This window comes from Chiloscyllium punctatum, chromosome 37 (genome assembly GCF_047496795.1).
Source record: "Chiloscyllium punctatum isolate Juve2018m chromosome 37, sChiPun1.3, whole genome shotgun sequence".
In the NCBI taxonomy this organism is placed as follows: Eukaryota; Metazoa; Chordata; class Chondrichthyes; order Orectolobiformes; family Hemiscylliidae; genus Chiloscyllium; species Chiloscyllium punctatum.
Genome location: NC_092775.1, coordinates 38,133,929 through 38,422,286, shown reverse-complemented (window position 1 = coordinate 38,422,286; position 288,358 = coordinate 38,133,929). Strand labels below are relative to the sequence as shown.

The window sequence follows — 288,358 nt, the reverse complement described above, 5'->3', positions numbered from 1 at the left end:
AGTGAAGGCAAATGAAATGTTGGCTTTTTATTTCAAAGGGGATTGTTTATGAAAGGGAATATCTTCCTAAAGCTATACAATGCACCACTTTGACCATACCTGGTTGATCCCTTTATCCAAGGAGAGATAGACTCTCATTGGAGACTGTCCAAAGAAGTTCATTAGTTGATCCTGGGTATTATAATGAAAGATTGAATGGGTTGCATCTGCATTTATAAGAGATTGGAAGAATAAAAGGCGACCTTGTTGAAATGTATAAGAACTGACAGGGTGTTTGCGTAGAGACTATCTTGGATCAGAAGGCATATTTTCACTGTAAGCAGTCACCCATTTAAGACAACGATGCGAAGGAATTTCTTATTTGCACGCACAGTGAATCTGTGTGATTCTTTGACCCAGAGAGCTGTAGTGCTTGAGTCAATAGGTATATTCAAAATTAAGTTGACAAATTTTTGATTAGCAAGAGAATCAAGGGTTATGGGGAAAAGGCAGGAAAGTGGAGTTGAAGATTATCAGATCAGCCACCATCTCATCGAATGATGGAGCAGACCCGATATGCTGCATGGCCTACTTGTGTTCCTGCATCTTAGTGTCTTATCTTATGGTCTTAGTACAAACAAAAACAGAATGTGGAACTGGACACATTGACATAACAAGAAAATGAGAAGGATAAGTTCATTTTCTCTTTGCTATTTGTCTTATTTAATATTCATAAAAACACTACTGTATGGAAGCAGGCCATTTGGCCCATCAAGTCCACACTGACCCTCCAAAGAGCATCCCACTGAGAACACCCCACCGTCTACCCAATCCCCATAACCCTGCATTTTTCATGGCTAATCCACTCATCCCTCGAGCAATTTAGCATGGCCGAGCCACTTAACCACTTTGGACTGTGAGCGGAAACCAGTGCACCAAGAGGAAACCCACACAGACACTGAAATAATGTGCAAACTCCACACAGACGGTCACCGAAGTGTGAAATCAAACCCAGGTCCCTGGCACTGTGAGATAGCAATGCTAACCACTCAGCCACCATGCCATTCTTCCATAAATTGTGTGCCAAAATATTTGAAAATAATTGTATGCAACTGTCATCTAAAGGTAAATTATTCAGAAGCTACAATTATAAATGCAAGAGAAAAATATGGAATGGCTCAGATAGATGGAATCAAAAATGTTTGAGTATCATTCATGAATGTCAATTTTGAGAGACAGCCTGAGTATCATTGTGATATGATTTGTAAACAGTCTAGGGATTCTACAATAGTAGAATGTGGCATTCTTAAAATATGAGCTATTACATATTTGTGTAGAAAAACTTTGATTTCGCAAATCAGTGAATATTTTAGCAAAATTGTACACTGAATAAGTTTTGCATTCTCCATAGAGTCTAAGGCCAGTACAATGAACAAAATAGAAACTAGTCACTCAGCCCAACTAGTCCTTGTCAATGTTTATGCTTCACTCAAGCTTTATCTAATCTTTTCTTACATAAAGCTACCATCATAATCCTTCTCTTCAAAGTTTTATCTAGCTTCCCCTTACATTTTTCAATATTATTCATTCCAATTACCAGCTATCAACTCATAACATGTTTTTTCATCATTTTAAAGAAATGTATTAGATCACCAATCAGCCTTTATATTATCAAGAGAAAATGTACCCAACCTGAAATCCTTTTCTCACGTTTACTTCGCATTTCTAGTTTCATTTGGTAGTACAGAACTAGCATTGCTGAGAAAATAACACATTTCATTGAAGTTTTGTTTTGGCTTGCACTCATCAGAACAATTTGCAAGAAATGCCAGTATAAATGGAAAACAACATTCATACTTTGCGAAGAGGGTGTTGAACGGTTAGCAAGTGAATTCTCATTGGGAGAGGCACTCCCACTGAGACAGCACCAAAGAATGATGATTAACAGTTAGCTACCAATCTATCCTTCAATTTTAACGCAGACACATTGACTCTGGTCAAGGCATGGAACTGTGAAATGTACTAGAAAATGCCAGTTACCTCTTTTGTGTGTACATGTTCTTTCTGTCTTCACAGAACAGGGTAGTATTTTGTATTAATATATGCATGTTCTATTGTGTTATACTGTGTAGCTAATAGACATCCTAAATTGGTTGTCAATGTAATACTTTGCATTATTTAGTAAATGTTGTCCAATCACTGAATTACATTGAATATTGGACAATACGTTATACATCTGTAAGTGTGAGCTGCATAGACACATTGTTCATGGCAACTCCTCTATGAATCATACTTACTTGCCAACCAATAACATTATCTCTCACACAGACTATGTTTTTTTTCTCTTTAGATCGGTATTTATTGCAGTTTGTTCTGATGTATACAAGATGAAAAGTTTTGACAAAGTATGTTATGACCCCAGCTAATTTGGAAATCTGGCTTGATTGATCATATTTTATTTGTTTTAATGAGATAGTCTTTCACTGAAATAGAAATGTGCAATGCTAATGTTTTGTTTTAGTTTTATCAAACAAGTTAATTACACAAAATGAATGAAACTAAAATGAACCAAATTATTGATGTACAATAGAAGTGTACAGATTTTTAAACACATAGCAAAATGCAATCCCATTAGTCATAACATTACTCCTTTTCATACTCACTCCTGAGAAATTTCCTTTCTTTTCACATCTATAGGGTTTAATTTAATGTGGCTTCAATTCCTTGTCTTGAGAATCTGATAGCTGTTTTCTTAAATTTTGAGACAACTAGCTTTAGATTTTCTCAGCTTCATATAGCTTCCATTCAATTTCAAAATAAAAGATCTTTTCAAGCTATGGGTATTTCCCCTTAGCTAACTAAAATTATCTTTAGAAGCTTCTAAGTGAAGTCCAATGTACTACACTGTTGTCGCTTTGCTCATTTTCATTAGCCTTCAAGAACTATCTCTTCCATTCTTGTTTTTTTTAAAAGCCACCAAAGCTACAGAAATGGGTGCAAGGTAATCATCAACCTCTTCAAACACATAGTAAGCCCTTATGCCAGTAGTTCAAAATCCAAAATAAATGACATGGAAAGATATGGAAATCACACGTTATATTACATGACCAATACTAAAATCCTTGTAAATATATTCTATATACTTCACATTATTTTATAACAATCAAAATTGCATGCAGTTCTCTGCATGCTCTAATCATAATTTGATTAGATAGAGCACAATCTTACTACTGGCCAATTCTATCCCTCAAGAAATAAAATCTTATGCTTGGTTTTCCTTTTGTTAGTTGCCTTGCTAACCTGTGCACAACTTTTAGTGATTGTTGTGTTTATACTTTGAAATTGCTTTGTTCCTCTATCCCACCATGACATTTACCTTCTAAGTAATAAATGGCCTCACTAATCTTGACAGCAAAAAGCTCTAACTCACATTTATCAGTGTTAAATTTCAATTGCCAATTATTTTTCTATTCTGCTTGTTTATTAAAGTCATCCTGTAATTTGTTGCAATTGTTGCAACTGGCTATCCACTGTAATTTGGTTAATTTGCAAATTTTGACATTGTGCATTTTGATTCTAAAATTATTAATACAAATTATGACCAACAATTGTCCCCAGTACCGATTCAGTGGAACAACATTTTGCCGTTTTGCCACTTTGAACAATAACCCTGTACTCCCACTCTACATTTTCTGTCCCAAGACTAGTTAGTAATCCATTCTGTCACTTGTCCCCTACCTTGACTGATTCATTAAATTACCATGTGGCATCTTATCAAATATTCAGTCGTACCTTTGAAATCTTAGTTAATTAATCCAGTTAATTAACTCCAAGTTACCTCCTTAATAAATTTATACAATGGTGAAGCTGGATTTTTCCTTTTGAAATCCATGCTTACTATCTTTGTGATGTTTTCCTTTTCTAGGTGTTTCTGTAATCCCATTGACTAAAAACAAAATTAATTATTTTTCTTGTTAATATTAAATCAATAATTTATGGACATGTTCTATGTCTTGTTAAACATTGGAATCTCATTAGTTATCCACTAGTCTTAACGTCAATACCTCTGCTAAAATACCTTCTTTGACAAAGCATGCTTCAATTTAGCCTGGCCTCAGTGCTTTATCCTCAAAGTAATTTCACCTATTGGACACATTTTTAAAAATTTAAATAGTTACCTCACCATTCATCTCAATGTCATGTTTATGTGATCTATCTCTGTTAACACCATAACGAAGGAATTATTCAATATTTTAGCAATTTCTCTAACTCTACCTGTAAAATCGTCCTGTCTATCCCTGAATGGTCCTGTTCCAATCACAGCCTTCTCTATTTGATTGATACACCGATAAAATGTTTTCATTTTTTGTTTTATGTTTCGTAACGATATAGTATTAGAGGGCTGAATCTAACTTTTTATGGACAAGTCTGAGTTGGATTGAATGTTTTGAAGGGTTACTTGCATGGAAGATGACATTGAGGGGTCCTCTTCCAAAGGCTTCCAGCTACAGCCTACTCATGTTGGTGAGCCCCCATGCATCTACATTCCCCCTATTAGTAACCCATCCCATAAACTTTACTAGCATTACACTTCCCCAAGGTTCCACTCAACTCATCTCCATGACCCTTCTAGCCTTTTGACATTTACTGCTTTGTTAACAAAGCAATTAATGTACGCTGCTTTCCTAACCCTCAAATGTTTCCTTATGTCTACTTTGATCCATATTTAGTCTGTCTTTCCTTTTAAGTAAAATATATTTTCTTACATTGTTCTAAACTTTATTTGAAATATTTCCTGTTTTTAATCTACATTAATTTTGCCAGTATTTCTTAGCTATCAGGATCAGTTTTCCTTGCATCCATTGACTTGATTTTCATCATATCTGTGTTCTCTTTTCGTCATTTTGAAACATATTATGATAATTATTGCCAAGATGTTCTGGTAGTTTTACTTCTTATGCCTACTCTGACTTTTTCCATATTGAGTTAGAAAAGAGTTGTATAGACATTGTCCTTTATATTTTCTTTCCAGTTCTATCAGGGAGATTGAAATCCTCCATGACGATTGTTCTTCTTTAACATTTGGCCATAGTTTTCTTCCTCTAACTGCCTTCCATTATTAGGTTATGACTTCAAGCAATTAAATGCCACACACTGTCTCCCAACTCATACCATCCTTCTACTTTCCTAAGAAATTGCATTCTGAGACTTAGGGCCAGATTTTCAGGCTGCCATACATGTTGTGGTGAAGCTGGAAGGGATTTAAAAATGGTGGATGACACCCATTTTGAAATTCCAACCAGCATTCCATGTGGAATTTTTGTGGCACTGTTATGGAAGTGTGTGCAGCAACAATCACATGTCGCAGTTGCTGGATTCCTTGGTGGAATTGCAGCTGTACACTGTTTCAAGCTTCCACTCATTTCATAAAGATGGGTTTGCCTCGTTAGGAGACATGGTTCATGGAATTTCAGTTATAAACTATGAGAGAATTAAGTTTGAAGTCAAGATACTCTTAACAGTTAGGTTCAAAAGGAATTGACAACTTGCCATGTCATAACGTAATGGTATATGGCAAGTTTAGTGATCAGTCTAGAGCAGCTCCAAGGTCAGAATTAATTGAAGAAAGAGTCAGAAAGAGACTGCATGTTGTACAGGGCTGCTGCTGTACTGCTAATGAACTACTTGAGTTCTGTGAGAGCTCAGGCAACTCTTAGTGCACTTGAATATTGCTTGGCCCTGTGATTTTTGGCCTAAAAAATTATTCATGTACCTCAAGTACTAAAAGTCAACCTTAGTTTTTAAGCATCAAAGCCCAAAAATTCTGCTGAACCTTTTAAAAAATATCAACAGATGACCTCTGCTCATGCAAATTCAAAGACACATATTTATTTCAGGAGAGTTTGAGCATTTTGTTGTGTAGTCAAATCTCATTATGAATACTTGGCTGAGCACCAACACTCACAAATGAATTGGGTTCATTTAGAGTTGTTTGCACAGCTGTGAGTGTGACTATATATTTTGTTTGATTGCCAGTACTTTGTGTATATAATAAAAATTAAGTATTTTTAAATTTTGGTTTTGAAGTCAGTTTATTTTATTGACTATTCAATGCACATTGGAAAGATTTTCTCAGTGTCATTTTAGAGTTTGCAACATCTTCCCATATAAGATATTAGGTAAGTGGATATGAACAACGCTTGAGATTTACAGAATCATTATAGAAAAAAGCATGAGAGATACGAGGTTATATGAAGAGGGTACTGAGGAATGGATGAGGCATGAGCGTATTGTGGGGGCATTCAGGGTATGGAGGGGATATAAGGGAGCGTGTGATATATAGAAAGGGCATCTGGCATATGAGAAGGTGAAAAGTGAAGGATAGAGTGCCTAACACTCATTCAGAACTTGGCTAGTGTCCCAGGAAAGGGAGCTAGATTTTTAAGCAGCCTTTCTTAACATCGTTAAAAATCACACAACACCAGGTTATAGTCCAACAGGTTTAATTGGAAGCACTTGCTTTTGGAGCGCTGCTCCTTCATCAGGTGGTTGTGGAGTACGCAATTGTAAGACACAGAATTTATAGCAAAAGTTTACAGTGTGATGTAACTGAAATTAGACATTGAAAAATACCTTAATTGTTTGTTTGTTAAGTCTCTCATCTGTTAGAATGATCACGTTAATTTCACTTCTTTCATATGTAAATCATAAATCATTTTTTAAAGGTTACATTCTCAGGTTAAATTTAACAATTGGTGTCAGTCTAGATAAAGTGTTGAAGATATTTGCTCCATGATACATTGGTGAAATCAAGTCGAGGCTACGGCAATGTGTGAATGGGCACAGCTCAACAATCAACAGACAGGAGTGTTCCTGCTCGGTTGGAGAACACTTCAGTGGTCCAGGACATTCAACCTCGGACCTTTGGGTGACCATCCTCCGAGGTGGACTTCGGGACAGGCAGCAGTGAAAAGTGACCGAGCAGAGGCTGATAGCTAAGTTTGGTACTCATAGGGAGGACCTTAACCTGGACCTTGGGCTCATGTCACGCTACAGGTGACCACCATTGCACTATACACACATGCGCGCACACACACACACTCATACACACTCACACATGCATCCTCTCACAGACATAGACCCCTTGACACTCATGCACACACATATACACTCTCTCTCACAGACACTCACAACCACCCACCCCAGATACACACACACACCTACAGACACATGCACTCCCACACTCACAAATGCATCCTCTCACAGACTTGGACCCCTTTACATTCTCACACACACAGATATACATTCTCTCTCACAAACACTCACAGCCCCCCACTCCAGACAGACAGACACACACAGAAACCCACATGCACACATACACATGTATATTTGTGGGGTGAATTTGTACTTGCAGAGTTACATTGTACTTTGCTCAAAAACTGCATGAATGCATGTAAGACTGTCAACTCATTTTTAAAATTAGAATCAGTCTAAACGTTATGGCACAGATAGGGAATACAGGGGGCTAACACCTTCAACACATTATCTGGGCTGACAACACCAATAGTTAAAGTTAACCTGAGAATGTAACTTTTAAAAGAAGTTTTATGATTTACATATGAAAGAAGTGAAACTAACACGATCATTCTAACAGATGAGAGACCTAACAAACAATCAAGGTATTTTTCAAAGTATAATTTCAGTTACATCATGCTGTAAACATTTGTTATAAATTCTGTGTCTTACAATTGCGTACTCCACAACCACCTGACAAAGGAGCAGCACTCCAAAAGCAAGTGCTTCCAATTAAACCTGTTGGACTATTACCTGGTGTTGTGTGATTTTTAACTTTGTACACCTCAGTCCAACAACAGCATCTCCAAATAATTTCTTAACATCCACCTGCTCACAGAGTTATCACCTCTTCCCTAGCAGCAGCCTTGCCCTATCTCCCCACCAGGAAAATAACATGGGTGGGAACGACCATACAGGAGGTCTTATTGTAACATTGGGAAATGGTACGACCCACATTTTCCATCTCGCGGATACAAGTTTGGTTTTTAAAGTATACATTATTGACAATGTCTTCAGTTTTTTTTCCATCCAATCAGTGAGTATAACTTTCCATTAGGCTCTTAAGGCCCTAAATTATACTTCAATGAGTAAACAGCCCTAGATGTGGCCGGATCTTCTGAATTGCTTTCTAACACAAACAACTTAATTCTATACAGTACCTTTACTATAGACAAAAAATGTTATCAAGAAAAATTACAAAAATAGATGTAAAGCCAAAGAGAACAATATTAGGTGATAAACTACAACTTAATAATTAAGGTGGGTTTTGAAGATGCTTTTAGAGCTGGAGAGGCAAGTTGAGATCCAGAGATTAAAGGAGGGAATTTCAGAAGGCAGAGTTGCAATCATTTAGCTAATTGATTTTTTTTTTAACTAAATGATTTTTAGCCAACAGAGAAAACTTTTCTTTTTCATTTGATTCTTGGATGTGTGCTTAGAGGCTTAGAATTCCGAGAAGGGTGACACGGTGGCACAGTGGATGGCACTGCTGCCTCACAGCACCAGAGACCCCAGTTCAATTCCTGCCTCAGGGAACAGTTTGTGTGGAGTTTGCACATTCTCCCCGTGTCTGTGTGGGTTTCCTCCGGGTGCTCCGGTTTCCTCCCACAGACCAAAAATGTGCATTCTAAAGTGGCGATGCTAAATTGCCCGTAGTGTTAGGTGAAGGGGTAAATGTAGCGGAATGGGTCTGGGTGGGTTGCTCTTCGGAGGGTCGGTGTGGACTTGTTGGGCCGAAGGGTCTGTTCCACACTGTAAGTAATCTAAGTATCTAAATCCAAGTTAGTGAAAGGTCGTGAGTGCAATGTTCTGTGCACACCTGGAGCTTTATAAAGAACAGGATGGGGAGCTTAATGAGACAAGAGGCAAAAATTCAATTTCCTGACAGCAGGTTAAAGACTTTTCTCTTACGGTCTCAAAACCCTTCATGAAAGGTGGTGGGTGTTGGGGGTTCCAGTTTCTCTGTTTATAGCATGTCACCAATGCTCATTAACATCCCAGTTCATTGGAATTATGTTAACAGGTGCAATTGTGTCAACCCGAAACCAGAAATTAAATAATTTATATGAAGCTAAGTTAGGGGGTAGACATCTTCCATCCTGCTCTGTTAAATACAACCTTGGTCAATTACTGCTGCCTACATAATAAAGACATTTCTTTACACAAATACTTGCAGTTCAGAGGTGAAGCCTTTCCACTTTGTTGGAGTTTATGTCAAATTTCAGTCATCTACAGTTCAGGTTGTTTTTGTTAATGGCTTACCATGTTAGGGGTGACATCTGACTGGGATAACACATCTGCCCAAGTGAGGCATCCACACTGGCTGACACAGTAAACCTGACCAGAGCAGGCAAACGGGACTGAACTCAAATTGGGGCTGGACATAAAAGACCACCTTTTGTCATTTTGTCCTTGATCCATGCAAGTTTCAGGTATAAAGCTAGCAGGTGTATGTTCTTTCTGTTGCGAGGAAATGTCTGTAATTTTCTGCACCATGTCAAGTAAACTGCCATTCCAATCTTATTAAAGCATTCAAGAAAATTTATTGATCTGTGTTGTCTTTTGTTTATATACTGTATTGTTTGTTCTATTAAAAGAGGAAAATATATTCGTTCATGCAAATCAGAAATATCATAGGCATTTTCATCCATAAATGAGATTTGTAGTGAACAATGTAAGTGCAATTTGGAAATTAGTTCTACATTCAAAAAAGTGTGGAACAGTAATTCATGGTTAACCGTGCAATATATAAAATATATACATGCTCATACTATGCCTATGTTGCTATTGAATTTATATTTACACATTAAGAAAATAGACTAAGGTTAACATTATTGTTCTGTGGATATTCTTATTCAGTAAACTAAGACTCCTTAGTTTTATCATCTAAAAAATAGTTTTCAATCATTTTAAATGCAAGATGGTTTGAGTTTCCATTTAAATTATCAATATGCAAAACTAAATTAGATGATTTTCTCATTTACTTTCAATATTTCTCTCTAATAGTCTACTCATAAAATCTCAAAGCAATTTCTTCAATGCAATGGAATAGATATTACATACAACGTGGTGTGCGAATTAACTTGGATGAGCAGAGTAATCCAAATTTTAATAATGTTAAAAAATTGCAAGTTCAAAAAGAAAGATTGACTTTTGGCAAAAAGCACTTCATGAGCAATGAATTAATGTAGATAATCATATTCTAATGAGGATATTCATATTAAGTGCATAAATGAAACAGCAAATGGCTGGGCCCTATAAATACATTGGATATTTAATCTGAATTGATGATTTTGGTGGCTTGCAGCAGTAAAACTCAGTGCTCTTCTTTGAACAATACTGTAGACCAATTATTTTTCTGAACTTAATAGAATGCAAATCAAACTGATTCTAAAATGCATGGGCAATTCATTTTACCAGATTTTATTGAAAATGGGAGTTAACTGTAAAGCTAGAATGCAATGGGCCCAATAGTCTATGATTTTCTGTCAATGGCGTGCTAAAGTGGCAAGAGGCACCAAACTTTGTTGTGCAGGTTAGATGTACCAATTGTGGGCTGTGTGGGCCAATACTTTTTTACCCATCCCTTAATGTCTCAGAAAAATGGGTAGTGTCCTGTCTTCCTGAACTACTGCAGTGTTTGTGGTGTGGAGATGGCCACTATGATGCTCAGAAGGGAGTTCCAGAATTTTGATTGTGGCATGGAGGAACAATCTTATAGCCCCACATTGTATGTGACTCAGAGGAGAACTTGCTCTTGTCCTTGCAGATGGTAGAGGTCACCAGTTTGTAAGGTGCTATCACAAGACCGTTGTTAAGCTATTGCCCTTCATCTTGCAGAGGGCATCTTACTGCCGCTGAGTTTTAGTGATGAAGATAGTGAATTTTGAAGGTGGTGGATGGGTTGTCAAGCAAATGTTCTGGTTTGCCCTGTCGAGTATTAGAACTGCAACCTCCAAACCAAGTGGAGAGTATCACATTCTGACTTGTGTCTCATAGATAGTAGACAGTCAGTTGCTCTCTGCAGAATTCCCAGCCTCCAACCTGCTATTGTAGTCACTGTAATAATATGACTGGTCCAGTTCAGTTTGTGCTAAATAGTTATCTCCAGGATGTTTAGGGTGGGGGATCCACAATAGTAATGCTATTGATCAATAAGCAGTGAAGGTTAAATGTCTCCATGATTTTTTTTGTGTGGAGTGAACCTTACCTGCCTGACAGTAAGTTATGTAGACTGTTGCAGTTCAAGTAGGTGGCTTAAGAAAACCTTCTCAAGTGTAATTAGGATGGGCAATAAAAGCTGGCTCAGCTGTAATGCTCAAGTTCCTTGAAAGAACAAAGTAAAATAAATCTAATATTTCCCCAACCCCTGATGCTGCCTCTTCTGAGCTGGGAAAATTCCATCAAGGCACAAGCTCATTACATGACTTATCAAACCAGGGAATCTTTGAGTTTGTAGACATTGAATGTTCAGAAACATTTCCTGAGACATCAACTTTGACTAATGTGATTCAAGTATTGTATATCTGCGGTGCGATTTTGAAGGGATTCTCTATTCTCCCTTTCTGAAGTTTGAAGCAGAGAAATCCTCTGTGTCCCATCTTTCTGTCATTGAATTCATAGCATCAGGATTACTATAAATTTTCCTTTTATGACTTTTGGGATTGTCAGGCAAGCAAATACATCAAGAGGTTGAATCTGCAGTTTCTTTTGTGCTGTGGAGTATTACTATTGTAATAACAAAACATCAGTAAGGCGGCCAGATGTGATACCTGATGATCTGGAGAAATAAACAGATAAGATGTTCCAATAATTAAGAATAAGTCTCCTATTATGACTTCAGGCATTGCAGTTGGTCATCTGTTTACCACCCCTCCTTCTAGTGCACTTGCTCCAATGTTAATTTACGACTCAAACACAAAAGATGGAATTTGACCAGGATTAGATGAATTGAATCACTTTCATTATGGATGTTTGATATGTTGAAATAATGTAATATCCATGTAAAGTTAGTTTAAAATAAATGTCCCAGAACAGCTCAGGGAAAATCCATTTTTACCACTGGAAGAGTGCATGTATAAATAAACACCAGTGAGTCTTCTAAATATCTCAGCCTGGTATATTTTTTCCACAGATCAAGGTGAATTATATACAAACCCTTAACAAGATTCAAATGAAACAGAAAAATCGTTCTTGCATTAAAGTCTAATACAGATTCAGTTTAAAAAAAGTAATCACAGGAATAATGAGGTCACGAGAATTTTTTTAAAAATCACCTTGGGGAGAGGAGAACTAAAGTATTAAAGGGAAAATGATTTTTTTTCTTCATAAAGGAAGAGAATGGAGTTAGGATCTATGCAGGATATAGGGGAGATGTAAAGATATTGGATGAGGTAAAACTGAAAAGAAGGGAGATAAATACATTGGCGAGACACCCAGACCTCATATGTTCTAGTTGGTCAGGTGTCATCTATAGAATGAGAAATTTAGTTATCATTGATATGAAACTTTATTAACTCTTTCAGTACAGATGTTACCTGATTTGCTGAGTATTTCCAGACTTTTCTGTTTTGATTTCAGATTTCAGGCACCTACACTATTTTGTTTTAGTATTGTTGCAATGCATTTCATGTTGCTGAAGGAAGCTGAGACTGAATTAAAAGAAACTCTGACTACAAACATTTTTGGGCTCGATGTAGTGCTGGGCAAATGTTACATCCTGTTCAAAAAGGGGACAGTAATAAACAGACAAAATTATTCTAACATCATTTGGAGGAAATCTGTAAGAAATCACTGTCAAAAAAACAAAATTAATTATTACATTAAAATAAGATTAAAAGGTGGCCCACACAGACATGTTAAAGCAAATCAAGTCTAATAAAACTAAGTGATTTATATGATAATGTAACAAGCAGGTTGATGGTGGTACAAATTGATAAAGCAGTTAAGAATGCATGAAGGATACTTAGCATTGTTAAGAGAGACATTGAATATGAAAACAAGAAACAAATAACTGATTTAGCCCCAGGTAGAGGATTATGTACAATTCTAGGCAGCACATTTAGGAATAATCCCAAGGTGCTGTAGAGAGTACAAAGAAGTTTTGCTGGCATGAGGGAATTCAGCCAGTTATACAGTGATCTGGCAAAAGCTGAGATTATTTTTCAAGAGCAACGAAGATTTAAGAATATTAAATAGCAGTATTTAAAACTATGGGTAGTTTGAAAGCACAAGTTGGAGAAACTATTTCTTTGAGCAAGTGGATCAGTGAAGAGAGATCATGGACTGAAACTAATTCTATTGACATAATAATAATTGAGCAAAGGACTTTAATTGCCATTCTGTGAATCTGAGTTTGCAGTAACCTTGTCTCAATTCAATCATGTTGCTATATGGAAGAAAGAGTGTCCAAAATGAAGTACAATGCCAACAGAATCAGCATTTGAGTTATTGTGGACAAACCTTTATTTCCATGCATTTGATTATTCCAATATGCTTCTGACTGTGCTCTAACATTATGCCATCAGTAAAACTGAGGTCATCCAAAACTATACTGCCATATTTTAACTCAGATCATGTCCTGTTCATCCATTCTCCTTGTGCAAGGAACCTACATTAGACCTCTTTTAACTAATGTTTTGATATTGGCCTCTTGAGCCACTCTGATTTTCGTAATTCCAACATTGATGTCCTACTGTCAGTGTCCTGTACCCTAAGCTCTGAATAGGCCTCTGTTAGCCTTTCTACTTCCCACCTCCTAAAAACTAACTATTGACCAAGTCTTTGGTCATCTAAAGTAACATCTCTTTTTGTGGCTTAGCTTTGAGATGTTTTTTTGCTAAAGGCACTATAGAAATATAAGTGGTTGTTGTATTAACTTCCACGTGAATGAAATTGAGAAAGGCCATACTTATATGAACAATGAGCTAATAGGAGTTGTTGTTCAAATGGACCCCTGTGCCTACTGTAGTGGGAAACACAAAGATACACCAGTTGTCAATTTTCATTCTGTTTTAATGGTCGGGCTTGATCTCATTGTAACAGATTTAAGGGACCAGGTGGCTTACTCCTGATGCCAGATTCCTAACCTGTATAAATTCTTATTTGTCCAGTCAAATTATTATGCTTTATTTTTGAACTGGCAAAGTTAATGGATTCTGATTTTGTCCCCTTTATATCACTTCTCTTGATTTTACACTGAATAAAAGAAGAATGTTAGGTTTAGATGATTTCAGATTTAATTAACATACCTCTCTTGATTGGCTGTAGATGTGGACATCAGCAGGCCTGCATCTCAGAAAAAGAATTAAACTTCTAATCTTATCCACTGGATTTCTTTGAGAAAACAGAGTTTGGAAATCAGTGAAGAGTCAAGTTCACTTATGATTCCATTCCACTTCCTGTAAAAGCTCTCCATTTAAAAAAAACCTAAAACAACACATATGAATCATATGTTATTTCTCATGATTTGGAGATGCCGATGTTGGACTGGGGTGTACGAAGTTAAAAATCACACAACACCAGGTTATAGTCCAACAGATTTAATTGAAAGCACTAGCTTTTGGAGTGCCGCTCCTTCATCAGGTGGTTGTGGAGGACACAATTGTAAAACACAGAATTTATAGCAAAAGTTTACAGTGCGATGTAACTGAAATTATACATTGACAAATACCTTGATTGTTTATTAAGTCTCTCATCTGTTAGAATGACCATGGTAGTTTCACTTCTTTCATATGTAAATCACAAAACTTTTTTAAAAAGGTACATTCTCAGGTTAACTGTAACAATTGGTGTCAGCCAGATAAGATGTTGAGGGTGTTAGCCCCCTGTGTTCTGTTGACTGTGCCATCAGGAAATATATAAATGTCAGGTTCATCGGCCATACCCACAAGGTAGAGCAAAACATCACCCATTCACAACGCAAAGCCATCCATGCTCTCAAAACTAATCACAACATTATCATCAAACCAGCAGATAAAGGAGGAGCCATGATCATTCAGAATGGAACAGATTACTGCAAGGAAATGTACTGACAACTGAACAACCATGAACACTACAGGCAATTACAGGCCGATCTGACCAAAGAGCACACCTGTGAACTCAACACATTGATCAGGACTTTAGATCCAGTCCTTCGGAGTTCCCTACGTGCCCTCATGCCACGTACTTCTCACGTAGGTGACTTCTACTGCCTTCCAAAGATACACAAAGCCAATACACCAGGATGTCCCATCATATCAGGCAATGGGACCCTGTGTAAGAATCTCTCTGGCTATGTTGAAGGCATCTTGAAACCCATTGTACAGGGGATCACCAGCTTCTGTCGTGACACTACAGATTTCTTACAGAAACCCAGCACCCAAAGACCAATCAAACCGGGAACATTCCTCATCACAATGGACGTTTCAGCACTCTATACCAGCATCCCCCACAATGATGGCATCGCGGCAACAGCCTCAGTACTCAACACCAACAACTGCCAATCTCCAAATGCCATCATACAACTCATCCACTTTATCTTTGATCACAACGTCTTCACCTTTGACAACCAGTTCTTCATCCAGACACATGGAACAGCCATGGGGACTAACTTTGCACCCCAATATTCCAACATCTTCATGCACAGGTTCAAACAAGACTTCTTCTCTACGCAGGATCTCTAACCAACATTATACACCAGGTACATTGACGACATTTTCATCCTCTGGACCTGTGGCGAGGAGTCACTGATAAAACTACACAGTGATATCAAGTTTCATCCCACCATCAAACTCACCATGGACTACTCTCTACTATCTGTCTCATTTTTGGACACATGCATCTCCACCAAGGATGGACACCTCAGCACCACACTCTACTCAAACCCACAGACAACCTCACAATGCTACACTTCTCCAGCTTCCACCCAAAATATATTAAAACAGCCATTCCCTATGGATAAGCCCTACGTATACACAGGATCTGTTCAGATGAGGAGGAACGTGACAGGCACCTGGAAGTACTCAGGGATGCCCTCGTAAGAACAGGGTACGATGCTCAACTCATCGACCTCCAATTCTGATGTTCCACAGCAAGGAACTGTAATGACCTCCTCAGGCGACAGACACGGGCTGCAACCGACAGGGTACCCTTCGTTGTTCAGTACTTCCCAGGAGCTGAAAAACTATGCCATGTTCTTCGTGACCTGCAACACATTATCAATGAGGATGAGCACCTCACCAAAACCTTCCCCACACCTCCATTGCTTGCCTTTAAACAACCGCCAAACCTCAAACAGATCATTGTTCGCAGCAAACTGCTCGGCTTTCAGAACAACTCCATACAACCCTGCCACGTTAGGTGCTGCAAGACGTGTCAGAGTGTAGACATGGATACCACCATTACGTGTGGGGACATCTCCCACCTTGTACGTGATAGGTACTCACGCGACTCAGCCAATGTTATCTATCTCATACGCTGTAGGCAAGGATGCTCTGAAGCATGGTATATTAGTGAAACTGAGTAGAGGCTACAGCTACAGATGAATGGGCACTGCTCAACAATCAATAGACAAGAGTGCTCCTCCCAGTTGGAGAACACTTCAGTGGTCCAGGACATTCGACCTTGGACCTTCGGGTGACCATCCTCCAAGGCTGACTTTGGGACAGGCAGCAGTGAAAAGTGGCCGAGCACAGGCTGATAGCTAAGTTCAGTACCCATAGGGAGGGCCTCAACAGAACCTTGGGTTCATGTCACACTACAAGTGACCACCATTGCACTATACACACGCATCGACACCCCTGCACACACACACACATATGTACACACGCACTCCTATGCACACACAGACACACCTATACACAGATACTCACACACTCCTACAGACACACGCACTCCTACAGACACACACACTCCTACATTCACACATTCACCCTCTCACAGACTTAGACCCCTTTACACTCACACACACATATACACACTCTCTCACAGACACTCACAATCCCCCCCCCCACACACACACTCACGCACACTCCTAACAGTTGCACATACTCCCACACTCACACATGCATCCTTTCACAGACTTAGACCCCCTTACACTCACTCACTCACACTCTCTCTCTCTCACACACACAGACATTCACAACCACTCACCCCAAACACACACGCACACTTGCAAACATAGACATATACGTTTGTGGGGTGAACTTGTACTTGCAGAGTTACATTGTACTTTGCTCAAAACCTGCATGAGTCCATGCAAGACTCTGTTAACTCATTTTTTTAGATTAGAATCAGTCTAAACATTATGGCACAGACAACAGTACACAGGGGGCTAACACCTTCAACATCTTTTCTGCCTGACACCAATTGTTACAGTTAACCTGAGAATGTACCTTTTTAAAAAGGTTTTGTGATTTACATATGAAAGAAGTGAAACTATCATGGTCATTCTAACAGATGAAAGACTCAACAAACAATCAAGATATTTTTCAATGTATAATTTCAGTTACATCACACTGTAAATTTTTGCTATAAATTCTGTGTTTTACAATTGTGTCCTCCACAACCACCTGATGAAGGAGAGGCACTCCGAAAGCTAGTGCTTTCAATTAAACTGTTGGACTATAACCTGGTGTTGTGTGATTTTTAACTGTTATTTTTCTGTTGCCTTACTAAAGTAATCACGGATCCAGATCTGTGTGTGAGTGAAATGAGGCATAGCACAAACAGATGCAGTTTGTAGGTATTTAATGACAGCTGAATCATTCCAAACAAACAGGCAAATTCAGCTCACAATATCTAATTTGAAAGATTGTAGATATATTGAATGTGATGAGAGTCAATTTGCCTTGATATCAAATAAATGTATAGTTGGCTTTATTGTGCTTTCCCTTATTCTTGTAACAGTCAAACTGAAACTGAAATCTATTTGCTCTAGAAGCTTTCAGCTTTCATTAAACAATTGCATCCTGCATCTGCCTCCATCACACATCATTTCACTCAAACACATACCTATATCAGTGATTACTCCTGTAAATCAGTACAGTATTAAACTAAAGAGTTCTTCATTGCAAAATGGACAAAAAAATCCTAATTTGTTTGAACAAATTGAAGAATGCACAAAACTGAAATGGTGGTAGGGAGTTAAAGTCTATGTAATCTATTAGGCCAATCTAAAGTGTTGAAAGTGTCCAACCTCAATCCATTCCTTTTAATAAATCTTCATTCTATTTCCTCTAGTATTAATCAATGCAAACCCATTTCAAACTTCCCCTGGGTAAGGCAGTTTGAAGCAGATAGAGAATAATGCAAAGGTGATTGATATAATAATAACTTGCATCTGTACCTAGCCTTTAATGTAGTAACACTTCCCATGGTGTCCCTGCCTAAGTTCAAATCCAATAGTGTTTCAGTCTATTAAACTGAGCTTCTGTAGTTTTTTGTGTGTAGCTCTAACACTCAGCAGTCAGGGTTGGCTAAACTCAGATTTTTACTGCCCATCACTAGTAGCTTGAGGATTTCTCTGAATTAGTTTATTCAGAAATACCGCCAGAAAAACAGAACTATAGAAATGTAGTAATATATGTTTATATCTCTTGGTTTAAAAGAATTGTCAATGTGAAATAGATAATATTGGCAAATCTTCATTCTTATTGCCTACCTCTCTGTATGCTGTAAAAATGTCTTCTTGACATTCAGTGGTCGTCTTTATGGAGGTGTTTTAATGATGATCGTGTTTGGTACAGAATTCTCATAAATTCATCTAAGAACAATAAAAGAGCAATTATGTCAATTATAAGAATTGACAGTGGTTATAAGGTCAACTTTAAGCTGGCTTTTTTTATTCTTGCTTTTGTAACATTCAAATTATCCATTTCTGCACACATCCCAGCTGTGACAAGTGCATTGGACAGACAGCACCTGATGTGCATGCTTGTGTAGGAAGTTCCAGCCCCTATTAGATACATACTTCACTTCACTGGCATAATAAAAGAGAATAGATTAAAAGGGTTGAACATTGAATAAGATTGTTTATTTTATTTCTCCCAATTACAAATATAATACGGACACAAATTTGAAATTGTTACAGGACAATTAAATAGTACAAAAAATAATAACAGATTTAAAAAGTTCAAAAAGGGAAAATAACTATCTTGCGATGCAGAACTTTAAACACAGTTTAAAGACATTACTCAAAAATATATATATGTGAAAACAAAAGCATTGATTTCATCAAAACTGAAAAGCAAGAAAACCAACTTTGAAATGAAACAATGTTCCAATGTGTTCAAATTTTTATACCTGTTTTCAGGAGATGGGATGAATTTACTATATTGACAAGCCAAACTATGCTGTGAACCTTATTTTAATACCTTGTATAAAAATATTGTGTCCTTTGTTTAAACCATTTACATTTACCCAGGAAGTTGTTCATCTTCCTTTAGCTTTCTCCAGTGATTTTCCATTAAGCTCCTTATAGGCAATTTTCCAGTAGAAGATGTTTATAGTTTATTAACTATCCCAACTAAAGGCCTAATTTTCATGACAAAAAATGTGAATGTCTGTAATGGGCTGTATTATCTTTGTTGCTTCCCACGGTAGCATTTGCATTCATCTCTTTGCTTTAGCAATTTAAATTTTAAAAACGGACAAAAAAGCATCTTTTCATCAGAAATCTTCTAGTTTACCAAGGAATGGTGATTAAATATGAAGCTTACTAAAATGTCAAAAAGATTGTTTTTTTATCTTGCACTTGTACCACCAATGCAACATACATCCATCTACAGATTTTAATCTATAAAACATACTGGGATTTTATTTTTGTTTACCTATGAAAGAACATTGGATATCAATTCTTACTGATTTATAATTCATCTTTTTAATTGTAATCGAAGGCTTAAATGTGTAAATTCTTAGTAATTCAATTCTTATATTTTATTTGCTTTGGACTGAAAACAGATGTTGTAATATTTCAAAATCAAAATCGAATTCAAGATCCTTGAGCAGCAGCAAAACCTCCTCCGATTAAGTTGAAGGGTAGAGAGGATTGATGCTGGATTCCTACCCATGGAAATAGGGTATCCATTAATGCTGAATTCACTAAAATTGAGTGATAGTACAAAGATAAAGTGGAAGCTGCATGGTTTGCCCCAACAGGTTGAAAGATTGTTAAGGAACTATTAGGTTTGCAATTGGTCTCCATGGTAGTAGGAAGGGAGTTTCTCTCATTATTAGGTACACTGTGCCAGATCAAGAGACTTAGTATCAGGAAAAAAGGAGGGAGTGTGCTGGAAGTCACACACCTACCTTTGCCTTTAAACACTTTCAACATATACTGATGAAAGGTCATGTCAGACTTGAAACATTAACTGTTTTTCTCCCTACAGTTCTCAAAGCCTATAATTTGACTAGCTAACAGAATTACTGGGACAGTTAGACTCTGTGTTCTCATTTTTAGTGAAAAGAGAATGGGAGTATCTTGTAAGACAGCTGAGAAAGTATGAAACAATTTGTCGAGATGCACCTGGTTATGCTTCATTAGCTAGACATGACATGGACTCAGGGCAGTCAGGACCAATAAAACAAAACCTTTACTAGTTGAGTCCAGGAAAACAAACTCAGGTGGAAACAGAGATTCAGTATATGGTAGAGGACCACTTGAATGAACATAGTTAAAGCTGCTGGAGCTCACCAAATGGCGTTGGTTCCTAAACTGTATCGACTAGACCTTGTACAGATTATATAAAAATGAATGTGGCCTCACAAACAGATTTGTATCCTGTTCCACGGTTGGAAGACTGCACTGATAAGGTTGGCAGTGTTTAATTCCTTCCCACGATTGAACAAGTAACGGAAACTGCCATAAGCATCAAAGGGTAAAAATAAATCAGCTTGTGATGCCATTTCGATTAAGGTGCACCTTGTCTACATGTGAAAGATTTATGAATCATAGCTGGAGTTCACAATTGCTTGGTGTATTTAGATTATATTTTAACCTATTGGAGCACTTGAGAAGAGCATGTTGACATGTCAAAAGCCTGTTTAAGCAATTAGAGTTGACTGTTTTAATGATAAATTTAGCCAAAAATGAATTTGGAAAAGCAAGAGTGATTTACTTGGAACAAATTATTATGGCTACAGTGGTTCACATAAATTGCTTCATGATCCCATAAAATGAACAAAAATTGAATTACAATAGTTCTACTGCAATCTTTAATACAATCTAACTAGTATTTGAAATGAAGTTTTGCTGCTGAAATTGATTGCATGTTTGCACAACTAAATGTTCTTTGTTATCATTAGGTTTCATTTATTATTGTTTATAGTATCCAGGAATGTGCAGGCAGATTGCAGGCCAAGTGGAGTAGCCATGTCAAATGCAGGGTCACAGGCACAGGGCTTGGGGCATGGTGGGATGCTCTTCAGAGGGTCAGTGTGGACTCGATGCACTGTAGGGATTCCATGATTCTATTGAGCCTGCTGTTTGCTGACTGTTTTTAATGTAACAAGGGAAGGGACATTGTAAGAGATTTTTAAACCTAGAATTGCCGTATCTTTAGTGTTGGAAGTAGTATATCTTGCAGATGAAACAATTCACTCTGTTTTACTGATTTTCCATGTTTTTCTTTTGCCTCCTTTTTTTCTACTGCAGATTTTCTCCATTCTTAGGATCATAGAATCCCTACAGTGCAGAAAGAGACATTTCAGTCCATCGAGTCTGCATTGACCATCTGAAATGAATCTTGCCCAGACTCACCCCGCCACCACCCTATACCCATAAACCTACATTGACCCTGGCTAATACGCATAGCCTGCACTATGGGTCAACTTAGCATGGCCGATTAACTTAACCTGCAAAAACACAAAATAGATAACACAAAATAGAAAATGTAGTTAAAATGTGTTGTATTATGAAGAGACTTCCAGAAAATAGAAAGATTAATAGATTGAACAGATACAGTATAAATTTTTAATGGGGAGTAATCTGCCCTATTCCCATGTCAGGAGGGGGCACCTTGACTGCAAGACTTCCTGTCCTCCTGTCACCATGCATTCTGTCCTGGGAACCAGTGGGTGAGGGATGGAGTGTGGGTATGTGCACATCTCCAGCACACCCTGAGGACACTGTATCAGAATTTTCATGGCAGCTACCAACCTGTCCAAGGAGGCAGGCAGAGTGACTCATGAATGGTTGCACTGTTGCTGTTTCTGAGTAATGAGGGCCAATTGTGTCCCAGTCTGCTGCTACTACTGCTGCTCCTTCCTGTACACTTGGAGGAAGTCTCTGATTGCCTACACCAGAGGGTCCAGTCCTGCCTGCGCATCTCTTTGACATTATATCAAGTGCCTAGGCAATTTATTCCTTGGGCAGCTGTGAAACTATCCCCATGAAGGGCTCACCAGGTTGTACACCCTCCATTTCTATGGTTCCCCTGAAGTGTCAGTACATCAGATGTTGGGAGGTGCCAGAGATTAGCCTTATTAACCCCAACTCTTCCTCTGAGGCTCTGGTAGTCTTTCTTCAGACATGCAGGAGAGTGATTCTGGGGGGAGCATTTCTCTGCAGAGGTTGTGGGGCAGATAGTGGAACCTGCAAGTTCAATAGAGAGACGTTGCTGCCAGTGGTTAAATGTGCAATGATTGAGATTGACAGCAGGGTAAACATGAGAGTTACTAGGGAATGAAAAATGGTACTTACTTGTCTGATGAGACGTGGATGTTTCATCAATTCTGCAGGAGCAGTCCAGGTCTTCTGCTGCAAGGGTCAGGATTCCTTCCTTGTAAAGAGTGGGGATATGGACATTGTACACTCCTCTATCCATACAGGCTCTCTCTGCCCTGTTATGGGCTGTCTTATCAGTAATAAACAAAAGAGAGACAATGAATTAGATTACAATGGACAGCACAAGGTTAGTGCTGAGTTAATGGCATTGGAGTTTGGTGAGAGATGACATGTGGGCATGGTATGTAATCAATAAGGTGAATTTTATATGTTAATGTGAGAATTCTCACTAGACCTTGCAGTACAAAACCCTCCAAATAACTCAACAGAACTTGGACTAAGCCAAGAAAACAGATGCCCTTTGTCATCTTTTCAAGTTCCCTTCCAAGTCACACATCATCCAGCTTGGATGTACATCATTGTTCCTTTACCCTCACTGTGTCAGAATCCTAGGATTCTGTGCTAACAGAACTGTAGGAAAACTTTTACTGACTAAACATAACAGAAGAACTCAAAGCAGGAGTACGTATTTCAGCCCCATAATCCTGTTTTGCTGTTCAATATGACTGCTCACCTACCCAATTTCTCAAAATTAACTCATGATTGAATTACCCAAGGCAAGTCTTTTTTAAAGATCCATTGTTTGGATTCTGCATGGAACCAGATTTAAACTGATCCTTTTTATCTTCTGAACGACACAGTGTTCCAGTACGTGTCATCCAATTGAATTTAAATGCTTTAGCAAATTCATAAATAAATAAACGTTGTACTGGTATGTGACAGATAGAACCTTTAAATTGTAATAGTAAGCCATATAGCATTGTAACATTTGATATGATCTCTTATCAATTCACTTTTAAATTTAAATCTAGTTAAGTTTGTTAATTATGGTTTTTAAAATTCAGCTTAGATAAATTATGTATCACTGTCATCATATCTCATTAGATTTTATGCTGATAATATGGAATGATTTTCAAGATTTTGTAGTACTAAATGAAATCTAGGCAGAGATTTAATTTATGTTGTGGCTAGCTTGAAGCAAAATGTAACAAGCAATCACACAGTCTGGTCACTTATTGTCTAACAATATAAATACAATCCACTACAAAGAGAAGCTCATCAAATAGTTTGATTTTCTGTGATGTTTAGAATAATTTTGATTATTTTTAAACAGTCATTAATGTTAACTTGACAAGCTGAAGGAGAGCCTATTCCTTAAACAGATTGAAATACCTTGTACAATAAAAATGTCTGTGGAATGCTGGGGAACGTTCATAGTACAGATAGCTACCAAAGTAATACAGTGCAATGTTCTGTGATTTTAAAAATATTATCATAATTAAAATGTAACTAATCAGTCAGACTGTAATCTCTCATTGTTTCACTATATCTGTGGTGCCCTTGTTTTGTTGCCTTAATAAAGGGGGCAAGTCTTGGACACTGCTATTTGTGTTCCCTTCCCAGGGGGTATATCTCTTGGCATATATAGTAAGGACTGAAAGTGGCTGGGGAATATTGAAAGAACAAGTAATTGACATAATGTGATTGGCAAGCAAGCTCGGGACCTGGGTTTTTCAATATTGCATGGGAGACCTTAACATAGGGGGCGAACCTGAGGGAGAAAGTTTCTTTCCTGTCAGGGGGACAGAGGACTATACAGACAGCAGCTCAGAAGATAGTTTGAGTAGCTATCCATGGGGGTCAGTGCCCAAAGTCTGAGAATAATGACACATGACACAGAAATACAAATTTAATGGCTGCACATGAGTGGTCAAGGTCGGAGACTATCATTACATACTTTACTAGTTGCACTATTATTGTGAAGCACTGTTCTTATTACTGCGCCCATTGGAACTGGAGTTGGATATGAACATAAGTTATGGTCTTCCATCTGTCCAGTTAGGAACATGCCAGTGACAAGAGTAGAGGACAGGGTTTGGGAGGGCAATTGTGTGAATATATGGGGTGGGGAGTAGAACCATATTGGGGAGCTGGGCAAGAGGGAATGAAAGATGGGCACTCCCTCCAATTCAGTCTGAAAAACAGAAACTTGAAGGTCTCATTGTGGTTTGATTAAGATAGCAGGAGAAATAAAAGGAAGCTCCTCTGTCCAACAATAATGAAAAGGCCCAATTGCCGCAAGAGCAAAGGCTCCCAATATCTCCTCTACTGCTGGGAAAATACCAGTGGAAGCAGGTGTCCAACTGATATGACAAGCTGCTAGAGCACCTCACCACCGAACCTGCCAGCCCCTTTCCTAGAGTGAGGGAGGGGACTTAACTGATTGCAAAACACTCAGTGGCACAATTTTATTCCTTTCACAAGAAGAGGTAATTCATATCAAGAAGCAGCAGCAGCAAACCTCATGTTTGTTGAAGTCACAAACTATGTACTGATGTCCATGAAGGTGCTGAAGGTAACTAGAGTCATAACCAATGAAGCAAAAGAACAAGTTACCTACCAGAGCATAGAGCTTCTCTCTTGTTAAAGGGAGGGGGACTGGTGGTGGATTAACGCAAAGGTCGCTACACCTCAGGCAAGGGGAGAGTTTGAGAAAGAGAATCCTCATGGTAATCTTGACTGGTGTGAGAATTGAAGCCACGCTATTGGTGTGCACTTTATAATGCAAACTAGTCATCCAGCCAATTCCCCAAGCAATAGCAACAAGAATTGCTGATGTCTTCCAGAATTGTGGATTTCACTTCTTTATCCATTTTCTCAAATCCAGCTTGCCCACACTCTGTTATCTGGTATAGCATAAGCTGTAGATGGTATAAGCATGCACCTCTCATTATCCCCCATGCTTGCACTCATTCGTCTTTCTCTCAATCCAGCCATTTCCTGTGTATTTATGCATTCAGATGCCCAGGTACCACAGGTTAGTCAGTCACTGCTATGGCTGGTCCCAAAGGGAGAGCAGGCCTGTGAGAAAGGAATGCAGGCACTCAATCAGATGCCTGTAGCCACTGATCTAGGTACTGGTACTGCTCATACCTTAAAGGATAATACAGAAATGTTGTTTTGTGTTCAAAGTGATCACAAGCAGGCTGTTTTTAAGGCATGGGAAAGGATAACAAGTGCAGGATGAAGTCACAGTAAATCCCATTGCAAAACATTCAGATGATGACTTTAATACTTGACATCGAGGAAATAATTGTTGGAAACACGCATAGTAACATTTGTTGTATTGGCAAATCTGCCAAACAGGTTTTTGTCAATGTCAATGAGCGTGGAAACATCTGGCTCTAATTTGGCACAGAGATTTGTGCAGAGCATGGGGCCCTTCTTTTCCAGTGTGGAAGAAGTGCTACAGGATGAACTCAGCCAAAAATACAATTTGAATATATGCAAATTCCTTTCAATCTATAAGGCTTTGGATTTCATATTATTCAGCCTGCTGCCTGAAGTGATTACTCATGGGGATTAGTGATATAGGGATTGTCTTCTCCCACACATCCCACCTTTGCCTGTCATTAGGCTTAGATGGGTTCAACAGAGTGAATGTCATAGAGTCATAGAATCATAGAGATGTACAGCATGGAAACAGACCCTTCGGTCCAACCCATCCATGCCGACCAGATATCCCAACCCAATCTAGTCCCACCTGCCAGAGCCCGGCTCATATCCTTCCAAACCCTTCCTATTCATATACCCATCCAAATGCCTCTTAAATGTTACAATTGTACCAGCCTCCACCACTTCCTCTGGCAGCTCATTCCATATTCGTACCAATCTCTGTGTGAAAAAGTTGCCCCTTAGATCTCTTTTATATCTTTCCCCTCTCACCTGAAACCTGTGCCATCTAGTTCTGGACTCCCCGACTCCAGGGAAAAGACTTTGTCTATTTAATCTCTCTATGCCCCTCATAATTTTGTCAACCTCTATAAGGTCACTCCCTCAGCCTCCGATGCTCCAGGCAAAACAGCCCCAGCCTGTTCAGCCTCTCCCTATAGCTCAAATCCTCCAACCCTGGCAACATCCTTGTAAATCTGTTCTGAACCCTTTCAAGTTTCACAACATCTTTGTCATAGGCAGGAGACCAGAATTGCACGCAATATTTCAACAGTGGCCTAACTAATGTCCTGTACAGCTGCAACATGACCTCCCAACTCCTGTACTCAATACTCTGACCAATAAAAGAAAGCATACCAAATGCCTTCTTCACTATCCTATCTACCTGCGACTCCACTTTCAAGGAGCTATGAACCTGCACTCCAAGGTCTCTTTGTTCAGCAACACTCCCTGGGACCTTACCATTAAGTGTATAAGTCCTGCTAAGATTTGCTTTCCCAAAATGAAGCACCTCACATTTATCTGAATTATCTCCAACAGAAGAACATGACCAAGTGTACCCAGATTTCAGTCCACCCACTGCAATCCCATTGTGGTCACAATGTGCCAGAGGAGCTGAAAAATTTTGGCTCAATAAGTCTCACAGTCCTATACAAGTAAGAAGTTGAGAATGACAAAAGATATTATTATGATACTGCTCCTTTAACAAAATAATGTTGTATTTCACATTTGTTTTCAGAGAGGTCATAAAAGACACAGACTCTGAAAAGTCTAAGTTGAAGGGTTTTAGAGCCAATTTGATTATAGGTAACAGGTACTGCCTCAGGAAAAAGGCTTTCAAATTTTAAAAAAATGTACAATGAAAGGGGAGTGGCCAATCCTCTCAACTCAGCTTTTCTCTGGTTTGATTTGGTTTATAACAGTCTGGCTATTCACTGAAAGCAGTCAGGCTTTTGTGAAGCTGCTGAACCCAAGAGAAATAGGTCTATGCTGGTCATCTTACTTTGACATCTCTCTCCTATAAGACCCTGTATTTGATTTTTCCTTTTGTGCCAAGGGGTGTTTATGGGGCCTGCTGCAAGTTTTGGGAATAGCATCATTAAGTTGGTATCATTTGTTGGGTTTTCAGATAGGTTAAGTTATTCTGTTCTCTTTCTTTTGTGTTTCATTCAGTAATCTTGTAAATAAATTCTGTTTTGTTTAAAACTAAGTGATTTGGCCAACTGCATCCTTCATTGAATATCTGTGTTACACCTGCTTAAAACAATTAGCAAAGTTAGGGCCTGGGTTACTTTCTTGTAAAGTTTTGAGGGGGTCTGGTCTGGTCCATAACAATATGCAGCATCAGAGTTAAAAATCACACACCAGATTGTTGGACAACCACTCGATTAAGGATCAGTGTTCCGAAAGCTAGTGCTTCCAATTAAACCTGTTGGACTATAACCTGGTGTTGTGTAATTTTTAGTTTTGTACACCCCAGTCTAACACCGGCATCTCCACATCATGCAGCATCAGCGTAATCAAAGATAGAGTTGAACAGTTAAATTCTGAGAAACACATTGATTCTGCCAAAAAGTTGATATATTTGAAATTGTGGGAAGAGCAGTAGCAGAATGAAAGGGTTTCTGCAAAGAACTCTGGCATATACATTGTAATATGAACATTGAGTGATAGGGCAGGCAGAGTAAGGAAATAAATACTAATCTATAAGACTATAAGACATAGGAGTGGAAGTAAGGCCATTCTGCCCATCGAGTCCACTCTGCCATTTAATCATGGCTGATGGGCATTTCAACTTCACTTACCCGCATTCTCCCCGTAGCCCTTAATTCCTTGTGACATCAAGAACTTATCAATCTCTGCCTTGAAGACATTTAGTGTCCCGGCCTCCACTGCACTCCGCGGCAATGAATTCCACAGGCCCACCACTCTCTGGCTGAAGAAATGTCTCCGCATTTCTGTTCTGAATTGACCCCCTCTAATTTTAAGGCTGTGCCCACGGGTCCTAGTCTCCCACCTAACGGAAACAATTTCTTAGCATCCAACCTTTCCAAGCCATGTATTATCTTGTAAGTTTCTATTAGATCTCCCCTTAACCTTCTAAACTCCAATGAGTACAATCCCAGGATCCTCAGCCGTTCCTCGTATGTTAGACCTACCATTCCGGGGATCATCCGTGTAAATCTCCGCTGGATACGCTCCAGTGCCGGTATGTCCTTCCTGAGGTGTGGGGCCTAAATCTGGACACAGTACTCCAAACGGGGCCTAACCAGAGCTTTATAAAGTCTCAGTAGCACAGTGCTGCTTTTATATTCCAACCCTCTTGAGATAAATGACCACATTGCATTCACTTTCTTAATCACGGATTCAACCTGCATGTTTAACTTTAGAGAATCCTCGACTTGCACTCCCAGATCCCTTTGTACTTTGGCTTTATGAATTTTCTCACCATTTAGAAAGTAGTCCATGCTTGTATTCTTTTTTCCTAAGTGCAAGACCTCGCATTTGCTCACATTGAACTTCATCAGCCATTTCCTGGACCACTCTCCCAAACTGTCTAGATCCTTCTGCAGCCTCCCCACTTCCTCAGTACTACCTGCCTGTCCACCTATCTTCGTATCATTGGCAAACTTCGCTAGAATGCCCCCAGTCCCTTCATCCAGATCATTAATATATAACATGAACAGCTGCGGCCCCAACACTGAACCCTGTGGGACACCGCTTGTCACCGGCTGCCATTCTGAAAAAGAACTCTTATCCCAACTCTCTGCCTTCTGTCAGACAGCCAATCCTCAATCCATTCCAGTAGCTCACCTCGAACACCATGGGCCCTCACCTTACTCAGCAGTTTCCCTTGTGGCACCTTATCAAAGGCCTTTTAGAAGTCTAGATAGACCACATCCACTGGGTTTCCCTGGTCTAACCTACTTGTCACCTCTTCAAAGAATTCTAACAGGTTTGTCAGGCACGACCTCCCCTTACTAAGTCCATGTTGACTTGTTCTAATCTGACCCTGCTCTTCCAAGAATTTAGAAACCTCATCCTCAATGATGGATTCTAGAATTTTACCAACAACCGAGGTTAGGCTAATTGGCCTATAATTTTCCATCTTTTGTCTTGATCCTTTCTTGAACAATGGGGTTACAACAGCAGTTTTCCAATCATCCGGGACTTTCCCTGACTCCAGTGACTTTTGAAAGATCTCAAACAATGCCTCCGCTATTTAGAGTTAGTTTTCTGAGGATGTGAACAAGGCTAGAGAAATTGAATTCAACTCATGGAGTAAGGCCATTAAAAATGAAAATGAATTTCTTGAAATTGAATCTAAAAGCACTGTTGAGCTTGCTACAAATAATCATGATAATAGGGCTTTGTACCGTAGAGATTTCAAAAAAATTAAGTTTGTGAGAATTAAAGTTTTTTTTCACTTGTTGGATTTAGGAATAATAAAGTTTTGGAAGAGAACAAGTGTTCAAGAAACAGAAAAGGACAAATTAAGCACTGAAGATTATTATGGTCAATGTCCTTTGGTAAGGAAATTGCTAAAATCCATCAAAACTGACACAGTGAGTGAGCATTTCGGAGTATATCAGCTTATTAGGCAAAGTCAGCTTGCTCATATTGAAAGGTTAATCATGAGTAGGTGACACCAAAGAGGACTTGAAAGAACATTCTTTCAAGTGACCTGCAGAGTGGGATGTTAAAGGCAGTGGATTTTTCAGCAACTCACTGGAAAAAAATGCTGGAAGAAATTACTAGCTGAAATTCAATCAAATGGAATTGGATTAAAAATTATGTTGGGAGATTGGATGTAGGAAGTTGAGAACAAAAGGACAATTTTAGGTTGTAAGCCATTTTAGTATTAAATGCTTGTTCCATTGTCTTTAAGTTGTTCCAACATTTGTGAGACTTGTACCAAAAATGTCAGACCTTGGGAAATCACCAATTGAAATGAGGTGAGAATGGCTAAATCCATGTGGTAAGTACATTGTCAGCACTACTAGGAGAAGATGGAGCTTTCCCTCAAGGGTCATCAATCCACCGCGTTAAATACCTTGCTCATCTATCCTTGCGGTTTCATATTCCAATCTCTTTCCCCCCACCCAAAAACACAATTAAATCTGACTCTTCGGCATTTTACCCAGAAGACCAAACAATAGTACTGGCCTGGTAGAAACAATAAGTCAGCCAGTATTTAGCCACAAAGGCATTGATAAACCCAGTTGGCCAGTTGATAAAGCAGGTAAAAACAAGAACTGCAGATGCTGGAAACCAGAGTTGAGATTAGAGTGGTGCTGGGTGATGAAGGGCTTTTGCCTGAAACGTCAATTTTCCTGCTCCTCGGATGCTGCCTGACCTGCTGTGCTTTTCCAGCACCACTCTAACCCAGTTGATAAAGCAGCTGTGTAAAAGATGCTTACTTTGAGGGTCAGGTTACTTGCTTTTAAAACATGCAGCAATTCTTGTAGTCTTTAATTTTAAAATGGTTTGCTTCTCATTTTAGTCTACCCTGAAAAAAACATTTTAGAGGGCACGGCCTTTACAAAGTAAATATTGAGAACACAAATGAGCAGTACAATCCAACGGAGTTCGCTATGCAAAATTTAAATGAAATAGGTCAGACAGTCATCAGAAAAAATCAACAAAGCACATTTGAATTTGATACTCTATAATGCACCACCACAAAGTTCCATGTAGCATTTCAATTTTTTTATCTTTCAAAAAAGAATTATTAGTCCCAATGACAAAGTTGACCAGGAAAATATATGTTGGGGGTGGGGGTGACTGAGGATGTCAAATCTACTCAACAGAGTGAAATAAAGAGTTTGCATATGTGAACACAGATATATCTGTGGATTGTGAGTAAAACTTTGTTTGAACAAAACAAAAAAGGCCCGGTTTATGATTCTATGGAAACCAAGTCAATATCCATAGATTTGGGTCAAAACAATAAAATAAAACTCTGAAAATTCAGGATACTGCAACGAAGAAAGTAAACATTTCATCCAAGTAGCTGTCTTCCATGATGAACATTCATGAGATTAAAGATCCTCTGGGTGATACTATGGGATAACCATCAGAACTAACAAGGTAGAGAATCTCTAAAAAGGGAATTCAGAGAATAAAGGTCCTATAGGTAAGATAATGAGCAGGAATGGCATCCACCATGAAGGAGATCTGAGAGCTAAAAGATCCTCCAATGAAGAAATGATTGCAGATGATCAGATTCAAACTCAACAGACCACAAGCCAGAGGCCTACCAATATTTCAAGTCTAAATGGAATAGATTCTGATAGAATTGTGGGACTCTCAGACCATCTAAATTTGTGACTTCAGAGATTTGTGTAGAGGTGGAGTAGTGATGAATCTAGTAGTAGTTGTGTGTCTGCTGGTATAACTATTAACTATGTGGATAAAGGTTTTACATAGAGATTCTGTAAGGTAAAGACTTTGAAAGAGATAATGTTGGGAATTGTATGAGATTCAACCCAACCTGATACTGTCACAGTCTTGAGTGGAGATCTGAGGAGTCCAACAGGGTTATCCCTGGTTGTTGGTCATCTTAGATGTTATGACAATTTAGCCAAAGTAATAAGAAGCAATTGCTATCACGTAATAAACTATATCTTTGTTGATAAAACATGTACCTCTTCTTGTTAAGCCTCACTCATGATTCGTCCTCTATTTGCTAATCAAACAGACTCTAGATAGAGTAAAGAGGATTGGCAGCAGCATTTTACCACAAAGGTTACCTGAGAATGGTTAATTACACAAATATATAAAAATAACAAATAAGATTATAACATTTAGCGTCTTTACTGCAAAAAAGACACTGGGACATTCCAACCTTTTATTTGAGAGAGGTTTCAACTGCATTTTGAGATAAAGATGTTCCCTGGAACAATTTTATTACCTGACTTCATCAGACCATTCTTTTCAATTGACTTGTAGAGCGCTTTAGAAGTAACATAAGACAGTAAGTTGGAACAGTGATGAGCTTCAGGTAATTGGAAATATTGCATTGAAGTTCTCAAATATAGGATTAGAGTCTGTACACAACTGTGCTTTGTGTTGTAGACATCTAAGAGCTGATTTTGTGTGGGCACAGTGCCCAGTTATATTCTGTAAATGAGAACTGTTTACAGTTTGTTAAATGCACATGACGAGTTGCCCTGTAACTAGGGGGAGAGTCTGCACATCTGTGTTGCATTAGTAAACGCCCACTGGATAATGTGAAGGCTGACAACACAAGGCAAATGACTTGCATTTGTAAAATGTTTTTACAATTCCCCAAAATCTCAAAGCACTTTACAGTCAGTGAAGTGCAACAATCAAATAATCAATAATAAAAAAAGTTGAAATCACTGAAGCTTATCTGAAGCATAATGTTTCGGTGACTTTGTCTACTTCATGCAATCTGCTTTGAGTATTTGTTGTTAGTTATGTCATACTAACAAAAAACTTATTTGGTAAACAGCCTCACCTATACTTATTAATGGTACATCTGTGCAATGTCATTTTTTTCTATTATGATAAATTCCGTGCACTTTTAAAAAATTGTTTGTAATTTTTAAGATTCTAAGTTCCACCTGCATTGAAGAAACTGCAAATAAGATTCACAAGAATGATACCAGAAATGCAGGATATACCATGGATTACCATGACCAGGACCATAAGACAATCTTAACTTTTCAGCTCCAAAAGTCATGTTATTCCAGACATTCAGTGTTCATGTTACTATGCTTTTTCAGCCATGACATGCTATATTTTTATTAGATTTGGATGGATTTTCAATACTTCAAAGGTTTACAGTTTAGATGTCCACCTTTGGAAATCTGACCATTTCTAAAATCATGAGGTGACTGCAGTGAGATAAGGAGATACTGATCTCATCTGTGAAAAAAAATCAAAAATGAGAGGACACAGATTTAAAGTGATTTGCAAAGGAAGCAAATGGGTTGTGAGAAAACATTTTGATACAATGAGCTGCTCGCATCTGGGATTCATTGCCTAGAAGTGCAGTGAAGGCGGGTTCAATTGAGCCAGGTTCAAAATAGCATTAGATGATTACTTAAACAAAAATGAACAATGTGCAAGCATAGGGAAAAGGGAGGAGAATAGCAATAAGTCATGTTGCTCATTTGGAGAGTTGATGCAGACTTGATGGGCTGAATGGTAACCTTCTGGGTCATAACACTTCTGGGATTCTGGGATTTGCAAATTTGTTTGATCATGCAATATTACTGTGTTTCTTTTCTAATGTCAAGTTTAATGTTAGCTTATCTACGGTCTTACAGAAGATAACATAAGTAACATCTTACTTCCTGGAGTTAAAGTACACATTGTGCAAGCATTGTGAGTCCACCATGCTCAGCATCTGTGAAAATCATGAACTTTGATGTTTTCCAGGACTGCAATCCTGTGAATGGCAGAACTTAATCAGGAAAGGATTGATAGGCTGGATATCTTTTCTCATGAGAAAATGGCTAAGGTGTGACCTGATATGAAGTATGGTTAGTTTTAATAGGATGCATGCAGAGAGAATATTTTCTCTTTATAACAACAAACATAACACCAGGCTATCTAAATCATACAGTCACTGAGAAATCCAAGAGGGAATTAAAAAGAAATATCTTTACCCAAAGGATGGTAAGAACATGAAAATTTCCACCACTGGCAGTGGCTTATGTAAATACTATAGATGCAGTTAAAGGGAAGCTTGGCAAATATTTGAAGGAGAAGGGAGTAGATGGTTATAAACATAAAATGTAGATTCAGATGAGGAATTTGGAGCTTTAACACTGGCATGCACTGATTAAGTCAAATGATTTTTTTTGTGCTAGGTATTTATGTAATCTTGATCAGCAATTATAAATAATTATCTCTGTATCTGAGCAGTTATAGAAAACTGAATGTTGTTACTCTTACTTTATATGAGAATACTTTCATCTGGTTGCCTGCTGATATCTCTACTGCATCTATGTCAAGAATCCCTTCATTTAGAGGCAGCATTTAAGATGCCACCAGGAAAGGGAAGTTCAAGACGCAGAAATCATTGGGTCTTTGTGAACAACTTTCTCTGAGGTCAGAAGTGAGCACTGTTGTTTTACTGCTAACCATAAAATCTATTCTTTTATTTGCAATTGTTTACAAAATGGTTTGAAGTTTTGTTTTGCTCACGTGGAAGTACTAATGATCAGAACTTCTGTGTTTAAATATTTTAATAAACCTACCCTCAATAGATGAACTTGCCCATCTGTTTCTAAGGCTCCATGGCATCCAATATAAGGACATACAATAGAAATAAGTGAGTTTTATCTCATGAATATGTCATGAAACTGTCAGTAGAATCATTGTAGAATTTTATTGCAAAGCCTACTCAATTTACAAATTAATTCAAGGAACAGAATTTTCCAGAAGACATTGTCATGGACATGCCACGTAGAACCTTAAATGCAACAGGTACTTCATTGAAAAATGCTAACCTTCTATATGCATTAGATGGTTATAATGCTAGTGATGTTCATAAAGTATGTTTATGGAAAGTATTCTGCCTGGAGAACAGTGTTGAGAAGGGTCCTGCAGGGCTCTGTTCTTGGGCCTCTGCTCTTTATAGTTTTTATAAATGACTTGGATGAGGAGGATGAGGGGTGGGTTAGTAAATTCGCAGATGACACAAATGTTGGAGTTGTCGTCAATCATATAGAGGGCTACTGCAGGCTGAAGTGTGACACAGACAAGATGCAGAGCTGGACTGAGAAATGGCAGATGGAGCTCAACCTGGATAAATGCGAAGTGGTGCATTTTGGAAGGTCAAACTCAAATATAGGATTCTTGGCAGTGTGGAGGAACAGAGGGATCTGTGGGTGCAAGTACATAGATCCCTCAAAGTTGCCATCCAAGTGGATAGGGTTGTTGAGAAAGCAAATGGTGTTTTGGCTTTCATTAACAGGGGTATCAAGTTTAAGAGCCGCGAGGTTTTGTTGCAGCTCTACAAGACCCCGGTGAGACCACACTTGAAATATTGTGTCCAGTTCTGGTCGCCCTACTATAGGAAAGATACAGAGGCTTTGGAGAGGGTGCAAAGAAGGTTTACCAGGATGCTGCCTGGACTAGAGGGCTAGACTTATGAAGAAAGATTGAATAAGCTCAGACTTTTCTCTCTGGAGAGAAGGTGGAAGAGAGGAGACCTGATCGAAGTGTACAAAATAGAGTCAATAGCCAGAGACTTTTCCCCAGGGCAGGATTGACTGGTATGAGAAGTCATAGTTTGAAGATATTAGAAGGAAGGTATAAAGGAGACATCAGAAGTAGGTTCTTTATGCAGAGAGTTGTGAATGCATGGAATGCATTGCCAGTTGAGGTGGTGGAAGTGAAGTCATTGGGGACATTTAAGCGACTGCTGGACATGCACATGGATAGCAGTGAGTTGAGAGGTGCGTAGGTTAAGTTACTATATTTTATATTAGAATTAAATTTCGGCACAACATCTTGGGCCAAAGGGCCTGTTCTGTGCTGTACTTTTCTATGTTCTATGTTCTATGTTCTATAAATATTCCCCACTTTTGATGCCTTTTCTTCACCACAAGCTACATTCCAAGATTTCGTTTCTTCATTATGCACTATTCTATTAAGAATGATGTATTACTGCATGCTATGCTAAATACAATTCAGCTTTGTCCAGAAATGTATCTGAAAAGCTGGCGACCTGAAGATATATGGCATTGTTGCATGTATCGAGCTACTTGTGCAGCTACTTCTAACAACGAGGTAGAAAAGGCTGTTAATACATCAATGTAGAGGCTTGAGGGTTGTATGGGGATGTGGCATGTAGATCTAACTTTGGGTTTTACCCTGACATTTGCCCTTTATGTATATTAGAGTTATCTTCACCTTCCTGATGCTGTCCTTTTAGCAACATACATATCAGTTTACAGAGGAACCTTGACTATCCAGCATTCGATTATCCAAGAGTCGGATTATCCGGCAAGATCGCAATGTCCTGATGCTTGGCCATTTTATATTATCTGGCATTTGATTATCCGGAATTCGATTAACTGAACGAAATACTGCCCGCCTGTCCTTCGGATAATCGAGGTTCCACTGTTTGTGCAAATGGACATATTTCAAGTATCAGTTAATGGCCCAGCATCAAGACGAGGAGGATCTCTGACTCATAGTATGCTCCTTAAATCAACATTATGTAAGACAGGAGTTTTAAGTGGGGGGAGAAAAAACTGGATTTGTACATCATATGCATTTAAGGTAGCAATCATTGCAAACTATAATTAGCATATATTGTCAAAATCTTTAACTTGCATTCCTAACAAAGATATGAACATTACTGAAATGGAAACTCCCACATAATCATAAGTTTTCTAAGTTAAACATGTCATGTCATCAGCCATTTGCTTGACAGAAGACAATAGTTTTCAATGAATTCTAAATACAAAAACATTGTGCCAACTTTACAACTCCCATCAGATCATATAATTAGAAACAACCATTGTCTTTCCTGAATCCCAGCTAGCTGAATAACCATCCCTTAAATGCTTACACCCACAACAATACTCCAACAGTAAATTAAGATCCAGTTATTTATTGTAAGTTAAACAGCCTACGCTATTGCCAAGAAAAAGCAAGTGTCATATTTTAAATGTTTGGTGTAGAAATTAACTATCCTGTTCAAATTAGCTATCTTAACTTCTTAAAGCTTTAAATTAAAATTAAAGATTTTTTTTAATAATTCAGTCTTAGAATGGGCATTTTTAGCAAATCAAGTATTTCTTATGTGTGCATATCTACCACTGAGCTACCTTTGACGAACTGCATTTTGTGTGCAGGTGTTCCAACACTGCTGTTAGGTGGGGATCCAACCATGGCAAGTTGCCAGTGATACATGTCCAGGCCAGGATAGTGTAAGATTTGTATGGGATCAGTTCTCCGCTGCTGTACATCTTGTAAGAGAATGGAATGCATGTGAGTGAATATATTGTAATGGGTTTGAGTGATGTACGCTGCCATAGCTGAATAGCTAGAGGTGTGTGGAAACTGTAACAGGTGGATATGAAATTGATGGCACTGTTAAGTGTGCTACAGTGAGGTAGAACATCTGCCTGTTAGGTGTATGTCTTTCTTACTATTGGGTCTTTCTTACTGATTGCAGGAGCTCACTTCCCCTTTAAGAGAGATATCTGCTTTAAGAAGTGCAGGCTAGCTGGTCATCATGCTAACTGCTCATACATTAATGTTTCTAATTACCTAACCTCTGCACTAGTATGAAATGCAGCTAATAACAACACTCTTATTTGATCTTGAGATATAGGTATCACAGGCTATGCCAACATTTATATCCTGTCCCGAATTATCCTTGAGAAAGTGGTGAGGAGATATTATTTTATCCATCGCTGTTCGTATTGGGATTGGGCAGGGGTGTGAAGGTGTAGATGAAGGTAAACGAAGAATATTGTTAAGAAGGGAGTTCCAGGAATGTGACCTGGCGAAGAAATAACAATATTACTCCAAGTCAGGTTATATGTCATTTGGAAGGGAACTTTCGGTGGTGGTGCTCCAATGCATCTGTTGTCCTTGTCCTTCCAGATGGTGGAGATCATGGTTTAGAACGTACTTTCGAAGGAGGCTTGGTGAGTTGCTGCAGTGCATTTTGTAGCTGGGATACACTGTTACTGCTGTACATCAATGTTGGAGGGCATGAATGTTGAAGGTGTTAGATGAGTACTGATGAAGCAGGCTCTTATATCCTGGTGATGTCAACCATCATGCATTTGATGGAGCCAAAATTATCCATGCGAGCAAATTCTGGGACTTCACTTCTTTTGCAATCTCCTCCTATTCCCTTCTCATTCTTTGGATCTTCTTACCACCAAGCTCATGTATTCCATTTTCTTGTAGGAGCAAGCTTTGAGTGATCTAGACTGGCCTCTTCACTCCCAGCCCCCTTGCTGCCCATTGTTGCTCCATCAGGAAAGCTGATCCTAGCACCCAGACCCAAGTGAAAAAGCCATGAAGATGCAAAGGGAAGTTATTGACCAGAAAAATTGTAGGCAGCCAAATCGACGCACAGTTACTGCCTTTACTGTTTGAATTCATGTATCGCTGGACACTGGAGTGCGTCTGGGAAAATTAACAAACAGTGAAATTCACAACTGATCTTGGAGGAACTGTTTGGGTGAAGTTCACAGCACAGAATTGGATAAGTTAATTGTTTTAATGGCCTACAGAAAGTCTGTAGTTGTGAGTAGAGTGGTTTCTTTCTTGATTATATGTTTTTGAGATATGTCTCTTGATTAAACGTAAAATATAAGCCATAACTATTAATCTAACCTGGGGCAGTGTTTTGTAGAGGAACAAGACGGTGTTATTTTCTGGGTCTGTCGATTGTGAAGGAGCAAAAATTGCCTTTAGTAGAGTGATATGTGCTTCTTGTCAAATGTGGGAGTTTAAAGACAGTTTAAGGGTTACTGCAGATTATATCTGCAATAAGTGCTTTTGGTTGCGAATCTTATAAGATCGACTGGATCGGTTGGAGAGACAGAAGCGATGAGGAATTTTTAACAGCAACACTATGTGATGTTATAGGAAAGGGGGGCAAGTCTCAGATACAGTCACATAGATGGGTTAACTCCAGGAAAGCTAAGAGGGTAGGCAGCTAGTGCAGGAACCTCCTGTGGCTATACCCATTTCAAACAAGTATGCTGTTTTGGAAAATGTAGAGGGTGATGTGTTCTCAGGGGAACGTAGCACGAACAGCCAGGTTTGTGGTATTGAGACTGGCTCTAATGCAATGATGGGTACGTCGGGTTCCAAGAGGTTAATTGTGTTAGGGGATTCTCTAGCCTGGAGTACAGACAGATGTTTCTGTGGCCAGCAGTGAAAAATCAGAATGGTGTGTTGTTTCCCTGCTGACAGGATCAAGGATGTTTCAGAGAGTGTGCAGAATGTTCTCACTGGGGAGAGGGGCCAGCAAGAGGGCATTGTCCACATTGGAACCAGTGACATAGGAAAGGAAAAGGTTGAGATTCTGAAGGGTGATTACAGAGAGTTAGGCAGGAATTTAAAAAGGAGATCCTCGAGAGGTAGTAATATCTGGAATACTCCCGGTTCTACGAGCAAGTAAGGGCAGGAATAGGAGGATAGAGCAGATGAATGCATGGCTGAGGAACTGGTGTATGGGAGAAGGATTCACATTTTTGGATCATTGGAATCTCTTTTGGGGTAGAAGTGACCTGTACAAGAAGGACGGATTGCACCTAAATTGGAAGGGGACTAATATACTGGCAGGGAGATTTGCTAGAACTGCTCGGGAGGATTTAAACTAGTAAGATGGGGGGTGGGACCCAGGGAGATAGTGAGGAAAGAGATCAATCTGAGAATGGTACAGCTGAGAACAAAAGAGAGTCAAACAGTCAGGGCAAGCAGAGACAAGGTAGGACTAATCAATTAAACTGCATTTATTTCAATACAAAGGGCCTAACGGGGAAGGCAGATGAACTCAGGGTATTGTTAGGAACATGGGACTGGGATATCATAGCAATTACAGAAATATGGCTCAGGGATGGGCAGGACTGGCAGCTTAATGTTCCAGGATACAAATGCTACAGGAAGGACTGAAAGGGAGGCAAGAGAGGAGGGGGAGTGGCATTTTTGATAAGGGATAGCATTACAGCTGTGCTGAGGGAGGATATTCCTGGAAATACATCCAGGGAAGTTATTTGGGTGGAACTGAGAAATAAGAAAGGGATGATCACCTTATTGGGATTGTATTATAGACCCCATAAGCATCAGAGGGAAATTGAGAAACAAATTGTAAGGAGATCTCAGCTATTTGTAAGAATAATAGGGTGGTTATGGTAGTGGATTTTAACTTTCCAAACATAGACTAGGACTGCCATAGTGTTAAGGGTTTAAATGGAGAGGAATTTGTTAAGTGTATACAAGAAAATTTTCTAATTCATTACATGGATGTACCTACTAGAGAAGGTGCAAAACGTGAGCCACTCTTGGAAAATAAGGCAGGGCAGGTGACTGAGGTGTCAGTGGGGAAGCACTTTGGGGCCAGCGATCATAATTCGATTAGATTTAAAATAGTGATAGAAAAAGATAGACCAGATCTAAAAGTTGAAGTTCTAAATTGCAGAAAAGCTAATTTTGATGGTATTAGGCAAGAACTTTCAAAAGCTGATTGGGGCAGATGTTCACAGGTAAAGGGACGGTTGGGGAATGGGAAGCCTTCAGGAATGAGATAATGAGAATCCAGAGAAAGTATATTCCTGTTCGTGTGAAAAGAAAGGCTGGTAGGTATAGAGAATGCTGGATAACTAAAGAAATTGAGGGTTTGGTTAAGAAAAAGAAGGAAGCATATATAAGGTATAGATACAGGATAGATCGAGTGAATCCTTAGAAGAGTATAAAGGCAGTCAGGGTATACTTAAGGGGGAAATCAGGAGGGCAAAAAAGGGACATGAGGTAGCTTTGGCAAATAGAATTAAGTAGAATCCAAAGGGTTTTTACAAATATATTAAGGACAAAAGGGTAACTAGGGAGAGAATAGGGCCCCTCAAAGATCAGCAAGGCGGCCTTCATGTGGAGCCGCAGAAAATGGGGGAGATACTAAACGAGTTTTTTGCATCAGTATTTACTGTGGAAATGGATATGGAAGATATAGAATGTAGGGAAATAGATGGTGACACCTTGCAAAACGTCCATATTATAGAGGAGGAAGCGCTGGATGTTTTGGAATGTATAAAGGTGGATAAATCCCGGATCTGATCAGGTGTACCCTAGGACTCTGTGGGAAACTAGAGAAGTGATTGCTGGGCCTCTTGCTGAGATATTTGTATCATTGATAGGCACAGGTGAGATGCAGAAAGACTGGATGTTGGCTAACGTGGTGCCACTGTTTAAGAAGGGTGGGAAGGACAAGTCAGGGAACTATAGACCAGTAAGCCTGATGTTGGTGGTGTGCAAGTTGTTGGAGGGAATCCTGAAGGACAGGATGTACATTTATTTGGAAAGGCAAGGACTAATTAGGGATAATCAACATGGCTGTGCTTGGGAAATCGTGTCTCACAAACTTGATTGAGTTTTTTGAGGAAGTAACAAAGAGAATTGATGTGGGCAGAGCAGTAGATGTGACATATATGGACTTCAGTAAGGCGTTCAACAAGGTTCCCCATGGGAGACTGATTAGCAAAGTTAGATCTCACGGGATACAGGGAGAACTAGCCATTTGGATACAGAACTGGCTCAAAGGTAGAAGACAGAGGGTGATGGTGGAGAGTTGTTTTTCAGACTGGAGGCCTGTGACTAGTGGAGTGCCACAAGGATCGTGCTGTGTCCACTACTTTTTGTCATTTACATAAATGATTTGGATGTGAACATAAGATGTACAGTTAATAAGTTTGCAGATGACACCAAAATTTGAGGTATGGTGGACAGCGAAGAAGGTTACCTCAGATTACAACAGGATCTTGACAGATGGGCCAATGGGCTTAGAAGTGGCAGATGGAGTTTAATTCAGATAAATGTAAGGTGCTGCATTTTGGGAAAGCAAATCTTAGCAGGACTTCTACACTTAATGGTAAGGTCTGAGGGAGTATTGCTGACCAAAGAGACCTTGGAGTGCAGGTTCATAGCTCCTCGGAAGTGGAGTCACAGGTAGATAGGATAGTGAAGAAGGTGTTTGGTAAGATTTCTTTTAATGGTCAGGGTATTGAATACAGGAGTTGGGAGGTCATGCTGTGGCTGTACAGGTCATTGGTTAGGCCACTGTTGAAATATTGCGTGCAATTCTGATCTCCTTCCTATTGGAAAGATGTTGTGAAACTTGAAAGGGTTCAGAAAAGATTTACAAGGATGTTGCCAGGGTTGGAAGATTTGAGCTACGGGTAGAGGCTGAACAGGCTGGGGCTGTTTTCCCTGGAGCGTCGGAGGTGAGGGGTGACCTTATAGGGATTTACTAAAATCATGAGTGGCATGGATAGGATAAATAGGCAAAATATTTTCCCTGGGGTCGTGGAGTCCAGAACTAGAGGGTATAGGTTTAGGGTGAGAGGGGAAAGATATAAAAGAGACCTAAGGGGCAAGTTTTTCACACAGAGGGTGGTACGTGTATGGAATGAGCTGCCAGAGGAAGTGGTTGAGGCTGGTATAATTGCAACATTTAAAAGGCTTTTGGATGGGTATATGAATATGAAGGGTTTGGAGGGATATGGGCCAGGTACTGGCAGGGTGGACTAGATTGGGTTGGGATATCTGGTCATCATGGACGGGTTGGACCAAAGTGTCTGTTTCCATGCTACACATCTCTATGACTCTATGAATCTATTAGGAGATGGTCTTGTGAGAAGACAAAAAAAGAGGGACCTGTTTATGAAGAGTAAAAGAATGATGAAAGCATTTCATGCATGTAGATGCCATAGTGAGAAATACATAGAGAGAGAAAAAGAATGAATTACAAAAGTAGTATATCGGCAGAGTTGGAAAGTGGGAAAGGAAGATGCAAAAAATACACAAAAATAACATTTTAAAATGTGCAATGCCAATAGAGATCCAATAGAACTTTCCTTTAAAAAGCTTGTTTGTCAAAGTAACACTGCAGTGAGCGTGAAACATCACTAGTGTGAATTTACTTGCTCGAACCTTATTCACACCATTGCTTAAATCTGAGTTTATTGACTACACAGCCAAGGACTGTGCACAGATCATGTCAGAGTGAAACTGAAATCTCCCGCCTTTGTGAATTAAAAAAAAACTCCCAAATTCAAATGAAGGAATAATTAAAGGAAACAAAACATTGTAGATGCAAAGAACAAAATAAAGTGCATTTATTCGTATTGGCTTCCAGCCTTGACAATGCAAGAGACCACAAACATGGTGAGAAATTAATCAAGGGAAACTAGGGGCAGGCAATAAATGCTCACAGCCAGCAACATCCATGCCCCACATGTGAATAGAAAACAAAACATTTAAAAAGTACTGATTGCATTCTGAAGGAAATTTACTGCACTGAAGAATAATAAATGCAAATAAAGGTATTGAGTGTCTCCTTTCATGAGGCAGTCTGTTGATGGTGAAAATTACTTTCTTCCACTCTGGAGTTCTTGGTCCTAAGGTCATGAAACATTCCAATGCAAGGTCCACGCACTCTGCCCAACATTGACAGGTGATGTTTCAGAAGACCGTTCAAGTGGGATGCTTTGGTTTTGACACAATATTTCCACAATTAATGCTTAGCCTCCACTTGGACTTTTTGGAGATGCATGAGATGGTTGGAACCATTGCAGATACCTCTCCAGTTTAGTCGATCATGGACAAGAGATTCCCTTGAGTCAGTGAGGATATTGCATTTCTTTCAAGGAGACTTTGAGGATGTTTTTTGAAGTGTTTATTTTTCCCTATTGGTAACTACCTGCTGTGACCGAGTTCGGCATTGAGTTTGGTTTTGAAATATTATGGATAATGTGGGCCAACACAGCAGTTTGACAGTAGTCAATGAATTAGAATGGTGCTGGAAAAGCACAGCAGGTCTGGCAGCATCCGAGGAGCAGGAAAATTGATGTTTCGGGCAAAAACCTTTCATCAGGAATGAAAGGTTTTTGCCCGAAATGTCAATTTTCTTGCTCCTCGGATGCTGCCTGCCCTGCTGTGCTTTTCCAGCACCACTCTAATCTTGACTCTGATCTCCAGCATCTGCAGTCCTCACTTTCGCCTAGTAGTCAATGGATGTTGGGGATGCTGGCCATAGAGATGACACTGATATTGGAAGGCATATCCTGCAATTTGAATTATAGGATTTTGTGGAGGCATTACTTGTGGTATGTCTGCAGCATTTGAGGTCTGTTGTATTTGTCTTATCTCCGATACATACATACTCTTTTGTAAACCTTAGGCTTAGTGTTGGATTTTAGATCTTTGTCATCAAAACAGTAACTAAAAGTTGTGCTCACAAACTGGAAGAGATATTGAATTTCATTATGGATGCCTGCCCCTACTGAGAGCTGATACATATTATTCAATGACTCACTGTCAACCTTGATAGTCAGGGCACAAATTTCCATGGTGGTAAAAGGCTGGTAGGGGATTGTTGGCCTCTGGATATTTAGCCTAAAGACATTTCTCTCATACACCTCTGTGAATGTGTCAATGATGATTTGGAACTCAGTTTCTGAGTGTGTATTCATGCAAGGATCACTTGTCTCCTGTAGTTCATTGCAAAAATCGGTCTGGTCTTGCTTCTGTACTGGAGATGATGAAGATTGAACAGTTTCACACTCATCCTGTAGAGAACCTTCACTTCAGTGGGAAGCTTCATGGAAAGCAGGTGGAATTGTGGCAAAGAAGATGGAGAAGAACATTGGTTCGATAACACAGTCTTGCTTGACTTTTTTTTGCCCACATACTGGGTCAATGGTGAATCCATTGTCAAGGTCATGGCTAACTAACTGTTGCTTTGCTGCAGGTGGAGAACAGTGGTGAGTTTCAGCAAGGAGAAATTAATGCTCCATAATCCTTCCTAATTTATATAGTTGAAGAAGTATGTGAGGTCAGAGAATGCCGTAAATAAAGGTTGGCACATCTCTCTGTACTTTTCTTGGATTTGTCTTGCTGAGAAGATCATGTTCACCGCTCCTCCTGATGACATAAGTTCTCAATGTGACTCCAGGCTTCGGTCACTGGGAAAACGTAATCAAGGATGCTTGCAATCACTTTTTTCCATATGGTGGACAGCAGGCAGGCACCTCTGTACTTATCGCGTTCAGCTGTGTCTTTTTTCTTAAGGATGGTCACAATAATAGCATCTCAGAGACCCACTGGCTGCTTTCCTCCCTTCAGAGGAGTGAGCTGATGTATTTTTGCCAGGAATGCTTCGTCACCAAGTTTAGCATTTTGGCAGGAATTCTGGGAGGATTCCATCAGGACCTCATCAAATTCAAAAGTGCAGCTGAGTAAAAAGCAGGAAGAGTCTGAAAGCAGAGCAAGACTTCAAAATACTTGAAGATAAACAAAACCTAGAAAAGGAGAAGACTCCAAAGGTATGGAAGAAACTCCTGGAAGATTTCAATCACAGGGCTACAGGACACTCAAAAAGACAGGACAAACAACCTTAGAAAACTTTGAAGGTGTGCCATGAATTGTCAATATTCCAGAGAGGAAATACCTAGGATCACAGCACAAATCCAACAGTAAGAAGGATAAACCTAAGTATGCACCCAGGTATGTTAGATGCAATACTCTGAAAAAATGACAGCTCCTGAAGAGACCTTACCATTATCTCAAATATTTGATTGCACAGAGGCTCATTATTAGGCTTGAAGTGGGAAAACTGGATGTGGTAGCTTCCATGCTATAGAACAGAGTCAGACATCTACACAACGAAGCAGTTACATCAAATCAACATACTTTTATAAACATGAGGTTTGGTAAGACAAAGCATGAACGAAAGACAACTGAGCATTCAAAGCATACTCCAAAAGAAATTTTGAGATGGAGCAAGATTTAATAAAGTGATCTCAGAGTTTGGGAGAATGAAAAGAACCATATTTAATGGATTTATGTCATCTAGCAGAATATTGTGGATGCAGAGTTTGAAGGGTGAATTAATTTAAAACTGTATGGTGGTTTATACTGGTGTGAAGGACTAGAAGGTTTTATATTTTCTTCAATGCAAGATGAATATAACATTGGAACAAGCCATTTAGTTTACTCTATTGAGAGAAATTAGGGCCCAAAGACAGTTTATACTACAAAGAAACACTGGGTATTCACCTCACATGGTCAAATGAGAAGACCCCAAGATTGCGTTGTCACCCTCCCAAAATCAAACACCAAAAGTACAGGTTCCAATGTCATTGATCATATTAGTTTGTACAAGATGTGGCTCCATCCAGAGTGACAAGAGCAATCAGTGTCCAGGAAGGGATGCTATTTGAAAATTTTAAAACTAAACAGTATCTTCAGCACCTTTAAAAACAAAGAACAGGTCTAGCAAAGGAAAATTTCCAGAAAAATTGTGTGTGCAACAAGAAAAACTTTAAGAAATAAATGAAACAGAACAAGAAGTGGAGCTAACCTTCCTAGGGGAATTCAAAGAGGTTCAAAACTGATTCTGGACCACCTACTTAAAAATTCAAGCTTTAAATCAGAATTTAAATACTACTTAGAAGTAACTATTTTACAACTGACAGACATGATTGACATCTGTGGGAGTCAGACCATCAAACATAAAGCTACATGGTCAGGTGGCACAGATCTTTAGGTCTGTGGGCAAATCACTGCAAAGCTTAGTTGCAGAGGATGAAATGTCAGAGAAACATTAAATGTACTGAGGATCAGAATACATCATTGCTGAGCAGAAATGAATGCATTCATCTGGGTCTCTTAGAGAATATGGATACAGTGCTTCAGAACAAAGGTTATAAGAGAATTTCAGCAAGAATTTTCAAACTTTTGGGTAAATTAAAGAGCAAGCATCACACTATTCTGCAAAACGATCCTAAACCCATCTGCTTCTCTATCCTCTTTTGGGGTAAGCTAAATCTCAGTCAGGCAGCATGATTCAAATCAGTCATATCAGTGACAGAAGCATAATGGTGCATAGGCAGTGTAGTTAGATTAGATTACTTACAGTGTGGAAACAGGCCCTTCGGCCCAACAAGTCCACACCGCACCCGCCGAAGCGCAACCCACCCATACCCCTACATCTACCCCTTACCTAACACTACGGGCAATTTAGCATGGCCAATTCACCTGACCTGCACATCTTTGGAGTGTGAGAGGAAACCGGAGCACCCGGAGGAAACCCACGCAGACACAAGGAGAATGTGCAAACTCCACACAGAGAGTGGCCTGAGGCAGGAATTGAACCCGGATCTCTGGCGCTGTGAGGCAGCAGTGCTAACCACTGTGCCACCATGCCGCCCACAAATGTTCCCAAGACAAATGCAGAACTAAGATTGTGTGTGGATCCCACTCAATATAACAAAGTAATAAGAGAAAAACCTATCCCATTCTGTCTGCCAATGACAGTTTGGCAAAATTGGCAACAAAACTGGTCAAAACAATGTCTTCTAGCAGATACCCTTAGACTAAATGTAGGGGTTGCTGACTACATCTATTACATCATTGGAGCAGCATGACCTCAACTGTTTACCATTTGGGATCTCTTCTGCACTTGACAGTTTCTGAAGGGCAACATCTAGAATACTTGAAGGAAAAAGAGAACTATTTGCCTGTGAGCTTTATGTTGGATGGTCTGAATCCCACAGATGTCAATCATGGCAAGCTGTCTGTCAGTACTAAAACAGTTACTTCTATGTAGTATTTTAATTTTGATTTAAACCTTAATCTTTTAAGTAGGTGGTCCAGAATTGGTTTTGAATCTCTTTGAATTTCCCCAGGAATGTTAGCTTCACTTCTTGTTCTGTTTCATTTAATTTCTTACACATTGTCCATGGCAAAATGAAGAAAGAAAACATCTAGTGAGTCAGGGACATGATAAGGACACCATAAAATTCAGGACAAACACTAAAAGGGAAATATCAATTCTATGGAATGACAATTACATTTTTGGGATTTATTATCCAAGAACAAGGCATTACGTTGATCCAAGTAGGACAAGATTCATCAGTGAATTTCCAGTACCAAAGTGCATAAATGACGTGCAGTACTTTTTAGGCATAGTGAAACATTTATCCCCAACTTAGCCTGTGCTCCTCAACCTATAGGAAAACCTCAAAAAAAGGTCATCAATGCTATTGAAAGTTTTTGAAAGGATTAAAAAGAAGTTCACTGCTACTGCTATTTTAGTACAGTACAATCCAGGTTTTTTTTTCGTCATAGTTGCCACCAATGTATCATCCACAGGATTAAGCGTTGTCCCGGTTCAAATGCAAACTGATGGACAGGAAAACCAGTCTATTTCACATAAAGAGTTTTAATGGAGACTGAAGAAGTATTCACCCATAGAAAGGGAAGTACTGGAGGTTAAATAAAGATACCAGAATATTGCAGACTCTCTCATAGGACTGGAACTCTAAGTCAAGATGAATCACAAGCCTTTGGAAACATTACTGTGACTGAAAGAAATGTCCAAGTGCCTCTACATATACAAAGTTTCAGACTTAAGCTAATGAAATATTATGAAGTCAATGCTCCAGGCAAGACAGATTTAATACATGCTTGTGTGTGTTCGGTCAAGGTCAAGCTTAAGAAGTTCATCTTATACTTATACAAAAAGTAGAATCTAATACAGTGGAAATAACAAACACTTTACTAGTAACTAAAAGAAAACTCAGACAAACTGGTGAAACTTGCAATTTACAAACTGCAGAGTTGGAACAGACTGTATTCGCGCAGCTAGGCCTTGGACAATCAACTTCCGTTGAAACCAGACCAGCCCATAACTGCCTAGTTGGATGTTAATGTCCACTTTGTTTCAGAATGAACTGTTGTTCACTCCTACAATGAAACTGCTTTGTTAGAAGAATGCTACACAGACTTGATGGCACCCAGTGCAGTAGGATGCCAGAAACATAGCAAGACAGTTGAACGTTCAAAAGCATGATTTGTGACCTCTAAATATGAAAAGTAGTCACCTCATTGGATCTTCCCACTAGACCACCAAATCTTCAAGCAGGACATGAAGAGGGTGTTAAAAGAAACAACCTGGAACACCAGCTCAATCTGCTTTTGCGCCATTTCCTATGGTAGCTCCAGTGACTTGTAGCTGATCTGCACTGCATTTCCAAATCCTTGTACCTCAGGGTGAGCATCATCAACCAGACCCAGAGATACCACCTCAGTGAGGTGACCTGAAAATCAGAACCAATCCTAGATGAGGGGAAACCCAAATCAACATCTGCAGATTCTGAAACTTCTGCCAACCCTTAAGAAACAGCCAATCCTTCTTTATTGAATGGGTATTACCAGTCCTTTTAAACAAACAGTTCAAATGCAGCAGTAGCGATCTGTGGATAGCATGTAGTAAATCCTTGGAAGTGCATGACAGAAGTAGATAGCTAGTATAGATTTAAGACTGTTTAATGAAGAGTCCTATGAAGAGATTTTAGAGTTTGACAGAGTTTAAATAAAGTACAATAGTAGACTCTGACAAATATTGTTTCTCCTTGATAAAATTGTGATGGACCTTCCTTTTACTTTTGTTCCCTTTGTCTATCCCAACACATAAAATGCCTGAGTTAAAAAGGGCTCCTGCAAACTAGTCAAGGTTACTTGGACTGCATTGACCAATCTTTCACTTTACAATCACATGTTCTTGTACACATATGTCAGAAAGAAGACTACACCAATTTAAGGGAAGAAGAGGAATCTGGTATTATGGCATTGATTCTAGACTATTCAGATAGTCCTGCCTTTAATCTAGTTATATGGGATTATAGCTGTATAAAAGCTCCCTCCAAGCCAAACACCATCTTGATGTGCAACTTTATCACCATACCTTCACTGTCGCTGGGTCAAAATCTGGAACTCCCTCCTTAAAACATTGTGGGTGTATTTATATCAGATGGACTAAAGTGGATCAAAAGAACAGTTCACTATCATCTTTACAAGGGCAATTAGGCATAAGCAATAAATGCTGAACTAGCCAATAATTTCCACTTTGCATGGTTAAAAGAAAAACAGGAACATATAGAAACTAGGTCAGGTGTGGTATAATTAGATTCATGTAAATCATAATGATGTAGCTGATCCCATGACTCTGATATCAGTGAGAGAGAAGACACAAATCTAAAATGAAACACACTACAGTAGAGAGCTATATTGGAGAACCTACACTGTATAGTTGTAACAAAAAAAGGAGTGTTACAGTAACAAGCTGCATCAGGGAAATGCATGTGCAGCCACCTGTATCCACAGATATTCTAGACCAATATCTCAATGTGCAAATAATAGTATTGGCATAAAGCACAAGATAAAGCAATGCATCCATTCTTTTTTCAGACAATGGTTCATTAAGAAACAAATCAAAGGCCATTCTTCAACTCAGATTCTTGCATAATGTTAATACATAAATATTTATATATTGGTCAAAACAACACGATTAGCAATTGAACAGAAGTTTATTAACAAAAAACATTAAGATAAAATATTATAAACCAAACAATCTGCTCAGAATACAAATGCAAAGATGTTTAAACACACAGTAAAATTATTACTCGATTAATCCCAAAACATCCCTCTATAAATAGAAAAGATGCCAAACAACATTTTTTTTAATAGTGTCTAAAACACACTCCTTGTACAGTAACAAAAACACCACTCATACAACATTTACACCAGCATCCCTGCATTTCATACCTCCATAGGATTAAGTGACTTGTGATTTCAACTTTTAGACTGAACTACAGACAGCATCTTCTTATGTGTATGTACTTTACATTACACCTTCGGAGTTTTATCCCAGCACTTCTAGTCTGGGGCTGACACTAGCTCACCACTCTAAGATAATGAACTTTAATTCACTATATATCTTTCCCTTTTCTGGAGGGCTGGTTTGTAATATCATCCTATTTGAAGGCCTTCACACTGCTCCAAAAAAACCCTCCCTCTAAACTATGGGTGATTCTCTTCACTTTTTAGAAACATGTCTCCTGAGTTTTTATCTAATTAAGTAATAACACTATATTAATGCATAAAACAAAACTCTAAAGCAAAGCCATTAAAAGGTTGTTTGAAAAGAAATCACTATGGCTACAGAAATATTTACAAGTTAAATATTGACCAAACACACAGAAAAGCAATGAGTTACTAACTCAGAAACCCAAATTCACAATAAATATCACACTTGTATGAAGAACAAAATACTGAAAGTAGTGAAGTCACTGACTAAGTAACATTTGGTTCCTAACAGCTGTTTCTTTTTAATAGTTTGCATTATTTGTACAATAACAGTACGGTGTGGCTGTACTTCCATATTTAATTATCTTCTAGTTTGTTATTTACCAGCACAAAATCCTCTCAAGCTGAGAGTACTGAGTTGTCCAAGTTTCACTGCAAACACCAGTGCCTTTGGAAGCCGTTGGGCATTCTGTGCTTATCTCCATAAGCGTGAGTAGACTTTTGCTGTGTGAAGCTCCATCTGTGTGTTTGGCTAAGAACAGATAAATCTAATCCAGTTCTGGTGAACAAATCTTAAAAACCATAGTTAAAAGCACTTAAAGTTACTGCTGCTGTTAAGTGTTCAGACATCTGAATTGGATGAAAGTAGAACCTATTTATAATTTTAATATAAGTAATAAACAGAGCTAATTTTCATAAATACAATAGTAAAGTGATTACACACTATAACCAGCACAATTTTTCTGTCTATGTACTGCTTAAATTTATATTTAGTGAGCAAGCATAGCTAAATGTCATTAGACTGAACTCTTGTTAAAATAAGTTGTCATTATGAAATATGCCATAATGTAATTTGAGATACTGTATTTATGATAAGATTATGATCAACATTAGAGAGAGAATCTCAATTTTTTTCTGTATGGAAGGAGAAATATTCCTATTTTATCAGTGTCATACTTGGAACATTTGTACATTTCAACACAATGTAATTTCATTTAGATTCATACTTTTAATTGTATTCTGGGGAACAGCTAATAAAAATTCACTGAAATAGAATTTCCCATTTATTTTCACCAAATATGTGTCTAAAATTTTAGAGATATATTCTGAAATGTATCTTTAATAACAAGAATCAGCTCTATTTTTGCTTTACATTAGTAAAATAAACTTAATTTATGTTATTATTTAATTCAAATACCTCTTCATTTGGAAGTGATGTCAAATCTTTAATTAATATGAACATTTTCTCTCATCAAATCAATACTGTTGTTGTATAGTAATGGTAGAATGTTGTATTATGATTTACCATGTCTGGTATATCTTACTATTCAAATTAAGCAAGTTATAATTATCATATAGGGATGGTATGCATGTAATGTTCATGGGTTGCATAATTCAAATAAAGCGGAAACCTCATCCAAAGGTTCCCAGCATTACAAATGTCAGTCTTCAGCCAATTCAATTCACCCTACATGATATCTAGAAATGGATGAAGGCACTGGTTACTGCAAAAGCTCTGGATCCAGACAACAGCTTAGGAATAGTACTGAAGATCTGTGCTCCAGAACTTTCCATACCAGTTTGCTCCAGTACAGCTACAACATAGGCATCTACCCAAAACTGTGGAAAATTGTCCAAGTATGTTCTGTACAAAAAGGACAAAGCCAACCAGGCAATTACTGTCCCATCAGCCAACATTCGAACATCAGTAAAGTGTTGGAAGGTGTCATCAACAGTGCTTTCAAGCTGCATTTGCTTAGCAATATCCTGCTCACTGCTGATCAGTTTGAGTTCATAGAACATTACAGCCCTTTGGCCCTAAATGTTGCGCCGACCTGTGAAACCAATCTAAAGCCCATCTAACATAAACTATTCTATTATCATCCATGTTTATCCAATGATCATTTAAATACCCTTAAAATTGGCGAGTCTACTACTGTTGCAGGCAGGGCATTCCACACCCTTACTACTCACTGAGTAAAGAACCTGCTTCTGACATCAGTCCTATATCTATCACTCCTCAGTTTAAAGCTATGTCCCCTCATGTGAACCATTACCATCTGAGGAAAAAGGCTCTCATTGTCCACCTTATCTGATCATCAGGGCCTCTAAATTCCTGACCTCATTACAGCCTTGGTACAAACTTAAACCTTAATTCCAGAAATGAAATGTGAGTGACTGCCCTTGATATCAAGGCTACATTAAACCAAATGTGGTATCAAGGAGGCTAAACAAAACTGGAGTCAATGGGAATCAGGGGAATAGACTTTGTGGGTTGGAGTTATACCTGACATGTAGGAATATGGTTTTATTTGTTGGAGGTCAGTCATGTCAGCTTCAGGATATCTCTGCAGAAACTCCTCAGAGTAGTAACTAAGCCCAACCACTTTCAGCTATTTCATCAATGACCTTACCACAAACATACAGTCACAAGTGGGGATATTTGATGATGTTTGCTCAGTGTTCAGCACCATTACAACTCCACAGATGCTGAAATAAAGTGAGGACTGCAGATGCTGGAGAGTCAGAGTCAAAAAATGTGGCACTGGAAAAACACAGCAAGTCAGGCAGCATCTGAGGAGGAGGACAGTTGATGTTTCGGGCATATTTCCTTGGATGCAGCCTGACCTGCCGTGCTTTTCCAGCACCACACTTTTTGACTCCTCAAATGCTGAAGCAGTCAATATTCAAATGCAGAAAGATCTGGACAATAATTGGTTTGGGCTGACAAGTGTAAAGTAACATTCACACCACACAAGTGCCAGGCAATGACCACCTTAAATAAGAGAAGATCTTACCATCACTCCTTCAAATTCACTGGCATTACAATCACTGAATCTCCCGCTATCAACATTCTGGGGCTTGCAATTGTCCAAAACCTAAACTGTATTAGTCATATTAGTAAAGTGCCTTCAAGCACAGATCAGTGACTAGGAATCATTGCGGTGACTAACTAACCTTTTGACTCACTAAATTGTGTCCATCATCTACAAGGCACAAGTCATGAGTGTTCCCCATTATGCAGTTCCAAAAACACTCTAGAAGCTTGATACCATTTAGGACAAAACAGAAGACCTGATTAGCACTGAATTCACAAATATCCACTCCATCCACCACGGATGCATGGTAGTAACACTGTGTACTGTCTACAAGATGTGCTGCAATAATGTACCAAAGATCCTTCCAAACTTGCAACCACTTCTATCTAATAGGACAAGAGCGTACATATATGAGAGCACCACCAACTGCAAGTTTCGTCCAACCCACTCACCAACTGACTTGGAAATACATCATTGTTCTTTCACTATCGCATGGCAATGTCCTGGAACCCCTTCCCTTAGAGCTCTGCGTGCTTACGTCGACTAAATGGACTTTAATAGCTCAAGAACGCTGCTCCCCACCATATTCTCGAGGACAACTAGGGTTGGGCAATAAATGCTGCTCCTGTCAATTATGGCAGTATGCCACAAGATGATAGTAAAATTGATATTATTTTAATCCTCTATATAGACTGGGCATGCATCAAAAGGTCAGAAGTTAAAGGTCTTGCAATGAGTAACTAATTTATGATTCCCCATAGCCTGTCCACCATCTGCAAAGTACAAGTCAGGACTGGAATGGAATACTCCCAATTAGCCTGAATGAGTGAAGATCCATCAACACTCAAAGAGCTTGACAATTGTATGATTAGTACCATATCCACAAACATCTACTTCATCTACCTCCAATACTAAGTTCAGCAATGTGTATTATCTGCAAGATGCATTGTGGGAATTTAACAAGACTGTTTAGACAGTGCCTTCTCAACCAAAGATCACTTCCATTAAGAAAGACAAGAAACAGAAACAATAGAGCATCACCTTTTCCAAGTTCTCTTCCAAGCCACTCATCGTCATGATTTGGAAATATGCCACCATTCCTTCACCGTCATTGAGCCAAAATCCTGGAACACACTCCCTAAGGTCAATGTTACAGTAACTTACCTAGCTATCAATTTTGTACTGCAGCAGCTCAAGAAAACATCTCATCACCATCTTCTTAAGGGAAAATCAAAATGAACAATAAATATTGGCCCAGCCAGCGATTCCCACGTTCCATGAATAAATTTTTAAAAGTACAATTCAGGAAGAGGATGAGAAGAATTGCGCTTGTTAGAGATAGATTTGTGCACTGTATTGTACCGATATTGATACATGGAACATGACCAATCCAAAGTTATCGTGCTTCCACTAAATTGAGATAATTCAAACGCCTGCAATTTTGTACTATGTAAAATGAGCATTTAAATGATACATAGTTTAGAACATAAAAACATAAGAAATGGAGCAGGAGTAGGCCATCTGGCCATCGAGCCTTCTCTGCCTTTAATAAGATCGAGGATGATCTTTTCGTGGACTCAGTTCCAGTTACCCCCCCCATTCTTCGATAATCCTTAATTCCTTTACTGATCAAAAATCTATTTATCTTTGCCTTAAAAATACTCAACAAGGTAGCCTCAACTGCTTCATTGGGCAGGAAAGTCCACTGATTCACAACTGTTCGAGTGAAGAACTTCCTCCTTAACTCATTTCTAAATCTGCTCCTCCTTATTTTGAGACTATGACACCCCTAGTTCTAGTTTTACCTACCGGTGGAAACAACCTCCCTGTTTCCATCTTATGTATTCCCTTCATAATTTTATATGTTTTACACAAACAAGCACCATTCCACAGATATAGATGCTTTGGCCATCATCCTTGTCCAGTAGATAACTTCAGACACAGGTCAAATGCAAATTATGAACAAGAAGGTAACACAGTTTGCAAACCATCCCCTTGTTAGTTTCAGGTTAATATCTTTCAAGTTTATAAAAAATGAGGCACTTGGATTTTGACATCTCAGTATCAATCATCACTTTCTTGGTGTCATGATTGTGTTACAATATGATGTTCTAGCAAACCATCTGCTTTCTTGTCATAAGTGCCAAGAATTTGAACATATGATACACTCCCACTCTAAAACTGAAAGTATATTCAAGGTTTTTCTAAGAGTTTTTTGTGACATACTTCAATTTTAATAGCTATTTACATGGTTTGCAAGGTCATCAATCCATATGCCCCATTTGCAATTTTATTAGAAACTCAAAAACAACTGCAATAATTAATGTTCTCATTATGAAGTTGCATAAAAATAACTACACAGGATTGTTGATATAAAACAAACAAATGGGTTACAAATTTCCCCTCCATAGAGGGAGTGGGAGGAGTAAAAGAAGGGAAAATAATGGAGGAGTTCACTCTGAAGAGAAACTCACCACCATCTTGCCATTGGCAGCACGGTGGCTCTGTGGTTAGCACTGCTGCCTCACAGGGACCCAGGTTCAACTCCCACCTCGGGCAACTGTCTGTGTGGAGTTTGCACATTCTCCCTGTGTCTGTGTGGGTTTCCTCGGGTGCTCTGGTTTCCTCCCACAGTCCAAAGATGTGCAGGTTAGGTGAATTGGCCATGCTAAATTGCCCATAGTGTTAGGTGTATTAGTCAGGGATAAATATAGGGGGGTGAGTTTCTCTTCAGAGGGTTGGTGTGGGCTTGTTGGGCTGAAGGGCCTGTTTCCACACTGTAGAAAATCTAATCTATTCATTCATTCTTAGATGAGAAAGCCTGTTGGAAACTTGTCAGCAACTAAGATACTTAAATGGTCAATTAATGGCCAGTTAAAGGCCTTAAGTAACAATCTTCCTAATCATCTGCCTCCTCAGTAGGCAAGAAAGCTGGCTGGTTTCCCAAGGTGACTTGCATGTTGAGTTTGGGACAGAGCCTCCAACTGCCTCAATGTACTAGCCTCTGAAAGTTACCACTCAACCCTTGACTCAGAATTTTCCCAAATTTCCTTGCTCTGAACAATACTTGACAATTAGTGAATTAGACCAGAGGTTCAATGGGCCAAAAGAGTTGCCTTTGCAGCCAGCTTTAGCCTTCTCATTTTGTTGTTCGATATGGAATGAGAATGGTCGTATTTTACAACAAGGTAATTAACTAAACCAGAGCAGCAATTAGATCATGTGAGAGGCCTGTAATTGGTACCTGTCTTTAAGTTGCACGAAATGTTTATTGTCTCTGTTCAATTATCTTGCAAAGGCAGAGGCAACTCTGGAAAAAGAGAGAGCTGGTGCAGACTAGTAAGGTAGTAGGAATGGATGACTCAATCGTTCAAAGTCTAGTTTGCAGCCAAGATCATGAGTGTTATATTGTTTGTCACCTCCTAAGTTCAGGACATAAGGAAGTGGCTGGATAAACTTCTAGAGAAAAAGGGTGAACAGTCAGTGTTTGGGAATCATGTGGGAACCAACAACAAGGGAGGGAGAGCTTGCAGGATCAGTTTCAGAAGTGAGGGAATAGGTTGAAACAATGGTCTCCAGGGCAGTTATCACAGAAGTACAACTGTGTCACAAGCTTCATATAGATTTACGTAAATCCATATGTTGTTGGTGAGAAACAGGAAGGGAGCAGCGACCTTGTTGAGTATTTATTGTAGACCTCATAATAGTGAGGGGGAAAAAGAAGGGTTATGATAGCTGGTGATTGCCCTAGAATAGAGAAGGAAAAACGTAGAGTGTGGTGCATGAAAGGGGAGATATTCCTGCAATATGAGCAAGAGAGCTTTCTAAATATGTACATACCAGTCCTACCAGGAAGAGCTGTGCCGGATCTGACCTTAGGAAATGAGGCAGGCCAAGTGGAGAATATCAGAGTGAAGGAGCATTTGGGGAAAAAAAATTATAATATAATAGTGTCAATGTTAAGTTAGAATAAGATAAAAATCAGTAAAGACTAAGATCCCAGACTGCAAAAGACCAGATTTTAAGTGTCAAAAGTTGAACTGGAGAAAAGCTGATTAGAAATGTAATTTGGTGGATAAACATCATATGAAAATTGGGAGAATTTCAAAAGAGAAATTAATCGAGTACAAGGTGGATATATACCCATGAGAAAAAAATACAGTGTATCTAAAGCCAGACTACCCGAGAAGACTAAGACTGGAAGGATATTGATGAGAAATTATGGAAGAAATGGAGGCATATGATGCACACCAGAATAATAATAGCAATAGAAATCAGAAAGATTATCTCGAGTACAAGAGGGAGGCTAAGGCTGGAATAAGGAAGGCTAAGAGGAAGCATAAGGAAAGGATGGCAGGCTGCACTAAATCAAATAGTAAAGTGTTCTTTAAACATATGATTCATAAAAAATTAGTGAAGGATAGAGTAGGGCCCATAAAGAACAAGCAGGGTAAGCTGCTCACTGAAGCAAAGGTACTAAATGAAGATTTTGCTTCTGTCTCCACCAAATTAGAAAATGGTGACAATGGTCTAGTTGAAAATGTGGGTGTTGAGTAACTGAGCAGTGCAGTGATAGATAAACAAGAGGTACTATGTAGACTGACAGCACTCCAGGTGGGGTAATTGCCAAGGTTGCTGAGAGAGGTAGGGGAGCAAATCATGGCACCATTGACAGAAATTTTTCAGGCTTCTCTGAACACAGGATTAGTCCTCGGAGACTGGAGGGTTGCAAATATGATTCCATTGTTTAAGAAAGGGTCAACAAAATCTCAGAAAATTGCAGAGCTGTGGGAAACTGATGGAGGCCATAATAAGAGGATAAGGTAAATGTGCACATAGAGAAATATAAGTTAATACAAGATAGTCAATGTGTCTTTGTTGAGTGCAGGTCATGTCTGGCAAGTTTAGTTGAGTTCTTTGACAATGGAACACAGGCGGAGGATGAGGATAGTGCTGTGGATATTGTATATGTAGAACTTCAGAAAGTATTTGATATGGTCACACATGGCAGGTCTGTTAGAAAATTAGAAGTGATTGGGATTGATGTGCCCTTGGCAGCGTGATTGAGAAATTGGCTAAAAGATAGGAAATAGGGGATAGATATAAATGGACATTTCTCAGATTTCCCAAAATTTCCCATTTCTTAGAAACCGGTATCCCCCAAGGATTGATGTTGGGAGCCTTGCTTTTTCACTCTTGCATTGCTTTTGCATACCATATCAGGAATGCTGCCCACATGAAATCTTCAGCAGAAGGTAGGCAAAATCTTGCTGAACATCAATCAGATGTATTATATATTACTCAATGATTTGGAGATGGGTGTTGTGGGAAAAATCTCTAAAGTTGCAGATGATACTAAAATAGGGAGAATATGAATTGTGAGGATGATGCTGAGCACCTTCAGAAGGACATTGGCAAGTGAGCCAAATGGACAAATACCTGGCAAATTAATTTCAATGCAGAAAAATGGGAGGCATTGTGTTCTGGGAGAAGAAACGCAAAGAGACAATACAGACTCAATGGTATGTTGAGTAATATATAAGTCTGATTGGCATTCATCAAGATTTTGCTACCTCTGCTGAAGATTTCATGTGGGCAGCATTCCTGATATGGTATGCAAGAGTCAAAAGTGATAATAGAACCACAGAACTAGTAATAGTCACATGTACAAAGTGCTTAAAACTCTACATCAAGCATCTTTGGAAAAAGACTCGGAATCCAAAGGAATATTTCAATTAGAAAACGTGTCAGTATATAATAGCATACCACTATTGGAAGATAAGAATCAATTATTTAGTGCTTCATCTGAATCAGATATGACACAACATACAGGTTAACAGTGATACTTTATTCAGAGAGTAATAGGAGCGTGGAACGGCCTGTCTGCAACAGTAGTAGACTCGTCAACTTTAAGTACATTTAAATGGTCATTGGATAGACATATGGATAGAAATAGAATGGTGTAGGTTAGGTGGGCTTCAGATTGGTTTCACAGGTTAGCGTGACATTGAGGGCTGAAGGACCTGTACTGCACTGTTATGATCTATGTTCTATGATCCAACAAATTTCAAACTTGACGGTGAGGTTAAGTGTTATCACATTCATTGAGTAGATCCCTACATTAAAGGGAATGAAATGTCTATATCATAAAATTGCTACAGTGTGGAAACAGGCCACTCAGCCCATTGAGTCCACACTGATCCTCCAACCCAGATCTTCCCCATTCCTGTAATGCTGCATTTCCTTGGCTAATCCACCTAACATGCATATCTTTGGACTGTGGGAGGAGGCTGGAACCCCTGGCCGAAAGCTACGCAAAGACAGGGAGAATGTGCAAACTCCACAGACAGTTGCCTGAGGATGGAATCGAACCTGGCTTTCCCTAGTGCTGTGAGGGAGCAGTGCTAGCCATGGTACAGACAGACAACTGAAATTCAAAGGAATGCTGAAATTAGATTTAAATGTGATATAGCAGATATCATTTCAGCAGATGCGTATTGAGATAAGTAGATTTTAGATCAGTTGGAGAAACAAGAATTATGGAGAAAATACAGGAAAGTGGATGGGACAAATGTCAGATGATGCATGATTCAGTTGAATAGTGGAGCAGACTTGAGGAGCTGAACAGCCTACTCATGTTCCTATTTCTTATGGTCTTATAGCAGAAACACATACCTCAATCTTAAAATTTAACAGAATGGTAAAGAATCTCATCCAGTTCAGAAGTCAGTGATCAATGTAACTCTATTCGACAAGAAGGAAGACTTCATTGATCTCAAAGTAATATTCACTAAACCGAAAAAAAAACATGCTTGATATTAATTGCATTGTTGGCCAAAATCACTTTATGACTGAGAGATCAGAAGATACCACTGGTTTGGTGGAATTATTCATTGCTTTCTAACCACAAGAATAATCTTCAAAATTGTATCATCAGATATCCTTGACACTACAATCATTAGGAGTTAGTAGTAGTCTTACGATGCAGTTCATATAATTTATCAGTTTACAAGAAACGGTGGTGAAATGGCACAGTGAGCCAATTTGTCTATGATTCAACTGATAAAATGATTATGTTATCAAATATACACAAGCAAGAATGGAACGATCATATGCAAGTCCACTTCATTACAATGTCAAAAGGAGAAGATTACTTCTTTCAGAAACAGTTATCTTCTCTGACGTGATTGGAGGAAACTAATGACTCCAAGGGAAACACACGTTTTTAGATTACTTACAGTATGGAAACAGGCCCTTCGGCCCAACAAGTCCACACCAGCCCTCTGAAGAGCAACCCACCCAGACCCATTCCTCTACATTTACGCCTTCACCTAACACTATGGGCAATTTAGCATAGCCACTTCACCTGACCTGCACATTTTTGGACTGTGGGAGGAAACCCGCGTGACACGGGGAGGATGTGCAAACTCCACACAGACAGTTGCCTGAGGCAGGAATTGAACGCGGGTCTCTGGTGCTGTGAAGCAGCAGTGCTAACCACTGTACCACATTCTACAACAGCATTCGTACCAGAGAATATTCTCCGCAATGGGCATTCAGGAAATCAAAGATCCAGCAAAGCTACAGTACAGCAATGAACTGAACCTGAATGTTTTGGCCACAAGCAGCAGATATTCACCCAATGAAGTTGTCAGCTACTCATAAAGCCAGAGAAGTGGGGGAAGAATAGCTCGTAAGCAACCTACTTTGCATGTTTGAAACAATTGTATAAATAATGTAATAATCAAAGGAAAGCTTGGAGATATTGCATAAGGCAGTTAGTACATAGGGGTGAGTAAGTTCCTTCACACCTAAATGGTCTAACATCGATGAGGGATGTCGGCTGTTTGGCCTACCTAGAAGAGTCCTGATGAGTAAACAATAGGAAGTTTATTTCATTTACTGCCATTATTTGCAGATTGCATGATTATGATTTAGATTAGTAGAGTGTCTATAAAGTATCACACTAGCCCCATTTTGTTTTTACAAATTTCTTCTTTGCTCTGATTAAGCCCTTATGATATTATCACAGTGGCTGGTACTGACTGCACTCAATCAAGTATTTATATTTACAGAGCTTTTCGGACACATCGTAAAGTCCTCATCCCCAAAAAAAGGACATTAAGATAATTGGAATCTTTAAAACGAGGATGGATTAGATTTTTATTGTGTAACTATTGGGGAATATAAAACAAAGACTAGCAATTGAGGTTGAGATACTGACCAGCTATGATCATGTTTCAATCTTTCAGATAAATAGAATAGGATCCCATTCAGCTTTAACTTCGACCTTATCATATTCCATAAGCAAAAGTTTGTTTTTCCTTTGTCCAATGATGCTGCCACCAAACACAGCTTCCTTTTCCCCTTCAAAGATATTGTACTCTTCACAAGACTGGAGTCCATTCTTTCATCGCCTAACCTTTGAGTGGACCAAAGATGCTACTGTTTGCTGGTTTCTCTTTCTGGCTGCAGACTGGGTAATCCTTTTAAACTGCTCCATTTCCTATGATATCTTTGCATGCAGCACCTGTCCTTTCACCCCGTTCTCCCCACACACTTGCGAGATGAAATATAGATTTATTAGTGCTTTGTTCAATTTAGAATAATTATTTGCTAATTATGATGTAGTCTTCTTATTAACGGCAAGAATAAATACAGATTAAATGATCATTGAACACATTCTTTCAGTCCATGAGTACATTCCTTGATGATTTGGATGCTTACATTTTATTGCCCTATGCCACTCTGTCCTGACATTGATAGTAGGAAAAATGCTAGAGTCCAAAAAAAGATTTAATAGCAGAACACTTGGAAAACAGAGACAGGATTAGACAGAGTCGGCATGGATTTACAAATGGGAAATCATGCCTGACAATCTTCTGGAATGTTTTGAGGATGTAACTTATTGAGTTGATAAGGGGGATCTAGTAGATGTGGTTTATTTGGACTTTCAGAAGGCTTTCAATAAGGGCCAACATAAGAGATTATCATGTAAACTTGAAACATATGGCATTGGGGATACTGTACTGACATGAATAGAAATTTGGTTGGCAGACAGGAAACAAAGTGTAGAAGTAAATGGGTGTTTTTTTCTAAATGGTAGATGGTGACTAACAGGGCTCAGTGCTAGGGCTCCAGCAATTCACAATAAATATTCATGATTTTGATGGGACAACTAAATGTAATATTTTCAGGCTTGCTGATGATGTAAAACTGGGTGGGTGTTGGGGGGTGTGGTAAACTGTGGGGACAATGCAGAGATGCTTCAGTCTGATTTGGTCAAGTCGAGGGAGTGAACAGAGGCATGTCAGATGAAGCATATTGTGGATAAATGTGAGATTATCCACGGGAAACAAGATTGTTATCTCAATGGTGATAGATTAGGAAAGAAGATGCAATGAGACCTAGATGAATTTGTCACTAAAACGAAGTATGCAGGTGAAATAGCTGGTGAAGAAGGCAAATGGTATGTTGCCCTTCATAATGAGGGAATTTAAGTACAGGAGCAGGGACAACTTGTTACAATTGTACAGGGCCTTGGTGAGACCACACCTGGGTTATTTTGTGCAGTTTTGGTCTCCTTACCTGTGAGAGGATGTTCAGGCTATAGAAGGAATGCAAAAATGTTTACCAGAGTGATGCTTGGAATGACAGGACTGGCGTATGAAGACAGATTGGATAAGACTATATTCACTAGCATTTAGAAGAATGAGGGAGGAGTTCATGAAAACATATAAAACTCTAACAGGACCAGACCAAATGTAGATAAGATGCTCCTGATGCTGGGGAGTCCAAAACTAGGGGTCACAATTTAAGAATATGGGGTATGTCATTTAGGGCACGATAAGGAAAAATTTCTTCATATATGAAAATCTCTGCAACAAAAAGTGGTTGAAGCAAAAACATTGAATGTTTTCAAAGAGTTAGAAAGAGTTCTTAGGACCAAAGGTATCAAAGGATATGGGGATAAAGTGGCAACAGGGTACTGAGTTGGATAATCAATCATTACCATATTAATTGATGGAGCAGGCTTGATAGGCCAAATGACCTACACCTGCTTCTATTTTATATGTTTCTATGTTCTCTCATTCTACAGTCTCCCCCGTTCTTCCAATGTCGCTCAATGGAGCTTTGGGGAATGCCACTTCATCATTTGATTAGCTGCTTTGTAGCTTTACAGTCTAAACATGGAGTACAATACTTTCAATTTTAACCTCTGCGCTCACTTTTGTGCTCAGCAGGTGCAGGTAATAGTTCTTTGGTTGCCATTTATATTTCTTTTGGACCTATCTTTTGATTATTTTATTGTTCCATTGGCAATTCCACATGCTTTGTTCCTCATCTCTTTTGTCATTTCATGCTTCCTCCCTTCCACATTTCAAACCTAACACGTCATTTCCCTTTTCTCTTTCCTCCCTCCTCACATTCCTTGCTTTTGTAATTGCTGAAGAAAAGTTCCATGCCAACTTCCAGTTCTGACAAGAACTTAGCAATTTGAAATCTTAACCCATTAGTAATTTCTGTTAGAGAAGAATATCTCCATCCTCGCTACAACTGATTCCAGGTACACAGTAATGTGGTTGACTTTTACTTGGCAATAAATGCTGGCCTAGTCAGCAACACATGTTTGAAAAATATTTCACAGTTCCCTTAAAAGGATGAACAATGTCATTGTTTAACATTGCATCTTAAAGGTGGCAACTCCAGCATTCCCTCAGTAATGTATTGAATGCCAGCCTTGAATTTTATGCTTAAGTCTTGAAATGGCATTTGAACATAAAAGCTTCTATCTCATAGATAGGGGTGCTACAAATTGAGCTATAGTCAACAGCTAAATGCTCTGTTTTCAAAGAACTGTGAAAACCATAAATTATCCAATTTCCACTATCGGTTGGGTTCTCTTCTGGGGAAGGTATGGCCTGTACAAAAAGGATGGGCCACACCTGAACTTGAGAGGGACCAATATCCTTGCCAACAGGTTTTTTAGCACTGTTGGAGAAGCTTTAAACTAGGTTGGCAGGTGCGTGGGAACCAGAGCATCAGTTGGGGTAAAGGTAAATGAAATGAGCAGAGAGATGGTGAGGAAGGGTAGACGGTGGCACAATGGGCGGCACGGTGGCACAGTGGTTAGCACTGTTGCCTCACAGCGCCAGAGACCCGGGTTCAATTCCTGCCTCAGGCAACTGTCTGTGTGGAGTTTGCACGTTCTCCCCGTGTCTGCGTGGGTTTCCTCCGGGTGCTCCGGTTTCCTCCCACACTCCAAAGATGTGCAGGTCAGGTGAATTGGCCATGTTAAATTGCCCGTAGTGTTAGGTAAGGGGTAGATATAGATGTAGGGGTATGGGTGGGTTACGCTTCGGCGGGGCGGTGTGGACTTGTTGGGCCGAAGGGCCTGTTTCCACACTGTAAGTAATCTAATCTAATCTAATCTAAAATGGCAAGAGGATGGGAGTCCAGACAGAAAGGTAGAAGGAAGCAATGTAGACACCAGAGCAAAAATTAGAAAAGAGTCATTTGGGCAACAGAATCATATGCAAACGACAGGGAGATTGTTAGATTCTAAAGGGGCAATGAATATAAGGGTCATTTATCTGAATGCCCATAGTAATCAAAACAAAGTTGATGAACTTGTTGTGCAAATCAGAAAAAATGGGTATGATATAGTTGCCATTACAGAAACATGGTTGCAGGGTGGTGATGACTGGGAATTAAATATCCAAGGGTATCAGGTGATTAGAAAAGATAGGCAGGAAGGTAAGGGAGGTGGGAGTCACACACTTAATTAAAGATGAGATTAGGTAATAGGGAGAGGCAATTTAGGATTTAAGGAGCAAAATGTTGAATCCATTTAGGTGGAGATCAGGAATAGTAAGGGGAAGAAGTCACTGATGAGAGTAGTCTATACACCACCCAATAATAATGCTACAGTGGCACAGACGATTAATCAAGAAATATCTGACGCATGTAAGAATGGAACAGCAGTAATCATGGGGTTTTATAATATGCATATTGATTGGCCAAATCAAGTTGGTAGAAGCAGTCTTGAAGAGGAGTTCATAGAACTCATCCATGATAACCTTTTTGAACAGTATGTTACCTAACCAACAGCGAAGCGTGCAATCTTAGATCTGGTCCTGTGTAATGAGACAGGCAAAATGAATGATCTCATAGCTAATGATCCTCTCGGAAAGAGTGAGCACAGTATGATTGAATTTTTGACACAAATGAAGGGTGAAATAGTATCATCTAAAACCAGGGTGTTATGCTTAAATAAGGGAGACTATAATGGGATGAGGAAGGAGTTGGGACACAAATTACATGGTGGAACAGTTGAGGAACAGTGGATGACTTTCAAAGAGATCTTTCACACAGCTCAAGGAAAGTATATCCTGGTCAAGAACAAGGATAGCAAAGGTAGGAAGAGCCAGCCTTGGATGACCAAGGAAATAAAGGAAGGCATCCAATGAAAAGCTCAGGCTTACAAAGTAGCCAAGAGTAGTGGGAAACAGGAAGACTGGGAAAACTTTAAAAAGCAATAAAGAACCACAAAGCAAGAAATAAAGAAAGGAAAGATAGATTATGCATGCAAACTAGCACAGAATATAAAAACAGGTAGGAAAAGTTTTTATAAATATATAAAACGGAAGAGGGTGGCTAAAGTGGATGTAAGTCCCTTGCAGGATGAGAAAGGGGAATTAATATTGGGTAATGCTGAAACTGCCAAGGCCTTGAAAAACTATTTTGTAGAAGATGTGTCTAACATGCCAACGAATGATGTTAAGGATATGATGGGAGGTGAGGACCCCAATTCAATTGTTATCACTAAAAGAGTAGCGCTGAGCAAACTTGAGGGTCTAAAGATAAATAAGTCCCCTGGTCCTGATGGAATGCATCCCAGAGTGCTGAAAGAAATGGTACAAGTTATAATAGACATGTTATTGGTAATTTACTAAAATTCCCTGAACTCCAGGAAGGCTCCGGCATACTGGAAGACAGCGAATATCACGTCAATGTTTAAAAAAGGGTGTAGGCAAAAGCTAACTATAGGCCAGTTAGCTTAACATCTGTAATCAGGAAAATGCTGGAGGTTATCATTAAAGAAGAAATAGTGAGACATCTGGATGGAAAGGTTTCCATCAGCAGACTTAGCATGGCTTCAGATAAGGAAGCTCATGTTTGACAAACTTATTGGAGTTCTTTGAGTTTGTAATAAGCATGGTGGATAGTGGGGATGTTGTATTTTTGGATTTCCAGAAGGCATTCGATTAAGTGCTGCATGAATGATTCATCCATAATGTAAGAAAGCATGGAGTTGCAGGGAATGTACTAGCATAGTTAGAGGACTGGTTAAGCAATAGAAAGCAGAGAGTTGGGATAAATGGGTGTTTCTCTGTTTGGAGATCAGTCATGAATGGGGTGCCACAGGGGTCAATATGGGCCTATAACTGTTCATGATATATATAAATGATTTGGAAGAGGAGACCAAGAGTAACATATCAAAGTTTGCTGATGACACTAAATTGAGTGGAAAGGCAAACTGTGCAGGGGATATGGAGGGTCTGCAGAGAGAGTTAAGTGAGTGGTCAAGGGTCTGGTAGATGGAGGACAATGTTGGTAGATGTGAGGTTATCCACTTTGGAAATAAAAATAGTAGGTCAGAGTATTATTTAAATGGTTAATAATTGCAGCATGCTGTTGTGCAGAGGGACTAAGAAATGCTCAGACGTGAATTGCTGAAAGTTGATTTGCAGGCGCAACAGGTAATCAGGAAGTCAAAACGGAATATTGGCTTTCAATGCTAGAGGGATTGAATTTAAGAGCAGAGAAGTTCTGCTGCAATTGTACAAAGTGTTAGTGAGGCCACCCTTGGAGTATTGTGCACAGTCATGGTCTCCTTACTTAAGGAAGGATACACTGGCTTTGGAGGCGATGCTGAGGAGGTTCACCAGGTTGATTCCAGAGATGAGGGTCATTACCCTTTGGGGAAAGCCACCTGTGACTAGAATTCAGAAGATTGAGAGGGGATTTTATAGAAACTTGTAAAATTATGAAAAGGTTAGATAAGATAGAAGCAGGCAAATTGTTTCCACTGGTGGGTGAAATTAGGACTAGGGGACATGGCCTCAAGATTAAGGGGAGTAGATGAAGGACAGAGGTGAGGAGGAACTGCTTTTCCCAAAGAGTAATATATCTATGGAATTCTCTGCCCAAGGAGGCAATAGAGGCAGATTCATTAAATATATTCAAGACACAATTGGATGGGTTTTTGCATGGTAGGGGAATTAAGGGTTATGGGGATAACGTTGGTAGGAGGAGCTGAGACAATTGGTAGATCAGCCATGATCTTAATGAATGGTGGAGCAGGCTCAATGGGCCAAATGACCTACTCCTGCTTCTAATACTGAAACCATGAATTGTTTGTGCTCAGTGGCCCCAGGCAATAGCTTAGTTGGCAGGTTTGTGATACCAACAGTGTGGGTTCAATTCCTGTACTGGTTGAGGTTACCATGAAGGGCACTCCTTCTCTTCTTGTCTGAGGTGTGGTTAGTCTTAGGTTAAACCACCACCAATCACCTCTCTTTAATGATAGAGCAGTCTGGATGAACTTCCATTTTATTTTTCACCTGATAAACCTTCAGTGGCTTTATTTCTTTTTTGTTCAGTGAGATCAATTCAATTTAAAGTTGGTGATATAATTAGGTAGGGCCACAAAGTACTAAATGTTCAGAGCAGAGCATGGTTTATCGACTTACATATTAATGTCAGCAAGATAATTGGTGGGTTTTTCACATGATGGCAAGTAATCTTTGGCACTTCACTTTAGAAAAACATTCCAGGAAACCGTTTTAAATCAAATGTACTAAACTGATGTAAAAGGTCAAATGTGATTTTAAAAGTTAGTTTCTCACCTCACTTCTGTTAAATTTGACAGTGAAATAACTTACTTTTGCATCATTTCAATTTACATTGACTTTGGTTCAATGTACCTCAGCATTTTGATTTGGGTTAATGTGTTATGGTCTGATACCAATTTAGATTGAATTATTTTGAGTACTTAACTTGTGCAATAGCGTAAAATGGGTGATTGCAAATTGGTAGATGCTTTTACATCTCTCCCAATTTTTCTTTCTATTGCTGTCACTTAAGGCCCATGCTTTCCATAAACTACATACTGGGAAAAAAAAACAATTGTTATTTAAAGGGTTTGATCCCACTTATTAAACAGCTTTGCTCAGGAAAGAGAAACTCCTCCATTAACCTTCACCCAAAAAAGTGAAAAATGTTTCAACATTTAACTATTTAAAACAGTTATAGACTTCTCAAATGTGAATCCAGAGCTATATAATACACACATTCTACTTGTACAACCTATTTCCAGGATCACATTAACAAAGATAATGTTATCATAGTATAGACTAGAAGCCTCATAAAGAAATTTGACAAATCTTTGTTATATTTCAGAAACAACCAGGTATCTGAACTATTGTGGCATATCAATGGCTGTTTCACAGTCCCAGTCACAATAACCACCCCATCTCACATGGCACCTTCCCATGTAACTGTAAAATGTGTAATACTGTCCCTTCCCCTCTTCCCTGCTCACCATCCAAGGACCTGTACCTCCTCCAATGCTGTAAATTGTATTCACTGTACCCAATGCATCCTACTCTACATTGAAGAAACTGAACACAGACTGAGTGACTGCTTTGCAGTATATCTCCTGTTCATGCACAAGCATGAACCCGACCTTCCTGTAGCTGATCATTTTAATACTGTGTCCTGCTCGCATGTCCACTTGTCTGCTCCAACGAATCACAGTGCAAACTGGAGAGACAACATCTCAGCTTCAACCTAGGCACTTTACAGCCTTCTGGATTTAATTTGGAAGTGTTGACAACTCAATATTGTGAACCAATTGCCATTCCTTTCCATTCTTTTAGCTTTACTTGTTAGATTCTCTGATACCATGTCCTCTCTCCTCTTCTCCCACCTCAGTGGGACTGTCTGTTCTTTCAAATCTGGCAGGTAGACACACCATCGTTCTGCCATTCTCAAATTCCAATCACTTAATCTGAACTACCAACATCTTTTCTCCCACAACACTCTATACCCCAAATCAATCCCCCTAACTATTACATAAATGCTGCCCCCTCTACACTTCACTTCAGCTCTGAAGTGTCACCTAGACTCTAAATGTTAGTTTGCTCTCTGTCTGCAAAGGCTGCCTAACCTACTGTGATCCCTAGCATTTATTGTTTTCAGTACAGGTTCCAGCATCTGCAGTAATTTACTCCTACATCCTAGGAATTTCTGAAGAGGCTGTTCATTTCTCACATTGGTGAGACTTCATCAGATCCAGCAGTAACAAAGACACTAGCACAAACATTTTAAATGAGCAATCTCTTTGGAAAAGTACAAACTTATTTACAATGATGCATCACCCACCTGTGTGCTGTGAATATTTTATTTTCTGTCTTAAGTTTAAGTGCACTACCATCCTCTCAAGGCTAACTAGGGATGGTCAATAAAGTTGGCCCAGCCAGCATAGACCACAGTCTCTGAGTGAATAAAACATCCTCTCTTCCGCAATTGGGGGTGGAAGGAACTTGCTCTGGAGTTGGCCCAATTGACCTGAAAGACTTAACTGGTTATTCCTGTGCACATTTATGCCAAGAGGGCCCAGACTGACTGAGAATGTCCTGCCTAGATGCAGGCTCACTCCCTTTGGCTTGGATTTCTGTAGGATTTGGTATCTCAATTAGGGGGTTAAGCTGGGTACCTCTGGATTATCCTAAAAGGATGCTTCTTGAGGCCCTATGCATACTTCCTCCTGATTGAAGGTGCTCACTGACAATACCCTGTCCTCACGAGAGAAAGGAGTAACTGGAGTAAGGTCAAGGTCATCTTACTATTGATGCAGCTCTGAACCATTCAGGTCAGTGTGGATATCCAATAGACACTGAGTGTGCGGCACTTGGGTCTCTATGGCAGTTCGCAGCCTTTTAATGAAGACAACCAGACGTGCACACATGCCAGAGCCAGCACAGTATTCATTCTGTTAATGGACAGCTCTATCATTTGATCCAGTTTACCAACTGCCTCTGCAAATCTGCTATCTGTCCTTGTGCCGGTCTGAGCATTCTGAAAAAGTAATCAAGGGCTGAGACCATGAGATAATCTTATACCTGGCAGATGTCTGGCCTCTGGCAGACCTCTGAGTGCCAGGTCTGAAGGTATTTCACCCTTACCCAGCTGGATAAACATGACAGTGATGCACTTATTAGGTTGTGCTCCCAAGTCTGATATAAGATCGAGAACTCTTCGAGGTGACAGTCTCTAAGCTGATGGAGAGTGTAAGTAACAGCCTTTCTCGTGCATCACCTCAGGGTTGATTGCTTACCTCCTCAGAGATGGAGGTGGAGCTAAGGATCTCTGGTGCTGGCTTCTTCATGGAGGAGGCTCACCAGGGGCCACAAATATCTGCATAAGAGAAGTGAGGCATTAGTTCTGTAAAAGGGGTAAACACTTGAGCAGATTAAGACTGTGTTAAAGTTTTGAGTCTCATTTGACTTTTCTTCGGACAGTTCTGAAAATAGTTCTATTGGACTCGATGCATTAACTCTGTTTCTCTCCTTCTCTCTACAGATGCTGCCCGAGCTGCTGAGTTTCTCCAGCACTTTCTGTTTTCTCAAACTGAAACTGATTTTTCTCAACTGCACTCAAACTAAACTACCAGTGTCTCCAGTTCATTTGTTTTTCTATTGGTCATAAGCTCAGCAGCATAAACATTACATTAGTTAATACCACAGCTATTCAGCTAGGCATTTACTAAGTCAAATATTTTATTGGAAATTATAAAGTTAGGTCACTTTTCCAAATGACCGTCCAATCCCTTAAAGACCACTATTGGCATACTGTGTTCAAATCTGGTCCCCCTACTAAAGGAAGGATTTTGTTAAACTTGAAAAGGTTCAGAAAAGGTTTACAAGAATGTTATCAGGGTTGAAGGGTTTGAGCTATAAGGAGAGGCTGAATAGGCTGGGGCTATTTTCCCTGGAGCATCAAAGGCTGAGGGGTGATCTAATAGAGGTTTATAAAATCATGAGGGATATGGATAGGGTCTTTTTCCCAGGATAGCGGAGTCCAAACCTAGAGGCCATTGTTTTAAGGTGAGAGGGGAAACAGGCCTAAGGGGCAACTTTTTCATGCAGACATTATTGCGTGTATGGAATGAGCTGCCAGCAGAAGTGGTGGACGCTGCTACAATTATAACGTTTAAAAGGAATCTGGATAGGTACATAACGAGGAAGGGTTTAGAGCAATATGGACCAAATGCTGGAAAATGGCACTAGATTAATTTAGGATATCTGGTTGGTATGGGCGAGTTGAACCGAAAGGTCTATTTCCATGTTGTACAGCTCTATAATTCTACAATACAACTGAAACCTAAACCCATCTGCCTCTATTTTAAAAGTCCATATTTCCAAATGATAATATTTAGTATAGGCTTTTATCACAGTAACTTAAATCCTTTAATACTAAACTTAGGCAATTAATAGTGAATTTAACCAAGGATTTTGGTGTAAACAACCATTCCACCATGTTTTCCTAGCTGTGTGAAACTCAACCTGAGTAAAGAAACAAGAGCTAGCAGATGTCATTATTCTCTGAATCTAAAAGACTACTCAGTGAAGCTATGTAGCCAGTGAAAACCTTATATTCACTGTACCTGTTCTGAAAATCAGAATTCATTGCTTAGAACAAAGAACAAAGAAAATTTACAGCCCAGGAACAGGCCCTTTGGCCCTCCAAGCTTGAGCCGATCCAAATGTACTGTCTAACCTGTCGGTCAATTCCTAAGCATCTGTATCCCTCTGCTCCCCACCTACTCATGCATCTGTCCAGATGCATCTTAAATGAATCTACCATGCCTGCCTCTACCACCTCTGCTGGCAATGCATTCCAGACGTCCACCACACTCAGTGTGAAGTACTTGCCACGTGTATCCCCCTTAAACTTTCCACCTTGAAAGCATGACCTCCCGTTATGGAATCCATCACCCTGGGAAAAAGCTTGTCTCTATCCACCCTGTCTATACCCTTCACGATTTTATAAACCTCAATCAAGTCCCCCCTCAATCTCCTTTTTTCTAATGAAAATAAACCTAACCTACTCAACCTCTCTTCATAGCTAGCACCTTCCATACCAGGTAACATCCGCGTAAACCTTCTCTGCATCCTCTCCAAAGTGTCCACATCCTTTTGGTAATGTGGCGACCAGAACTGTACACAGTATTTCAAATGTGGCCGAACCAATTTCCTGTACAATTTTAGCATGACTTGCCAGGTCTTATACTCAATACCCCGTCCAGTGAAGGCAAGCATACTTTATGCCTTCTTGACCACTCTATCCACCTGTGCAGCAACCTTCAGGGTACAATGGACCTGCACTCCCAGATCTCTCTGCCCATCAACTTTTCCCAAGGCTCTTCTGTTCATTGTATAATTCGCTCTAGAATTAGTCTTGCCTAAATGCATCATCTCACATTTGTCTGGATTGAAATCCATTTGCCACTTTTCCGCCCAAGTCTCCAGTCTATCTATATTCTCCTGTATTCTTTGACAGGCCCTTATGTTTTCTGCTACTCTACCAATCTTCATGTCATCTGGAAACTTGCTGATCATATCAACAGTGCCCTTTTCTAGATCATTTATGTATATCACAAACAACAGTGGCCCCAACACTGACCCCTGTGGAACACCACTGGTCACCTTTCTCCATTTCGAGAAACTCCCTTCAACTCCTACTCTCTGTCTCCTGTTGCTCAACCAGTTCTTTATCCAGCTAGCTAGAACACCCTGCACACCATATGACTTCACTTTCTCCATTAGTCTACCATGGGGAACCTTATCAAATGCCTTACTAAAGTCCATGTCTATGACATCAACAGCCCTTCCTTCATCTATCAACTTGGTCACTTCCTCGAAGGACTCTAGTAAGTTAGTAAGGCACAATCTCCCCCGTACAAAACATGTTGCATCTCACTGATGAGCCCATTCTTTTCTAAATATAAATAGATCCTATCTCTCAGTACCCTCTCCAGCAACTTTTCCACCACCGACATCAGACTCATTGGTCTGTAGTTATCTGGAATATCCCTACTACCCTTCTTGTACAGCGGAACAACATGAGCAACTTTCCAGTCCTCTGGCGCCTCACCTGTATTTAAGGATGTCACAAAGATATCTGTCAGGGCCCCAACTATTTCCTCTCTCGCCTCCCTCAGCAACTTGGGATAGATCCCATCCGGTCCTGGAGATTTGTCCACCTTAATATCCTCTAGCATACCCAACACATCTTCCCTACATATGCCAACGTAATCCAGACTAATCAAACTTCCATCTCTAATCTCAAGATTCATCATGTTCCTCTCCTCAGTGAACACTGATGCAAAGTAATCATTCAGAATCTCACCCATTCTCTCAGGTTTGACACACAGCCTTCCTTCATTATCCTTTAGTGGACAAATCCTTTCTCTAGTTATCCGCTTGCTTCTTATGTAAGAATAAAATGCTTTGGGATTCTCCTTAATTCTGCTTGCTAAAGTTATTTCATGATCCCTTTTAGCCCGCTTGATTCCTTGTTTAAGACTTGTCCTACTCTTCCAATATTCCTCCAGGGCCCGTTCTGTTCTTAGCTGCCTTATGTACGCTTCCTTATGTACGCCGCCTTATGTATCTGTACCTTATGTACGCTTCCCTTTTCCTCTTGGCTAGTTGTACAATTTCTCCTGTCATCCAAGGTTCACGAATCTTACCCTTCCTATCCTTTGCCTTCAACGGGACATGCCTATCCTGCACTACCTTTAACCTATCTTTGAAAGCCTCACACATCTCAAATATGGACTTCCCTTCAAATAGCTGTGTCCAATCCACATTCCCGAGCTCCTGCCTAATTTTGATATAATTGGCCTTGGCCCAATATAGTACTCTTCCCTTATGACCACTCTCATCTTTATCTACAAGTATTCTAAAACTTACAGAATTGTGGTCACTGTTCTCAAAGAAATACCCCACCGCAATTTCTACCACCTGTCTTGGCTCGTTCCCCAGTACCAGGTCCAAGATGACTCCTTCCCTCGTCGGACTATTGACATACTGCTCTAGAAAATTCTGCTGGACACTTCTTACAAATTCCACCCCATCCAGACCTCTGACGTTAAGTGTATCACAATCAAATGTTGGGAAGATTAAAGTCTCCCATCACCACTACCCTATTGCCTCTATATCTTTCCATAATCTGTTTACCTATTTGTTCTTCTAGCTCACGCTCACTGTTGGGAGGCCTGTAATACAGCCCCAACAATGTAACTGCACCCTTCTTATTTCTCAGCTCCACCCATAATGCCTCACTACCCACAACCTCCATAGTGTCCTCCTTCAGCACAGCCATGATATCATCCCTGATCAGCAATGCAACTCCCCCGTCCCACCTTAACTTCCCTCCCTGTCTTGTCTGAAGCATCTATATCCTGGAACATTTAGTTGCCAATCATCATGCCCTGCCTTCAACCAAGTCTCTGTGACTGCAATAATGTCATACTCCCAGATACCAATCCAAGCCCTAGGTTCATCTGCCTTACACACTATACTCCTTGCATTAAAGTAGATGCATTTCAGTCCACCAGTTCTTTTGCACTTATCTGCTCTCTGCCTACTCTTCCCTTTATTAATGTTATCTTCATAATTCTTACAGTCTCCAGTCTCCACCTCGCTGCCTACTTGTTTTCTCTTCTTGTTCCCAGTCCCCTGCCACATTAGTTTAAAACCTCACCAACAGCAGTAGCAAAAATTCCCCTGAGGACATTGGTTCAGGTCTGGTTCAGATGTAGACTGTCCATTTTGTAATAGTCCCACCTTCCCCAGAACCGGTCCCAATGTCCAACAAATCTGAACCTCTCCCTCCTACACCATCTCTCAAGCCATGTGTTCATCCTGCCCATTTTTTTCATTTCTACTCTGGCTAGCACATGGCACTGGTAGTAATCCTGAGATTACTACCTTTGAGGTCCTCCTCTTTAACTTCTCTCTTAGCTCCCTGAATTCTTCTTTCAAGACCTCATCTCGTTTTCTACTTATATCGTTGGTGCCTTATGCACCAAGATAACTGGCTATTCACCCTTCCCTTCTAGAATGCTCTGCAGCCGATCGGTGACATCCCTGACCTGAACACCTGGGAGGCAACATACCATCTGGGAGTCCCGTTTTCGGCCACAGAACCACCTATCTACTCTCCTCACAATAGAAGCCCCTATGACTATTACCCTACGAGTCTTTTTCCCACGCTTCTGAACAGCAGTGCCCACCACGGTGCCATGATCTTGACAACTGCTGCCCTCCCTGGTGAGCCATCTCCCCCAACAATATCAAAAACGGTATACCTGTTTTGGAGGGAGATGACCGCAGAGGTCACCCTCACTTCCTTTCTACTCTTTTTCTGCCTTTTGGTCACCCATTCACTGTTTCCCTCAGCAATCCTAACCTGTGGTGTGACCAGTTCACTAAACATGCTATCCACGACCTCCTCAGCATTGCAGATGCTCCACAGTGAGTCCATCTGTGGACAAACAACAGCTGCAGCTGGACACATTTCTTGCAAGTGTAGGAGTCAGGAATATCAGACACATTCCTAAGCTCCCATATCAAGAAAGAGGCACATGCCATGGGCCTGAGGTCCCCTGCCATTGTAAGCTTGGCTTTATATGAACTAACTAAAATCAAACAATGCACTTAAATATATGAAAAAGAAAGATAAGAAATAAAAGCCTTACCTTATAGGGTCTTTTTCTTCTGGTTACAGGCGGGGGGCGGGGGACAGGGGAACAGGGGGAGCGGGAGGGAGATACTACACGTGTAGTATCTCAGGTCTAGCCACTGCCCAAATATAAATTAAGCCCTTACCCTTCCCAGGAGCCCTCACTTCACTCACCTTCTCTCCTCGCTGCTCTGTCAAAATGGAGGCCTGACTCCTGAGGTAAGTCCCTTTTTAAGTGGGAAAGCTTATCCTTCCCAGTAGACCTCATTTCACCTCACCTTCTCTCATCACCGCTCTGACAAGATGCTTCACAGTTAATTTTCAACTTTTTCAAAATAATTTCATTCATCTTATTTTCTCTGCTGTCAGCCCTTGCTGCATTATGGGAATAACTTAAGCAACTAGACTTTGGACCTTAGCAGCAACAGCATCTGACTTCTTCTTGGGTACATGCTACTCTACAGGGATAGAAGGGATGAACACATAGATATACAACTGAAGTGACTTGGTATCCCCAACGCAGTGTCTGTAGTCAGTACAATAACTGAGCATCAATGCCTCTTGAGACCCAGCTTCTGAAGCTAGGTAATAGCTGGCATTTCTAGTTTCCTAGAACATGACGTGTTTCACTGTGAATATGGTGAATGTGCATCTTCAGTGACTGTCAAGGTGGCCACCACTAGGTCTTTGCCTTTCCCTGGCATTGTATGTTCTGTCCTGTGAGGGGAGAAAGCAGAGTCATAAGTGTTAGAATGAAATGACAACATTTATAGAGGATGGCTATGAAGGATGAGCATGCAATTGGAAGTAGATGATTTGGAGTTGCTGATGTTGGTCTAGGGTGGACAAAGTTAAAAATCACACAACACCAGGTTATAGTCCAATAGGTTTGTTTGGAAGCACTAGCTTTTGGAGCACTGTTCCTTCATCTGGTGGTTAGAAGATGAGGCAGAGTGTGAGTGATGGCTGTTCAGATGGGGTGTGAGGAGATGCTTGGAAAGAGACACAAATAAATTATTGTTTTGAGGAGTCCTGTGCAGAAAAATGGCTGGAACGTCAGTGTGCATGTTGGAACAGGGATGGGGGAGCTGTTTAGGTGCTGTTGGAGGGGGTGTTCAGATGTTGGTGAAGAGAGTCAGGAGGAAAGTTTGAGCTGAAATTGCCATGTCAGTCACCTTTCTAGGCCTTGTGAGGTCACTTAACCTTTTGGACCATTCTCATGTGTTGAGGAACCACACTCCAGATGCATTCTTCTTCAGGCACTTCAATCCATTCCTGCTTGGCTTAAGAGGCTATCCGCCTCTTCTTGCCTTCAGGAAAATGCATCCCTCCTCAGATTGCAGCAGGACCTCCAGCTCAGATACAGAGACCCAGAGGGATGGAACTAATCAGTAGGCAAGCGCAAGCCTGGAAATCCCTTTCCATTCGTATTATTACTTAAACCTCAGAAAACAATGTAGAATTCAATCACTTTCAAATCTTTCAGGGACTTATTAACTAGAGACCTTTACTTTAACAAAGTGCTTGTTGTAATCATTGCCTGCAGTCTGTGATTGTTTAGGAAACCTGGAAACACGATACTAATGCCTGCAGATAACATCAAAAATGGTAGAGTTCAATTTCCATTAAAGTTTGACTGTGGAGTCTGCAACTAAGAAGGGAGCTTTACATCTTAATAGATATGTTAGTCCTTTTTCTCTAATTTTGCCAGGATTATTTTACAAGTTGTTTATGTTTTTCTAAGTACTTATCTCTGCAACCACTAGTTATTATATGTTTGCAATAGTAGTCATTCCGGTTTGAACTGCAGCCCAATCTACTAAAAAGAAAATTCTTTCTGACCGGTGAAAATTATATTGCAATGGATTGTAGCACAATTTCACAGGAAAGACTTATTGAAGTCTATCATAAGATCAGGCAGGGGCTGCACTGTCATCAGAGAGCGACTGATTGTGGTTTAACCTGCAGGTCACCACACCTCAGGCAAGGAGAGAGGTTAACCTGTCATGGTAACCTTGGCTGGAGTGGCAATTGAACCCATGCTGTTGGCATTATGTTGCATTACAAATCAGCCATCCAGTGTTCTGACCTCCCTATACTGATACCAGTGTGGGAAAAAAAACATTTTATGTACTTTGCAGCATGGTAACTTTATTTCCAACTCAATAGGAATTTTCTCCACATAAACATTCATCAAAATTCCTGTTAAGTTCGTATAGGCTAATACATTTACTGTCGGTTCCATCCTAATTTTTCAGGCCCAAGTTTAATAATTTGATTGATTTCTACATATTTTTAGTAAATAAATAAAATTACTTCTGCCAATATAAAGGCAGCCCCTGACATTAAGAATGATTCTAAATGTCCAGATTGGTTTGTGCTTTTGAATATGATTTTGTGAATAAATGAGCGTGCTGAAAAAATTTAATGCTGTCTGGCATCCTGTCCATCCAGGGCAATGTATTTCAATCAATGAATTCACATTGGGTACTAATATTTCATCAACGCTGTCACCAGAGAGGCACTGTTCAGCATTATTTATTGCTCCTTTTATGCATTAACATTTATTTATTCCAAGTGTTTCTTTGCCCATCACCATTTTTTTCAGATTGATTGCGTTCATTATCATTTGGCATTTAGTCCTTTGTCATAATCCATTCCCATTTTGAGTTGAGTCTCTTATACAGAAAGTATTAAACCCATTTGCTATGCTAGATGATATCTGGCTTTCTTGTGCAAAATGACATTTGTAACTTGAGGCACCATCATTTTCTAATCAGTTAACAGTGACACAATGCTACTGTAAAGAGTTATTAAAGATTTGACGATGTTGAATATCTACCTAATAACTTTAAGTATTGCTCTCCTCAAGTAGCTCTAACAGCTGCTTTCTGAAGACAATGATCTTCCAACGCAACTTTGGCAGTCCTTTCTTCATCTCTTTGAGCATAACCATGGGTACTGCCTGTAAACTGAAGAATTCTTGCTCCCCGGGGCCTTGAAAACCATCAACCATCCTTGCAATGCAGGAACTGTCTGGATGACAAAAATAAATTTAATGCCGTTTTAAAGGGACACCAGGACTTTTTGTGCTCTCAAAGTGAGCTGCAATTTCATGTTCCTGCACAGCTATTGACTTCTTCTGTTGGTGTCAGATGCTTGCAACATTCATCTTATGTTTACCTAGTGTTTGAGATAAATTTATAATCCATCATTACGATACAGCATACCTTTGTACCTTATGGAGGTGATAGTTGGCTGAACGGTTGGTTTGCAAAGCAGTGTGATGTCAATAGGTTCAATCCCTGTACTGGCTAAGGTTCCTATAAAGGACTCACCTTCTCAACCTCTCCCCTTTTCTGAAGTATGGTGGCCCTCAGGTTAAATCACCACCAGTCATATCTCTCTAATGAGAGAGCAATACTAAAGTATGGTAAGACTATGACAACACAAAAAAATGCCTAAAGTCCAGAAATTCCTTTGATATTGTCTATGTCTATTTGTCTGGCTTCTTTTCTCATAGTTCTATGTGTTCCACAGCAACAGGAAGAAGAAGACAAGGAAGCGTTTGGAGTAAAGCAAAAAAGACAACATTGCTGTGAATCAAGAGATGGTTATCTCAAGTAAGGATCCTCAACAGCCAGATTTCATCTCCCAGTTATTTAAAAGAAGTATGCTTCAGACACAAAGACAGACAGTGAAGATTCACTCCCAAATTGTGCTGCAGAAATAATTAGATATTTGTTCCTACATCATACGAAGGTTTTTTGACATAACTTGCATCCAAGGCAATTGTTATGACTGAAACCAAGAAATATTTCTTAATGGACAGAGATTATTAACTGCTCAGTATTACACACTATTCCACACTCAGTCTGTTTTTCATTTATTTCTGACCAGCCAATTAGTTCATCAATTAACCCCAATCACCCACTCAACTAAATGCTATATTAACCTTTAATATTTACAGCGCCCATGCAGTAAATTGGTAGGCTAGAATAGGAATGAATGGATTAGGAGCACCGCATCAATCATCATCAAAACTGCATGAGGGTCCTACCTGTTTGACCCATTATTTAAACATATTAAGAAGTTTTTAGACTGGTTTTAGCTCGAGTACTAGCAGTCTAAATTGAGGCTTGCCCAAATAAATGGAACAAACAGTCATTTGGCAAGTTGTACATGTACCGCTTTAAAAATTGTGTGCTGCAGTAGTCCTACATTTGTTTAAAGGCAGGATGGCAATGAGGCAATATACTAGTCTAAATTATTTATAAAATAACCACACTTTTTAAAATAATATTGAGCCTGAACATTCATGCAAGATCTGTTCATGGATCACTCATCTTTATTTGTGATTTATTCCAGTGCGTAGGCACTTAAAGTTTGACAGGATCATTCAGCACGATTCCCAATAAATCAAGGTAACACAAATTAACTTTAATGAATTTTGACCTTTCAGTTCACCCAGAATGAAACACTAATTGTCTGTGAAAACAGTGTCTTTTAGTAGCATTATGTATGATAGTCTTAAAGTTGATGGATTGATGATTAAGTATTTCTAATGCTTTGTCATATTAGGTACAAATATTTCAATCAAAATATTTATGACAGAATATAAGCCAAATATTCTTTAGATAAATCAAATATATCTTTCCTGGTAGTACTTTTATGGATAACATTGATGCACTTCTCCAAGAGAATTCACATAAAAACGTGAGACAAGGAAACAACCTGCTCCAACAAATTCTGTAGTTTCTTTCATGCTGTTTCTCATGGGGTTTAAGCATTGTTGTTAAGCCCAACATTTTTGCACATGCCTAACTGTCCTTGACAATGGGGTGAATTAGCTATCTTTTTGGTACTCTACAGATCATGGGGTGTATGTACTCCCTGCTATGCTCTTCAGGACAGCATTCCAGGATTCTAATACATTAAAAGTGAAGGAACAACGTTTTAGTGATATGCTAATTATATCATAAAGGTATACAACTGAAGAGCATAAAAAATCAATTATTTAGAGCGCGTATAAGGAAGACTGCTTCTATATCATTGGGCACTGAGGGGCTGGCTCACAAAATCCATTTTAATTTAATTTCATAAGTTTCCTCTGAAATTCTGATTTCCCTATTAGAATGCCCCTTTAAGGTGCTATCACTTTTTAATTTGGTTTGATAAGGTTTAAATTGATATTTTTAATGGTATATATTGAGACTGGGAATGTCAACTGGTAGAAGTCCTATCTCTGAACCAGAATGCCCAGTTTAAATCCCATTCCTGGAGTTGGCTCAATGCAGATTACTAAGGAGCCTACAAATCTTTGATAGGCAGTCATCACCTATTCATTTAGTTATTTTTTGCTTGATTAGATTTCATTTGCATAAATAAAAATCTATGTACAAACGTACATGTTAGGAGGAAACGTAGGTCTTTCAGGTGGTTTAATACAATCATAACTGATCTGATAACTCCACATCCCGACCTATCCTTGAAACTTTTTACTCCCCTTGATTATCAACCATTCATCAACCACTGCCTTGAAGATATTCAAAGAGTTTGCTTTCACCACTATTTGAGTGAGAGGATTCCAAAGACACTCAATCCTCTGTGAGAAAATAATTCTTATTCTCTTTGTCCCAGGTGAGAGTCGCCTAAATTTGAAAGACTGTCCTCAGTTCTCCATGTTTCCATAAATAGAAACATCCTTTTCATATCCATCCTGTCATGACACCTCAGAATATTAACATTTGAATCGAGTCACCTCTTAAATCTTCTAAATTCCAGCAAATATGCTCAAATTTCATGAACAAATAATGTAAAAGAAACCACAGAAATTTGTTGGAGCAGGTTGTGTCCTTGGCTTATGTTTTGTAGTGAATTCCTTTAGAGTAGTGTGTTGATGTTACCCATAAAACTACTAGGGGAAAGTGAGAACTGCAGATGCTGGAGATCAGAGTCAAAAAGTGTGGCACTGGAAAAGCACAGCAGGTCTGGCAGCATCTGAGGAGCAGGAGAATTGATGTTTCAGGCAGGAATAATGAAGCAGTTATGCCCAAAATGTCGATTCTCCTGCTCCTCAGATGCTGCCTGACTTGCTGTGTTTTTCCAGCGCCACAATTTCTGACATAAAACTACTAGCCTGTCCAACCTTTCCTCATAAGGCAACCCATCCATTCCAGTGAGTAGTCTAGTTAAACTACACTGAACCGCTTCCAACGTAGTTAAACCCTTTCTTTAATAAAGTAACCAGTATAGTACACAGTATTCCAAATATGGCCTCCCAATGTCCTGTAAGACTGAAGCATAAGTCCCCACTTATGTGTTCAATTCTCCTCACAAGCACTGTTGCATTTTATTAGCACTGTTGCCTCACAGTGCCAGGGACCCGGATTCGATTCAACATTCGAGTAACTGTCTGTGTGGAGCTTGCACATTCGTTCTGCATCTGCATGGGCTTCCTCCAGGTGCTCCTGTTCCCTCCCACAGCCCAAAGATGTTCAGGTTAGGTTGATTGGTTAGGCCAAATTGCAAATTGTGTGTCCAGAGGTGTGCAGACTAGGTAGATTAGCCTTGGGAAAGGCAGGCTTATGGGAATTGGGTAGAAGGGTGGGTTTTGGTGGAATGCTCCTCAGAGGGTCAGTGTGGACTTGATGGGCTGAATGGCCTGCTTCCATACTGGAGATTCTTTGATTCCAAGATTGGCTTTCCTTATTACTCACAGTATCTGCATATTAAGCTCTTGTGGTGTAAGCACCAGATCTCTTTGCATTTCAGAGTTCTGTAAGTGGAAAGTACTCTATCACATTCCTTAGTTATATTTTGTAGTTCATTGACAGCACCAAGTTACCCACCTATGTCCTGTTCTTGTCGTTTCAGTATTTATATTGATGATTCATTAATTTTCTGATCAAGGTGACCTCCTGGGTTTTGATCATGGAGGATTCAATGATAGCAATGGGGAAAGGGTTATATTCTCTCTTGTTGGGGATGGTCATTTCAAGGCATATGTGCAGCGTAAGTGTTGCTTGCAACTTCTAAGCTGAGCACAAGCCTGAATGTGCATGGACATGGACTGTTTTATTTTTTGAAGAGATACACACCTAACATTGTGACATCTCCATTCTGATTGTGTGCTAGATGGCAGGTCAACACTGAAGCAGCAGATGATTCAGCCTTGGACACTGCCCTGAGGAACTCTCACAGCAACGTCCTAGGAATGAGATGATTGCCCTCTAACACCATAGCTATCTTCCTTTATTCCAGTCAGTGGAAAGAATCCCCTCTGCTTCCCATCCCCTCAATTTTAATAGGATTCCTCAATCCCACAATTGGTTGCATCTGGCTTGAGTTAAAGTATATTACTGTCAACTCACCTCTGGTTTTCAAGTCCTATGTTTATGTTTGAATCAACGCTGTAACGGGGTCTAAAATTGCATAGTTATCACAGAATATCTCTGTGTCATAACTGGAAGCTTGTTAGAGAAGTACCTTTAAATTAGTTGTTAATTTTGTAATCATAATTTTTAATTTTCTTTCAGGCAACATTAATCCATAAATTGGCAATCTTTTATCAACTCTGTGGAATCTGTTTATGATTTAATTGTGGTTAACTTTCTGAATTTTGATCCAATTTTTGTTTCAACGTTGTTATTGAATTTTCTTTCTGTTTTACTTTTCTTTTCTAAACCACAATTCTCACATTGACTATCCCTGTGAATGAGATGTCCACAGTGTTTGGTCTATTGCTGAACAGCAGAAGGCAGCAGATCCTCTCTTTGTTTCATCAAGTTGATCACCTAGTGATTCAATATGTTCGACATTCAACAAATACATTGCAGTCTTGGGAACGACATTTGATCCCAAATTATATGTTATAGATTTAAAATTGTTAATCAAGGCTTTTTTTCAAAAAAATGGAATTACTGTATTCATTGTATAGAAAATTCAAATGAGGATCTTCAGCTGTTAACACCAAAGAATTTACTATAAATGCAATGCTTCAAATTCAACAAGTTCGAGTCCAGAAGTCAGGCTGTGATCTGTTCAGGTCATATTGGCTGGTTATGAACAAGGGTTGTTTAGCCTACAGGACGGAGTGGAGTGAGAAACCAGTAATTATTCTGGACACACATGCACTGACCTGACACTAGTTGAATTGTCAGGGTAGTCTTGTTTAAAAAAAAATCTTACTCAATTAAAATCAATGAATAAGTGTTTGGTGTATGGACGATTCCTGTTTTAGGACAGTCGGGTCTGAGATTCTATATCTGTATTTATAAAAGAGATTTAAGCTTATGATAAAGGGTTTTGTGAAGATTTTCTGCTTTGGACATTGGATATTCTTGATGTAAAAATAAATCAAAACTTGTGGCGTTAGTTCTGTTACAAACTTGCCTAATTTAGTTTCTTTGAAGCTAAAAGCACTGAATAGAGGTAGAAAACACAATTTGCTACATGATGGATAGTGTCATTATTCTTGTTGACTGCTTTGCCAGTCCTAAGCGGTTACCATGACCACAATCATGAAGGATGTTGCCAGAATATTAGCACAATTAGATTCTTTCCTCGGGTTGTTAATGTGAGTGAAAGAAAGCAGTTTAAGCATAACTAAGAAATCATTTTATACATGTAGAAGCGACATTCCCTACTTTTAATGTGGGTAATTAAAAAAAAGATGCATTATAGTGGGTTGCCATTTTTGACCCTGTTCCAGAATTTTGGGGACTAAGCAGGGTCTTTGCCTGCAGTGAATAAAGGTCCTGTGTAGTAATATTAATGAGATGAAAAGGAGTTCTCCTAGCCTCCCACTTCTGCTTCATGTCATTCCAGTCCTCAATACCTCAGTCAGCTGACAGTTGACTCTATATTACTACCTTACTCAGTCTATTACAGCAGTTGAAAGGGCCAGAGGTATGACCGTGTGTTTTCTACTGGCCCTATTTTAACATAAAACTGGATGGCAACTTAGCGCACAGAGACAAAATGTAATTTGAGTGTGCTATACCTCTGTATCACTGGATGGGGAAAGGGCACAGCATAAAAGGTTACATCAATTTTCTCACTCAGTTATGACAAGAGAATAGCAAGCACAAAATGGGAATGGCTGGTAGTACTGGGAACACTGAGCCTTAAATTCCTCGAGCATTCTTCCAGATCCATGCCCAACACCAACAGGACCAAATACTCAGAAGCAGGAATGGAGGGTTCCCTTATTGTAGGAACTGCTGTTATTCAATTCAGAAAAAACCTTATGTAACATGGAAGGCTAGGATGCTGAGCAAACCAAAGTTCATTTGCCTTAAGAAGGATATAAGTGGGAAGACTGGGAATGTTGAGGAAGTGAAAACAGTATAGACTCCAAAAGTACAATTTATATTTATTGAAACAAAATTTGGATCAATCCTCCTCATGCCTCAGGTAATCTGGAGGGTAAGGTGTGGGGGAAGTGATTGTGGCTAAGTGCTGGACCTTGCACTTGTATAGAGTTATTGATTCTCGATGTGCTCAGTGAGTGGTATAGGCCCCATCAACCTCATGAAGTCAAAGAACTGAGTGATGTTACAACAATAATGCTGAAGGCAACAATCTGGTAACTGCCAGGATGACACTGAATAGATTTTCCAAGTTATTATATCTATCGTTGAAATAAAATGATGCTGTACAATTTTATTGACAGTAGAACTAATATGTTTGTATGAAGTATCATTGCCAGCTGTTTTACTTGCGGCATCCACTCTTTGACTTTATGTTAAATGGTTCAGCGCATTTGCGACTACTCAGATACTGAAACATTCCTTGTTCAAATGCAATAAGACTTGGACAATATCCAGGTTTGGACTGAAAAGTAGCAACTAACATCCATCTCACACTATCTGCCAGATAATGACCATCGCCAACAAAACAGAATCTAAACAATATATGATATTTTCTGGTGTTACCATCACTGAATCCCCCACTTTCAACATTCAGAGGTTATCATTGACCAGAAATTGAACTACACTTGCCATATAAATGTTGAAGTTACAAAAGTAATTCACCTCCTAACACATCAAACTCTGTCCACCATCGTCAAAACATAAATCAGGAATGTGATGGAATACTCCCCACTTGCCTGGGTAAATGCAGCACCATCAACACACAAGAAGCCCCATACCATCCAGTACAAAGCAGTTAGCTTGATTAGCACCATATACCTTCAAATGTAATCTTGCAACCACTGATGCACAGTGGCAGCAGTATGTACCATCAACAAGATGCACTGCAAGAACTCATCAAGGCTCCTTAAACTCCACCTTCCAAAAACACAACCTCTACAAGGACAAGGACAGGAGATACATGAGAACATCCTTACCTGCAAGAACACCTCAAGCCTTACACTATCCAGACTTGGAAATATTTGGTCATTGCTTCATTGTCATTGCGTCAAAATCCTGGAAATCTCTCCCTAACAGCGGATTTCAATAGTTCAAAGAGGCAGCTCACAACCACATTCTCAAGGGTAATGAGAGATATGCAATAAATACTGACCTAACCAGCGACTCGCATCCTGTGGTCAAATAAAAAGAAGTGGATTATTGTCTCAATTAAAAAGTGGATCAAAAAGTTTCAGTAAAAGTGTGTTAGTCAATAGCAAAGTAATATTGGGGTAAATATTAGAACCTTTCAATACAAGATATCGCAGAATCATCTTTGAGCAAAGACACCTACTGATGAAAATAAGACCTTCATAATTATGTCTACTTGTCACATATTACAGTCCCAGTATCTAAACATTTTTCTAATTTTGAGCTTTGTCAGATTGCAAGTATACTTGTTAGTAAAATCCTTACCATGCTGAGTGCTGCATCTACTAGAAAAACATCATCTTAAAAAAACAGGTCACATCAGTATAGTTAATATTCACCCTAAAGTATGCAGATATTTAATCAAAGAATTGGTCAATAACTTATTGCATTTCCAAAGTACATTTTTCTGACTTTTTACTGTGTTAGTTCACTTCGCCTTATAATACATTTAATGATGTATTAGTCAAACCAAAATCTTCAGGACTTAGCTTCTTGTTCCCTTGAACTGTCAGATTTTTATTTCACCAGCTATCATCTTGACACTTTTCCTGACTTCCGTTTTATATTGTCATATCGAAAATGCTCATTGCAGACAAACAACTGTAATGATGCATGGATGTGGTGCTCTGTATTTATTGTGGGTGCGTCTTTGAACATCATGGTCACATGAGCTTAGACACAGGGCACAAATAACGAACACATAATCTGGCCACACTTTGACTCATTGAATATGCCATGTTCTTTTTCAAAATGCCCTGAAAGTGAAATTGAGATGATCTTATAATGCTTACGTCATAGACATTTTCAGTCTCCGTGGTCTCCTGTGACTAAGACCATCAAAACAAAATAAGAGACATTTCACTCCAACACAGCATTATTGCTCATTGCAGATTTGTACAAAAGCTATTTTAGGCTAAATTATATCAAACAAGAAGAACAAATGTGAATTTTTAACTCGTTAAATTTTAATTTAAAAATAAGATTTGTAATGAGAAAATCTGGTGTAATCTTGTAATTGAGTCCCCCTGATAACTCCAACGTAAATGTGAGTGTAAGAATTTATAATGGAAAAGCACAATCAGAAGTGCATACAGACATAATGGATCAAACTGCTATAAAAGGAAGTAAGGATCTGAAAGGGTTAACAATGAAGACTGCCTTAAGTGCCAACATTGCATGGACTTGGTGAGAGAAGGCCTTAGGATTTTGAAGGATCAAGACCCACATCCAAATCATCATAATATCTGAAACAAAGGCCACTATCCTATGGGGGTGGGGGGGAGGGGGGGGGTGGGGAGGGGAGCGGGTGTCTAAGCAGCATGGAATATGGCAAGATTTGGGGCAGATAATCAGGAGTCTGATGAGGCACATCTTGAATCTGGAGAATCTCACTCCATCTTTTGATATGTGATGTGGCAACTTTCTTGTTAGGCAGTAGTGAGTTGCTACATAAGGGGAATTATCGCTTGAGAGATGCTTTGTTAAATGTCCAACTTACCTCATTAACATTCAGCTTTCTATCTTACCAAATTCACCAAGACATCAACATGGAAACCAGAACAGGTACTAGTGAATTCAGCTCACCACTTGGTCCAAAGTACCTCAATATTGTTTACAGCCAAACTGCAGTTCTGGACATGATCTACAGACGTGAGTGGTGTATAACCCTTCATCCAAAGACATTAGCATCCATTAACTCTTCACAACCATCATAGCAGCTCTCCGATACACTGTCCTAGAAGAATGGGATTGCACTGAAGGTTACACCAGCAACTAAGATTGAAAACCTGCTGCAGGGATAATTTTTGCACTTGGACTCAGTTCAAGACTGGACTAAATTGCACTCAAGGGTTACCTGCTTGCTCTCTTAGTCCTTGCTCACTTAGTGTTTATCTGCATGCTCACAGATTCAAGCCTTGCCGTACCATGCCCTGACGATTAGTCGGAATCGATACTTTCTCTGTGGTCAGAGAACTCTTGTCCTCAATCGATGAGGAAGTGGCTTGGAGAACCAGCCACATGCTGGTGGTACCTGGAAGACAAGAGACAGAAGACATCACGACCATGATTAGAAGTAGTGTGAAAGAATGTGACTGACAACGTGGTTAATGTGAGAGTTGAAGTGGAATGAAGACTAGTATTTACTCAGTTCACAGGACATACATACTTTGGTACTCCCACCACAGCAGTCTCAGCCTTCTCATGCAAACACGATAACCCTCTCATGATATGGAGTGAGAAGCCTAATATCTGGCACCTATTCACCCATACTGGATCACCTGCCCTCTAATGTGTTGTCTTCTTCTGTAACAAAAGGGAGGGATTGAGTGAGATGAAGATGAGTAGCACAAATATTAGTGCTGGTGCAGTTGGGCGAAAGGTGATGCAGTGTCCCGAGGGAGTATGTTGCTGATAGAGTCAGTGGTGTGGTTTGTTTGGGGGAGTGGGTGGTGAGAGCAAATGAGGGAAGAGGTTGCAGCCAATAGTGAAAGTGATAGGCCGTGAGCCTTGGTGGGAGATGGTTACAGTAGCAAAGAAAGAGTGAATGCGAGGGAGTAGGGAGAAGACTGTTGCACTTACCATGCTGGAGTAAGAAAAGTGATTGACCTTCTGGTAGCACTTCTGGCTAATTCTCCAGTCAATGGAGATAGCACTGACCCAGGTGGTGACCTCAGACATGTTGCCAGGGTCTGGTGTCATTATTTTTACTGTCAATCCTCTGGGAAGAGGACTCCTCTCCTTTGCACTATCCCTTTGACCAGGGCCACCAGATCCCTGTCAGAGAATCATGATGCCATCTTCCCCTTCTGCGACATGTTCAGATTTTTCCTTTCATCAAACCAGGCAGCTTTGGAATGACAATGCTTGCCTGGGAGCATGGCCTTTGAAGATGGAGCTGGCACCAGAGATGCCAGTCTTTCAGTGGATATCCCTGGGTGGCACCTCATTCCGGAAATGGTAGGAGTAAGTTGGGACTGAAATCAAAATGTTAGATGCCATAGGGGCAGAGTACATCATTGATGAGGCTGGTTTGGTCATTCTTGGTGTGAGATCTTTCAAGAAAACTGTAAGGATTATGATCCATATAACCAACAATCTTTGCAGAGTTTTTAATTATGTAGACTTGAAAATCCCAAACTGTTTTCCTACTTTTGAATATTTCTGTTGAGATAAATTTAGATTGTATGAACGTTTATCAACTGGCCATTCAATCCCTCACCTCATCCTTCTGTAAAATGCTACACCAACACTGATATCACTGGCTTGACAGTATTAATAGCTTGATATAATTTGGTGCTGTAAAACCTAGTGCAGCAGTCAATATAGCTCTCAAGCAGTACACCTGTAATTCTTTTGCTTGTTCTGCTATTCTTTAACAAACTGTGATGCGACAGTGGCGGCATTGGACTGGGGTGCACAAATTCAGAAGTCACATAACACCAGCTTATAGTACAACAGGTTTATGTGAAATCACAAGCTTTTGGAGTGCTTCTCCTTTGTCAAGTGAAGTGGTCAGCTGGTCAAAGGAGCCACTATAGTGCTGAATTTCAGAACACACTCCAGTAAAATTCACTTTGTCTATATCAAAAACACTTTTTATTTTGTCTTTTACACAGGAAAATCCAAGATCAAACTTATTTTTATTTTTCTGTTCATGGTCAAACTCATTAACAATGAGACTTGCTTTTTTAACAGCTTCATAGCTTGCAGATTGTTCTTCTGACAAACTGGTGTACAATTTATAGCTTTATTTATTAGGACCTTTTATAACAATAAGTTTCCAACAGCTTTTGTCCATTTCATTGTTGCATTCTTTAAAAATAAGGTAAAATGCCTTTCAACCCTATTCTCTATCAACTGAGGTACTAAATGTAGATTTTCAGTGAAATAAAATCCCTTACTACAATCCGAATCAATCCCTTAGCTACTACCTCATATACCTTCCTTTATTCTGTTACCTTCTCTAACTAAGAAATATTGACTCATTTTCTTTTCTCTTTGGAGTTCACGCTTTTTAAAATGAATGTCCCTTTCTTTTCCTTCTTTAGCAATTCAAGCTTTCTTATTTTCATCTCTCTTTCCATTTTTCTTTTCATTCATTTTTCTTTTCATTTTCTACACCATTAATTTTGCTTTTCTTTGTTTTTCTTCATGTCTATCTGAATCTTAACTTATTTTTGCACTGACACATCAATTTCAGGTTTCCTACCTTTCAATTCTAAATACTGTGTAATCACTTTAAGCATCTCATCTTGATTGGGTTAGATTAGATTACGGGGAGAATGTGCATCCTTATGAGATCCTGAATATATTCCTATACATTTCTACCTTCAATTTATCTGTTAACTCTCTCAGCTAAGGCTAAGTCAAAGGTTTTAAATAATTCACTGTTAAGAAAAACCTTAGCAACAATCAAAGCCACATTTAAATTCCAATCTGTAGAGAATACTTCACACAGTTCTCCCATTTTTACACTCAGTACCTCCACATACTTGTTTTGAAAGATCCACAGATCCTTTTTAAATTCACTGGAATTCTATCCAATCAGAGTCTCTACTCTATTATCACCCCAACTCATGGCATTATGACACATGTCAGACCCCAGAGTGAAGGTTGGCTTGATAGCTTTTATTTTTCCATGAAGGTTACTGAAAAAATTTCCAAGATGTATATATATATTTTTTAAATTAGTGTTTATTACATACAAAAAAGAAAAGATAGAAATTATGTACACTACACAAGAACTAGTTGAAACAATCCTATTACAAATACCAGAACTAAAGATTCAACCTTTTTAACCTCAATAATAACCATGCAGATTTTCAAACCTCGGTCAAGGATCACCCTGTTTCCACTTTAAAGCTTCTTATTCCATGGGCGGAGTTGCACTTGATTTCTTTCTAGTAAACTTCTACATTCACTTAATGCCATATTCTTTAATTAAATTCTCTTCATGAGCTCCTTAAACAAATTGCTAATGCAGCTTACTTATTTCTTAAGATGGGTTCCCTAGGTCCTGTTCCACAGTATTCCATTCCTGGAGCTTTCTCTTACTAGCTATTAAACCACTGTGGCCCAACATTTCAACTCCCCCTCCCACTCTGCCGAGGACATGGAGGTCCTGGGCCTCCTTCACCACCACTCCCTCACCACCAGACGCCTGGAGGAAGAACGCCTCATCTTCCGCCTCGGAACACTTCAACCCCTGGGCATCAATGTAGACTTCAACAGTTTCCTCATTTCCCCTTCCCCCACCTCACCCTAGTTCTAAACTTCCAGCTCAGTAACTGTCCCCTTGACTTGCCCGGACTTGTCCTACCTGCCTATCTTCTTTTCCACCTATCCACTCCACCCTCTCCTCCTTGACCTATCACCTTCATCCCCTCCCCCACTCACCCATTGTACTCTATGCTGCTTTCTCCCCACCCCCACCCTCCTCTAGCTTATCTCTCCATGCTTCAGGCTCACTGCCTTTATTCCTGATGAAGGGCTTTTGCCCGAAACGTCGATTTCGAAGCTATTTGGATGCTGCCTGAACTACTGTGCTCTTCCAGCACCACTAATCCTTAAACCACTCAAGACAACCTTTCAGCCGAAACTGCTTTGGAGACAACTGACCCAACAAATATTTTGCTACTGTGGACCTATTCCCTCTCACAGAAAGCTGCATTCTGCCTAAACTTCTGGTTTGTACTTTCTTTCTAAAAGGGAATCTGTTTCCATCTTTGTTTCTTCATGTCATAGTCAGAAGTCACACAACACCAGGTTATAGTCCAATGGGCTATCACAAGCTTTTGGAGTGCCACCCTTCATCAGGTGAAGAAAAGCAGGCAGCGAATTATAGACAGAGAGATCAATGAGCAGAGAGATCAAAAGATCATACAAATGGTATCCATCCCAGTCCAGCACTGACACCACCACATCATCCTTATGCCAGAGAGCATCTTGTTGCTCAGCAATAGCCCAATTTTTTTCTCTCTTCTACTCTTTGTTTTCTAAACCACTGAACTATTCACTCGTGTTTTTTAAGTGTCTAATTTAAATGCATATTAACAAATTCTGAGACTTCCTGGCATCACTTGCAGAACCCAAAAACTTAAAGCTATACATGATACTATCCACTTTAGAATATAGCTTTTCAAAAAATAAAGTATCATGAACCTTCATCGTAATACATCTTGGCTAAGGCAAGAACCTTTCCTGTTTAGACTAACAAGTGTTTTTTCTTGACCACACTAGACCAAGTTATGAACCAAATAGGATGATGGCAGCAAACAGACCCAATGATCAGCAAGTGTACAGGCAGTTTCTTATAACATGTCAGTTCAGCATGAAGATTGCGCATACAGCATAGACTATAAGGAAATTTTACCTTTGCAATTCAGCTGGATTTATTTGTTATTCCAGGAAATTAAATAAAATTATGCAAAATTCCTACTTTAGTTTACTGAAATCAATAACTCATCATACTCAGTCCAGGGCGAAGCAGATTGTAAATATTCATCAAGCAGTTTGTTACACTGTGATATTTTTAGTTCCTGCAACAAAATATCAGCAGTTCCTGCTTTCTTACAAAACGTGAACTAAGGTAATTGAAAAAGTGACGGATGTTTCTTACATCAGAATACAGATGGTCCAAAGCACATCCTGATGAGCTGAAAATAACAGTTCAGTTTGAAGGAAGCCTGCAATTGCCTGCAAATGAAGACCAAGAGTATAACTAGGCACACCAAGGAAGCAAACTATGAAGACTTTATTTTGGCACTATGGGGAAAGAACAATATTTATTGACTCCACAGATGCTGGTAAGTTAACTTTCTATTTTGTCTTAAGATATGTGGTATTGTATAAAATTGTTAGAACCTATAAGGGATAACTGACATCTCAAGATAAGGTTCATCTATCAGGATATAAAGTATTCTTTCTGGATGGAACTAACCACTGTCCTAACTAGTTCTGCTGCTGGTTTTGCAGTTTATCAATGAGTCAGAGAACGTTTAAGTGTTAAGAACGTAAACTTCAGCCTGATGTCACGTAAGAGATCACCAAGTATCTCAGATGGAATGTACCTAGCTGTTAAAGTAATATGTAATAAACCAGTTAATAAAACAAAGAACTGCAGATGTTGGAGATCTGAAACAAACAAAAACAGAAATTTCTGGAGAAATACAGCAGATTTGGCACCAGGGAAAACAGAGAAAGCAGAGTTAATGTTTCAAGTCCTGTGAATCACACTTGGTTTATGGTCTGGGATAACTAAACCTGCAGTACACAGAAGATCAAATCTCAGTGAGTCAAGGAACTGGGGGGAAATGGCATCAGTAGACTGATGGGATGTTTCTCTTTTATTTCTTAACAAGACGCAGGATCATTTCTGGATCCCAACTACAATTCTGTCCACTTGTGTGATATTACAAACATAGCCATTTAACAGTACTTGTCCAATGAAACTGTCAGGCTGAGACTGGGGAGAGGGAAGGCCAGTGAGAAGGCAGTTGCTGGCAGATCGTCCCACTCAGTGAGGTATAAGAGCTGCAGATGCTGGAATCCAAAGTAGACAAACAGGAGGCTGGAAGAACACATCAGTGGTTTACCCAAAACGTTGACTTCTCCACCTCCTAATGCTGCCCGATTTGCTGTGCACTTCCAGCCCCCTGTTTGTCCAGTCAGTGAGATGGCTTCTGCCACTGTAAGTGGGTGGACACAAATGCATCTCAACACTCTGAAGATTTCATCACAGTGGGTCAGTGCAGCCTCCTTGATGTCTCCCCTGGAGTCAATCATGAGCCACACAATAACCAACCTGTGGAGGTGATTTCCCCCAGCCGCCCCCATAACAATAAAGAACTGGCAACTGCAGCTTTTCCTACTTCAACATGTGAAAAAAAGGACTAGATCATTCCTAATCCTGATGGGGTTTATGAAATTTGCCCACCTGTATGATTTTACTGAAAACATTCAACAACTTCAAGTGACACACCTCTTCTGTTTGTTTTAAGGCAAATATGACAGATCATCATCACTCTGCTCCAAATGCACCTCGAATCCCGGGTGGGTACAATGTATTCAACTGCCTGTGTTCACAGGTTGTGCATTTAAGTCGTGAATCAAGTGGTCAGTAGACAGCCCCATCACTTTGAAGCCACCCTCTGTTATGGTATATGCTTCAAACATTTATTATACATCAGACTTTTATTTTAGAATGAAGGGTAGATGTGAATGAACGAGTGGAATCCTTTTATTTTGTCTAAATGTATTTGCTATGCCCCATGTAAAATGTAGTCAGTCTGCTATCCTGGTAAAAGGGTTTCAGCTATTTCTTGGATGAAAAATGGGTTAAATTAGATTAGATTACTTACAGTGTGGAAACAGGCCCTCCGGCCCAACAAGTCCACACCGCCCCGCCGAAGCGTAACCCACCCATACCCCTACATCTACATCTACCCCTTACCTAACACTACGGGCAATTTAGCCAATTCACCTGACCTGCACATCTTAGGACTGTGGGAGGAAACCGGAGCACCCGGAGGAAACCCACGCAGACACAGGGAGAACATGCAAACTCCACACAGTCAGTCGCCTGAGGCGGGAATTGAACCCGGGTCTCTGGCGCTGTGAGGCAGCAGTGCTAACCACTGTGCCACCGTGCCGCCCACTAATGTTGTTGAGTTTAAGCCAATTCCACAATTCAGCAACTTTGAAAATGCAGCTGGTGGCTCATGAGTTCAGATGTGGTAGAAAACAGGTGTTATGTCTCTTATTAGCCAATCAAGGAATTCAAACCCCATTTTAGAACCCAAATTAGAATTTTTTTTTCCCTCGGCTGCATGCGGCTGACAAAAAAAAGAGCTGCTAGAGGTCTTCACCGAAGAAAGCTAAGTTATTTTAATAAAAGAATGCATGCAAGTAGAGCTGGGGGAAGGATCAGTTTTATTTCCAGCTCCAGGTTAAAACTTTAAGCCATTGTCAGTCACCATTCATCCTAGACTCATGTTGTCCACCATTCAAACTCGATGATTCTGTAGTTCCATCAATGTTTGGTGGGATGCCTCTGAGGCTGAGACTGATGACTGCAGCTCACCAGCATTACATTAACGAGGCTGGTGGAACAATTTGACATGCTCCTGCTGCCAGCCTCATTAACATTACTAAACATGTGCAGCACTATGTATAATTTCACAACGTAACCTTTTGCTACATTAATGATTCAAACATCCAATTTTAATTGGTGAGTGTGATAATGGAATAGTTAGCAAATATATCTTGTAAAAACCTAATTGAGAATGAAATGAAATGTATTTTGATATATAATAGCATTTAAAATAATTGGATTGTACCTATCAATTTCAAGGCATTTTATTAAATGGTCTTAGCTTCCCAGTGATTTCTTTGAGCCTGCAGTGAATTAGAAGTGAAAATATATTCATAATACAATTAAGATTGTAAAGCTTTTTAAATTAATTCATCTTGGAGTTTTCATCTGTCTTGTAAATTATTTCAAAACATGAGAGGTCACATTTCTTGCCCAAGGGAAATTATTGTTCAATTCTGTCAGTGTTATTCTTGAGATGGACATTTCTAGTTTTGCTGGAACACAACAGGTAGACCTCCCACTTGTGTCTACTTTCTCATTGTTTCTGGCTTCCTGGTATGTCTGAGCTAAAATAGGTGTCTCACCACTCCAGGCATGACAATGAATTTACATTCTACTGGAATAAGGAAATTAGAACCCAAATTTGTGTTAATTGATTGCGTACAAATTCTAAATTTATATTCTATGTGGATGTTGCCAGGTGCTATTGTCATCATGCACAAGTCAGTAGGGAATATTTATCTAAAATCTGCAACCTACTACAATTCATCAACTTTTGACAAGCTTAATGAGTGTAGTAAGATTAATTGTCATTTTATTTGTTACTTCTAATGTGTGATTAAAAAGTATAATAACAGGGCAGAAAATGTAATTTCAAAATTGAAATCTAACCCTCCTGTTATAGTTTTTTTTTCAAACAAGAGCTGACAGAGAAACATTAGCTCTTCACTTATTCAAAAGCCCACCCCATCATTGGTGCCTTTCCTTGGTTGCTTTTCAGTGTTATTTTCTTATGTTTTGATGACAAGAGTTGAAATCAACTGTCATGATCATTACAACAGCAATTACACTGCAAAGTTCTTCAGTACCTTGGAAAATCTGAGGTTGTAAGAGGCATTATATAAATGCAAGCTCTTTCTCATTAATATTTCAAATTTCAACTAGCTCTCACAACTGACTGAATGAACAAGTCAGAAAGTCAGGTGATGATGGAAACAACTCCACAGAGGCCGGTATCCCATCACCAAGTCATCCTTTAATTTCACGTGGAAAGTCCTTGACAGTGATTCAGATCTGGCTCTCAGAGTGAGCAAGATGACACTCCTGTTTATTTCTGTCAGCCAGGGCTCCCTGATCGAATCAGATTGACAGCTCCAATCAGTGAGCTCATATTCTTTTAGGTCCACCTGGCTGACCCTGTTACAATGAGTACAATGATTTTTTAAGTATTAAAATTAAAGGACAAATACATTGCAGTATGTTCACTCATGATTTTGATCTGTGCAGCTGAAACTCAAGGGGGACCCACTGATAACAGAAACATGGAAATTAAATCTGTCTTCCTAAATATTACTCACAAATGCTAATCTTGATGATTGCTGTTATACAATATGCAACGTGATTTGCAAAATGCACTTTTTAAATTTCGTAATTTAGCATACATACCATTTTTCTTGCTGTGATTTATTTAATAATTTATCCCTTTACTGTGCAAATATAATTGTTTTTAACATTGAGGCATTACTTTACATTTCTCAACATTAAGTGCAATTTGCTTTTCATCAGCTCAGTTGCTTGGTGACAGTTGTGACTGTAATGAGCAGTCTTCTTGCTGTAAAGGGTTGCAGCCTAAATACAGAATTTTATTGGATGTTCTAATTCGTCCCATTTTGAAGACAGCTGACTGGCAGCATCTGCTGCAAGTCATCAGATAGAAAATGTTACAGTGCGCTGAATAAGTTTTCATGAAGAATAGTTAAAGGTGATCCATGAAAACCTGAAGAAAGTATATATTACAATAAATTGTTTGGCATCAGATTTTTGATTTCACATTTCCAGCTTATTATTTTTACTTGAATTTGCAATTGTATTTCATACTAAATTTCAAAGTCACTAAGCATGAACAGAAGGCATTTTTCTCCTGAAATCTCGATGTTTGTTAGAATTACAATTTCTAATCATCATATAAGCACCTCCCTGCAATGTTGGAACTTCATTTGAATTCTTCGCAAAGCCTTTGTAACCATGGTAATCAAAGCTCATTTGCAATGTGAATGAACTGTGAACCATTTTGGGCTGTGTACAATGCTGAACTTTTGGAATGTGAATCAAATGCTAAGATCTGAACGTGAATCCAAAGTGAAACAGAATGGCATTGCCTCCTCAATGGAGTAACAATATTGTTCACTCCTGTCTGGTCCTAATCCTGCAGTTAGGCTGCAACAGAAGACAGTATATACAAACCACTTCCTTGTAGAAGGTCACTCCAGATAGAGTTATATTCAAGAGTATGAAAGGATTGACTAAACATGAAGATGCAGGCCTTGAAATTTTTATCTCCTTTTTTGTACATGCTATGCATAAACACAAATTTATATTTGGTATTTTTTTCTTGACAACCAATGTCCTGTTTAGTTTCCGTCATTGTACCCTAAAAGAAGCCTGTCTGCATTGACTTCAGCCCAAAACATGACAGCAACCAACATTATTCCAATCAACATTTGCATCAGACCATCTTTACACAGCTGGATGTAGCTAGTGAGCTTAAGGATTTAATCTGAGGTTAGAGGTTGAGGAAGTGGCGACGGAACAAGCAGGCATCTATTGATAGAGTGGTGATGTAGCTGTTGTTGTTGACTTGATAAACTGCCTCAGATGAGAAAATATAGGAAGGTTATGCAGCCTAGTCGTATTCCTGTTGCTCTTCAGTGGGAATGAAAATGGTGATTTGTATAACCATTTAGAATGGGTGATCAGTTGATTGTGAGCCTTCAATAATAAATCCAGCCCTGACAGTCAGTACCACTGAGGTAATGCTGTTGGTTGGCTTCAAATACTTTTGCAGAAACATTTTTTTATATTGACATCAAGTTTAGAAAAAGAAGTGATTAAATTAATTCAGATAAATGGTTTGACCTGATGAAGCATTAAACTGTATATAAACTATGTTTGGAATCAGGAAAAGCAAATCTATGCCACAAAAAGAAATAAACTGCTGAAGGCCGGTGAATCTAATAGAAGATTCAATAGATAATGAAGTAGATTAACAGAGAAAAAAAACCAAGAGATTTGATGTCAAAAACAATCAATGATAAATAATAGGTCTCTGGAACAAGCTTTCCTTCATTATCATTTCTTTAAAAAAACTTGTTATAATACTCATTCATTTTAAGAATATGTATTTTGTTCTTAGATTTCTGAAATTTGTATCAACAAAATGTTTTTTTCTTGTTCTGCATATTTAAAAGTTATTCTATAATATTATTTCACCTGGGAATTGGAACCAGGCTTCCTGATCATTCCCATAACTTTGGCAGAAACACTGACTAAATAAAGACGAAAGTAACACAGGAGTTCTAGACACAGCTACCCCAACAATCACTTCCAAACACTGGGAATTAATCAAATTTCTTCAAATTCTGAAGGATATATGCTGAATATTCTCTTTACTCCCACTTTCAAGAAATATCTGTATCACAACAATTATAAAGTTAATAAATTTGTTCTCCTGTTATTATGTGCTCTGCCTTGCACAATTGTGATTTCAATCTAAATGGTAACTTTAAGATGAAGTGCTAGACATATGAATTAAAGTATTTATCTGAAGTGGCAAGAAGGTCACTTAATATTCTTTTTATACTTCATTTTCAAATTTGTCAAGAGCATAATTATTGAGCTAAAAATTAAATTAGTTTTGAAATAAATATATCAAATTATTATTCAAATTATCACTCATCATTTTTGCAATTATATAGTATTAATAATTTTGTTTCCTATTTCCTGTTAGTCAAAATTCTTATGTTTAAAATCTTTATTTTCTGGCAAACCAGTGTTGACTATTTTGCACAACATGGAACAATCAAAAGCAAAACTTAAGAAAATCTTATTTTTATGAGCAGTCATCCATGCAGATTCCAATTGATGAGCAGGTTAAAGTTACCACCTTTGCAAAATCAGTATAAACCTCCAAATAATGAAGTCAAAAATTATTTTTAAAATCAAAGATAGCTCAGGGCTGGGGACTTTGGAAAGCTTTAAAAAGATTATCATGAATTATCAACAATTACCTGTGTTTCTGATTCATACTGAAATCTGAGCTTTGGATCATGTGAACCAAAATTTCCATTCGACTGAAGTGTTATTATTAGAAATATGGGACAAATGACCAAAACGTGTTTGATTATGAAATGATAGAGCTGTTCAGATGGACAGAAATTGTCTTTTCTGATTCTGTGTTCTTCCATTTTCTCTTATTTGTACATGGGACTTGGGCATCACTGGTTTAGCTATCAGTTATTGTGTTTCCTAATTGTTCTGAAGTATGTGGTGCTGACCTGCTTTCCTGATTCACAGCGGTCCTGGTATTTAGGGAAACCCACAGCACAGCTAGGAATGGAGGTAGTTACAGGGGAGGTTGAAGAAGGGCAGAGGACAAAAGAGGACGGGAAAAGGGTGATGGGGTACATAATGAGGGTCAATGGTATCGAATTGGAGAGTAAAAGGTGAATGGTGATGGTTTCAATTTGCGGATACATATCAAAAGTATAAAAGCATGCAAATAATTGGACATCAAATTATTATTCTAACTTAGGGACCTAACAAGGATGGCCATTGTGGAAAATAGGATGGTTACAGTATTGTTGGTTGTTGGTTTTAAATGAGGGGCTTAATGAACTTTGGGCACTGGAAAAAGTACTCTATTTTAACATTATAAATATCATACCTGGATTCACTTTAGATCAAAAAGTATAAAATGATTCAATTTTCCAAAATTATTATTCAACTAAACGAATAAAGAATTTTCAATTAAATGATAAGCTGAGTTCAATCGTTAGACTGAAACTGCTGCTTTCACCATTATATTTAGTTATTATCATGCATTGGATGATACTCATTTAGTGATCTTCTTGCTTGGATGCTTTCCCTAGTTCACTTACATCTGCAGCTTTCCTACTTTAGCATATCACTAACTATCTGAAACATATCACTTTATGAGTGGGCTTTCACTAAAATTAAATATCTATCCCAGAGCAAAACAAAGTTAAAAACCAGTAATACTTGGAAATGAGTGATTGAGAAATACTGGAGCTCCATTTTTAAGTAAATAAGATGAATCAGACTAGCATATAGCGAACCAATTTTGTTGTTTTTTCCTTCTTCAAAGGGTGCCACAATCTAACATTTCAGAATGAGTGATCTGGACGATGGATAAATATTCAGAGTTTAGCAATTACTTGAAGAATATCCTGTCCATGGATTAACACAAAACCAAGTTACAGCAGATGCTAGAAATCTGGAAATGCTCAGCAGGTCAGGCAGCATCTGTGGAAAAAGGAATGTCCCAGATCAATGACCTTTCATTAACACTGTTTTGCAATCTGGTTGTTTTTCTTGGTGATTTTATTTGTAGGGTATTGATGTTTTTGCAATATGTGTGCATTAAATATTTTAATAATATTATTATATAAGAGTTGATGTTTATTCCAATGTAATGCTTAACCAATAGTTTAGATGTACCTGGCTCAAAGAGACCAAAACCTTTTGGTATTGCCAACAAGAGCTGATGATATATATTGAACAAGTTCTGTTAAAAGGCACACGTTTTTGAATTGTGCTTACATTATTATCTCATAATCTAGAGCAGAAATTAAAGTTGCAGGTTAGTTTGAGACTTTGTTTTAAAGATGCAGTTTTAATATTGCAATATCAATTTCTCTAAAATTGCACCCTTAAGTTTGCATGTTGTATTGCGCAGAATGACTCTTAACTACACCTATAATACGCTGTGTAAATATTCTGACTCAAATAGCAAACACAAGCAGAGAAGCAATCACACTTTATAATTTCAGATGCATTGAAAGTATTAAAATGAACCCCAAATTCCCCAAATAATATGTCAGAAAATTACAAATCCAAAACAGACCATTCACACCATCTTCAACCCTACAAAAGTTTGGAATTAAATTTACCCACCGCATTCCCACAATGCATCGACCCCTTTTCTTCATTCACCCACCCAACCTTGACTGTTGATATAAACACTGCCTCAGCAATTTAACCCTAGAAATGAATTATACAACCTCATGACCGTTTGTGTAAAGCTGTCTCTGTCCTTTGTTCTAAATATCTTCCTTTTAATATTTTCTCATTCTGAATCCTGCTCAAGTACTCAAACAGTTACTTCTCTACACCATCCAAGCTTTTCATAGTTTTAAATGCATCTATTGTGGTGCCTGAAATTGTAATTAACAAGACTAACAAAAGAGACAGTTTTCAAATTTCCCTTTAATTCAACATTACAGCAAGTCTGCTTTGCACCCTCTCTAAAATTTCAGTAAGCTTTGTATAGTGTGAAGCCTAAAATTTCACATCTAGATGCTTTCAACACTGTTATATACAGTGAACACAGTGTGAAATTAGGCTCAATGTGTTGCCTTAAGGTTCAAAAGTGGTATGCATTGGGCACCCTCATCCCATGAATGAAAAAAAACTGAAATGAGGATGAAGCTGCTGCTATCTGACCAATCCCCCCTGAATGAATCTGGAGGCAAGCAGATACGTGGCTTTCTAGAGGCAAACTGAGGCATGATTCTTGCCTCTTTTAATTCCTCTTTCCCTGCCACACTTTGCCCCTCTTTGAACGTTTGTCTAAGGGTGTCTCTATCTCACTGTCTCCTGTCTGCCTCAGCCATGTGAACCATTCCTGGAGAGCTTGACAGCAAGACATTATTAAAGTTTGGCTTGTTGGACCTGTTTGTTGTCACTATTGTGAAGGCAGTTTTTTTTAATCAGCAGGCTCTGGGATTTCAAGACCATTCAGGCAATTAATACCATTGGAATGGGATGTACATTTACTGCTGATGGGAGAAACATTTTAAAAGGTGGTAATTTACTGTCCTATGTGTCAACACAATAGGCCACAAAGAAGTTGTCTGTCTGCTCACAGTGAAAAGCCATTACATAATGTACTTACATTATTCTAAAAATGTGAAACATAGGTCTCATTCTGTTTTGTAAGAGATGGAGAAAGAAAATCAATAGAAAGTGGATACTCAGGTGTTGTAATGAAAAGTCTCATTTTAATTGGGCTCTTTTTGTAATGTTTCACATATAGTGTTTTGTAAGAGCAGACATTTGGACGATTATGAAATCCTCAAAATGTACAATACATTTTTTTTTAACCCCTCAAAGAATAATGGTATAAAGTTGGCTAAAAAGACAATTATGGTATCTGGATTTAATAAAAGCATTTTTAATACTTTCCTTTATCTAATCAGCACAAGATGTTTGCATCCATTAAACAACGCAATTTTAATGCTATAATTTTATGTTAGGCTTCTTTTGAGAAAATAAATAATATTCTAATAAATCTAAAAGTAAATTAGTATTAATATTTTATCTATAGCCAGAAGACAATTTGAGCAGGTAATTAAAAATATTAATAATAAACAATGTAGAATGTGAACATGTGAAATTTTAGTTCCAGCTCATTGATAAGATTGTCCAACTGGCTAAAAAGCAATAACAAAATGAATTACACACAGCTCTGTAACCTCAATAAGAAGCTATTTTACTCACAGACACTGAGGATTTTAATCACCAAAATTGGTGTTTTAAAGTTTAAAAAAACAATCATCTTGCAAGTTAATTCTTGCAAGCAGAAATAAATGAGAACATGACAGAACCATTATGATACAATAACAGGAGAAATATAAAAAACTTTTCAATTCAGACACCAAGTCATATAACTGTGAAAAAAATGTTGGATAAGAATTAGCATACATAGGGTTTAACAATTAGATAATTAGTGTCTTGATTACTGAGCTATGGGGAAATTGTTTGGAGAATAATGATAAATAAATATTGTGCATCATTTTACAGTGTCCACAATATCAAATTAGCAGATGGATAACTTTAAGAAATTAGTTTAACCTCATATCATTGGCTACTCATCCCACTGAGAAATTTTGTAACAGCTGAAGAGGACTTCACCCTGTACACTGCTGTTTGCTGATACTTGATTATCATCTCTCTCCTCAGTTATGAACTTTACTGTAAAGATAGATTACATTCACTGCTTGAAGTGGCATTTTATAAAAGGAATGGAAGTTTCTTTTTTCCATTTATTTTTATCTTTGGTTGATGGATTCCACAAATTGGTCAGTATTTAGTGTAGTATTATCTGACTGTGGAGGAAGGCATCTTTAATCATGGGTATCCCGACGGATGCACCCACTCAGAACACCTACCAAAGCGAAAGTGCTAACCTGGCACAAGGGCTGGCCGAAGAGTTTCTCGGCCTATCAGGTGTCTTGGCATTGAAGAAACCCACCTGTAGTATCAGACAAATCAGAGGTTGTCAGCTGTATCAGTGGAGACTCATGATGTGTTGGTATGAAAGCCTGCACCATCAAGAAGATAAATCTTTTTGGGGAGGTGTCATGAGGCAGGGCCATCGGGTGAGGGGATTCAGGACAGCCAGAGGTAAGTACACGGGGAAGGTTTGCAGTATCCACTACCTGTTCACCAGTCATGCTGTCACCAGCTCCTAGACTGGAGCAAATGGAGGCCCATCTCCACCAAGCCAGCATATAAGATGCCCTGGTTTCCCTTTTGTCTGTCAGGAAAGCCACCTCTTTTCTTGCCTGCTGGGAAGGCAGATAATCAGTCTGCTCGTGGATTGAATAGATGGTGGTCGCCCTGTGTTCCTTTTCTGTAGGAGGCCTGACACTGTTTAATTCGAATCAGGCATTTGCCTAGGCAGAGACAAGCATGCCATCCTGAGAACTGTCAGCCAATCTGAGGTTGATAGCTCTTCAGTGCTGTCATCACCATGTGGTGTCCATGTTGGTTCCACAGTGCAGGATGGCTCAGTGATTTATCATCAAAATATTGAAGATGACCATTCAACGTATCAAATCTGTGCTAGCTTTTTGGGAAAATTCTATCCTCATAGCCTGCTTTAAAAAAAGCCCCTTCATGTATTTATCCAATTTTTCATGAAAATTACTTTTAAATCTGCTTCCAGATTCCTTTCAGGCATCGTATTTCCAGATCACAAAAACTCACTGATAAAATGATTTTCATGTTTCCCTCCATTCTTTTCCAAATGCCTTAAAATCTTTAGCCACTGGAAATAGTTTTGTCTTGTTTGCACCAGCAACAACTTTCTTGATTTTGAATATTTCCACCCAAGTCTCTGAACTTTTTGTGTTTTAAGGAACACAACCCCATCTTCTCCAACCTCTCTACGTACATTAAGCTCCTCACCCCTTGCGCATTCTAATATATCTTTTTCATCTTTGTCCCATCATGAAGGCTTTAGCTTCCTATATGAAGTACGTGCTCAGAATTGGAAGCAATACTGCAGCTGGGCCAAACTAGTTTGTTCTATATATGAAAGTTGGTACAGCTTTTGCATGCCTGTGTTGCTAAAGCCAAGAATTCCATTGATTTTTAATGACTTTTTTCAATTTGTCTTGCCTACTTCAAAGAATTATATACATATACCTCCAGGTCTCTGTTTCTGTTTTCATAAATTGAAGTCATGATTGGTTAGTTTCATTTATGAAGTCAAATAAATGATGATGTGGTAATATTAAAAATCAATGGAACATAGCTAGAAGGGGCAAATGAAATATGTAGCCTGAATCTAGAAAATTGTGAACTTAATCTTCAAAATCAGGCAGCATTCATCCAACATATTCCATTAGGGAACCTTTCCATCCAAGGAATAGAACATTCTATTTCTTATATTGAGAGGTATAGTGAAAATTGTGCTGTTTTTATGGAGGCCCCTAATGTGAAATAATGGCAGCCAGAATGCTAGCAGCCCATATAGCACATTATATGTGAGTGTCCTGACTAACAGCAAGCACAGGTGTGCCTAGTGTGCAGCAGAAACAAGCAAAGTACGGCGGCACGGTGGCACAGTGGTTAGCACTGCTGCCTCACAGCGCCAGAGATCCGGGTTCAATTCCCGCCTCAGGCGACTCTCTGTGTGGAGTTTGCACATTCTCCCTGTGTCTGCGTGGGTTTCCTCCAGGTGCTCCGGTTTCCTCCCACACTCCAAAGATGTGCAGGTCAGGTGAATTGGCCATGCTAAATTGCCCGTAGTGTGAGGTAAGGTGTAGATGTAGGGGTATGGGTGGGTTGCGCTTCGGCGGGTGCGGTGTGGACTTGTTGGGCCGAAGGGCCTGTTTCCACACTGTAAGTAATCTAATCATTACAACAAACATTCTTGAGCATTGGTTTGATCTAAGATCTGATATTTTGGCCTGTTCAGCACCCTTTCTTAATCACTCCTAGTTGATGAGTTTAACTAAGGAGGGATATCTCCGTTGCAATATTGAAATAATCAATTATTTACATTTCAGATTAAATGTTCTTGATTTACTTTTGCTCATGGAGAGTTTGTGGAATTTGAGTGTTGACCAATCTTCAGCAAGTTTTGGAAGCATATTGGTTATTTGAGTAAATGCAGCCAGATCTTGACATGCAGGCAAGAGCAGTTGAAAGGCCTATCAGAAGAAAATTTGATCCAATGCAGATTTTATGTGCAATTCATCTTGGTTGCAACCCACTTGGAAATTGGAAATTGGAAATGGGACAAAGAGACAGCACCAGCAGTGTACAGAAGAAGGAGAATGAAGGAAGCATTCAGCATCTATTTTCCAAACAACCTCTCTGTGGATACATAGTGAGACCTTTGTTCCCCGAAGGTGTCAGCCCAACATCACTATAGCTCCACATTCCTCCACCTTTCAATCCATCTGCTACATATCACCACAGCATTCTCTTAGCTGCAAACATAAAATAAAAGTCAATAAAATATGAAATCCATAACACGATTATTCAGGAAGCTGTTGACAAAACTATCCACCTTTATACTTTCCTTTTGGTGTTTGTCTTTTAGGTGCATTTGCCTTGCAAAATATTCCCATATCATCCCAGCCCAGTGGCTTCATCATTAAAGCTGGTTTTCAATCCTGAGTTTGTGCACCACAAAATCACTGCCATTCATCCAGAGAGACACCTCAGGAATTCTGATTGCCAAATTCCTATGGCAGTCCTGCAAGTGGGAGAGTCTACTGGTCAACCACACTTTTGAAAGGTGGTGCCCCTTGAACTTTACTCTCTGGTGATATGCCACTGTCTTCAGTGTCACATGAGAAAAACATGGAGTTCTCTCTCTTCCTATTAATCCACTTTCTTGCTTCTGCTTTACTTCAAGTCTTCAATTGCTTGCAGTGACCTCTGTACAATGGTAGCCTTCCCACCCCATTGCCAATTGAAGTTGTTAAGTGGGCAATTAATAAGATCTTCAGCTCATTGTTGCAGGTATTGACCATGCTGGAGTTCATCTTTGCTGGGATATTCATAGGAAACATCCTTCACTCAAAGGCACAAAACTCTTACCAATGAACCCAGCATTAAGAAATTGGGAATCCCATTGAGAATTAATGCCTGCTCCTGTTGCTGACCATCCACAACCCCTTCCCTGTCAAACCTCACCCAGGATCCTGGGCCTAGCAATTACCATCTCCCTGGTGGCACTGTCTTTGATTGGTTGCCTTTGATTGACTGGCAGCTTCCGCTCAATGTTTGCAGTTGCCCTTTAAGAAATGCAGGCTATGTTCAAGCTGTGCAACTACAATGCATGTTCACTACTTTCTGAGAGTGTTGACAGTTTGTAATGTATTATGTATGAGAATGCTACACACCAAAGTCATTTTGGTGAAGAGGCAGTACGTTATGTGTACTTGCCTTCCCCAACCAGACTCATCACACATTGTGATTCCCACTTCGTAAAATGTGCCTAAATAGTTTCTTTCAGTTTGTGAGGTATTTTCAAAAATGCAGTATGCCCCCATCAGTAAGTTAATAGGGTCTGTAAACTTATTGAGCGCCACAAATTAATGTTAACATAATTTGCTGCATGGCCCGATTGACCCCACTCCCACTCCAACTTAGATGTCTTTCCTCCTCCTTACCAACCTCTCAGCTATGGGCCAAATTGCAACCTTTGATTGCTGCCTGTTTCCCTTCTCTGACACACCCACCTGCTATTAACCAAGACTTGTGTTCTCATTCAAAATGCAGGTTCAGTCTAAAGCCACAACTTTGATGTCATGGACCTGCAAGTCTCATTGGTTCAGAATTGCTGTGCCTTTTCCAATCCATGTTGTTTTAAAATGACGTTAAAAACTGCATCAACCTCACTGTTCTTCCTGCCAGCCCTCACTCATGGCAAGAAGAGGAAGTGGTGAGCAACAGCATTTAGAAAAAACACAGGGATTGTAAAAGACTCAGCACTTCTCAAAGCATCAGAAGTCACACATCTATCACAGAGGGACTCCACCTTCCAATTGAATCCAGATATTGAATGGGAATGCAATTCCAGGAGAAGGAAGTGACAGTGGTAGGAGGCACTAATGAGAGGAGGAGGTGGCCGCACTCAAATGGTGAAGTGTGGAGAGGGAGCACATCTCCAGAGGCAAAGACCAGAAGGGTCAGGGAGCAACTGATTTGGGAAGTAGCACCATGGCAAGAAACTTATTTTGTTTAAAGCTAATTCATGTATCAATGTAGGAAGTTAACAATGTAAGATATTTCAACTTAGAGGGTATCATAGAATCCCAACATTTCCCCTAACTACTACACCTAACCTACACATCCTGAACACAATGGGCAATTTAGCTTGGCTAATTCACTTAACCTGCACATCTTTAGACTGTGGGAGGAAACCCACACAGACACCAGGAGGATGTACAAACTCCACACAGACAGTTGCCTGAGGCAGGAATTGAACCTGAATTCCTGGCACAGTGAGGCAGCAGTGCTAACCACTGAGCCACCGTACTGTCGATCTAATGCTTTGATATTTTTTGTTCTGACACAGATATTTGTGCAGAACTAATTTGTGTAAAGTTTAGGTAATTACAACAGTAACTCTAAGTTAGGACTTAGTGTAACTGATAAAAAATGATTCAAATAATCCTTTGTACAGATACATTATATTCTGGCACTGGAAGAGGCTGTTGCTTCATTAATCAGTGAAACTCCATAGTTAGGGAAAGCGCTGGTCTAGTGATATTATCGCTGGAACTGTTAATCCAGAGACCCAGGTAATGTTCTGGCGGCCTGGGTTTGAATCTATGTTTGATGGTGGAATTTGAATTCAGTGTTATTGCAGAATGAAGAGTCTATTGATAACCATGAATCCATTGCTGATTGTCAGAAAAACTCATCTGGTTCCCTTTAGTGAGGGAAACTGTCATTCTTGTCTGGTTTGGTCTACATATGACTCCAGGCCTGTAGCAATGTGGTTGACTCTTAACTGCCCTTTGGGCAATTAGGGATGGGCAATAAATGGTGGTCTGGCCAGGAATACCCTTATCCTATAAGTGCTGAACACACTTGCAACGTTTTGGCTTAGTAAATTTGGTTGAGGAAAATCACCTGAAACTATCTAATTCACGCAGTGTAGGCAAACAACATTATTGCAATATTCTTGCCACCTTAAAATGATTTCAGGTTCTCGTTTCTATCCAGAAATACGTTCTATTTATTGATGATTGTATAAATAACTTGTTGACTTGAATTCTAAATTTGCCTACTAGTTGGAATCTGTGACCCATGAAAATTTAGTTTCAAAAGGTACTCTGGTATAGGAGCGAAACCCCCAACCAAGGACAAAGACTCAAGAGGCAGGCAGAATTCAGGCATGTGGCAGTTTTTATTACACCCATCACCAGATCATGGAGGGAGATGGCCAAAGACTCCCCCTCCCAAATGTGGCCTCGATGTGAGGACTCAGTCAATCCCTTAATCTTCAACTCAGAATAGAAGAAAGATTGATGAAATTCTGATTTTTACAGTGAGCTGCAATATTTTATACAGTTTGTGTTACAATAATCGCATACAATGGTCACTGTGTCCTTCCCCTTGTTCTATACATCCAATCCTGTGAATCACCTAATCAGTGATGGACAATCCTATGAACAGCACTAGGTTCCCATGATCTCATGTTGTTTAACAGACATTGTAGTCACCAGGCCCTGGGATCTTTCTATTAATGTGTTACTACTATACTCTTTTGGGCATGTCCCAGACTTGCTTACATCTAAGGACTACTTGAATTCTGTTGTTCATTGTATTGATTTGCTATCTCCATCAAATTCCACTACTCCTCATATCTTCCCATTGTCTTAATTATATATTAAAAAAATGCAAAAGACAGTTGGTTCTAACTAACTGCTGTAAGAGTCATATTTATATTATGAAGTTAGTTATATGTAAAGTTTTATAGTTACCTCTACTGTTAGTACTCTTCAGCTAATGAGCAATTTGTTTCTTACAGGATACACCAGGCATTCCTTTAGTGATAAAGAAGAGTGTCCAGGGACTAATTAACTTTTGCATCCATATTTGAATCTTTTCCCCAATCCTTTTTAGTGGTCATTGTATTTTGTTATGGACGTGTATTTATAACTATGTTGAAATCTATCTCTGTGATTATCTGAAGCAATTTTTTTACAGAAATCTATTTCTTATTATTGTGAACAACTTCAAAGAAATAATTAACTACTGCAAAATATTTTTATCTGCTGTTTTCATAGCTGCATGATGAGCTAGTCTGACTATCTTTTGAGGTGAGTTATACCCTTTGTTCTAACTAATTCTGTCCTGTCCTTAGATGTTTTCTTATCAAGCTATCTCTAACAAATCTGCTTGCAGGTGTTGTCTGTGCAAGGCTCCCTTTTGCTTCAGAATAACTCCTTTTCTCAATGGCATAAATGTGTCTCACTTAAATGCTGGAGCAAGCTTTTAATTCTGTTTAATGACTTGTCAGCCATTTTGTACAGGTGCAGGGGGCAGCTTAGCTGCCAGCCACCTTGTGTCTCTCAAGTATGGCATCCCTTACATCTGGAATGATTTTTAAATATGCCATTTAATAACTCTATCAAAACATTCCTCAATTTGCTCCTTTTGGTGCTGGAAAGTTTACGAGCTTGGTTTTCAGCCTGTCAGAGCAGACACTGAGGACAGCACTATAGGCCCAAGGTGTCAGTTCCTTGGGTCCATCCCACCTTTGGGGCATGTGGCAGTTCATTGATGTAGCTCATTAAGAAGCATTTAAGGCTAATTAGTGGACGCTGAGTGGGTTCTCCCCTAGCCTTCATCCTTCCACAGGTAGTAGGGATCAGTTTAGCTGGCCAAAGGCAGTCTCATGAGGGCAATTAGACTTGTGAGCTAAAGGTAGAGGTCTAGCTTAGGCTAGAAATCCATCCTATCTGGCAGGTACAGAGCAGCAAAGGAGTTGCAAAAGCATTTTTTTAAGTTAACATTAAAATAGATGTTAAGAGTATAGCTTCAGCTTGAAGAGCCTGCATCCTTTTATTTTCCTTCCATCACAGTTGGAATTAGTCCATCACCTCACTGGCTTCTCAGTTTTAAGGATCTACCTGCTATCCTTACTTGAACAGCAGTCCCGTCCTCAGGCCAATTAAGTGAAAATCACAATGGTTGATTGCTCATCCTGGGATAGGGTTAAGGAAGCAGAAAAATGCCTCGTCTCTGTTTTCTGGCCTGAGAGCAGAAATGCAGCCCTAAATTTGTTCAAATCTTTCTTCATAAATGCTCTAAAGAATGATAGTCAAAAGTTCTACAATGAAAACCTGGAGGCAAGTTATTATTTCTTCCTTAATAACACATCAATGTTTACTTTGGAACTTTTAAGGTAACATTAATGTAGGTAATGTGCTTGCATTTAGATTATGTGTTGATCACTTAGAAGTTTCTCTTTCAATTACAACTTAATTTTTGTTGCACTTGTTCATTTTCAGCTTTGGACATGTGTAACATATCCAGTCACCCTGCCAGTTTTGGATGAATGATTCTCATGAGTGTGAAAGGCATCAGAAGAAGGCTGAGGAGTAAATAAATCCAGTTACGTTATCTCACTTCCTGATTGGCAGAAGGCTTATGCGAGGTTAGAGGCCTAAGAGGTTTTGGTTTAGCCATGTTAAGAGGATTAAATACTAGATCTCTTCATAGAAAAAAATGATACATACTACAACCAAGGAAGCAAAGGGAAAAGGCAAGCCAGTCAAAATTACACAAAGATTTGCTAATCAGAGCGGCTTTATTAATATCTTGCAATTAACTGAATGCTGCATAAGTTTCAATTCTGACATCAGTTCCTTCAAGCCCATAGCTAGCTATTTGCATGATAACTGCTGAATGAATAATTAATTGAAAATTCTAGAAACAAGAGTCTATCCACAGGCGAAAAAAAACAACAAACAAAAACAATACCACTTGGAAATGAACACATTGGATATACTGGAGCTCCATTTTGAAGTATACTAGAGTCAGAACAGTATGTCATTCGCCACGTTACTGCTTTTTCCCTTCTGGGTAATGATCTCCATTTGCAATATCATAATTCCCATTAGCCATCAGTTTCATTTATACTCTTATTTAAAAAAGACCACATGCCAGCAGTCATAGTAGCAGTAGATACATTAGGGACATTTAAGCAACTCTTTGATAGGCACGTGGAAGATAGCACAATGAAGGTATGTAAGGCTGGCACAACATCAAGGGCCAAAGGGCCTGTACTGTGCTGTACTGTTCTATGTTCTATGCACAGGTATTACTGGTGTTTGTGGAAGCAATAGGAAATTTGGACAGTGATGTCAGTCCAACAGATTCTGTTATAGGCAGAATCTTTCTGTCCTTGGTGTGGCATGAGCAATGGTGAGAATGGTGGGCAAACATGGTGACAGTGGGAAAATTCTTACTGATTTTTTTTCAATGTTCAGCTTGTCTTACATGGCAACTTCAGAATCTCACAATGAGTGGGATTTGCTGCTTAATAAAGCCCCAGTTCTCCTTAGTTACATGCCACTTACAATTCCCTTCTTCATCACCAACAGACTATACAGCAGAAATTCCTCTTCAGCCTCTAACCTCATATAAGCCTTCTGACAAATAAATCAGGTCAGGTACCTGGTGGCTGTGGCTTTCTGAATGCTGATGTCAGCCATCCTGTGGTGACTTCTTCACAATAATACCCCTGCATGCTCCATAGCCACCACCTTCTTCAACAATTTGTCCATGCAAGTCGGCATTGGCAAACAACCAGCCTCAGCACAGCATCATGCCTGTTCTTGGCCCAACTCAAACACCACTTCAGCACTTCAACATTTTACTTCAGAGATCAATGACAACTATTTACTTACATGCTTTTGCCAGGTAGCTTTGCACACAGAGATGCAGTGCATCTTATATATCAGTATCTTATGTGCATTTTATGGCTTGCAGCTCATCTTAGAGTCATAGAGATGTACATCATGAAAACAGATCCTTCAGTCCAACCCATCCATGCCGACCAAATATCCCAACCCAATCTAGTCCCACCTGCCAGCACCCGGCCCATATCCGTCTAAACCCTTCCTAGTCATATACCCATCCAAATGCCTCTGAAATGTTGCAATTGTACCAGCCTCCTCCACTTCCTCTGGCAGCTCATTCCATGCACGTACCACCCTCTGTGTGAAAACATTGCCCCTTAGGTCTCTTTTATATCTTTCTCCTCTCACACTAAACCTACACCTTCTAGTTCTGGACTCCCCAATCCCAGGGAAAAGACTTTGCCTATTTACCTATTCATGCCCCTCATAATTACCAATGTCCTGTACAGCCGCAAAATGACCTCCCAACTCCTGTACTCAATACTCTGACCAATAAAGGAAAGCATACCAAACACCTTTTTCACTACCCGATCTACCTGCAATGCCACTTTCAAGGAGCTATAAACCTGCACTCCAAGGTCTCTTCGTTCAGCAACACTCCCTAGGACCTTACCGTTAAGTGTATAAGTCCTACTAAGAAATGCAGCACCTCGCATTTATCTGAATTAAACTCCATCTGCCACTTCTCAGCCATTGGCACATCAAGATCCTGTTGTAATCTGAGGTAACCATTTTTGCTGTCCACTATACCTCCAATTTTGGTGTCATCTGCAAACTTCTTGGCACTCACCTACTTTGTGTTTACAGGCATATACCAGCCTTTTTTTTGATGAAAGGTTTTGACCTGAAACATTGACTCCCCTGCTCCTCAGATGCTGCTTGACCTGCTGTGCCTTACCCAGCTCCACACATTATCAATTCTGACTTTCCAGCATCTGCAGTCCTCACTAGCTCCCTGCCAGCCTTTGTATACTCGTGTTGCTTTCTTTGCACATGAGCAATGACTTTGACACTTATACACTGCCAGACTCCTTGTGGCTTGCATTGCTTTTTAATGTAGAGGGTGATGCAGGCAAATTGTCACAGTGTGGAACAGGAAACATTCAAGGGGATAGATATGTTACTGTGTGGCCCTATACAATGTCGATAGCACACCAGCATGTGGCAGCTGTTTTTACAGCAACCACATTGTACATGATTCAAGCTGCATGTGAAAGTCAAAGAGGAGCATTCCTTAATATGGTAAAGTGTAACTATCATTGGTTTCGGGGGTATCACCCCAGTCAGTTGGGTGCTTGGTCTTAGCTGACTTCAGGTGTCTTTGTCCTTGTAGGCCTAGGACTGGGCCCATGCTCAGTCTCTGAGCTGGGGGAGAATGCAGATGAAACCTTTACCAGTACATCTTTTGAGGGTTCACATGTGTCTATCTCAGAGATAAAGGTGGAGCTGAGGATTTTTCATTAGCCTCTTTGTGGAGGTTGTCTCAGAGCCACTAACACCAAGAGAGGAAGTTAGTTGTTGAAGAAATTTGAAAGCTTGCACAGATTAAGAAGGAGTTAGCACAGATGGTAATTGGAGAGCAGAGCAGCACAATAGAATTAAACTTACTGGGTTAGTTGGCTGTCCATCTCCGCACAAATGGTCTTGCTCTTCTCCAGCCAAATCCAGAATTTTTTTCTTGTTTGGAATGAGGTGCCTCATATCTGCTAATCCCCTGCTAGCCGAGGCTCCCTCAGCCAGGCGTGGGGCAGTGCACCCCCACTACACTCCCCCAGTGAGTCATTGGCAGGTATTGAGTGGGATGAAAGTAGGTAAAAAGGAATTATTGGTAATAAAGGAGCTGGAGAGGTGGAGAGGGTCTCCAGTGAGCGCAAGGGAAAAGCAGAGGACAGGACAAGTCTGCAGTTTTGAGGTGAGCTGTGAGTAGACAAAATGCATGTAATATAGTTTGTAGTCCATGAGCCTTGATTGAAAGCATGTGCTGTGGCAGAGGTACTGTGAGTGCATGATCTGTGAGTGTGAGGTAATGGGTAGAAGGTGGTGTCCTCTTCCTGCACTACTGGCTGTCCACCTTCACCTCGGACACAGCACCAATCTGGGCTGCAGTTTGAATTCACATTGGCTTGGAATGGTTGAGTGGCCTTCTGTGACAATCAGCCTGAGAAAAGACTGTCCTCCTCTCCAGCCCATCCACCAAGACCTTCATGCCCTGGTCATGTCCTGAATGCACCACAGTATGGGGAGTCATTCCTGGCTTGCAGAATGTGAAGTGAGCTTTAAATAAGGTGCCAGAGATCTATACAGAATCACAGAATTGTTTATAGTGCATAAGAAGGCCATTTGGCCCATCATGTCTGCACTGATTATATTATCTAGTGCCAATCTCCTGCCTTATCCTTATATCCCTGCACATAATTTCTCACCAAATAGTCACCAGTTCCCTGTTGTATGACTCAATTGAACCTGCCTTCAGCACATTTCCAGGCAGTGCATTCCATATCCTAACTACTCGCTGTATGAAAAAATTATTCTCACATCATCCTTCATTTACACATCACTTTAAATCTATGACTTCTTGTTCTATTTTTTCATTTATGTTGGGGAACAGCTGGAAGCTCGTGGCAAATGGTGAACACATTACCCCCTTGCCCCTAGCCCCACCCCCATTTATTTCACAGACCCCTTCCCCTCCCCCAGTCCTGGTGAAAAGTTCTGGCCCAAAGCGTCGACTCCCCATCTCTTCTGATGCTGTTTGGCCTGCTGTGCTTTTTCCAGCTCTGCTCTTTATCCACTCTAACTCTTCAGCATCTGCAATCCTCACCATCTCCAACACATCTGTCTCTATAGGCAAATGGTGCCTTGAGGAAGGGTGCCCAAGAGATCAGTTGCATAATTATTGTGGGGAAGAGCAGAAGGTTGCATGAGGAAAGTTGCTCTGAGCCCGAGCAGTCTTGCTGCCCTGAATCTGATTCAATAAAACACCTTAACAGAAAATGGGAAAATTCTGTCCTAAGTAAATGACAGATCTGCTCCTAACTGTCTCTGTCTTAAATATACTTCATGTTTGGCCTCCACAGCTTTCTGTGGCAATGAGTTCCATAGATTCACCACCTTCTGAACTAAAGGGTCATCCCTTCACTCTGAGATTATGCCCTCAGGTCTTCGTATCTCCTACTAGCAGAAACATTCTTTCCACCTCTACTCTAACCAGGCCACTCAGTATTCTGTAGGTTTCAATTGTATCTCCTCTCATCCTTCTAAACTTCATTTGGGGACGGCACGGTGGCACAGTGGTTAGCACTGCTGCCTCATAGCACCAGAGACCCGGGTTCAATTCCCACCTCGGGCGACTGTCTGTGTGGAGTTTGCACGCTCTCCCCGTGTCTGTGTGGGTTTCCTCCGGGTGCTCCGGTTTCCTCCCACAGTCCAAAGATGTGCAGGCCAGGTGAATTGGCCACGCTAAATTGCCCGTAGTGTTAGGTAAGGGGTAAATGTATGGGTATGGGTGGGTTGCGCTTCGGCGGGGCGGAGTGGACTTGTTGGGCTGAAGGGCCTGTTTCCACACTGTAAGTAATCTAATCTAATCCAATTAAGTATAGACCCTGAGTCCTCAATTGCTTCTCATATGACAAGGTCTTCAACACTGGGATCATTCTCATAAACCTCTTTTGGATCCCCCCAAGGCCAACACATCCTTCCTTAGATATGGGGCCCAAAACTGCTCACATTATTCGAAATGCAGTCTGACTACAGTCTTGTACAGCCTCAGCAGTATATCCTTACTTTTGTATTCCAGCCCTATCAATGAATGTGAACACTGCATTTGTGATCTTTCCTGCCAACTGAACCCATATTAAGTCTTAAGACAATCCTGAACAAGGATCCCAAGTCCCTTTGTGCTTCAGATTTCTGAAGTTTTCTATCCCATTCAGAAAGTGGTCTATGTGTCTATTCTTCCCACCAAAGAACATAACCTCACACTTTCCCAAACTGTATTTCACCTGTCACATCTTTGCCCACTTTCCTAGCCAGTCCAAGTCCTTCCCCAGCCTCCCAATTTCTTCAACCTGCCATCCCCTTTTCTTTGAATTATTTGCAAAGCTAGCAACAATGTCCTGAGTTCCTTTGTTCAGATTGTGAATGTATATACACGGTGGCTCAGTGGTTAGCACTACTGCTTCACAGTGCCAGGGACCTGGGTTCGACTCTGTCTGTGTGGTGTTTGCACATTCTCCCCATGTCTGTGTGGGTTTCTTCCGGGTGCTCCGATTTCCTCCCACAATCCAATGTATAGGTCAAGTGAATTGGCCATGATAAATTGCCCATAGTGTTAGGTGCATTAGTCAGAAAGAAATGGGTCTGGGTGGGTTACTCTTCAGAAGGTCGGTGTGGACTTGTTGGGCCAAAGGGCCTGTTTCCATACTGTAGGGAACCTAGTCTAATGTGAATAGTGTGGTCCCTTGACTGACTCCTGCAGAACTCCACTAGTCACTGGCTACCATCCTGAAAAATATCCCTTCGTCCCCACTCTCCACCTTATCCAGTTAGCCAATCCTCTATACATGCCAATACCTTGCTCTAATACCATGGACTGTTATCTTATTTAGAATCTCCGAAGCGGCATTTTGTCACAGACCTTCTGGAAATCCAAATATATCATATCCATTGGCCCTCCCTTATCTAACTTGCTCATTACCTCTCAAATAATTCTAATGAATTTGTCAGGCATGATATCCCCATGGCCAAGCTGATTTGACTAAACTCTGTTTTTCCATTGACTCCCAAGAGCTCTGCAATTTCATCCGTAATAATGGACTTTAAAATCTTACCAATGCGTGAGGTCAGGCTAACTGATATATAGTTTCCTGTCTTCTGCCTCCCTTCCTTCTTACACTAGAAACCTGTTACGTTCTGTAGCTGCTTGAAGTACTACTTCCAGAGCATCCACTTCTGGCCTTGTTGTGAACCCTCCATGTTTTCATATTCCTATGGAAATGACAATGTCTGTAAAGTTAAAAGTCACACACAACACCAGGTTATTGTCCAACAGGCTTATTTAAAACTACTAGCTTTCGGAGTGCTGCTCCTTCATTAGGTAATTAGTGGGGCAGGATCATAAGACACAGAAGTTATAGCAAAAGATCATAGTATCATGCCACTGTACGATATATTGTCTGTACTGGAACTGTAATTGTGAATTAATATTGTACCTCACTGACCTGAGTAAATACTTAGATTTTCTCTTCTTTTAGTCAAAGTGTTGTGTTTGCGTTTTTACTTCCCATAGTCTTCCTGGTTTCAAAGTTTTCTAAGGTATTTCCTTCTTTTCAGAAACCTCCCACTCTGCTAATTTATGTTGGAAGTGTCTTGAGGTTCTGTCTTGGCCTTTGGAATCTTCCCACTTTATTGCTGCTGTTGAGGACTGTGATCTGGTTTAAGACTTAATTTCTGGGCTATTTGTGTCTTCATGTACACTATTAGAGCCTGCTGGCTCCTTATTCAAATCTGATGTCTGTTTTCAAACTGTCCTGTTGATGTTTAGCTTCAGTTACATGGTCATTATTTGCAATGTTCTAATATACAGTACTACAGCAGGTTAGTCCTATCAAGTTTCGTGTCAGCTGTGAATCTTTCCAACATTTCACTGTCTATTGAGACACTTTTTCTGGACTATTGGTGAATCTTAAAGTGCAACTTTGGATAGCATAATGTGCAATTTACTGCTAGTATGAAGCAGAAATAATGTGAATGTATAATTGTTTCACCTTTTATTGAAGTTGGTATTATAACAGCTATATGAACATCATTATTCTACATTAACATTAGTGTTTTGCATGTAATGTGGGGTTATGGTTATCTCAGCTGGATGGTGGGTTTATGATGTAATGATGGCAACAGCGTGGATTCAATTCCTGTACTGCCTGAGGTCACCATAAAGGTCCCAACTTCTCAACCTGATCCTTCATCAGAAGTGTGCTGACCCTCGGGTTAATCCACCATTAGTTCTTTCTTTCTCTCTCTCTCTCTCTCTCTCTCTTTGTTAAGTGTATGACATAAATAGTGCTCTAAAATGCTCAATGAGATTCTTAGAAGTCCCACAATCTATTCTATATTTCCTCAGGGTGTTGAAACTATTTTGAAGGTGGAAAGAAAGGAGCAGTACAAATTCTAGCTCCATGAACTATTTTGTAACCATACATCAGCTTATTAAATACTAAAATCTCATTGATCTCAAAATGCCACCCATTAATTCATTATTGTTCATTTATCTTTGTTGTTTTAGTGGTGTGTGTTAAACTAACCTTTTCTTGTAATTGAGCTCAGTAGCATATCAACACCAGCTATGCTAATATTGATAACAGCAGCCACTTTAAAATAAGTCATGAACAAGCCTGAATAATAAATACATTTTAATGCTAATTTTTATCAGGTCTTTTGATGATGTGACATTCTTTTCAAACAAAACTGTTAGCTTATTGACTGTATCCAAAAGCTAATAGTTTGTGATATCTGGTCATACCAGACATGCTGCTGTTCATTTGATCTAGCTATTAATGATACATTCTTTAGTACTTGTTTGCTGGCATATATTGCAAAGATTACTATAAGTAATAGCAAGTTGTTACTACCCAAGCAGTATGGGGAACTTGCAAATTATTTACCAACAGCTTGTTCCACATTGTGCTGTCATAACAGCAAGACTCTGTGGTAACAACAATTATAATTCACCTTGGCCTCTTCCTGTATCTTCACAATTCAGTTTTAACAAATTGTGATTGAATACCAAATTATTGAGAACTACCAACAAGTTAAGAAAAATAGCACCCTATAATTATTTGTAAATGATATGCTTAGCTGTGTTGCTAGGAAGGAAATACTTTCCTTGCACCTAAGAATGAGAAATTAGATGAAGCATGAAAGAAAAGCAACAGGCCAGCTCGAACATGTGGGGAAAAACAAACACCTATCTGGAGGAAATAATTTTCTGCTGGAAATAGCTAAATGAAACAGTGACTGGATTTCAGGCGGCCCTAAAGCAGAAAGAAAATGGATAGCACTAAACAGTTTGTAAAATTTAAATGTTATTCTGCGGTAAACAACCCTGACTTTGTTTAATAAAGCTAAAGTTCAATTTCTGCAGCAATAGTTTAATTAAAGATTAAATATGTAATGTAGAAATGATGTTTTTGGAACTTCAGGAAGGCAATCAAATAAAATCATAATTCTGCAGGTGCTGGAGATCTGAAATAAAAACAGAAATTGTTGAATAAACCACAGCAGGTCTGTGTGGGGAGAATCAGTTAGTGTTCTGAAGAAATCATACTGGACTTAACTCTATTTCTCTCTCCACACAGGCTGTCGGACCTGCTGAGTTACTCCAGCATTTTATGTTTTTATTAAGAAGTGCAAATTTGATTTGGAGTTTATTCATAGGCAAAACTTTGCCATATTCTTTGAATAAAGCCAATATTTGTCAAAAAGATTCCTGAAATTTTTAAAAAAAGGAAAGAAAGACTTTTGAAACATTTTGGAATGTCCTATCAATGAAGTTCCACTGAAGTGTAGTCATTTTTGTAGTTTAGGAAATTCTGCCAGCCAATTAGCCCCTGTATTTTCAATGGGCCTATTAAAGAGAATTAAATACATATGGAATGGCAAGAATCATCTAGATTTTGGTGCAGCAGGTCATGTAGCTACATTTTACAATGAGTTAGTTTTATCCTTACTTTGAAGTTTATCAATTTTTGGCTGGCCAGCTACCGAAAATGTGAGCTGATAATGTTACTGCAAAGCTACTGGGCAGCTAGATCCTAACTAAACAAGAAAATAATTATCGGCCAATCAAATTGAAGAGTTTTGAAAGAACCAAAGGACAGAAAATGAGATGTAAATTAGAGTGAATTAATTCATTATCAAGTCTAGATTCCATTTGATTCGAGTAACAGAGTAAAATAATTAAAGAAGGAAAACAGATTAGACTAAGAGACAGAAACTTAACTGAAATGAAAAAAAGTCATTTAAAAAAAATTTCTCAAGATATTTATTGCCTGAAGATTTTGTACCAATGACTTACAATAATAAGTCTCATAGCAGAAAGAGTGATAGGCAGTAATTAACACACAACGCATTCATAAAAGTGTACTTACCTTTTGTAATGAAAACCTGCAGCGAGGTTAATTTAGGTCAATGGTGTAAATACAGCAATATCACACCATCCAACGCTTTTCATTGATTGGAAGACATCTTTTGAATACTTGGGTTTAATCATAGATTTGCTCTCCACCTGAAGTTGGTGCACCATATATCCAGAAATACTGGTGACCTCCCTTGACCACCGAAAACCAAATCAAACAGATCAAGATGATGTGGAACTCTAAGTGGCTATCTCAATTTGGTTCTTTTGATTTTGAGCCCTGAAAGTATTCTAGCATTAGTACTGAGGATTTGTTTTTTCTGAACTACTGCACACCTAGCCAAGCAGTTCCAGTACAGATATAACCCTGGCATTGACTTGGCTATGTAGAAGATTGTCCAAATATGCCCTGTCCACAAAAAGCAGTACAGATCCCTTGGGTTAATTATGCCCTTTCAGTCTACTCTCAATTATTAGCAATTATTAGTCTTGAAGAATGCTATCAAAGAGCGCTTCCTCAAAAATAGCCTGATGCTTGTTTTGTATTCTGCCATTCCCACTCAGTTCCAGAATTAATTATAGCTTTGGGTCATAGATGGACAAAAGAGCTGAACTTCAAAAGGCAAGAAAGGAGTTTGGTCTGAGTGTGGCATCATGAGTCCATGGAAATCAAAGAGAAGGCTCTCTGCTGAATGGAGTTAGATCTTGGACAAAGGAAGAGGGTTGTGGCTGTTGGAGGACAATCATTTTAGCAACCAGATATCACTGCAAGAGCTCTTAAGGGTAGTATACTAGACCCAAGCACCATCAATCAAAGATTGTACTTCATCATAAGGTCAGAGATTGAGATGTTCATTGATTATTGTGTGATGTTCATCACCATTCACAACTTATGACATACTGACTTAGTGTTTGCCTAAATACAGCAATACCTGGACAATATCCAGGCTTGGGCTCATAAGTAGCAAATAACATTCATGGCACACAAGTGACAGGCAATGATCATCTCCAACAAGAGTGAATCCAACCATCAAACATGACATTCAATGGCATTACAATTGTTGAATCCCACACTATCAACATGCTGTGGCATGCCATTGACCATAACCTGACCTGGACAGGTTCATTTAAATGCATTGGCTACTAGGACAGGTCAGAAGGTTGGAATTCTGCAGCAAGAACCTAACTTCCTGACTTCTGAAAGCCTGTGCAACAAGTTCTAAAGACTCATGGCCTTCTGAGAAAAAAAGACATTTCCTTACCTCTGTCTTAAATGGGTGACTTGTTATTTTAAGATCCTGTGTAATGGTTTATGGACCATCCTGGCCTGGAATCTCTATTCTATGGGAGAATCTGAAAATTTCATACATCCCCATGTAACTATTGTTGTGTGGATGTGTTCAGTTTCCAGTAAAGCTGTTGACATGAAATATGCAGGTTTTCTTACTTTATCACTATATTGTTGGACAAGAACTGCTCCTAATCCTGAGATCACTCATCTACAACAACTATAGTACATAAACCCTAGATTATGGTAAGCTAGAACGTAAGTGCGAATAGCTTTGCCTTAGTTTTTTAAAAATCTGCTCTCTGTTTCTGACTCCAGCACAATTGCTGGGCTTTATCCAAAAACTCTCTTTTAGGATGAGTGAGATTAGCTAATCTGAGGATTGACTTTGTCACTTGCTCCATCATAATTTAAGAAGTGCAATCTGTTATTTGCACAATTCAGTACTGAAAATTCATGTATGGCCCTTGCATTCCTTGAATCCATAATAATTCCATATTCTTGGATTAAATGTTCCAGGTGATTGCCATTTACAAGAATTGGCATTTCTTGTTTTCATGTAAGGCTTCTTTTGTTTGACCATGTCATGAGACATAGTCCATGTGATGAATGGTTCCTTGTTTTTCTTCCAGAATTCTTAACATTACTGTCTGAAACGTTTCTAGTGTATAGGCAATTTTGAGCAATAAATTGATAAAATAATACCACATAAATTGTGTAATGAATGTAGTCAACAATTTTATCTTGTAGTCAAAGGTAGTTGTCACAACTCGCTTTTTGTGTCTAATTTATTAGCAAACCTGCTTCTTGTTATTTTGTAAATTTGTAAGAAATATGACAGATTTTATTTCTAAATTATTTGTTTAATTAAGACTGGCATACAATCTTGGTTCTCTATTTGGTTTGGGAATTGTTACTTGCACCAATATGTAGATTCTGTCAATGGTAATCTTGCTTACTATCAAGCTGTCCAACTGATATTGCACCTTTTTCAAAGAGGAGAAAGAATTTTCCTTCAAATATACATGTAGACAGGTTTACTTTCTTTTGTAGAGTACTGTATATACAGAGTAATGTGCTTTGCTTTGCCTAAGCCTTTAACAATGTTTGGAGTTCTTGTTGAAATCCTCTCCCATCCTTGTTCTGGTGAATTCTCAAAGAGACCTAACTAAATACACACATTTCTACTTAAGAGTGGACTATTCTGATTCCTCAATATGTTGAATGTTCATTGACTTCTTGTCCTTTGTAACTGATTATTGTGGTATTTGATCATAAATCTGAAAACCTGTACCCCCAGAACCTCAGTTTATGCTCAGGTCGAACTTTCAATGATCCAACCATGGCAGGTTGTCAGTCAATAATGAAATAACTGACCCAGTATCAAGTTTAAATTCTATTTCAAAACCTTGTAGTTTCTAGGACATATTCTTTACCAGATAGCCATAGAATCATATAGCATGGAAATAGATCTTGCAGTCCAACCAGTCCACACAGACCAAACTAAACTAGTCTCACCTGCTTGCACTTGGCCCATATCCCTTTAAACTTTTCCAATGTATATACTTATCCAAATGTCTTTTAAATGTTGTAACGGTACATGCATCAACCACTTCCTCTGCATTCCATTCCACACTCAAACCACTCTCTGTTTAAAAAAACATTGCCTCTCCTGTCCTTTTTAAAATCTTTCTCCTCTCACCCTAACTGAATGCCTCCGAGTTTTGAACTTCCCACCCGAGGGAAAAGACCCTTGTCAGTCACCTTGTCTGTGCCCCTCATGATTGTATAAACCTCAATAAGGTCACCAGTGAAAGAAGTCCCAGCCTTTCCAGTCTATTTTTATGTCTCATACCTTCCATTCCTGGCATCATCCTGGTAAATTTCTCTGAACCTTCTCCGATTTAATAATATCCTTCCTATAACAAAGTGACCAGAACTGCACACAGTACTCTGAAAGTGGCCTCACAAACATGTTGTACAGCTCACCATGGAATCCCAACTCCTAAGCTTAAAGCTCTGAGCAATGCAGGCATGGTTGCTAACTGCCTTCTTAACCACCCTGTCTATCTGTGATGCAAATTTCAAAGCATTATATGCCTGAATCCCAATTACCATTAATTGTATAAATCCTGACCTTGTTTGTCATTTTTCTGGAAAACTGCCTTTCATACACTTTTCCTATGTTTTGCAGTGATGAAACTGTAATATGGATTAGTGTCCCAATTAGCTATATTGATAGCATTCAACTCTGCTGGGCATTCAGTACACTTATGGCACTGCTTTGACCAAAATCTAGAACAACATAATATGGTCAAAGATGCTGATTCCCATTCTATTGGCAGTGTGGCAGTCTTCCAGAAAGGTGACCTTACCATCTTGGGACTGACACATTTGACCAATATCAGAAGGATCCTTGTTATGTTTTTGAAGAGCAGACTGAATATGGAGCCTGATCTAAACCTGGGTAACATATTGGTAGCATCACGTCTTCCAGTGTTAGATCTTGCTATTCTGGCTATTTTTAATCCTTTTACAACTACAATGCAATATGCAATCTATTTGTCTTTTAAAAGGTTCATGTTCATAACTGCCAACCTGCCAATCAGTTCAAACCCATTAAAAAGGTGATAAATAATTATTCCCGTTGCTTAGATTGTTGATTGAATCTCGCCCTATGATTAGATATCTTTTGGGACTAAAATACATATTAAACTCACTAATTAACATTTCATATTCTATAGTACTTTCTTCCTTACTTTGTCTTACCAGTACATTGTCTGCTACCTAAAGTGTATAAAATTGTGCTGACAGAGAGTGGTTTGAGTGTGGAATGGAATAACCATAAAATATAGGAGTAAAATTAGGCCATTCAGCCCATCGAGTCTGCTCAGCTATTCGATTGTGGCTGATATGTTTCTCAACCCACTTCTTAATGTACCCTGTATTGTAAGAGTGGAAGAGTACCAGTGAAGGAATGAAGAGCCTCACCTTTGGATAAGGATCCAGCAGTCTCGAACAGTATACGTGTAAGTACTCACAGTCCAGAGATACTAAGGAGAGATATTTAACTACATTAATAGCAATACCAGTCTAAAGTACTGAATAAAACACATCCAATCCTCTCTCAAAGCTTTATGTCAGTGAAAACTGATTGCAATTTTTCAAAGGTGGGGGCTGTTTCATCGAATTAAGGCAACTTTCAGCATGCAGTAGTGTGTTTCTCCACATGAGCCACTTATATTAATTCTGTTCACCTACTTCAAACCCTTAGTGATGGAATTCAACTTTGATGAGGCTACAAAATAAGCAGTAGATCAGTTATTGCCTGACCAATTTACCCTTCCATTAACTTCCCTGGAAAATACAAACTGGAAAACACAGCAGCTGAGTGATGAAAAATGTTATTCCCTCCCTTTTTTAGCTGCTATCCAGTTGCTTTACAAATACCATATTTTTGTGGATGTAGGTGTACTCACTGAGATGGAAGGTTCATTTGAAGACGTTTTGTGACCATACTAGGTAACATCTTCAATGAGCCTCTGGACGAATGTGTTACCTAGTATGGTGACGAAATGTCTGAAAATGAACCGTCCAGCTCAGTGAGCAAACCTACATCCAGAACCTTAACCTGAGCTACAAATCTTCTCAAAACTCGCTACCATATTTTTGTATTCGCTTAATAATTGCTTGCAAATGCATTATATTGGCAACCTTAATACCTCTTATGAAATATTGCTGAAAAAAGACAATTTAACTCTTTGCTCACTCAATTGTCAACATATTTAGGATTGCCAGTTCAGTTTGCAGTGTGGTGCATTTGCATGTACTGGAAACTAAATACACAGGGCGCTGTTCTTTGCAGACAGTACGAGTGCATGTATCACATCTATTTCAACTCAAAATAGGTGGCATTTGCTGGTGAGTTTTCATAGCAAAGCTCTGCTGAATCAGAGCAGACTTGCCAATGCATCAGTAAACTGTCCTCCTATACAAAATAAATATTCCTTTCCCCCTCTATTTGTATTATTATAAGTTGTCCTGATGGTGAAGATGAAAAGCTTTATAGAAATTGATCTTTTGTCAGCAATACAAGTTCTATATTACCAAACAATTACTACTTCTGGATATACGTTGTGTGACAACACCAAAAAGGTCACAAAAAAGAATGAAGCATACATGAAGGGAGGCATGTAGGCCTTAAGATTTGTAGATCTTTCCTCAGCAAGGCATATAATTACCCCAGCTAGGGAACTATATGCAAAAAACTGTAATTGACGAGGACTACAATTCCAATGTAACATCAAAGTAAATGAAGAAGGTTCTTGATGGTGCAAATGAAACCTTTTATTGCAGGTGTTAGATTTAATAGTAAAGTGACAGAAAGCTCTTGGAGGTAAAACATGTGAAGTATATTGTGGTTTTGACTATCTTCTCCAGCCTCTGTAGAGTGTCAATTACAGAGATTTTCATGTTAAGAATTCTTTGTGTTTTCTCTGGATCTTACCGCGGTTTCTATTTTGTATTTAGGTTAATCACAAGGAAAACGTCAGGCAAGTAGCTACAGAAGGAATTTGTTCCAGGATATTACCAATGCTAATCTCTCTGTCTTTTTTGCTTAGAAAAAGGAAGTTCTACTTACAGGTCTGGGAGCCACCCAAACTATATTATCCCCAAGGCATCAGACCAATGCTAAAAAAAAGCTTAATGGCCTGACCAAAACAAGAAAAGGAAGAAAATTAGGATTTTGGCTTTTCATATGGAATGACTTTATTGATCACACTCACTAAACAGAATGGCAAGACTTAATTCACATTGCACACTGGTCCAACAGACTTATAACTCTTTGATCTGGAAGCATTAATTAGAATTTCCCCGACAAACCATTTTTGCATAATACTCCAATTAAAACTTCAAACCTCTGATGTTATAGAGTGTAGATATTAATACTGCCACAAGAGAAAAAAACACACCAGGAAAGACATTATAACCAAATGGACTTCTGTGAGTGAACTGAGAACATCAAGGACCAAGCTTGAGATTAAGGGAAGCCAAGGAGTTCTGAAATTAACAATGACTAGAGCAGTGGCCTCCAGGACAGTGGATTGCAGCTAAGTTAGGGCATCTGCAATATTCATATGGAGGAGTTTGGGATGGAATCCATCTGGTGCTGGAAATTTGTCACTCTTTCATTTCTCCACGACTTTTAGCATGGGTGCAATAATTTGGTTGGATCTTTTGCCCCCAAGTTCAATATTGTATTCATTGGGATGTCATCATGTTGTGTAAATGCTGTCACAAATTGATTACTCAGCAAGTTCACCCTTTCCTGGTGTCACTGAGAGCATCATGGTGATGATATGGTCCTGCCTTGTGCACAAATCACAGTTCACCACCCCCTCTTTATGTGGCATAATGTACACGCTGCAGAAGTTTGCCTCATACTGAACCCCGCTTTGCTCCTCCCTTGTACCTACACCACCATACCCCTCAATTTATTTATGCTTTTGGATACACTTGTCAACTGTTCACTTGTCAGTGTAGTCCCACAATGAACAAAATGTGGAAGAGCGCATGCTTTAATGAATGAGGAAGGAATTCTCCCTTCCTCTCAACTGCAGTCACAAGCTCATATAGAGAGTAGAATGCAAGCAGGATAAATGCACTGAGAGTCGCTGTGCAAGAGTGAGTTACATCCCAACCAAGCTAAATCTCATTGGTAGGGAAAGACACAGGTGTGTTCAGTTGCAGGGCACCTAAGACGAGGAAGTTGGGGTGGCGTACACAGCAAGGTTCAGGGGAAAGCACATGAGAAATGCTTGGTGCATTAGGCCCACCAAAGGAGCCCATTGTCATTGGTAAGGAAAATGAAGGAATCTGGCAATGACTAAAACAATGTATGGAGCTTGAAGTCTTTTTTTCTCTGGAATGGAGGTGGTGATAAATTCCATAAGAGCATTGGTATGTGCAGATGTGATGTAGAAAATGTTGGCCAATGTCTCAGCTTCCATTACAGCCGTGACAAAAGCCACTCAACCTCTGAGTGCTGTAGAAATTCCAATTTAAGGTGAAGAGATCCATGCTTGTTGCCACTCAAATTCAGCATGCTGCCATCGTGATTGAAGATCACTGGTGTTTAAATAAGTAAATAAACGTAAAGTTGACATACTCCCAGAGGACTATTCTCCCCATTAGAGAGGGGTGACTGGTAGTGGTTTCACTTGAGGGTCACTATGCCTATGGCGAGAGGCAAGAAAATAGGTTCTTCAGTGTGATCTCAGCCAGTAAGGTACAGCCACTGAACTGTAAGTTAGCTGACCAGCCAACTGAGCTGAACAACCTCCAACTTAAATGAATGTGGAGACTCTCAACGGTGGTCCAGCAATCTAGTCTCTTGCAGATTCTTAGGATCACTGAGCTGCCCCCTCATGGAAATGACAGTCTGTGGAGCATTTGCTTATTGACTTTGACAGTAGTTATACTCCTACCACTGCTGTTTACTGCACTAATCAGTGTCCCTGCTGCCAACCAACATAGATTACTGCCTCCAGTGAGCTGTTGTCAAAAGGATCATCCTAAAAAGATGCAGTGCTATGAATTAAACCTGCACGGTCATTTTCAGCTTTCCACATGGAAAATCAGCAGTCTTCCACTAGCCACACTGTAGCCATGTGGGAGTAGTAGGATGAGGCAACAGCAACAAGGATTGCAGAAGGACGAATATTATTGGGATAAACTTGTTTTTTATTTCAAATATACATGGGATTTTCTTTGGGCCAATAGAAAGCTATGATGGCAGAGATTTGGGAAGGTCGGACATAATGGAACAATGTTGAAGTGGGATGATACCAGTGAAACCAGAATATGATTAACAACTCACGAGCAGCCAATCTCAAGCTTTCAGGTTACAGATGGTGCCTCTCCTTCCCTCACCAAATTCAGCTAAATGTGAGGTGCTGCATTTTGGGAAAGCAAATCTTAGCAGGACTTATACACTTAATGGTAAGGTCCTGGGGAGTGTTGCTGAACAAAGAGACCTTGGAGTACAGGTTCATAGCTCCTTGAAAGTGGAGTTACAGGTAGATAGGATAGTGAAGAAGGTGTTTGATACGTTTTCCTTTATTGGTCAGAGTATTGAGTACAGGAGTTGGGAGGTCATGTTGCTGCTGTATAGGACATTGGTTAGGCCACTGTTGGAATATTGCGTGCAATTCTGGTTTCCTTCCTATTGGAAAGGTGTTATGAAACCTGAATAGGTTCAAAAAAGATTTATAAGGATGGTGCCAGGGTTGGAGGATTTGAGCTATAGGGAGAGGCTGAACAGGCTGGGACTGTTTTCCCTGAAGTGTCGGAGACTGAGGGATGACCTTATAGAGGTTCATAAAATCCTGAGGGGCATGGATAGGATAAATTGACAAAGTCTTTTCCCTGGGATGGAGGAGTCCAGAACTAGCAGGCATAGGTTTAGGGTGAGAGGGGAAAGATATAAAAGAGTCCTAAAGGGCAACATTTTCATGCAGACTGTCGTACATGTATGGAATGTGCTGCCAGAGGAAGTGGTGGAGTTTGGTACAATTGCAACATTTAAAAAGCATCTGGATGGGTATATAAATAGGAAGGGTTTGGAGAGATATAGGCTGGGTGCTGACAGATGGGACTAGATTGGATTGGGATATCTGGTCAGCATGGACGGTTTGGACCGAAGGGTCTGTTTCCATGCTGTACATCTCTATGACTCTATGACCTGGTGAGAAGGGGTGATGCTTCAAAAAGCAGGGTTATACATGTATCATGCAATACAGACCAGCACATTGTTGGGGAGGCACTCTGGTCATTATCGTAGAGCTCTCACAAGATAACTGCGCATTGGAACCATTGCTTTGCAGCACTGATTTGCTCCATGATGATTCTGTTAGCAGCATTGCCTTCGTTGTGTGCAGATGTTGTGTATGTGCTTGAATATTAGAGGGTGAGTCATGAGCTGCATGCAGAATGCATAATCCTCATCACCAAGCAATCACCCTCTGGCTGGTTGGTGATGGCTGAAGTATGGGGGGAATGACTGACAGATGTATGATAATGGCTTCATTGCTGCTACCAGACTTTTGAGCCGACCTGTGATTCTAGAACGTAGCAGTGTGGTAAACTCTTAACTCACATCTGAAATAGCCCAGAAAGCCTTTCATTTCAAGAGTTATTAAAGATGGGCAATTAATGCTGTCGGTTTTTTTTCTCTCTTCTCTGGTTGTTCATGAGATGTGGATGCCACTGGCTGGGCCATTTCTAATTGCCCTGGAGAAGGTGATGATGAGCTAACTTCCTGAACTGCTGAAGTCCTTCTATTAACTAAACCATCTTGAACCACAGATATATGTAAGAACAAGAGTAGCTGAGATTTATTCCATAATGTAAGAATTTTCAAACAAATCTCAGCATGCAGAGATGACTTCATATGTATCATATACCATTTTCTGTGTCTGAAAACACTTGCATTTCACATATATATATATAAAATATATATATGGTCAGGCATGTGTAGGTAAACAGTAACAGCACAGATATTACAACAACATAAAGTGAATAAAAGCCAGGTTTACCTGATCCTGAAGAGGGACTTGAAAACTAATGTCACTTATGGCTGTATCATGATGTTCAGGAAAGCACTGCCTTGAGAAACGCATTTTCAATTAGCTCCTTGATTGATTTTCACTGCAATCTTGATCTAATAGAAATCTTGTGTGTAATATATGACTGGGATTGTCACCTTCACTAGCACTAGCACACAGCAATTTGCAGAAACTTGATTCTTCATTTCCTTCTGTCAGCCTTCCAAGATCTGCTTGTTTGCTTCAAATGTCTGGCTTGTACTCAAATGAAATTATTGAACATTTAGTCAGTCCTTCTGTAATGTGATGGCTGCATTTTAGTGCAATCCCATGTTAAGGAAAAAGCGCACTTTAGAAATAGCACTTAAAGTGTTGGCACTACAATTACATTACAGCCAACAAACATATTAAAAGTTTGCATTTTACAAATACCGTCCCCAATTTGTGAATCACCTTACAGTGAATTTTTGTTGGGGAAATACGCAGTATAGTAGAACGACCTGTATTATTGCCCATTTCATCTGATCATTTAACCACATTCTTTCTTACCTGTCTGATGACTAACTAACAACTTCTCCCTATACTGACCATGCCCTACATTTTATCATTGTTCATCTCATATTCAGACTAATCATTTTTTTCTTATACTAATTCAAAAACTTTTAATTAGTTATTTTTCTCTTCCAATTAACTGTCAATTACCATAAATCAAGTGCTTTTCTTCTTCCACTTTATTCAATATTTGATTTGGGCATTGATGTAGCATAGCACTTTGTAGTTCATGTCACAAACTAACATGTTCCACAGAAATCTCCATGTAGGTGTGATTCATATATTTTAATATCATTATTTTTGGATTTATAAGTTTGAACAAGGACCATGTTGGTTTTCTGTGTGTGTAACAAAGATTAATGATTAACTTGTAAGTATTTCTGTAGCCATGCTGATTTATTTTAAAACACAGGAAAGACATTTCCTGGAGAGTAGTGGAGTTTTGTTTTAACTGGGTGAGTTTTAAGCAAACACAGTGAACAGTGTAATGTATTCAGCCTCAGTTAAAAGATTCTGGAATTGTTCTTCAGCTTAGCGGAAACAGCCATAGCTTCTACAAACACTCTGTGTTTGGTGTTTTGTAGAAGTCTCAGTTGAAGCTAGATGTGGAAAACAGTTGCTCCTGAAGGGAGATAGTTTCAAACACAAAGTAGATCCTTCAGTGTACAGAGTTTAATTTTAAAGTTCTAGAGCAGAAATCGGTTAAAACCCTGATGGGATAATTGAAGCTAAGAAAATCTATGTTCAGTTGCATAAAGAGTCAAGGAAGAGGATATCAAGTTCTCAGGATGAGGACTTCTAGCCCTAGCTAAGTTAAGCCATATAGAAATGACATATGGAAATTCTCTCTCGTGAGAGTACTGTAAAGGAGTGCTGTTGAGATGAACGGGAATGTCTTTAACTCTATGTGACAAAATATTTAAACTTGTTTTTTCGGTGAATAGTTAGATTTATTCTATATATTTCTTCAATTTGTGTGTAATAAGCTTGTGTTTTATAGTTAAAACCAAATCTACAGCATTATATACCTGTGTTTAGTGAAAGATCACCTCATTAAAACCAAAAGAAATCTATCAAGCCAGATATCAGATTGTGATCTGACTTGTTCCATAATAACATCAGCTAGGATAAGAAAACATTAAATATCTCTTTTTTTACCAACAAATATCTTCAGCTATCGAGGGCCCCCAGTAGTCAGTGGGAAATTGAGGAAGAAATATGTAGAGAGATCTCATGGATATGTAAGAATAATAGGGTTTATATAGTCGAGGATTCTAGCTTTCCAAGCATAGACTGGGACTGCCATAGTGTTAAGGGCTTGGATGGTGAGGAATTTGTTAACTGCATTCAAGAAAATGTATCTAATAAAGAGGGAGAAAAACTTGACCTTCTCTTGGGAAATAAGGTAGGGCAAGTGACAGAACTGTTAATGGGGAAGCACTTTGGGACCAGTGATCATAATTCTATAGGGTTTTAAATAGTTATGGTAGAGATATGCCTTGTATAAAAGTTAAAGTTCTTAATTGGAGTAAGGCAAATTTTAATGATATGGGAGAGGAACTTTCAAACGTTGATTGGAGTAGACTGTTTGCAGGTAAAGGGACAAATGGCAAGTGGGAAGCTTTCAAAAGTGAAATTTTGAGAGTTCAGAGGCATTTATGTTCCTATTAGAGTAAAGAGTAAGGCTGATAACAGTAGGGAACAATGAATGAATATAGATAAAGGCTCTGGTCAAGATTACGAAGGAGGCATATATTAGGTCTCAAGGAATCAAGGAATCTCTTGAAGAGTATATGTTATGTAGGGACATTCTTAAGAGGGAAATCAGGAGGTCAAAAAAGGGATATGAGACAGCCATGGACATAAGGTTAAAGATAACACAAAAAATTGTGCAGGTACGTTAAGAACAAAAGTGCAACTAGGAGAAAAATGGGACCCCTTAAAGATCAATTAGGTTGTCTATGTCTGGAACCACAGGAGATGGGACAGATACTAAACAAATATTTTGTATCAGTTTTACTTGGAGAAAACAAAAATGGTGGCTAGGGAGCTCTGGGAAATAAATTTTGATGCCCTGAAAGCAGTCCACATTACAGAAGAGGAAGTGTTGGAGGTCTTAACAAACATAAAGCTAGATAAATCTCTGGGACCTGATCAGCTCTGGAAAGTTCAGAAAGAAATTGTAGGGCCCCTAGCAAAGATATTTGTATCATCTATAGCCAGAGGTGAGGTGCTGGAGGACGAGAGGATGGCTAATATTCTGCCCTTATTTAAGAAAGGCTGTAAGGAGAAGCCTGGGAGGTAGGGACCTGTGGGTTTGATATTAGTGATGGGTAACTTGTTGGAGGAGATTTTGACAGATAGGATTTATATGCATTTAGAGAGGTAAGGACTGCTTAGGGCTTTATGTGTGGAAAATTGTGTCTCACAAACCTGATTGAGATTTTTGAGGACATAACCAAAAGGATAGCGGACAGAGTGGTATATGTTATCTGCATGGACTTAGTAAAATTTTTGACAAGGTTCTATATGATCAACTAATTAGTAAAGTTAGATCACATGTGATTCAGGGACAGTTTGCCAGTTGGATACAAAATTGGCTTGATGGGCTGGCGGTGGAAAGTTTTTTTTTCTGACTGGAGGCCTGTAACCTGTGATGTTCTGCAGGGACTGTTGTGGGCCTACATTTGTTTGTCCTTTATATAAACAATTTGGATGAAAATTTAGGAAGCATGGTTAGTAAATTTGCAGATGACACCAAAATTGGTGGTATAGTCAACAGTGAGGAAGGTTTTCTAAGATTACAAAGGGTTCCTGGCCCAAAGGGCTGAGGAATGGCAGATCAAGTTTAATTTGGATAAAGGTGAGACAGGATAGTTAAGAAAATATTTAGCTTGTTTACCTTGATTGCTCAGTATATGAGCTCGACTTTTATGTTGGGATTGCACAGGATGTTGGTGAAGCCTCTTCAGGAGTACTGCCTACAGTTCTGATCACCCTTCTCTAGGAAGGATATTATTAAATTGGAGAGGGTTCAAAAAAGATTTACCAGGATGTTGCTGACACTGGAGAGTTTGAGTTATAAGAATAGGCTAGATAGGTGGGGACCTTTTTTCACTGGAGCATAGGAGGTTGAGAGGTGAGCTTATGAAGGTTCATAAAATCGTGAGAGGCATTGATAAGGTGAATAGCAAAGTTCTTTTTCCTAGGGTGGATAAGTTCAAAACTGGGGTCATTTTTTAAGGTGAGAGGAGAAAAGTTTAAAAAGAACATGAGGGGTAATGTGTTCATGCAAAGGGTGGTTTATATATGGAATGAACAGCCAGAAGAAGTGGCAGATGCAAAAACAGTTCCAACATTTAAAAGACATTTGGATAGGGACATGAATAGGAACAATTTAGAGGGATATGGGCCAAATGCAGGCAAATGGGACTAATTTAGTTTGAGAAACTTGGTTGGTATGGATAATTTGGACCAAATAATCTGTTTCTATGTGGTATGACTCTATGATGTATCTGAGAGCATGAAGGTAGGGAATTGGGAGCATAAAAGAAGAAGATGCAAGAACATATGTCTTCAAGATAAAAATATGAACCTTGAATAAATTTGTGAACATTTGCATTAAATATTAGAGCAAGAGAGTAATACAGATATTGTTGTCAAGATATGGTGATGATGGTAGAAGTGGTTTCTTAAATATAGCAAAGGCTAAAGCTATCCAAACCTCCCTTTTTCTGCAACTTCTTCTTCCCTTGGCCTTTGCCTTATAAAAATATTGTGCCCTTTAGGAGTCTCAAGGTTAATTCTTCTTATATTTTGGGATACTCTTCTTTCTATCAAATGAATTGTTCAAAAACAAAAAAGGCTGCAACATGGAAAAGCCCATAAGAATTCCCTTGTAAATGCTTTATAGGTTAGAGGAAGATGGTAGACTAGAGCAATCCAGTGCACTGGGCAATACTGGAGTGGAGCCAGACCCTCCAAGATACCTGGCAATGAGATCTCCAAACTTTGGTGCTCTTTTTCCAACATATATCATCAGTTTGAAGCTGGAGTCTTCATTTTACCCCAAAGCCGTCAAGGAAAATTGTTCCTTTTTTACCAGATGAGCTATAAGCTAAATCAAAAGTGCTTATGACCCTTAGTATAGAAGAGGATAATAATTGCACTCTTACTTTTGATAAAATACTCAAGGGACTTTGTGGCGACTTCTGCCAAATGAGTCAATTTGTGGTACATTACTGCATATGGAAGGTTACAAATAGCTTTTGTTCCAAAGTAGGCTCAATTCATCTCTTTAGACAAGTGACACAGGCAGACAGGAGATTGAGCAATCAATTTTGCTCTTTGAAGCAGAAAGGATTTAGAAAAATAGAAATTGAAGAATAAGGATGTGAGGAAGATGTCCCAGCCATCATAGTCAGCTGTAGGTCAATATTTGAAAATCCATTTGCTGAAACCTTTGTGTATTTCCTACCATTTCACATCCACATCTATCAGGCACCCATCCAAGCTCAGGTTCCCTTTTAACTCTCTCCACTTATATTGCTGCACATGGATCACTGAAAAAGTCAAGTCTGCAATAACAATTGCAATTGTTATTCACAACAAAATGAAAAAAATGATTATAAATTAAATGCATCCAACATTTCAATTTGCAGCATTAAATAACATGGCATACTGTCGATGCTGGAGATCTGAAATAAAAACAGAAAATGTTGGAGAAACTCAGCAGGTCTGGCAGCATCTGTGGAGCAGACAAGAGAATGTTTTGAGTTTGGTATAACTCTTCTTTGCAACACTCTATTTCTGGGTAAAAGACATGTCTGTGTTTTACCCTTACAAGAAATTCAGTATTGTAGTGTGCTAGAGAACCGTTGTTCAAAGTGTTGGTTCTAGTTCTACTGGCTAACATAAGTTGTAAAGGGCTAAGAACTTCCACTGGATGCCCTGTGTGTGCAGGTAAAGAAAAATAAAGCCCCTGTTTGGTTGTTGAAAAGCAATTGTCAGAAAGTCACTGTTAAAGGAAACTGGACAAATTCCCTTCAGCTAACTACAGAACCAACAATCTCCAAACAGCTACACAACTGCCAGAGTTAACTACCAAAATTGCCTACTTAATGCTTCGTGATCTATTTGTCACAGACTTACAAAAGACTAGTTTGTTGTTTTTGTTCTTCTGTACTTTAGATTTATTTCTCATTTCTGATTTGTGTGCATGTGTGTCTCATTGTATTATTCTTAAGAGTTAGTCACTAATAAACAGAATCTTTCATTAACTCACGAAAGTTTGTTTCAATTGGGCTCATGCTAAAATGTAAATTTAATTGGGCCACTGTAAAAGTATCTACGAGGGAAGGGATCCTTTGTAAATTAACCTTGTTGCAATCAACTGAGGAAGGTATTGAGCAAAGAAAGGAGCCACTTCATCCTTCATCCATGAGCATAACCATTTGGAGCTGGAAGGAATTGGGGAGCATTGACAGAGGACTGGTCTTACCATCATTGCTATATTGTCAAACATTCCTGGCTGTAGTTTGTAGAAAACTAATCTGCTGCAGTTTAAGCTCTAATCAATGATAGCCTTTTGAGAGGTGTGGCTGCCAAGTTATGGGAAGTATACAATTCACACCCCATAAATACTAGTGGGAAATAATCAGATATTACATAAAGTTGGATGAGTTATAAATGTGTTCAGTGCTAATTCATCGGTTTGTCTATAAATTAATGCTGTGGGATCTTTCACAAACACAAGGCAGGAAAGGCTTCAGTTTAATGTCTCACCTGAAAGCATGCACCTCTGTATTCCCTCAAACCTGCACTGAATTGTCAGCCTAGATTATGAGCTCAAGTCTTTGGACTATGACTTCTCAATTCAGGTGGAAATGTGTCTACTGAACTCGAGCTGACACTTTTTCTAAAAGAAATCCCGGTACTATTTGATCAAGTATAGTGTGAATAACATTCATTTCTCAACCAACATTGCCAAATCAAAATAACTTTATTAAGGCAGCAGAGATGGAATGTTTGAAAAAGAAACTGACATCTGTAATATACTGCAAATAGGATACAAATTAAGCTCCTAAGTGACTTAAACTGGAGAGTTCAATGTTTTCCAGTCTCGCTATTGTGCCATCTATTGACAGGGACATTACACAGCAGTTGTTTCTGCAGGAGGACAATAGAATTTAAATCAGAATGTGCCACCAATCCAGGTGTTTGAAACAGTCCAACATGGACACATGGATCAAAGCAGGTGCTCGTAAATTCATGTGATGCTTTCCCATAGATCAAGTCAATATACTCTTTGAATCCATGGTTGCTTTGAGTGATCTAAATGTTTCTGATGAAGCAATATCAGAAAGAAGCAAGATAAACACTGGACCACTGAGCAAAACTGATGAGGCAAACTGCAGAAAAGGCCAGCAAACAATTAACTTTGCCAACAGAGATATTGAAAACAGAAGTCGCTGGAAAAGCTCAGCAGGTCTGGCAGCATCTGTGGAGAGAAATTAGAGTTAACATTCTGAGTCAAGTGACCTTTCCTTAGAATCCAATTAACTTTACTTTCTCTCCATAGATGCTGCCAGACCTACCGAGCTTTTCCAGCAATTTGGTTTTGTTTCTGATTTACAGCATCCACCGTTCTTTTGGTTTTTACTTAGAGAGGTTGTCAATTTGCATGAAACATCCACTTTGCAGGCTCGCATGTATCTATTTAGTGAAGAGAGCACAAATCTCCAATAAGCACAAATTTCTGAGGCAAAAACTGAAACTTCTGGAGAACCTCAGCAGGTCTGGCAGCATTTGTGGAACGAAAGCAGAGTTCGATTCCAGTCACCCATCTTCAGAACTGATGGTTGCTAGGAAAAGGTTGGTAAATATACTGAAAAGGGGGAGGAGTAAACAATAGATGAGAATGAACCCAGAGAAAGAGGAAAAATGATTGGACAGACAAAGGAATAGGTAAAGGTCAGCCTAGAACAATCAATAACTGTCAATGGGGACCATTAGTGGCTGATAATGGGATGGTTGTGATGACAAGATCTGGTGTGTGGAAGAAGGTGCTCAGACGCAAAAATTGTTCAACTCTGTATTGAGTCCTGAAGGCTGTGGGCTCCCCAAGCAGAAATTAAGATGTTGCTCTTTGTTGAAACACTGAAAGCCTGAGACAGAGATGTTGGCCATGGAACAACATTCAAGTGGTAAGCAACTGGAAGCTCAGGTTCATTTTTGGACAAAAGAGTCACCCAGTCTACACATCATTTTCCACGATGTAAAGGAGTCCACATTGTGAGCCTGAATACAATAGGTTAAACTGAGTGAAGTGCTGGTAAATTGCTGCTTCATCTGGAAGTTGTGTCTGGTGAGGAGGGAGGAGGTAAACACTCTGGTGTTACACCTTCTGCGATAGCAGGGAAAGATGCTGTTGGGAGGCACTGGAATTGGAGGAGGAGTCAACCAGGGTGTCTCAGAGAGAACAGAGACCGCAGAGGATTGTGTGTCTGGTGGTGGCATCCCATTGGAAATGACATAAATGGATGCTAATAACTCTTTGGATATAGATGCTGGTGGGATGGCAAGTGAGGACTGGGGGCTCTGCTGTGGACAGAAGAGGAGTGAGGGCCAAAGTATGAGTGATGGGTCTGATATAGCTAAGGGGAGCAGTAGGGAATCCTCAGTTCAGGAAGAAGATGGACATTTTAGAGGCCACCGTATAGACATTGGCAGCATTGGGACCGATGCAATGGAATCAGAGAAACTGGAAGAATGGAAGTCAGTCTTTACAGGAAGCAGGGTGTTAGGGTGTATAACTGTGGAGTTGGTTGGTTTGTGTGGATATTGATGGCTAGCCTATCCCCAGGAAAGGATCAGATGTCAAGGAAGGTAAGGGTGGAATCAGAGATGAACTAGGTGAAGGTGAGAGCAGATTGGAAATTACAAGTGAAATTGATAAAGCTTTCCATTTCCAGCTGACAGGAAAGCAGCATCAATGATGTCATTGATGTACCACAGAAAAGGTTGTGGGTGGAGGCCCAAATAAGAATGGAACTCACATCATGCCAGCAGTCTGGAACAGAATTCACAGAAGATCAAAATTCTGTTGTTTATTTTAAGTATCATCCCTCTCTTTGAAGTGTTGCTGTCTGAAGTTCCCTTGATGCTCTTCATGTGCAACATTCTAAGTTTCCTCTCAGGACTCAGCATAATCCATACAGGGAATTTAGCCAGTCGCTGAATTTACATCATCAACCATCGTATGTCCTTATTTTGACGAACATGTGTTATTCTTAAAATTCAATATCCAAAAGTAAATTAGGGTTAGGATCTGCTTTCATGACAAATGCAACAAATGTTCTAGTATAGAGCAGTTGTTCCCACCATACTCCAATACTGTTATGAGATGTGGACTATGTAACAGCAATACTTTGCAGCATTAGAGATATTCATATAAAATGCCTCTGATGCATGATTTGGATTCAATAGGAGGACTTGGACAAAGCATTAGTGTCCTTCTTAAAGATAGCTTCAAAATCATTCAGCAAAATTTCTGCACAATCAACTTTAGTGAACTGGACAATACATTGAGGTGGCTGGAAAGAATCTTACCTAGCAGATCCTGTTTCTCAATTCCCAAATAGTCAATATGCCAGAGGAGGACTGAGAAAATGCTAGAGATATGGTGAAGCTCTCCCCACTGCACAATATTGACATTAATGAGTGGGAGAAGCTTGCTACTAATCATTTAGAGTTGTGGCAACTTGTCCATCAAACTGCATGGCACTTTGAGATGCAACATCTTAATGGCATGTAACAGAGCAGTGGCAGAGAAGGAAAGAAAAGGAAGCAAATCCTGTTAGGTGGTGGGATGTCCAGCCCCAAACATACACAGGTCAAGAATTAGCCTGTTCATTCACATGAAGATCCATGACAGAAACTGATGACCTGAATAGACACCATTCTCAAAATTGAGAGACAGCTAATGACGATGATTTATAGGATCATTTTGTGCAATCATTGATTGTTACATTTCCTTACATTACAACATTGATTATACTTTAACGTTAAATTGATGGTTGTAGATCATTCAATGCCCTGTGTTTTTTTTATATTCCCTACAGTGTGGAAACAGGCCCTTTGGCTCAACTAGTCCACACCAACCCTCCGAAGACTAACCCACCTAGACCCATTTCCCTCTGACTAATGCACCTAACATTATGGGAAATTTAGAATGGCCAATTCACCTAACCTCCACATCTTTGGACTGTGGGAGGAAACCAGAGCACCTAGAAAAAACCCACGCAGTCACAGGGAGAATGTGCAAACTCCAGACAGACAGTCACCCAAGGCTGAAATTGAACCTGAGTCCCTGGTGCCATGAAAGATTCTATAAATGTGACTTTTTCTTTCTACAATGTAGAAATCATAATGCAGCAATCGCTCAGTAATATACCTAAGCCACAATCTTCAAACTAATGGAAGGAGGACTTGGACAAAGCATTAGTGTCCTTCTTAAAGATAGCTTCAAAATCATTCAGTGTTATCCACTGAATCAGGCCAACACAATAGACAGGTAAAGGGGTTGTAGTGCTAATGTCACTCAAATATCACCTCTGCAGATGATGAAATTTAAGGTCACCAAAAATCTGGAATTATGAGCTAACCTAATGGTGACTACGTAACCTTCCCTCTGTTAATTGGTGGAGAAATGCATCCAGTTCTTTAATGTCAGGGAAGGAAATCTGCTTTCTTTATCTGGTCTGGTCTACATATGACTCCAGATCCATAACATTCCTCTGAAATGGCCCTAGCAAGCCATTCAATTCTGAAGCAATTAAGGGGAGGCAATAAGTGCTTAACCAACCAGCAACACCTAGATTTCATTTCCATTTTGAAATGTAACAACAGGGTTGAATAAGGAAGAAAATAATACAGAAAATGTAAAATTGGAAGACTACTTAAAATGGGTCACTGCAATATGGTCATAGTCTTTTAAGAAAAATGGGAAATTAGGATGATAACATAAAATTCTTCACACTGAGGAGAATTAACACATGGCATGACTTCTTGATGAATGAATAGGGAAAGAAACTGTGGAATTAATGAACTAACATCTGGATGCTGTGATTGGGATCTGCAGAGTCCTTCTGTACGAAGCAACTGAGATGGGTTAATGACTTTCTGCATCAGACCTGTTTGCAATTCTAAGCAATCCTCTATTTGCCCTCTCTAAGTAGAATTTTAGGCCTTTGCTTAATCTCTTTGTGAGGTTTTACAATTTTTAATTTTTAATAACATTTTCAGTTAACACAAAAAGTCTGTCTTTCCTTTTCTTTCCTCCCCCTTTTCCTGGTAATTCTGCTCTCTTCCTCTCCTGGAGTGCTATGGTCTCCAAGAGTGTGTTAGCCTGTGACAACTTATCATTAAGTCATCAGTCTTCCTGTGTGAGCCTAGACAATAAATGACGGCAAGTCGCTCAAAAGGAGGAAGGGTAACAATCAGCCTCAGCTTGTCTTCAATCAAATAACCATAAACATGCTTTTTGCAGGAGGCACTGAAGAAAGATTAAGAGATAGAGACAATGGCTGATTTCCTCTCATTTCAATCTAGGGCACTGAAGCTAATTTGTACCCCTTGTGTATATGCCCCTGCCATTATTCATCAACAAACTTGGTATATTCTGGATATTGAGCCAACCCACTAGTTCTTTGTAGGGAAGGTACTTCATGCTTTTCAATCTGCTTCTTAAGGAGTCTTACAACCACTGTCATCCATTTAAAGACTGTAAGGAATTTTGGATTGAAGTTAAAAGTGCGACTTTAGCTGTCTTCTAATCTATGCAACTGTTTCACTACTCAGTAAGTCTGCAGAAATTTATGTTACAGTGCCACCATCAGACACTATTAGGCATAGCAGAATGCAAATTAGCTGCAAACCAGTCACTATGTAATTGAGCAAACAGGTGCTGGCTCTCAAGTTTCATGAACAATATCTGCCACTTGGGAACTCATTGGAATCTTGAGCCAATGGATATCTGCAAACCACTAACCGTGAGAAGCCATCAGAGCCAAGCCTAATTCCAACTTCCTTCAAGTATCTGCATATATTCAGCTTTCAACATCTCTGATGCCTCTCTTTCTTTCCTCAACATCTGTTTCATTTTCCCTGGGGATAGGCTGGCCATCAATACTCACTACAAAACCCACCGACTCCCACAGGTTCCTTTGATCATACCTCCTCACACACTGCTTATTGTAAATATTCCATTCCATTCTCCCAGTGTCTCCATCTCTGTCACATCTGTTCTGATGTTACCTTTCGCAGGCGAACCTCAGATGCCCAGCTTTTCCTCAACCGAGGAATTCTTGTCATCTTTGTTGACACGGTCTTTAGCTGTATCTGACCCATGACCCGCACTTCTGCCCTCATCCCTTCTCTCCCATCCGTCAACTGTGATAGGAATCCCCTGTCCTCATCTTCCACCTGATCAGTCTCTACTTCTGAGTATCATAAATCGTCATTTCTGCCATCTCCTGCAGAATGCCATGACCACAGACACGTTCCCTCCACTCCCTTGTCAGCATATCACAGGGACCGTTCCCTCTGGGACACTTTGATGCACTCCTCCTTCACTCCTAACATCTCCCCACAACCCCTCAGCACCTTCCCATGCAATCATAACATCTGCCCATTTTCTTCCTCCCTCTTCACTATCCAAGGTTTCTTATACACTTTTCCAGGTCAAACAGCAATTTACTAGCATTTCATTCAATCTAGTCTACTGTATTTACTACTCACAATGTGGTTTTCTCTATAGTGGGGAGACGAAATGCAGCCTGGGAGTTCGCTCTGCGGAATACCTACATTCCGTCTGCAAAAGTAACCATGACCTTCCGGATGCCTGCCCCCTCAACACACTATCCCGTTCCCTGGCCAACATTTTTGTCTCAGGATTGCTGCAGTGCTCCAGCACATGCTGGAAGAACAACCCTCATTCTCTATTTGGGGACCCTACAGCCTTCCAGATTCAATATTGAGTTAATTAATTTTAAGGTCTGAACATCTCTTTCCATGTCTTTTATCCAATCCCACACTCCCGGCCCTGTCATGACATGAGCTGGTTTTCAGCACAACCAACCCATTTTTCCCTACTTAACAGTCTCCATTATCAGCTTTTCTCCTTCCCTGGCATTGATTATCCATCCCTTTGTTTGCCTAACTGTGTCTCTGTCTCTCTTTGTCATTCCTTTAATATCTTCATTGCTCACTACCAACGACCCATCTTCAGCATATATGCACCACCTTTTCCTAGCTACTACTGGTTCTGGCGAAAGGTCACTGGATCTGACATGTTGACTCTGTTTTCTTCTATAGATGCTGACAAACCTACTTTGTTTCTCCAAATTTTTGTTTTTGTTTTTGTTTCCTCTCTCAGCAGGGTCAGGATACCTCCTGTAACTGAAGAAGTTGTAAAATCCATCTTGGTCATGACATACTTACAATATTTTCCATTAGATAAAGGATGCAAATAATGAACAGAACTCTATCTGTTTCAAAATTGCCCTCTGCCCAGTTTTGCTTCTGATGATGAGGTTTAATAGGTGAAACATGCTTAAAATGTGCACAAATTATTGTCAATTATTTCATGCGGATTGAAAGAATAAACTCACATTTATCAAGGACCTTTGAAATCCATGAGCAGTCCACCTGCATGTTAGAAAATTTAAAGTGTAATCAGAGTTTAGATTAGAATATTTACTGTGTGGAAACAGGCCCTTCGGCCCAAGGAATCCACACCGACCCGCAACCCACCCAGACCCATTCCCCAACATTTACCCCTGCCCCTAACACGACAGGCAATTTATCATAGCCAATTCATCTAACCTGCACATTTTTGGACTGTGGGAGGAAACCCACACAGACACGGGGAGAATGTGCAAACTCCACACAGTCAGTCACCTGAGGCGGGAATTGAACCCAGGTCTCTGGTGCTGTGAGGTGGCAGTGCTGATCACTGTGCCACCATGCTGCCCACTTGACAAGTGACATAATATAACAGCCAATTTGTACAGAGCCAGATCACATCAGCAACAGATGACACAAACAGCTAATTATTTTTTTAATGGGTGAGACTTAGGAGCGGGGAGGAGGTCATTCAGCCCTTCAAGCCTGCTTCACCATTTATCATGGGTGATCTGGTTGTTATTTCAACCCCAGTTTCCTGTGTGCCCTTCATAACCTTTGATCCCCTTATCTATCAAAACTCCACAGAGTAAAGTTTTGAAATAAATTGAAGAGTGCAGTCACCACTGTTTCCTGGCAAAGAATGTTTCACATCTCCTCATCTCTACCTGAAAAGCAAGAACTATCCTTACTAAACAGTGTCCCCTTGTTCTGGCTACTCCTACGTCCTTGCAGAATTCACTCTGTTAAGTCTCTTCAGGTTCCTTAAATGTTGTGATAGGATTGTTGCTCATTTTTCTCAATTCCAATGGGTAAAACCTGTACAAACTTTCTTTCCTTCATCAAGGAGTGTATAGAGTAAGCTTTCTCCTAACTGCTTCTATTGCTGTTAAATCCTTAAAATTTGAGCAAAACTATTGTGTTATGTGTCACCATAATAAATGTGTGACATGCCTTTTAAGGGACATGCTTATGATGTCTTCACCATATTGTGGCATCTGTCCTAATGATGTGGAGTAATGGTAATATTATTGGGCAAATTATCCAGAACCCCAAACTAAAGTAAAAGAAAGGAGAGTCCGTGTGGCATAACAGTAACGTCCCCTCCCTCTGGGCCAGAAAGTATGGATTCAAGTCCGATCTGCTCCAGAAATATGTCATAGCATGTCAGAACAGGTTGTTTAAAAATTTCTATAAAACTCACTGTTTCATTCTTGCTGGGCTCTGTTCTCTTGCAGCATGACACATCGAGGAAAGCATGCTACCGTACACTCAGATTGCTTAGCTTGAGCCCAGGTTTCCAGATGAAGGGCTTATGCTGGAAATGTTAACTCTCCTTCTCCTTGGATGCTCCCAAACCTGCTGAGCTTTTCCAGCACCACACTTTTAGACTCTGTCTCTCCAGCATCTGCAGTCCTCATTTTCTTGCAGATTTGCAAGTGCCTATTATTGTAGTGTACATATGCAAATACTAGATGGGGTATTAAAAATTAATTGCACTCTACAATGCTACATGATCTACATCTTGCTCTTGTGTTATGGGAGCTAACTAAAGTATCAAAGTGTGTCAGTTTCACATAATCAGCATATCAAACCACATTAGGGCATGATGGTTTATCATGTTAAAAACTGTGCACTGTGTTCCACTTGAGATCTCAACAGGGTCCTGTACAGCTGCTTAAAATTCCTCTACTACTCCATTTACTTTCCTAATCACTTCCTGTACTGTACCTGTAAAATTGCATTTTGTGACTCATGTGAGTCTGATGTTGCTAATCTTTGCAGTATAGTGTTCACAGAGTACACACTGTATAATAGGACTTACTTAAAGACATTAATTAGCATTGAAGTGGTAAGGTTATATACAAGCCTTAATTGGAGAAGAGGCAGGAAAGAAGCAGGGTCCAAGCACTGTACACTTTAGTCAGATTAAATTACATTTGGCCTGTTCTGTCTATGCTGGCTCTTTGCAGGAGCAACTCAGCTAGTCCTACTTTCCTGTCCTTTCCCTGACACCCTACAATATTTTTCTTTTCTGTTCTGCAATTCCGTTTAGAAAGTCACAGTTGAATTTGTCTTCATCTCACATGTTGTATGTGCATTCTAGATCCAAACCACCTGCTACAAGGGAAAAAAGACATTTCCTCATTTCAGCATTGTTCTTTATCAAATTGCCTTAAGTAGGTTTCCTTGGGTTCTTGGCTTTCCTGTCAATAGGAACACAAGTTCTGACTACAGACAAAGAGAGAGAACTGTGGATGGAATCTTCTCAGTCGATGAATGATGTGAACTATGGTGAGAAATTTGAGAAATTCCGATGAAATGTTAAACAATACTTTCTCAACATCAAGACCGAAAAGTCAGATTTTCCAACCAAGTCCCAGGCGTTGAAATGGACTCTTCCTAGTGAGCAGTGAGAGGCCAAATAATGGAGACTATTACACATTATTACCCACATTATTACTAAATCTTGCCTCATTAATGTGTACACTTCCATTCCACCACCTACCAGAGAAAGAGACAGCAAGAAGTTCTCACCATGAAAGTCAGATTGGGTACCCAGCTGGTGACTCCAGCTTACCAGTTGCTCCTCCAGACTGCCATCTAGAACACCTGACACAGGGCATCTGGAATGCCATCTCTCAGGGCACTCTTCATGGTGGGGGGTCATATGCACCCCGCATCCATGACCTTTGACATCTGACTCATGTCAGACACACTGCATAATCAGACACAACTCCAATCCACTTACAATACAGCTCTGCACTTTCATACTGCATTTTGGAGGACACCATCTCCTTTCACTGGAATGCTCTGGACACTCTGTGCACAGGGACAGGTAACCAGCTCATGGACTGGATTGCATCTCAGGGATGCTCACTTGCCTCTTACTTGCAGGCTTGGTTGGCAACCCCTGGGGGTTGTTTATGTCTGGAGGATCCAGATGTGCTGAGTGTGTCCCGCCCAGAGGCAAATGCATTCTCCTGGGCTTAACAAGGTAGGGTAGAGGTGGAGGGCCCAACCTCTTCTGAATGTCCTGAGAGGAGACTTCTGGGAGGCATGTGAGTGGTTCCTTCTCAGGTTGTGTGTCCACTGGCATTTCTCTGTTGTGAGGATGGAGCACCTGGAGTGAGCTGAAGAATGAGAAAAGCACATGAAATAATAATGCTTCTTATTCAGTTGTCAGGTCATGGAGGTTTTGACATTTCCATTGGAGTGGTCCAGTCTTTGCCTACTAAGGCTAAGGTATAATACTCATAAAGGGTAAGGAAATGAATATCTGGCACTCTACCTCTCATCCTGGCTGCTTCAAACTTATTTTGAGCCACTTTCTCCTGTCATAAGAGAAAGATTGAGGTGAATATGGATAGTATAGCTGTTAGTTTCTGTGTAAGTGGGGGAAAGGTAGTCAGTCGGTAGTGCAGAGGGAATGCAGAGTTAGTTATTTGTGTGTGTGTATGCCTGTGTCTGTGTGTCTGTGTGTGTATGTGTTTGTGTGGCCATTTGTGGATCATGGACATTGCTGCCTAGTCAGCATTTAATGCCTGCCCCTGGTTGCCCTTTAGCAGGTGGTGGTGAGCTGTCCTCTTGAAAGACTACAGTCCACATGCTGTGGGTTGATCCACAATGCCCATATGGAGGTAACTCTGAGACTTCAACTCAACAACAGTGAAACAACAGTCATGTGTTTTCTAGTCAGAATGGTGAGTGCTTGGAGAGGAATTTGCAGGTGGTGTTCCCATATATCCACTTCTCTTGGCGGCAGGGTGGCTCAGTGTTTAGCACTGCTGCCTCACAGTACCAGGGTCCCAGGTTTGATTCTCGCCTCGGACGACTGTCTGTGTGGAGTTTGCACATCCTCCCCGTGTCTGCACGGGTTTCCTCCAGGTGCTCCGGTTTCCCCCTACAGTCCAAAGATGTGCAGGTTAGGTGGATTAGCCATACTAAATCGCCCATAGTGTTAGGTACATTAGTCAGAGGGAAATGGGTCTGGGTGGGTTACTCTTCGGAGTGTCAGTGTGGACTGGTTGGGCCGAAGGGCCTGTTTCCACACTGTAGGGAATCTAATCTAATCTTGTCCTTCTACATGGAAGTGGTCATGAGTTTGGAAGGTGCTATCTAAGGAATTTCTGCAGTGCATCTTATAGCTAGTACACACTGCTGCTACTCAGTGTCGGTGGTGGAAGGAGTGGATGTGGTGCTAATCAAGTGGGCTGCTTTGTTCTTGATGGTGTCAAGATTGTGGTAGAGCTGCACCCATCCAGGCAAATGGGAAGTATTTCGTCACACTCCTGACTTGTGCCTTGTAGATGTGGACAGGCTTTGGAGTCGGGAGGTGAGTTAATCACCACAGTATTTCTAATTCCTGCTCGTGCAGCCATTGTCTTCATATGGGGAGTCCAGATGAATTTCTGGTGAATAGTAAATCTCTGCCCTCCCCCCACCCCTGCAGATTTTGACAAAGGTAGAGACAGTGATGATGACAACATTGAATGTCAAGAGACAGTGGTTAGATTGTGTTTCTTATTGGAGATGGTTATTGTTTGGCATTTTGTAGTGCAAATATTACTTGACACTTGTCAGCCCAAGCCTGGATATTGTCCAGATCTTGTTGCATTTGAACATGACTGCTTCAGTATCTGAGGAATTGGAAATGGTGCTGAGCATTATACGATAATTGGCAAACATCCCCACTTCCGACCTTACAATGGAGGGAAGGTCATTGATGAAGCCGCTGAAGATGGTTAGGCCCAGAACACTACCCCAAGGAACTCCTGCAGAGATGTCCAGGAGCTGAGGTAACTGACTTCCAAAAACCACAGCCATTTTCCTATGTACTTGGTATGACTGCAACTAATGAAGACTTTGCCCACTGAGATCCATTGATTCAGTTTTACTAGGGGTCCTGATGCCATACTCGGCCAAATGCAACCTTTATGTCAAAGATTGTCCCTCTCAGCTCACCTCTGGAATTCAGCTCTTTTGTCCATGCTTGAACAAAGGCTATAATGATGCCAGGAGCTGTGTGGCCCTGGCAGAACCCAAATTGGGCATCACTGTGCAGATTATTGCTGAGCAGGTGCTGTTTTTGGCACTGTTGATGACACCTTCCATCACTTTACTGATGATTGAAACTAGACTGAAGGAGCCGTAATTAGCTGGGTTGTATTTGTCCTATCTTTTATATACAGGACAATCCTGAGCGAATAGTTTCCACATTGTGGTGTAAATGCCAGTGTTGTAACTGTACTGGAAGAGCTTGGCTAGGGCATGTTCTGAAGCATCACTCTTCGGTACTATTGCCGAAATATTGTTGGGGCCCATAGTCTTTGCAGTGTCCAGTGCATCCAACTATTTCTTGATAACATGTGGAGTGAATTGAATTAGCTGAAAACTGGGAACCACTGGAGGAAGCTGAAATGGATCATCCAATTGGCACTTCAGCTTTATCATTTGCACTGATGTTTTGGGCTCTTCGATCATTGAGGATGGGGCTACTTGTGGAGCCTTCACCTCAAGTGAGTTATTTAATTTTCCACCATTATTCACAACTTGATATGGCAGGACTGCACAGCTTACATCTGATCCATTTGTTATGGGATTACTTAGTTCTGTCTATCACCACTTACACTGATGGAGAGGAGTATCATCATTGATTTACTTATGGCACAGCATCGAGACTGTAGTTACGACATTGGCCCCGGAAGCAACCACACACCAGGCTGAGAGGGTCTGGTGTCTCAGCATCCTTTACCAATTCAGAGGGAAGGGGACAGTCTGCACCACTCTATGTACCAGATCTCTAGGCATCTATCTACATTCTCCCCTTGTCTGCTACATATATGACAAATGACTCAAATTGTGCAGAGCTATTCTCCACTGTCATTGCTTGACAGGCTGTTTAAATATGGCCCCAGTGCTGAAGATCCTGGGATCATTATTGCAGGCAATGGCAAGTCTGTCCTGAATCAGAGAATAAGGCTATCATTGGATGAGAGTGGCACCATGGGAATGAGATAATCAAAAACTCACCAGGTATCATGAAGAGAAATCCACTATGAAAATGAACTGAAATATCACTTAGCCTTTTTCTGGTAGGATTAGGAAACATAGTTTCTAACTAGGTCAGTTGTGTATATCTCTGCCTCATTGGTGGTAAATTTAGACTGTTCCCCAACATGATTTTTAGTGAAGCCTTGCAGTCAAAATCAGCAAGATCTTAATATTTCTAGCCTTGTTAGGATTTATTCCTGTGCTAACACGTACTCCATATTGTTTATGTATGTGGATGCAATTGGTTATTAGACCATAAGATGTAGGACCTGAAATAGGCTATTTGGCCTGTCGCATTTGATCAAGGCTGATATGTTTCTCAAACCCATTCTCTTGCCGACTCCTCATAACCCTTGGTCCCTTTACTCATCAAGAACCTATCTATCTCTGTCTACACTCAATGACCTGGCCTCTCCAGCCTTCTGCAGAAATGAGTTCCACAGATTCACCATCCTCTGGCTGAAGAAATTCCTCTATCTGTCACTTTTAAAGGGTCACTCTTAGACTGTGCCTTCAGTCTCAGTCTGTTCTACTAATGGAAACATCTTCTTCAAGTCCATTGCATCCAGGCCCCTCAGTATTCTGAAAGCTTCAATATGATACCCCTCATCTTTCTAAACTCCATCGAGTACAGACCTAGAATTCTCAACCACTACTCATTTGACGTGATCTTCATTCTCAGGATCATTCCTGGAAATTTCCTCTGGGCCCCCTCAAAGGCCAGCACATCCCTCCTTCGAAATAAGATCCGAAACTGCTCACAATATTCCCAAGTGTGGTCTGACTGGCCGTGTACGGTCTCAGCAGTACATCTCGGTTCTTGTAGCGTAGACCTCTTGAAATGAATGCCAACATTGCATTCACCTTCCGAACTGTCAACCAAACCTCATGTTAACCTTAAGAGAATCCTGAACTTGGACTCCCAAGTTCCTTTGTACTCCAGTTTTCTGAAGCCTTTCCCTGTTTAGAAAGCAGTCTACACCCCTATTCTTCCTACCAAAGTGCAGAATCGCGCACATTCTAACATTGTATTCCAACTGTCACTTCTTTACACACTATCCTCACCTGTCCAAGTCATTCTGCAACCTCCCTGCCTCCTCAACACTATTTATCCCTCCATCTACCTTTGAGTCATCTGAAAACTTAGCAATAATACCCAGAGTTCATTCATGAACATCATTATAACATGATTAGCTGTGGTCCCAACACTGACCCCTATGGAACTCCACTAGTCACCAGCTGCCATCCTGTAAAAGACCCCTTTAACCCCACTCTCTGCCAGACAGCAATCCTCTCTCCATGCCGGTTCCTTGCCCCTAACATTATGGACTCAACTTATTTAGCAGGCTACTGTACAGCACCTTGTCAAAGGCCTTCTGGAAATCCAAATCGATCATGCCTGCTGGTTTTGCTTTGCCTAACTTGCTCATTACCTCCTCAAAGAATTGGAACAGATTCATCAGGCATGACCTCCCCTTGCTGAATTCATGCTAACTCAGCCTTTTTTAACCACCCATTTCCAAGTACTCCACAATCACATTCTTAACAATGGATTCTAAAATTTTACTGTTGTGGGTAAATCACAACTTACCTTTAATTCAGCTACTTATTAACAAATGTCACAAGACAACTAAGTACTGAAACAATGATTTAAATGTAGTAATATTACATGTAGCAACCAAATTAAGACCCTTCAAGTAAGTAAGTTAAACCTCACAACCCAACTTGGTTATTAGCTGATTAATTTTGACGTATTTTAGGTGATGGAGGTGATTTCCTTGAATTCCAGGAGCAGCAACTACTGTTTCATATGCTGTTGCATTGTTTTGGAACTTTGCAAAAAAAAAGTCAAAGCTTTTTTAAAAGGGAGTAAAACAGACAAAGGAAGCACATGGTGAGGTCATTGCAGGAGAATGAAAGTGAGAACCTGCACAGTTACTGCCTTTGAAGTTTGAATTCATGTATCGTTGAACAAAGCAGTGCATCTGGGAAAATTAACAAACAGTAAAATTCACAACTGATCTTGGAGGAACTGTTGGGCAAAGTTCACAGCACAGAATCAGATAAGTTAATCGTTGTTTTAAATGTGGCCTACAGAGAATCTGCAGTAGTGAGTAGAGTGGGTTCATTCTTGATTATATGTTTTTGGAGATATGTCTCTTGATTAAACTTAAAATATAAGCCATAACTATTAATTTAACCTGGGGCAGTGTTTATAGAGGAATAAGATGGAGTTATTTTCTGGGTTTGTAGATTGTGAAGGAGCAAAAATTGCCTTTAATAGAGTGATATGTACTTCTTGTCAGGTGTGGGTGTTTAAAGAGAGTTTAAAGAGAGTTTAACAGTTACTGCAGATTATATCTGCCATAAATGCTGTTGGCTGCGAATCTTATCAGATCGAATGGATCGGTTAGAGAGACAGTTAGAAGCAATGAGGAATTTGAAACAGCAACAGTATGTGATGGATGGCAGTTATAGGAAGGGGGGGGGGAAGTCTCAGATACAGTCACATAGATGGGTTAACTCCAGGAAAGCTAAGAGAGATAGGCAGCTAGTGCAGGAGTCTTTTGTGGATATACCCATTTCAAACAGGTATGCTGTTTTGGAAAAAGTAGGGGGTTTCTCAGGGGAATGTAGCATGAACAGCCAAGTTTCTGGTATTGAGACTGGCTCTAATGCAACGAGGAGTACATTGGGTTCCAAGAGATCAATTGTGTTAGGGGATTCTCGAGTCGGAGGTACAGATAGATGTTTCTGTGGCCAGCAGCGAAAAAGCAGAATGGTGTGTCGCTTCCCTGGTGCCAGGATCAAGGGAGTCTCAGAGAGGGTGCAGAATGTTCTCACGGGGGAGAGGGGCCAGCAAGAGGTCATTGTCCACATTGGAATTAATGCCATAGGAAGGGAAAAGGTTGAAATTCTGAAGGGAGATTACAGAGAGTTAGGCAGGAATTTAAAAAGGAGGTCCTCGAGAGTAGTAATATCTGGAATACTCCCAGTGCTATGAGCTAGTGAGGGCATGAATAGGGCGATAAAGCAGATGAATGCTTGGCTGAGGAGCTGGTGTATGGGAGAAGGATTCACATTTTTGGATTATTGGAATCTCTTTTGGGGTAGAAGTGACCTGTACAAGAAGGACGGATTGCACCTAAATTGGAAGGGGACTAATATACTAGCAGGGAAATTTAATTGGGAGGATTTAAAGTAGTAAGGTCGGGTGGGGGGGGGAGGTGCTGATAGTGGGACCCAGGGAGAGAGTGAGGAAAGAGATCAGCCTGAGACTGGTACACTTGAGAACAGAAGCGAGTCAAACAGTAAGGGCAGGCAGGGACAAGGTAGGACTAATAAATTAAACTGCATTTATTTCAATACAAGGGGCCTAACAGGGAAGGCAGATGAACTCAGGGCATGGTTAGGGACATGGGACTGGGAAACATGGCTCAGGAATGGGCAGGACTGGGAGCTTAATGTTCCAGGATACAAATGCTACAGGAAGGATGGAAAGGGAGGCAAGAGAGGAGGGGGAGCGGCATTTTTGATAAGGGATAGCATTACAGCTGTACTTAGGGAAGATATTCCTGGGAATACATCCAGGGAGGATATTTGGGTGGAACTGAGAAATAAGAAAGGGATGATCACCCTTACTGGGATTAAATTATAGACCCCCTAATAGTCAGAGGAAATTGAGAAACAAACTTGTAAGGAGATCTCAGCTATCTGTAAGAATAATAGGATGGGTATGGTAGAGGATTTTAACTTTCCAAACATAGACTGGGACTGCCATAGTGTTAAGGGTTTAGATGGAGAGGAATTTGTTAAGCGTCTACAAGACAATTTTCTGATTCAGTATGTGGATGTACCTACTAGAGAAGGTGAAAAACTTGACCTACTCTTGGGAAATAAGGCAGGGCAGGTGACTGAGGTGTCAGTGGGAGAGCACTTTGGGGCCAGCGATCATAATTCTATTAGATTTAAAATAATGATGGAAAAGGATAGACCAGATCTAAAAGTTGAAGTTCTAGATTGGAGAAAGACCAATTTTGACAGTATTAGGCAAGAATTTTCGAAAGCTGATTGGGGGCAGATGTTCGCAGGTAAAGGGATGGCTGGAAAATGGGAAGCCTTCAGAAATGAGATAACGAGAAACCAGAGAAAGTATATTCCGGTTGGGGTGAAAGGAAAGGCTGGTAGGTATAGGGAATGCTGGATAACTAAAGAAATTGAGGGTTTGTTTAAGAAAAGAAGGAAGCATATGTCAGGTATAGACAGGATAGATTGAGTGGAACCTTAGAAAGGTATAAAGGAAGTAGGAGTATACTTAAGAGGGAAATCAGGAGGGCAAAAAGGGGACAGGGACATGAGATAACTTTGTCAAATAGAATTAAGGAGAATCCAAAGAGTTTTTACAAGTACATTAAGGACAAAAGGATAACTAGGGAGAGAATAGGGCCCCTCAAAGATCAGGAAGAAGCCACAGAAAATGGGGCAGATACTAAATGAGTATTTTGCTTGAGTATTTACTGTGGAAAAGGATATGGAAGATATAGACAGTAGGGAAATAGATGGTGACATCTTGCAAAATGTCCCTATTACAGAGGAGGAAGTGATGGATGTCTTGAAACATATAAAGATGGATAAATCCCCAGGACCTGATCAGGACCTGATCTAAAACTCTGTGGGAAGCTAGAGAAGTGATTGCTGGACCTCTTGCTGAGATATTTGTATCATCGATAGTCACAGGTGAGGTGCCGGAAGACTGGAGGTTGGCAAACGTGGTGCCACTGTTTAAGAAGGGTGGTAAGGACAAGCCAGGGAACTATAGACCAGTGAGCCTGACGTGGGCAAGTTGTTGGAGGGAATCCTGAGGGACAGGATGTACATGTATTTGGAAAGGCAAGAACTGATTAGGGATAGTCAACATGGCTTTGTGCGTGGGAAATCATGTCTCACAAACTTGATTAAGTTTTTTGAGAAAGTAACAAAGAGGATTGATGAGGGTAGAGTAGTAGATGTGATCTATATGGACTTTATTAAGGCATTCAACAAGGTTCCCCATGGGAGACTGATTAGCAAAGTTAGATCTCATGGAATACAGGGAGAACTAGCCATTTGGATACAGAACTGGCTCAAAGGTAGAAGACAGAGAGTGGTGGTGGAGGGTTGTTTTTCAGACTGGAGGCCTGTGATCAGTGGAGTGCCACAAGGATTGGTACAGGGTCCTCTACTTTTTGTCATTTACATAAATGATTTGGATGCGAGCATAAGAGGTATAGTTAGTAACTTTGCAGATGACCCCAAAATTGGAGGTGTAGTGGACAGCAAAGAGGGTTACCACAGATTACAACAGGATTTTGACCAGATGGGTCAATGGGCTGAGAAGTGGCAGATGGAGTTTAATTCAGATAAATGGGTGAGGTGCTGCATTTTGGGACTTATACACTTAATGGTAAGGTCCTGGGGAGTGTTGCTGAACAAAGAGACCTTGGAGTGCAGGTTCATAGCTCCTATTGAAAATGGAGTTGCAGGTAGATAGGGTAGTGAAGAAGGCGTTTGGTATGCTTTCCTTTATTGGTCAGAGTATTGAGTACAGGAGTTGGGAGGTCATGTTGCGGTTGTACAGGACATTGGTTAGGCCAGTGTTGGAATATTGCGTGCAATTCTGGTCTCTTTCCTATCGGAAAGATGTTGTGAAACTTGAAAGGGTTCAGAAAAGATTTACAAGGATGTTGCCAGGGTTGGAGGATTTGAGCTATAGGGCGAGGCTGAACAGGCTGGGGCTGTTTTCCCTGGAGTGTCGGAGGCTGAGGGGTGACCTAACAGAGGTTTACAAAATTATGAGGGGCATGGATAGGATAAATAGGCAAAGTCTTTTCCCTGGGGTTGGGGAGTCCAGAACTTGAGGGCATAGGTTTAGGGTGAGAGGGGAAAGATATAAAAGAGACATACGGGCAACATTTTCACACAGAGGGTGGTACGTGTATGGAATGAGCTGCCAGAGGAAGTGGTGGAGGCTGGTACAACTGCAACATTTAAGAGGCATTTGGTTGGGTATATGAATAGGAAGGATTTGGAGGGACATGGGCCGGGTGCTGGCAGGTGGGAATAGATTGGGTTGGGATATCTAGTCGGCATGGATGGGTTGGACTGAAGGATCTGTTTCCATGCTATACATCTCTATGACTCTATGACTCTATAACACTGGAATCCAGCAAGAATTTCAACCAATAGTGGCCTATCTCTGGAACTGTCTTTATTTTAATCCTTGTACAGTGTTGTTCTTCAAAGTTCTGCTGAGGGTGAGGGCCTGGTGTTTGATTCTTATACAGACTTTTGTTCTTCAGGTCATTGTTAATACTTCTTAAAAAATAATCTTTTCATCCAAATTACTGTAGGTCTGTAGCTTGCCTTCTTAAACATGCATAGAACATTACAGCGCAGTACAGGCCCTTTGGCCCTCGATGTTGTGCCAACCTGTCATATCAATCTGAAGCCCATCCCACCTACACTATTCCATGTACGTCCATATGCTTGTCCAATGACGACATAAATGTACTTAAAGTTGGCGAATCTACTACCATTGCAGGCAAAACATTCCATACCCTTACTACTCTCTGAGTAAAGAAACTACCACTGACATCTGTCTTATACCCATCTCCCCTCACTTTAAAGTTGTGTCCCCTCGTGTTTGCTGTCCCCATACTTGGAAAAAGGCTCTCCCTGTTCACCCTATCTAACCCTCTGATTATCTTGTATGTCTCTATTAAGTTACCTCTCAACCTTCTTCTCTCTAACGAGAACAGCCTCAAGGCCCTCAGCCTTTCCTTGTAAGACATTCCCTCCATACCAGGCAACATCCTAGTAAATCTCCTCTGCACCCTTTCCAAAGCTTCCACATCCTCCTGTTCATGCGGTGACCAGAACTGTACACAATACTCCAAGTACGGCCGCACCAGAGTTTTGTACAGCTGCAGCATAACCCTATGATTCCAGAACTCGATCCCTCTATTAATAAAAGCTAAAACACTGTATGCCTTCTTAACAACCCTGTCAACCTGGGTGGCAACTTTCAAGGATCTGTCTACAAGGACACCGAGATCTCTCTGCTCATCTACACTACCAAGAATCTTACCATTAGCCCAGTATTTTGCATTCCGGTTACTCCGGCCAAAGTGAATCACCTGACACGTGTCAGCATTAAACTCCATTTGCCACCTCTTGGCCCAGCTCTGCAGCTTATCTATGTTTCACTGTAACCTACAACATCCTTCATCACTATCCACAACTCCACCAACCTTAGTGTCGTCTGCAAATTTACTAACCCACCCTTCTCCGCCCTCATCCAGGTCGTTTATAAAAATGACGAACAGCAGTGGACACAACACTGACCCTTGCGGTACGCCACTTCAGGATGAACATTTCCCATCAACCACCACCCTCTGTCTTCTTTCAGCAAGCCAATTACTGATCCAAACTGCTATATCTCCTACAATCCCATTCCTCCGCATTTTGTACAATAGCCTACTGTGGGGAACCTTATCGAACACCTTGCTGAAATCCATATACACCACATCAACCGGTTTACTCTCATCTTCCTGTTTGGTCACCTTCTCAAAGAACTCAATAAGGTTTGTGAGGCACGACCTACCCTTCACAAAACCGTGCTGACTATTCCTAATCAAATTATTCTTTTTTAGATGATTATAAATCCTATCTCTTATAACCTTTTCCAACACTTTACCAACAACTGAAGCAAGGCTCACTGGTCTATAATTACCAGGGTTGTCTTCACTCCCCTTCTTGAACAGGGAACTACATTTGCTATCCTCTTCTTATCAGAATTAGTTTCTTTGTTCCTTGTTACATTTGGTTTTAATTGTCTGCAGATTTCCTGTAGTTAACTCCTTAAATTCTTTTGGAGGACAATTAGTTGTCCTTTGTGGCAATAAAACATCCAGTTTATCAAACAGAGAGCAAAGCAGTTTAGTCTATGTAGTCTTGACTCCCTCCTTTCCAAGACATGGCTAATAGTTTACATACAAAATTATTACTGATTCTTTCCATGTGTAACAGTTTATCTTTGTTGTTTCATTCAATCCATAAACAGTTATTAAAGCTCTGACTTCCATAACATCACATGACCAATCACTGTGAAGACTGATACAAAGTACCTGTTTAGTTCATTTACCATTTCTTTGTTCCCCATTTACTACCTCTCCAGCCTTACTTACCAGCAGTTCAAAGTCCTCTCTTGCCTGTCTCTTACCTCTTATATATCTAAGAAAAAACATCCTTTAAATTACATTTACAATGCTTTTACATTACAGCAAATGTTTTTATTAACTGGTACCTATGGGACCAGTAGTATACTGGTTGATCAAATATCTGGTTGATCAGCAGGTCCACATGATCAGTCTAAAATGCATGTTAGGTAATAGAAGTGTAATGTAGGGGGTATACACATCATTGTTACACTTTATTTATGGCATAAATTACTTAAATAGTGCATCTTTGCCTTAAATAAAACTTCTCACTCGTGTTCTCAAACTGACTACTCGGACTTTGCAGAGATGATGATAATACAGTAAACTTTATGGTATTTGATATATAATATTTTTGCCGGTTTATCAAGAGTGTAGGTTCATAAAGTTTACTGTACTAGCTAGTTTACACTCATGTTTCATCTTCTGCCCCATTGGTGCTTTTTTTTTGTTCTCCTCTGCTGGTTTTTAAAGGCTTCCCAATCCTTTGGCTTCCCACTAATCTCTGCTACATATGTTTTTGTTTTACTTTTGTGCCGTCTCTGACTTCCCTTTTCAGCCTCGTTGCATTGTCCTCTCCTTATTATGTTTCTTCTTCCTTGGAATGAGTTTTTACTGTGCATCCCGAATTACTCCAAGAAATTACTGCCATTGTTGATCTTCCCTGCTTGGCTCCCCTTCCAATCAACTCTGGCCAAAGCTTCCCCCTCATGTCTTTGTAGTTACCTCTATTCGTTGTAATATCATTACATCTGATTCAAGCTTCTCCATCTCAAACTGCAGAGTGAATTCTATCGTTCAGAGTGGAGGCCTGTGACCAGTGGTATGCTGCAAGAATCTGTGCTGGGTCCATTGTTATTCATCATTTATATAAACAACTTGGAGGAGAATTTAGGAGGCATGGTTAGTAAGTTTGCCGATGTGGCATAGTGGACAATGAAGAAGGTTACCTAAGAGTAACAAATTCTTGATCAACTGGGCCAGTAGACTGAGGAATGGTAGATGGAGTTCAAAACAAATAAAAGCGAGGTGTTGCATTTTGGTAAGACAAACCAGGGTAGGACTTACACAATTAATGGTAGGGCCCCGGGGCATGCTGTTGAACAGAAAGACCTAAGGGTGGAGGTACATAGTTCCTTGGAAGTGGCATCACATATTGACAGGGTGGTGGAAAGGTGCTTGGCATGCTTATCTTCATCGGTCAGAGCATTGAGTACAGGAGTACAAGACATTAGTGAGGCCACATTTGGAATACAGCATACAATTCTGGTTGTCCTGCTATAGAAAGAATGTTATTAAACTAAAAAGGGTGCAAAAAAAATTTACAAGGATGTCACTGAGGCTGGAATGTTTGTGTTATAATGAAGGGCTGGATAGGCTGGGCCTTTTTTTTCCCTGGAGCGTTAAAGGTTAGGGGATGACCTTATAGAAGTTTATAAATCAGGAGGGGCATGGATAGAGTGAAAAGCCAAGGTCTTTTTCCAAGGATAGGGGAGTCCAAGACTAGAGAGTATATGTTTAAGGTGAGAGGGGAAAGATTTAAAAGGGACCTGAAGAGCAACATTTACAAAGGGTAGTGTGTATATGAAACAAGCTGCTAGAGGAAGTGGTAGGGATACGTACAACTACAGCTTTTAAAAGACATTTGGGCAGGTACATAGATAGTAAAGGTTGCGAGGGATATGGGCCAAATGGAAGCAAATAGCAGTATTCACGAAGCACCTAGATGAATACATGAATAGGAACGGAATAGAGAGATGCCGATCCTGTCACTGAAGACAGTTTTAGTATGAAAGGGTTGGAGGGCTGAACAGTCTATTCTTTTGCTGAATTAGTTCTTTGTTCTTTGTTCAAATGAGACTAGTTCATTTTAGAAAACCTAGTGAGCATGGATGGGTTGGCCCAAAGGGTGTATTTATGTGCTGTATGACTCTATATTATGGTCATTGCCCCCTAGGAGTTTCATCACCTTAAGCTCCTAATAATAAAGTCTGCCCCAGTACATATAATCAATTCTAAAATTGCCTGTTCCCTAGTGGGCTGTACCACAATCTGCTCTAAGAAACTATCTAATAGGCATTCCATGAATTCTTTTGCTTAGGATCCGCTATCAACCTGGCTTTCGTAGTCCTCCTGCATCTTGAAGTCCCACAGTACTATTGTAATAGCGTCTTTCTTATGTGCCTTTTCTATCTCCTCATTTATTTTCTGCCCCACATCCTAACTATTGCTAGGAGGCCTGTACATAACTCCAATTAGGGTCATTTTTCATTTGAAGTTCCTCAATGGGGTGGCACGGTGGCTCAGTGGTTAGCACTGCTGCCTCACATCACCAGGGTCCCAGGTTTGATTCCAGCCTTGGGTTACTGTGTGAAGTTTGGACATTCCCCCCGTGTCTGCGTGGGTTTGCTCTGGTTTCCTCCCATGGTCCAAAGATGGGCAGGTTAGGTGAATTGGCCATTCTAAATTGCCCATAGTGTTAGACACATTCGTCAGAGGGAAATGGGTTTGGGTCGGTTACTCTTCGGAGGGTTGGGTTGGGCTGAGGGGCCTGTTTCCACACTGTAGGAAATCTAATCTAAACTCTATCCACACAGATTATACACCTTCTGATTCTACATCACTTTTTGAGTTCATTTCATAGTAACAAGGCAACCCCACCCTCCCTGCCCATCTGGGTATCCTTTCAATAGGACATGTATTCTTGGATATTTAGCACCCAGCCCTGATCCCCTTGTCACTACATTTTTCCAATACTCGCTGTATCATACTCATCAATTTCAATTTGCACACCCAGCTCATTTACCTTGTGCATTTCAGTACCCTCTGTCCTGCATTGACTGCTCCCCTTTTCATAGTTGCCCCCTTATCTGCTATGCCTGATTCCCGAGCTAATAGGCCTGTCCTAATACAAGTTCTGGAAACTTTAACTTCTGCTGAGCCCTCCCCCACACCATTAACTTTACCATAATTTTCCATGCAACTGACCCATTCCCTCAGTATTTAGCTTAAAGCTCTACCCATAGTTCTAGTTATGCGATTCACTAGGATTCTAATCCCAGAATGATTCAGATAGAATCCAACACGTAAGAACACCTCCCTCCTTCCTCAGTACTAGTGCAAATGTCTCATGAATTCAAACCCATTTCTCCACACCAATCGTTGAGCTATCCATTACCTCTTGGATCTTGATGACCTTGTGTCAATTATCTTGTGGCTGAGGTAGTAACCCTGAGATTATGACCTTTTTGGTTCTGCTTTTTACTTTAGCCCTTAGTTGCTCAAATCCCCTCAGTAGAACCTCTTTCCTTTTTCTACTTATATTGTTGGCACCTATGTGGACCTTAACTGGATCTTTCCCCTCCCACTCCAAGTTCCTATATAGCCCTGATGAGATATCCTGAACAAGGTAACCAGGTAGAAAAAAACAAGCTTTAGGACTGTCCATTCTGAACACAGAGAACGGTATTCTCCTGACGATACTTTCCCTGATTACAACTACATTTCTCTTTCTCCCCTGTCTTGAATGCTTCCCTGTGTCATGGTGCGATATAGGTCAATTTGCTCATCCTCCCTGCAGTACAGCTTTGTGACCAGATGGTGGAGAAAGTGACTAAACTTTACACATTATCTCCAACTAAAAACCGAGAAAACTGCGACACTGTAAATCAGAAACAAAAACAGAAATTGCTGGAAAAGTTCAGCAGATCTGGCAGCATCTATGTTCCTCAGTGCTGAGAAAGGGTCACTTGAACCAAAATGTTAACTCTGATTTCTCTCCACCGATGCTGCCAGACTTGTTGAGCTTTTCCAGCAATTTCTGTTTTTCTACAGTTGTTCAAGTTCAGTAACTACAGCCACATTTTACCTATATATGCACAGCTGTTGTCAAAATAATATCCAGATAATTTTAATATTGGGAAACCTTATCTTTTAACAGTTACTTTGATCTCTTCCCCAAATAAATTAATACATAGTTGAGTAAATCTATGATACATATCTACTTGTCCCTGCAGTACAAAACTGTCTCAGCTTACAAGTAGAAAGAATTGCTAAATTTCAGAAAAGTAGATCTGAAGGCTCTGGTTTCTGTGAGCCATTCCAACAGAGTAACAGGAACATTCTACTACATTTATTCATAGAAGTTCTACCTTTTTCTGCTATTTAATTGAGTCTAACAGTAGGATGTATGTTTAAGCAGGATAAGGCTGCTTGTCAATTTGCCCTACTTGACAATGAAGCACTTAAGGCCATACTGTCAAGTATCAACCCCACCTGTAAAAGGCAGCTGAGTTTAAAAAATCCAAGCCATGAGTGATATTTCGTCTGATTAGGAATCCAGAGACGTAGCTTCATGGAGACCAGGCCTGAGCAATGCAAGTTTCAAACTGCCTGAAAATGTAGCATTATCTAAATGCAAGACAGACATTTTTGTTCGACATCACATATTGAAGACGTGATTTGAGTACTTGAGAATCTAATTCACATGAAATATAAATTAGTTTGAAAGGAAGGAGATGGGGGGGGTGCTTAATCTCATATTTTAAAAAATTGAGTAGACTTGTTTGAGAAAAACAATTCATCTCGCAGAAAAACCCTTAAGTTTTAATATGGTAAATTGTAATTGTTGGAAACATTGGTATGGAATATTTTATAATGTGATCTTAACTACGTTAATCTGAAAGCATTTATCTTACCACCAGCAACGAGACACAGGAGTTACAGAATTACACCACAGTGTAAAGGAGATGACTTCATGTGAAGAACAACACAATAAATAAACCAAATACATTTTAACATCACTCTGCTTTGTAATTCACATACTCTGTGAAGTCAGTACACTTTCCAAATCTCTACCTCAAGACCCAATATTTAAATCAGAGCGTTAACTAAACTGTTAAAAACTCAGATGATATCAATAATCAGAGGTGGTAACGGTTTGATCTGTAATAGAGCCCTGATGGTAGGATTCAGTCTTTAGACACTATTACAGAGTTTGTTAAAGTGAAAAGATTAGTGTACTTATTTTTTGTAAACAGTCATTTAGATTTTTTCACAATGAACAAGGAATTACATCTTTGAAAGGTAATTCTCATAAGTTATCAAGACTGTTGGGCTTTTCATACAGCTATTATCTTTGGAAAAATAATGGGTTTTTTTGTTTTGTCTAGACATCTGATAGTGCATTCAATCAGTTGTGTCAGATTCCACACAAACTCATCTGGTAAATTGTGAACTAATTAAGAGTAGTGTATGGAAGTTCCTAAATCTTTCTTCTGTGCTAAAGTATGTGGCTGTGGAAATGAAAACAGGTGTGTCTGTGTATGTTAAAAATAAATCCCTTGCTGGTTAGCCTTCTAAATATTTGCTATTTTTAAAATTAAATATCCATGTGGAAAGTTTAAAAAAAAGCAACAAGTCACACAATCTGATTTCAGTGCGAGCCCTTGGTGAGGTTTGTTTTCTATGTAATTAGATAAGCTGCTGGCTTTCAAGTTGCCATGGTCTGCTATTTAATTCCAACATTTACTAATGTTACTGGCTATTTCAGAACTGTCTCCTTTACACTTGCCAAGTAGTAGCTTTGAATAATTCTCTGGATAGATAGTAGCAGGTGGGACTCTGACCTCTTGTGGTTTGTTCTGTAAGAGCAGCTGCACGGGCTGATTCTCCATGGCTCTAGCAAGTCACTGGCTCCAATTTTTCTTTGGGACAAGCAAGTGTGGAAGTACAAATACAAAACCTATCATAATTGATGAATTGGCTGAGATCTGTTCCACTGAATCAAGCTGTACGTCAATTTAAAACTCACATCAGGTTCCCATGCAGTGTAGCTTAGAACCAGTTGCTCTGTCCTTCACTGTTTCAAATATATCAATCATACAGAAGGATTGGTGTGACGGCAATGGGGTTAATTACAATAGTCTTATTTGCAAATGAATGTCAAGAGGATAGGAAGACAGACATTGTAAATTCTGTTTATTTTAGATGGACTCTTGCTAGATTTTAAAATAGCTGTTATTGAACACAAAATAGGCAAGTTGACTGCTTCCTGAAATATCCTGGAATTATTCAGGTAAAAGCAAATTCATCACCTCCAATTTTATGAACATTCCAGGCAAGTCAACACGAAGGAATAGTAGATGAGATATCTACCTCAGCCAGTTCTCAACAAAGAGTGAAATTCACAAGTGCTTGAATCACAGCAATTGAATCCTTGTTTATCTGCCACAAAAGAAATGAAAGAACATCAAATCCACTTCGTTAGCTGACTGTCTCCATCCAAAACCCTAGCTACATGAATAAATTGCTGGTTCATTTAAAAACCTTCACCTGTACAAGTCTATCTACTGTTTGTAGTCTGCGACACCCAAACAGTAAGCAGCTCCTGCTCTGATCTCAGTATCTCTCAAAAATCTGATTCCTGAAAAGGAAACCTTGTCTTTCATTTGTGAAGTGAACCAATTCTCACCTCCTAATTAGGACACATGCAATTAGACTCTATGTGAGCTACAACAGTCACTTCTGTGCTCAGCCAACTGAAAGAGTCTCAATTGGATGTTGACTTACAAGACTCTCTCTCTAATTTATATGATCTAATTCTGATATCTTTGATTTAAAGTAATTTTTAATTGGTAATTTTGTAGTATAGAACTTGAATCTTGCTGAAAAAAATCATTGTGGAAGCTTTTAGTCTTCCTCTCTCAGGACAATCTGTGAGAAGTATCAATGCAAAGGAAAAATAATATTTATACTGTACAAGATGAGAATAGAGAGGGTTTGTTGGTTAGCAAATGGAGTCTGATTGGTAGGCATGTTGCAAAGGAGAATACACAGGTAAGCAATGATTGACAGTTAACAGTTTAGCTTTTATTACATCTGAAACGAAGAGGATTAATTTTAATTGTTCAAATCAATGCTCTGTGAAATTAACCAGGGAATGTTTCTTATATACTTTGAGTTGAAATAGATGCAGTGTATGTATATATTACGAACAGGACTCTGTGTTTTAATACACATATCTTCTAGTACACAATCCTCATAAACAGTACCTACTGCAGCATCTGAAATAGGTACAATTATTCAGGTTTTCATTTATAGCTAAGCTTAATTTTGTTCTTCAATATGCCTTCAATGGCCACCACCTTAATCATAGGCTGCTGCTTGACTTCAATGGTGATGCTCTTGAGCTCTGACTGATTTTCCTGGGTTGACTGAAGTTCTACTCTGAACTATGATTCATGCACAATTAGGAATTCTGGACTTCATTAATGAAACTAAATTTAAAAAAATATTCTCACCTGCTTCTTTTTGCTTTAAGGAGCTGGTTATGGATGGATTAATTTTTCCAGCCCCAGACTGTAACATTCAGCTTCCTCAGAGATGGTGGTTGGAGAGTAAACAACAGTAAGGGAGATTCTCCTGGCTCTGATTGTTGCATAAAGTTAAAGTTTCTGGCATTCATTATTTAATTTCTATTCCTGCAAAAGACTTACATCATACATTTCTATAGATGAATTAACCATCCTTTTAATCTGCTGCATCTAAAAGGGTTGAGGCTTGAACACTTCAAACAAGGGTGGCATGATGGCTCAGTGGTTAGCACTGCTGCCTCACAGTGCCAGAGACCTGGGTTCAATTCCCACCTCAGACAACTGTCTGTGTTGAGTTTGCACATTCTCCCTGTATCTGCTTGGGTTTCCTCCCACAGTCCAAACAAAAAATGTGCAAGTTAGGTGAATTGGCCATGCTAAATTACCCATAGTGTTAGGGGAATAGGTCTGGGTGGGTTGCTCTTCAGAGGGTCGGGTTGGACTGAAGGGCCTGTTTCCACACCGTAAGTGATCTAATAAAAATCTTCAGAACATGGTAACAGCATGGATTACATTTTTGTCTTCAATTTTAATCTACCAATTGTATAGAAAGATTGGTGAAAATATAATGTAGGTTCTTTATTTGAAGATAAGGGGGAAGCTTGGAACAGGTACATCTTATCTTGAATGGTGTTCACTGCAGCGTGCTGTCATGTGAGTGAGCTCCTCCTCAGGCAGACCTCTTTCTTGTCCATCTTATTTCTCTGGACTTGGTGCATTTCACAGTGCAAAAGCCTCTTTCCTTACCCATTGAAGTATGCTGTTATCAGTCTTTGAGCTAATGCTCACCTTTGATGCGCAATTTTTCATATTTGTTATGTTCTTCTACAGTTCACTCTGAGACCTGTTCTTGTTAACTGGAAAGGGAGAGGGACTCTTGGTGGCAAGGTCAGGGAAGGAAACATGGATGGCTGCTCAAAGCAGCTGCATTTTGTCAAGCAGAGTGTGTGGGGAGGAGAGTGAATTGTACAGAAAGTCCTGCAGGATTTGTCCTTCAGCCCCACCAGTAACAACAGTCCTGGCATGACTTCTGCCCAGGATCTCTGGCATCTCTCAAAGGGAGAACAGAACGTGCAAGTCTGACCTCCCTTATGTCTTCCAGTACATATTATGTAAGCAAGGAAAGAAAATAATGTGTTAGTTGGAGTTGTCTTGAGGATGTATGTTGTGGATGCATAATGAAAAGTAGCAGAGTTGTGGGAAAATGAGAGAAGCATTAATGGGGGTAAGATTATTACTGTTACAGTGCAAGGAGATTTCAGTAAACTGCAGTGATTGGAGGACAGTGATGGGAGAATGGAGTAAGGCACGTGAGTGGTGAGGCTGTAGGTGGTGCACAACTCAGCAACATGCATGAGATGAAGGACTTTTGTACTGACAACCTGCAAAATATTTATACCTTGCTACCTGGCTGCAGAACTCCTGGCATTTCCTTCTCTATAAATGTTTACCCTTGCAGCCAGGACATTTTGTTGAAAGGGTCCCAATGGGAAAAGCTTCTCTCTTGTCCAGTTATCCTTTCCACCAGAGCCTCCAATGTGGCAGAGTGTCAAATGGCCTGGCAGTAGCACTTATTTCTCCACTTCATTGTTAAAGTGAACTTCAGCTGCCTAAAGAGGGTGTTGAGATTAGAGTGGTGCTGGAAAAGCACAGCAGGTGAAGCAGCATCTGAGGAGCAGGAAAATCGCTGTTTCAGGCAAAAGCCCTTCAGTTGGAATGAGGTTGCCTGTGGGAGATGCAAGTTGCCTTTAAGTCATGCCAGGTGACCTGATTTTCTCACTTCCCATGAAGCCAGCAATCTATGATCAGCATGAGTATAGTTGGCAACTCACCTGCTGTAACCCAATCAGGGACAAAATTGAAAAGTCACATTCCCCAGTCAAACCCCCCCAATTCAAAACTCCTTCCTAACAGCACTGTGGGTTTACCTAGGCCTCAAGGACTGCAGTGGTCTCTAATCGTGTTTTTGGGATCCTTCGGGGGGAAAGAGAGCAGCCCCAAGTCGTGGTCCACATTGGCACCAACGACATAGGTCAGAAGAGAGATGGGGACTTGGGGCAGAAATTCAGGGAGCTAGGATGGAAGCTTAGAGCTAGGACAAACAGAGTTGTTTTCTCTGGTTTGCTGCCCGTGCCATGTGCTAGTGAGGTGAGGAATAGGGAGAGAAAGGAGTTGAACACGTGGCTACAGGGATGGTGCAGGAGGGAGGTTTTTGGATAATTGGGGCTCTTTCTGGGGTAGGTGGGACCTCTACAAGCAGGATAGTCTTCATCTAAACCAGAGGGGTACCAATATCCTGGGTGGGAAATTCGCTGAAGCTATTAAGGTGGATTTAAACTAATACAGCAGGGGGATTGGAACCAAAATTGTAGGACAGGTACAGAAGAGGATGAGAGTAGGGAGTTCCAAAATCAAGTGTCTGACACTGGCAAGCAAGAACTTGGTTTGAAGTGTGTGTACTTCAATGCAAGGAGCATCTGAAATAAAGTGGGTGAACTGGCAGCGTGGGTTGGTACCTGGGACTTCAATGTTGTGGCCATTATGGAGACATGGATAGAGCAGGGACAGGAACGGCTGTTGCAGGTTCCGGGATTCAGATGTTTCAGTAAGAACAGAGAAGATGGTTAAAGAGGGGGAGGTATGGCATTGTTGATCAGGAACAATATTACAGTTGTAGAAAGGATGCTTGGGGACTCATTCACTGAGGTAGTATGGGCTGAGGATAGAAACAGGAAAGGAGAAGTCACCATGCTGGGAGTTTTCTATAAGCCTCCGAATAGTCCCAGAGATGTAGAGGAAAGGATAGCAAAGATGATTCTCAATAGGAGTGAGAGAGGCAGGGTAGTTGTCATGGGGGACTTCAACTATCCAAATATTGACTGGGATCACTACAGTAATAGTACTATAGATGGATCAGTTTTTGTCCAGTGTGTGCAGGAGGGCTTCCTGACACAGTATGTAGACAGGCCAACAAGGGGCGAAGCCACTTTAGATTTAGTACTGGGTAACGAGCCTGGCCAGGTGTTAGATTTGGAAGTAGGTGAGCACTTTGGAGACAGCGATCACAATTCTGTCAGGTTTACTTTAGTGATGGAAAGGGATAGGTGTATTCCATCGAATAAGAGTTACAGCTGGGGGAAGGGAAATTACGATGCAATTAGGAAAGATTTAGGAAGCGTAGAATGGGGAAGAAAACTGCAGGGGATGAGCACATTAAAAATGTGGAGCTTATTCAAGGAAAAGCTCCTGTGTGTCCTAGATAAGTATGTACTTGTCAGGCAGGGAGGAAGATATAGAACGCGTAAGCCATGGTTTACTAAGGAAGTGGAATCCCTGGTCAAGAAGAAGAAGAAGGCTTATGTTAGGACAAAATGTGAAAACTCAGTTAGAGCGCTTGAAGGTTACAAGGAAGTCAGGAAAGACTTAAAAAGAGAGCTCAGAAGAGCCAGGAGGGGACATGAGAAGTTGTTGGCAGATAGGATCAGGGTTAACCCTAAGGCTTTCCATAGGTATGTCAGGAATAAAAGAATGACGAGAGTTAAATTAGGGCCAATCAAGGATAATAGTGGGAAGTTGTGTGTGGAGTCAGAGGAGATGGGGAAGCACTAAATAAATATTTTTTGACAGTGTTCACTATAGAAAATGAAAATGTTGGTGAGGAAGATACAGAGATACTTGCATCTAGACTAGAAGAGATTGAGGTTCACAAGGAAGAGGTATTAGAAATACTGCAGAGTGTGAAAATAGACAAGTCCCCTGGGTTGGATGGGATCTATCCTAGGATCCTCTGGGAAGCAAGGGAAGAGATTGCCGAGCCTTTGGCATTGATCTTCAAATCATCATTGTCTACAGGAATAGTGCCTGAGGACTAGAGGATAGCAAATGTGGTTCCCTTGTTCAAAAAGGGTAGTAGAGACAACCCAGGTAATTACAAACCAGTGAGTCTCACTTCAGTTGTTAGTAAAGTGTTGGAAAAGGTTATAAGAGATAGAATTTATAAGCATCTAGAAAAGAATAATCTGATCAGGGACAGTCAGCACGGTTTTGTGAAGCGTAGAGACCAAACAGGTAGATGAGAGTAAACCGGTTGATGTGGTGTATATGGATTTCAGCAAGGCATTCGATAAGGTTCCCCACAGTAGGCTATTATACAAAATGTGGAGGAATGGGATTGTGGGAGACATAGCAGTTTGGATCAGTAATTGGCTTGCTGAAAGAAAACAGAGGGTTCTGGTTGATGGAACATGTTCATCTTGGTGTCCAGTTACTAGCAGTGTACCGCAAGGTCGGTGTCGGGTCCACAGCTGTTCGTCATTTTTATAAATGACCTGGATGAGGGCTTAGAAGGGTGAGTTAGTAAATTTGCGGACGACACTAAGGTCAGTGGAATTGTGGATAGTGACGAAGGATGTAGTAAGTTGCAGAGAGACATAGATAGGATGCTGAGCTGGGCTGAGAGGTGGCAAATGGAGTTTAATGTGGACAAGTGTGAGGTGATACACTTTGGACGGAGTAATCAGAATGCAAAGTATTGGGCTAATGGTAAGATTCTTGGGAGTGCAGATGAGCAGAGAGATCTCGGTGTCCATGTACATAGATCCCTGAAAGTTGCCACCCCGATTGACAGGGTTGTTAAGAAGACATACAGTGTTTTGGCTTTTATTAATAGAGGAATTGAGTTCCGGAACCAGGAGGTTATGCTGCAGCTGTACAAAGCTCTGGTATGGCCACACTTGGAGTATTGTGTACAGTTCTGGTCACCGCATTATAAGAAGGATGTGGAAGCTTTGGAAAGGGTACAGAGGAGATTTACTAGGATGTTGCCTGGTATGGAGGGAATGTCTTACAAGGAAAGGCTGAGGGCCTTGAGGCTGTTCTCATTAGAGAGAAGAAGGTTGAGAGGTGACTTAATAGAGACATACAAGATAATCAGAGGGTTAGATAGGGTGAACAGGGAGAGCCTTTTTTCAAGTATGGGGACAGCAAACATGAGGGGACACAACTTTAAAATGAGGGGAGATGGGTATAAGACAGATGACAAAGGTAGTTTCTTTACTCAGAGAGTATTAAGGGTATGGAATGCTTTGCCTGCAACGGTAGTAGATTCGCCAAGTTTAAGTGCATTTAAGTCATCATTGGACAGGCATATGGATGTACATGGAATAGTGTAGGTGGGATGGGCTTCAGATTAGTATGACAGGGCGGCGCAACATCGAGGGCCGAAGGGCCTGTACTGCGCTGTAATGTTCTATGTTCTATGGTTCAAGATGGTAGCTCACCATTATCTTCTCAAGGGAAACTTTAGACAGGCAATAAATGATAGACTATCCAACAATGCCCACATCATATGAATGCATTAAAAAAAAGTTACTCCAGATCCACTGCAAAGTATTAACTCCATTCTGTAATGACAATAACGCCACAAGACATAGGAGCAGAAATTAGGCTATTCAGCCCCTCGAGTTTGCTCTGCCATTCAATCATGGCTGATAAGTGTGTCAACCCCATTCTTCTGCTTTCTCCCCGTAACCCATGATCCCCTTGATAGTCAAGAATCATATGCATAGTTGATGTCATATGCATAGAATGTGGAACATTACAGCACAGTACAGACCCTTTGGCACTCGATGCTGCACCGACCTGTGGGACCAATCTGAAGCCCATCTAACCTACACTATTCTACTCTAGTCCATATGTTTATCCAATGACCATTTAAATACACTTAAAATTGGTGAGACTACTACTGTTGCAGGTAGGGTGCTCCACACCCCTACTACTCTGAGTAAAGGAACTCCCTCTGACATATATGTCACCCATCAATTTGAACCTAGGCCCCCTTGTGCCAGCCATCACCATCTAAGGAAAAAGGTTCTCACTATCCACCGTATCTAACCCTCTGATTATCTTATATGTCTCAATTAAGTCACCTTTCAACCTTCTTCGCTCTAACAAAAACAGCCTTTACTCATAACACCTTCCAGGCAACATCCTAGTAAATCTCCTCTGAACTCTTTCCAAAGCGTCTACATCCTTCCTATCGTGCAGCAACCAGAATTGTATGCAATACTCCAAGTGTGGCTGCAACATGAACATCGTGTTCAACTTTATTGACCCTGATGGTCAACTTTCTGTTCAGCATCACCTGGTTTTACTCTGGAGTCCCATTCTGCTGTGACAGTCTCTCCTGCATTTGCTGCAGAGAAAAATAATTTGCTGACATAGTGCATGATTTACTATCCCATTTTCTCTAAGCCCTCTTCCCATCCAGCTGAGATTTTTGTTTCTGCTTCCTCTTCCAATGCTCTTCGGTCAATCTTTGGTGATCATGATAAGTGACTGTGTCCCAGTTATCAGTGTTAATATTTGCCATATTCATTTCTCACTTGCAGATATTCTCATAAGAAGGTAAGGATGCCCATCTGATCATGACCATGTGATCTGCTCACCATACAGAAAGTTTGAGTATATGGCTGTCATTCATTGAAAGAATGTAGTTAAGCCAATACAGATGTTCTTGGCTTAGTACTCAGTGTATGCTGATGGAGTTAGCACACTCTGATATTTGTGACCTTGCTGAGGGATGCTGAACTAGTCTGAGATAGTAAAGGTGGAAACTATTCAACCTCACTTCTGCCTAGAATATGTTGCCCAGCTTTCAGGACAATACCAGAGGGTGCTGAGAATGCACGCTTGGTAGACATGCAGTGTGGTACCCTCCGGATGCTGTTGTTCAACTATCTGTTACTCACCGTGGACATCAGTTGAAGCAAAATCGAGGTGTTAAAAATATTTAGTCTTTATTTCTTGAGAGTAAAAATGTAAGAGTGCATGTGATACTTTAATTGTTAAGATGTCCATATGGAGTACTGCATTCTGTTTTTTTCATCACTTCACCATTGTTAGTTGTGCTTTTATCAGCCTGGGCCCTAACTTCCGCAATCCTTCAGGTTGCTCTTTAGAAACTATCTTTTTAACCAAGTTTCTGACCACATAACAAATATGATTTTGTGATAAATTTCCCTAATTGTGCTACTGTGAAGCACTTTTACCATGTTGCAATTGTTTTATAAATTTAAGCTTTTGAGTTTTTGGGGAATGCAGTCAGAAAGTAAATATTTTTAGGGAGGAGAGTGCAGATTCAGAAAGGTATTAACTTTGCTTTTGGCTACATTAATGCTGATCGCCCAATGACCTGCTCTTGTATCTTGTGAACGTTGTTATTGAATGATGACAATTTGACAATGGAAGAGGATACCAAGGATAAAATACTCCATACTTACCACTTAATGCACTTCTAATAGTGAATCACTGGATGGTTAATGGCAGTGAGAATCCAGACTAGATTTTTATTTCACCTTGTTTCAAGTATGTTAATGCTATTTATGGTTACTGCTATTCTTTCTGAGCTCAGTTAACTCTGCAGATTGCTAAACAAATCTATTTGGCAATTTTAGACAAATGTTCAATACAAAAACAAGGAATGAAAAGTATGTTTATTTAAAAGCAACAGTGAAGGGAAAATGTTCGTTTGAACAAGAAAACACATTAATATCATCATAAAGTAAACCAGCAGGATTAATTTTGTACAGTGTTTATAGTGCTCATGCCATCTTGTTAGTCTGTGGAGCCTCAATCAGACGTTTTTTTTTTCATTTGAAAGGCATACTGATGCAACATAATTGAACTGAGGCTCATTCAACACTCAGACTTCAATTTGTGTTCAACGCACACATATATACACACTATAAGCAAAATTAATAACAATATTTGGGTGTGAAGTTACCATGAATATAAATGCTATTCAGCAACCTTACTATTTGTAGGGGAAAGTTTGAGACAAAGTTTCAGTTTTGGCATAATTTATCCTTTTTCTATCTGTGCAACATTCTCAGTGATTAGTCTCAGACCTTTCATTATGCATGTGTCAATACCAACATCCTGCCATATCACAGGCAAGGCTAACTGTATCTAACCCTGAAATGTACAGTGCACTAAAATTCAATAAAGGAATTTGAAATTGTTCTGTCACATCAAAAGTTCGAAAGGATTCAATGTGGACCATCTAAAATTTACATATGTTGCTTTATTGACTTTCTTTCAAAAAATCTATTGCCCCCAGTGTAGTAATGATGAACAAATAACATCCAATTAAATCTGACCTAAGTCTGAACTAATAACAGGCTGCCTCTACCTCAATGACATCGTGTAAACTTAATGCAGCTTCAAGTTTCCATTAAGCCAACAGAAAACTAAACTCCGGTTTTCCAGGCCTAATGCCAATAAGGCTTAATTTATAGAATTCAACCTATTAACTGATAAGGTCACTTCTCAGGTTTAGATATCAAATCATTTCTACCTTGTTGGTTATTTTGTTAAAGACTTTATTGTTGCTCTAATCAGAAGAATATTTCATACCAATAAAATTATTTACAAGAAATTAACACTTATTTAAGTAACCACAGAAATTACAGTAGCTTACTTATAATAATTGATTATTTTAGTCTTTTGCAGAAATAATGAAACTTAAAATCCTGGCAGCCTGAGCTAGACATGCAATATAATAAATAAACATAGATTAAACATTGTTTATATTAAGTTTAAATCCATGTCAATATCCAAAAATGGCCACAGGCTGTACTTCAGAGTGTTTTATGTCACTGCTGTTTTCAGCCAGTTAAAAATACAAAACATATATTGCTGTTTTCTGTAGCAAAGTACAAACTGGTTTTTGGCTCCTCAGACTTTTATATATCAAGAAAAATAAACACATATAACACTGTTACATCCTATTTAACTGCAATATCTCCTTGTTTCTATACTTCAAGGTTTCTGTATAGGTGATTAAATTCTGTCCAAAGGCAGAAGAAGATTTAAAACATGAATAACATTCATGTAAAGGTCGTGCATAAGTGGAACATAGACCTAAAATATTTTTGTTTCATATCTTGCAACAGTAACAGAAAAAAGAGAACAAAGTTTAATTGTCTACAGTCATATGAAAGTATTAAAACTTCTACATGGTGAATGTATTCTAACATAAATAAATAAGGTAACATTTAATACAGCATATTCTGCTGAGAAGACTACTACACAGTAAGTTAATGGATGTTTGAGTTTGAAAACTGCATAAAATATGCATGGATATTGTCAGTATCACTAATTTATTTGTCTATTGATAATCAATAAGCAGTAAGAAATTACATGGAACCATTTAGTTAATTGAATTAATTAGCTAATTTACACCTAAAATTCTCATTTTACACTCAGTACTTCGCATTTTTAAGTGACAAAAATCATTGGAGCAGATCTACTACAGCAGGATCAAATATTATCTTATATATTATATTCAGAGTCCAAAGTATCTTATTACACCAAAATACTCTTTAGTTTCATGCTTTGTATCATAATCCAATAGGTTTGACAGAAGTCAGATTTTCTTGCAAAGGTCTGATCAGTTGTATAAACATAATTGGAACAAATTTATCTTGAATGTATGTCTTTATTGTTTTATAAGCAAAACTAACTGAAATCTCATCTTAAAGAAAGATTTTGGCCTAGATTTTCGAATCAGTTAATGTGAGTCTGATTACCACTGGTCCTAAAATAATGCCAAATAAAAAGCATGGGCTTGTGTGTTTTGATGGAATCTCAATTTCAAACTATCATTTTTTTAAAGATAGATCTCATTTGGGGAACAAGGCAAGAAAATTCACAGTTCTTAAGGAAACAAAAACTGAAACCAAAACTGAACTGACTGAAACTGATTCACATAATGCAAAGTTATCAAGTTCAGTAGTTGCATTGGTGAGTTCAGGGTTCAGTAAAAGCAACATGAATAAAACAGAGGTTAGGCTGAGGAGCTGAGTATAAGCAAAGAGGTTATTTATTTCTGTTGTTTCTTTTAGTTGGAGATCTGCTACCTTTGGCTGGGGTGAGGAGAAGTCCGAGAAGGAGATAAAATTCGTTGTAAGGAAGAAAGAGTTTTCAATTTTTTTCATCTGTTTGGTCTGATCTGTGTGCAAGACTGCTAAACCAATTTGTTAGATGTACCTTAATTATAATTAGTCGGAGGTGGGTACTGCAGATGCTGGAGATTAGAGTCCAGATTAGAGTGGTGCTGGAAAAGCACGGCAGGTCAGGCAGCATCCTGACCTGCTGTGCTTTTCCAGCACCACTCTAATCTTGGCCTTAATTATAATTACCACTTAATGTATAATTTACAGATTATAATCTAACAGCAATTTGCCTGTTAATTCATGTTTAATGCATGTTGATTATGTGTTTTTTTTAGTTCATAGGATTTGGGCATTGCTGGATATGCCATCATTTATTACCTATCCCTTATTCCCTCTGAAAGACAGGGGTGAGATGCTTTCTTGCAGACGCTGTAATCCTTGTGATGTTTATACTCACAGTGCTGATAAGAAGTTCTAGTATTTTGACCTAATGAGAGTGAAAAACAAAACAATGTAATAACATTCGGGATGGTGTATGATTTGGAGGGGAACATTCCCTGGGTGTTAGTATTGCCATGCTTCTGCAACCCTTGCCCTTCTAGAGGTCACAGTTTTGGAAGATGTTGTCAAAGGAAGCTTACTAAGTTGGTACAGTGTATCTTGTGTAGATGGCACAAACTGCTGTCACTGAGCATCAGTGACAGAGAGTATGAATGTTGAAGGTTATGAATCAATTGTCAATCAAGGCTGCTGCTTTGTCCTGTATGGTATCAAGCTTTTTTAGTTTTTTGGGATCTACTCTTCTAAGGAAATGCAGAGTGTTCAATCCTGATCTGTGCCTTGCAGAAAATTGGAGAGGTTTTGGGAAAATCAGGAGAGGAGTTATTTGCTTCAGAACTTTCAGCCTTTAACCTGCTTTTATAACCATGAATTTATATGGCATGTGCAGTTTGTATTCTGACCAACGGTAACCCTCAGGTGTCGATAGTCTTGGATTGAGTTGAATGAAAAGTGTAAATGACAAGATTCTCACTGGTTGAAGATGGTCATTGTCTGGTATTTGTGTGATCAGAAAGTTACTTGCTACCTATCAGCTCATGTCTGACAGTTGCTCCAGTCTTGCTATAATTGCACACAGATGCATTAGTACCAGGGAGTTGTGAATGGTGGTTAATGTTGTGCAATCAGTGAACTACTCCATTTCTGACGAAATGATGAAGGGAAGGTCATGGATGACGTAGCTGAAGGTGGTTGGGATTAAGTCACTACACAGGAGGAACTCCTACAGCAATGGAGATAACCAAAGCAGTTAGTCAAAACAGTATTTATTATTTGCTTTGTTTCACTCCTCTTTGATTTTTAAAAAAAGTTTAAAATTGTGCAATTTAATACCTTTCTTCTTTGGGTATATTAATGGGATTTTGAATTTCATTTTTTTGTAAATAAGTTACTGGTCTCTACCTAGATTATAACAAAATGTTCAACAGGCCATAACTTATGGGCAAATTAAAAGGGATAACCTACAGCAATGTCAGATGAAAATACTCTGGCTATTTAATGCAGTGATCCAATAATTGATATCCAAGATATTCAGCTCTGTCACTAATTCACAAAATGGCATGTCACTGTCAATCTCCATACTGACAATATATTGACCAATGTGAAGTTCAGGTGTTTGCACAGTTGTTAGGAATTGAACTTGCCACCAGAAGTTGTCTTGTCATTTGCAATTTAAGTATCCCTTTAACAAATTGCAAGTATTAATGCTAATTACCCTCTCTGAAAATGACACTCACCACTTCAGGCTTTAATAGTTTTTAGTAATTGTAATAAGTAAAATTCTTTTCTTCCTCACTTTTTATCCAACCCTTCTTTCCCACTCTGATTATTTCTCTTCCCGGAAATTATTTGGCATTGATTTCAACATACGCTCACTTCTCCGTTCTTGTAATGTTTAGATCACAATCCTTCAATCTAATCTGATAAAGCCAGTATGCAGTTTCTTGCCCTGTTCACTCATGCCCCAGTTTCTTTGTTTCTCTCCCTGCACCATTATCAGCTCACACATTTAGCACTTGATGCACAAGTATTTTGGAAACGTTTCATGCAAGGGCAGGCCTAGTTAATGGCAGTATCTGTTAGATACCCGCACAGCAAAAACGTTTCATTATTGTTATTTCCTTTACCAGGTCAAACTGAAATAATGATTTGCAGCTTGTTAAAATATTTTGTGTGTTCAATCACAATTGCATTATTGTAATTCATTGTAGATCCCACAAAATAAAAAATATATCTTCATTGAAATATTCAGCAAAGCTGTTTTAGAATCAGTTTAATTCTTAACCTGTTTTATTTGCTTTTTATTAGCCAATCTATTCTTGATTTCTGCATAATGCTTAGATTAAAGAGGAATATTTACTTATCAGAAGTTCCTGTTCCAATCACCTCGACCGAAAAAGTGGCATGAAAAGAAAAACATGCTCCATATTCTGAAACTTCAATGTTCAATTGCAAAACTGCTGTGTGCAGTACTTATACTGATCATAGCAATTGACAGGATGTCTAGGCCCTTGACATTAAGTGACGATTATCAGGGTAACTTTTAATGAGAATGCAGAAATCAAGGCCAGTAGATTGTTTGCTTTTATAAAAAAAAACTGATGGCATTCAAAATTGAAGTACATCATGCACGATTCCAAAAATGCTTCCTTACAAGGAAATAAAGGAGTAATTTTTAAACACACCAGCCAGTTGCATCGTGGAGAACAGTGACTGAACAGTGGCCTCTCCTCACCTGCCTGTGGGAAACCCGAGATGCATTTTGCCTGATATCAATAATTCGATTTGGGAAATTTCCCAGCTCAACTCACTATATCCTGAAAGCATATGCCTCATCAGGATGTGTGTGTGTGTGTGTGTGTGTGTGTGGGGGGGGGGAGATCCTGGAGTGGAATTGGGCAGATTGGAAGTGAGCACAAGGGCTATAGGAGTGTCACTATACAGACTCTTTGAAAGGCTTGTTTCTATTCACTGGAATTTTGTCCCAGTTTATTTTAATCCATTAGGCCCTCTAACCTTAACAGTTCTGACCCAATTCCCATCGCCATGCATAGCATCTTCCTCCCACTCATAATACTCCCTCAGTCTCTACTCACCGACTTTCAAGAGCTCTTATGGCACAATGCCACCTCATGAACCACCCATGGTCTCTAAAAGCACCAATGCCAACCCATGCCCCTGATCTGCTGGCCTTTGCCTTTACATCCTCCACGCCAGCTCATCGAGCATCCAACACTGGCAGAGTACAGAAGTTCATGTTCAAATTAAACAAGTTCTAGAAACTTTATTGCAGATTTCAGTGTATAAAAAGTCCATTCAAATCCCATCAATACATTTGAAATGCCTCAAGTACTTAATCCTCTCTACAAAAGAATTAAGTACTTGTATTCATAATTGCACAAAGACAGAATTTTAAATAACCTATTTGAATTGAGCTGTCAATTAAATTATAAACTTAAACCCCGTCCCAAATTATGATAATGGTTGGCTGCTTTTTACCACCTATCATTAATAATACTCTAAAAACAACAATTCACATTGCTCGAGCAGATTTTCTTTAACTCCCAAACACTGGCAGACATATTTTTTGCCTCAACAAAATAGGAAGTGCTAGAGAAACCCCTCAGGTCTGGCAACATCTGGGGAGAGAGAAATAGAGTTAATGTTTCAAGTTCAGTGACTCTTCAGGACCATTCAGATTGTTTGAAAGGCTTGCTCCTGTTCTCTGATTTTAAACCAGTTTTTTTCTTAACCATTAGGCCCTTCATCAGAACTGGTTCAGAGTAGAAACATCACTGGACTTGAAACATTAACTCTGTTCTCTCCCCACAGATGCAGCCAGATTTGCTAAATTTCCAGCAATTTCTGTATTTGCTTCATATTTCATGAGTCTGCAGTTTCAATTTGTAAAAAGTCAGCCATTTAACTTGACAATGCTACATACTTTATAAGGATTGTAAGTCTCACACAGTGGGATAGTGTCTTTGCGGCCATGAAAATGGGATCAGTTTGAACATAGCACTGTTGCTCATGCTTGAGTCAAATCCTGACTCCTATATCACACTGCCGTAATGGCATCAGTTGGAAATGGGGAGGCATGGCAGGACTATCATATAGAGCCCACTGGTAGTTTTAAGTCCCTGGAGTCCCCACAGCTGCAAAAATCTGGCTCTAGATGTATAACAAAGGGAAGCTGAAGACTCAATGTACATTTTGCCGCAACTTACAGGGGAGATGTAGATAAAGTGAGGGAGGTAAATTCACACCATTGCTGATTTGTAATTTCTTTCTGGACCTATGGGCAGAACCACAGTTCTTCTTGGCTTTGCACAAATTTAACTTGGAAAAAGTTTCTTTGCAGCTTCTGGAATTAATCCATTTACAGATCACTGTTTAAACTGCTGAAAGGCAAAAAACATGATTGAACTGCAATGAATTCTCCCACCATGTCACCCTTGAAATTGAAATCAAAGTCCTAACTTGGTCATAGTACCCTAATTTGCATAATAAAGAGGTCTATCATTTGAAATTGGCAGGTTCTTGGGTGTTGGGTGAAAAGACCCTTTTAAAACTGCAATGTAATACTGCCAGAAAACAAGAAAATTTTCCAAATCCATCTAAAGGTATTACCTTGTCATAAATGCCAATCTCAGCTAGTTATAATCAGTCCCAGCATGATTAAAATCATCAAATTAAACAAACAGCCAAGTGATCTCACCTTTCAGTGATAGTAGAAAATAGGTGGTCACAGGCTTGTAGCCAGTTGTGCTCTTTAACCGGAGTCAAAAGCAACGATAATTGGGAAGATTTCATAGTGGGGTGACTAATTTGCAACTACACAGTTTTAATAATATTGTCAAAATTTAAATCAGTTCTACTATTTCAAATCGAGAAATTAAATATTATAGAAAGTACTATTATTTTGGAGCTTTGGAATATGCTAAGTTCACTCTGGTTTATAACCTTTAAAAGTTAGTGCATTTTCCAGGAAGTTCTTAAGGTTTAATCATGTGACTTCATGTATCTATGGATCCTAAGTCAGACAATGGTGATTCCCATCATCTAATATAGAGTTTTGAAACTCAGAACATCAATGAGATTTTTTAAAAATTACAATTTGAAGTATTTTATGCGTATTAAGAAATATCTGTAATTTAAGGCACTAATCCTCATGCTTCTGATAATATGTGACTGAACTAAACTTCCCTCAGTTAACAATGTCAAAACTGTTTAATGTAATAACTGTCTAGTTACATTAATTTCGATTCATTTCACTTTCATTGTCTCATCACAAGGCAGTGTAAAAAAGACACTCAGAATACGATATGATGTTTTGGATATTCAAATTATGGAGGATTTTTAAAAATATCGTGTGTTTCAGGTGATAAATACACATTTCTTTACTGGACCATTTCCCACAAAATCCTTCTGGTGGTAACACCCAACAAGGTAATATTTACCAAAACATATTTATAGAAATTGATTAAATATCTGGAAGTGTTCAGTGTGGCTGGTGTAATTATTCACATTGTAACTAGACCTGAAAATACTAAATAAGCATTTCAATCAAAATTTTGGAGAAGCATGCATCTCTGAGGTACTTTTATCTTTTTTCATATAAATCTTACAAGGTAAAACAGTCCTGAATGTATATCCACACAAAAGCATAAATACTTTGTCATATGTAAAACAAAATTTAAAATCACCTATGCGATCATTCTACAAAGTGCACACATGCAGAGAAAAGCAAGAAAAAACAGCTCAAAAGATTTTGTACTTCAGCACAAAAATGGAAAGGGTAATACCCTGAAAGCAATCAAGTAGCAAGTACTTTGTGACATGGCTGGTCTAGGCTCAAGAATGTACTTTGAATGCATTGACAGAAATACTGTTAGGCATTTTAAAAAAAAATCTGAAAGAGAAACAAGGTCTGTGATTTGTATCTTATAGTTGTACAGCTTCAATGTGCCAAAAAATTTCATCAAAAATATATGGTTACTAACTGCAATTAAGTGTTTTTTAAAATGTAATATGGCATTCAAAATGTAAAGCAGTATTAAATTTGTTGCAAAGTAGTGTTGGTCTTCCTTGTATTTTTAATAAATGTAATTCTGAAAGCTTCACGATGTTAAAAGCAGATTTGTGCATTCCCTTTTCGTTTAGCTTATGACAGCATTGCTCAAAAATAAATACTGACTTAAGTATGGTAGTTGGCATAATTAATTTTAAAATATTATGAAAAATAGCTCATTGACAAACATGCAACAATCATGAATCATAATTCTCTTACTCATCTGATTAGGATTGTAATGCAGAGAGAAAGAGAACAATGCGTTAAAAATTCACGATAGACCAATATTTCCCTTCATGACATATAAAAAGCCCTATGAATGCAGTGCAAAGCATCCACAATCTCTTCTTCCAAAAGGCAATCTCTAAGGAAGTAATGTTCTCTGTTATTTTCAGTGGGGAAAGAGTGCACATAAAATGGGGAACACCACTTTACATTTTTCACGGAGAATAATGAACAGAGGAAAATATAGCCCTAAATCTTTTAGACTTAAGAGTTAAGTACATACAGTCATGTTCATATTAATTTTTTTTCATTGTACCTAGATTAACCAAAAATGTCATCAAACCTACAAAAATATGTGAGTAAGATCTCCCTTAACTAAGTCAACCTCTTCTTTTTGAGAATCTTTTCCTCTCCTCCCCTCCCTTTATACAATAGAATAATCCAAACTTTCAAGCACAATCCTTGGCAGCTAGTACTGTATTATATAAACACAGGCATAAGGTAAGGCAGTTGTTAGTCTCTACAAATAAATTCAGGTCAGTTGTAGATCTTCCAATGTATCTCATTTCCAAAATTGTAGGGCACAAACTGGTGACAGAAAACAGATCAGGGAATTCTTCAAAAGGGGGAAGTAAAATCAGACTCTGCAGTGTCTTTCTGTGTCAGGTCTTGCAGGATGTTTAACTTTCCAAAAGTCGTCTTCCTTATTCTCATCAGAAAAAGTACCACAAGAGCTTCTGCAACGATCACAAAGAATTTGAGTGACATCATTCTTGGTTTAAGAGAAAATTAAGAGGAAATTTCTAAAACTATTATAAGAAAACCTTAGGCTTTTCCATTTTACAACTGAATCAAATAAAGATTGTTAAAGGACCAAACATATTGTGAAGCAATTGTAAGTGCAAGGAGTTTGTCACGGAGATCTAGACCATTTGATCTACTCGTTCTGCTGCTTTCCTCCCACTTGCGCACTTCCTCTAATACTCATCCTACCAAACCCTGAGCTCTCAATTTTTCTCATAGTTTCTTTATTTCCCTCATATTCCCTCTGAGCTTATCTTGTCTTTATAACCCACCTCTTGTTCCATTGATCTTATTCCCAATAAACCAATCATCATTGAATATCTCTCTAACATCCTTTTGGCCAGTATCATTGCAAGTTTGTTCTCCTTTTTCCCCTCATTCAAATTTGGCATTGTCACCCCTCTCTATGTTTATACAAGGACTGTGAGGTCAAGAGTATTATTTTGAGGAGAGGGATGATAATGGCAGATTTGAATGAGAGGGAAACAACACCTGTGGAGAGGGAAAACCAAAATTGAGCAATTACATTGCTGGACGTGTACTGCAAGCCCTCTAACAGTCAGAGAGAAATAGAAAAGCAGATATGTAGGCAAATTGCAGGGACGGGTAATAGGGGAGCGTTAATGGGGAACTTTAATTTCCTCAACATTAACTGTGAAAGGTTTAAACAGACTGGAATTCTTATAATGCATCCAGGAAAACCTTTAAAGTCAGTACATTGGAGGTCCTACAAAAGATGTCCTGGACTCAAGTTTAGGTAATGAAATTGGGTACGTGGTTGAAGTTTTATTGGAGATGCATTTTGCAGACAATGATCAATGATCAATCCGTTAGATTCAAGATTATCATGGAACTGGACACAGATGGGCCTGGAGTCAAAGTTCTAAATTGTGGGAACTTTAACAAGATCACAAGTAATTTAGCTAGAATGGACTGGGAACAGATACTTTTAGGTAAATCTGGGTCAGAGCAATGGGATGCATTCAAGAAAGAAATATGGAGAGTACAGGACAACCTGTTCCAATAAATCTAAAGGGTAGGGCCAACAAATCCAGCAAACATTAGATAACAAGAGATATAAAGAATTGGATAAAGAGAAAAAGGGATGCTTACGGCAGATACTAAGGACTTAAACAGAAGATGTGATGGAGTATAGAATATGCAGGGGGGAACTTAAAAAGAAAATTAGAACAGAAAAAAGGGAGCATTAAAGTGTGATGGAATATAAAATAAAGGAAAATCTTAGTTTATTTTACAAGTGCATTAAAGATAAAAGGAAAACAAAGGAAAGAATTGGGGCCATTAAGAATCACAGTGGTAACTTACATGTGGAGCTAGATGATGTAGACAGGGTTCTGAATGTATACTTTGTGTTGGTGCTCATTAGTGAGATGCAGAATAACTATGATAGAATTAAATAAGGTAGTGTAGACAGAGAGGAAGTTCTGAGTAATCTTGTTGGCTGAAAAGTAGATAAGTGCCCTGGGCCAGATGAATTGTATCCCAGGCTGTTGAATGAGGCAAGCGGGGACATCGCAGGGATGCTGGCAATAACTTAAATTCCTCTCTGGTCACAGGAGAGATGCCAGAGGACTGGAGGACAGCCTATGTGGTACTGTTATTCAAAAAGCAATCAAGGCATAAACCTGGAAACTACAGGCCAGTCAGTCTAATCTCAGTAATGGGGAAACTATTGGAAGCAATTCTGAAGGACAGACAAATAAGGTGTTAATGAAAGAAAATATTTTGTAACAGACTCTGTTACAAGAGAAGAAACATTTGACAACCTAATGGGATTAAAGACAGACAAGTCATCAGGACCTGACTGCTTGCATCCAAAGGTTGTAAAGGAAATGCCTGCAAAGCATTGGTCAAAATAATGGAAATATTGGATAAAATAGTCCAGAAGTTATTGGATTCTAGGAAGGTGAAATAACCTTGTTCAAGAAGGTAAGGAGACAGAAAGCGGGAAACTATGGACCAGTTAGCCTAAAGTCTATTGCTGAGAAAATGATAGAATCTATTTTTAAGAAATAGCAAAGCACTTAGAAAAGATTAACATAATGAAAGTCAACATGGTTAAGAGAAATCATTTTAATAAATTTTCTGGGCTTCTTTGAGAATATATAACAAGCAGAGTTATAAAGGAGAACTGGTAGACGTAGTGTATTTGGATTTTTAGAAGATGTTCTATAAGGTATCACACATATAAGGTTCCTGCCTCAGGCGACTAACTGTGTGGAGTTTGCACGTTCTCCCCGTGTCTGCGTGGGTTTCCTCCGGGTGCTCCGGTTTCCTCCCACAGTCCAAAGATGTGCAGGTCAGGTGAATTGGCCATGCTAAATTGCCCATAGTGTTAGGTTAGGGGTAAATGTAGGGGTATGGGTGGGTTGCGCTTCGGCGGGACGGTGTGGACTTGTTGGGCCGAAGGGCCTGTTCCACACTGTAAGTAATCTAATCTAGTCTAAAAAAAAAATGTTATTGTAAAAGAAAAGAGCTTATGGTATTAAGGGTAATATGTTAGTGTGGATTGAGGATTGGTTAACACACAAAGCTGAGAATCAGGATTAATGGGACATCTTCAGGCTTGACAGATGTAAATAGTGGAGTACCACAAGGATCAGTCCTAATTATTTACTGTTCATATTAATGGCTTTGAGCAGGGGACAAAGTGTAACGTATCCAAATTTGCTGATGATACAAAAATAGATAGGAGGACGTTATTTTGAGGACATCGGATAGGCTGAGTGACTGGACAAAATTTTGGCTGATGGAGTTAAATGTCGTGGTGAGGTAGGAAGGATCAAAAAGCAAATTATTATTTAAATGGAGAGAGATTCCAAAAAACGTACAATGCAAAGGGTTCTGAGTGCTCTTCCGCATGAAACACAAAAAGTTAGATTTTGGCCCTTCTTGCTCGTGGTTTGGAGTTTCAAAACAAAAAAGTCTTGTTAAAACTGCACAGGGTGTTGATGAGGCTGTATCTGCAGCTCCTGTATTTACAAAAAGGACGTAGTAGCTTTGGAGACTGTTTAAAAGAGATTCACAGGGCTGATTCCTGGGATGAAGGGGTTATCAAAAATGGCTAAATAGCCATTTGTTAATTAGAGTTTAGAAGAATGAAGATACACGATTCTAACAGGTAAATGCACAGTGGGAGCATCTCAAACTAGGTGACATAGCTACAAAATAAGCCGACATGCAGATAAAACTCAGATACAAAGGAGTTTCTTCTCCCAGAGGGTACCGAGTTTCTGGAATTCTGTACCCCAAAGAGTTGTGGCAGATGAGTCACTGAAAGCATTTAAAGAGGAGGTAGATAGATTTTTGAAATATCGTGCAATTGGCAGCTCTGCTAAGTTAGCATGAAAGAGCAGTTGAGGCCTTGGGTGGATCAGATATGATCTTGCCGAATAGTAGGATGGACTTGAGGGCATTTCTGATGTTGTTATCTTCATATGTTCTCATTGACATCATCTAAAAGCACAATGTTAGTTTTCAGATGTACATTGACAGGATCGAGGTTTACCTTTCTCATCTCTACTTGGTTAAATTTTCAGACAGCTTCTCTGACAACCAGTATGAGCCCAAAATATCCACCAATTGAATACTGGGTCCCTATTCCAAACTCTGATCCTGAGCTAGTGACTCCTTCTCTCATCCTAGCAACAATCTGAGATTAGCCAGTCTGTTCGCAACCTTGATGTCATGTACCCTGAAACAATTTGCTGACCTCAGTCATGCCATCACCAAGACTGCCTTTCTCCCCCTCCATAACATTACTCAAAAATCCAGTCTCAGCTTGTCTACTGCTGAAATCTTCCTCTATGCTGTTACTTCCAGGCTTGATTATTCCAATATATATTCCTGCCTGGTCTCCCACATTTTTTCATTCTCTAAGCCTGAAGTTAGCAAACTTCTGCTGCACGACTGAGCATCTTAAATCTCGTTCACCAGTGCTCACAACTTACATGACTCCTGCTCAAGAAATATTTTAATTTTAAAATTCTCATCCTTATTTTGAAATCCCCCAAGTGTCACCGCTCCCTATGTCTGCAATCTTGTCAAGTCTCAACCTTTCAAGATACAGAGGAACCTTGATTATCTGAAGGACATGGGTGGGCAGTTAATCAAATTCTAGATAATTAAATGTAGGATAACACAGTTTAGCCAAGCAATGGGACTTTGCAAACTTGCCGGATAATCCGATATTCGGATAACTGAATGCCGAATAATTGAGGTTCTTCTGTATTTATATTCCTCTAATTCCAGACTGTTATGGTCCCTGATCTTAACTGCTTCAATACTGATGACTGTGTGTTCAGCTATCTGTGTCCTAAGATCTTGAATCTTGCCCTACCTCCTCCCCACCTCTTTGCCTTGCTTTCCTTTTTTTATGAAACTCCATAAAACCACATGTTTGACCTAACGTTTTTATCACCTGACATAATATTTCCATAAGTGGCTTGCTGCCATATTTTGTTTTCTAACACTGAGGTGAGGCTCCTCAGAATGTTTATTACGTTAAAGGTGCTACATAAACATAAGTTGTTTCTGTTACTGCTTTGTTATCTGAATGAAAATCTGGTTCTTACCTTACAAACAAGTTATGTTAGGAAATGAACAAACAAGACAGCTAGGCCAATGTTCAACAGAATGACCATGGCAATCATAATGGTATTAGGTCCCTGAAATAAATATAAATAATTCGTCAACATTCTGGGTGTATTGTACAACAAAATGTACAGTTTGTTGATTGTAACATGCTGTCACTAATTATTTCAAATAGGTGCAAATAATGGTTTTAAGATGTTTATATTCTATAAGTATTTAATTTTCCCAATTATTTATATGCAATTCCAAAACTAAACTGTTTATTTTCTGTGAGGATCCTGTAATAAGAAAAGTAATTCAAAATTCTGGAGTTTTAGCCATCCAACCTCCCACAGTCTGACATGCTTGCAAAGAGATTATCTAAAGCAGTAGATAGATCATGACACAGGTTCAGTTCATATAAAGGCTTTAAAAATATTTTTGAAAAGACCAAGTACACTTTGTCTATTTCCTTTCAATATATTCATTGCAATGCCAATCTGGATATTTTAAACAACATATGGTATTAGTTAAAGCAGTGCTGCAGTTCAAACATCTTTCAACACTACAAGTTTAACTTACTATCACACACTAAAAGTACTTACTGTAAACATTACATGTGAAAATAATTCTATTGTTAACTTTGGCATGATGCTATTAAATATAACACTTTAATACTCTAATACTTCCCATACAGAATAAGATTTACATAAATTGAGATGAAGCATAATTGAACAGAACATAGGATGCATCCAGCCTATGATCAGAAGGATAATGGCAATACAATGATATTTGTATTTCTTGTGCCACAAATCATGGACTTCTAGCAAATTGGTTCATCCAAAAAGGGCTCAAACTCATGTTTATCTAATATCTATTTTCTATTAAGGTCTAAATTTCTATTCTTCCTGAGGAAAAGATAGGTTATGTGTTTTTGAACATGAAATAACTCCGGAAACAATCTGCCTGGTGATCATATTTTAGAAGCAAGTCAAACCTCCGTATAGACTTGGTAACCTGACTTGGGCACACAATACGAAGGTTCTGTTAGTACAGTCATGCTTATTACAGGATAGGTCTGTCATTGGGCACCGAGGTATTTCATAGTAAGCCCCAGATAAATTGATAATCAAAACATAAATGGGTATTCTGACCAGAGCTTGAAATAATGTGAGAAAATTAATAAAGCCAAAGCACAAAGGGATCTGGGAGTGCTAGTCGAGGATTCTCTAAAGGTAAACATGCAGGTTGAGTCTGTGATTAAGAAAGCAAATGCAATGTTGTCTCTTATCTCAAGAGGGTTGGAATATAAAAGCAGAGATGTACTACTAAGTTTTATAAAGCTCTGGTTAGGCCCCATTTGGAGTACTGTGTCCAGTTTTGGTCCCCACGCCTCAGGAAGGACATACTGGCACTGGAACGTGTCCAGCGGAGATTCACACGGATGATCCCTGGAATGACAGGTCTAGCATATGAGGAACGGCTGAGGATACTGGGATTGTATTCGTTGGAGTTTAGAAGATTAAGGGGAGATCTAATAGAGACGTACAAAATAATACATGGCTTGGAAAAGGTGGATGCTAGGAAATTGTTTCTGTTAGGCGAGGAGACTAGGACCCGTGGACACAGCCTTAGAATTAGAGGGGGTCATTTCAGAACAGAAATGCGGAGACATTTCTTCAGCCAGAGAGTGGTGGGTCTGTGGAATTCATTGCCACGGAGTGCAGTGGAAGCCGGGACGCTAAATGTCTTCAAGGCCGAGATTGATAGGTTCTTGTTGTCTAGAGGAATTAAGGGCTACGGGGAGAATGCTGGTAAGTGGAGCTGAAATGCGCATCAGCCATGATTGAATGGCGGAGTGGACTCGATGGGCCGAATGGCCTTACTTCCACTCCTATGTCTTATGGTCTTATGGTCTAATGCCAGCAAGCTGACCAGTACTTTGAGCTGATTCAACACCAGCAGTATTTTGTTCTGACAACTGATGTCAACAAGTAAGGGCTTAGCTAAATTATATCTCTATCTTTTTACAAGGAGCATCTATACTACGTATTGAGGAAGCAGAACTCCTACAGTTCTGTATGAAATTGGAAGGTTATACCCCAAACTCTTGTGAGCAAGATTTATTATTGTTACAACCAACATGTTACAGAGTTGAAAATATTAATCAAATTTCTTCTGATTTTATACAAGTTTGCGATGGTAAATGACAGCAAAGTTGTCAGCATTAGCTGTTATTATGTCTCTAAAATTGACAGAGTTTGCTTAGAATAATGTGGACTGTGCTCCTCCATAGTGTGCTGTTAAGGCATCCCCAGACTGTAATCTGAATAATCAAGGAACTGCTGAGAACTTCCCCTCTGTTTTTCTCACTGCAAAAACCACTGATAAACTTAATCATGTAAATGAGGCATAACTGGATTTTTAAACAGCATACTAACTTCATAATTAATGCTGAGTCACATTAACTCAGAGTTATACAGCACGGAAACAGACCCTTTGGTCCAACTCATCCACGCTGACCCAATATCCTGAACCCTTCCTATTCAGATACCCATCCAGATGCCTTTTAAATGTTGTGATTGACCCACCTCTATCACTTCTCCTGCCAGCTTGCTCCATATATACACAACTCTGTGTGAAAAACGGACGCTTTAAGTCCCTTTTAAATCTTTCCCCTCTCATCTCAAACCTATGCATTCTAGTTTTGGATTCCTCTACCCTGGGGTAAAGACCTTAGCTATTCATCATATCCATGCCCCTTATGATTTTATAAAGCTCTCTAAAATCACCCCTCAGCTCCAGGGAAAATAGCCCCAGCTTATTCAGCCTCTTCCTAAAGCTCAAAACCCACCAATCACAGCATCATCCTTGTAAATCGTTTCTGAACCCTTTCAAGATTAACAATATCTTTCCTATAGCAGCAAGACTAGAATTGAATGCAGTATTCCAAAAGTGGCCCAACCAATTTGCTGGAGATCTGCAACATAATGGGCTCCAATTTATAATTTTTAAGAATAAATATTTCATATATATAGCTTTATAATTTTACAAGAAGCTCAGATTTCTCCAATATGATAAAATTAACATTTTTAAGTAGTTAAAATTTATACTTAACCATTTTGTATTTCTTTTTGGGCATTCCAAAAATAAGTCATAAATTCTAAATTTAATCAAATATGACCAGAGAAGAATAAACATCTAAAATTATCTTTCTGTTACTAAATAGAAAATAATGTTTAGATGTGCCCCTGTAATGCCAAGCATGCTAATGCTGGAAAATGGGAGATAGAATTGGTAGGTGCTTGTTTTTGACCAGTACTGACTCTGTGCTGTAGACCTCAAGTAAAGGGAAAGTCCCATGATCCTATTTTGAACCATAGGGCTGCTCTCTTAGACAGAGATGACTGGAGGTGGTTTCATTGCAGAAAAGGGGAGATTGAGAAAGACAGTCTTACACGGCAACATCATTGATCCCAACTGTTGGCATCACTCTGCATCACAAACCAGCCATCCAGCCAGTTGAGCTAATCAACCCTTTGTAAACCCTCTATGACTCGAACGAAAGGCATACTTATAGATACTTTCTTATCAACCTACTCAGAGATGTTACTGCATAGGTGAACTTGAACCCAGAGTCTCCTAGTCCAGAGATAGGAACATACATTCACTGCACCACAAAAGTCCTGGCTGTACTTAAGTTAGTACATTTAAGAAGAGAAGTTCAGCAATACTGACTGCTATTCTGATCAACTGGAGCAAGATTCCATTATGTTAAATGTCCCCCCAATGCCCTGCCACCACCAAATGAAACCAAGCGTGGATGCAATGGAGCCCATTCATCGACCAAAGTCATGATGAAGCAGACAATAGGCTGGTGGGGACCTTGAGAATATTCAGGGCAGTGTGTGCCACATAATCTTACATGTCACACTACGTATAACTGAAGCAGGCAACAATGGAATCTGATAAAAACTAAGAGGGTGAGAAAGCTGGAGCAGTCTTCCAAGGAGAAGGAAGAGGATATCAAACAGGAGGAAGATCACTTGTACATGATAGAGTCAAACTGAGTCAGGTGCTACAAACTAAGCTGGATTTAATTGTTACCCGTTTCCAGTAATGAGAGCTGGGTGCAATGACCAGACATTGCTCAGCATGCCAGCACAGTGTGTTTGTACCTGCAGGAAATGCAGTCTCTGCTTGCTCAATTTCGATTGATTTTTGCAAATAAAAGTTTATGCCATGTACTTTTTGAATATATTTCTGTCCATGATTGTCCCCAGTGTGAATAATGATAAGATTACAATGGGCACTGAGGACGGAGTATCTGTCACTTAGTTAGGATTCTGAGAAAGGATACAGCTACAGAATGATGAGTGTGTGGTTAGATGTTTAAGCAGTGATGAGGATAGGAATGTACGGTTGTAAGTGCATGGAAGTGTCAACCGTGCCACTTCTGTGTTGTGAGAGTACTGGATTTGGGGCAGTGTTAAACCACTGACAGTGAAAGGAAACTCCAGAGTGCCAATGACCAGGTGTACAGTCAGGGTTCCAAGATGGTGTCTTTGTCAGGAATGCTGGTCTATTCCAGGTTATCCCGGCAATGGCAAGTTCCTCCAGTTCCTGGTAGAATTTGGTTAGTATCTGACAAGGGATGCCATAGGCAGGTGGTGCATAGTTAATTAGTCGGGCTTGGGATAATTAATGCAAGAAAACTCACTTTGCCTCATTGAGAGAAACTTTCCATGAAGCTTGACAAAATGTCAACAGTTGCAGCCTAATGTTTACTTTTTTACTTTATTCTGATCAATCAGTATTGGTGCTAGGCTCTTCAATAGAGCTGGAAGTAACAGATTATAAATTTGAGCTTATTCACAATATCTTTAAGTCACTTGGAGCATTTTTAATTTACTACTCTGAATTTTAAGGAAACTGGATCTTTAGTATATCAACAAATAGAAAGACCATTCTGATCAGTGATCAGTATCCAGTGATTTCAAATGATTAATGGAGTTAGGTTTACGAACATGAAGATTATTATTCATGCTGAAATTTATTCTTGTTCTGTGATAGTTTGTACAATAGTATGCCTCCACTGCACTAAAATTTTCACTAAATTGAGTATAGGGAACTTCTCCACACTTACATGCATGTTGGAAAACATAAAGATACAAGCTTAACATAGTAAAAGATCTGATCCATCATTTAACTCAGTACTTAAATACATCAAACTACTATTGGCATGATAAATATGTTCTATTCCATGGAACCAGGTGGTGAAGGATAGAACTGAAGCCAATATTTAAACACTTACATATTTATTTACAGTTACACATTACTGTGTATGCCTCCTAACCCAACAACTACATTTTCTGTGTTTATTTATAGGAGCTCAAGTGAATCCCCTGTTAACGCCTGCCACCTGTATGCAATTAATATCCAGTCAACAATGTTGCTTTGCCTTGTCCCCTTAACATGCTTGGATTTTAATGTCAATGTAACAATATACTAGGAGGACATTTATAATGTGGAGTATTTATCCAGCTGTTCTAAAAGCCAAATTGTGTCACAGGAGACAGTTGCAAATCAGATTGTAAATCTATGTTTTATGCCCATGGCTCTAATGATAAACTCACCTGATCAAATGGTGCCACGTCTGCTACCTCTTTCCCTGCTGTGTCAGGTTGTGTTATGAGTTTAGGTACTGGTTTTGACACTGATTTAAGCCCAGGCTTGGGTTCAGGCTTGGACTGAGGTCTGGATTCTGGTCGGGGCTGTGAGTGTTTTTCCTGTTTAGGAAGTGGTACAACGGTTTCTTGCACTTGAGGCACTGGCTTTGGTTCTGGTTCTGGCTTTTTTGCTTTGATCTCTGCTTTTGGCTCTGGTGTTAAAGGTTTTGCTGGGTGTGCTTCTTGCTTGACTGGCAATAATTTTACAGGAGTTTCATCATCCACTAAATCTAAAGGTGGAGGTCCCACTTGTGTCCGCACAGCGTAACTGTGGTAGCTGTCATGGAATTTAGCATCTTGCAGCTGATGTGGTGGGATGGGTTCTCTTGCTTTGATCTTTTGATTTGTACTAGGCTTGCTTTCAATTCTTTCCAGGGGCTTTATGTCCAAATCATAGTTGTTTTGTAGTTGCTCCTCCAGTTTAGTTGGGGTTCTTCTGTTGTTCTGGAGACTGGAGGTCCTGAGAGGATTTCGGTCATTGGCAGATGACCTGTTCTCAGCATGCAAGGTCAGTGAACCAGAAGGTGTTGCAGGATGACTAGTTGACCGGTTACTTTTATTTTGCTCACCATTCCAGTAGCCGGGACTCAAGTGGCTAGAGTCTTCCATCTTGGGATTTGATCCTCTAATTTTTCTAACCTCTGGTGGTGTCTCCAAAGGACTTGGAGAAGGAGTGCCAGCAGGGGATGATTCAAGTGGAGTTGCAGTTTTTTCATGGAGTCCAGGACTCTCTGGAGGGGTAGGTGGAGGCTCTTCTATTGATGGAGGCTCCTGGTCTGTATTTTCTATGTTACCTCCATTTTCTATTAGTTCCTGAAGCAATCTTCTTTTCTGATATTCAGGACCTGATTAAGAAGATTTAGCTGTTTAGTACAGTTTCATGACTTGCTCAACATTATTTCAGTATAGTAACAATGCATAGTCCAAAAATAATAAGATTTATTACAGTTAATTTTACAACCTCTGAGTGTAGGATACCACATCTAATTAGCAAATTTCTGTCCTCAATACCACATATACTCAGTTTTTCAGTTCCTTGTCATGATACTTTAATATTTTTTGTACATATTTTTATTGAGAAAAGATTTAAAATTTTTTACAAAATTACAAATTCACTACAAAACAGTATAACAAGCTTATAAATTTTACTATCTTTAATTTTGAAGATTAGATACAGCTTGAAACTATATCCTACTAGTAATACACGTAGAATGAAGTATGCTCCAATTACGAGTATTCTGTTGCAAAAATATAAATCCAGATCTACAGAACAAAAAGCAAGCAAGTTATACCAGATTCTTTGTAAGTAACTGCTAATACCTCAGCCTAAGTAATGTATTCAATTCTAGCAACCTCACTTTAAGAAGGATGTTACAGTTTTAAAGGGGGCTGGGGGAGACGGGGAAAGTTACTAATAGGGCTGTAAGACATCACTTACATGGGAAGACTGAAGCACTAGACTATTTGTCTTCAACACCTGTCCCCAAAATCCCACTGCCTTTTCAGAATTCGTTAGCAACATATTTATTAACTTTCATCTTAATTATTCTAATAATCTCCCAGCTAGTATCCCACATTGCTCTCTGCATCATTGAGTCCTCTCACACCAAGTTTTGTTCATCCATTATCCTACTGCTCAATTGTGTTCAACCTTAGCTCTGTCAGGCAATGCTACAAGTTTAAAATTTATATTCTTATATTCAAATTTATTCATGACTTCATCCGCACCGCCTCTCCAAAATCACTTCCAGTGCTATAACAGATTTAAGATAACCTAAGATTTCTGTGCCCCTTCAATTCTGGTCTCTTACACATCCCTGATTTTCTTCATTTTAGCACTGATGACCAATACCTCAATTCCAATTTCCTCCATAAATCACTCTGTCATTTAGCTTTATCTTTCTTCATTAAAAGCAACACCTTTGACGAAGTCCCTAATCATCTTTCTTAATTTTTATTTAAGTTTCTCAATGTTAAAATTTGTTTGGTAATCACTCATTAAAGCATATTGGGACATATTAATGATTATTAAAGATGCTTGATGTAAAATTATTGTTATTGACGGCAGACTTAATAAGAGTTGAACATTATGAAGTGCTTTGTTAGGTATGTGGAGCGGGAAGCTGGCAGTGTCAGTAGATGTGTGTGAGGTAAAATAGTTTACTCATAGGTATGAGTCCCAAATGCTGCTGGTGAGTGATGGAGGTGTGATGGATGCACTGAGCAGCATGAGTGGCTGGTACTGTGATGTGCAAGAAATGTCTCATGAAAATACATTTATTGTTGTTGACTACTGTGTGAAGTGTATCTGCCAAGCCCTAGAGTTATGACTCTGGAAACCGATCTGGCTGGGTGCCTGTTAAGAATAAATAGAGATTGTTTCCAGTGGTAGAAAGGTCACCAGAGAACATGGACTTAAGGGAATTATGGCATGCTCATGACGTGAATGTTGTCTCTTAAGAGGTTTCTTTGACAATCAGAAGGAGATAGTCCTGAAGAAGGGTCAGTTGACTTGAAACATTAACTCTGATTTATTTCCACGGATGCTGATAGACCTGCTGAGCTTTTCCAGTAATTTCTATAATAGTTTTCAATCTTCTGAGGGTCACTCCATTTTGAGTCATCCTGGTGCTCCCCTGTCAGCAAATTCCACCTTCACTTGAGATTAAACCAGCAGCAGGAACTCACCCACTTTCCTTAATTAGATGATAAACTCAGAAGTAGCCTAAAGGAAGAGAAATCTCCCAACTCCAGCCTCACTCAAGAGCCAAGAATAGGAGAAAGTGGGGGAACTGTACTGAATGCAACCTATATAATGAGATAATGAGTTTAGGAGTACATGAAAAGGGTGACTGTGCAAAACATAATCCATGTCATAATGGAAATGGATGTGGGGTGGCTAAAAAATGGATGGAATCAGGTTCTGAAGTTATTGAGCATGATGTTGAGTCCTCGAGGCTGCAAGGTCCTCAAGTGGAAAATTAGGTTATTGTTCTTCGAGCGTGCCTGAGGCTCACTGGAACACTGCAACAGGGCTGTGACAGAAATGTTGGCCAGAGAACATGGTGGTATGTTGAAATGGCAGGCAACTGGAAGCTCAGGGTTACTTTTATACACATAACATAGTTGTTCTGCAAAACAATCATCCAGTCTGTAGGAATGGTCCCTATGGAATGCTGAGAAGGGAGGGGAGGGGAGGGAAATGTGTGTCTGTTCGTGACACCTCGTGAAAGTACCAGAAATTGCAGATTACGGATGTGAAGGCTGGTGAAGTCATAAGTGAGAACTGGGGGACCCTGTTACTATTGTGAGAAGTTAGGGAAGGGGTGGGGACAAAGTGTGGGAGATGGGTTGAGTACAGGTAAGGGTCTCTGAGATGGCAATATAGACCATATTTTCTTTCCTTTTGTTTTAATAATGTGGTCCTGATTTGGTTATAATAATAAAACAGATCATTATGCAAAATAAATGAAAATGAAATTGAATAAATCAAAGTATTTACATATGATACAAATTTAAAGATTTCAAAACACATGATAAATTCAATCTCATTAATCCTATCAGAATGCCATTGAAAAACTTGCTTCTCTAACACAGAAAGGGTTTGATTTAGCTGTGTCTTCAATTCTAGGTTGGAAAAACTTGATCTCCTTTTCCTTGACCCTTCATACAATAGAGTGTAGATTTTCTCAGCTTTGAATAACCTCTTCAAAGTTTTACCTAAATACCTCCAGTTTGGAAGTTTAAAATTAAACTCCTTATACTGAAGTAACCCTGTTGTGTAACAGTTCTAAACTATTTCCCTTCTTTAGGTACAACTATCTTACACATCCAGCTTCAGCCAAGACTTAAAGAAATGCTCAAATTGAAAACCAAAAAGCTTTTCCAAACTATGGGCATCTCTCCTGATCAAAAAATAACTATCGTTGACCTTCTAAACTGAAAGCCTAGTGTAGAACTATATATTTTCTTTGTTTGTATAAACGTTCTCAAGTGAAAATTCCCATTAGCTTCTAAGAACTATCCACCTCAAACTATTTTTAAAGATATTTTTGAAAATGTCTACAGAAATGCTTACAAATTAATCATTAAATGCCTTCATAGATACAAACAAAACTGACATGCTACTAGTTGAAAATCCAAAATAAATGACACATCACATCTCTTATAAGACTGGCTAAATAAATACTGTGATTACAAGAACAGGTCAGAGGCTAGGAATCCTAGGATAAGTAACTCAATGTCTGACTTTCCAAAGTCTTTGCAGCATTTACATGACACAAGTCAGGAGTGTGAAGGAATACTCACTTGCCTTCATGAGTACTGCTCCAACATTAGAGGAGCATGTTAATGTTCAATGTGAGACCACCACCCACTGGAAAGCTTTCAAATATCTGAAAACCTTAATTTTCGTTGAGCAACAGACAAAGCAAAGAATAAACAAGCAACAAGAAGGGACTGTTTGCCTCAAATTTACAATGAATGAGTGATCATTGCACCTTGTTGGAACTAGGTATTTAAGTTCTGTCTGGCTTGTCTTGCCTGACATTGAAATACTCTATCCTGCAGAAGATGATGTTACTTCCTCCTCAGAAGACTGCTGCTGCTCACCTAGCTCTTCAGAGCCCATACATACTTTCCTTGCCTGGTCCAATTGAACAAAGCCCATAATGTTAGGATTATGTGGCATCTTGTCTTAAGTATTCTGCAAAGCTCCCCTAAACTGATGGAAGCATTGGAGCAGCTCCTTCACCACACAGCTTGGAGAATAGGAATTTTTTTGTTTTTGACATTGAGAATCACATACATCACTGTCGTTCTCATCTGATTTTCCCAACTTTCTGATCCATGTCTTTTGTCATTTCAAGTGCTCGAAAATTCTGGCTAAAGTCTTACACTGTTTGGTCACATTGTTATGGAGGTAGGAATAAGTGGCCTCAGTGATGAGACAAAGATGTGTTGGAAAGCTCAGAGTGTCAAATATATCATAAAGGTTATGAAAAGTCTGGTTCAGCCCCAGACAACTGCCAGAAGAGGGATGGAATTATTAGCTAGAAAAGAAAAGTCACGTGGGGACAGAGGAAAACAGCTTCAGTTTTATGAAAATTAAACTGGAAGAATATTCTGGTCTGGCAAGCAATTGAAGATGTTGGTGATAAGCTAGAACTAGATGTCATCAGCATCAATGTGGAAAATGATGATGAATAGTTCATCTAAAATATTTTTATCGGCCTTTAACAAGGTACCCCCAGAACTATATAGTACATAAAAGCAAGACTTCCAAAGAGAAAACAAAAAGATGAACTACACACTGTATATTGGTCACATTCAAAGTGCCACTTCCATATATGTTCAACTGTGCAACTGAAGAATAACAACATTCCCTCATCAAATTCAAGTGGATTTTTCATTTTCATAACTTGATCCCAACCCATGCTTGAAAAGCTTCATAGAGTACTTATTTAATCCATCTCTGTGAAGGGAGATGTATTTATGTTTTGCACGATAACCAAGAAATTCCTGCTGTCACAGTTGTCACCTTCTCCAAGAAAGCCATTCTTCTCTGTTATCTTTGACTATAGCAGGCAGAGCTACATCTCAAAGTAATTTACCATCCTGTTCTTGAAGCAGCTATTTTTATCTCTCAGTAGCAGTCGGGCTTTAAATGACTAACAGTTAAAGTAACAAATCTGATAGTTAGAATTTAATACCTCCCTAAGTGGCTGAAAAAGGACTTGAATAGTCAGGGAAGAACATGCGTGAAAGGGACCCCGTCACCTTCATGACTTTCCCTCTCCCACCCACTGAATTAAATCAGCAAGGGTACTTGAGGGCTCAACCTGCCATTGCCAATACACAACCAGCAGTAGGTGGGGACAAACAATATGGGCTGCCAGCCAGATGGGGTGTGAGCTCTTCCTACTTGAGCAGCATCTACCCAACAGAGTGGCTTTCTGACAACAAGGGCTACCCATCTGGAAAGATGCTGTCCTTCTCTTTAAACTGGCAAGCTCCCTTACACCACATACTCCTCATCCTACTCTGGTGAATCACAACTTTAAGCACAGCCAGTCTATTCAATATCTCCTGTTTGTTAAATTTTAACCAAACCAATGTGTTTACTAATTTCTATTTCATTATGATTTGGGCACCAGTATCTTCCTTTGTAAAGATCGATGCAAAGTATTCAAGTAATATGAACACAATAAATAATATGAGCAAATATGTTAATTTCAACAACTGACCAGTGGGAGGTTTCCAACGTCTAATATTTCACCATTTCACAGAAGTAAACTGCAGTGCAGTTTATCATGTAATATCATTGTAGCAGCCCAGGTTCTGAGAAACCATGGTCAGAATGAAATGGACTTACCTATTACTTGACCCTAACTCAGTTTATTAGCTTGAGAACTAAAATGTAGAAAACCAGCTGAGATGAATAATGCATCTTACAATTTTTAAAAAACTGACAAAGCACTGGCATCCTGTCAACAATGTAGTAACTTCAATTGAAATTTCCATAAGATAAATAATCTGCCTTATCTATATCAGTTCAGGTAAACATAAGCAAACACCAAAGTTCTGAGGTTTAACATGGGCCATCGCATGAAAAGAAGAATGGTAGAGTGGAATCAATTTGTGCACATGTGAAGAGGAACAGTCTATTCCAAGCTGTAGAGAATGGATCATAAGCAGAACCAGGATGGGTGCATCACACCTGCAAGAGTGCTTCAGCAAGTTCCATTTCTGAACAGCAAAAAGTGCAATGCAGCTAAAAATAAGGCAAGCCTCTCTTCAAATCTAACTGGAGCTAATGAATGATCACTTTCTAGGTTTCTCTGGCCACACAAGTCTTTTGGCCTTGACTAGAGCCTCAGTAAAAGCAATTCCTTTGGCTGTGATTGTTTTTATTGGCTGAACACAAAACAAATTAATCAAGATCCAATTCTCCTGTCAAGGTTTCCTGTGAAACCAAGTGAAGCTCAATACTGACACACTGAGTGAAACAGCATTTCCATTTCAGGATGGCTTCATGCCTGGGATTCAAATACATGCCTGTCATAAGTAAACCATCTGGCCAACGTTAAAACTATCCATTCTGGATAAAAAAAATTGACTGCCATTACACCAGCTGTCAACTTATTGAAAATGGATAAGCTGGCCAGGGACTGTCATTTACTATCTATTTTACTTAGTTCATCTCCAGATCTTTCAAGGTATTAAAATGGATTGAAGACCTTGTATTTAATTCATGTTTGACATTTAGTTTACTCATGTCTCTTTATTGATTTAAAATGGTACATAGTGACAATAAAATGCATTGTACTGCAGTGTTATAAACATTAGGTATCTGGCCAACTTAGAATAGGTAATAAGAAATCCTAATATTTAAAAAGTCAAAAAAGCGAAGACCCTATTTGAAAAATTAACAGATTTGATTAAATTGGACAAGTATAGAAATGTATAACACTTGCTCATAAATTGTAGCTTTAAAGGTTATATTCCAAAAAGTTGATGAGAATAAAAAGAATTCATGCTCATCTCAGACAAACATAGCACTGGAAAGGTCAGTTTTGAAAAGCTGGAAATAAAATAATTAATGTTCCTTGAGTGAATCATATCTATCTCCATTCTCACCCTGGCTCTACTTCCTCTGATCTTTTCTTCTCCTATACCTTTTCTTTACCTTCTCTTATCATCTGTGGGTGTTAGCAAGAAGCTCTTACAACTATTCTCCTCTAACATTGACATTATTCAGAGATAAAATGGCCAGATTTAATTCTGTACTGTAATCAATACTGTTGTATTCTCTTTGTCTGTGTGGCCATTGAATCTGCCGTTTAGCAATGCTGTTTTAGTTTCTTTTGCTTAAAGGTTTTTGACTGTGCAGTAAAGCAATGCTGCTTCACAATACTACTTATTGGAGGGTTCTTCCAGGCTTTTGCGACTAAATGAAGGTTTCTTGATATCTGTAGATGAAATAGAAGTTTCCCACTTTCTAAAGCTAAAATTGAGGTTTCCCATTCTTTCAGGAGCAAAGTAAATCATGTCTGCAGTTAACTCCTGTCGACTACTTGGAAAACAGCTTTCCCATTCAAAAATCCCATTAGTCACTTGTCATTAGTCATTATTGATCCAAGTAAATATCTGGGCACATTTGAAAAACATCATTTGGAAATAGATAATTTTTATTCTAATCTGAGTGCAAGCAATAACTACATATTTTAATTCTAGACAGAATTTGAAACAAGCCTGAGTTTCCACTTATAATCCAATCAGCATTTCACTGTGAGAAAGCAGCTTGTTAAACAAGTCAGAAATGAAATGAACAATGCACAGAAGACACAGAATCAGACAGCTGTCCAGCAGAGAAACACAGAAACTCATCCACGCCAACAAGACATCTTAAATTACCTAGTCCCATTTGCCAACATTTGACCCATATCCCTCTAAACCCTTCCTATTCATATACCCTTCCAGATGCCTGTTAAATGTTGTAATTGTCCCTGTCTGAACAATTTCCTCTGGCAGCTTATTCTATACATACACCATCCTCTGTGTGAGAAAGTTGCCTCTTAGGTCCCTTTTAAATCTTTCCCCTCTGACCTTAAACCAAGCCCTCTAGTTTTTGACTCTCATACCCTGGAGAAAAGACTTTGGCTATTCACTCTATCCATGCCCCTCATAATTTTATAAACTTCTGTAAGCCTCAGAATTCAGCAAAAATAGTCCCAACGTATTCAGCCTCTCCCGATAGCTCAAGCCCTCCAACCCCGGCAACATCCTTATAAAATCATTTCTACACCGTTTCAAGTTTAACAACATCTTTCCTATAGCAGGGACACCAGAATTGTATGTGGGATTCCAGAAGTGGCCAAATCAATGTCATGTACAACTGCAACATGACATTCCAACTCCTATACTCAATGTACTGACCAATAAAGATAGGTATACCAAATATCTTGTCTACCTGTGACTCCACCTTCAAGGAACTATGCACCTGCACGCCAAGATCTCTGTTTGTCAACCCTGCCCAGGACTCTACCTTAAATGTATACGACCTGCCCTGATTTCCCTTACTAAAATGCAACACCTCAATTAAACTCTATCTGCCCCTCCTTGGCCCATCGGTCTATCTGAACAAGGTCCCACGGGACTCTGAGATAACCTTCTTCACCGTCATAAAGCAGTGCAATGAGAGTGAGCACTCTATCCATTGAGTTGTCATATATTTAGCTGAAAATTTAACTCATTTAACAGTTCCCTCTTTCCTTAAGGAAGAATCATCAAATCTGCAGAATAACTTATAGCATTTTAAATCAGAAAAATACCTGGCTGGTAAAAAGTTGGAGACAGCTCCTTGGCGATTGCCCTTGCAATACTGGATTCATTAACTGCAGCCTGTGAAGCCTGGTCTGCTGCTTCAGCCTTAGTTTTTGCATGTGAAGATCTTAAAGAAAATATTAAAAATACTTAAAAACAAAGATTTAATGCACAAAACAGAATTTAAAATAACATATAATTCTTAACTAAATCAATGTCATTTTCATTATCATTAAAAGGATGCCAAAGGAGACAGTGCTTAAAATCATTAATACCAATTGTCCTCAATCTCATTACATCATTATAATTTTTACCATGGGACAAATATTCATCTTTATTAACTCAGCTATTCTGAAATGGAGAGTTGGGTAACTTCATTGTTGCTTTTCATCCTCACTAATGTTTTGGGACCAAAAATCAGGAATTTATCATGCGAAGAATCTTAGGTTCAAACAAATGTCTTTCAGTTCTGATCATGAGCCATTAGTAAACCTCCATAAAATACATTCCACTTTTATAATAACATTGGTGTTGTATGGACACTAAGTTAAAAATACAGCTTTCAGTAAGTCATCATGATGTAGTCAGATTTATTTAGCCAGCAAATGTTTAATAATACTTCATGTGTATAGCAAAACATTTTGGTTGAAAACATTTATTTCAAAGGATAAAAATACGCTGTTTTTAGAAAACCACTAATTCTTTCATTTTCCTTTATTCTTTTTGGTACAGTTTGATGAATAGAAGTGACACTTATTTTCTTTTACATCATTTTTTTTGTATGGTTTTATTTTTCTAAGTTTTATATCAAATTTACATTAACTTGCAATATTAACTTTTTTCAGCATTCAGTAATGCAAACTGTAAAATTGAAGAAGGGAGCATTAAGTTTCTATTGCAATCCACTAGTTCAAAACCCACATCTAGTATGGAAATTTCCACTAGTACTGGTTCACATGGAATACTATAATCTATGTGGGATAAGTAGGAAAAAAATTATATAACATTGCCCTCCCCCACTACCAGAAAAATTCTAAAAATCAATGTGATATTTGGTTAAAAAAATTAAATGTTATTAACATTTAAATTAAATCATGTAAATTAACATTTACATGAAGTAGTAAATGCTAGACTTAAACATTTATTGGTTAAATGATGGTGACCTGAAGTCTGATTCCACTCACTGTTCCTTTACATATAATGAAAATATTAATCTGTATAATTTTCTGCCTTCCTTTGTTAATAGGGAACATTGCAACTCAAGATATGAAAATTGGATATACACTACAGGTTTTCCAGTTATTTTGAATTCATGAATTCAAAGGTTTTCTGAAGCAGAAGGTTTTATACACAACAGATCCAAAAACCCAGCAAAAGGTGCCTGCAGTTGACACTCTCCATTAGGCACATGGATCATAAAATTTGGCTTCTTGGCTGGTGCAGGCACTACATAAGTCTGAAACTATAAAGATTTGCCAGAATATTGGCACAGCCTGTGTAATGAGCCATAATGGAAGGACACTAGCATAAGTGTGCCACATGTGTGCTGAAGCACATAGGTTGGGATATCACGACACCAAATGATTTCCAACACTGATTTGATGCACAATGTATTATCATGGATTGTACAGGTTATGCAAGCAATTTCTCTTAATCATTCCGAGTTGAACATACATTAAAGGCTCTCTCCCCTTCTCCCAATAGATAGGTAGTTGAAGGGGGAAAATTGTAAACTTTAGGTCAGGTGCTTTTGAATTTCATTTGCACTGTAGATTGATGGAAATACTGTGATCAGTAGTATCTGATAAGTTTTATGTTGAACCAATTTCTGGGGAAAATTGCTTCAATATGGCCTATATTTGTAGTCTCTCATGGGCTGCAGTGTGACTAGATCAGTCAGCAATAAGCTGCATGTAGTCATCATGTTAATAATTAGGCAGCATGATGTTTATCTCTATTGGGTGATTTGCACTTTGCAATTGCCATACCCAGTAATCCAAATTTTTCACCATGAGGTCAGATAATTATCTCAAAGGAAAATATTTATGCAAGTGAAGAAGGCACTCAGTAGAGTGCATAGGTAAGCCACAATGTATTAACTCAATTTGATTAAAATTACAAAGCTCATACATCCATAGCTCATACTGCCTTTTGTTAAACCTTTCCAATCAGTTCCACTCCCTGATTGTTGCCCATACCCCTGTAATTTTTTTTTTGCCTTCAAATATTCAAAGAATTCCCTCATTAATGTAGCCACTGAATCTCCTACTTTCCTTTCAGATGGTGCATTCCAGATCACAAAAACAACTCAGTGTAAAACATTTTCCCTCATGATTTCTGGTTCTTTTGCTCATCATTTTAAAACCATGCCCTCTAATTCCTGTTCTGCTATTGGAAACAGTTCTTCCTTATTTACTTTATTAAAACCATAAATGATTTTGAATGAGAAAACAAATTGCTGGAGAAACTGATGAACAGCCACTGCACCCAAAATGTTGACTCTTTTTCTCCCCACAGATTGTTCCAGACCTGCGGAGTTTCTCGAGCAATCTTTGTTTTTGTTCCAGATTCCCAGTATCTGCAGTTCTTGGTTACATTTTCATGATATTGGACATTTCCGTTAAATTTTCTTTGTCAAATGATATCAATCAGAATAATCTTATGACTTTTGCATTTTATTTAGCATGTGAATAAATCTAAGCAAATAAAATTAGGACAACCAGACTGTGCAGATTTCACAGCAGGGGCCATAGCCTGCAGTCTGCTATTTCAAAAGCTTGTTGCCTCACACTGTTCCCAATGCCATGTGTGCAGCTCAGCCAAGAGAACACCTGCTGATTTCACACAAACTCCCGTATCTATGTGGTGAGGAATCAAAAACGAAGTGGGAGAAAAAGAAATTAGAAGTGGGCCACTTCCAAATGTCACTATATTCACTAAATGTCCACTTAGTCCATTATAATTATATCCAGATTGACATTTGTTCCTGACCCTGTAGACATTGTTTTCAGTATGCCTCACCAGTGTTCGAGTTTTTCAGCCTCAATTCCAGGGAAAGGAAATCCTAATGGTGCATATTACCATTTTACCAATTCCAAATTCCAAAGACAATTTTTGTCAATCCTGAATGATCAAAAGAATGTGATTATATAACAAAGAAGTGGAAGATAAAAGCAAAATACTGCAGATGCTGGAAAAACTCAGCAGGTCTGGCAGCACCTGTGGAGAGAGAAGCAGAGTTAATGTTGCATGCCTAATATGACTCTTCTTCAGAACTTCATTCAGTTCTGTCTACTACCTCATACTCCTGCTCAATAACTCTCAAACCACCACATGCCCTCAAACTACTAACCCTTCCTGCCCTCTGTGCTTTCTGCTCACTCATTTGGGCTGTTTCACCACCTTTCTTGACTGACGTTGGACCAGGCCCTTTGGCAGGCAATGGTAGCCCTTGACTGTTCATTGCTGTCAAGCATGGCAATCTGCCTGGCTATCTGTCTGCACTAAAAGGCATAGCGTGGCAAGACAAGGCAGAGATTGTGAGCATCGAAGTAGGTGTAAAGTCAGCGAGCATTAAGAAAGCAAACTAAGAGCCTGAAAGCACAATGCGCCAGAGCGAGAGAGAGAGAAAGAGTGGGCTTACCTGGTAGAGAGCAGCTGAGCAGAGTGGCAGGATCACTTTAAAAGCAGTAGCACAGCGATCTTTCACTGAATCTAGAGGCAGAGCTCTTAAGGAAATGTCAGATTCAAAACTTGATGCGGGCAAGGGGAAGCAGCTGACAGGGTAAGATTGGGTACTTATTTATGCTATTTTTAATTGCTTAACAGTTACAAGATTTTTTTGTAAGCACAAAAGTGCAGAGGTACAGAGAAGAAGGGCCTTAGAATAATATTTGACTTTAAGGGCAATCTAAAGGTTTAATTTGATGGGCCAACTGAAGAAGGAGAGCTCAATATCATGCTCAAAACAGGACATCTGATGCAGTTTCAGTGCCCAGAATCAGAACTTGTGCAGAAAATGTCTTCAGCTGTAGCTCCAAGAAGCCTGAGTTTTGGAGCGGTGGCTGTGGACACTGCGAGCATTGGCAAGGCTGAGAGTATCATGGACAGTATGTACAAAGAAATGATCACTCCACTGGCTAAGACTCCACAGGCGGGGACAAAATGGGATGGGATGACCACCAGGCGGAGAAAGAGGACCAGGCAGACAGTGCAGGAGTCCCTGTGGCAATACCCCTGCAAAATAAATTATACTGCTTTGGATTCTTGGAGGAATGGCCTCTCAGAGGAAAGCAGCAATAGCTAACAACAGGAATAGGACATGGAGTGATCAGTCATGTCATAGTGAATCATGGAGCAGACTCAAAGGGCCTACTCCTACTCCTATTTTCTAGGTTTCTTTGAGATGGATAGCTGTTCCTGAACACAAAGTGGCCGGCAGCAGTAATGCAATGAAAGCTGATTGATAAGTCCAGAAGGTAGGTGAGGAAGAATGCCTCAGAAAACTACAGAAATGCATCACGAACAAGATGATTGCCAAAGAAGTGTGGCTGAGCTTTACTTTCTCCTTTTAAGCAACGGTCTGAAACTATGCACAGAATATATTGATTTCTCAGTGCCCTTTCGTATAAGAGCTGATGAGTGACATAAATAGGAACCAGGAGAAAAGGACTTGAGCCAAGCTCTTTGAGAGCGCAGTGAATAGAAGTCTGAAGCAATTAGAGTCACAGAGTCATAGAGATGTACAGCATGGAAACAAATCCTTTGGTCCAACCCGTCCATGCCAATCAGACAGCCCAACCCAATCTATTCCCACCTGCCAGCACCCGGTCCATATCCCTCCAAACCCTTCCTATTCATATACCCATCTTAAATGTTGTAATTGTACCAGCCTCGACCACTTCCTCTGGCAGCTCATTCCATACACGTACCACCCTCTGAGTGAAAAAGTTGCCCTTTAGATCACTTTTATATCTTTCCCCTCTCACCCTAAACCTATGGTCTCTAGTTCTGGACTCCCCCACCTCAGGGAAAAGACTTTGCTTATTTATCCTGTCCATGCCCTTCATGATTTTATAAACCTCTATAAGGTCACCCCTCAGCCTCCGATGCTGCAGGGAAAACAGCCCCAGTCTATTCAACCTCTCTCTGTAGCTCAAATCCTCCAACCCTGGCAACATCCTTTTAAATAGTTTCTGAACCCTTTCAAGTTTCACAACATCTTTCCAATAGGAAGGAGACCAAAATTGCACGCAATATTTCAAGAGTAGCCTATCCAATGTCCTGTATAGCCGCAACATGACCTCACAGCTCCTATACTCAATACTCTGACCAATAAAGGAAAGCATACCAAATGCCTTCTTCACTATCCTATCTACCTGCAACTCCATTTTCAAGGAGCTATGAACCTGCACTCCAAGGTCTCTTTGTTCAGCAACACTCCCCAGGACCTTACCATTAAGTGTATAAGTCCCAAACTGCAGCACCTCACCCATTTATCTGAATTAAACTCCATCTGCCACTTCTCAGCCCATTGACCTATCTGGTCAAAATCTGGTTGTAATCTGTGGTAACCCTCCTTGCTGTCCACTTCACCTCCAATTTTGGGGTCATCTGCAAAGTTACTAACTATACCTCTTATGCTCGCATCCAAATCATTTATGTAAATGACAAAAAGTAGAGGACCCTGCACCAATCCTTGTGGCACTCCACTGATCACAGGCCTCCAGTCTGAAAAACAACCCTCCACCACCACTCTCTGTCTTCTACCTTTGAGCCAGTTCTGTATCCAAATGGCTAGTTCTCCCTGTATTCCATGAGATCTAACTTTGCTAATCAGTCTCCCATGGGGAACCTTGTCAAACTCCTTACTGAAGACCATATAGATCACATCGATCGCTCTGCCTTCATCAATCCTCTTTGTTACTTGTTCAAAAAACTCAATCAAGTTTGTGAGACATGATTTCCCAAGCACAAAGCCATGTTGTCTATCCTTAATCAGTCCTTGCCTTTCCAAATATATGTACATCCTGTCCCTCAGGATTCCCTCCAACAACTTGCCCACCACTGACGTCAGCCTCACTGGTCTATACTTCCCTGGCTTGTCCTTACCACCTTTCTTAAATAGGTGCACCACGTTAGCCAACCTCCAGTCTTCTGGCACCTCACCTGTGACTGTTGATGATACAAATATCTCAGCAAGGGGCCCAGCAATAACTTCTCTAGGTTCCCACAGAGTTCGAGGGTACATCTAATCAGGTCCTGGGGATTTATTCGCTTCTATGCATTTCAAGACATCGAGCACTTCCTCCTCTGTAATATGGACATCTTTCAAGATGTCACCAACTATTTCCCTACATTCTATACCTTCCATGTCCTTTACCACAGTAAACACTGATGCAAAATACTTGTTTAATATCTCCCCCATCTCCTGCAGCTCCACAAAAAGGTTGCCTTGCTGATCTTTGATGGGCCCTATTCTTTCCCTAGTTACTGTTTTGTCCTTAATGTATTTGTAAAAGCTCTTTGGATTCTCCATAACACTATTTGCCAAAGCTATCTCATGTCCCCTTTTTGCCCTCCTGATTTCCCTCTTAAATATACCCCTACTGTCGTTATGCTCTCAGGATTCACTTGATCTATCCTGTCCATACCTAACATATGCTTCCTTCTTTTTCTTAACCAAAACCTCAATTTCTTTAGTCATGCAGCATTCTCTACAACTACCAGCCTTTCCTTTCACCCTAGCAGAAATATACTTTCTCTGCACTCTCGTTATTTCATTTCTGAAGGCTTCCCATTTTCCAGCCATCCCTTTAGCTGCAAACATCTGTCCCCAGTCAGCTTTTGAAAGTTCTTGTCTAATACCATCAAAATTGGCCTTTCTCCAATTCAGAACTTCAACTTTTAGATCTGGTCTATCCTTTTCCATCACTATTTTCAAACTAATAAAATTATGGTCGCTGGCCCCAAAGTGCTCCCCCACTGACACCTCAGTCACCTGCCTGCCTTATTTCCCAAGAGTAGGTCATGTTTTTTACCTTTTCTAGTAGGTACATCCACATACTGAATGAGAAAATTTTCTTGTACACACTTAACAAATTCCTCTCCATCTAAACCCTTCACACTATGGCAGTCCCAGTCGATGTTTGGAAAGTTTAAATCCCCTACGATAACCATCCTACTATTCTTCCAGATAACTGAGACCTCCTTACAAATTTGTTTCTCAATTTCCCGCTGACTATTAGGGGGTCTATAGTACAATCCTAGTAAGGCAATCATCCCTTTCTTATTTTTCAGTTAAAACCAAGTAACGTCCCTGGATGTATTTCCAGGAATATCCTCCCTCAGCACAGCTGTAATGCTATCCCCTTATCAAAAACACTACTCCCCTTCCTCTCTTGCCTCACTTTCTAGCCTTCCTGTAGCATTTGTATCCTAGAAAATTAAGCTGCCAGTCCTGCCCATCCCTGAACTATGTTTCTGTAATTGCTATGATATCCCAGTCCCATGTTCCTAACCTGAGTTCATCTGCCTTCCCTGTTAGGCCTCTTGCATTGAAATAAATGCAGTTTCATTTATCAGTCTGACCTTGTTCTCTGCTTTGTCTCTGCCTGCCCTGACTATTTGACTCACTTCTGTTCTCAATTATACCAGTTTCATCTCCCTGGGTCCCACCCCCACCCTTACCCCACCCCACCCTACTTGTTTAAATCCTCTTGAGTAGCTCTGGCAAATCTCTCTGCCAATATATTAGTCCCCTTCCAATTCAGGTGCAATCTGTCTTCCTTGTACAGGTCACTTTTATCCCAAAAGAGATTCCAATGATCCAAAAATGTGAATCCCTCTCCCATACATCAGCTCCTCAGCCATGCATTCATCTGCACTATCCTCCTATTCCTACTCTCACTAGCCCGTAGCACCGGGAGTAATCCAGATATTACTACTCTCGAGGACCTCCTTTTTAAGTTCCTGCCTAACTCTCGACATTCTCCCTTCAGAAACTCAACCTTTTGCCTTCCTATGTCGTTGGTTCCAATGTGTACAATGACCTCCTGCTGGCCCCTCTCCCCCTCAAGAACATTCTGCACACTCTCTGAGACATCTTGATCCTGGCAGCAGGGAAGCAACACACCATTCTGATTTTTCGCTGCTAGCCACAGAAATGTCTGTCTGTGCTTCAGACTAGACAGTCCCCTCACACAATCAATCTTTTGGAACTCTACGTACCCCTCATTGCATTAGAGCCAATCTCGATGCCAGAGACCTGGCTGTTCTTGCTACATTCCGCTGAGAATCCATAACCCCCTCCATTTTCCAAAACAGCATACTTGTTTGAAATGAGCATAGCCACAGAAGACTCCTGCACTAACTGCCTACCTCTCTTATCTTTCCTGGAGTTAACCCATCTATGTGACTGTTTCTCCAGCTTTTCTCCCTTCCTATAACTGCCATCCATCACATCCCATTGCACTTGCAAAATCCTCATAGCCTCTAACTGTCTCTCCAACCGATCCATTCAACCTGATAGGATTTGCAACTAATGGCATTTTTTGCAGATATAATCCTCAGTAACCCGTAAACTCTCCCTAAACTGCCACATCCAACAAGAAGAGCAAATCACTCTACTAAAGGCCATTTTTTGCCTCTTTCAATCTTAGACCCAGAAAACAGCACTGTCTTATTCCTCTACAAAATAATGCTCCAGGATAACTTAATACTTATAGCTTGTATTTTTAAGTTTAAATAGAGACAGATCTCAATAAAACATACAATCAAGAAAGAAACCACTCTACTCACTAATGCAGACTTACAGTAAGGCTTCATAATTAACCCCATTAACTATCTAAAACAAAGAGTCAAGAAGTATTGGAGTGACTCGTCTGAAAACAACTTTCCCAACAGAATGTCCAAGCTAGCCATTCCAAATGCAGTGAATTTGAAGTGCGTTATCTTAAAGAGATTGACATGGATTCACAGTACAAATAATTTGACATTGTGGACATGGCTATATCTTTCCCTGAGATGAAGTGCAAAGAAGTTCAAAGATGGTCTACTCAACTCATTCATGGGATGGCTGTCTAATCTTTGCCAGCAAGGTTGAACAGGTTGGACATATGCAATATGGAAGATTGCAAAAATAAGAGATGATCCTATTGAAACATATCAGAATTTGAAGAGACCTGACTGGATGGGTTTGGGAGATTGTTTTCTCTCGAATTTTTAAAACGTGATTTGATTTATGAGTCTAGGTATATCACTTGATTTATTCACTAGGTATAGTGAAAAGTTTTGTTTTGCACGCAGTACAAGGTATCTCTTTTAAAACGGATAGAAGACCTTTTCTTTCCCCAGAGGTGATTAGTATACAAAATTCTCTACCCCAGAAAGCAGTGGAGGTTGGGTGGTCGAATTTATTCAAGGCTGAGAGCTGAGTTAGATTTTTGATAGCTACGAATTTAAGGATTAAAGGGGAGCAGACAAGGAAAGTGAAGTTGAGACCATAACCAGATCAACAATGATCTTATTGATTAGCAGGGTCAACGGATGACTGGCTTACTCCTGCTCCTAAGTATTGACAAACCAGCACAAAATATCTGAAACTTGTCAGCAAAGCTCAAAGCAAAAGAAAATCTAAACACAATCAGCACCAATATACTTTTCATACCATAAAGTGATGCTCCTGGAGAACCTGTTTTCAGCATAATGCTTGAAGAAACTAAGCCAGAAGTGGACAATATGAAAGCAAGGCTTCTGGTCTACATCAGAAGATTGGAAAGGCAGGATGTCTTCTCAGGAATAAAAGACTCCTGAGTGTCCAGAAGTGGTCACAAGTAAATAACATGAGTCATTCACATCGTGCATATACTGACTTTTTATTGACTTTATTACTAATTTGTGGGCGGCACGGTGGCACAGTGGTTAGCACTGCTGCCTCACAGCGCCTGAGACCTGGGTTCAATTCCCGCCTCAGGCGACTGACTGTGTGGAGTTTGCACGTTCTCCTCGTGTCTGCGTGGGTTTCCTCCGGGTGCTCTGGTTTCCTCCCACAGTCCAAAGATGTGCAGGCCAGGTGAATTGGCCATGCTAAATTGCCCATAGTGTTAGGTAAGGGGTAAATGTAGATGTAGGGGTATGGGTGGGGCGGGGCGGTGTGGACTTGTTGGGCCGAAGGGCCTGTTTCCACACTGTAAGTAATCTAATCTAATCTAATTATTGTGCCATGTTATATATCTTACTATACCAAACAAACTAGTTGTTAGTTCAATTATTATTAATAATTTATGCATTTTCTCACTGATTTCATAATTGTGATATTTCCAACCTCTTTGAGTATATAGTACTGGTTAAGGGTTAAATGAATCAGTTCACTACTTTATTTGCTTTGTCTTGAATAAATCTCATGATTTGCAAGAGAGGGTACACCACTGTAACGCATCTACAAAAGATGACAAACAGCATTCTGGGTTTTTTTGGATTTTTATCTGTGCAACCTCAGAGAGTCATGCTCAGCAGCAACTTCCAGAACTGGAAGTCAATGTTGATACACTGATTGCCATGCATGGACCCTCAAGGCAGAGACATGGATACACAGTTTAGAAGTAACTTTGATAACAAGGTTTATTGCATGGCAACAATAGGTGCAATAACATTTGGTCAGGAATTATTAGGATCTTACTAAATTACAACCAGATCAACTATGATCTTACTGAATGGCAGAGTAGTCTCAAAGGACCAAATGGTCTCCACCTGTTCCTATGTCCAATGTTCCTAAGCATTGCCAGACCAGCAAGAAGTATCTGAAAAATTTTAACAACACTCAGAGAAAGCTAAATCACAAACATGAAAAAAAAAATCAGCACCTGAGTTAGAAGATTCATGTGTTCCTGCCAGCCACAGACTTGATTATTATTTTTGAAGCAAAGATGGAAGTTGTGCATGGGGATCCTGCAAAATCTGGGAAAATTCAACATTCTCTTGGGCAATTCTCATTTGTGTGGAATCCTCCAAAAGTATTCATCTAAATTGAAGATTTTGAAGGGTTCAAATGGAGTTAATAGTTACTCAGGAAAAGTTAGACCTTAGAAAACCTGGTCTAACTCCTAAGTAGCTATTCAACTGACCCACCAACTTACTTAACACACCATTATCTACACTCTCCCAAACCACTAATATACCCCATTTACCCTGACACACTCCCCTCCCCCCGCCCCCCACCCCACCTTCAGACTTGCCGCATCTCTGCCACCAGACCTGATACCCACCTCCTCCGGGGAGCTGACCCCTCCATTCCCTTTTCTGGATCAGCTCCCATGAATTGACACAGCTAACCAACCCAGCCCAGTCCCAGATTCAATATCTGCCACCTGTCTCAAGTTAAGCACACCGTCACTCACCTGGCATACTAACCCCTACATATTTGGCACCCTAACTTCACACTTAGCTTACAGACATTTGTGGTCAACTTGATAAGAATTTTGTTATGACATACATGTAGGGGAGGTAGGATTGAATCTAAACCTTTTAGTTCAGAGGTAGGAAATCACAACTTCATCATAAGAGTACAGATTTGTGTTTTAATAGCCTGTTCAGACATGTTGAGATACATCTGGGGCAGGTGAGACTTGAACCCGGATATGCTGTCCTAGAGGTAGGGACATTAACACTGCGCCATAACAGCCCTCACACTTATCCTTTCATAGAAGCCAATAAAGTGGCTGACTGTGATGCTCAATCAAAAGATGGCAGAATACTGCAGATGACTGCTGTGAAAAGGACAGCTTAATCTGTCTCCCCATGACTGTTCTATGCCACAAGGGACCCATCAGAATTGAAGTATGGCTCCATATTCCTGATTGGAATCTCCTAATAGGAATGTGAGGCTCTAATTTCATAGAAAAAAAGGAGTGGAATAGCAATCTTGGTGTGATTACCACTCCTTGGAAAATCTGACCCACAGTCTCTAATGTGGGATTTGAACCACAAACTTCAGACTCAGAAGCAACTGTGCTAAACTGAGCACAAGTTAACACATAATTATACAAATATAGTATGAGAAACAAGGTTAGATTGTTCAAATGATAGTAAACAGAAAATTGCAATAGTCTGTCAACAATTATGAAAACTAATGAATATTTTAAGTACAAAATCAGTGTTCCTCTCACAAAAAGATTGAGCAAATTTGTATCAAGAGAACATGCTTTCAGAAATCAATAAGCAACAGCTTTTTATCATCCTTAATATTAAAATAATTGCGATAATATTTTATGCTTATTATTAAGGTTGCAAGAAAACATTAAATTATTCTCTGGGAACTGAATGGGAAGTGTGTAGCAAACAAAAAATAATTGTTATTGTGACGAAGAATGAAGAATGGTTTTAAACAGAATAGCTTCCCTATACGGTGTCATCTCAAAAGAAATGCCTCAGAGTTCAGTGCCAATTTGTCCGTTAGCAATTTGGAAGTCTTCCAAGGAATTATATTTGCAAATGACACAGTCAGTAATCTAGAAGAGGGAAATGGATTGCACCTGGATATGGAATACATTGTGATCTGAAGATGTACAGTTATACACATTAAACGCTCCATAAACTTGAATAATGCTCAATGTTGTGTAAAAGTCAACTCTCCCATTTTTTAGCCAAAAGCATCATTTCAATTCATGCATAGGTCAACCCTTGACTTTAGCTGAACACTCCAACTCCTTATATATACCATTCACTCATCACTGAAAGCAAACTCTCCTTAAAACAAACCTACTTAATACAATCATAGAAAAATACATTGTTAAAAATGGCTATTCAACTCTTTGTATTTGGGCAAGTCAACATTTGCTGTCAAGGTTACCACACCAGTAGTGCATGCTGTATTTCTATCAAACCTACCTTCTAAAATGTATCAAGAAGGAACAGTGAATAAAAATCACAGTTCTTATCTAAATTTGTTGAGACTGCAGAGCAGTCAAATAATTATGCAGCAAGTAGAGAACTCAAGATAAATGAGAATGATGCTGGAGATGCTTAAACCAATGGTGACACTCAAGGGAAATAATTATCCCAAAACATCCATTCCCAAAAGGAGTAGTCATCCACATTCATGATAAAGGATGGATAAAGGTGGCTTGCACATAGAACATAGAACAATACAGCGCAGAACAGACCCTTTGGCCTTCGATGTTGCGCCGACCTGTGAACTATTCTCAGCTTATCCCCCTACACTTTCCCAAAATCATCCATGTATTAATCTAAGGATTATTTAAATCTCCCTAATGTGGCTGAGTTGACTACAATAGAAAGTAGGGCATTCCACGCCCTTTCCACTCTCTGTGTAAAGAACCTGCCTCTGACATCTGTCTTAAATCTATCACCTCTCAATTTGTAGTTATGCCCTCTCGTACACACTGACGTCATCATCCTAGGAAAAAGACTTTCATTGTCTACCTTATCTAATCCTCTGATCATTTTGTATGTCTCTATCAAATCCCCTCTTAGCCTTCTTCTTTCCCATGAGAACAGACCCAAGTCTCTCAGCCGTTTCTTCAGACCAGGCAACATCCTGGTAAACCTCCTTTGCATCTTTCCAATGCTTCCACATCCTTCCCGAAATGTGGGGTCCAGAACTGTACACAATATTCCAAGTGTGGCCGCACCACCGTTTTGTATAGTTGCAGCATGATATTGCGGCTCCAGAACTCAATCCCTCTACGAATGAAACCTAACACACCATATGCCTTCTTAACAGCACTATCCACCTTGGTGGCAACTTTCAGGGATCTATGCACATGACCTCCAATATCCGTCTGCACATCCACACTACCCCAAGAATCTTTCCATTGACCAAGTTCTCTGCCTTCCTGTTATTCTTCCCAAAGTGCATCACCTCACATTTAGCCGCATTGAACTCCATTTGCCACCAAGGTAAAAACAAGGACTGTAGATGCTAGAAACTAAAGTCTAGATTAGAGTGGTGCTGAAAAAGCACAGCAGGTCATGCAGCATCCGAGGAGCAAGCAAAATCAACATTTTGGGCAAAAATTGGAATATTCCTGACGAAGGGCTTTTGCCCGAAATGTCAATTTTCCTGCTCCTCGGATGCTGCCTGACCTGCTGTGCTTTTCCAGCACCACTGTAATCTAGACTCCATTTGTCACCTCTCAGCCCAATTCTGCAGTTTATCTAAGTTCCCCTACAACCTGTAACATTCCTCCAAACTGTCCACTACTCCACCGACTTTAGTGTCATCTGCAAATTTACTAATCCATCCACCTATGTCTGCATCTAAGTCATTTATAAAAATGACAAACAGCAGTGGTCCCAAAACAGATCCTTGTGGCACACCACTAGTAACGGGACTCCAGGCTGAATATTGTCCATCAACCACCACTCGCTGCCTTCTTTCAGAAAGCCAGTTTCTAATCCAAACTGCTAAATCACCCTCAATTCCATGCCTCTGCATTTTCTCCAACAGCCTACCATGTGGAACCTTATCAAAGGCTTTACTGAAGTCCACGTATACCACACATCAATTGCCCTACCCTCATCTACATGCTTGGTCACCTTCTCAAAAAAACTCAATGTGGTTTGTGAGACATGACCTGCCCTTGACGAAACCATGTTGACTATCTGAAATCAAAATTGTTGCTTGCTAGATCATTATAAATCTTAACTCTTATAATCCTTTCCAAAACCTTTCCTACAACAAAAGTAAGGCTCATTGGTCTAGAATTACCTAAGTCATCTCTACTGCCCTTCTTGAACAAAGGCACAACATTTGCAATCCTCCAGGCCTCTGGTACTAAATCTGTAGACAATGACGACTCAAATATCAAAGCCAAAGGCTCTGCTATCTCTTCCCTAGCTTACCAGCGAATCCTCAGATAAATCCCATCCAGTCCAGGGGGCTTGTCTACTTTCACTCCTTCTAGAATTGATAACACCTGTGCGTAACTAACATCGATCCTTTCTAGTCTAATATCTCGTACCTCATTCTTCTCCTGTACAATACCCTCCTTTTCCTGAGTGAAAACCAATGAGAAATGTTCGTTTAGCACCTCTCCTTGAAGACATGGCTGAGGAAAGTGTTGCGTTTCTAACTAGGATAAAGACTTTTCATCTAGAACATGCTCAGGTAACACTTTGTTGATGAGGTTATCACTGAAGTTAGACTACAAAATAACGACACTGCAGTGTTTTAACCAACCTTGTTCAGACACAGCATGTCTCTCTAAACACATTCTTCAGAAAGCAAGGGGACAAAAAGTGCATTGACTAGTTGATTGGAAGAGAGAAGATATTCAGCAAAGGGGGCAAGCAGAAGGGTTTTGATGCTAGCAATTCTGTTCGAATGAGTTATAGATGTTTGGGATGAAACTAGAACAGAGATTGCTATAGAATCAATCATTTAAGACACGTGGGTTATCCAATGCACTTTGAGGCACAGAACCTAATCATTTGTGGAATGACATGGTTCTTGACGATGTGGACAGTAATGAAGATAATTTGTATGATCCTGCCTGTCCAAAACCAGATGAGGGTGAATTATTTGGTTCTGAGGATGAGTGCAGTAGTTTTTACAGATTAAATATACGTTCAAAGAATCCACTGCAGTTAAGTCATTTTTTTTTCTTCTGTATTGCAGACAACCTGAGTGAAATTGTATAAATTTGTGAATATAGATTTTGTTTCTGATTAATTTGATTATCAATTTCTGAACGCTAAATTCATTAAATTTGGTCTCTTCACTGAAGTTTTCTTTTACAAACGATAATACTTTTGGCACCTTTTGTACTATCTCTGGTGTTAATACTGTTATAGTGAGGCAATGGGACTTCAACCTCTACAAAAATTATACTAGTGCAATGGTTGACCCACTAGTATTAACAAAGATTGTAAAATCTTTGCTTTTACACAAATATATGGTAGGCATAAAACAGAACATCAAACTTTTACACACGATGAGGAGCTGACATCTGGCCTGGGTTCAGAGATTCCAACAGGCCTTTTGCAATTATTGGGCTGTATAAATATTAACATCACCAGAGCAGATCCTGGGCTACTTTTGTTCTGCAAGGCTTATATTTTTCCTGAAAGACCTGACAGAAAATAATAAATTCAGGGTTAGTTGATCGTTCAGTTAATGGGCTTGATAGAATAGGAAAGGTGTATGAAAATATGAAATTACACCAAACAAATCTTCAAGTATCCAGGATTAATCCTGTTGTGAAGAGTCATACTGGACACAAAACATTCAAACTCATTCCACAGATGCTGCCAGACCTGCTCAGTGTCTCCACCATTCTCTGTGTAGAATCCAAGATTAATTGTGAAGATTTACTGAAGATGTTTCATTGTTGTCATGAGATTTAACACTGGATACTATTTGAGTCATCATATGTTGAAGATATTTTGAACTCTGAAACTGAGCCCCAATAGTCAACTTGTTATCCAAAGTATATGAGAAAATAAACCTTTCAGTTGTCTAAGCACATCACTTCCCTCGTGTTGATTAAGATCATTGAAGAGCTCCGGGAAAATGCAGACCGCTTCCCATACCTTGAGACATTCCTTGTTACCAGACAGAGATGCTGAAATAGATGTGTCAGGTCAGCCTTCACCAGAGAGAGGAAGAGTATTTGAGAACAGAGTCTCAAACCCACAGCTAAGGTCATGGTTTACCGGGCAGTAATGACTGAATAACATCACAGGTTCTAAAAAGATACACTGCAATACAGCAGTCGATGACATATCCCTCCCAGATTGTCTCAACACCTTCTATGCTCATTTTGAGCAGAATTTCAGATGAGAGGTAACACCTATTCTGACAAGTCCTGACGAACCTATCCTACCAGTAACTGCATCAGAGGTCAGACCAGTTTTCCTTCATGTGAATCCAAGTAAAGCGGTGGGACCAGACGGAGTATCAGGCCGTGCACTTAGACCATGTGCAAATCAACTGGCAGAAGTCTTCTCAGACATCTTCAACCTCTCGCTGCAGCAGGCCACTGTCTCTGCCTGTTTCAAGATGACCGACATCATCCCTGTGCCTAAGAAGGCTCGTACTGCATGTCTCAATGACTACCACCCAGTGGTCCTAACTTCGGTAGTCATGAAGTCCTTTAAAAGGCTGGTCATGGCATTAATCAACTCCAGCCTCTCCACTACTCTTGACCCACTCTAATTTGCCTATCGGACCAACAGATCCACGTCAGATGCCATATCACTTCCCTTCACTCCTCCCTAGAGTATCTGGACACCAAGAACAAGTACGTAAGAATCCTACTCACTGACTACAGTTCAGCCTTCAACACTATTATCCTCTCGAGACTGATTACTAAACACAGTGATCTCGGACTAAGCCCCACTCTCTGCAACTGGATGCCTAGTTTCCTGACCCACAGGCCACAATCAGTGAAGATTGTGGACAAATATTTCATCCTCACTAATATTTCATCCTCACTAACATTCAACACTGGAGCCACCCCCCCCCCCCCCCCAGGGATGCATACTCAGCCCCTTACTGTACCCACTGTATACCCATGACTGTGTCAATAAATACCAGACTAGTGCCATTTACAAGTTCACTGATGACACCACCATAGTTGGTCAAAACTCAGATGGCGACAAAACAGACTACAGACGGGAGGTGGAAGACCTGGAAAAAATGGTGCACTGAGAACAAACTAGTTCTCAATGCCAGCAAAACCAAGGAACTCACTATTGACTTTTGGTGGAAGGTTACTCATGCTTTCCTACACATTAACAGCACAGAGGTGGAACAAGTGGAGAGTGGTCATCCACAACAAGCTTTCTTGGATTCTTCATGAGGAAGCACTGGTTACAAAGGGCCAACAACCTCTCTTCTTCCTCAGGGAGCTGAGGAAATTTGGCATGACGGCGAATACCATTGCCAACTTTTACAGGTGCACCATCGGGAGTGTTCTGTTTGGATGTATCATGACCTGGTACGGCACCTGTACTATTCAAGATCAGAGACGGCTACAGAGAGTGGTAAACTCGGCCCGGACAATCACAAAGGCTAACCGCCCATCTATAGAATCCATCTACCAGGCCCACTGTCAAGGAAAGGCCGCCAGCATTCTCAAAGATCCATCCCACCCTGGCAATGTTTTTCTACAGCCTCTTCCATCGAGGAGAAGGTACAGAAGCCTGAATACACGCACCAGCCAATTTTGCAACAGTTTCTACCCTACTGTTGTTAGAATGCTGAATGGATTCACAAACTCTTAGCATTTGCCTGTACCTGTGTTTTTGTTTTTGCTGCTGTTTATCTATTATTTACTATCTATGCTACTTAACTATGTGATCTGTCTGTATTGCTTGCAAGACAAAGCTTTTCACTGTCCCTTGGTACATGTGACAATAAATTCAATTCAATTCAATGACCCGTGTTTCAAAGATTTGGACATCCTACAGCAAGTATTCAAAGCTCTGCAGAAATAGCATCAAAGGTGTTTTCACACGATCTTCCAAATTTGGTCAAAAGGCAGTCCAAAAACAACATTCTGTTCCATGGCAATATGCCTAACATTGGAGCACTAATCACTCAGAACCAGTTCAATTGGGCAGGACATACCATTTGTATCTGTCACCAGGCTTCCAAAGTATTACTCTGAACTGAACTCAGTTTTGCAAGGAGAATCCTAAGATCAGTAACACATTTCTCTGCATTTCCTGATAAAGGGTCAAACATCACCACCTGTTCATGAGAGCTCCTGGCTTGTGGCCAACCAAACTGAAGCAGGTTCATTTGAAAAGGCAAAAAACAGATTGAGAGATATTGTGCAGAACTTGGAGTTAAAGTTGAGGATATGGAGGCAGCACACAAACCTTGAAACCTCTCAGCTACTGAACCCTTCCAACACCACCTAAACTTCAAAGTTTGGGAGAAGATTTGTAGCTCGGGTGCTCGTTGTTGTGGTTCTGTTCGCCGAGCTGGGAATTTGTGTTGCAGACGTTTCGTCCCCTGTCTAGGTGACATCCTCAGTGTTTGGGAGCCTCCTGTGAAGCGCTTCTGTGATCTTTCCTCCTGCATTTGTAGTGGTTTGAATCTGCCGCTTCTGGTTGTCAGTTCCAGCTGTCCGGTGCAGTGGTCAGTATATTGGGTCAAGGTCGATGTGCTTATTGATTGAATCTGTGGATGAGTGCCATGCCTCTAGGAATTCCCTTGCATGGGATTTTGTACACTAAAACTGCACAAAGCACTACATAGGACAAACAGGAAGACAGCTAATGATCCGCATCCATGAACACCAACTAGCCACGAAACGACATGACCAGCTATCCTTAGTAGCCACACACTCAGATGACAAGCAACATGAGTTCGACTGGGACAACACTACTATTATAGGACAAGCCAAACAGAGGACAGCCAGGGAATTTCTAGAGGCATGGCCCTCATCCACAGATTCAATCAATAAGCACATCGACCTGGACCCAATATACCGGCCACTACAGTGGACAGCTGGCACTGACAACCGGAAGCGGCCGATACAAATCACTATAAATGCCAGAGGAAACATCACAGAAGCGCTTCACATGAGGCTCCCAAGCACTGAGGATGTCACCTAGACAGGGGACGAAACATCTGCAACACAAATTCCCAGCTCGAACAGAACCACAACAACCACCTGAACTAAATGCACAGAGTCTGCAGATTACATTGGATTTATCATCAAGTCCAGAACTCATTGAACTGGAATGGAAACATGTTATCCTCAATCTGAGGGATTTCCTGATTAATTAGATTTACTGACATTAATAGTACTGAATTCAATAACACTAGGCCCACTGCCTATGGTTCCACCAGGAGTTGGATTTATTGAAAGTGTCGTCTGAGAATCAGAGCTACAGAATTATTCTACCATTGACGTGAACTCTACTTAAGGGCTGAACTGTTCAAGTGTAGCATTGTGAAATTTATATTAGCCTTAAATAGAATGTCTGGGAAAGAACAGAATTCAAAAAACATCTTTCCTGTCTGTCATTGGTACACAGGTTAATCGTGCATGGTGGCTTTCACAGTTTAAGCTAGAACATTATATCTACACTATTTTGAAAAGGTTACAACCACTACTAATATATCAATTGAAGAAACTAGATATGCAAACATTAGGTATTTGCATGACTTTTTTTATACATTATATTTCCCGGGAATGTTGAACTTCACAAAGCTAAAGCCAAATTTGTATAACCCATTCACAGTAATTCAGTATTGTCAAGTACTGATATTAACTAATAAAGCTATGTTCTAAAACTTGTGCTTTGACTTGGAGGAAATAAATCCATTCTATTCACAATTGATCTCATCATTTGCTCCAACCCCAACACACACAAGGTATCAGCTATCATATCAAGAACACATTTTAAATTATTTTAAAAATCCAAAAACCCAGATTTTTTTTGTAAGGAAAATTGAGACAAACAGAAGCCTTCACAAAACATTAGCTTGCTTCTATTGACATCTGTATAACATTCAAATAATGGTTCTGAAATGAAGGATAATACAGCAAATCACAAAAAAAGTTAAGAAAAATGTTTGCATATTGAAACTCAAACCATGTTTAATGCATGTCAACAGTTTGCATCAATCAAGGATATTGTGGATATGTAGAATGTACTTGAAATATAAGTTTTTTTTATTTAGAATTTTCACAGCATTTTGCATAATCCCTCAATGGTGAATGTATCTTTGCAACGTGAATTTCAACAACATTGAACATTTGATTTTGAGGCAGCCTGTTCAACATATATTAAAAAGCAGGAATGTGGTGTTGGAAAAGCACAGCCGGTCAGGCAGCATCCAAGCAGCAGCAGAATTGATGTTTCGAGCATAAGCTCTTCAACAGGAAAGAGCTCCTGCTCCTTGGATGCTGCCTGACCGGCTGTGCTTTTCCAGCACCACACTCTCGACTCTGATCTCCAGCATCTGCAGTCCTCACTTTCTTCTAGTCCATTAAAAAGCATCAGGTCACAATCCCAAACAAATTGAGACCCCAAACATTTTAACTAACTCTTTGACCTTATTCCCATACAATTGATCAGCTGCTCGTGTGAAAGAACAGTTGACTAGCTGTAAACTTGTTAAAGTTGAACTACCTAAAGTTTATTCACTGAATGGAAGGCATGTAGAGGAGAAAACTGATGAAGGAACACAGGAGAGATCAACTATTCCTTGTGGGAGCTGAAGAAACATTCATAATTCTCCTGGCTATATAAAGGAAAGTTTATCACTTCCCTTCAAAGCCTCTTTCATTCTCAGAGCACATTTCAGTCAGCAAGTGGCTCTCCTGCTCAAATCACAATTAAAAAGTAATCAAGATCCTACATATCCACATTTTACATACATGCCGAACGTAGTCAGTCCCATTTGTGAATCAATGTTATTAAAATCCCCAACAGTGAGATAAGCTTGGTGGGGTGGGGTGGGGGGAGGGGGTGGAAAGTTAACTGACAGACTCCATTTTAATGGCACTTACTCTTGCTCTGACCTACCCCAGACTTGGGGTATTAAAAACTCTCCCATTTTCATGTTCTAAACCTTAATTGCATTGGTATGTGTGTGTGTGTGTGTGTGTGTGTGTGTGTGTGTGTGTGTGTGTGTGTGTGTGTGTGTGTAGTGGGGGGTGGGGGGTTTGGAGGAAGGAAAAAGTCACAGGCATGGCAACTGTGCCACACAGCAGACTCTACTCCTGTACTCTATATTTTTCATCAATGTGCCTCAGCAGATGTCTGTTTGATGGCTTTAACGATTTTGATGTGAGCTATTCTCAAATGTCAATAGTTGAAATCTCATGATTTGTAGCTGCAAAGCATGAGAATTGACTGGAGAATCACAAATGGAGCCAGGAAAGTAAAAAAAAACACTTGGACAGTGACCAAAGCTTCAAACTCAGTATTTTAGCAAAGTTACAAAAAAGGGAAAATGTAGACCTGGAAAAAAATAATGTGCATATTATTTTAAGGGTTGCAAAACAAAGACTTGCTCCACAATGCAGTTAGTAGCATGATAAATCATTGTGACTTTGACCAGGTCCACCCAGAAACAGTTCCTTTTAATACCTTTATTCTCAGGTTAGCAACTAATTTACTGCAGTTAGAAAGGGAGAAACTTCCATAGGCTACAACAGATTAAAATGGATTTAACATCAATATTTAATAATGAGATTGTTTTTAATCTTAGATTTGCCCTTGTGATTTGTCCACCCAAATTGCCCTGGAGATGAGATTGCAGTAGTGATTCACCTTCTTCAACTGCCACAATTGATTGATGGTACACCGAAACTGCTGAAAGAGAAGAAGTTCCAAGATTTTGATCCATCAGCAGTAAAGGAATAGCATTATAGTTCCAAAGTGTGTGTGACACTCAGATTCCAATGCATCTGCTAGCTCTGTTCTTCTAGGTGGTAGGGGTTGTGTTTGGAAGATGGTGCTAAAGGAGCCATCACAAGTTGATGGAAACCAACTTTGACATACTACATTCTGCTGCTTCTGCACATTGGTGTTCAAGGGAGTGAATGTTGAAGGTGATGGATGAGAATGATAAAGTAGCTGCTTCATCCTGGATAGCGCTGAGTTCCTTCACTGCTGTTGGAGCTGCAAATCATCCAGGCAAGTGGAAAGTATTTCATTTTACTCATCAAATGCTGTGTATATGGTTGCATGCTTTGGAGAAAGAAGAGGCAAGATACTTGGTCAGGATTCCTATTTTTAACCTGTTGTCATAGTTTGTCTCTAGTTTCCAGTCCATGTTAGGCCCAGTATGCTGATAATGGGGAATTCAGTGATGGTAACACCATTGAACATCAAAGAGAGGATGTTAAGACAGGATATTAGACTCTCTCTTGTTGTAAATGGTGACTGCCTGGCACTTGCATAGTGGAAATGTTATTTGCTATTTATAAATCCATTTTTGAATGTCTAGGTCTTGCTGCATATGAGCATGGACTACTTCAAAGTCTGAGAAGTTGTGAATGGTACTGAACACTGTGATTATGACCAAAAATCCCATTTTTGACTATCTTCAACAGTAGGTCATTGATAAATCAGAAGAACAATAGTGGGATCAAGTACCCCAAGAATTCCTGCAGCACTGAGATAATTGGTTCTGTATGTTGGAGACTATTTTCCTTTCTGCTTGATATGACTCCAACCAATGCAGAATTTTCCCACTGATTCCCACTGGTTTCAGTTTTGCTAGGGCTCCTTGATATCATTGCCTTGCTTTCAAAGGAGTCACTCTCACACCATTTCTGAAATTCAACTTCTTTTTTCCATGTTTGGGCACAAAAGGTAATGATCATTGGAGCTCTGTGGTTTTACAGGAGTGCGACTTAAGCACGTGAGCAGGTTGAGTGACTGCTGCTGAAGAGCACTGTCAATGACACCCTCCAACACTTTGCAGATGATTAAGAGTAGACATGACGTGGCAGTCAGCCAGATCAAATTTGCCTTGCTTTGTGGATAACTGTTCAATTTTCCATATTGTTAAGTAGATGCTAATCTTACAGCATTTGACTGGGTTAGAATAGTTCCAGAGAACCAAGCTTTAATACGATAGCTGAATACTCTCAGTGCCCACAGCCTTTGCTACCATTTGCTACAGGACACATATGGCGCTGGGAAAAGAAAATTCTCAGAACTCTCTTGTAGCCCAGTGATAGTGTCCTACCCCTGAACCAAGAGACTCAGGTTCAAGTCCCACCTGCTCCAGAGGTGTATAATAACATCAGGTTGATTAGAAAAATCAGTTAATTAAAATAAATTGCTGCATCCTATGCCTTTTGATATGACTTGAATTAATTAATGTAATTAATCTGAGGTTTTATAAGATGATCGAACTTTGGAACAATCTTCAATTCCATATTAAATGGAGTGATGAGAAAGGTCATGTCATGTACTTTAAGTTTTGCCCAGCAACAGGCCTGGATGGCTTAGTAAGTGCGTCGCAGGGAAGCACAGATTGTTACTTACAGGGAGCAGTGTTTAAAATGTTCGTATGTGTAAATAGATATTTAAGCAGCTATGGAAAGATATTCAGTCTCTGAGTTTTTAGGCAATAAAGGTTTCATACAGAGAGGAAGAGTATGTAACTGGTGTGGTCAGCAGAGAGAATGAGGGTTTAAGTTCTCTGTGAGCAATTTGGCAGAAATGTAAGAGGAACTAGGATCTCTAGTCAGAGAGATACATCCTGTCACAATGTAATACAGAAGATTCAATTAGCGAACACAAAAGGGGATGTGGAAAAAATTGTGCGGCAGACCTTACGATTTATATTCAATTTAAGATTCATCCAGAAATGGACAGAAGTACCTTTCAAACAAAGGTCACTTGATGTTACACTTTGGTAAAACAAAGAGAAATGTATCCATTGGAAGCAGGGAGTGATGTTGAACTCATTCCTGTAAAATCTGCAATTCATACAAGTAGTGAAATATATCTGTGGCATAGAGTTTTCAGTCATGAGAAAAAGTTGAGGTGATATTTTGCATTGAAGAAATTAGTTGCTTACTACATTGTGTTTTGTCCATTTGCTTTTAGTTCATTTACTACAGCAAAATTCTTGAAATTTGACAACATGCTGAGCAATCCTTTGAGTCAGTCATAGCAAGTTCAAATCTCTTCTTTAAAGCGATCAGTCTCTCATGGTTCATAAGACTGAATATCTTAGATGGGAGGGCACCTTGGGAAAAGAGCATGATGGTTCATCCATTCAATACATTTGGCTAAAGTTGGTTAGGCAGATGAGAATGCTTCAGGCTTGCACTTTTTCACTAACATAATCCACAATGGTGGGCTGCCCCAACATTGAGGATGGGGATGTTTGTGGAACCTCTGCAACCTCTGCCTCTGGTTATTTGTTCAATTGTTCATTACCGTTCATCACCAGATGTGGCATGACTGCTCATGCATTAATTCATTGGTTGTGGCATGGTTATATGATTTCACCAATAACCTATTTAACATGCTGCCATCTGCTGCCAGGGAAGTTGTGGTGATGCTGTACTATTGTAATAGCTCTGTCATGGCAGACACATGCCATGTTGGTCATTTTGACTGCTTCTCCTATTTAACATGCATGTAAGCATGTGTTGTAGTTTCACTAGTTTGGCAATTCATCTTTTTAATGAATTTCAGGTGCTTCTTCCTGAATGTCCGCTAGCACTTCAATGAAGCAGCAAGGTTTGGTCAGTAGTGGAAATGATGCTCAGGGGAGAAATCACAGCGGAACTGGCAAGTGATACCAGTTTGCGTGGGAGGGAGGCATTGAAAGACTTCAATAGACAGATTACCAAAGGTCAACAGGCAAACTCCTGCTCTTTTTCAGTCCCAAGCGTTTTGTTAAATCCTAGCCCTTCTTGTCTCTTCTTACCTACCAGGTTTCCCAAGATATAGAGGTGCCAGTGTTTGACAAAGTCAGAAGTCACACGACTTCAGGTTATAATCCAACAGTTTTATTTCAAATCACAAGCTTTCAGTGCACTGCTCCTTCATCAAGTGAAGTCACTTTGCCTGACAAAACAGCAGCGCTCTGAAAGCTTGAGATTTTTTAAAAAACTGTTAGATTATAACCTGATGTTGTGTGACTTTGAGTTTCCCAAAAACTGAGAAACTTGGTGAGCATTGGTTATCAATAAAAACCATTTTAAAATTAAGGCACTGCAGTTTTCTATTGAATGTTGATGACTGACACGCCTTCTGAAAGTGGATCGATCACTGCCCCTCTTAAAATCAAAACTGTAAGGGTATGAAGTGGATTGGTTTTTCAGATTTCAACCTTGTAACCTCCAACTCAACCCAAACCCATCCCAGTTTTGTCAATTAAAATGACCAACATGGCATGTGTCTGCCATGACAGAGCTATTACAACAGTACAGCATCACCACAACTTCCCTGGCAGCAGATGGCAGTTATAACTTTGACTTTTATGCCTATCTGGAGCCTGAGCCAGCAGTTGTCTTTGATCACAGACGAGTAAACACACCAGCGCCTGTAGTAATTAGGTAGTTCTATAAACCAGGCATGTCTGATGCTCCACTCTACATGCTTTCTTTCAAGTTGCACGACTTCAACAATGAAAAGTGGAACTTTGAATGCAACTGACATTTTTCTTTAAATAAAGACAAAATATTGTAAATGCTGGAGAAACTCAGCAGGTCTGGCAGCATTTTTGGAGCATTATCATTGACTCTGCTTCAGAACTGGAAGGCACACCTGAGTTTCTCCAGCATTCTCTGCATTTACTTTTGTATTTTTTAAGAAACTATCCTAAGCTGCATAGCAGCAAGCACTCTTACAGTTTGCAATTATAGTTGGTGGAATTAATTTCTATGAAACTTTGCTGTTTCCACATGTATTCATATCACACTCAAATGTTCAAATGAATAATAAAATCAATAAATTTTGCAGAAGTAGGTAAAGTCACCATTATCCTTTTGGACCACAGGGCTGCTCTCTCATTAGAGGGAGATAACTGCTGGTGGTTTAACCAGAGGGTCACCACATCTCAGGCAAGGGGAGATGAGGAGGCTCCTTTATAGTAACCTCAGCCAGTGTGGGAACTGAAGTGCACTGCTGGCATCACTCTACCTTGCAAACCTGCCAGCTAGCCAACTGAGCTAACTGAGCTACCATTGAAAAGCACCATAAATATATGAAGTTAACGAGCTCTTGCTCCTTCCAAAGAGCTCCTCTGCTTATAGAACTTGGCCTTTTGTTCATTTTGGATGAGTGTGCTGCCATGCAGAGCATGATCACACCATAAGCACAAAAGGTTTGCACTACATGCACATAAATCAAAGCCTACACATTAATATTTATATTACAGAGTCACATTTTCTCAACTAAGCTCACTTTAATCATGATGAGACCAAATTCCCCAGCCTGTTTATGCAGTTACAGTTTGACAAGTTTATATTAGCAACTTCTATTATAAATGTGGACTTAGAAATCTATAATTTAAATAAAAAATAAACTGAATGTTGTCTTTACACTGGAACAATGATTTTCTGCTCTGTAATGCTGCTTCCTCAGAAGACTGCATTTGATCCCAAGTGCAACGTTTAGTTTGTTTCATCCACACACAAAGTGGCCACACTATCAAGTACAGTACTTAAAACATAGGAAGATTCTTGAAAGTAATTATTGAACCTTATACATTAGCATTCCTTTTGGAATCACTTTAGAGAAAATTAAATCAGTAGTTTTTAAGTTCAATGGTTAACTTTAATTTTCAATATTGCAATGCATGAGGTTATTCAGAGAATTACATGTTAATATTACCACTGGTTCTGACCTGTTTCTATTGATGTCCACATACCACTGAGGAGTCTTTCCAATATTTTTGTGACATGAACTTCAATATTCTGAATCAAAACAGAGCTAAGAACAATACTAATTAATTTAGCTCTGGTGGATCATTGCAGTAGTGTGCAAAACTTAAAATTAAAACATGTGGCAGAACTTCTAAAAGTTTAGTATTTTCAAGTACTGACAGAAATGGTCAAGTGTTTTATCAGACATTTTCGCAGCAATTATATCAGCAACCTTGCTCTTGGAAACAGTAGACCCAGTTTTCATGGGTTGGAAGACCATTGGAAAACCTAAGAAATTGGTACTTTACGCAAATCTAAACTTGAGCCAACAAGAATTACTCAATTCTCAAATTATTTATAATACAGACACTTGCCTTAATTCTCTGAGGCATGCAATCAGTTCTGCTATAACACATGTTTCTTCAACGCAAATTGGCTATGATGTGACTGAAAAATTTAGACCATTATTTGTAGACTCGACCTTTCCGCACCTGTATTGGCTATAACGTAATTCCGGTCCCATTGGCTTAACTTGTGCTGCTATTACGCAATTTTCTAATAACATGGGATCGCAAGGTAACGGAACTACTGTGTTATATCAAAATAGAATGTAAATTGTTACAAAATTGCATGGGGATTTATTTTCAATCCACATATTTTAAAGTCTTACTCCAAGTCTGCATCTTACCCACAACATATTTCTAAACAGCACTTAAGCAGGCAAGAAAATTGGGACCCAAGTAAATAAGGCTGACACTCAACCCAGCAAGGCCAGGTAAATGATAGTTGCACTCCACCCAATGCCCTGCCATTCTCAGTTAGCTTCTCTAAATCTGTGCTGAAGTATCAAAATCCATTTTGCAAGTTGGGGTAAACTAACTCCCCAGACTGGATGAGCTGCTGTTGGAACCAGTGAAGGAAAAATAAAAACTGCAAAATTTGCAAACTTAAGCACAGCATGCCTCCACCCCAACATTTTCCATTTTCTCAGAGACAGGTGAAATGGGCAAGTGACCAACCTGTTTTCAAACGCCATGTCAGTCACTGAGATCTTTTGTAAGATGTATGCCTCGTGTAAGGCAAAATATTGTTTTTACCACATGAATTCTGCCAATTCCAGGCCTCAGAATTGCCATTTGGTAAAAGGTAGCAACAATGGCTAGATCCATGAACTATGTCTCCTTTTACACTGCTTGTACACCTAATGCTGCCATGATCAGATTACCCCATGATGAATGATTCAATCTCCACTCATGAACTGTCTTCCAACTATGTCTCTTCTCACTCACAATGTTCAAAACATCCTCCTGTGATATTTGAAGCACATCTCCCTTGTGATGTCTGAACCCAGTGCCCAACAGGTAGCCCACCTTGATAATCTTAGTAGTACCTATTGAGAACAACATGCCCTCCAGATAATTTCTTCAGAGTGTATTAAAAATCTCCAGCTCCACTGTTTTCACACTCAGCAAGAACTGAGGCCATTGAGTCTGAGGAAACCTCAGAATATAATTACATTGTCATTTTTTATATAAGATTTTTCTGAGGGCACGTTTTCCCATTTTGCTATCGAAGAACTAGTGAAGAGCACATCTTCACCAATACAGGTTTGATTGCAATATAGTACTTAAAAGGTAAAATAATCCTTAAGAGAACTCATCCACTTAAAATTCCCAGAAGGAAAAACAAGTAAAACTGGCAACTAAGATATTCAGGACTGGCTCATCTCATATAGTTCAAATTTGAAGTCCAGATTCACAAGTATGTTTTTTGTTAACCTGAATCCATCAGACAAACAGAAATATAATCAAGTCCCCAAATGAACTTTTGTGAACACTCCAGGGGTAGTGGGGCTTGTGAATTAGCACATTTTTCTAACTGGATCACAAAATGTTTGCAATGAAAAAGGGCCAGTTAGTAATCTTGTTATAAAGAAGCCTTCAGGAAACAGTGACCATAAAATAGTAGCATGTTACACTAAGTTTGAAAGTGACATATTTCAGTTAGAAACTTTGGTCTTAACCTTAATAAAGGAATCTGAAAGGCTATGAGGGACAAATTAGTTATTGTACATTGGGAAACCACGTTAAAAGATATGATGCTAGACAACGCTGTCTTTGGTTGTTAAATTCTCAGGAATGTTTTTTCTTGTTATCTGCTCCAATAATATTACACATCTTACATCCTTTCTTTGAGGGGTTCACACTGATGAGAAATTAGGCAAGAAATTTGTTAGGTAATTCAGGAAACCAACAAACTCATTACACCATTTTCAGATTGGTTGGTCACTGTATGTCTGCTACACTTCTGACCTTGCCAGGATTAGGTGAAATCCTTTTGCAGTATATGACCTACATATTTGACTTCAGGCATTTTTGCAATTGCTTTTATTTTCTTATTCAGCCAGGGGTCAATTTGGTGAGCTCCCTCCAGCAGTTAGGCAGATTCTGATGGTGGTCCGTGACAGCTTCTTCCATCATATCATTACATCCAAAAACTAACAGAACATTCATTATACTTTCTCTCTAGGAAGATCACTGACTATCTCATACTGTCTGTGTTGACAGTCTTCTCAAGCAGTGAAAATGCTCACAGCATGTACAACAATCTGCATCTCTCACATTGCACCCAGAATGTAGTTAAAAAACCTTTCATCCACCTTTACTTGCCAATAAGTATCATTTGTATCTATGGTAAGTTATAGAGTCATAGAGATGTACAGCATGGAAACAGATCCTTCGTCCAACCCGTCCACGCCGACCAGATATCCCAACCCAATCTAGTCCCACCCGCCAGCACCCGGCCCATATCATGGCAAAATTTCTTCAATAATTGGTGAGGTGTACAGAGATTTCTTTATTGAGATTCTTTGGATTTACACATTCTTTTAGCTTTTATTTTTTATTAACTGCTACCATACTGCTAATTTATTCTGTAAGTTGTCACTTACAGAAGTTCTTCATTACTTCTTTTTAATATTTATCTCACCCTAATACAACCTTTGAGACAGGACTTTAAGGCAGTTTGCAACTCTCGTCAAATATTTTGTTTCAAACTCTCATCTGCTTAGAGACAATACTCCTCAGGAAGATATCCTAGACCTATAAAAACAAAGACAGAAATTGCTGGGAGAACTCAGCAGGTCTGGCAGCATCTGTTGAGAGAAAGCAGAGTTACCATTTCAGGTTTAGTGATACTTCATCAGAAGTGACTGTAGCTAAGGAAAAGTTGGTATATGTACTGAGGATGGAGTGGGGTGAGGAGTAAATAATGGACCGAGATGAAGCCCAGAGAGAGAGATAAACTGTTAGACAGACAAAGGAATGAGTAAAGGGCAGCCTGTGGGTATCGATAGCTGCTAACTGGAACCATAGTGGCTGACAATGGGATAGTTGTGGTAGCAGCCTATGTGATGACAAAACCTGGTGTGTGGGCATTGGGGGAAAAACATGAGAACATCTTGCTCAGGCCATAAAATTACTGAACTCTATATTGAGTCCTAAAGGCTGCAGAGCCCCCAAGCAGAAAATGAGGTGCTGCTCTTCCAGCTTGTGCTGAGCTTCACTGGAACACTACAGCAAGTCCAAGACAGATGTTGGCCTGGGAACATGGTGGTGTGTTAAAGTGGCAGCAACAGGAAGCTCAGGGTGATTTTTGTGGACACAACAAAAAGGTTCTGCAAAGGTGTCACCCAGTCTGTGTTTCATCTACTCAATGTAGAGGACATGAAATTGTGAGCAACAAATGCAATAGACTACATTGAGTACAGTGCAGGTAAATTGCTGCTTTGCCTGGATATTGTGTCAGGGGTCTTGGACAGTGAGGAGGGCAATATCCAAAATGTTGACTTCTGCACCTCCTGATGCTGCCTGGCTTGCTGTGTTCTTCCAACCTTCCTGTTTGTCTACTTACGTTTCATGCAGTGGGTTACTATTTAAACTGAAATTAACCATGTCAGAGGTCACAAAACTATGATAAGTCAGATTCTCACATTGATTCAAGATTGCTGAAGACTGTTCACAGCAATCCCAAGCTTTTCACACTGACAGCCAGCTAATCCATTAATATAACCATCAAACAGTTACAAACTAGACATGTGAAACAGATTGCATCCTCAAAATACATGGGTTTATTGCCCCGCCCCTTCGATTTTCTGTCATAATACTGGGAAATGTGTTATTAAAAACAAGATATTAGTAAAGATCCTCTATCATACCAATTAACATTGTTGCCTATTTTAATTACATGTCTGACTTACAATACCATCAATGAATTCAGTAATTTCACCAATGAGCTGAATTCAAAGAAGGTACAATCCAGGGAGAAGACTAGCAATGCTTGCAGCCTCAATTCTCTGACCTCTGTTTCAATATCTTCAGAGCTAAGATCATGACATTTATTTTATGTCACTTTCTTCTGTAATATTATATACTGACTTACAATCCAGTTACACTGCAGATGTCAGCAGATGAAACTCAAAACATGCAACATTCCATATTCGCAAATAGACTGGAAGTTGGATTTAGAACATAGAACAGTACAGCACAGAACTGGCCCTTCAGCCCATGATGTTGTGCCGACCACTGATCCTCATGTATGCACGCTCAAATTTCTGTGACCATATGCATGTCCAATAGTCTCTTAAATGTCCCCAATGACCCTGCTTCCACAACTGCTGCTGGCAATGCATTCCATGCTCTCACAACTCTCTGTGTAAAGAACCCGCCTCTGACATCCCCACTATACTTTCCTCCAACCAGCTTAAAATTATGACCCCTCGTGTTAGTCATTTCTGCCCTGGGAAATAGTCTCTGACTATCGACTCTATCTATGCCTCTCATTATCTTGTATACCTCAATTAGGTCCCCTCTCCTCCTCCTTTTCTCCAATGAAAAAAGTCCGAGCTCAGTCAACCTCTCTTCATAAGATAAGCCCTCCAGTCCAGGCAGCATCCTGGCAAACCTCCTCTGAACCCTCTCCAAAGCATCCACATCTTTCCTATAATAGGGCGACCAGAACTGGACGCAGTATTCCAAGTGCGGTCTAACCAAAGTTTTATAGAGCTGCAACAAGATCTCACGACTCTTAAACTCAATCCCCCTGTTAATGAAAGCCAAAACACCATATGCTTTCTTAACAACCCTGTCCACTTGGGTGGCCATTTTAAGGGATCTATGTACCTGCACACCAAGATCCCTCTGTTTCTCCACACTGCCAAGTATCCTATCCTTAATCCTGTACTCAGCTTACAAATTCGACCTTCCAAAATGCATCACCTCACATTTATCCAGGTTGAACTCCATCTGCCACCTCTCAGCCCATCTCTGCATCCTGTCAATGTCCCGCTGCAGCCTACAATAGCTCTCTATATTGTCAACGACACCTCCAACCTTTGTGTCATCTGCAAACTTGCTGACCCATCCTTCAATCCCCTCATCCAAGTCATTAATAAAAATTACAAACAGTAGAGGAATTCCTATCCCTCAGAGAAAAGAAATTTCATTTCGGAGAGCTGTTGGCAAATCAGAGTCTGGAAACTCTCTCGTATTCTGGGAAAGAACAATGTGCCATTGGATCATTATTTGGGTCAGTTTTAAGGGGCCAAGCCGACAGAGTCCAGTAAATGTATGTGATTGCAATGATTGGACAGAATAGGGGAAGGCAACTTAATGCAGGTGAAACTTTGCAGTGGCCTTCTGATGTCCTGAGGATACCTGTAATGAAAGACCCTTGAAACCTCACCTGCCAAAACCTTAAGGAAAGCTGTCAAGCTGACTTTTGTATGCACTTCTCCAAAGACAGTTAAGTCGTGGCAACTGCACAATGAAGCCTTAGCAGTTGGAAGAGGGGTGAGTCAGCATGGCTTTATCAAGGGGGTCAAGAATAGCATCTTAGAACTCTTTGAGGTGGTAATGAGAGAGTTAGACAAAGGAAAGCCAGTAGACGTGATCTATTTGGATTTCCAGAAGGCCTCTGACAAAGTGCCACTCAGGAGACTGCTAAATAAAGATAAGAGCCAATAATGCTAGGCACTGGCATTAAGGAAGGATTGGTTGAAAGGGTGGAGTGGGGATAAAGGGGTGTTTTCCAGGATGGTAACCAGTGATTTACATTGTGCTGTGAGGGTCAGTGTTGGGGCCACAACTATTCATATTATACATCAACAATCTGGATGAAGGAACTGAGGGCATTATTCTACATGTTTGGGTGACACAAAGATAAGTGGAGGGACAGGTAGTGTTGATGAGGGAGGGAGGCTGCAGAAGGACTTGGTCTAGCTAGGAAAGTTAGGTTAGAAAAGAAGTGGCAGATGGAATACAATGTGGGAAAATGAGGTTATGCACTTTAGTGGAAAGGATAGGGGCAAAAACTATTTTCTAAATAGGGAAAGGATTTGGAAATCTGAAGCACCAAGAGACCTGGGAATCCTAGCTCAGGATTCTCTTATGGTTAACATGCAGGTTCAGTTGGCAGTTAGGAGACAAATGCAATATTAGCATTTATTTCAAGATGGCTAAACAGCTTGTCAGATGAGAAGCAATTGAGGACTCTAAGTCTGTACTCAATTGAGTTTAGAAGGATGAAGGGGGAATTGCATTGAAACTTAGAGTGGATAGAATGAATGTGGAGAATATGTTTCCACTTTGTTGGACAGACTAGGACTGAGGGTGCAATCTGAAAATGAAGGGATGACCATTTAGAACTGAGATGAGGAGGAATATCTTCAGCCAGAAGGTTGTGAATCTGTGGAACTCATTACCATAAAAGGCTGTGGAGGCCAAATCAGTGAGTTGTATTTAAGACAGAGATAGATAGATTCTTGATTGGAGAGTGCTATGAAGGTGGCATCAGACCCTGAAGACCATGTTAAGAACGTACTGTCAGGATATCTGAATGCATTGTTTGCCATTAAAGATGCCCAAATGGATCGACTCAGTTTACTCCCTTTGAGTTAATACTCAGACACGACTGAGAGGGCCTTTGAAATTAATTAAAGAAAATTTCACTGGACCCAAGTCAGAGATCTCATACTTAGATTATGTATCTGAGACGAGGGAGAAATTAAATGGGTAGGCAAGTTAGCGAAACAGCACCTGAAGAGGGCACAGCATAGAATGAAGCAAGTGGCAGATAAAAACTCTAAAATTCAAACATTTTCCTGTGGGGATGACACAGAAGTATTGTCACCAGTGGTAGGAGATCCCTTCAAAGCCAGATGTACTAGTCCCTATCAAATTGAGACAAACTTAAGTCAGCTAAACTATCTGGTAAAGAAGCCCGATAGTTCACTAACCTATCCCTTTTCTATCTGTCTCAGGAGCAAAGAATCCAGCCAAAAAGTTTGTTGTAGCAGTATGAGGATATATACGGAAATAAGATGGGGTTGACTAATACTATTGTGCATGAGATGGAATTAGGGAATGCTATTCTGAGAAAATAACACTCCTACAGACATAATCCTCTCAAAGCCACACTGGTCCAGAAAGGAGTGGATGCGATGCTCAACGAAGACATCATCGAACCAAGTCAGAGTGAGTGGAGTTCACCAATCGTGTTAGTTCCCAAACCTGTTGGGACTCAACGATTTTGTGTGGACTACTGGAAGGTCAATGCTATAACAAAATCAGACTCTTACCCAATACCAAGATTGGACAAACCAGTGACATCACAAAATTTCACTTACTGTGTGGTTAATGGCAGGTGAGAAAGTGAAAGAAGTTTCTACATTTGTACCCACAAATGGGCTATATCAATTCAAAGTGTTGCCCTTTGGAATGAAGAATACACCAGCCACATTCCAAAGATTCACAAACAAGAGTTATGGCCAGGTTAACAAATTGTGCAGTTTGTCTGGATGATGTAGTGATCTTTGGCGGGTCATGGAAATATTACATGGTACCGCTGGCAGAGCCCTTTGAAAGATTATGAGAAGCAAAACTGGTAATAAACTTAAAGAAAACAAAATTCGCAAAGGCAGAGGTGACATTCTTGGGACATAACATAATTCGTGGAAGGTTGACTCCCAAGTAACGCAAAGATGAAAGCCATCGAGGAATTTCCATGACCATCCTCAAAGAAAGAGATGCTTTGATCTTTTGGGACTAAGCGGATTCTACTGGAAGTTTGTTCCAAACTTCAGCGGCGTGGTGGTACCGTTAACAGATTTACTAAAGAAGAACACAAAATTTTAGTGGACAGAACAATGCCAGGATGCATTTGAGAACTTAAAAGCAATCTTAACCAAGGCACCAGTTTTAGCGACAGCAAATTTTTTTAAACCTTTCAAAGTTGCAATCGATGCTAGCGATGTAGGGGATAGAGCTGTACAGCCACTGGAAGATGATGATTGAATTGAATGGACAATTGGCTACTTTTCAAAGAAACTCAACAACCACCAGAGAAAATACTCTAACATCGGAAAAGAATGATTGTGTTTGGTACTGACCTTACAACATTTTAATGTTTATATGATGAACAATATATTGGAAATGGTTTGTACATGGACCACAAACTTCTTTCCTTCTTGGAAAAATTTAAACACAAAAATACTATGATACTATTTTGTTGGAGTCTTATGTTAAAGACTTTTAAATAACAAATTGTACATGTTGCAGGTTGTAAAAATGTGATAGAAGATGTGTTATCGCAGATTTAAAGGAAAAAGTCAAGATAAAATTGGACAGATTCCAATGTTTTACATATATTGTGTGTGTATATGTGGGTGTGGGTATGCATGTGTGTGCATGCACAGAAATTAATATGAAAGTATAACTTAGATTAATGATCTATGTATTTCATTGTAATGGGATTAAGAATTAGAAAAAAATGAAGTCATCTTTTCATTATTATGGTTCATTTTTTTCTTAAGGTGGGAGCTGTTATGATATTGAAGGCATGTACTGTATCTCTGAGAGAGAGAATGCTGTTCAGAACTGAGATCCTGCAAGCTCTGTAAACGACTGGATGGCAGTCCCAGAATGTAGTGGAAAATTGAAAATATGTAAGTTTTGGCTGTGAAATGGATACCTGAGTTTTGGTCACTGTTTTGACAACAATTCAAATTTAATCAATCAGTTTAAATTTTGCCCCAGGATACTAAAACCCTATCGAGTTTGAACTTATTGTTATATATGATATAAAAATGTAGACATTTTGAAAATTGGAGAGAGAAACTGCCATCAAAATAGATCCAAGAAATTGGGAAACTCTCTATCAAATTCACCTTTTCATATGAAAAAGTCTCGCGGTAAAAAGAAAGAAGATGACCCAGAGATTTCAGCAGACAAAAGAGTGACGTCGTAGAAGACAACAGCAGCTGTGTAGTTTTGTAATTAAGTTGATGTAAGTGTCTTATTAGAACAGCATATTTTTATAGAGTTGGAGCTGGTAATAAGCAGTTAACAGAAAGGGGGGCTTAGAGTTGTGAATAGTTGTTGTTTAATGTTCAAAAATAAATTGATGTTATTTTCTTTAAATAGTGGAATTTGCGGGTTCTCTATGACTCATATTTTAAAAGATTATGAGGCGAGGTGAACTTTTCTGGGTGTTCAGTTTAATTAAAAGAAGGGTTCGCCACCCTGTCGGAACATCAGGAATTAAGGATTATGGAGAGAAGGCATGGAGAATGGAGCTGAAAAAACATACCAGCCATGACTAAATGGTGGAGCAGACTTGATTCAGGCCCTCCCATGTCTCACTAGTGGGTGGGGGGGGTTGGGGGGGGGGGTGCTGGAAAAGCACAGCAGTTCAGGCAGCACCTGAGGAGCAGTAAAATCGACGTTTCGGGCAAAAGCCCTTCCGAATGTCGATTTTACTGCTCCTCGGATGCTGCCTGAATTGCTGTGCTTTTCCAGCACCACTCTAATCTAGACTCTGGTTTCCAGCATCTGCAGTCATTGTTTTTACCTACCTCACTAGTGGGTGGGCTACACACAGCACAATGGTAAGGTGTCAGACAGGCCACTCACTGAATTTAATGAGTATACCCCTTACCATGGCACCAACAGCCAGTAGGGGAGTGGAAAATCTGACTCAAAGATACAGTTTTGGTAATGAAACTACTACAGAATACATTCAATGTGTACGAAAGAACATTATCAATGCTGTACACTTTATAAAGATCACTTAACTGGAAGCAGTCAGAATCCACTCCACCAGACTACTGGACCACTCAAATGTAAGAAACTTGCGAGGAAGCAGGGTAAGCATTCCGGCTTGCTAGTAAGACTGAGATACGTGGTTTCAAGACCCCCCTTCCTCGCTTACTGCTAGCAAATGTACAATCTCTGGAGAACAAGATGGACGAACTCAGATCACGGCTCAGCTTCCAGCGTGAACTGCAGGACTGCTGAGCATTCTGCTTCACAGAAATCTGGCTCAACCCATCCATTCCCAACTGCGCACTTCAGGCTGATGGTTTTTCTATCCATCGTATGGACCACACAGCGTTCTTGGGTAAGACAAAGGGTGGAGAGGTTTGCTTTTTAATCAACAACTTGTGGTGCATGGACGTTGCAACCCTGGGCAACCATTGTTCCCCAAACCTTGAAATCCTCACCATCAAATGCCGCCCCTTCTACCTACTACTGGAATTTATCACTGCTATACTAATTGCTGTGTACATACTGCCACAAGCAGTATGTACTAGCGACTAGTATTGGACTAGCGGCTTCAATCAAGCCAATCTAAGGAAGGTGTTGCCCAGGTACCACCAGGACATTACCTGCCCCACCAGGGGCCCAAGCATTTTAAATCACTGCTACAGCACTGTGAAGGATGCCTACCGCTCCATCTTCCACCTTCATTTTGGGAACTCTGACCACAATGCCATGCTTCTTCTCCCGGCTTACAGGCAAATGCTCAAGCAGGAGATCCCCTCACCGATACGGGTCCAGTGCTGGTCGGAGGGGGCAGAGGATCAACTCCGGTGCTGTCTGGAATCGGCCGATTGGGCCATGTTCAAACAGTCTACAGGTACCTTGGACATGTACACCACCATATCTGCAAGTGTTTGGAGGACTGTATACCAAGGAAGTCAATCTGGGTGTTCCCAACAGGAAACCCTGAATGAATCAGGACATACAGAACCTGCTAAAAACCAGGCACGAGGCCTTCAGATCAGGAGACCCACTCAAATATAAGGAATCCAAGTATGACCTTTGCAAAGCCATTAAGACAGCCAAGAACCAATACCGATCCAAACTAGAGACCTAGACAGATACCTGGCTACTATGGCAAGGACTGAATGACATCACAGGTTCTAAAAAGAGGCAGTGCAATATAGCAGATGATGACATATCCTGCCCAGATCGGCTCAACGGCTTCTATGCTTGCTTTGAGCAGAATTTTGTTGGAGAGGAAATATCTATTCTGACAAGTCCTGATGAACCCATCCCAACAGCACCTGCATCAGAGGTCAGATCAGTTTTCCTTCATATGAATCCAAGGAAAGCGATGAGACCAAACGGAGTACCAGGCCGTGCAATTAGAGCATGTGCAGATCAACTAGCAGAGGTCTTCTCGGACACCTTCAATCTCTCCCTGCATCAGGCCACTGTCCCTGCCTGTTTCAAGAGGGCCAACATCATCCCTGTGCCTAAGAAGGCCCATGCAGCATGTCTCAATGACTACCGCACAGTGGTCCTAACTTCGATGGTCATGAAGTGCTTTGAAAGGCTGGTCATGGCATTAATCAATTCCAGCCTCCCACTACTCTTGACCTACTCCAATTTGCAGATCGAACCAACAGATCCACATCAGATGCCATGTCACTTGTCCTTCACTCCTCCCTAGAACATCTTGACACCAAGAACAGCTACATAAGAACCCTACTCACTGACTACAATTCAGCCTTCAACACTGTTATCCCCTCAAGACTGATTACTAAACTTAGTGAGCTCGGACTCAGCCCCACTCTGCAATTGGATCCTCAGTTTCCTGACCCACAGGCCACAACCAGTGAAGATTGGGGACAATATTTCATCCTCACTAACATTCAACACTGGAGCCCCCCCAGGGGTACGTACTCTGCCCCTTACTGTACTCACTGCATACCCATGACTGCGTTGCCAAATACTAGACTAGTGCCATTTACAAGTTCACTGATGACACCACCATAGTCGGTCAAAACTCAGATGGCGACAAAACAGACTACAGACGGGAGGTGGAAGACCTGGAAAAATGGTGCACTGAGAACAACATAGCTCTCAATGTCAGCAAAACCAACAAACTCATTAATGACTTTCGGCAGGATGTTACTTATTCCCCCCTACACATTAACAGCTCAGAGGTGGAGGGTGTCAAGCTCCTGGGAATGGTCATCAACAACAAACTTTCTTGGACTCTTCATATGGATGCACTGGCTACAAAGGCCCAACAATCTCTCTTCTTCCTCAGGCAGCTGAGGAAATTTGGCATGACGGCGAATATCTTTGCCAATTTTTATAGGTGCGCCATCGAGAGCATTATGTCTGGATGTATTACTAGCTAGTATGGCAACTGTACCATTCAAGATCGGAGGTGGCTACAGAGAGTGGTGAACTCAGCCCGGACATTCACAAAGGCCAACCTCCCATCCACAGAATCCATCTACCAGGCCCGCTGTCAAGGATAGGGTGCCAGCATTCTTAAAGTTCAATCCACACTGGCAATGTTTTTCCACAACCTCTACCATCGGGGAGAAGGTACCAAAGCCTGAACACACACACCAGCCAGTTTCGAAACAGTTTCTACCCTACTGTTGTTAGAATACTGAATGGACTCACAAATTCTTAACATTCACTTGTACCTGTTTTTGTTTTTGCTGCTGTTTATCTATTATTTACTATCTATGCTACTTAACTATGTGATCTGTCTGTATTGCTCACAAGACAATGCTTTTCACTGTGCCTTAGTACACATGACAATAAATTCAATTCAATTCAATTCCCAGTTCATCGCATAACTGATCTTTTCTGTATGTCACTACCAAAGATTTACACAAGATTTCCAATTATCAGATACAACAAAATCATAAATGTTTTCAGTATCTTTACCGATTGGAATGCTTTGTTATGTGCAAAATACACAGAATAGGCAATCCACTGACTCCCACCAATAAGCAAGCCAAAGAGGTATAAGCCTCCTTTAATCCCTACAACATTCTTACAATGGTACTTTTGTTAAACCCATGTACGCAATATAACTAATCAAAATGTTACAAAGAAGTCAATAGCAAAAGAGATAGCTATGGAGAGAAAATAACAATTTACTTCATTTGTTCACTTGAAATGTTCACTTCATTTCTTTGAAATTAAAAGGTGTAATGAAATTATAAAACTTGAAATTGGGTTAGAAAAGTGCCATCCAACCTTACATATAACAAAAATATTTTTATGATGTAAATGGAGGCTACGTTTTCATTAATGCTGTGTCAATAGAAATTTGGCAGTTTGGAGGAAACCTTTCTCATGGAAATTCCAACTTGCGCACATGTGCTCTTGACAGGTGATGCTCTGACTGGGAGTGAAAGGTCAGGAGATGATCCTTTATAAATCAAAAGATTGCTCAGTATATTAAAGCTCAAAAGGTGTAAGACTCCCAGCAGTAGGTTAAGGAATGTAGTATAAACAAGCATATATTAAAAAAGTCTGTTAAATGTTTATTAACACCCTGAGTATATTTTTGAACAGTTTCAAAGTTGCAATTTACATATTAATGTTGATTCAAGCTTAGCTGCCTGTAATAGCAAACTACATTACAACAGCCTTTTTACACAGCAGTTAATTGCCACAGAGTGATAGATAACAACATCTGAAAAAACTGATTCAAATTTCAACTGAGTTACTGAGGCAAGCAAATGTCTGAATGAGATGAGACTGTGGAAGAAAGAGAGTAAGTAAGGCAATGGAAAGCAAAAGTGGATAAGGTTTATACATGGGTAGTAAATCCACCAAAGCCCAAAATTGAATTTCACTTCCAGTGGATCTGCCTTTATATGCTTTGTGACAGGGTTTCAAGAAAAAGAAACAGAATTATGCCATGCAGCCCACTGAGTGCTCCAATATTTGATCATGGCTAATAAATTTCCCAACCCCATTCTCCTATCTTCTCCCCACACCCCTTGAACTCCCAATCAATCGTGAATCTATCTAATGTTGGACAAGGCCAGGAACAATGTTGGCCAACTATTATTTCAGTCATTAGATTAGATTAGATTAGATTACTTACATGTGGAAACAGGCCATTCGGCCCAACAAGTCCACACTGACTCGCTGAAGTGCAACCCACCCAGACCCATTCCCCTACATTTTACTCCTTCACCTAACACTACAGCTGTTGGCAATTTAGCATGGCCAATTCACCTAACCTGCATATTTTTGGACTGTGGGAGAAAACCAGAGCACCCGGATGAAACTCACGCAGAGGAAACTGAAAAAGCTAGAGAATGTATTCAAAAACAGAAGAGAATTTAACATAATCTTTTAGATTTAATCTTCCAGTTAAATCACACATGGAGTAAAGCACAGGAGTAGAGGTGTGGTGCTGGAAAGCAAATATTGCCAAGAGACACACTGGAGAGTAAGGGGAAGGAGTGAAAGAAGAAGCAAGTTCAAGTAATAAGTATTGATTTACATTTTGTGACATCTTTGTGGGGCCACTACTGAAGATTGAAACAAAGATTCATCAGAGGAGGTAAGAAATAGATTTTATTTCATGGAAAGACTGGCCACTTCATGAGATCTGATTGTGATTACTTTCTCTTTTTTTGTATCTCAATAAGACAGTGGAAAGCACTGGGTAACATTGCAAGCACGTTACCATTAGAAACATGGACTGCTAATACAATCCTTAGTGCACATAATATTGCTGCTGATTGAAGTTCAGCTCATGTTTTGTGGGAATTGAGGCCTCAAGACCAGTTAAGAAGTACACAGTAGTAGATAATGCTTCGCAAGCCTCCACAGGTTATAGGCTGTGCGTATTGCACAGTTATCTCAGTAAGGTTCTCATTTTCATAAAAAGGGTGACATCTCTGTAAAATAAGTAAAGTAGCTGAACACCATCCTGTAGGTTTAAGCACAGGTAGATATCAGAAGATGCAGTGACTGCAAAGGCTAGTTGCACATGTATTGAGATTTTCATTGTATTAATCAACCTTCAGTGAATGCTTGTACCATGCAAATCATTCATGCATTTCTTGTTGCTGCCAATAAAATTACCAGTTTCCTTTTGGAAAATAGGTAGCAGCAAGAAAACTGCCCTCCATTTCTAGCTTACAACAATTTAGTTGTGAAGAGCATTTTTGATTATGCTTAAGTGGCTACAAGCATCCCTGCCCCCTACTACTGCCCCGATCAGCCACACAAAGGACTACTAATCCCTGAATGAGCAATTGATCTGTGGTCACCAGAACAGGAATATGCACATGAATGCCTGTTACTTGGTTGTATTCAAAACTGTTTCAACCAAAAGCACTCTGCAACCAGGTTTCCAGTGGCAGGATGCAAACAAGCTGCAGTTTGGATTGGGTGGGTGATGGGATTTGACATCCTGTAAAATCTAGCCCCATATCTTTTCTAACTCTCAACTCTGTGCTTCCCTTATATGGCTCCTCAGTTGGAAGAAGGAAGTGTCAGTTACTGGGTGTCAAGAAATGCAAGTATGGATACAGAGAGTCCAGTGGCACCTTGTCCTGTGGTAATAGGTAGTTTTGCACCTCTTGACATCATTGGAATTTGTGTAATTGATTGAGTTCTGTTTGCTCAGAAAAATTGTTATAGCCACTTTAGCAATAAGAGTGAACTCTTCCAGCGCCTGCCATTCCACTGCTACTGTTACTCAACATAGTTGGAGATTTTGTGAGAAACAAAATAGTGGATGTTGATACAATGCATTGCACTGGAGTCTGGTTCTTCATATGGTGAATGCTGCTTTAAATTAAAGCCATGGTGTGTAAAGCCCCAATCAAATCATTTATGAGGCTAACTTTTCCTAAATATCGTTATCCTAATAGGACTCCTACACAGGGAATCAAAGTGTAGCAACACAGGTAAAACACAGCCAGAGCAGTGTTCTCGTGCATAGCCATGGGACCTCTTGCAAATTAGTAAATGCCTTAAAAACATTCTATGCCTCACGCCTCAACTTAGAATTTTCCAGAGGTAGGAGCCCAATTAGACGCTGTGTATCTTATGTTCTCCACATGCTCAATTGCCCATAATGTTATGTGCATTAGTCAAGGGTAAATATAGGGTAGGGGAATGGGTCTGGATAGGCTGCTCTTTGTGGAGGGTCGGTGTGGACTTGTTGGGCCGTAGGGCCTGTTTCCATACTATAGGCAATCTAATCTAATCTACTTTTACCTCTAAGCAGTTAAGTATCATAATTTTGATGGCTCACCCCACATTACTCATTGTTTGTGGTCAATGTCTCTCACTATCTGTAATCGCTTGCTTATGAATACAAAACGGAATATGCTAGAAACAAACATGAGAGATGATCTACACTTCGCCAACTGCAATAGCCTCTGCCACCCATTAAATTTTCAAATGCTCCATCTGCTGCCTCAGCAACAATAGAAAGAAGTAACTGAGGTCATTATAGCAACACAGATAAGATACTCATGACAGGAAAATACATCAGATGACATCTTTCATTACTAGTATTTTATTTGCGCAGGGCAATTGAAATATTTGGAAATCCACAGGTCTGGCAGTGGAGGCTGAAGAGCTGGCACAGGATCCTGGTCAGTCAATCATGAGGTTAAACAACAACTCAAACCAATCTCTTATTTAAAAAAAAACTTTTTAATTTTTAATTTGATGATTTGTCATTAGAAAACACGTTCAGGAGAATATCTGATCCTAACAGCCAAATGTTTTCTCCAACAATCACAGTAAATTTAATTATTTTTGCCTTTGTTTTTGCTTTTTTTTTGCCTCTGCATTACTGTGTTGTCCATGGGACTGCAAATAGTCTCAAATTTTGGTCAGTCTTACGTTGCAGATTCTGTCCACTACAAATTCAATTGATATTCTTGTTCTACTTCATGTAGGACCTCTACAGGTAGCAGAGAGAACGTGGATCAGAGTGACCTACTGGAAACCGAAGGTGAAAGCACATATACTCAAACGCTGTGCATTTCCATTATTAAAATTACAATATTGGTTAATAAGATTTCTTGTGATCATGTGTAGACCATATGTCTTCCCCTACGGATGATAAAGGTTTGACCTCTGTGACATGATAGAATGCAAATTAGTTTTGATTTCTAACACGTAGCATGGAACAGCTATGCTCTAATTCCACAATGAATTACATATGATCACCTTGCAAATTTCTCGAATATTGTAACTTGACACATGTTCATAAATAAATGTGCCTACTCAGATCAGCAAGTAAATGATATGTCCCAATGGAACAATTAGCAGGATTTGAATCTCCACCAGTCTGTTGATCAACAGCTTTACTTCCTTTTCTGGATGTATCTTTCGGTAAAGGAAATGCTACTGCTGATTCTGAATAAGGGAAAACTGATAGCACTCTCAACTTGGAAGCAAAAATTAAACATTAAAAGCCTCTATTCCCTCATGTGAAGCTGCTGCCAAAGTACACTGCCATGTGGAGGCAGAGGGACAAACCACAAAATCTAGTATTCGCTGGAACAAAAACACATGGAACTCAGTCCTCTTCAGATATGGCGATAGCAAAAGTAAAAGAAAAATTAAACTCAAGGGTTCAATTGAAGAGGTTAAGATTGTTCACAAGCAAGCATGGTAGCTCATAACTGGTACTTCGTAATTCCTCCCCAATCCAATCTAATCATTTAATTTCTTTTTAAGGCAAAGGTATCTAAACTGAACCTCACTACATCTATCTTATAACCCTAAACCAGGAGCAAAAAGAGAAGAAAGTTAGAATGTAGAGGCCAACACTTGATTTGCATGGCAGGCAAGGCCTATGCTTCATTATTTTGTCCCTTTACCCTGGTAGGACCGCAGGCCACACAAAATTAGCACAGGCCTCATGTCAATTTTTCAGTAGGTACATTACATGTCTTATGTTGCAACACCAACTTCTGACTGTTGCCCCCAATTCACCTTCCTACTATTTTAAGATATACACAATTAACATTGCCAGCCCAAAAGGGGCACTCCTACAAACTCCAAATCACAAAAAAAACTGAGTACATTTAAATTATCACACCAGTTGTGGACAATACCTCCTTCCTACTCTTTGAAAACATAATTGACCAAATTTACCAAAAATTAGGGTTGACAGGCTCTGAATGAGACATAAATGTGAAAGAAAATGTGTTTGGGGGATAATGGTGCATGCCAGCCCTGTGGTGCCCACCAGTCATAGGCACCTCTCTCAGTAGCAGCAAGACTGAAAGGAGTTGGAAAATTTTGGTTATACTTTTAACAGAGTCAGAAGATGGCGCCAAGGCCCAGTGTAAAAGACAAAAGGATTATTAACGGTGGGGAAAGAGAAAAAGAAATGTAACTTGTGAAAGGGAGAAAATGGTTCCTCTCTATAAAGGCAAAATAACCAGACACAAACAAGATATATGCTCTTGTGGGCTGGGAATTTGTGGGGGTGGGGTTAAGGGAGAGCTGTGGAGAGGGAATGCAAGAAAAATGGAGAACAGACATAATGCAGTCATTCCTGAGGTTATGAAATTTGCTATTGACATCTTAAGGCTGCAAAGGCCTAAGTGAAAAGTACAACCTTTTTTCTCAATATTACATTGTGCCTTATTGGAACATTATGGCAAGCTCAGGTTCGGCTATGTTCAACATTATGGCAAGCCCAGGACAGACACGTTAGCATGACAGCAAGCAACTGGGAGGTCAGGATCATTCCTACAGATTGAACAGAAGTGTTCAACAAAGTCATCACCCAGTCTGGGTTTGGTCTCACCAATGCACTGGAGACCACAAATTGTGAGCAATGAATCCAATGGACTAGACTGCAAGGATTACTAGTAAAACGCTGCTTCACCTGGAAGGGAGGTGATTGACCAAGATGCCATGGGGTAAGTGAGGAAATATGAGAAGTGATGGAAGGTGGCATAGTGGTTAGCACTACTTCTTCACAGCACCAGCGATCCGGGTTTAATTCCAGCCTTGGATGACTATGTGGAGTTTGCACGCTCTCTGTTTCTGCATGGTTTTCCTCAGAGTGCTCCAGTTTTCTTCCACAGTCAAAGATGTGCAGATTAGGTGGATTGGCCATGCTAAATTGTCCCATAGTGCCAGAGATGTGAAGGCTAGGTGGATTAGTCATGGGAAATGCAGGGTTACAGTGAATGGATAGGGGCTGAGTCTGGTTGGGATGCTCTTTGGAGGGTCAGTGCAGACTTGATGGGCCAAATGGCCTCTTTCGACACTTCAGGGAGTCTTTGAGGAGTACCACAGAGGGAACAGTCCCTGTGGTATACCTTTGTGCTTGTGACTAAAGGTTGCACAGAGGATGTCCATATCAGCCTCCTCCTGAAGTCACCAGTTTCACAAATGCCAGCTTTCAGTCAATTTGATTCATTCTTCATGACATCAAGAAGTTGCTGAAGGCACTGGATAATACAAAGGCTATGGGTCAACTGTAGACTGGTGCTCCAGAATTAACTGCACATCCAACAAGGCTGTTCCAATACTGATATTACACTGCCATCGATCCAGCAACATGGAAAATTACCCAGATATATCCTGCCTACCACAAAGCAGGACAAATCCAACACAGCCAATTACCTTCCTATCTGTTTACTTTTGATCAAAGCGATGTTACACTTACTTACACCTGCTCAATGACCCTCAGTTTAGTTTCCATCAGGGAAACTTTGCTCTTGGTCTCATTATAGCCTTCATCCAAATATTGACAAAACAGGTAAACTCAAGATAAGTGCATAGATTTTGCATGATTCTTCAATGTCAGTTTTGCTCCTTGATGCCAAACTTGATCATACTTCATCTGGTTAGAGATATACAGTACTCAATATGAAAGCCAGTAGTTGTGCTTGTTGGAAGCCTATCATTTCAACCTCAATATAAGGTTGCAGGAATTCTTCAGGAATTCCTATAATCAATCATCTTCAGCTGTTTTATCAATGAGATTCTCTCCATCAAAAGGTCAGATGAAGGGATGCTTGCTGATAATTACACAAGACTCAGAACTACTCATGTTTTCATCAATATCAAAGAAGCCCCTGCCAAAATGGACCAAGTCTTGGAAAACATTAGACTTGGGCAGATAACTTGAAAGTAACATTCACCTGACACCAGCATTAGGCAATAATCATCTTCAAAAGGAAGGATCTAACAATTTCCCCTTGATATTTGATTACATTGTCATGACTGCTTTCATCACTGGTGGACTAGCACTGACCAGAAAATGAACTTAATCAGCCATATAACTGCTCTGGTTTCAAAAACAGATCAGACACTGGGAAGTCTACAATACATAACTCATCTTCTGATATCCAATGCCTGTTCACCATGGAGTCAGAAGTGTGATGGGCTACCGTCCGCTTGCCTAAATAAATGCAGCTCCAATAACGTTCAAGACCCATGACACTTCCCATGACACTGACACTGATACATCAGCCAATATGATGAGCACCTCATCTACCATCAACGCATTGTAGCAGCAGTGTGCTTTATCTACAATGTGCAATGCAACATCTCACCAAGGGTTCCTTCAAGAGACTTTCCAAAAGTGTGACTACCACTCAGAAAGAACAGCAGTTCCATGCTAACACCAATTCCAAGCTGTGCCAAGCCACAAGCCATTATGATGTGATTATCTCGTCATTCCACACCATAACTGAATACACATTCAAGAATTCTCTTCCTAACGGCATCGTGGGTATACTTGTACCGCATGGATTCCAATGGTTCAGGAAGGCAGTTCATCACTATCTTCTCAATCAAGGGCAATGTGGGACAAAGAATAAATGTTGGTCTAGCTAGAGATGATCATATCTCAAGAAAAAATGAAGTAAAAATGTTGCAGTGGGGTTCCTCCACTAATTTTAGAACTGTATTCTTAAATTTGCTTGCCCAGATAGGAGCATACAATGTATAAGTTCTGAGTCAGTGTTACAGTCAGTGAATTAAATTTGCTTCATTTGGGTGCTGAACACAGAATGAAGGTCCTTGAGAAGGCCATTGAAAAAAGGCACAAAGATTTTGACACTGTAAAATTATTTGTGGAGTCAGAGGCAAGAGGAGTGTTCCTCCTGATTCCACAAAACAACTCTGGATTGTGTCTGGCCCATCTCTCCCCCCAGCCTTCCATATTTTTCTTCTGCGCCTTGACACTGGCCAAAATGCATTCGACCCCAACAATCACATTGTTAAAGGCGCGCAAGTGGATAAATCTGTGTTAATCCCCAGCCTTCTTGATTCCAGCATGCAGCAGAAATCACATTCAGACCTTATTCTCTTCCTATACCAATTGGTTCTAAGGAGTAGGGCAGTACTTCACATATGCTGAATATGAACAACCTATTTTACTATTGGGAGCATCTCATCTGAGCGTCTGGCCTGAACTGAAACGTACACTCGTAATCTGTCAGCACTTACTGGCTTTGGCAATGAGAAGAGATAACATGTAGGGGTATGGGTGGGTTGCGCTTCGGCGGGGTGGTGTGGACTTGTTGGGCTGAAGGGCCTGTTTCCACACTAAGTAATCTAATCTAATCTAATCTAATCTTCAGCCGATTCTAAGATTAGTTCGCGTGACTTTTCTTTATATTGAATTTAACTACATATTACTTTAGATTACTCAAGCAAAAAGCAACTGTGAATTATCATATAGCTACATATTTTATTTGCATACTGCAGCAAAATAGTATGCGACATGTATTATGAATTATATTAAGAGGCTTTTTTTAAATTCAACCATGGGATGAGGTTGTCATTGGTCAGGCCAGCAATTATTGCCACTCCCTAATTGCCCAGAGGGCAATTAAGAGTTAACCACATTGTTGTGGGTCTGGAATTACATGTAGGCCAGACCAGATAAGGACAGTAGTCTCCTTCTCTAAATAGCAGTTGTGCCTTACAATGTGGAATTAATACAGTAAAAATATCGTCAAAGTTCTAAACAAAGCATTGTTTGGATAGGCAACTTATTAGAATACTAAATAAAAGTGCAATTGGTCTTTTATATAATCTCAGTATAATTATGGAATGGGGGCGGGGGCAGTGGAAATACAACTTCAACAATAGTTCAAAGGAACCAGCAGTAAATCAGAAATTCTTCTTATAGCATGCCTAATCTACAAGAAAATTAAATCAGGCTGGGCATAAAATAAGATGCTACCTTGCAATTACTCAATTCCTAGTTCCATCAATCCCAAATTTAATTCTAACAGGATTTTTGATGGAGCCTGTGCTACAGTCCAGTTTTAAATGTGAACAGAACATTGAAGATCCTCAAGTATGCCCGAGATCTGATTCCAGTTACCACTGATTTGCTAATCTGCAAACCTGTATTACCATGTGTAATCAGAAATGTACTGGCAGTAAACAGTTAATCTACTGTACTATTCACATTTTTTTCCACAACCTTTGTCTACTACTTCCATGTGAATGAATTGATGCTTCTTGCATCTGTTGGTGTTTTCACCATCTCTGGCAATTGATTCTACAGGCCACACCTTCAGTCAATGCCAGGTTCAGAGGTGGCAAGCTCACAATTTGGTGATACCATGCCAAGATATTGTCAAAGAGGTCAGGTTAGTGTTGGATTAGGTACCCAACATGGAGTTAGAGGCAGCTAATTATCTGCAAGTTAATAATTATGATATCCATTATGACCCTGTTGTTAACTGCCAACTGGTTTTACAGTCAGGTATGCTGGCATCAGTCTACTTGATGGGAGATCAGGGCAGGAAAGATTGTGGGTGTTGTTGTGATGGTTCAAGTGAAGGACCATTCCCAAACCCATTATGGCTGCTGGACTACAGGTATGATTTGGAGCAGGTATGGTTGCTTCCCGTGAATTAAATGATCACACTTTAGCAGCTGTGACCATTTAAAAAAAATCACTAAGACTTAGCTTTTCTGGAGGTGTACCACATCTTGGACAAAAATGATTTTTGAATTTAACTACATATCTGCCTCTGCAAGTGTGTGTTCAATGAGCAATGTCTTTTTAAAAATGTATTCATGGGATGCAAGTTTGGATTGTTTATGGAAAGGTCATTGCTCGTCACTTCTGGGTTGGGGATGGTAAGCCACCTTAGTCAACTGCTCCATCTGACGTTAGTAGGGAGTTTCAGCTTGCCATGGTCCCTACTAAATTCAACTTGGAACAGGTAACTGCGTGCAGTCAGAGAGACCCAAGAGAAATGGGGAAGAAAAGAAAATAGAAAATCAACACAAAGCTGAATCAGAATTGAACTGACACAGGAATAGCCCAGTTGATGGAAAAACTGTAAACTTATATGAATACGTGGTTTAAGTACCAGTAGGGTAGAAGAAATGTAACTTATACATCATGTATATGATAAAGAAAAAAATCCAATTGTCTCTTTCAGAAGTTTTCTTACTTCTTTCCCAAACGAAGCTTACAACAAAGTAAAAAGGAGAAATCATTTGCAGTAAAGCATGATGGAAGGAATTTCAGACAAAATTGTCTAGATTATTCATTATAATGATGATTTCCACAAGATAAGGGCAGGAAAGTACCCCCCAACCCCCATTTCACGGAATGCAAATCTTTCTTCTAGTCTCTCCAAATCAGCCTAATTTACATAATTGGTCAAACCCCTGGTGTATTGTTACCTGACAGGAAGGTCAACCAATGGCAGTGAAGGGAAAGTGTGGGATATGTTAATTATGTCAATTTGATTAAGGAAAAATAGGGAATTGGCACTCTAGCTTGTTACTTGAGCACATTAAAAGAAACATTAGCACACAGAGAGGCAGTTGAGCCAGCAGATATATGCCCATGATGTTACAAGCTGTGAATAAGTTTGTTCCATGTGAAAACTCAATAGAGCTTCTTGTTTCAGAAACTGACATCTAGAATTTGCCAGAGGGTGTCAAATAATGCATGGTCATAAGATTAAAGACCTACAACAATGTAAAATAGTATAAACACTCTCAAGAGGTGATTTGAACACACAGCATCAAGTTCAATGTAAAAATTATATTTGAAAGATCAGCAGGAAGGTGGAATGCTTGTTCAAATTCTGCTGGATAAATTATTTGTAAGATCAGAGAGGGAATTTATGTATAGATAAAGTGGACTTGATAGATAATAAGTTTCAATTTTTAAGAGTTTAGTAATACTGATTAGTTACTGAACCTATTCACATGAGGGTGGCGATTTTCGTTAACACAACACAGGTCTATTACACAAAAAAGACTGTTTAGAAAGTTTGTAACATAATGAGCAAAACAAACATTTCTGCCTGTTTCCCACAATATGCTTTTTAGATACGCATTCCCAAAGAAATGTCACTCTTATTTCACAATTAAACCTGACACAGCATCAGTGTCAATTATCAACTCACAAACCTGGTGCTAGCCTTCTTCATTTATTTGCTCCCACATGGGCACACTTATTATTATACGAACCGACCAATTTATTAGCGCGGTCTATTTTTGTTAACTATACAAACTGTGTTAATAAGTTTACTTTTGTACTGTATATTTACATACTTGCTATTCCAATATGCTGTGAATTCTAAGTCAAGCTTAATGTTATTTCAAGTGATTGCATCTACTGTCACTAATGTTCAAATATTGAAGAAATTATATTTAGTCTATCCATGGTATAAACAACCTACATTTTTCTGAATAGTAGATACTGCATTTTATGTTATTTTACATTATCTGAAGTATAAATTATCCCTTTCTTAAAAATGGGTTTTTAAATAACACCAAAACACGTTTTATGAAACTGGGTAAATGTTTAAATCTAAATTTTATATTATTCCATCAAACAACCTTTAAAATTACATATTTTAAATATAACAACAGATATAATGTTCAAACTGTTGTGAAAAGCTTCCTGTGGAGTATATGACAAGAGCTTTCTCAACGTCTTGATGCAGGAGTGTGCAGGAGTGGAGGGTTTATGAGGGAAGGCAGGAGCAGTGACTGCTGAAAACATTTATACCAAACCTATTTCCAATTTCCCTGGCCTCACCCAAGGATCCTTAAAAACGTTTACATCCTGATATTTGCCATCCCAGGCCGCCAGACAAGTTGAGAAACTAATTAGTTATGTCCACATATAAATAAGGCTTTAGATGCTTGCAGTGGAAGCTCAAGCTGCAAAGTCAAGGTTCATTCAAAACATTGGAACAAGTGAACTTTCAGGAGTAAGTCAATCTGATTTGCTGCTGGAGTTTTCATGTTAATCTAATGGATGCTCATAAAAAGTCCTGTTTTCTTTACAGTACAAATATAAAGTAAAATTCTGATAAATAAAAGATATCACAGATTTAATTTCTAAAAATTGTTGCTCTGTTAATTTGGTTCGAAATGTGCTTTATTAAATAATGGGCAAAGGCACAAACTGGATAAATAAAATGACTTGTTTGATCATGGCTCTAGCTTTTGAATGCTTTGCAGCTCCAAGTATTCACCAATCTGATTACTACAGCCATGAAGAAGAGAGGCCTCTGTGTGCATCTCAGTACTAATCGGGAATAGGAGCAGACGTCGGCTATCAGCTGTTGCATTCCCTTTCAGCAATGATAAACTAGCTTGTACATTGCCTTATTTAGTAAGGACTCACTGCTGACTCTGAGAAACATGTGCGTCATTTTCACCCTGCTTAACTGGCCCAAAGAGACTCTCTATCCAGCTGTACAGGCGCACTGAATACTCAACTCAATAGGTAGAAGAAACAGTGACTTGAAAGCACTGATAAATTTGAGAAGTTTATTATTTATGGTGATCAAATTTTGTTCTAGCTAAGCATTTATCTTATTTTGAAGAGAAACACAAGCCTTTTAAAAACATGTCAAATTCAGGAAAAAAAACTTTAAAACTTGCCAAACAGATTTGGCATTTAATCAAAGCCGCAGTTTGCAATTCACTGCCAACATGTCAGTGTTACCCAATGATAACATTATTTCAAAAAAACAAATTAATTGGGTAAGTGAAATATTGCTGCATTCCATGTTCTATTTATCAAAAACATAATATATGTGAGATCAACGCTTAAACTGTGCACACAATATCTTCTAACACCATTAAACTCACTTGGAATCATAAAATTTATCAAGCTGGCTCTGATTTGTCACAGAACAAAATGGTGTACTTAGCCTGCTTCTTGTCTTTATTTGGTCTTATCCCTCATGACCTTTTAATAAAACATTTGCAGAATGCACAATGTTACAAACATGGACAGCTTTAGTAATACTTGAATAGTCCACATTTCCCTATATCCAACCATGTTTCTCCAAATTCTCACTCCTCTGCTCAAAACTACAACATTTAATGTCCCAATGTTGTTTTCTATTTAACAGACCAAAAGTACATTATGTCATTGTTTAGTAATTTTTTTTATCTTTTCTGATGCTTTCTTTCATTCATTTTCCTCCTAAAGGGCTTAATTAATTAGTGGGCGGCACAGTGGTTAGCATTGCTGCCTCACAGCGCCAGGGTCCCAGGTTCGATTGCAGCCTCGGGTGACTGTCTGTGTGGAGTTTGCACATTCTCCCCATGTCTGTGTGGGTTTCCTCCGGGGGCTCCGGTTTCCTCCCACAGTCCAAAGATGTGCCGGTCAGGTGAATTGGCCATGTTAAATTGCCCATAGTGTTAGGTCAATTAGTCAGAAGGAAATGGGTCTGTGGGTTACTCTTCAGAGGGTCGGTGTGGACTGGTTGGGCCGAAGGGCCTGTTTCCACACTGTAGGTAACCTAATCAAAAGTCCCAAAACAAATACAAAGCTGAAATAGTACACAGTAAACAGCAGTATCCCACCAGTACTTGAAAAGTATACTTGCTGTCAGTTCTAAACAACACCGTTGCACAAGAAACTTCCTGAATGTGAACATTGAGGGAACTTATAAATAATGGAAGGTATTCACTAATCCATGTAACCAATCATATTGAATACCACTGAACCATCAACAGTTTTGCCCATATGAGCTTGGTAGGCTGCAGTCACCTTCGGGCTATTCTCAATTAATTATTGACAAACGATAAGAAACATTTAATTTAACATTTAAATAGTCATTATTTACACCACATACTTCATAGTAATGATCTGTAAATTATCATTTGATAAACATTCATCATCACAATTCGCAATTATTCTGTGTGGACAATATTACTTTAAAGGAAGTTTCATATTAAGTTGCCGATGAACAATAAATATTGCCTCAAATTTGACTGCTGGAGTAGGGAATAACAGATCTTTTAAATCATCACCTTTCTCTCCCATCACAAAGCATATTGGAAAATCTTCCAATGATAATCGGTGATTTTCCAGTACATATTGGAGATTGTCAAGGATTTGGAATATTTATCCAGATTTGTTCATATTTGCTAATCGTGGAGTCATATTTTCCTGGAAGTTTGGGAAAAGTCAAGTTGTGTACATTTATGCCTTCCAAAATTCACAGCTGACTCCTGTCATTTTGCCTCGGACTTTTGTCATTTCACATAAGAGTCAGGTTTGCAGTGTATTTGCAATGGGTTCCAGTGGAGGATACAGAGCGTGTGGGTGTATGCCTTGGTTCTCCAACAAAACAGTTCAGCAACCAACTGCATTCAAAGCAAGGTTTGTGAAGGTTTATAGCTCAGGTTGAGGTTTAGGGTGTAGGTTTGTTCGCTGAGCTGTAGGTTTGATATCCAGACGTTTCATTACCTGGATAGGTAACATCATCAGTGGCGACCTCCAAGTGAAGCGAAACTGTTGTCTCCTACTTTCTATTTATATTGTTCTCCTAATTCCTAGAGGCCTGGTACTCCAACCACAACGCCATAAACAAGCACATAGATCTAGATGCCATCTATCAACCCCTCAGAAAACGAACAGGAAATGACATCACCACAAACCCCAGGAACCCAATGCAGGAGAAAGAAATAAATAGAAAGCAGGAGACAACAGCTTCGCTTTACTTGGAGGTCGCCACTGATGATGTTACCTAGCCAGGTAATGAAACGTCTGGATATCAAACCTACAGCTCAGCGAGCAAACCTACATCCTAAAGCATTCAAAGCCTCATAGCCCTCACCCAATCTATTCTTCTGTGTCATGTCAAACTCAAACAATTGCCCATGCTAACTCATACCTCTTCATCTCCAAACACATTTTCCAACAGAGTAGATTTTGTTGGAATGATATTCCCACTAGATAGGAGTAAGATACCAGTTAGCAGAGATTATTGCTTGTTATCACCCTCAATGAAACGTTAACATGCACCCACCTCTCGACATACTGAAACTAGACACTAGGAATTCCTGACATGAAAGTCAGAGCAGGTACCTGGCAACTACAACTTGCTACTTCTTTCTCTGGATCTTGCATACCCAGCACCAAATCTTAGGGCATGTTTGAAACCAGTGGTTACACACACCCCATGTCCATGGACTTTGATGTCTGAAACACGCCTGCCTCTCTGCACCATCATGGCACATTCCCACTTAGTGTGGCTTAACAGTGTAATGCTGCACTTTGGATTGCACTGGCAACTATGGAATGCTCCTGCAAGGACATTTTTCACCAAGATGATGGATGGTATTCAGCTGCATTTCAAAACTCCTCCCTTGCTTCCTTAGCATCCACTCACTTATTGCTTACCCGGAACATACAGCATCTCTTCTTTGCCTTTTAACATTTTGACCCTCAGAGAGAGCCAGCAGTCAGTGCTTCTGTCTTGATTATCTTTCAATGTAGACACAAAACCAGGCAACTTGTCACGTTGCCAGAAATCACGAGTCTAAGACACATTATTGCAATTCACCATTCTGTGCCAGTGTTACACCTGTACCATATGCCAGCAGCTGCTGTAGCAGACACACTGTATGTGCTTAAACACATGGCCAAGGTTCAGGATCTAGAGGAGAAGTGTGCAGTCACCTTAAAGGAGCCACTCTTCAGCTGGGGGTCCTGGTCAAATAGGTCTAGGGCACCTTTGATATCAGAACAGTGGCTTGAGAATGGTCAGGCAGTCACTTGGACTCGACAAGTTAGGACTCGCTCCTTGTACCCTAACACATATCTTGGCTCTTCCTTCCAATTATGGACCAGTTTCCCTGAATTAAGAGAAAGGGAGTTATTGAGTGAACCAAAGTAGATAGCACACCTGTTGGATTGAACTGATTGGATTGAGTTTTGGACAGAAGGCAGTGTGGCAGTGAAAGCTGTTGGACAGAGCTTTGGTTGCTCTCCAATTGATATCCAGTCACCAAGTTATGAATGTTCTGAGAAAAGAACCCCAGTCTGTAGGACATAAGTATAAATTTGTGGAAGCTGTTTCTATTGACGGATGACATCAGAACTCAAGCCCTAAGATATACCATCCTATGTGCCCACGAATGACTCAATATCCAAGAATTACATTAAGGTTTAGCAAACATTGTTCAAAACTCTTTAAATGAACTTGCCAGTTACAACTCTTGTTTTCTTTTTAATTATCCCTTAACTACACCTGTCAGTCTGTGAGCGAGAGCAGGCATTATGATCAAAGAAGATTGAGTTTAAATCATAGACATTAATTAAATTACCTTGTTGTTTAACTTTGCTCTGCCAAAGTTATATTATTAATAATAAATTTTAATTTCTGTTTAATCTATACACTTGGTGCCTGACACCCATTCCTCAAAAAGTTGAGTTAGGGTCAAATGGGCAATTTTAAAGGTCTTTGAATATTTTCACTGTAAGGCAATATATAGTGTTAGCAAGTCTAATTTGCTCTGGCTTGCTATTCCTAAGTCGTAACATAGCAGTCATTGTACAATGGGGTGATGATGCAGAGGGGAAAAAAATGAAAACTGTCATTTATCAGAATGCTGCCATATATGGATCTGTCACCTAAAACAAGCCAGTGGATGTTGAAGAGTCAAACGGTCATAATATCATCTACCAATTTATTAATAAGACAATAAGATATTTTCAGAACCAATGGAACAGTTAAATATTAAAACTGATAAGGTGTAAAACCAACATAGTCCAGAGGACAAATTAGTCGAGACAGTCTCCTAACATAGAACTTTCAATCTGCCTCATTCGAAAACTGATGTGTGCAAAAAGAAGAGAGTCAGAGATATTAAAATATCTAAATATTCCAGGATAAAGCTGGATTTTCATGTTGCATTGGGAAAGCCCGAATTAACCCTTCTATGATTTCTGGAACACAAGCTCAGCTCTGAACCACAGCAGAGCTGTGACTCATATTCTTGACTCAGACTGTGGACTACATATCTTAGGTTTTACAAGCTGCGATACAGTGCACCTCTGTTCACAAGGACAACAGCCCAACTTCCCATATCATTCTCACATCTTCTAAAAATCATCCTCTACCCTTAATCACAGCATGCCTCTATACTGCCATACCAGCTCATGCTCCATCCACGTCCCCTCATGCCCCTATATATCCTCTATTGCCACTCACAGTATCCACAGACATTTTCCATTAGGAACAGATATCAGAATCTGTTTGAAATGGGCAGTAACAACACTTCTAACATTTTTATCAATCTGTCATTCAGACATATTTCACACTGAAAAAAATCTCCTTAGAAAATAGCCATGCATCAAAAATTCCCTCAAATACTAACTGATGTAAAAACAAATATATATATATATATTCAGTTACCAACTGAAAAACTGGCAATGATAATGTGAACACAGCCTCCTGATGAAGAAAGCTATCCCATATCTTTTGAGCATTTGTAACAAGTTCAGCGCTCCAAACAAACAATTACCAAATCAAGCAATCAAACTGCTGAAAGATGGCTCGTTTTTCCAAGCAAGTCAGATATCCTGTTAAAACAATGAACAGAAGCAGGTAGCTCCTGTCCTTTCTCTCTAAGGTTTAAGCTGCTGTAGGTTTTGTTTGATTTTTAAAAATCCTGGTGATTGAAATTACTTCAGATCTTTCCACTAGAGATCATGAGTAGCGTTTGATCCATTTTGGATGCAGAACAGCACTTTTCCAAATGGAGAAAGTAAACTTCTCAATGTATAAACAATGCTGGTGAATGTAATGGTTAACTACATTTTCAGGACACAGCCCTACGATGACTCACTGCAGTTAAAACACATCTATATTGTAATACACAACATAAAATTAAAACTCCTCACCAGTCTTCCTTTAGCAGTCAAGAACTCTTTTTAGAGTGTGCAAAACCCAATCCAGCATATGAAAATAAGATGCTGGGGGAGGAAATACAAGTTCTGCCTTGCACTCACAATTGCGAACCTTACCTCAGAGAGCAGCATGCAGAATAAAACCCTTCCTGACCAGTGAAATACCAACACAAAAATAACATGGGGTTGGAAAGGTAAAGCAGATTCAAAGTTCCTGTTTAAAAATTCTACATTTTGTGCATTCCAGCATCATGTGGGTGGCACGGTGGCACAGTGGTTAGCACTGCTGCCTCACAGCGCCAGAGACCGGGTTCAATTCCCGCCTCAGGCGACTGACTGTGTGGAGTTTGCACATTCTCCCGGTGTCTGTGTGGGTTTCCTCCGGGTGCTCCGGTTTCCTCCCACAGTCCAAAGATGTGCAGGTCAGGTGAATTGGCCATGTTAAATTGCCCGTGGTGTTGGGTAAATGTAGGGTTATGGGTGGGTTGCGCTTCGACGGGTCGGTGTGGACTTGTTAGGCCGAAGGGCCTGTTTCCACACTGTAAGTAATCTAATGTCTTTTGTTTGCATAAACTTCAAATTAAAGTTGGAGAGTAAATTATGAGAAAAAGATAATTTGTGTATTTTTCCTCTGGTGCATTATGTATCAACTTTGGATTTCCTCCTACTTCAAGATGCAATAAAACCCTAATAGCACGTTTTCTCGATCCTCTCAGCATTCAAGTTGGATCAGAATTTCTAATCTATCACATTTTGGAGAAACTATTATTTTTACTTCTAAAAAAACCATGAACTGTTAGATTTTTTTAAGGAATAGTGAAATCACCTTTTATCAGAAATTAATTCCTAGGATTTTCATTCAGACTACAGCATTCAAATGCAAACACTGTTTGTGCACATGTCAAAACTAACTGTGATATGTAGCTATGCCAAAGGCCACAGACAGCAATTTGACAACTGATTTCAACTATCGAAAAACCATTGGCAAAAGGATGTTGAGAAGATGATGGTATTGTGGCATTTTTACTGGATTATTAATTCAAAGACCCAGGCAAATAAAACCATAATTTCAAGGAACAGAATTTGGCTATTCAGTCTATTGAGTCTGCTCCATCATTCTATGTCCACTCCATCCAGGCCTCTTAGTATCCTGTAAGTTCCAATCAGAATCTCCCTCATCCATCTAAAGTCTAGCAACTGCAGACCCAGATTCCTCAACCGCTTCTCATATGAAAAGCCTTTCAACTATGGATCATTCTCATCTGGACTGCCTCCTGTGCCAGCACACCTTCCTTAGATATGAGATCCAAAACTATTTACAATATTCCAAATGTAGTCTGACCAGAGTCTTATATAGCCTCAGCACTGCATCTCAGCTCTTGTATTCTAACCTTCTTGAAATAAATGCCAATGTTGGATTTGCCTTCCTAACTGCCAACTAAGTCTGCATGTTAACCTCGAGTGAATCTTGAACTAGGATTCCCAAGTCCGTTTACAATTCAGATTTCCAAAGCCTATACCTATCTTTTCTAGAGGTATAGAAAACAGTCTATATCTCTATTCTTCCTACCAAAGAGCAGAACCACACACTTTGTCACATTGTATTCCATCTGCCACTTCTGTGACCTCTCACCTAGCATGTTCAACACTTCCTCAACACTATCTGTCCTGCCATCTATCTTTGTGTCATCTGCAAACTTAGCAACAATGCCCTGAGTTGTTTTGTCCAGATCATTAATATATAATGTGAATAGCTGTGGCTGCAACATCTGACCCCTCCAGATATCCATGAGTCACTGGCTGCTATCCTGAAAAAGATCCATTTATCTCTACTCTCTGCCTTCTGCCAATCAGCCAATCATCTCTCTCCATGCCGTACTTGGCCCCTAACATAATGGGCTCGTACTTAGCAGTCTCCTGTGACACCCTATCAAAGGTGTTCTGGAAATTCAAACAGAGCAAATCCACTGGCTCTACTTTGGCTAACTTGTGTATTATCTCCTCGAAGAATTCTAAAAGATTCATCAGGCATGACCTCCCCTTAACAAAGCTGTGTTGACATCTCCCTATTTTACATTGCATTTCCAAGTACTCAGTAATCTCATCCTTAATTACGGACTCTAAAATCTCACCAAGTGAGCCAGGGTCAGGCTAACTGGACTATAGTTGCCCATCTTCTGTCTCCCTCCCTTCTGAAACATTAGCTACTTACATTAGCCATTTTCCAGTCCTCTGGGACCATCCCTAACTCCAGTGATTCTTAAAAGGTCACCATCAATGCCTGTATAATCTTCTCAACTATCTTCTTTCAAAATCTGGGATGAAGTCCATCCAATCTGGGTGAATTATCACTTTCAGACTTTTCAGCTTCCCCAGCACCTTCGCCTTAATGATGGCCACTACACTCACCTCTGCCCTTGACTCTCTTGAAGTTCTGGTGTGTTGTTGGTGTCTTCCACTGTGAAATGTACTGGGATATAGTTTTAAATCATACCATGGAATTTATCTTGAATTGGTCAAATCTGGAATTGAAACTAGTTTCATGGTCACTGTTATTGAGACAATCATTATTTTGATTTAGGAAGAAAATATGCCTTCTTTATCAATTTTACCTACATGTGACCCCCGATCAAAATGAATGTGGACTGACTTTTAACTGCACTCTGAAACAGACTGGCAAACCACTGGAGTTCAGAGGCAATTTGTGATGGACAACGAATACTGGCCTTGTCAGTGATTCTTACACCCAACAAAAGGATTCCTTTTATAACTTTTGACAACTGTAGCAGCAATGTCAATGTTTTAAAAATGCCTGAAATTTAATGTTTTTTAAATTATCAGCTTTGTTCCACTTATTCTAACGAATATGGATCTCTATAAATGTTATTCTTTTAGCAAGTGCAAAATTGATGAATAAAGTTAAAGTAAATACGAAATCACAGTTTATTAGACATATTGAAATCAATTCTTCTTCAGCTTAATTATTTCATTAAAAAATTAAGTTTGACATTTCAAAGAATTGTTTAACACCATCTTTCCAGGTGTCCGGGTAAAATAATGAATAGGACCTGTGTCAGAGAAAATATGCAACACACACTTTCCACTTTATATATCAATTTAGTAGCTGTAGAAGTATTGAAACAGACTAAAAACTAAGAAACACAGTTTGAAATATGCAAATAAATAATTTGGATATTGACAGATTAAATTCAGCATAGGGTAATTTCAATTGTTAAATCAGCTTTTACAATGGGAAAAGAAATTTTAACTCTCAGCCAAAACGTTAGTGGGACTACTGATCCTCAATAATATTCTAACGGAAACAGCTTGGCAGATTGACCTGACAACATTTGGCCTCAAAGACTATCAGTCTAACAGTCACGCAAATTGAGAGGTGCTGAGATTTCCATGGTTTAGAAGCATCCCAAATGTCTTCAAATAGCCTGGAAAGCACTCTTAACTCTCCCAGGTCCCAAGGAGATAAATCTTAAATAGACCTGACAAGTTGTCCACTTGGTACAACCAAGTTTGATTGAACAATTCATCTGCTCACCAGCATCAGAGCGCCAATGACACTATTGGGTCCTGATTTAAGTTAAACAAAGGGATTCCGATAAATTGACCACAAAGAGAAAAGAGTCAAAAAGAGTGGCCCTGGAAACAGCAGAAGTCAGGCAGCATCTGAGGAGCAAGAGAGTCAATGTTTTGGACATAAGTCCTTCATCAGGAATTCCTGATGAATTGTTTATGCCGGAAATGTTGACTCCCCTTCTTCTCGGATGCTGCCTGACCTGCTGTGCTTTTCCAGCACCACACTTTTTGACTCTGACTCTTCAGCATTCACAGCCCTCACTCTTTCCATGAAAGAAAGTCTGATATAACCACACTTGGAATTTAAGAATATTTCCATGTGGCTGGAATTAAAATATTTCTTGTAGAATTGATGGTGACACAGAGAACATGCAAAATAAGATGCACTAATTATCCATAAAACAAAATTATGCAGATGCTAGAAATCTAAAACAAACACAGAATGTTGGAGAAACTCAACAGGTCTGGAAGCATCTGTGGTGAGATGGCAAATCTCCACAGGCATCCCCAACCTCCAATATGAGGGACCAAGCATATCAGTGTGAAAGACAAGGATTATGCATTTGTAAAAAGTACAGAGAATGCTGGATAAACTTAGCATCTGGCAGAATCTGTGAAGTGAAACAGAGCTAATGTTTTGAGTCCATATGACTCTTCTTCAGAACCGAAGAGTCATACCAGACTTGAACATAGAACATAGAACATAGAACAATACAGCACAGAACAGGCCCTTCGGCCCACGATGTTGTGCCGAACTTCTATCCTAGATTAAGCACCTATCCATGTACCTATCCAAATGCCGCTTAAAGGTCGCCAATGAATCTGACTCTACCACTCCCACGGGCAGCGCATTCCATGCCCCCACCACTCTCTGGGTAAAGAACCCACCCCTGACATCTCCCCTATACCTTCCACCCTTCACCTTAAATTTATATCCCCTTGTAACACTCTGTTGTACCCGGGGAAAAAGTTTCTGACTGTCTACTCTACCTATTCCTCTGATCATCTTATAAACCTCTATCAAGTCACCCCTCATCCTTCGCCATTCCAACGAGAAAAGGCCGAGAACTCTCAACCTATCCTCGTACGACCTACTCTCCATTCCAGGCAACATCCTGGTAAATCTTCTCTGCACCCTCTCCAAAGCTTCCACATCTTTCCTAAAGTGAGGCGACCAGAACTGCACACAGTACTCCAAATGTGGCCTAACCAAAGTCCTGTACAGCTGCAACATCACCTCACGACTCTTAAATTCAATCCCTCTGCTAATGAACGATAATACTCCATAGGCCTTCTTACAAACTCTATCCACCTGAGTGGCAACCTTCAAAGATCTATGTACATAGACCCCAAGATCCCTCTGTTCCTCCACCTGACCAAGAACCCTACCATTAACCCTGTATTCCGCATTCTTATTTGTTCTTCCAAAATGGACAACCTCACACTTGGCAGGGTTGAACTCCATCTGCCACTCCTCAGCCCAGCTCTGCATCATATCTAAGTCCCTCTGCAGCCGACAACAGCCCTCCTCACTGTCCACAACTCCACCTATCTTTGTATCATCTGCAAATTTACTGACCCACCCTTCGACTCCCTCTTCCAAGTCATTAATAAAAATTACAAACAGCAGAGGACCCAGAACTGATCCCTGCGGAACTCCACTTGTAACTGGACTCCATGCTGAATATTTACCATCTACCACCACTCTCTGACTTCGACCGGTTAGCCAGTTTTCTATCCAATTGGCCAAATTTCCCTCTATCCCATGCCTCCTGACTTTCCGCATAAGCCTACCATGGGGAACCTTATCAAATGCCTTACTAAAATCCATGTACACTACATCCACTGCTCTACCCTCATCCACATGCTTGGTCACCTCCTCAAAGAATTCAATAAGACTTGTAAGGCAAGACCTACCCTTCACAAATCCGTGCTGGCTGTCCCTAATCAAGCAGTGTCTTTCCAGATACTCGTAAATCCTATCCCTCAGTACCCTTTCCATTACTTTGCCTACCACAGAAGTAAGACTAACTGGCCTGTAATTCCCGGGGTTATCCCTATTCCCTTTTTTGAACAGGGGCACAACATTCGCTACTCTCCAGTCCCCTGGTACCACCCCAGTTGCCAGTGAAGACGAGAAGATCATCGCCAACGGTACTGCAATTTCCTCTCTTGCTTCCCACATAATCCTAGGATAAATCCCGTCAGGCCCGGGGGACTTGTCTATCCTCAAGTTGTTCAAAATGTCCAACATATCTTCCTTCCTAACAGGTATCTCTTCTAGCTTATCAGTCCGTTTCACACTCTCCTCTTCAACAATACGGTCCCTCTCGTTCGTAAATACTGAAGAGAAGTACTTGTTCAAGACCTCTCCTATCTCTTCCAACTCAATACACAGTCTCCCACCACTGTCCTTGATCGGACCTACCCTCGTTCTCGTCATTCTCAGGTTTCTCACATACGCATAGAATGCCTTGGGGTTATCCTTGATCCTATCCGCCAGGGATTTTTCATGCCCTCTCTTAGCTCTCCTAATCCCTTTCTTCAGGTCCCTTCTGGCTATCCTGTATCCCTCCACTGCTCTGTCTGAACCTTGTTTCCTCAACCTTATGTAAGCCTCCTTCTTCCTCTTTACTAGACATTCAACCTCCCTCGTCAACCAAGGCTCCCTCACACGACCATTTCTTTCCTGCCTGATCGGTACATACATATCAAGGACACGTCGTATCTGCTCCTTGAAAAAGTTCCACATTTCCACCACATCCTTCCCTGACAGCCTATGCTCCCAACGTATGCTCCTCAAATCCTGTCTTACAGCATCGTAATTTCCCTTCCCCCAATTGTAAAAACTTCCTTGTTGTGCGCACCTATCTCTCTCCATAACCAAGGTGAAAGTCACAGAATTGTGGTCGCCATCACCAAAATGTTCACCCACTAACAAGCCCGCCACTTGTCCCGGTTCATTACCGAGTACCAAATCCAATATGGCCTCCCCTCTGGTTGGACAATCTACATACTGCGTTAGAAAAGCTTCCTGGACACACTGCACAAACACCGCCCCATCCAATCTACTTGATCTAAAGAGCTTCCAATCAATATTTGGGAAGTTGAAGTCGCCCATGACTACGACCCTGTGGCTTCTGCACCTTTCCAAAATCTGTTTCCCAATCTGTTTCTCCACATCTCTGCTGCTATTGGGGGGCCTATAATAAACACCCAACAAGGTGACTGCACCTTTCCTATTTCTGACTTCAGCCCATACTACCTCCAGAGGCAGATCCCCCTCAAACTTCCTTTCTGCAGCTGTTATACCATTTCTAATTAGCAATGCCACCTCCCCCTCCTTTTTTACCACCCTCCCTAATCTTACTGAAACATCTGTAACCAGGAACCTCCAACAGCCATTCCTGTCCCTCATCTATCCATGTTTCCGTGATGGCCACAACATCGTAGTCCCAGGTACCGATCCACGCCTTAAGTTCACCCACCTTATTTCTGATACTCCTTGCGTTGAAGTATACGCACTTGAGCCCATCTCTGTGTCCGCAAGTAGTCCCTGTCAGTGCTACCTTCTCCACAGCCTCCCTACAGTCTTGGACATCCTGACACACAGCTAGCTTACTTGCTGGACTACAAGTCCGGATCCCATCCCCCTGCCAAATTAGTTTAAACCCCCCCGAAGAGTGCTAGCAAACCTACCCCCCAGGATATTGGTGCCCTTCTGGTTCAGGTGCAACCCGTCCTGTTTATACAGGTCCCACCTTCCCCAGAATGCAGTCCAATTGTCCAAATATCTGAAGCCCTCCCTCCTACACCATCCTTGCAGCCACGTGTTCAACTGCACTCTCTCCCTATTCTTTGCCTCTCTGTCACGTGGCACCGGCAACAACCCAGAGATGACGACTCTGTCTGTCCTAGCTTTTAGCTTCCAGCCTAACTCCTTGAGCTCTTGAATGACCTCCCCACCCCTCTTCCTACCCATGTCGTTGGTGCCAATGTGTACCACGACTTCTGGCTGCACACCCTCCCCCTTAAGGATTCTGAAGACACGGTCTGAGACGTCTCGGACCCTAGCACCCGGGAGGCAACAAACCATCCGAGAGTCTCGCCCATGTCCACAGAACCGCCTGTCCGTCCCTCGAACTAGAGAGTCCCCTATAACTAGCGCTCTCCTCTTCTCCCCCTTTCCCTTCTGAATCTCAGAGCCACAGACCCCTTCACTGCAGCTTACACCTGCAAGGCTGTCCCCCCCAAAAGTTTCCAAAGCTGCATACTTATTTTTTAGGGGAACGACCACAGGGGAACCCTGCACTGCCTGCTTCTTCCCCTTCCCACCTCTAACTGTTACCCAGCTACCTCTGTTCTCCGGCGTAACTATGTCCCTGTAGCTTCTATCGATCACCCTCTCAGCCTCTCGAATAATCCTCAGCTCATCCAGCTCCAGTTCCAGTTCCCTAACTCGTTCGTTGAGGATCAGGATCTGACTGCATTTCCTGCACACGAAGTCGGCAGGAGTATCGGTGGTCACCCCTACCTCAAACATCCTGCAGGAGGAACATTCCACCGCCTGCGCTGCCATGACTGTACACTTAGCTGTAGTCTCCCGGGTTCGTTTTTCCTCGGCCGCTGCTCCCACTCAAAAAAAAAACTCTGTTTCTCTCTCCACAGCTGCTTGCCGACCTGCTGAGTTTATCAAGCATTCTGTGTTTGTTGCAGTAACTATACAATTTTCTCCAGTGATTTTTTAAAATGCATTTTTAAGTATATTCTCAATCATTAAAAGGTAATCTATTTTGAAGAGAAATGAAGGAAACATATAACTAATTCATATATTCAAATAGTTGTTTCTCATTGTCAATATTGTTCATTAAATGAACAATTCCTACAGATACTTAATTCTATGTTATTGCCAATATCATCTCTAAATGTTTGAGGATAAATGTGCTTCCCTTAATTTGGTAACTTTAAGTGTCTATGTAATTTTTACTAACGAACTAGGGTAGCTGCTATAAAGTTTTAACACAAATCGCACAAAATCATACTAAATCTTTAAAAGATTTATACATTTTAGAGAAAAGATACTGACCAAGCATCACTTACGAGGGCCAATTTTATGAAAACACATTCTCAGCTGAAAGCCTCAGCTGCTATCATGTTTTGAAATTTCTAACATGTTTTTTCTTCAATTGAAGAAAAGAAGGAACGGTTTCCATAAAAGAAAGCCAAATATCAAACAGCATTCCAGTGATAATCAATGTCTTTATAATTATGTGACACCTGGCCTTTGACTATTACTGGATACTGCTATTTTGTGTTCCTATTCTGTATTCAACACTAAAGGAATTGAAACAGATATACTGGCAAAACCCATTCTTGGAAACTTTCTCTCACGTAACCTGTGAACCGTGCACTCAGAAAAGACTTTTTAAATGATCTGCTTAGTCAGAAAATTTAATTGAACCAGAAATGTTTTGGAAATGGAATGGAAATTTTAATTCAAACTTTTAACATGCTAAAATTCCTAATGGAAGCCCCACCCCCAAACACCCAATCAAAATCACACTGTTTGAAAATATCCTCAGTGATGATGTTATGACCACTTACCGTTCCTAAACCTTGGCATCACCATAGTTGGCTTGTCAAGTATAATTTATTTCAGTTGCATTTTATAGCATTGTGGACTCAACCTTATTCAGCATGGAAACAGACCCATTAGTCCAACTCAGCCATGCCGATCAGATACCCTAAATAAATCTAATCCCATTTGCCAGCATTTGGCCCATATCCCTTTAAACTCTTTCTATTCATAGACCCATCCAGATGCCTTTAAAATGTTGTAATTGTACCAGCTTCCACCACTTCCTCTGGCAGTTCATTCCATACACGCAGTACCTTCTGCATGAAAACATTGCCCCTTAGTTCCTTTCAAACTCTTTTCCCTCTCACCATAAACCTATGCCCTCTAGTTCTGGACTCCCCCATCCTGGGAAAAAGACCTTGTCTATTTACCCTGTCCATGACCCTCATGATTTTCTAAACCTCCAAAAGGTCACCCTCAGCTTCTAACACTGCAGGGACAACAGCCCCAGCCTATTCACCTCTACCTATAGTTCACACCCTCCAATCCTGGCAACACCCTTGTAAATCTTTTACTGAACCCATTTACGTTTTGCAACATCCTTCCTAAAGCAGAGAGATCAGAATTGCATTCAGTATTCCCAAAGTGGCCTAACCAATGTCCTGCACAGCTGCAACATGACCTCCTAACTCATATACTCAATGCACTGACCAATAAAGGCCAGCATACCAAATGCCTTCTTCATTATCTTATCTACCTGTGACTTCACTTTCAAAGAACTACAAACCTGCACTCCACGGTCACTTTGTTCAACAACACTCCAAGGTCCTTACTATACTTTTGTCAATGTTCAGTAATCCAACTCTCCCTCCCCAATGTCAGAATCTGAGCAATAGAGGGTAGATACTCCTCTTGGCCAATGGCATAAAACAGGTAAGACTGAATTATCAAAATTCTGAAGAAGAGTCGTACTGGACTCGAAAACTTAACTCTGTTTTCTCTCCATGGATGCTGCCAGTCCTGCAGATGTTTGCCAGCACTTTCTGTTTTCATTTCTAAATTATTAGACACTACTTGTAATGAGCAATTAAGTCAATACCACCCATTTTGTGCCATGAGTCCAAGTTATATCCATAAATTCTAGATGTTTCAGAGCTGCTTACCTGGACAAGGCAATCTCTGATTTCTGCCGAGCAATAGCTGCTGCCCTTTGCGCCCCCTCCATGCTTCTTTCCACCTTCTCTCTCAGCTTGTTGGTCCTCAGTGGTATCAGGTGCTTCTTCTTGCCCTTGACCAGCACATTGTTCTTGTACTTGCCCTCTTCCTTGTTGCCATCTGGGAAGGTTGTGCAGCCATAGCCATGCCTTAGATTGTCATGCCACTCACCCTCGTACTTGAGGCCACTTGACCTCTCACTGACCCCATATCCCGAGCGCTTGTCATTCTTCCACTCGCCCATGTAGCTCTCAGTCGTGGTGGCATCAATGTCGGACTCGACAGGTGGGAAGTCATCACCACCTTCGCCCAGGCTGACAGTCGAATTGGCATCACTGGCAGCTGAGCTGAGTCCGGCATCACTCCTGAGAAAGCTGATTTTGCTCCTCTGACTGGACAGGGAGCTCTTGGACTCGCTCTTCCTCAGCTTGCCGAGCAGTGAGCTCCGCCGGAACAGACCCTTCTTCTTAGGTTTTTGCTCAGCATCACCAGCACTCTGGAGGCTCAGGGCGAACCCTCCACGGCTCGGTCCGATGGTGGAGGCAGAGGCAGAGGCTGAGGCAGCAGCAGAAGGGGTGGCCAAATTCAGAGAGTCAGCTGGTGGCTCGAGTTGCAGCACAGCTCCATTACTGTGCTCACTACGAAGGGAGGTGAGCGAGGTCCTCAATGGCGAGCGGATCATGGTGGCCATACCATAGGGAACACTTTGGCGCACTCCATAGCCATGTCGCATTCCCCCTGTAAATTGGCCTTGGTATGTACCTAGAAACATAACCAGAAAATAAACATCCATTAATAATCCCAAACAATTATCACCAGACTAGTATAAATTATCTGAATAGACAGCTGTGGTTGAGGCTGATGTCTGGTTGTTGCTAATTGTGAATCCTCACAGTTAACACTTCTAAAATAGTTCACTAGCTGTAGAATTTTGTAGTGTAACCTGAGAAAATAAATGGCACTATATAAATGCAAGTTCTTTATGTAACTCAATACAAAGTTAGGTTCTAAAATAAAGACATGATCCAAAATAAGATCTTTGATTAACCACAATTAAAGTGTGTTATCACAGTACTGGTCTCCACGTAGGATATGGAAGCATTGAAGATGATACATACCAAAGATTTATATGGAGAAACCAAAACTGAGAGGTTACAATAATCAGTAAATACTGAAGGCTCGGGCTTATGATATCTAGCAAAGAGGGGGCTTACATAAAACATATATCTAGAATATAAAAGGGTCTGATATGCTTGACATACATACAATGTTTCTGATTATGAGTCGAAGTGGTATATGCCTATGAATCAAAGTAGGGAATTCAGAGGAAAAACCTTACATAAAGAGAGTGGTAAGAACACATTACCACATATAGACAAACACTTATGTGCAAGGGCAAGCTAGATAACTACATGAGAAAGAAAAGAACAGAAGGATATACTGATAGGGTAAAAGGAAGCAAGATGATGTAATGATTGTGCAAAGTATAGACTAAAAGATGTGGATGCTAGATGCTGGAGATCTAAAACAAACCATTCTGAGGAAGGGCTCAAAATGTTAACTGTTTTCTCTCCTCATGTGCTGCCAGACCTGCTGAGTTTCTGTTTTTGTTTGCTGAAGCATTGACTCGTGGGGCTTAATTGCCTGTTTCTCAGTACCATAAATCATATGGCCCAATTTCACAGCACTAACAGCAGATCTCAAAGAAAGTTGCCAGCATAGATTTCTCCTTTGCTAACATTTAAATCAGGCACCAAGGGGATCTCCAGAGGTACAACACTAAGGATGTCATTCAATCATATTTAAGAATTTTAACGGATAGAAAACCACAGAAATGAATACACTCTTATCATTCAGGTACAAATATTTAGTAAAGAAAAGCTGATGCTAACTTGATTAAAAAGTGTTTTAAAAAGTTATATGAGATTGCTATAGGATGAAGAAGATGAATAACTCAGAGAAGGCATTGGAACATTGATAAGTCTTGTCAATGTTAATAGTTACAAGCCTATTATCACATGTCAACATAAATGTAAAATCAGCATTACCATTTCAAAACACAAATAGAAGAGGTACAAAACTTTGTATGGGACCCAAATCCAAAAATGCAAATGAGAATAATAACTGAAAAAACTAGAAATACACTAGTCTGTCACAAGGCAACATGATCACCTTATGTCAGTAAAAGAGGCAAATCTTCTGCTTTTTATTATACCCTCTTTGTTACTCCTGAACTTGGTAGCTCTTCTAAAGGTAAGCACATAGACATCACCAATTTTTACATCATTGAAAACTGATATGCACGGGCTGGCCCTCTCTCCACCCAAAGTTTAGGTTGCAGGCAATCACATCAGGTAGGAGAAAGATTAGATGAGTTACCATTTAATTTCGACTGGCATTCACAAAGGTAAAATCAAGGCCAATGAATCATTTGCTTAGTCCAAAGTGTTAGTTGTCCCGACAGTACCTGATACAAACACTATAATGTTTCCAATACTGTAGTCAATTTGACAAAAGGCTGTGATTTCTTATAGACTTCAACAAGTCAGCTTTTAGACCTAAATGCTATTTAAAAAAGAAAACAAGATCAATGTACTTTTGGATTGAAGTTCATTTAAATGATGAGCTTAATTAAAAAGCCTGTTTGCCTTGGCAAATGCCGGAAAAGTTACACCAACTGCAAAAGTGAAATAAGTTGCAAAATTTCAAAACACAATGATGATTCTAAAACTGTCAACTTAAGAACAGGAACAAAGGAGATCCTGATGATTGGCTGATATATCTCTTTGTCATGAGAATGAATACTTAATTAATAAAAGATCATGTGACAGACTTCAGGGCGGCAAAATGCCCAAACAATTGGATGTCCTTGACATTTACCCACAAACGTTTAAGATATTAATCATGCAATAGGTGGTGATTCCATTAAGCACAAAACAAATTTTTGAAACCTACACATGGCACACATATATGTTTGGATTAAAAGACTGAGCTGAAGATCTGTCTGTAGCTCCCTAACAATGTCATGCTACAGTCAACCAATAAGATTTATGAAGAGCAGCAATATCGAGAGAAAGTTCTGGTTTTCATGCAATGACATTAGTAAGGCTGAATAGTCACCGAGGTAGAATTTTTTTCTTACCCAGCTATGAAAAACAAGCTGCACTGGAATCAAGGGAATTGCCCAGCAAGTGAGTACTATAACCAATGTTGATAATATTTGAACATTTTACCCCACTGCTCAAGACCAATCTTTATCCTTCTTCCTTTTTTTGAAAAATTTAGGTGGTGAACACATCCTAAGCATGTTTGGCACAGCATAATGCAATGCCAGTACCCTGAGCTATCCTTTCTGTACAATTTTTAAAAATGGAAAACTCCTCAAAGCATTTTAAAACTGTACTTTGCAGCAGATTTATTTTGATCATAAAATCATTACTAAAATTCCCAAAATACTGCATTGTTATTTCAGTTTATTATTTTCACAGTTTTTATTTTTTAATATAAACTGGATAGTAAAAGTATCAGAAGTAACTTAAAATGCAATATACCAAGAATGTATAGGTGACTGAAAGTGAGGAAGAATTTGCATTTCCGCAGCATCTTTAATTATCTCAGGATGTCCTAAAGTGTTTTACAACTTAAGTAATTCTTGATTTACCATAGAAACATAGTAAAACATAGAAAATAGAAGCAGAAGTAGGCTATATAGCTGTTCAAAACTGCACTGCCATTCATTATACTGTAATCATGGCTAATCATTTAACTCAAATCTGTTCTTATTTTTACACCATATCCTTTGATCTCTTTAACCCCAAATGTAATATCTATCTTTTTCTTGAAATCCCACAACTTTTGGTCTCAACTGCTATCTGTGTTAGTGAACTCCACAGGCTCACCACTCTCTGGGTGAAGACATTTCGCTTCATCTCAGTCCTGAATGCTTAACCTCATATTCTTGGACTATAACCCCTGGTTCTAGACTTGCTCCATCATTAGGAACATCCTTCCTCCATCTACCCTCTCTAGTCCCATTTAATTTTATAGGTTTCTCCAAGATTCCCTCCTCATCCTTCTGAACTCTAGCAAATATAATCCTAACCAATTCAACCCCTTCTCTTACATCTGTGCTGCCATCCCAGGAATCAGTGCAGTAATCCTTCAATGTTTTCCCTCTGATATCAAAAACCTGCTTCCTCCAATAAGAACACCAAAACTGCACACAATGTTCTGGGTGTAGTCTCACTAAGACCCTGGTTAATTGCAGCAATCCCCACTCCTGTACTCAATTCTCTCACTGCAAAGGCCAACATACCATTTACCTTCATGATCTCCTGCTGCATCTGCATGCTTACCCTCAGTGACTTGTGAACATGGACACCCACGTCTTATAGCATATTCCCCATTCTCAATTTATAGCAAGATAATAATCAACCTTCCTGTATTTGCTTCCAAAATAGAAAACCTCACAATCACATTATATTGCATCAGTCCACTCACTCAATTGTCTAAATCACACCAAAGGATCTCTGCATCCTCTTCACAGCTCACCCTCCCACCCAATTTTACATTAATACAATTTGTCCAAAATTGCAGGTCATGATTTAGATGAGAGAACTAAATGTATATTGTGAATAGTTGTAGTCCTAGTACTGATACCTGCAGTACACCACAAATCACTACTGCTATCCAGCAAAAGATATGTTAATTCCTGCTCTTTGTTTCCTGTCTACTAACCAATTTTCTATCCAGCTCATCTCATTGTCACCAAGCCCATGTGCTTTATTTTTATATACTCATCTCTTATGTGCAGCTTTGTCAAAAGCCTTCTGCAATGCAAATTTGCTCACAAGCTCCCACAAACAGCAATAACAATAACCAGATAATCAAAGTTTGTCAGAAGATTTGTAGCTCGGGTGCTCGTTGTTGTGGTTCTGTTTGCTGAGCTGGGAACTTGTGTTGCAGACGTTTCATCCCCTGTCTAGGTGACATCCTCAGTGCTTGGGAGCCTACTGTGAAGCGCTTCTGTGATGTTTCCTCCGGCATTTAAAGTGATTTGTATCTGCCGCTTCCGGTTGCCAGCTGTCCACTGCAGTGGCCGGTATATTGGGTCCAGGTCGATGTGCTTATTGATTGAATCTGTGGATGAATGCCATGCCTCTAGGAAATCCCTGGCTATTCTCTGTTTGGCTTGTCCTATAAAAGTAGTGTTGTCCCAGTCGAATTCATGTTGCTTGTCATCTGAGTGTGTGGCTACTAAGGATAGCTGGACATGTCGTTTCGTGGTTAGTTGGTGTTCATGGATGCGGATCGTTAGCTGTCTTCCTGTTTGTCCTATGTAGTTTTGTGCAGTCCTTGCATGGGATTTTGTAACTAGTGTACAAAATCCCATGCAAGGACTGCACAAAACAACACAACATCGGCAAGAAGTACTTTAGTCACTGTTAAGTCCCTAAATTAGTTAATACATTATTCATTGTGGCTTTCAGCTTATGAATTTTCAGGACACAGATTTTTTAACTCTGGCAAAATGAAAATGTAGGTATTATATTGTTTGGGAATTAGACAGCCTTAGGTAATCCACACTCATCTTTACCAATAGCTGTACACTGACTTCAGAATGCCATACAGTATATATGACTTACAGATCGATCTATGGAGAGGTTTTTAATCTTGTTAAAATATATGTGAATAATTTTTAGGAAATATATTGTATATACTGCAGTGTAATTTTGCAGCTAGGATTTGATGCAGTGTGGGTTGCTTGTTACTATGGGAACCAGGCAGCATCTCTGGCAACATCACTTTGGTACACATAGAATAGAAAGCAAGATGTTAAATTGTTTTCGAAGTTAGAATGCTTCATTAATTTAGACACAATTACACAGGGAAACTAATATACAATATGTTTTACATATTTTATAACAAGTATAACAGTAAAATATAGGGTATGTAGGTTAGTTTGATCTTCATAGGATAAAAGGTCAGCACAACATCGAGTGCCTAATAGCCTGTACTGTGCTGTACTGTTCTATGCTTTAGTAATAATATAATGCCAGATAATTAAATTGTTCCAATTAAAAAAATGTACAGCATGCAAAGAACAATACCACATGGGAACAGGCCCTTCTGCCCACCAAGCCTGCGCCGATTCCTACGCCTTATTTAGATTCACTACTTATTGCCCATATGCAGTTTCTACTCCACTGTTTGTCTCCCATTCATGTGTTTAGCAAGATACACTTTAAATGTTTCTAATGTTCCTGCTTTCACCACTTCCACTGGCAGTGTGATCCAGGCATCCACCACCCTCTGTGAAAAACTTTCCTGCACTTCTCCTCTAAAGTTTTCCCCTTTCACCTTGAACCTGTAGCCTCGTGTAGTTGACCTTTCCACCCTGAGAAAGGTCAATTACAAGGCTATCTACTTTATCTATGCCTCTATCAGGCTGCTCCTTAGCCTCGGTCTTTCCAGTGAAAACAATTGTGATTTATCCAACTTCTCCTCATGATTAAAACACTCCAGATCAGGCAACATCCTAGCAAACCTTCCCTGCATCCTTTCCAAAACATTCACATCCTTCTGGTAGAGATCTGTGAATCTGTGTACTCATTTAATATGTATTCATGAGTAATGATTCTTTTCCTCTGCAATAATTTCAATGGAAGAAATAGAGATCTTGCCACCAATTAGTTTAATCAAAACCTAATGCTGGATATTTTTATTCTGATTGAGATTAACAACAGTATAATAAATTTTCTGAATTTCTGCTATTTCTCCAATGTGAAAATTAATTGTGGACATGAACTCAATTGGTAGATTTTCAATTGAAGTGCTAATTTTGATAATGTTGACTGCTAATAATTAGATAGGAAAAAATTATTTGAGATAATTAGATCGGAATGTGTTTCATTTGGAGTCCTATAACACCTTTTTTTTCAGATTAGAATCCTTTTGAAAACTGATGATACTTGTTAATATGTTACTGGTTATTCATTAATTTTAAGAATGAATGTTCAATTTCCAAAACATTTATCCAATTATCCAAAACATAATTTTACTAAATCAATCATGCTTCAAATGGAGGAATCATTTGTAACATCAATCCAATTAAAGGTACTTATAAATATCCAGTTAAGGTTAAAAATTCTATCTTGGAATATAATTCTGATTTTCTGAAGAAATTAATTTTGCATTTCAATGTGTATGAGTATGTGTAAATGCATTACATTTTCCAAAAATGAAGCCTAGGTCAAAAAGAAGATTGAGATACAAGAGAAAATACCTATCATAATTTAAACAACAGGCTGCAAGTTGTTGCAAAAATATTCCTTCCTATTAAGTTAATAATTATACTGACAAGGCCCCAAGAAAGTCTGCAGAAAATATATAATTCAGTTGGTTGCAAATTACAGCAGCTACTGGATTGTTTGTCTTCTTGCAAGATCATATTGTTAAATAAACTTTTAGATATGTTTTGAGAATATGTTTTTATCTTCAAATAGGAAATAGAGTCAGTCAATACTTGCATTCCAGAGGTAGCGAAAGGAGATCCTTCAGGGATTGCAAGATTGAACAGCTGCTAATTTAGTACCTATTTTTAAAAAGGGAATCAGAGCCAGGTAATTACAGACAACTTACTTTAATATGAATGATTACATTTAGTGTGCATGGACTTCATAAAAGCCTTTGACACGGTACCATCTGGGAGATTAGTGGAGAAGGCTAATGGGGATTTAAATGATGGAAAGACAGCAAACTGGATTAAAAACTGTGAGAAGGGAGAAAAACAGACTAGTTCTTATCAGTTTTGTTTGTTATAGTTGGAAATGAGTAGTCATATCCCTGAAGTTCAAATTTGGGCCACATCTGCTCAATCTGTGTACAATGATTTGGATGTAGGCCAAGAGAAAGTTGAAATCTGCACATCACACCAAAATAGATTTGGTTGAGTCTTTAGAAGACAAAAGAAAACAGCAAAGGATTATTGATGAGTAAATGCGTAAAAGAAAAATTAGGTGGAATTCAATATTGTGTCTTGATTAAATGTGTCTTGAAAAAAATAAGTTGTGTTAAGTAAATTTTAAATGCAGGTATGTTTGATGCTTTGGACAAACGAAGATGCGTTGGAGTGCAATTTCACAGAAATTAAAAACGTCTCAGGTTTTGATTAGTATCTTTTAAAAAGCAATTCAGGTTCTTTGTTTTAAAATGAATTAGCAAAAGGGTCCTCGTTAGTAATATCCCAACTACTAAAAAGGTCTGTTCCACCTAACCTATTTTATCCATTCACTACTAGAGACATTCATCATACTTTATCTCAAGTGTCTGTACCTTTTCTTTACCACAAAGTGCAAAACTGTCCACAAAACTCCATAATTGTTTTAAGGTTTTGTATCATTCCCTCGTGGTTTTAATATTCTCAAGAACAATTTGCCGCCACAAATTAAATACTGGCACAATGGTTGGGCTGAATGGCTTGTATTCATGTTGCAACTGCATGAGTATGTATGGTTGCTAGAAGAAACATGGGGATCAAAACTTACTTCCTTAATATTTACACTTCTTTTTGAAAATGTCAGCCAGGTGTCTGATATTCCTCAGTTACATGCTAATGGCCAAATTATGTTACTGAAAGACTGACAGCCAAAGGTAGGGTTCCTCTTCTCCCAAAATGTTGTGCACACATGGTTTTGTTCGTAAGGACACGTCATTTCCTTAAATCTAAATTTGCAAAACCAAGAAGGACTTAATGTGTGCAACTGTACTATTGGGGCTTTAAACAATTGCAACTGCAGTTTATCAGAAATGTTTCCCTCTGCTTGTCATGCTAGCACTACCTGAACAATAGTGCATTGACTCACAGGGCTCTGAAGACAAATGTGATGAATGTCAGCTAGTGAAAAGCCTACCCCTCTGGGCTTCTCTTGAAAGGAAGATTGATTAGTGATCAACAGTACCCTGCGTGGAGTACTGTGGACCTGAGTCAGAGTCAGGTATTAGATTACCAAATCTGCTAAAAAGCATGGACTTAGTTCTTAATGTTCACCACTGACACAGAAACAGCACAGAAGCAGACCCTTCGGCCCAACTATGATCCCAAACTAAACTAATCTCATTTATCTGCGCTTGGCCTACATACCCCAACATTTCTTATTCATGTACTTATCTAAATGTCTTTTAACTGTTGCAACTGTACCCATATTCACCACTTTTCCTGGAGGTTCATTCCACACACAAACCATTCTGTATAAAAAAATCTGCCTCTCATGTCTTTTTTAAAATCTTTCTCCTCTCACCTTAAAGATATGACCCATTGTCTTGAAATACCCATCCCCAGGGAAAAGATACCTGCCATTATCTATATCTCTCACGATTTTATAAATTTCTATAAGCTCATCCCTCAACTTCCGATGCTCCAGCGGAAAAATGTCCCAGCATCTCCTTATAACTCATCTCTCCATCCTGGTACATCTCTTTTGAACACTCTCTAGCTTAATAATATCCTTCATCGAACAGGGCAACTAGAACTGAACACAGTACACCAGAAGAGGCCTCACTGATGTCCTCTACAACTTTAACATAATGTCCCAACCCCTATACTCAAAGATCTGAGCATTGAATGCAAGTGTGCTAAATGCTTTCTTCAATGCTTTCTGTGATTCAAACTTCAAAGAATTTTGTGCCTGAACCCCTATGTCTCTCTGTTCTGTGACACTACCAAATGCCCTACTTTTAATTGCATAAGTCCTGCCCTTGCTTGTTTTACCAAAATGCAATACTCGCATTTATCCAAACTTAATTCCATCTGACTGACCCTGTTCAGCCCACGGATTTCCTGGAACCATGCTGACCCCTGAGGAGACTCCAATTACCTCCACTCAAATTATGCTTGAAAAACTAAAAAATGTCAATGCTCCCAAAATGGCGATGGGACCCCAATGGGGTTGCAAGCTCTGACCAAGTGATAACAGCTACGCTCCCTCTGTAACATGCTTCTGCTCTCCAAGTTCTCACTGAGGGGCATTAACAATTATCAAGCCTCAAGATGAGAACATAATGGGAAAAGTTTGGGAAGCATAAGTGACGAGAAAAACATGACCTTCTGTGACCCATGTTTGCATGCACTAGTTCACACAGTAGAGATAGGAATTATTTCCCTTTAAACGACTGAGACCTATTTCCTCCACAAAGCTTCTGGATATATATTTTAAATCTGATAACTTCTGTTGCTTAACAATGCACTGTGCACACGTGTGTCGAGTCAAGTCACAAATCTTTTCCCACACACTAACCTTCTTGAAGACAGAAATTGTAAAATGAAAAATAAATCTTTAGTTCACATTCAGTTCTGTTACTCGTGGTACATGTTGATACAGTTACCATGACGACCGAGAGAGAAAAAAAATCACAAATATTGTCGAACTCGCGGCCAGGAAAAACGACGAAAAGCAAACAACTGGTTTTCCCAGGAAATAAACCACACGTTAAAAATAATATAGACGTTGAGTATGGTCCAAAGAATGACATTTAGGAAAATATAAATGTAATCCTTTGGAGTCTTTTGGCATAAATCTTTTAGAATCTTTTGATTTATGATCTTTTAGAGTCTTTTGATATCAAATGATCTTAGAGCCTTTTGATATAAAATGATATTTTAGAGTCTTTTGATATAAAATGATTTTTTTAAAGTCTTTTGGTATAAAATGTTTGTTTTACAGTCTTTTAGTAGAAAATGATTTTTCAGAGTCTTTTGGTATAAAATGATCTTTTACAGTCTTTTGGTATAAAACGATTGTTTACAGTCTTAGTAGAAAATGATTTTTCAGAGTCTTTTGATATAAAAGTGATATTTTAGAGTCTGTTGGCATAAACTTGATCTTTTAGAGGGTTTTTTTTTGGTGTAAGGTGAGTTGTGGTGTCTGTAGTTAAATCCTGATTAAACTGTTAACAAGGCGGTCCAGGGTCTTACCTCCATCCGCGTATTTCTCGGTGCCGTAACCGTCCTGGAGGCCGTTATTCCAGGTGCCCTCATACCTGGCGCCGCTGGCCTGGCTCTGCCTGAGCCCGTACCTGCCCTTGAAGCCGTGGGTCCACTCGCCCTTGTAGACCCAGCGGCCCTTGGTCTCCGAGCCCAGGCCGTGCCTCTTGCCCTGGGACCAGTAACCCTGGTAGGTGTTGCCGCTGGGCCAGGTGTAGACGCCGACCACCTCGAAGCCGTAGTTCCAGGAGCCCGCGTACTCGCCCTGGCCCTTGGGTCCGGTGCAGATGCCGTGGCCGTGAGCCTTGCCGCCTTCCCAGCCTCCGCAGTACGCCCCGCCATCGTCGAAGTCAAAGCGTCCTCCGCTCATGCATGAAACGGGGGGGTGGGGTGCCGCCCCCCGGGGGGGATCACAGGGAGAAAAAAATACTAAAAAATATAATTTAAGAAGCGCCCGGTGGTGGTGGTGGGTGGTGGGGGGTGGAGAGGAGAGGGAGGGGGGGGGGGGGTTGATGTGAATTTAAATGGAGCAGGAGGGAGGAACCGGTGATGGAGGATGAGGGAGGGATGGGGGGGGGGAATGGGTGTGGAGAAGGGGGTGGCACAGGGTGATCCCAACAGCAGGACACCCCCCCCCCCAACCCGGATCAGAGATCAGGGTCTGTTTCCCCCCCCCCCCCCCTCAGTATCAGAGCTCAGGGACTGTCCCCCCACCCCTCAGTATCAGAGCTCAGGGACTATCGCCCACACCCTCAGTATCAGAGCTCAGGGACTGTCCCCCCACCCCTCAGCATCAGAACTCAGAGACTGTCCCCCCCCCCCCAGTATCAGAGCTCAGAGACTGTCCCCCCTCAGTATCAGAGCTCAGAGACTGTGTTCCCCCCCCCCCTCCTCACCCCTCACCCCTGCCAGGCGTCAGTGCGGGAGCAGTCGGGGAGGGAGCTGTGCTTTCCCCCTTCCACACACACACATACACGGACAGAGAGAGAGACACACAGAGGGAGCCGGAATGTTATAACATACCTAACAAGGCTATCAGATCCCACTCAGCTCCAAAAATAAAACCCAATCAACAATCTCCGCAAACGCCTTTTCAAAAAAAAATCATTGCCCGTGTCCTGGGTTGGGGAAGGGGAAGGAGGGGGATGGTCTCAACTGATATTTCACACCGTGATCGCACAATGTAATAAACCAAAATCTATTTACTTCAAAAATACGTAGGACACAACCCGACATCTCCCTACATTTCATGCCTCTGCACAGTTCGGGGATTCATCCTGCAATTTTCTTATGTTTTAATATAAAAATGTCGATTCCCTCTTCTCGCTGATTAAGTGTCAACGATTTCTTCTCCGGCTCACCATAATTTTATTGGAGTACAACATTGTTGTTTCATCTTTCAACTGGCCTCCCAGAAACTTAGCAACAATTCAGTGCCTGACGGGAGTAGTCCGCACTGACAGTTCTCCTTCCGAGAAAGCTTTCCTGTAAAAATCCCCCATGTGTCTGTCACTGAAACCCTTTCCTCTTTAATTGGACATGGAATGAAGTGAGCCCTTGCTGTTCTGATGAGCTTTTATTGCTAAATCTGAGATGACTGTTTCAAAGGTTTATGGGCATCAACAGATGTCCTGAACCGTGGGTGGGAGGACACAGCAATTCCGTTCACCTCAGGTAACGCAGTGTGTCATAAAAAGGTGCAGACTGCTAAAGCTTCGAACATTTGAGTTAACTCACGCCCCCGTCAACATACAATAACCATTAACTACCGAAGCTGCATTTCTACTCTACTCACCCCTCTTTTCCAATATTAACTGTACCTTTTTCATTTTCAATAACATTCATTGCGCTTAAAATTTATTTGGTGCTGCAATTACCAGTTTTGCTTCAAATGTCTTTAACTGGTCTGCTTGGGTACACCAGTGAATGATTGGTTGTGTGGTGGAACTGAATTTTCCGGAAACTAGTAATATCCTGCATGTGAACCTCTGACGGGCAGATTCTTAGTTATACATGTAAACAGCAAGATTGATGAAGAGTTTACATCCTTGATGGTTTCCTTTCCCCCCGCATAGCAATGATTACAACGTTTTGTTCGTTTTAGCGGGTAGCTGTGAACACGATGGGCTGAGTGGCCTCCTTTGTGCTGTCAAGACTTCTGTGAGTCTGTGGGACCCAGTGTGAGCACAAATTTGGAAACCCATTTTTACAGCTCACCATGCCCTCTCTCGCAAACGGTGAAAATTACAATCGGAATTCCTAAATCTCGGCATAAACTCTACCATAATTTGCCACCATTGAGATGACATCACAGTTAAATACGTATGTTAAAATAGCTCCAAGAATTATCCATTTTCCTTATTAAGTTTTCATAAAGTGTTTTTAAAACGTAAAAATGGTTCAATTAGAACACATTAAGACGCCCTGGATTAAAAGTTGGATCACACAGCACCTGTTTTAAACTAGCAACAAACAGGTGTCTAAGGGTCCCTGGCAGATGGCCTGTACAAATGCATTCCACACTAGATGTTGATTGGGGCTCAAACCCAAGTATCCAAGTCTGAGTGCCCAAACATGGAATTACATTAATTGCACATGACAATATTATTATATTTCATATCTCCAGACAACAGTTGAGCATCCACAATAGTAGAATTTCAGTTTGACTTGTAGTGAAGGATCTGCACTACTCACTCAGATCCAGAGATCTTAGTGCAGAATAAAGACCATAGGGCATTGCTAAAGCTTAGCTGACTAATGTATACATGCCTCCATAGAATACTTACAAATTATTCCTGTTAAGCATAGTTTGTATATGTCAGAATACTGGTCCCAAAATCACAAGATGGTAACCAACTGAAGTAATATGATCTACATTTTTTGAAGTTATTAAGACTCTTAAGCATTTTTATGCTTTATTGTTTAAAGATCAAAGTTAAGAAATTTCTAATGGTGAGTAGCGTTTCTGTGTCATTCCTGGATACTAATGAAAATATTAACTTGTTTACTAAATCATAGAACATAGCGTAGTACAGACCCTTCAGCCCTCGATGTTGCACCACCCTGTGAAACCAATCTGAAGCCCATCTAACCTACACTATTGCATTCTCATCCATATGCCTATCCAATGACCATTTAAACGCTATAAAGTTGGCGAGTCTACAACTGTTGCAGGCAGAGTGTTCCACTCTCTGAGCCCCTACTATTCTGAGTAAAGAAACTACCTCTTACATCTGTCTTGTATCTAACACCTTTCAATTTGAAGCTATGCTCCCCTGTGCTAGCCATCACCATCCTAGGAAAAAGGCTCTTATTGTCCATCCGATCTAACCCTCTGATTATCTTATGTATCTCAATTAAGTCATCTCTCAACCTTCTCTCTTATGAAAACAGCCTCAAGTCCTTCAGCATTTCCTCGTAAGATCTTCCCTCCATACCAGGCAACATCCTAGTAAATCTCCCGTGAGCCCTTTCCAAAATTCACACATCCTTCCTATAATGTGCTGACCAGAACTGTACACAATACTCCAAGTACAGCTGCACCAGAGTTTTGTACAGCTGCAGCATGAATTCATGGTTCTGAAACTCGATCCCTCTATTAATAAAAGCTAACACACCGTATGCCTTCTTAACAGTCCTAACAACCTGGGTGGCAACTTTAAGGGATCTATGTATATGAACACTGAGATCTCTCTGCTCATCTACACTACCAAGAATCTTGCCATTCACCCAGTAGTCTGCATTCCTGTTTCTCGTTCCAAAATTCAATAATTTCAAAATGAAGTATGGGAAAGTAGTACCATCCAGTAGAGGTTTTTTTAAATCAATCTGTTCCATTCACACCTCTGGAGTATGTGGACCTGACCCAGAGGTAGGAACTCTAATACTTCACCATAAGATACTTCTTAATCAACCTGTTCAGATATAAATTGACACAGTTCTAGAGCACATGGATCTTGATTCTAGTCTTTCTGGTCCAGTGGTAGGGACATTACCATTGCACCACAAGAGTCCCTAACGACTAGACCATTTGAGGTATTTTCTAAACAATATGTTCAGCTATCTTATAACAGACCTCTGGAGTAGGTGCGACACTCAAACCAAGTCCTGTGGCAGGGACAGTATCACAAGAGCCCCTTACTACTAGACCAGTAAATAGTTTTGAATTTACTTGTTCAGAGATGTTATTGCACACCTCCAGAGCAATTGGGACTTAAACATGGATCTCCTGGCCCAGAGGTAGCGACACTACCACTGTGCCAGAAAAGCCTACTATTAGAACAGTAAAATGTCACTAATAATATATCTCACCTGTCAGAGCTTTATGGTGGTAGAAGTGTTTTGCAATCAAATCAGTCTACTAGCAAATTGAAGGTAAAATATCTTGTAGTGAAAAGGGTGAAATTACCAATTTGCAAATTGAGGTTTTGTATATAGCTATGACAAGTATGACACACAATGACGTGCAAGTGAAGCGGTATGATTTCTATGATGCAAAAGATATTTTGCAAGGCATCATTGCAATATCAGGCTGCCAGTTTGGGTAACAAAGAAAACTTATGAGCTAACCTTTTAGTGTACTTTCCACTTCCTTTCCTATCCTTTACCTAGAAAAATATCATTCAACCTTGCTAACCCTTCCACTCTCCACATATATTTTAAGAATCTGACTATTAAGTTTTATCATAATATTTTCTTCTTTCTCAGTCAAGGATTTTTAACTAAAATTGAGTATTACAAATCAGCAATGTGAATCTGAAAAACAAA

At 39.7% G+C, this 288,358-nt stretch overlaps 1 protein-coding gene across 2 annotated transcripts; it reads right to left on the bottom strand.

The window, feature by feature from the left end:
- Positions 1-174,345: 174,345 nt before the first annotated feature.
- jph2 (junctophilin 2) lies at positions 174,346-285,049 on the bottom strand. Of its 2 annotated transcripts, XM_072556610.1 has the most exons (7): positions 284,798-285,049; positions 283,583-284,020; positions 272,559-273,372; positions 203,640-203,758; positions 194,215-195,152; positions 188,581-188,673; positions 174,346-183,918 (listed from the first exon to the last, which is right to left on the bottom strand). In XM_072556610.1, exons 2-6 carry the CDS (start codon positions 283,959-283,961, stop codon positions 188,593-188,595), a joined length of 2,331 nt encoding a protein of 776 aa, XP_072412711.1. In that variant the 5' UTR covers positions 283,962-284,020; positions 284,798-285,049; the 3' UTR covers positions 174,346-183,918; positions 188,581-188,592. The 2 variants fall into 2 exon arrangements, with proteins under 2 accessions (XP_072412711.1, XP_072412710.1); XM_072556609.1 differs by lacking the exon at positions 284,798-285,049 and having other exon boundaries at positions 283,583-284,076.
- Between the last annotated feature and the right edge of the window lie 3,309 nt (positions 285,050-288,358).

What these genes read in the sequence shown, in the direction of transcription:
- jph2 (XM_072556610.1), bottom strand. Translation starts at nt 283,961, where the DNA reads ATGAGCGGAGGACGCTTTGACTTCGACGATGGCGGGGCGTACTGCGGA. An exon ending in CGAGAAATACGCGGATGGAG is followed by an intron (nt 273,373 to 283,582) that starts GTAAGACCCTGG and finishes TTATGTTTCTAG; the next exon opens with GTACATACCAAGGCCAATTT. An exon ending in ACGTGGCACCATTTGATCAG is followed by an intron (nt 188,674 to 194,214) that starts GTGAGTTTATCA and finishes TATTTATTTCAG; the next exon opens with GGACCTAATACCATTATGAT.